The sequence below is a fragment of the Equus przewalskii genome, chromosome 26 (genome assembly GCF_037783145.1).
Source record: "Equus przewalskii isolate Varuska chromosome 26, EquPr2, whole genome shotgun sequence".
Classification (NCBI taxonomy): Eukaryota; Metazoa; Chordata; class Mammalia; order Perissodactyla; family Equidae; genus Equus; species Equus przewalskii.
In genome coordinates, this window is record NC_091856.1 from 39074800 (window position 1) to 39358763 (window position 283964).

General features: G+C 47.2%; 3 protein-coding genes across 38 annotated transcripts in view; all 3 read left to right on the forward strand.

Annotated features, from left to right (window-relative positions):
* The first annotated feature begins 2360 nt into the window (after window positions 1-2360).
* Window positions 2361-10813, forward strand: ARRDC1 (arrestin domain containing 1). Of its 3 annotated transcripts, none has more exons than XM_070594842.1 (8): window positions 2361-2540; window positions 7612-7722; window positions 8160-8210; window positions 8315-8469; window positions 8697-8879; window positions 8977-9153; window positions 9229-9664; window positions 9738-10813. In XM_070594842.1, exons 1-8 carry the CDS (start codon window positions 2423-2425, stop codon window positions 9803-9805), a joined length of 1299 nt encoding a protein of 432 aa, XP_070450943.1. In that variant the 5' UTR covers window positions 2361-2422; the 3' UTR covers window positions 9806-10813. The 3 variants fall into 3 exon arrangements, with proteins under 3 accessions (XP_070450943.1, XP_070450942.1, XP_070450945.1); XM_070594844.1 differs by lacking the exon at window positions 2361-2540 and adding an exon at window positions 7156-7365; XM_070594841.1 differs by having other exon boundaries at window positions 9229-10813.
* A 2697-nt stretch (window positions 10814-13510) lies between these two features.
* Window positions 13511-212269, forward strand: EHMT1 (euchromatic histone lysine methyltransferase 1). 25 transcript variants are annotated; one of them, XR_011533244.1, is made up of 28 exons: window positions 13520-13602; window positions 116993-117059; window positions 126880-127436; window positions 135214-135391; window positions 139181-139338; window positions 139677-139865; window positions 145139-145216; window positions 147178-147298; window positions 150925-151056; window positions 154378-154523; window positions 162658-162801; window positions 163890-164116; window positions 165314-165487; window positions 166754-166836; window positions 168098-168204; window positions 171628-171815; window positions 174882-175004; window positions 182628-182729; window positions 184428-184532; window positions 190580-190734; window positions 191636-191803; window positions 192021-192165; window positions 192850-192927; window positions 194284-194399; window positions 195733-195819; window positions 196316-196394; window positions 210535-210710; window positions 210947-212269. XR_011533244.1 is itself a non-coding variant. In XM_070594834.1 (28 exons), the coding sequence occupies exons 3-28, from the start codon at window positions 117032-117034 to the stop codon at window positions 211122-211124; spliced, it is 3813 nt and encodes a 1270-aa protein (XP_070450935.1). In that variant the 5' UTR covers window positions 13542-13602; window positions 95245-96066; window positions 116993-117031; the 3' UTR covers window positions 211125-212269. The 25 variants fall into 25 exon arrangements, 24 of the variants coding, with proteins under 24 accessions (XP_070450916.1, XP_070450919.1, XP_070450918.1 ...); XM_070594834.1 differs by lacking the exon at window positions 171628-171815 and adding an exon at window positions 95245-96066 and having other exon boundaries at window positions 13542-13602; window positions 139202-139338; XM_070594819.1 differs by lacking the exon at window positions 171628-171815 and adding an exon at window positions 36248-36422 and having other exon boundaries at window positions 13549-13602.
* Window positions 212270-240458: 28189 nt separating this feature from the next.
* Window positions 240459-283964, forward strand: part of CACNA1B (calcium voltage-gated channel subunit alpha1 B) — a 198330-nt gene continuing 154824 nt past the window's right edge. For 7 of the 10 annotated variants that reach the window (XM_070596531.1, XM_070596535.1, XM_070596540.1 and 4 more), the window contains exons 1-5: window positions 240459-240887; window positions 241796-241902; window positions 245501-245640; window positions 280367-280458; window positions 282210-282362. In XM_070596531.1, coding sequence (XP_070452632.1) covers window positions 240605-240887; window positions 241796-241902; window positions 245501-245640; window positions 280367-280458; window positions 282210-282362 — 775 coding nt within the window. In that variant the 5' untranslated portion in view covers window positions 240459-240604. Of the gene's footprint in view, window positions 240889-241795; window positions 241903-245500; window positions 245641-280366; window positions 280459-282209; window positions 282363-283964 lie in introns of all 10 variants that reach the window. The other 3 variants (XM_070596538.1, XM_070596539.1, XM_070596541.1) reach the window with 2 other exon arrangements.

Sequence of the window (283964 nt, forward strand, 5' to 3'; positions counted from 1 at the left end):
CCCGGGGCCAACCCAGATTCAACGGGAGGGGATGGAGCCGCCTTTTGACAGAGGAACAGTGCGAATGTAGAGGAATGGGACAAGTTGTTGGCAGACATCTTTGCAGACAAAGGAAGCCACAGGAGGGAGCTGCTCAAGTCAGCTGGAGAAGCTTCTTTGAGAGGAGGCACAGGAATGAGAGCTGTTTGGTCATGATTTTTATTTTCTGTATCTTATGATGCTTTGAAATCTTGGGGGCCTTGCTAGCTGGGGAGAGACTGCCTTCCCCAGGGCTAGCTAATTCCTAGAGATCGCAAACGACTTGCCTGTGAACACACTTTTCACATACAAACCAACCAATCCAGAGCCCACACTGCCAACCACCTTCTTTACCTAACTCACGCACCAAGTCAATATTCCCCTGTCCTAAATCACTGCAGGGCCAGGTGTGGAGCAGATTCTGGGGACATCTTAAGACAGAGGCCAGGAGCTTGGAAGGATGACCTGTGTGGCTTTTGAAGTCAGGGAGAGTTCCTGCGAGGGTGGTACTGATGGGAATCACAGTGAATCAGGAGCTTGGGCCTGCCCTGCCTTTTGGAGTGCAGTGGATTATGATTCTGAGAAAATGAGAGTTAAAGCTGGGAGCTTTTTTTGAGGGGAGGGATGGTCTAGAAGCGGTGATAAGGAACCAGACCCAGAGGTACATGGTTGTGTGAAAGTAAATATCCAGGGGAAGCCAGGTTACATGGGAGCAGAAAGAGGAAAGGGATGTTTAGAAATAAAAGCAGCAGGGCATGTGCGCTGATGGTGGTTATGAGGGCACAGCAGCAGTTTCCAGAACATGTGATGCCTGCGCAAGGGGGTCGGAATAAAGGACGTGCAGAGGGGTGTAGGGGTCCGATTGTGGGAGATGAAAGGTGATGTGGGATAAAGGCCACACATTTTCTGTCCTCATTTACTCCATCTCAGCAGCAGCAGCACAATCTCTCTCCCTACTTCCGGAAACACTTCCTTCTTGACTTCTGTGTGGAAGATGACATTTGGCATTTTTGGGCCGCTCACAATCCTCCCCCTTCCCACGGGCACCCTGAACTCCTCGTTCAGGAATTCCCCCATTTGTGTACTTTTGCCAGGAAAGTGTCTTAAGCCTGGCCGATCGGACCCTCCCTCCCAGAGCAGCAGATGCCCAGGAGCCTGGTGAGGCCTGGGGCTGCCCATTCCTCTGGCCGTCCCTTTCCTCAGCCTGGCCCGGCGGAGCCCTGCCGCCTCTCAGTTCCTTCTCCTTCTGCTGGAGGGCTAGATTAGGTTTCTGTGGCTTTCGCCCCAAACTCTGACGTCATCAGCACCTTGACTTGAGTTACCATCCACCAGCAAGGGTTTCACAAATCTCCAGTGTCCCGAGACACGCGTAGAAGAGCCTAGTCCGCTCGCGTGCCGAATGGGCGTCTCGGACTCTGCTGGTCACCACTTTCTCCCATCCTCAAAGCAGCCTGTACCACGGCCAGGCCTCTCCAGCACGAAACGCCACCGCATTCGCCCAGCTGTCCGGACCAACGCCTGGCCTCCCCTGGCGCCCACCTCGGGCGCCCGCGGCCGCTTCTCCCAGCTGCGCGCCCCTGCCGCCTCCCAGGCACCTCACGCTGCGCGCGCGCGCGCGCCCCGGGTACTGAAGCCGCACGCCCCGGAGCTCTCTCCCCACCGAACGCGAAGTCGGCGTGCGCCCCGTCTCGGAGCCCTGCACACCCCGCCCCGTGGCGTCCGCCCTGCGCTCCTCCCGTGCGCTGCGGCGGCAGCGGGGCTCCGCGACGCCCCGCCGCGGCCGGGGGGATCCGCACTCTCGGCTCCGGCGCCCGGGCCGCGTCGCTCCCCTGGGACCCCGTCCGAGCGCCAGCACGGCGCCCGCGGCGAGCAGAAGGAAGCGACGCCGAGACCCGGCGGGGCCTCCAGGGGCCTCGCGCCCCCGCCCGGACACCGGCCCACCCCTCGTGACGTCCTTCCGTGCCGCGATGCGGGGCGCGGGAGACCCGGGGCGGGCCGGCCGGCCGGAGTGCACCCTCCCCGCGAGCCCGCCGCGCCCGGGGCGGAGAGTGAGCAGCGGGCGCCGGCCCGGCCCGCCCCCCCCCCCCCCCCGGCCCCCCGGCCCCTCGGCAGGTGAGCCGGCCGCGCTCCCCGGGCAGCAGGGGGCGCTCGTGCGCCGGGTTCCCGCGAGCGCGCCCGCCCTCCCCGCTGCGGGCCGGGCGGGGCGGGGCCGAGGGCTGGGGGCGGGGCTGGGTAGGATGGGCGGGGCCGAGGGCTGGGGGCGGGGCTGGGTAGGATGGGCGGGGCCGAGGGCTAGGGGCGGGACCGGCCATGGTGGGCGGGGCCGGCCGTGGGCGGGGCGGGCCGGACGGGGAGCGCGCCGGCGGGCGGGGGCCAGTGCTGGGCCGCCCGGCCAGGGCGCGGCATGGGGCGGGTGCAGCTCTTCGAGGTCCGCCTGAGGCACGGCCGCGTCGTCTACAGCCCGGGGGAGCCGCTGGCGGGGGCCGTGCGCGTGCGCCTGGGGGCGGCGCTGCCCTTCCGAGGTGGGCGCGGGGTCCCAGCGGGGGAGGGCCGGTGGGGCGCGCTCAGGTGGCCGGGCCCGCACCTGCGGCGGGGCCGGGGCTCCCGGAAGCAGCTGCTGGTGGCCGCCGGCCGCCCTTTTCTGCCCCTGCTCCGGCCGGGGGCGCATGGGCTCCGCTCGGCCCCGCCGACTGCGGGCGGGTCGGGGTGGGGCAGGCCGGGCGGCGCAGACCCGCCGCGGGGAGGCAGGCGGCGGTCGGGGCGGAGCGGGAGGCCCGGCTAGCCCAGTCCTTCCGCATCTGCCCTTCCTGCCCTCTCTGCCTCGCGGCGGTCGGAGCCGGGAGCGAGGGCTTAGATCTTTCCCACCTGCTGAAGACCCCTCTGACCTGGACACTCGCGCGCCTCCGACCTTCCCTGTCGGTCCAGAATCCGCTGCGCCCCGCGCCTGCTAGGTCCCCACCTGGGGCCTGGCCCACGCCGGGCTTTCTCTGTCACACACCCAGGCTCCTGGCCAGGCCCTCGCTCTTCACAGACAGTCCGCCGAGAGTGCTGGTCCCCAGTAGAGCCCACCGGGCACCTGCTTACTAAACCCAGCCTAAGCTCGTCCTCGCCGCCCTGGCCCAGCGGACATTTAGGAGCTGAACCTGAGCCTCCTCTGGCTCAGTCCCTCTGCTGGTGCAGACATCTGGGACTTCGGGATTGGGGATCGGGTTGCTGGCAGCTCTTGCTAGGGCTCTCCGCAGGTGCTGGCCTCATCTGCCCACTGAGATGTGAACAGGGATCTGGACGGGACTTCACGGCCCGGCGCACAAGAAGGGTGGGCAAAGTGCAGCCCAGGGCCTCTCTGCTTGATCACTGGCTCCAGGTTTGAGGTTGTATGGCACGTCCCTTCTGGGGCGCTTCTCCACCTTGGGGTGCTTGGCCCTTACCACAGCTGCCGTCCCGGCTTCCCTCTGGACCGGGCCCCTCCTGGCCCCTGCGTATTTCATGGCTCAGTGCTTTTGGTGCCCACTGAGGACTGAGGGCCACTGTCCTCCTCTCTGGGTAGCCTCTGCCTTGTCCGGGATGGGTCTCACCCCCGACCTTGCCACTGTTTGAGACTGCAGGGGTCTAGGAAGAAGCTGAGTGTAGGTGCCTCTTGTCAGGCGTCTGGCCTTGTGGAGCCTTCTCCCGGTAACTCTGTCACCTCCTTTCCTGTCTCCCTAGTTGGCGTTGGGTGGGGGTAGGTGCAGCTGTGGCAGGGTGCATGGCAGGGCAGTGCAGCTGTTCTATGGGGCACGAGCCAGAGCTGAGAGGTGACCTGATGCTAGAAGGCTCCTGGCTGAGGGGAGAGCGAGATGCAGGGGCACAGGAAGGAGGGGCAGGCTCGTGGCTGGTGGGACAAACAGCCGTGACAGAGACCCCACATAAGGCTCACCACCTGGCTCATCTTCCCTGTTGCCCTGCTGTAGCTGGGACCCAGGGTGAGCAGGCCACTGCTGACCACAGTGAAGGGATGGCCCAAGCTGTGTGTAACTGGCCTGGGCAGAGCTCCCCGGCCTCCATGTGGCAGATGGGATATAGATGCATGGATAGCTGGGCCATAGGAGACCAAGGGAGCCCCCGCTATGGTCCCAACTATAAGAGTGCTAGCCGGGACCCTGAGTAGGGGAGGAGAGGGTGCCGTGGGCTGGGGAGCAGATGGACGACCAGCTGGGCCAGAGAGGGTGTTATTCAGGTTGCCTCCAGGGGTAGAGGGGATGTGGGTGCTGGGGCCGTGCTGGGGCTTCCTCCAGCCCTGCCTGGCTGTGGGAGAGGAAACACCGTGGGTTTTTTGTTTCTTCTTTCATTCAAAAGATACTTTTTGAGCTCCCACTACCAGCCAGTGATGCAAGGGGGAGGCTCTCCACCCCACAGGAGGACAGAGAGGAAGGGAGAACAGCAGGCCTGCCCTGCGGGGCTCCCAGTCTTGCCTACTCAATACCTGTCTGGGGGGTGACAGTGGTATCTGCACTCAGCCGTGAGGGCTCTGTCTGCCTCTGGAGCTGATGCGGAAGAAATCTGGGGAAGGAGCCATTTCCTGGAGCCCAGGTCCAGCCCAGCCTGGGGCTGGGGGTCAGGCAGTGCTGCCCTGTGTTCTGCTCTCAAGGTGAACGACAAGGCAGGGTGATGCCCCGACAACAGCAGCAGCCGGCCGCCAGCTCTGCCAGCTCCCTGAGCTCTCATCGTGGGCCAGGTGCCATTCTCCCCAAGTCCCATGAACCAACTCCATGAATCCTCATAGCGACCGTGGGAGGTGGGCGCTGTTCTTATTCTCTTGTTACAGATCTAGGAATAGGACAAAGGGAAGTGGCTTGCAGGCCAGAGCTTCACTGGGAGGATATGGCAAAGGCCAGGCTGCCCCAGGTTTGTGGGCATTGGCTGAAGGTGGTCCAGGTGAGAGACTTTTGGAGCCAGCAGAGGTCTTCCCCGTCAGACAGCAGGTGCAAGGGAGGAGGGCTGCTGAACAGGTGGGAGTGCTGGCTCAAGAGGAAATTTCCAGAAGTCATCTGGAACACAATCCACATGATGATTTTCTTTAGAGAACCGGGGCAGCCCCAGATCTCCAAAGATGAATGTCTGTCAGTTCAGTGCCTGCCTTTCGTTATGCATCTGGACACTGTTACAACTAACACTCGTTTTAAACCTAGATGGCACAGCATGGTATGTTGTTTTGCAGCCTGTACTTGGTGCTGTGCAGTAGGTGGAGGCTGCACCTGCCAGAATGCACTTACCCCGTCCTGTGGCCATGCCACAGGGCGTGCATGCTGGTGCCATGGTCATGCTCACCTCTAGGAGCAGATACCCCCCTGCCAGGGGTAGGAGGGACAGGCCCACTGTGTGTCCCCAACCCCTGTGCCTCCATTGTTCCCCAGTGGAGGAGAGAGTGGACAGGAATGGGATGGTTTGACTCCCAGATGGTGATTGGAGGCTGCTTGTTGAGGCAGGGTCCCGGAAGGGGCCTCAGCATGTGTGCAAAAAGGGGCTCTTTGCATGGGCATTGGGAAGGTCACAGAGCTTGGGCCCCTCTGGGATAACCCAAGGATCGGTTTGACAGTGTTTGTTTTTCTGGGGTCAGGTGCCCCATGGCTTGTTCACCTGAGTTCTGGGGGCCAGATCCAGGCTGGGTGGGTCACTGTTTTAGCCGCCCTGCTGTTGGACACGTCTGCTATGCCTCAACTGTTTGCTGTTATGAGAAGTGTTGCTCGAGGCTCCTGGGTGAAGAGGGTGACATTCTCAGGAGAGCTGCTGGGTGCCCTGGTGTTGTGTGTAAAACTGCAGCAGATCTGCCTCCTTCTCCAGGCCCCGTATCAGCCCACAGTTTGAGCACCATAAGGGAGTGTCTCTTTTTCCACCTTCTCACCAAACATGTCAAAATATTTAATATTTGCCAGTCTGATGGGTTAAAATGGTAAGTCATCAGAGTTTCCCTGATTCCTAGTGAGGTTGGACACCTGTTCCTGTTATCTGCTGCAACGTAGGTCAACCCTAAGTAACAAATCACCCTTCAACTAAGTGGTTTAAAACAACTATTTCATTGTATCTCACACTGTCGTGGGTTGAGAATTCAGGCAGAGGTGGGCAGGGCGATTCTTCAGCTCCATGTCCCATCCACTGGGGTCACTTGACAGCATCGGCTGGCACTGGACCTGTCTGGGGACCACCACTGTGCCCCTTCTGACATTCTCTGTAGGTCCCGGCGTTCACAGGGCAGCCAATTCTGGGGGTGTGCGCCCTCCCCACAGAGACTCTTAAAGTGGTGTGGCACCTGGAATCACCCAGACGTCCTTTCGTTGGTTCACAGTCACGTCCCCTTGTCTGCCTGTTCTCTCTCCTGTTTCTCTTGGGTTGTGTTGGTCTGTAGGAGCACCACTGGTGTCCCAGATTTCTGGGGTAGGAGCAACTCCAGTTCTGGCCCTGGGAGGGGATGGCTGACACAACATGGATTAGAAATAGGGGCTGAGGTCTGGGTGGTGTGGCTGGTCTGGGACCAAGGCTGAGGGCCGGACACTGGCAGTGCCAACAGAGGTAGAAGACCAGCCAACGGTTTGTGGGCAGGGATGCCCGGTGCACTGTGTGACCATCAAGAGGTGTGCGTCAGCAAGGTGGGGCCAGCCTGGGGAAACCAGGACATGGCTGGTGTGGCTGACCCCGGCCATGGGCACTTGGGACACAGCTTCTTCCTGCCTGGCGGCTCTGTCAGGAGCTCATCAGATGCTGAGTCATCTGTCCCTCACCTGACCGTCAAGTCCGAGGAGGGCAAAGAGGGGCTGGGCAGGAGCTGGTCTTTGGCTTTGACTCAGCCCTGCAGGGAGAGGAGGGGTGGAGCCGCAGGGCTACCTGTCACTGAGCTCCCACCTCCTCCCTACTTGGGTCTCCAGCTGTGGTCCCCTCCCTGGTTGTCCAGCCACGGCCTTCTGACCATAGTGGGCTCTAGGCACACATCTGCTGGACTAAAGAATTCGAGTTCCTGACCACAGAACAGTGGCAGCAACCTCTGCTGTAAATGGTTCCTGGTCTGGGGAGTGAGGGAGAGGACTCAGAAAATCAGCCCTCTTGGGCAGTACTGGCCCAGGAAGTCAAGGGTGTCCCCACCCTCCAGTGTACCACACGGTTGGTTGGATACCTTATCTGCTCAGGCGGGTCTGACCACATTCCTGCAGCGTGAGGACTAGCAGTTAGCTTCCTGGAGTGGGAAGGGCTGCCTCCCAGCCTGACTGACTGGCCTGTGAGGCAGCACAAAGATGGGGTCGGAGGTCAGCTGCCCCATAGGTCTCTGTTCATCATCGATGTCCCAAGGATCTCCTATAGGGAACTGGGTTTTCACAGGTCTGCTGGGCCCAGGGGTAGCTGGGAGCCAAGGTTATCAGTTGGGGGTTGCCCAGGGGTAATCTGGGTGACCACAGGGGCCCTCTTGTTATGAACTGCAGGATGGATGTAACTCTGTGCCTCACCATCCTGGCTCCCTGGGAGTACCCCAGGGTGCTGCTGGCCCTGCCTGAATCCCTGTGCTGGGGTCAGGGACGGACCCAGGCCAGCAACTGGCTGGAACTCACACCACCCCCACCTTTGCAGCCATCCGAGTGACCTGCACAGGTTCCTGCAGGGTCTCCACCAAGGCCAATGATGCGTCATGGGTGGTGGAGGAGGGCTACTCGAACAGCGCTCTGTCGCTGGCCGACAAGGGTGAGTCCAGGAGCCTGCCCTCGCCTCACCCCACACAGTGACCCCTTGCTTGAGTGGGACCTGTCTGTCTACCCCACCTCCCCATCTGTACTGGCCCATCCTCTCCCAGGGCTGTGCACCTGCTGGATCTCTCTCCCTGGCAGGCACAGGGCATCACCTGATAGGGGCTGGGTGGCCCAAGGGGGCCCGCTTCCCCTAGTGCTGGATTTGGGTTGGAACAGCCCTGCCCCCCTGCCCCTCTTTGGGCAAAGCTCTTGTCCCGTCCTTTGCTCAGGCCACAGCCCGGTGCTGCTGTGGTGCTGGAGTCAGAGGCTGGGAGACCCAGCAGCCAGACACAGTGTAAGCTTGTAAGGTTGGCTGCAGTGCCTGCTCCTGTCCTGGGCCCTGTGGTGCTCCGGAGGTCCCCTCTCCATCACACCTCCCTCCTATCTCTGCAGGGAGCCTGCCTGCTGGAGAACACAACTTCCCATTCCAGTTCCTGCTTCCTGGTAAGAGCCCAGCCTGGCCGGGCCTGGTGGGGACAGTTGGTGGGGTGGTGAGTGGGAGGTAGGGGCGGGTGACAGTTAGGTACCAGTCTCTGGTCTCTCTCCAGCTGCAGCGCCCACGTCCTTTGAGGGCCCCTTCGGGAAGATTGTGTACCAGGTGCGGGCCACTATCGACACGCCGCGTTTTTCCAAGGATCACCAGTGTAGCCGCGTGTTCTACATCTTGAGCCCCCTGAACCTGAACAGCATCCCAGACATCGAGGTGAGGATGGGGCCGTAGCCTCCTGGATGGCCTGCACCTTTGCCCTGATGCCCCATCTCCAGCCAGGGTGAGGTGGCCAGGGTCTGGAATAGCAGCAGTCTGTCTGTCCTGAGCTGACTGTGCTGTGTCCAGGGGCAGTGTGTGGCAGGGCTGTGTGGGCTTGTCCAGCGGCTTCAGGGACCCAGCCTCCCACACCCACCAACTCCCTTCCTGGTTTTTCCCCTAAGCAACCCAATGTAGCCTCCACCACCAAGAAGTTCTCCTACAAGCTGGTGAAGACGGGCACCGTGGTCCTCACTGCCAGCACTGACCTCCGTGGCTATGTGGTGGGGCAGGTGCTGCGGCTGCAGGCTGACATCGAGAACCAGTCAGGCAAGGACACCAGCCCTGTGGTGGCCAGTCTGCTGCAGGTCAGAGTCCCCTCTGGCTGCCCAGGTGTGTCCTCACGGGGCTGGAGGAGAGGTAAGGGGCTGGCTTTCCCGGGCTCACAGGCTGGCCCTTCCCCAGAAAGTGTCCTATAAGGCCAAGCGCTGGATCTACGATGTGCGGACCATCGCAGAGGTGGAGGGGGCGGGCGTCAAGGCCTGGAGGCGGGCACAGTGGCAAGAGCAGATCCTGGTGCCTGCCCTGCCCCAGTCGGCCCTGCCCGGCTGCAGCCTCATCCACGTGGACTACTTCTTGCAGGTGCTCAGGGTAGAGGGAGAGGTGTGGGGGGTGGGGGGTGCACTGGCCTGGCCACTCACGCCTCCTCCTCCCCAGGTCTCCCTGAAGGTGCCTGAAGCCACAGTGACCCTCCCGGTCTTCATCGGCAATATTCCTGTGAATCACGCTCCGCTGAGCCCCCAGCCAGGCCCAAGTCCTCCTCCTGGGGCCCTGTCCCGGGTGGTGCCCTCGGCACCCCCCCAGGAGGAGGATGAGGCCATGGCCAGTGGCCCCCACCTTGAGGACCCCATCTCCCTCTTCACCAAGAGCCACTCGCAGCAGCAGCCACCACAGGCCGCCTTCGGCTCTGTGCCTGGCGCCCCTGAACTCCGTCCTCAGGATGGCAGCCCTGCTGCCCACCCTTTGCCCCCTCCCTTGTGCATCTCCACAGGTGCCACCATCCCCTACTTTGCAGAGGGCTCAGGGGGCCCGGTGCCCACCACCAGTACCTTGATCCTCCCGCCAGAGTACAGCTCCTGGGGCTACCCCTGTGGTGAGTGGGGGTCTGGGGCCTGGGGGGCAGGGAGTGCTGCGGGCCCCATGCAGACCTCGCTCTCTCCTCGCAGAGGCCCCGCCGTCCTATGAACAGAGCTGCGGCGGCGGTGCGGACCCTGGTCTGACCCCTGGGAGCTGACCCCTGGGAGCTGGCTCCATGCTGCCTTCTCTGTGCGGGCGGACCTCTGCCCTGGGATCGGGCGCCCAGGGCCTCGTGCCTTTGCTCCCGGCCTGGCCCGGCCCACTCAGGACCCTCCGTTGCCGGGCCACTGGCCCCCCCAACCCCCTCTGCAGTCAGCCTCGCCCCAGGGGCCTGGAGAGACGCCGTGTAAATAAAGCGCTTCGTTTGTAAAGCTGGGCACAGGCCGGCTTCTCGGGAGCCCTCCTCCTGGTGGGCGCGCAACAGGCCGAGCCTGGGGGCCTATCCTCGCCCGGCTCCCCTCCTGGGCGCGCGCACCCCCTCCGCGGCCCCCTCTCCCCTCCCGGATGCGCGCACCCTCTCCACGGCCCGCTCTCCCCTCCCGGATGCGCGCACCCCCTCCCCGGCCCCCTCTCCCCTCCCGGACGCGCACACCCCCTCCTCGGCTCTGGGCCCCTACTCTTTGGAGGTGTCTTGGGCAGGAAGGCGGGCCTGCTGCGGGCGCGCACAGGGCTGGGAAGTTGCGCATGTCGGTTCCCTTTAACCCAGGGCCAGGGCTGGAACTTGGTCTTCTGGTTCTGATTAAGGATAAGCCCTGGGAGCCCAGCTTGCATGTCTGGAGCCTCGGTGTTAATTTAAAATGTATTTCTGACATGAGGAGAAGAGAGCCCCCCCCCGACCCCCAAATCCATTTCCTGAACGCACACCTTGGGCTGGCCCGTCCCGCATCGGTAGTTCTGGGCAGCACAGTTTAGACCTTCTGCCCAGAGGAAATCCCGTGGGGGTGAGGGGGAGGGCTTGCTGAAGTCCCCTCCACCTGTGGAATTCCCTTACCCTCAAGTCTCAGGTCCCTGCTGGCATCACTGCCACGTCTGGCCCTGAGGGATGCTACTTCTTGTCTCCCATCCAAGTGCCAACACACAAGCCCGCTCCTGACTTCTCCTGTATTTCGAAAGACTCTCGTCAAGGACCCAAGAGCCAATAAAAAGTCCAGGTTCTGCACAGCAATGATTCCCAAAGGGACATCCTGCATGTGTTCCAGTGCAGGGGAGGGCCCGTAAACGCCCAGCGGGGCCAGTGATCCTGGAACCTGCTTTGGGAAACACTGGAATTGGGGTTAAGATAAGACTTTGGGTTCAAATTCCAGCTCTGCCATATGGTGAAAGAGTGACCTTGGGTAGGTGTCTCAGTTACCTTAATCTATAAGAAGCTCATGTGACTATGAGGGAACAGGTCAAGGTCCCCTCCCACCAGTAACATGATAAGTTTATTTCTTGTACGTTTAACAGTCCAGAGGTGGAAGATTTGGGTCTCGTGGCATAGCTGTCATTCTTAAGTTGAGGCTTCCACCTCTGGGTCCAGGGTGGCTGTTCCAATTCACCATCACCCAGCTTATTCAGCCTGCACCTCCCAACTTTTTGGGGGACAGACTGGGAAGTAGGTTGTATCACTTTTGCACACATCCCACTGGCCACTCCTTACAGTTGGAAACGTGCTCTGTAGCCAGGCAACCATGTACCTAGAACCTGTAGCCTCATTGTTGAACGGAAAATCTGCCTGGGTTCGAATCTTGTCTCTGCCTCTTGACAGCTGTGTGTTCTTGAAGGCACTCCCTTGCTTCAGTTTGCTCAGGTACAGAATGTGGATAAAAACAGTGTCCGCCTCTCAGGACTGAGCTGATGATGCTAACAGAGTTAACAGGTCATGCTGAGAACAGCACCTGACGTGAGTGATCAGTGATCACACAAGGGTAGGGTGAGTTAGGCTGATGGTGCACAATGAGGGCGTAGCCTACTTCTGACACATTCACTTATGGTTGCTATTTGCCTGTTAAACAATTTTTCTCCACATCTAAACTCATTTATTCATTCAACAAATACTTATTGTGTCTCCTGCACGCCAAGATTGTTCTACACACAAGGGAACACAAAACAAAACCCCCTTACATCCTAGTGGGGAAGACAGACACCACTACCATGGAGGATCATGGAGTAAAACAAAGAGGTTCTGGGGTGCAGCATCCTTTTAAAGGAGGTAGGAAGGAAAGTCTTTCTGTGAAGAAGTGGTATTTAAGATCCAAGGACGGTGGAGAAGTGAGCCACACAGATACCTGAGAGAAAAGGGACAGACTAGGGCCCAAGGCAGGAGTGGAGAGGAGAGGATGGTGCCAGAGAGGTAGGCGTGGGTGAAAGCAGGTCAGGTTGGGCTGTGCAGGGCACAGAAGTCGATTGCTCCTGAGCCTCCTGTCCCGAGGCTCCAGACAGAGCTTGGGGTCCCTAGCCTGTCATCAACTGACTTTGGTTGCCCCAAAGAAACCTGGGAAGGTTTCCTTGGTACCCAGGGTAGTCCATTTCCTCCTCTGCACCTGTGTGGATCATCAATGCCCAAGTCAGTGGAATAATTTTCCTAGAGTCTGTCTCCCATGAGACTGAGCACTTGTGGGGAGGGGAGCGGTGCACAGATTATCCTTTGAGTCAAGGCCTCTTCAGCTCTTCTTGTGAACATTGGCTAGAGAACCCCAACTCCCAGGGTATGGGAGAAACAGGTCTGGCAGTGTGGAGCGGGTGGCCTAAGCCAGTTTATGTGCTGCTGTCCAGTGAAGGCTGCATGGTCTGCAGGAAAGGTTTTGCCCTGTGCATAACTGGCTGGCAGGCAGGGAGCTTGGGGCGCTCAGGGAGGCCGCCCAGCACCCCACAATGGGGGCAATCCTCCCATTGGGACATTCCCCACCCTACCCTCGGCCTTCCCAGTCAGGACACTGTCCCCAGCCAGGGCACACCCTCCTAGTGAGGCACCTTCCCTAATCAGGGCATCCTCTCCCACAATCTGGACATGCCTCCTGGCTGGAGGATTCCCGACCTGGGGCATTCCCCCTAATAGGGGCAGATCCCTACCCGGAGCACTCCCAATGGAGGCAACCCTTCCCCTTGACACATCCTCCCAAGCTGGGGCAGTCCTCCCCATTGGGACATTACCCTCGCCCTCCTTAGGGCAGCCTTTTCCGTCAGGACATTGTCCCCAGCAGGCACGACCCCCCCCCCCCCCAGCTGGAGCAACCCTCAGCTATGGCATTCCCCTAACCGGAGCACCCTCAACTACCGCTGTCTCCCTAACTGGGCACCCCCATAACTGGAGCAACCCCCAGCTAGGGCATTCCCCCTAACCGGCACCCTCATAACTGGAGCACACCCCCGCCCAGCCGAGCACTCCCACAACCGGAGCAACCCCCAGCTTGGGCGTTCCCCCCAACTGGGCACCCCCATAACCAGACCACTCCCATAGCCGCGCACCCCCAAACCGGGGCAACCCCCTTGCTGGGCACCCCCGTAACCGGACCGCCGCGTCCCCCGCCGGGCACTCCCCCCAACCGAGGCACCGCCCTCGGACGCAAGTCAGGGTCCGCCTTCCGCGAAGGCCGAGGAATCGATGTGTGTCCGGGGTTAGAGGTCAGGGGTCCTTCTCCACCCCGGCCAGCCCACCAGAGTGCCTATGGAGAACGAGAGGACGTTGACGAAAGCCCGAGGACTACGTCCGGCCGCCGCTACGGCTCCGGAAGGCCGCCCCTCCCGGCCCCGCCCCTCACCCAGCCGGCGGCGCGCCTGCTTCCGGCCGGCGCAGGCCCGCCCGCGGACGCTGCACGTCCGGCCGCAGCGCGCAGGCGCGGGCGCGGGCGCAGGCGCAGACGCGCGCGGCCGGCCCCGCCCCGCCCTGGGCCGCGAGGCGCGGGCGGGGCGATGGCGCGCGGGAGGGGCGGGGCCACGCTGCGGGCCCGGGCCATGGCCGCCGCCGACGCCGAGGTGAGCAGCGGGCCGGCGGCCGCGGGCGGGGGCGGCGGGGGCGCGGGCCGGCGCGGCGGGGGGCGCGCGCCGGGCGGGAGGGGCGCCGGGCGGCGGGGCGCGGGCCGGCCTCCTCCCCCGCCTCCCCCGCCGCCGCCTCAGGCCGAGGCCGGGCCGAGGCCGCCGGGCGTCCGGGCCGCGCTGCGCCGGGCGCGCTTTGTGCGGGGCGGGCGGGCGAGGCCGGCGGGGAGGACCAGCCGCCCGCGCCGGCCCGCGCCCCGCGCCGGCCCGCGGAGCGCGGAGGACAAAAGGGAAAGTGGGGCGCGCCGGCCAACTTGGGGCGCCGCGGCGGCGAGGCTGCGGTCCCGGCCGCTCCCGGCCCGCTGACCTTCCGCTCTGCTGCGAGCGGGATGGCCCCGTCTTGCCGGAAAGTTGGCGGGCCCGGCGCGCTGCTGCCCGGCGGTGCCGCCCGGCCCGGCCGCTGTCAGGGCGGGAATGCGCGACTCGGGCTCTTGCCGCCCAGCCCGCTCGCGCGGCTTCGGGTGTGAAAGTTCGCGTTCTTTTGTTAGTGCTCGTGGCCTTCGCCCGCCGCCTGTCCGGGGACAGTTTGTTTCCTTGCTGTGGCAGCGCAGGAACCGAACTCCGCTGAGCCGGACCGCGAGCGGGAGGCGCGTGCCCGGGAGGGCAGCAGTCGTGCGGTCTTGGGGCTGACATAGGGACCAGTTTGGGAAAAAGTGATGACCCAGCAGTTTTCTCGGAAATTGTTCCATGTGTCCTAGTATCGGCAGGGGCTGCTAACGGTGGGAAACCTGAGACGTGGTAAAGAGCTCTTACGGTAACCTGGTGCGTAGACTTAACACTGTATTTTAACCCAGGTAACGTACAGTCTTTTTATTTCTTTCTCTTTGTCTCTTTTTGGGAGTGTTGATATCAGTAAACTGGGAAGGTGCAGGGGAGTTCTTCAACCCGCTGCAAGGAGTATTTATTGAGTACTTACAACATTCGAGGGACATCTTAGGCTCTGGGCACAAAAAGGTAAGTTAGGTAACCCCAAGTCCCTTCGAGGCTTGTGGGAGAGATGTGTGGTGAATGATGAGGTCGCTTGCTGAGCACCCACGGTGTCCGGGGCACCGGGTGAGCCCTGTAGAGAAGTCCTCTCGCTGAGCTCTCTGCCCTGTGGAGCAGGTACTATTTCCTGCTTAGCAGAGGAGGAAACGAGACTCGGAAGAGACTGAATGACTTGGCCTAGTCAGTTACAGGACTAGCACTTGTCCTGTGTCTGGCAAATAGTAGGTTTTTAGTGTAAATAATTGGTGAGCAGATGGCCCCAGATGTCTGTGATTCCGTAGGAGCCTTGAATAGGGGCTTGACTGAGCCGATGATGACATTCTGTGCTTCCTAAGCCCTTACCTGTGTCCAACCTGCCGACCTGCCGTAGCGCTTTCTGCGAATTCACTCAGTAAAGCCTGACAGCAGTCTCACGAGGAGGTGGGTGCTGTTAAATCCTCATTTGCGGATGAGGGGCTAGGCACAGTGAGGCCCAGCGTTACAGAACTTGTGGCTGAGAAGATGGGTGCACGTGGTCTGGCTCCAGAGCCTGCGCCCGAGCAACACATGCTGTTAATGAAAGCTCCGGGTTTAGGCTTTTGATTCTAAGTATTATGGACGCAATTGATAGGGTGAGGGGCCTCCTGGACAGTGGGAAGGCATGGGGTCATCTGTCGCCAGTACATCTGGGAAATGGTTACTGGGCTCACTAACTTCCGAGTGATTAAACCAGCAAAGTAGACGCTTCACCCTTACCTAATTGCATATTTGTTATTCTTTTTGTTGATCTAGAAAGATAGTCACCACTTTTCACACTAAAGAGAATTACTTGGGTAGTGGAATACATCTCCCACCACCATTTTGTGGCTCGAGGCTTTCGAGCCAGAAATGTCACCTTTCAGCAGAGGCTTTTCCCAGCCAAATTCTGTGCTTTGCTAGCAGGGTGGCTACTGTGTATCTTTTTCTTTAAGCTTATTTTTTGTTTCTTGGAATAATACATGCACGTGCATATAGATTAAAAAGTCGAATTGTGCTAAAAGATGTTAAAAAAAGGCTGCCATCCTCTCCTGCCTTTCCAGAGAGGCAGCAGCCACTTGATGCTCTGTTGTGTACTTCACATTTCTAAATAATATGCCTCTGCTGTCCTGTCTTCATTCAGCAATTTTAGGGGTTATATGTTGGCTGCCACTAGTAGTAGATGACAATTTCAGTTCTTATTCTTTCTTAGGTAGATTACTCACAGTTTTGGTTAAATCCATATCCAGAATCTGTCAGTCTATTCAGGGCATTATTATGCCATGCTGAGCTGGATGGTAAACTACAATTGTTTTCTTTTTTGTACAACCTTTTTTTCTTTCCTGAAGTTAATAATTGCCTTGTTTTTCACTTACCTGGTTTCCTTTGAAGCTCAGAATAATGTTCTTGTACCTTTCATTCTGTAAAATGATTCCCAGTTGAAATTTTCGTCCTTCAACCCTGCCAGCACACCAGTTGCCTCCTCGGTCCCCGGCCCGGGTAGGAGGCCTGTTCTCTTGGCCTGGTGCACATGGCATGCTGAGAGTTCTCCCCACCTTTCTCGAGGGCTGAGCACCGTCCCTGCGTCTAATGGCTCCCCTCTGTGTTTACTTGTTCGTGGTGGTGAAACCCATTCTCCAGTAGCTTCCCAGTAGTTTGCTGGGAGGCAAACTTTTGGGACTTGCACGTCGAAAAATGTGTTCATGCTGTCACCACACTTAAAGAGTAAGTTTGGCTGCACTCAGCATTCCAGAGTGAAAGTGATTTGGGTTGTCACTCCAGTATCTTGTGGTTTTCACTGTTGCTGTTGGCAAGTCCAGTTTGATTCTTAATCCTTAGTAAGCATTATTCTCCCATCAAACTTTTAGGATCATTGTGTCCTTGATTTTCCTAATTTTCGTGATATGCCTCGTGGTAGCCTTCTTCATTTATCAGTCAGGTTACTGAGTCGCCTGAAATCTGGGGATGGAGGCCTTTTTGTTATAGAGAGTTTGTTCTCTATTATTTTCTCTGTGTTCTCCTTTTCCAGTTCCTTTAGTTGAACGTTGGACTTCCTGTACTCAGTATTCTAATTTTAAAATCTTTCTCCTTGTCATGTCTTGATCTTTTTGTTCTACTTTTTGGGAGCATTTTTGACTATTTTCCAATTTTTTTACTGAATTTTTAACTTTTGCTTTCACATTTTCATGTTCTTTACTGTTCTCTTGTTACTTTTTAAATGCCTCCTGTTCTTGTTTTATGTGTACAGTATCTTTGCTTATATCTTACTTTCAGCTAAATATTTAAGATTACAGTTAAGATGTTTAAAAAATTATTAAAAAAATTTTGTTTCCTGCATTTTTTCTGTTTCCCCTGCATCCCTCTTTGCTGTTGTATCTTTTGGTCTCTTTCTTTCATGCTGGAAACCTTCCACTGTGTGGTGATCCTTGGCTTTTTATACACCTTGAAGAATAAAGTACTAAAAATGGAAAGCTGAGTGTTTCGGGGGCTGGTTTACTTGTTGCTGTCACTAGGGGGTGATGACTAATGTTTTTTTTGTTGGCTCTCCTCCAAATGTTACTGGTTTGGTTTCCTTGGAGAAGGATCTTTCGGTCTCTTGCTTTGTGGTGTAAGCTAGATGTTCTGGAGCTAGTTTAAGGGACAGAGGGAAGAGGTGGGTCTTCCCATGGTTGGATAGGTAGCGTTTTTACCTGATCTCCCTGTTTTACTCCTGTTTTCCCTTGTGCCCGCCGTCCCCAAGTGCGGTACGTTTCTGGTGGAGCCTTTACAGAGCAAGCCCTCTGGTCTCCTGTGGCTCAGAAGAGGAGGCTCGCCCCACTGTGCAGGAGGGGCCTGGGGACCTGACAGTCCAGTGTTCCTTGCGAGGACTTTCAGCTCCAACTCCTGAGCCTTTCCATGGTTTTGTGGGGTCAGTCAGCCTGCTTCTCCGTACTAACTCCCTTATTTAGTTGCTGCTTCCTCTGCTCTGTGGGGTGATTCGGCTTTCCTCCATCCGCCATCTTCCTCTTCATGTTCTGTGTACGGCCTCTGCTGTCTCCTACTTGAGTCTATGTTTCTCTTTCCTGTTCCTGTCTTTGGTTGATATTTGATATGAGAAAGAGGTGGAAAGTCGCTTCTGCCATCTAGAAATCAGAAGCATTTACTGTAAATGTTGAGAAGTGGATTTTCACCTACCCTAAAAGCACAGCTTTCCTGTGGAAAAGGGCTGCTGGTCTTGGGATCTTTCTGTGTGGTGTGTGGTTCTGGAGTCACAGCAACGGTTATCAAGGGCAGTAAATGTACCTCAGCCCTCATGTGCTTTTGGAGACGTTGGAGACCCCACATGTGGTCAGTGCCAGAGTGGGGGCTGGAGCCCTATTTCCTGCTTCTGGTTTCTGTCATAGCACAAACCAGTTTGTATGTTTAATCACATTTTATTGAGTTTGTCTTTGAAAATAATTTATCTTATAAGAACCGTGTTTTGGGCTCTTCTCTTTAGGAACTTTAAGTTCTCTGTCATTTCATCGGACCTCCTGTGTTTGATGGATGCCCTTATCTTACTGTAGGTGGCCATTTTGGTTTCAGCTTCTGTTGCTTGCTCAGCAAATCACGCAGGGAATAGTTATTGGAGCCCAGTTATTTCGGCCTACTGCAAGTGTGATGCAAAAAGCATCAGTTCCAGAATTGGGAAGTCTTCCCATTTACTTTACTTAACTTTTGGTATTTTCATTTATTAGAAAAAAATCTCTTTGAAGGTTTTGGATTTTGAAAAACAAAAGTTGAAGTGGTTCTTTTAACTCTTCAAAGGTAATATTTCCTTTGAAAGAGTGTCTTTCTAGATAGGAGCTTTTCCCAACAACGTCACTGTCAGTTGATATTTTATTTTGGAAGAGTTTTTGGACTGCTTTCTGCATCCCACTTTTAATAGGTTTATAAGTTCCTGGTCAGAGAATATTAAAAATGCTCTTTCCAAGGGGTCTATAAGTGTTTAATTGAGCACCTTCTGTTTTTGAGGTGTTATTCTAGATATTGTGTAGAGGATATACAAGTTTTTGAGATTAGTACCTGATTTCATAAAGTTTAAGAGTGTAATAGAGCAAACATTACCAAGCAGGACATGACACGGAATCAGTTAAAAGTGAGCAAGATCAGGCTTGTTTTGTTGCACAAATTGCTGCAGCCAGACTATTTGGGGAGAGGCTCCTTGAGGAAGATTAGTTAGTCCAGGCCTTAAAGGAGGTGAGGCGTGAATTGGCATGGCTAGGTATGGTATGTACTTTTCAAAAAAGGAAAAAAATAGGCATTTTAGCAAATTTAGAAAATTGAAACCTAGAAACCTAAGAATGCCAAATATTTGTCCTCAGTTTTTTTCTGATGCTTATGAGTGTGCATGTTCATGTTTTTAAGTGGCTGTAATCAGTGAGTATGTGCTATTTGCACTCTTCTCTTTCACTATCTCATGTGCATCTGTGCCTTTGACATTTTTAATAGCCACATGGTGTTTGTTATCTAGATGTCCCCGTGTCCTTGGTTATGAATTGGGTGAGTCTGTATCCTTTGGTACACGGTGAAATTACTAAGTCAAAAGGGGCAAGTGAGCCAGCCCTGATGGCCTAGTGGTTAAAGTTTGGTGCACTCTGCTTCGATGGCCTGGGTTTGGTTCCCAAGTGCAGAACCATACCACTCGTCTGTCAGTAGCTGTGTTGTGGTGGCGGCTCACATAGACGAGCTAGAAGGACTTACAACTATACACAACTATGTACTGGGGCTTTGGGGAGAAAAAAAAAAAGAGAGGGAGAGGAAGATTGGCAACAGATGTTAGCTCAGGGTGAATCTTTCCCAGACAAAAAAGAAAAGGGGGCAAGTGGCATGAGGTGAAGCTGGAGAGGTGGGGCCAGGTCACATAGGGCCTTGTTGCTGTGGTGAGGAGGTTAGGCACGGAGTGGGTGCTGCTGTGTGGAGAGTGGATTGAAGGGATACCGGTGTGGAAGCGGGGAGACTAGTGAATAGGTTTCGGCCCATGGCATGATGGGGATGCAGAGAGGTCAGGGGATTGAGTCAAGGTATATTTGTTTAAATTTAATTTTTTGAGTAGATGAGACAGTTACATGGTTCAAAATTCAAAAAGTATAAAAGAGTATAAAGTGAAACCTCTCCCTCCTTTGTCCCCTCGCCACTCAGTTCTTCTCTGGGCAGGCCACCACTGCTATAATCATTGAGCATATGCAAGCAAACGCTTTGTAGATGTTTTATTATCAGACTTTTTCAAGCATACTCAGAAGTAGATATGGTGGTAGACTGAGCCCCAAGTACCTCTCCCTGGCATCAACAGTTATTTCCTCATGGCCAGTCCCCACACCATCCTCAGTGATTTTGAAGCAGTTATCAGACGTGTTTCATCTGTGAATATTTCAGTTAATCTAAATATTTCAGTCAATAGATATCCAGTCACTGTTTAGATTTCTTATTTCATTTCACATTAGGAAGAAATATGGTTTATTTATTGCTCTTGATGGACATCTCTTAAATCTCAGTATATTGATTTCTGTCTTTATTTTTCTCTTGCTTTTAAGTTTTGAAGATAATGGTTCATTTGTCCCAAAGTTTCCCATAATCTTGATTTTGCTGGTTGCATTCTTATGATGTTGTTTGACATGTTCCTCTGTGTTTCCTGTCATTGATGTTTAAGGGCTAGAGCTGCTGCTTTCCAGAATGATGGCCGGTAGGCACATGTGCTCTTGGGCGGTTGAAATGTGGTTAGTGTGAATTGAGATGTGCTGTAAGTGCAAAATACACACAGGTTTTCAAAGAGTAAGTGCAAAAAAGAGGATGTAAAGTATTACATTAATACTTTGAAAAAATGTTGATTGCATGTCGAAATGTAATATTTTGGAGATATTGGGTTTAATAAAATATTACTAAAAGTAATTTGTGTTTCTAATTCCTTTTTTTAAATATGGTTACAAGAAAATTTAAAATTACATACATGGCTGACATCTTTTGGTTGGACAGCACTGGGCTAGGAGCTCCATCACATGTAGGTTTGTCTTTAAAAAAATTTTTTTTAGCAAGAGTGTGTCTTACCTGGTATTGAGGTCTTTTTGTCAGGCATAGTAAGTCTGATTAGCTTGCTTTGTGATGTTCACAATCATTGATACTCATTGCTTAGAACATTAACCCATTCGGGGTTGTAAAGTGGCAGTCTGGCTTCGTTTATTAACTCGGGTACTTCTACAAAGAAAAACTGCTTGGTTCCTATGAAGTACAACTCCCATGGGAAAGGAGGGACGGAGTCTTGATGCTGTATGGAAAGCACCTGACACCCAGAAGCTCCAGGGAGCGCTCGCTGGAGAAAGGCTTAGAGGGCTGGCTGTCCCGTGTAATCTGAAAGTTGTCTGCTCAGCTGGTGAAGAGGAATTCTGTTCTTGGAGTCCTGGTCCTCTCCTCCTCGTCAGATGCCATGGCTAGTGTTTAGACTTAGAGAGTCTTGGTTGCTTCCTCCTCCTTGCAGGTTGCCTATGTTCTGTGAACTCCTTGAACTCTAGGGTGAAACAAAATGCCAGTCATCTGGGTCAGTGAATGGTCAAGTGTTCTACTGCCTCCGGCTCAGTCAGCCCTTCTATTTTCCTTCCCTGATGGAAGCGGTCTGCTAGAATCTGTCATTACCGTTTTATAGTATCTGTCTCCATACCATAACCAGATTCAGTAACAGTAAGACATTTAACTAAAGCATGAAGACTGTATTTTTTTGTAAATTTTATTAAGGTATGACACAAATGCAGAAAAATGCACGTTATGTGTGTATTTTCATACATGTCCCCAGTACCTAGATCAAGCAGGGAATATTACCAGAACTGCTGAAGCATCTTTGTGCCCCTTCCAGTCTCACTGTTCCCCAAGGGTGACTGCTTCCCAGACTTCTGATACCTTGATTAGTTTTGCCTGATTCTGAACTTTATGTCGGGGACGTTGTGCAGTGTGTACTCCTGTCTGTCTTCTTTTAATCAACATGATGTTTCTAAGATTCATCTGTGTTCTTGCAGACTATGGAAGTGTGTTTATTCTCATTACTGTAGAATATCCCATTGTCCGTTTCTTTATTGATTGTACTATCCATGGACATCTGAATTGTTTCCAGTTTTGGGATATTCAGATAAAGGTGATGTGAACATACTTGTATGTGTTTTTTGGTGAACGTGGGTACACATTTCAGTTGGTGTATACCTAGGAATGGGAACATCGAGTCGTGGTATGTGCAAGTATAGCCAAATTGGTTGTACTCAATGACAAGTGTAAGAAAGCACCAGTTGCTCCATATCCTGACCAACACTTGGTATTGTTTGTCCTTTTCTTTTTATCCATTCTGGTAGGTGCGTAGCAGGTCATATTGTGGTTTAATTTACATTTTCCCAATGACTAGTAATGTTAAGTGCCAGTATGCTTTTTCGTTATTTTGTTTAGCCACTTTTGGGATGTGCATATTTAAACTTCTGTATCTTTTTGGGGAGGGGGGGATTATTTTATTCCTTTATATAGGTGAGTAATATTCCATTGTATGGATATACTGCATTTTGTTTATCCACTTATCGGTTGTTTCCCTTTTTTGGCTATTATGACTAATGCAGCTATGAACGTTCATGGACAAGTATTGTATAGACATATGTTTTCATTTCTCTTGGGTATATACCTAGGAGTAGAATTGCTGGGCATATGGGCATAGAGTCAGAGTTAGAAGACTGCCAAACTGTTTTCCACAGCAGCTATGGCATTTTGTGTTCCTACCAGCAGTGTATGAGGATTCCAGTTTCTCCATATTCTTGCCAACACTTGCTGTTAGCTGTCTTTTTGATTATAGCCATTCTGTTGGATGTGAAACAGCATTTTGTTGTGGTTTTTTCCCCCCAGTTATTTTATTGCGGTCACATTGGTTGTGTAATTTCAGGTGTACATCATTATATATCAGTTTCTGTATAGACTGCATTATGCTCACCACCAGTAGTCTAGTTTTTATCTGTCGCCATACATATGTGCCCCTTTACCCCTTTTGCCCACTCCTAAGCTCCTTGTCCTCTGGTAACCACTAATCTGTTCTCTTTGTCTATGTGTTTATCTTTCACATATAAATGAAATCATATGGTGTTTGTCTTTCTCTGTCTGGCTTATTTCGCTTAACATAATACTGTCAAGGACCATCCATGTTGCAAATGGGATGATTTTATGGGGTTTTTTTATGGCTGCATAGTATTCCATTGTATTTATATGTACCACATCGTTTTTATGAAGTCATCAGTGGATGGGCATTTGTGTTGCATCCACATCTTGACTATTGTGAATAATGCTGCAGTGAACACAGGGGTGCATAAATCTCTTTGTATTGTAGATTTCAAGTTGTCTGGATAGATACCCAGTAGTGAGATAGCTGGATCATATGGTATTTCTATTTTTAATTTTTTGAGAAACCTCCATACTGTTTTCTATAGTGGCTGCACCAGTTTGCATTCCCACTGGCAGTGTATGAGAGTTCCCTTTTGTTCACATCCTCTCCAACGTTTTTTATTTTTTGTCTTGTTAATTATAGCCATTCTGACAGGTGTGAGGTGTGAGGTGATATCTCATTTCCCTAATGATTAGTGAGGTTGAACATCTTTTGCTGTGCCTGTTGGCCATCCGTATATCTTCTTTGGAAAAATGTCTGTTAATATCCTCTGCCCATTTTTTGATCGGGTTATTTGTCTGTTTGTTGTTGAGTTGTGTGAGTTCTTTACATGTTTTAGAAATTAACCCCTTTTGGATATATGACTTACAAATATTTTCTCCAAGTTGGTGGCTTGTCTTTTCATTTTGTTGATGGTTCCCTTTGCTGTGCAGCAACTTTTTAGTCTGATGTAGTCCCATTTGTGTATTTTTTCTTTTGTTTCCCTTGACTGAGTAGACATGGTATTTGAAAAGATGCTGCTAAGATCAATGTCAAAGGGTGTACTGCTTATCTTTCCTTTTGGGAGTTTTATGGTTTCAGGTCTTAGGTTCAAGTCTTTAATCCATTTTCAGTTAATTTTTTTTTAAAAATATTTTTTCTTTTTTTCCTTTTTCTCCCCAAAGCTCCCCAGTACGTAGTTGTATATTCTTCATTGTGGGTCCTTCTAGCCGTGGCATGTGGGTTGCTGCCTCAGTGTGGCTTGATGAGTGGTGCCATGTCTGCGCCCCGGACTTGAACCAACAAAACACTGGGCCGCCTGCAGCGGAGCGTGTGAACTTAACCATTTGGCCATGGGGCCAGCCCCCATTTTGAGTTAATTTTTGTGTATAGTGTAAGATAATGGTGTAATTTTGTTCTTTTGTGTGTGACTGACCAGTGTTCACAACACCGTTTATTGAAGAGACTTTCCTTTTTCCATTTGATGTTCTTGGCTCCTTTGTCGAAGATTAGCTGTCCATAGATGTGTGGTTTTATTTCTGGGCTTTCAGTTCTGTTCCATTGATCTATGTGTCATGTTTTTGTGCCAGTACCATGGTTTTTTTGTTTTTCTTTTGAGGAAGGTTAGCCCTGGGCTAATACCTGCTCCCAATCCTCTTTTCTTTTTGCTGAGGAAGACTGGCCCTGGGCTAACATCCGTGCCCATCTTCCTCCACTTTATATGTGGGACGCCTTCCACAGCTTGGCTTGCCATGCGGTGTGTAGGTCTGCACCCGGGATCCGAACTGTCAAACCCCAGGCCACCGAAGCAGAACGTGCAAACTTAACTGCTGCGCCACCAGGCCGACACCTTGATTTCAGCCTTTTTTTTTTTTTTTAAAAGAAGATTAGTCTTGAGCTAACATCTGCTGCCAGTCCTCCTCTTTTTGCTGAGGAAGAGTGGCCCTGAGCTAACATCCATGCCCATCTTCCTCTACTTTATGCATGGGACGCCTGCCACAGCATGGCTTGCCATGCGGTGCCATGTCCGCACCTGGGATCCAAACTGGCAAACCCTGGGCCGCTGAAGCCGAACGTGCACACTTAACTACTGAGCCACCAGGCCAGCCCCATGTAGTATATTTTGAAGTCAGGGATTGTGATGTCTCCAGTTTTGTAATCTTTTCTCCAGATTGCTTTGGCAATTAGGGGTCTTTTGTTGTTCCATATAAACTTTAGGATTCTTTGTTCTCTTTTCATGAAGAATGTCATGGGGGTTCTGGTCGGGATTGCATTGAGTCTGTAGATTGCTTTAGGTAATATGGACATTTTAACTATGTTTATTCTTCCAATCCATGAGCGTGGGATATTTTCCCGTTTCTTTATATCTTCTTCAATTCCTTTCAAGAATGTCTTACAGTTTTCAGTGCATAGGTCTTTCGTCTCCTTGGTTAAATTTATCCCTAGATGTTTTATTCTTTTTGTTGTGCTTGTAAGTGGGATTGTATTCTTGAGGTCTCTTTGTGCTAGTTTGTTATTAGTGTATAGAAATGAACTGATTTTTTGTAAGTTGATATTGTACCCTGCAGTTCTGCTATAGTTGTTGATTATTTCTAATAGCTTTCTAGTGGATTCTCTAGGGTTTTCTATATATAGAATCATGTCTTCCATGAACAGCGAGAGTTTCACTTCTTCCTTTACAATTTGGATACCTTTTTTTTGTTTTTCTTGCCTAATTGGCCTGGCCAAAACCTCCAGTATTGTGTTGAATAGGAGTGGTGAGAGTGGGCACCTTGTCTTGTTCCTGTTCTCAGAGGGATGGCTGTCTGTTTTTCACTGTTAAGTATGATGTTGACTGTGGGTTTATTATATATGGCCTTTGTTATGTTGAGATGCTTTCCTTCTGTACTCATTTTATTGAAAGTTTTTATCATGAATGAGTGCTGGATCTGGTGAAATGCTTCTTTATCTATTGAGATGACCATGTGATTTTTACCCCTTGTTTTGTTGATGTGGTGTATCACATTGATTTATTTGTGGATGTTGAACCATCCCTGTGTCCCTGATATAAATCCCACTTGATCATGGTGTATCATCCTTTTAATGTATTGCTGTATTCGATTTGGCAATATCGTGTTGAGGATTTTTGTGTGTATGTTCATCAGCGATTTTGGGCTGCGATTTTCCTTCTTGTGTTGTCCTTGTCTGGTTTTGGTATCAGGGTAGTGTTGGCCTCATAGAATGAATTAGGAATTGTTCCATCTTCTTCAATCTTTTGGAATAGTTTGAGAAGGATAGGTATTAAATCTTTGAATGTTTGGTAGAATTTTCCAGAGAAGCCATCTGGTCCTGGACTTTCGTTTTTTGGGACGTTTTTGATTACTGTTTCAATCTCTTTACTTGTGATTGGTCTATTCACATTCTTTATTTCTTCTTGATTCAGTTTTGGGAAGTTGCATGAATCTAAGAATTTATCCCACTTCTAGGTTGTCCAATTTGTTGGCATATAGTTTTTCATAGTATTCTTTTACAATGCTTTGTATTTTTGTAGCATCTGTTGTAATTTCTCCTCTTTCGTTTTTACTTTTATTTATTTGAGCCTTCTCTCTTTTTTCTTAGTGATTCTGCCTATGGGTTTGTCCATTTTATTTATCTTCTCAAAGAACCAGCTCTTACTTTTATTGCTCCTTTCTATTGTTTTCTAAGGCTCTATTTCATTTCTTTCTGCTCTAATTTTTATTATTTCTCTCTGTCTGCTGACTTTGGGCATGGTTTGTTCTTCTTTTTCTAGTTAGGTGTCATTTAAGATTACTTATTTGAGATTTTTTTTGTTTGTTGAGGTCAGCCTGTATTCCTACACATTCCCCTCTTAGCACCACTTTGCTGCATCCCATAGGAATTGGTATGTTGTCTTTTCATTTTCATTTGCCTCCAGGTATTTTTGTTTTCTCTTTTGATTTCGTCAGTTATCCAATGGTCGTTCAGTAGCATGTTTAGTATCCACGTATTTGTGACTTTCTCAGCCTTTTCTTGTAGTTGATTTCTAGTTTCATAGCATTGTGGAAAATATGCTTGATATGATTTCAGTCTTAAAATTTATTGAGGCTTGCCTTATTTCCCAACATATAGTTTCTCTTTGAGACTGTTTATGTACACTTGAGAAGAGGGTGTATCCTGTTATTTTTTTATGGAATGTTCTCTATACATCGATTAAGTCCACCTGGTCTAGTGTTTCATTTAAGGCCACTGTTTCCTTGTTGACTTTTTGTCTGGATGATGTATCCATTGATGTGTGATGTTGAGGTCCCCTGCTATTATTGTGTAGCTGTCAATTTCTTCCTTTAGGTCTTTTAATAATTGCTTTATATACTTTGGTGCACCCGTGTTGTGTGCATATATAAGTGTTATGTCCTCTTCGTGAAATGTCTGTTTTATCATTATATACTGTCCCTCTTTGTCTTTCATTGCCTTTTTTATCTTGAAGTCTGGTTGTCTGATATGAGTATTGGCAACACCTTTCTTTTGCTTGCCATTTGCTTGGAGTATTGTCTTCCATCCCTTTACTCTGAGCCTATGTTTGTCTTTAGAGCTGAGATGTGTTTCCTGGAGGCAGCATATTGTTGGATCTTGTTTTTTATTCCATCCAGTCATTCTATGTCTTTTGATTGGAGAATTCAGTCCATTTACATCGAGTGATTATTCGTATATGAGGACTTAATACTGCCATTTTATCTTGTGTTTTATGGTTGTTCTCTATTTCCATATTTTTCATTTCCCTTGTATTTCTAACTGCCATTTCAGTTTGGTCGTTTTCTGTAATAGTTTTTTCAGCTTTTTCTTTTTTTTTTTTTAAGGATTTTATGTTTTCTTTTTCTCCCCAAAGCCCCATGGTACATAGTTGTGTATTTTTAGTTGTGGGTCCTTCTAGTTGTGGCATGTGGGATGCCGCCTCAGCATGGCTTGATGAGCAGTGCCATGTCCACATCCAGGATTTGAACTGGCGAAACCCTTGTTCACCAAAGCAGGGGGCACAAACTTAACCACTTGACCATGGGGCCAGCCCCCTCAGCTTTTTCTTTATGATTTTCTTTATGATTTGTGGCTCAGCTTTGAATTTTTGTTTAGTGGTTACCATGAGGTTTGTATAAAAGATCTCATAGGTGAGATAGTCTATTTTCTGATAGCCTTTTATCTCCTTAGCCTAAGCAGGTTCCTTCCCTTCTCTCTTCTCCTGCTGAGTTATTGTTGTCACAAATTTTTCTTTTCTGTGTTGTGAGTTAGTGGCTAAATTAAAGTGTTAATTGTTATTTTTTATACTTACTTTTCCTTTGTGTTTTGTGTTATAATTAAGTGTTTACTGACCTGATATAGAGCTGCAATTTTCTGATTCTTTCTGTTTATCTCCTTGCTCAAGGTGTTGTACACTTCTGCCTTTTTGTTACAGGTAGGAAGGCTGCCTTCATAATTTCTTGCAAGGGAGATCTAGTGGCTTTTATTTATATGGGGTGGCTTTTATTTCTCCATCGTATTTGATGGATAATTGCACTGGATAGAATATTCTTAGCTGAAAGTTTTTGTCTTCCAGAATTTTGAGTATATCATTCCATTCTCTCCTATCTGGTGAGGTTTCTGCTGAAAGCCTGATAGGATCTCCTTTGTAGGTTATTTTCTTCTGCCTTACTGCCATTAATATTTTTTCTTTGTCGTTGTCTTTTGCCAGTTTTAATATTGTAAGCCTTGGAGAAGGTGTCTTTGCATTGATGTCATTAGGAATTCTGTTTACTTCAAGTACTTGTAAGTCCACTTCTTTCCCCAAGTTTGGGAAGTTCTAAGCTATTGTTTCTTTGAACAAGCACTCTGCTCCCTTCTTGATTATTCTCTCTGAAATACTTATAATCCTTATGTTTCTTTTTCTAATTGAGTTGGATATTTCTTGAACAATTTTTTAATTTTTTTTAAATTTTAGTTCTCTCTCCTCTTCCACTTGAGCATTTCTCTATTTCTGTCCTCTAAATTAGTAATTCTGTTCTCCAGAATGTCAGCTCTATTTTTTATGGGTTTTAGATTATTTTTATCTCACTAATTGTATTCTTTGTATCCAGAATTTCTGTTTGGTTTTTTCTTTTGGAGCTTCAGTCTCTTTGGTGAAGTATTTCTTCTGCTCATTGATTTTGTTCCTGAGCTCATTGAACTGTCTTTCTGAATTTTGCTGTAAATCACTGAGTTTCCTTATGATAACTGTTTTGAATTCTCTTTTATTTGGATTGTGAATTTCAGTGACATGAGGATTGGTTTCTGTTGACTGGTCATTTTTCTTCTGCTCTGAAGTGTTGCTGCATTTTTTCATAGTGTTTGAAGTGATCCTTTTCTGGTGCCTTTGTGGTACTATTAGGTTGAGGGGCATCAGGAGCTGTGGTTTCTGATCCTGCTCGGTCTGCTGTAAGTTGTGGGTAGTGCTGCTCTGCCTTTGCTTGCACTATCTGCAGTGGCTCTGTAGCTTTTGCTTTGCTTATGTGGGCAGGGCCTGTCTACCGGGCAGGTGGGTTGACCACCGTAGGCAGGGCCTCTGTGCTCGGCAGGGGACTGGATGAGCTGCTGTGCACTAGGCGAGAAGGGCACCCACGCAGGGGCTGAGCTGCCACGTGGTGGGACCTGTGGGCTGCTGTGCTCCATGGGTGGGGTACTTTCTTGCCTGTGCTGCACTAGAGGAGATGGGCACCCACATGGGGATTGAGCTGCCACTTGGTGGATCCCGCAGGCTGTTGTGCTATGCAGCTGGGTGTGCCTTTGAGTGGGAAGGGCACCTTCTCACCTGTGCTGCGCTCAGCAGGCGGGCGCCCATGTAGGGGCTGAGCTGCTGCCACTTGGTGTAGAGTGTTCTTGCTGTTGGGGTCCTGCAGCACAGTGGGTGCTCCTGTGGACTGGGCAGCAAGTCCAGAAGGGTTTGTGCAGGCCGGGCTGTCCCTGCCTCCTCGTACAGTTGTGCTGGCCACTATGTGAGGATCTGTGATGTGGCTTGCTGCTACTGGGGAGGGAGAGTGGTGTGCTCATCTATTTCCATTGCCTCCTGGTGATCCAGTCCTACGACCTTCAGGTATGTAGCTGCATTGATCTCTCATGTCCTGTTGTGCTGTTCAAGGAATCCTCTGCTGGTTAATGAATGTCCATTTAGCTGTAACTCAAAGGGGAGACTAAGGGAACAAGTCATTCCGCCATGATGCTGACATCACTTGGACCCTTGTGGTTTTGATTTGGATTTCCCTAATAAGCAAGGATGTTGAGCACTTTTTTGTGCTTATCAGCCATTTGTGTATCTTCTTTCAGAAATGTCTGTAGTAGTCCTTTGCCCATTTCAATTGGGTGTTTTGTCTTTTTGTCATTAAGTTGTAAAAGTTTTTTAAATATTGAAGCTTATAGATACAAGTCTTTTATAGATATATGACTAGCAAATATTTCCTCTCATTCTGTAGGTTGTCTTTTCACTTTTTTGATAGTGTTCTTTGAAGTGCAATTGCTTTTAATTTTGATGAAGCCCAATTTATTTTTTTCTTTTGTTGCTTGTCCTTTTGGTATCACATCTAAGAGTCCGTTGCCAGATCCAGTGTCAGGAAGTTACCCTATGTTTTTTTCTAAGAGTTTTATTGTTTTAGCTCTCAGACTTTGGTCTGGAATTCATTTGACTTAGTCTTTATATACGGTGTGATGTAGGAGGCCAACTTTATTCTTCTGTGTGTGGAAATCCAGTTCTTCCAGCACCATTGGTTGAAAAACTGTTCTTTCCCCTTTGAGCTGTCTTGACACCTTTGTTATAAGTCATCAACCAATTGACCATAGATTTTAGGGCTCATTTCTAGACTCAGTTCCCGTACATTTATTTATTTGTTTGTCCTTATGCTAGCACCACATTGCCTTGCGTACTGTAGCTTTGTAGTAAGTTTCAACATTGTGAAGTGTGAGTTCACCAACTTTGTTTTGCGCTTCTGTGTCCCTTGCAATTCCATATGAATTTTAGGATTAACTTGTCCATAGCTGCAAAAAAGCCTTTTAGGATTTTGATGGGGATTGCATTGAATTTGTAGATCACTTTGGGGAGTAGTATCACCTTAATGACATGAAGTCATCTGATCCATGAACCTGGGATGTCTTTCCATCTATTTAGGTTTTCTCTGCTTTCTTTTAGCGTCTTTTTTTCTCACTTGGTTTAGCTAAAATTTTGTTTTGTTATCTCTCCAAAGAATCAACTTTTGTTGATATTCTCTGTTTTTTGCTTCTCTATTTCACTTACTTCTGCCCTAATCTTTATTAATTCTGCTTGCTTTGGGTTTAGTTGCACTTTCTGGAATCACTTTTTCCATGCGTCGTATGAGGTGTGCGGATCAGGATTCATTATCTTCTGTATGGATCTGCACTTGAACCAGCATCGCTTACCAAAAAGGCCATCTTTTACCCACTGCGCTGCAGTGTCACTTTTGCTGTAAACAAGAAAAGCACATATGTGGGCCTCTAAAAGACTGGTTTTTTTGTAGTAACTCCTTAATATCTTTTGCTATTAGCATTCATCAACAGGTAGAAATTTCTCAGTAGTTTGAAGTCTGGTGAAGTTTTCTTCAGGCTTGAAGATTTCTTCAGTCCATCTGCACAAGCTGTTTTCCAATGTACGAGGTGATGAAGGGGCAAAGGAAAGTGGATGAGGTGTCTTGTAGCCCGTGCCTTGATAACATCATAGTTGTTAGCCTTAGAAGTTAAAGCAGGTGTCATGGAGAGATCATGGGCCGTTGGCCAGACAGTTGGAGTTCATCTGCTAGCCTCACCATTTACTTTCAGCACATCACACAGCTTCTCTTAGTCTTCTCCCTGTCACACGGGACAGTCATCCATTTCTCATGGACTCGTGGTGACAACACGTGCCAGGTGCCTGGCTCAGATCATCATGTCCTCTTCCTCCTCCAATCTTGTCTTCTACAAACCTCATTTGGCTACCTGTGATGTGCATGGCATAGTGTTAGGACTTGTGGGGGACATGCTGGCAGAGAGAGGGCTGGGGCTGAAATGACTGTGGCTGATGCTGTGGGAGAAGCACACCTGGAATTAGCACCATGGGCGCCTACAGAAGGGAGGCTTGGCCAAGCAGGTAGTGTTGGGCACATGGGTGGGGTGAGGAGGTGGAGTGTGCACTGCTAGTGGAAGCCCTGGTGGAGTGTTGGGAACGGTGATCCAGCCGTGTTGTGCTTTGTTGTGAGACAATTAGAAATTTTGGGCTGTGCTTGGAAGTTTTAGCAATGGATTTTTTTCTGTAGACCTGTTGAATGGTGGAGTGGCTTAGAAGAGTCATGTCAGGTTCTGCTCCCTGCAGCCTGTCTCAGGTGCCATCAGTAGATGGACAAGTTCAGTTGTTTTCCAGGAACGAGTCTTCTGTGGTTGCGTGACTCCCATCCTTGGCCCCTGCAAGGATCCTTTTATTCATGTCGTTGCACTTTTACTTTTTACTTTTTAAAAAGGCTTTTTTGGGACCCAGGAGCGTCATAATTACGATAATATCTAGTCACTTTTTTTCCCATTGCATATCGTGAGTCAGTTGCTAAGTGATTTATATGGAGTCTTTCACTTAATGCTTATAACAAGCCTGTCAGGTAGGGTTACTATCTCAATTTTTCCATTTCACAGAAGAGGAAAAGGAGGTGTTATGGTGTCTTGCCAGTGTTTTTAGACAGGTAGTCTGAGGTTTGAACCACAAAATAGCAAAAAAGTAAAACCACCTTAAAAGTCAGAGAAGCAGTTAAATTCAAGCTTCCTACACATAGACTGTCTTAGCTGCAAACCAGGGACGGTAGGAGGAGACACAGTTGTTCTTGAGTGCACTAGTGACGTGTCATGTCACAGAAGTGCACTCAGTTCAGTTTGTGGAGCGGGCGGGTCGCGCCTAGGCGCTGGAGTCCTCTGCCTCCCCTTGCACAGCGTATTCCTGGGAAAATCAGGCAGCTCAACAGGGAGCATGTGACCCAACTGCTTGCTTGTTTTTTCGCTCCTCTCATTTCTGTCTCCATTTTTTTTTCCTGTTTGCTGTAAACTATTTGATCATCATGCAAAGCAATGCCTAGTACTTGGTGTGGTCGAGATGCACGTTAAGATTAAGCAGGTTAGATACAGGTGGGCTTGACCCTTATTCTTTATGTTTCCAGTTTCTGTTGTTTCTGATCATTTAATTTTGCTTTATAAGGTTGCTGTGTGTATGACAGGAACAGGTGAGCTACTAGCCTCCTTCTCATCTCTGTCCCCTCTCCCTCACTCTTCTGTGTGGCAGAGGTTTCTGCTGAGTGCCAGCTTTGGGAAGACAGCCTGGGTCTCACTCTCAAGGAACCCAGTGTGGTGATGGACATCGCTGTATCATTATTTTTACTTATTTATTTTTTTTGTGAGGAGGATTGGCCATAAGCTAACATCTGTCACCAGTCTTCCTCTATTTTTGTATGTGGGATGCTGCCACAGCATGGTTTGATGAGCCATGTGTAGATCCACCGCATGGCTTGATGAACGGTGTGTATGTCTACACCCGGGATCCGAACCCATAAATCCTGGGCTGCCAAAGGGGAGCACGTGAACTTAACCACTGTGCCACTGGGCCGGCCCCCAGTTGTGTCTTTAGAGAAGCTGTCAGAGTCTCTCACGTGCTTGGCATTTGTTGTCTACATGTGTGGGGAAGTAAGACAGGACAGCAGTGACCTTGGGGTGTGTGCAGAGGCCCAGTCAGAAACCCTTATTTGAGGATAATGCCCACCCTTGTGGCCATTCTGCTGTTCTGTTCTGTTTGTGCTGCTGTGTGGACTGACTTTCTCCCTGGTCTCAGGTTCAGACTTCTCTTCTCCAGGTGTGCAGTCCTCTCCTTTAGTTTCGTCAGCTACCCTTAAGCATGCTGAACTAAGATTTGGGGCAGCCTCCCCTTCCTGGTTCAGATCTCTGGGGCCAAGGTGCGTGAGTCAGTTTGACACCACCTGTGTGCACTGGCACCTCAGGATGGAGCAGCACAGCAGGTGTTCCAGAAGGTTCGGGAGACAGGAATCACGTCTATTGTCATGCTATCTGGAGGTGCTGGACACTGGGGTTGAAGGGGGACGCTGTCTGTCTGAGGGGTGAGTGAGGACTTCGCCAAGAGATGCTGTTTGGGTAGGACGTGAAAGAATACATACATTTGCTGGGCAGAGAACTAGGGTGTTTGAGGTCCTTGGGGGCCAGGACTGAGGCTGCCCCCAGTAAGCAGTGGGACGGGGCTCCCTTGTCTGGAAGTGTAGTGGAGGCCAGTGGGTCCCAGATGATCCCTGTGTTGTGGTTCTGGAGACCCAGCAGGACACAGAAGTAAAGGAAGGGCTCACTTTCTCTCCTGCTGCCCAGAGGAAGGCAGGGCCTGCTCTGTTTACCACTGAAGTTTCAAGGGTGGGTCAGCAAGAAGGGAGGACAGACGTAAGCTGGCTGGACATTATTAACCAAACCCACCTACCTAGTCTTGTTTTTTAGGGTGAAATTTGTGACAATAGAGTATTTGTCTAGTGTGTGAAAATGCTCTGTGGCAATCTTGTCATAAGGCTGTTTATGAGTGGCAGAGCCTTCATTTGGCAGGCCTTCACTGCTTGAGTTATTTTAAGGAGTTGCCTTGTACTGATTTCTTTTATTTTATGAGCAATTAGCCGGTGAGTGCAAACTCTTGGATGGTACAGTGGAGTGAGGACTTTTTGGCATGGATTATAGAATCAGGATCAGAACTTTGAGATCCTGACGTTCTGGAACAGTTCACCCACATCCCAGAATGTGTTGAGGGAATCACTCCCCTTGTAGTTATCACATGTACGTTTTCTTGGTATACTGCTTTTGTGTTTGCTCTTCTTTGCTCTTGTATGATGTTCAGGATTGTTAAGACTTTGCAAGAAATGATGCCATCTGTTAGTTCAAGAGAAGACTGCAGCTAGGTAGCTTGTACTTTGAAATGAAGCAGAGGCTCTTCCCTAGTTACAGAACGTTTTCTCACCCTGTGGTGGGCGTCCTGTGTGCGCTTTACCTGTTTTCATTTGTTTACTTGTCAAGTAGGCCTTCCAAGCAGGAACTGTTAACCCAGCCTTACAGGTGAGACTGAGGCCAGAGAGGTGAGTCACTGGTTCACTGGAAAAGGCGGGGCACTGTGGCCTAGTGGAGATGTGGTGGACAGCAGGAGCGGCAGGTCATGTAATGCCTCATCCTTTGAGTGGACAGGCAGCCGCCAGAGGGGTTTGGGTGGAAGGGTGAACTCCTCTGGCTGTGTATGGGGCAGGGGTGGGCACAGAAAGATGTTCAGGAGACAGTGAGGGAGTCCCGGTGAGAGATGGGAGCTTGGACGAGGGTGTTAACTGCTGAGGTGCTAGGAATAGGTCAGACTCTCCATGTCTGTGTGCAGAAAGAGCAAAAAATGAGTGAAGAAATGAGCACCTGGAAGAATGCTGTTGTAGTTTATTGAGATGGGGAAGACTGGAGGTGCCAATCAGACTTTCAGGTGTAAATGTTTGAATAGGAAGATGGATCCACAGAGTTCAGAAGAGAGGCCAGGGGTGCACCTGGTACAGAAGAGGGCTGTGGAGACCGGACCCCCAAGATCACACTATGGCGGCCAGGGGAGCCAGCAGGAGAGACTGAAATGGCAGGAGACCTTGCGCAAGAATGTGAAGGAAGTGTTGTGTGAAGAAGGGAGCGAGCAGTGGGTGGTGCTGAGAGCCTGTGAGATGAAAACTGAGCACTGATCCTTGCTTGTGACAAAGTGGAACTTATTGGAACCTTGGGAAGCGCTGTTATGCATTATCTAACTTATTGTTAGTATCACCTATATGAGGTAGATAAGATCATGCTTTCTAGACGTTTGGTGACTTCCTCATATGGCTGGTAAGTGTGAGAGCCAGTTTTGCTTGGACCTACGCAGGCAACGAGCTAGCTGAGGTAGCTGATAGAGTGATCAGAGGCCATGCTGAGGATTCCTGTCCTTTCTTAAGGTAGGGGGAGGGTTTTAGGGAGGGGAGTGATGTGATCAGATTTCCACTGCTGCTGTATGAGGGATGGATTATAGAGCAACTGCAGTCCTCAAGGAGGTGAGTGATGTCCCTTCCCTGTGTCGGCCGGTTTATGTGGCAGATGAGGAAGGGGATTGGGATGACTCTTTGGGAGCAGGCCTGGGCCAGATGCTGAGTTCTGCATGAACAAAAGAGTGATGGTTGTGTCATTCCTCAGACAGGGACAGACATGTACAGGTCAGCTCTGGGGATGGTTTGTTTCAGAGGTGGCACATTTTTTCTGCAAAGGTCACATAGTAAATATGTTAGGCTTTGTGCACCAGGAAGCAAAATCAAGGATGATTTCACAATATTTTATTGACAGAGGTCAAAATATAATATTAATAATTTACTGCTTTTTTTTTTTCTTGGTAATATAGATCTAATCGGAAAAATGGGAATTTTGGAGGGATAAGTTTTGCTTAGTTGGGGTTCAAAGTGAGTGTTCCCTCTTGTCAAAATCTGTTGGAAATGTTCATCTCTTAATGCTTATCTTTGATACAGTTTTCCCTGTTTTATCTTTGAAAATGTGTTCACACTGATAGGTATTGCCAAATTCCAATATCAGTCCAGGAGCATATGATCTTTTAAAAAATTCAGATATAGTTCACATACCATAAAATTCTCATTTTTAAGTGTACAATTTGATATTTTTTCCCTGTATTCACAGAGTTGTGCAGCCATCACGACTATCTGATTCCAGAAAATTTCTTTCATCTTGAAAAGAAACCCTGTGCCCATTAGCCCTATTCTTCCTTTCCTCCAGCCCCTGGCAACCACTGATTCTACTTTCTGTCTCTGTGGATTTGCCTGTTCTGGCTATGTCATGTAAATGGAATCATACCGTAAGTGGCCTTTTGTGATTGTCTTCTTTCATTTACCGTACTGTGTTCACAGTGCATCCATGTTGTAGCATGTGTCAGTACCTTGTTCTTTTTATGGACAAGTAACGTTTCGTTGTATGGGTACAGCACATTTCGTTGTATGGGTATAGCACATTTTGTTGTATGGGTACAGCACATTTTGTTTTTGTTTGTCTGTAGATGGACATTTGGGTTGATTTCACTTATTGCCTGTTATGAATAATGCTGCTGTGAATATTCGTTTTTGAATATTGTGAACATTCGAAGTTTTTGTGTGGATCTCTGTTTTCAGTTCTCTTGGGTATTTACCTAGCATTGGAATTGCTGGGTCATATGATAACTCTGTGTTTAACTGTTTGAGTAATTACCACACTTTTCCACAAGTAACTGCACTATTTGACGTTCCTACCAGCAGGTGTGTGAGAGTTCCAATTCCTCCACATCCTTGTCAACGCTCATTATTGTCCATGTTTTGTAGTAGCCATCCTACTATTTTGCATTTTGATGATGAGCTTTTTAGGCATTCATATATCTTTTTTGTAGGAATGACTATTCAATTTTTTTGCCAGTTTTTAATTTGGTTGTCTTTTTATTTTTGAGTTGTAAGAGATCTTTATATATTCTGGATACAAATTTCTTGTTAGGTAAATGATTTTCAAATACTTTTCCCCATTCTGTGGGTGGTCTTTTCACTTTCCAATTTTTATTTATTGAAGCACAAAAGTTTTTTTTTTTTGGGGGGGGGAAGATTAGCCCTGAGCTAACATTTGCTGCCAATCCTCCTCTTTTTGCTGAGGAAGACTGGCCCTGAGCTAGCAGGCGTGCCCATCTTCCTCTACTTTATATGTGGGACGCCTACCACAGCATGGCTTGCCAAGCAGTGCCATGTCCGCACCCGGGATCCGAACGGGTGAACCCCGGGCCGCCAAGAAGTGGAACGTGCGAACTTAACTGCTGCGCCACTGGGCTAGCCCTAGGAGCACAAAAGTTTTTAATTTTTGTGAAGTCAGGTTTTTCTGTTCTTTTTCTTTGGTTGTTTGGGCTTTTGGTGTTGTATGTAATTACCCAATCCAAGTCACGAAGTTTATGTTTCCTTCTAAGGATTTTATAACTTAGGTCTTTACTCTATTTTGAGTTAATTTTTGTGTATGGTATGAGGTAGCTATACCTTTCTTTTGCATGTGCTGTCCTCTTGGCCCACCACTATTTGTTGAAAAGACTGATCTTTCCCCATTGAATAATCTTGGCATCCTTGTTGAAAATTAATTGACCATAAATGATAAGATTCTCCAATCGATTCCATTGACAGATATGTCTATCTTTATACCAGTGCCACCTTCTTGTCATTATTTTAGCTATGTAGTAATTAAAAAAACAAAGGAGGGAAGCATGAGTCCTCCAACTTTGTTGTTGTTTTTCCAGATTGCTTAGGCTCCTCTGGGTCTGTTGCGTTTCCTTATGCCTTTTAGGATCAGGTTGTTAATATCTGCAGATGAGCTCTCTGGGGGTTTGACGGGGATCGTGTTGAATGTGTCGATCAGTTTGGGGCATCGCCATCTCAACAGTGAGTCTTCCAGTCCGTGGAGTGCAGGGTGTGCTTCCATTTCTTTAACTCTTGAATGTCTTTCAACAATGTTTTCGTGTACAAATCTTGTAATTCTTTTGTTAAATATATCTCTGAGTATTCTTTCTGATGCTTTCGTAATGAAATTGTTTTCTTAATTTCATTTTTAGTTTGTTCATTGCTAGTGTATAGAAATACAGTTGATTTTGTATTTTGCAAACTTGCTGAAGTTGTTTGTTAGCTCTACTGGTTTTTTGTAGATTCCTTTGGATTTTCTGTATACTAGGTCACGTCATCTGGGAATACAGATAGTTTTACTTCTTACTTCCAAGTCTGGATGCTTTCTGTTTCTTTTCCTTGACTGATTGCTCTAATTAGAACCTCCAGTAAAATGTTGCGTAGAAGTTGTGAAAGTGGCCATTCCTGACTTTGGGAGAAAACTTTCAGTCTTTCACTGTTAAGTATGATGTTAGCCTTGAGTTTTCATAGATGCCCTTTATCAGGTTGAGGAATTGCCCTTCTATTCCTAATTTGTTGAGTGTTTTTATCAGGTAGCGGTATTGGGTTTTGTTAAATGCTTTTTCTGCATCTGTTGAGATGATCATATGGGTTCGTCCTTTCTTCCGTTAATATGATACAGTACATTGATTTTCATATGTTGAACCAATTCTGCATTCTGCAGTAAATCCATTTTGTCATGGTATCTAATCCTTTTTACATCTTTCTACTTTTGGTTTGTTAGTATTTTGTTGAGGATTTTTATATCTATATTCATAAGGGATATCATATTGGTCTATAGTTTTCTTTTTTTGTGTATGTGATGTCTTTGTGTGGTTGGTGTCAGGGTAATACCAGCTTCATAGAATGAATTGGAAAGTGTATTCTCTTCTACTTTTTGCAAGTGTTTATGAAGGATTGGTGGTGGTCTTAAATGTTTGGAAGAATTTACCTGTGAAGCCATTTGCTTCTGGTCTTTTCTTTGCTGGAAGTTTTTTGGTTATTAATTAACCTCTTGTTATAGGTGTTCAGGTTTTCTGTTTATTCTCGAGTCATTTTGATGTTTTGTGTCTTCCTAGGAATTTGTTTCATCTAGGGTATCTACCTTGTTGGCATACAGTGGCTTATAGTATTCCTTTATAATTCTTTTTAATTTTTAGAGAGTTGATAGAAATATTCCCTCTTTGATTCCTGATTTTAGTAATTCGAGCCTTTGCTCTTTTTCTTGGTCAGTCTTGCCAAAAGTTTGTGAGTTATGTTGAAGTTTCAAAGAAATAAGATTTGATTTTGTTGATATTCTTTGTTGTTTTTCTATTTGCTATTTCAGTTATTTCCACTCTAACCTTTATTTCCTTTCTTTTGCTTGCTTCATGTTTAGTTTGCTCTTTGTCTAGTTTCTAAAGGTGGAAACTTAGGATCTTGGTTTGAGTTCTTCTTTTCTGATATAGAATTTAAAGCTATACATTTCCCTCATAGTGCTTCTTTAGCTGTGTCATAGGTTGAATTGTGTCCCCCCAAAAGATATATTGAAGTCCCACCCTCCCATTACCTTAGAATGTGACATTATTTGGAAATTGGGTCGTTGCAGATGAGTTTGGATGAGGTTGTCCTTGAGTTAGGGTGGGCCCCTAATTCACAATGATTGGTATCAGCGTAAGAGAAGAGGATGCCTGGTGAGCACAGACATGCAGAGAGGGAAGACGCTGTGAAGAGACACCGGGAGAAGATGGACATATGACTGGAGTGATGTGTCTACAAGCCAAGGAATGCTAAGGATTGCTGGCAAACACCAGAAACTGGAGAGGCAGGAAGAAGGCTCCCCTAGAGCCATCAGAGAGAGCATGGTCCATCTGGCACCTTGATTTTGGAGTTCTGGCTTCCAGAACTGTGAGACAGTGAGTTTCTGTTGTTTTAATTTACCTTGTTTATGGTACTCTCTGATTGCAGCCCTAGAAAGCTAAGACAAACTGCCTCCTATAAATTTTTTTTTAAATTTTATTTTATTGAGGTCATAATAGTTTATAACATTGTGAAATTTCACTTGTATATTATTATTGGTCAGTCATCATATAAATGTGCCCCTTCACCCCTTGTGCCCACCCCAACTCCCTTCCCCTCTGGTAACCACTAAAGTGTTCTCTTTGTCCAACGTGTTAGTTTATCTTCCACATATGAGTGAAATCATATGGTGTTTTTCTTTCTCTGGCTTATTTCGCTTAACTTAATACCCTCAAGGTCCATCCATGTTGTTGCAAATGGGAACCAAGATTTTTGTCTCTCTTTCTGGCTGAGTAGTATTCCATTGTATGTACATACCACATCTTCTTTATCCAGTCCTCAGTGGTTGAGCACCTGGGTCACTTCCACGTCTTGGCTATTGTGAATAATGCTGCAATGAACATAGTGGTGTGTAAGTCTCTTTGAATTGTTGGTTTCAAGTTGTTTCAATAAATACCCAGTAGTGGGATAGCTGGGTCTTATGGTAGTTCTGTTTTTAATCTTTTGAGACATTTCCGTACTGTTTTTTCCATAGTGACAGTACCAGTTTGCATTCCCACCAGCAGTGTATAAGGGTTCCCATTTGTTTCTTTTTTTTTTTTTTTTCCAAGAAGAAGATTAGCCCTGAGCTAACATCTGCTGCCAAGCCTCCTCTTTTTGCTGAGGAAGACTGGCCCTGAGCTATGATCCGTGCCATCTTCCTCTACTTTATATGTAGGATGACTACCACAGCATGGCTTGACAAGCGATGTGTAGGTCTGCACCTGGGATCCGAACTGGTAAACCTGGGGCTGCTGAAGCAGAACATGCAAACTTTACTGTGCCACTGTGCTGGCCGTTAGGGTTCCCGTTTCTCCACGTATTCTCCAACATTTGGTATTTTTTGTCTTGGTGATTATAGCCCTTCTAACCAGCGATATCTTAGTATAGTTTTGATTTGCATTTCTCTGATGATTGGTGATGTTGAACATCTTTTCATGTGCCTGTTGGCCGTCTGTCTGTCTTCTTTGGAAAAATGTCTGTTCATATCCTCTGTCCAGTTTTTAATTGGGTTGTTTGGTTTTTGTCTTTCAGTTGTGTGAATTATTTATATATTTTGGAGATCAACCCCTTGTCAGATATGTGATTTGCAAATATTTTTTCCCAGTTGGTAGGTTTTTTCATTTTCTTCCTGGTTTCCTTTGCCGTGCAGAAGCTCTTTAGTCTGATGAAGTCCCACTTGTTTATTTTTCTTTTCTTTTCCTTGTCTGAGTAGACATGGTATTTGAAAAGATCCTTCTAAGACCGATGTCAGAGAACATACTGCCTGTATTTTCTTCTAGGAGTTTTATGGTTTCAGGTCTTACCTTCAAGTCTTTGATTCATTTTGAGTTAGTTTTTCTGTATGGCCTAAGGTAATGGTGTACTTTCATTCTTTTGTGTGTGACTGTCCAGTTTTCACAACACTGTTCAAGAGACTTTCCTTTGGCCATTTTATGTTCTTAGCTCCTTTATTGAAGATTAGCTGTCTGTAGATGTGTGGTTTTATTTCTGGGCTTTCAATTCTGTTCCATTGATCTGTGTGCCTGTTTTTGTACCAGTACCATGGTGTTTTGGTTACTATAACTTTGTCGTGTATTTTGAAGTCAGGGATTGTGATGCCTCCAGTTTTGTTCTTTTTTCTCAGGAGTGCTTTAGCTATTTGGGGTCTTTTGTTGCCCCATAGGAATTTTAGGATTCCGTGAAGAATGTTATTGGGATTCTGATTGGAATTGCATTGAATCTGTAGATTGCTTTAGGTAGTATGGACATTTTAACTATGTTTATTCTTCCAGTCCATGTGCATGGAGTATCCTTCCATTTCTTTATGCCATCATCAGTTTCTTTCAATAATGTCTTATAGTTTTCAATGTATGGGTCTTTTACCTCCTTGGTTAAATTTATCCCTAGATATTGTATTCTTTTTGCCGTGATTGTAAATGGGTTTGCATTCTTGAGTTCTCTTTGTGTTAGTTCATTATTACAGTATAGAAATGCAACTGCTTTTTGTGAGTTGATTTTGGACACTGCAGCTTTGCTGTAGTTGTTGATTATTTCTAATAGTTTTCTGATGGATTCTTTAGGGTTTTCAATATATAAAATCATGTCATCAGCAAACAGCAACAGTTTCACTTCTTCATTGCCTATTTGGATTCGTATACTTATTTTTTTGCCTAGTTCCTCTGACCAAAACCTCCAGTACTATGTTGAATAAGAGTGGCAAGAGTGGGCATCCTTGTCTTGTTCCTGTTCTCAGAGGGATGGCGTTCACTTTTTCCCTGTTGACTCTGATGTTGGCTGTCAGTTTCTCATATAGGTCTTTTATTATGTTGAGGTACTTTCCTTCTATACCCATTTTGTTGAGAGTTTTTATCATAAATGGATGTTGGAACATGTCGGGTTCTTTCTCTGCATCTATTGAGATGATCATGTGGTTATTATTCCTCATTTTGTTAATGTGGTGTATCACATTGATTGATTTGTTGATGCTGAACCATTCCTGTGTCCCTGGTATAAATCCCACTTGATCATGGTGTATGATCTTTTTAATGTATTGCTGATTTGGTTTGCCAATATTTTGAGGATTTTTGTGTCTATATTCATCAGCGATATTGGCCTGTAATTTTCCTGCTTTGTCTTGTCCCTGTCTGGCTTTGGGATCAGGGTGATGGTGGCCTCGTAGAATGTGTTAGGAAGTGTTCCGTCTTCCTTGACTTTTGGAATAGTTTGAGAAGGATAGGTATTAAATCTTCTTTGAATGTTTGGTAGAATTTTCCAGAGAAGCCTTTTGGTCCTGGACTTTTATTTTTTTGGGAGGTTTTTGCTTGCTGTTTCAAACTCTTTACTTGTGCTTGGTCTATTCAGATTCTCTCTTTCTCCTTGGTTCAGTGGTAGGAGGTTGTATGAGTCTAAGAATTTATCCATTTCTTCTAGGTTGTCCACTTTGTTGGCATGTAGTTTTTCATAGTGTTCTCTTATAATCCTTTGTATTTCAGTGATATCTCCTTATTCATTTCTAATTTTATTTATTTGGGCCTTCTCTGTCTTTTTTTAGTGAGTCTGGCTAAGGGTTCCTCTATCTTGTTTATCTTCTCAATGAAGCAGCTCTTTGTTTCATTGATCCTTTCTACTATTTCTGTTTGTTTCATTTCTGTCTGCTCTAATTTTTATGATTTCCCTCCTTCTACTGACTTCATGCTTTGTTTATTCTTTTTCTGATTCTGTTAGGTGTAGTTTAACATTGCTTATTTGAGATTTTTCTTGTTTGTTAAGGTGGGCCTGTACTGCTATGAATTTCCCTTCTTAGGACCACTTTTACTGCATGCCACAGGAGTTGGTATGGTGTATATTCATTTTCATTTGTCTCCAGATTTTTTTTTTTTTAAGATTTTATTTTTCCTTCTTCTCCCCAAAGCTCCCCAGTACATAGCTGTATATATTTTAGTTGTGGGTCCTTCTAGTTGTGGTATGTGGGACGCTGCCTCAGCCTGGCCTGATGAGCGGTGCTAGGTCTGCGCCCGGGATTCGCACTGGTGAAACCCCGGACCGCCAAAGCAGAGTGTGTGAACTGAACCACTTGGCCATGGGGCCAGCCCCTACAGACTGCTTTTTTTTTTTTTTTAAAGATTTTATTTTTTTCCTTTTTCTCCCCAAAGCCCCCCGGTACATAGTTGTATATTCTTCGTTGTGGGTCCTTCTAGTTGTGGCATGTTGGACACTGCCTCAGGTGGTTTGATGAGCAGTGCCATGTCCACGCCCAGGATTCGAACCAACGAAACACTGGGCTGCCTGAAGCGGAGTGCACGAACTTAACCACTCGGCCACCGGGCCAGCCCCCCGGATTGCTTTTTTTTAAGATTGGCAACTGAGCTAACATCTGTTGTCAGTCTTCTTTTTTTTCTTCTTCTCCTTCTCCCCAAAGCACCCCAGCACATAGTTGTAGGTCCTTCTGGCTCTGCTTTATGGGATGCGGCCTTAGCATGTCTTGATGGGCGGTGCTAGGTCCGTGCCGAGGATCTGAACCAGTGAAACCCTAGGCCACCAAAGCAGAGTGTGCAAACTTAACCACTCAGCCATGAGGCTGCCCCATGTCTCCAGATATTGTTTGATTTCTGCTTTAATTTCTTTTTTTTTGAGAAGACTAGCCCCGAGCTAACATCTGCCAATCTTCCTCTTTTTTTTTTCTTGCTGAGGAAGACTGGCCCTGAGCTAACATCTGTGCCCATCTTCCTCTACTTTATATGTGGGATGCCTACCACAGTGTGGCTTGCCAAGCAGTGCCATGTCTGCACCTGGGCTACAAACCGGTGAACTCTGGGCTGCTGAAGTGGAACGTGCGCACTTAACTGCTGAGCCACTGGGCCGGCCCCAACTGCTTTAATTTCTTTTATGATCCACTGGTTGTTCAGTAGCATGTTGTTTAGTCTCCACATATTTGTCACTTTCCCAGATTTATTCTTTTTTTTTTTTTTTTTAAAGATTTTATTTTTTCCTTTTTTTCCCCAAAGCCCCCCGGTACATAGTTGTATATTTTAGTTGTGGATCCTTCTAGTTGTGGCATGTGGGACGCTGCCTCAGCGTGGTTTGATGAGCAGTGCCATGTCCGCGCCCAGGATTCGAACCAACGAAACACTGGCCGCCTGCAGCGGAGCACGCGAACTTAACCACTCGGCCACGGGGCCAGCCCCAACCCCAGATTTATTCTTATAGTTGATTTCTACTTGCATAGCATCGTGGTCAGAAAAGGTACTTGATATGATTTCACTCTTCTCAAGTTTATTGTGGCTTGCCTCGTGTCCCAACATATGGTGTAAACTTGAAAATGTTCCATGTGCACTTGAGAAGAATGTGTATTCTGCTTTTTTGGATGGCAGTGTTCTAAATCTATATCTCTTAAGTCCATCTGGTCTAGTTTTTCATTTGAGTCCACTATCTCCTTGTTGACTTTTGTCTGGATGATCTATCCATCAATGTAACTGAAGTGTCAAGGTCCTCTACTATTGTTGTGGTGTTTGTTGTCAATATCTCCTTTGAGGTTTGATCACAGTTGCTGTATGTACTTCGGTGCTTCTGTGTTGGGTGCATATATATTTGTAAGTGTTATGTCTTCCTGGTGGAATGTCCCTTTTATGATTACGTACTGCCCCGCTTTGTCTCTCATTGCCCGTTTTCTCTTGACGTCTACTTTGTCTGATGGCAGCACCTGCTTTCTTTTGTTTGCCATTAGCTTGGAGTATCGTCTTCCATGCCTTCACTCTGAGCCTGTGTTTATCTTTAGAGCTGAGGTGTGTTTCCTGGAGGGAGCATGTTGTTGGATCTTGTTTTTTAGTCCATCCCTCCACTCTGTGTCTTTTGATTGGAGAATTCAATCCATTGATATTTAGTGTGATTATTGATATATGAGAGCTTAATGCTGCCACTTTATTGCTTGTTTTCTGGTTAGTCTGTATTTCCCTTTTTTCTTGTCCCAAGTATTCTGTATTCCCAAGTATTCCCAAGTATATACCAATTCAGTTTAGTAGTTCTCCATGATGGTTTTCTTAATTTTCTCTTTATTTATCATTTGCGTCTCTTTTCTGATTATTTGTTTAGTAATTACCATGAGGTTTGTAAAAAAAAAAATCTCGTAGATGAGATAGTCCATTTTCTGATATCCTCTTATTTCCTTGGATTAAGCTGATTCCATGCCTTCCCTCTTCCCCTCTTAAGTTGTTATTGTCACGACTTATTCCATCTTGTGTTGTGAGTTTGTGGTTACGATGATGAGATTATGTTTACTTCTGGTGTTTTCCTTCCCTTTATCTGTAATGTTATAATTGTTTGCTAGTCTGTTCTGATAGCTGCAATTTTCTGATTTTGTCTACCTCTTTATCTCCTTGCTCAAGGCTTTGTAAGCCCTTTCTTTTTTTTCAGGTCTGAGGGCCTTCCTGAGTACTTCTTGCGGCGGGGGCGGGGGGGGGGGGTGGGTCTTGTGGCTATGAACTCCCTTAGCTTTTGTTTATACTGGGAAAGTTTTTATTTCTCCATCATATCTGAAGGATATTTTCTCTGGATAGAGTATTCTTGGCTGAAAGTTTTTGTTCTTCATAGATTTGACTATGTCGTTCCACTCTCTCCTAGCCTGTAAAGTTTCTGCTGAGAAACCTGCTGAAACCCTGACAGGGGTTCCTTTGTAGGTTACTGTCTTCTGCCTTGCTGCCCTTAATGTTTTTTCTTTGTCATTGACTTTTGCCAGCTTTGCTACTGTATGCCTTGGAGTTGGTCTTTTTACGTTGATGTAATTAGGAGATCTTTTGGCTTCTTCTTCGTGCATTTCCAACTCCTTCCCCAGGTTTGGGAAGTTCTCAGCTATTATTTCTTTGAACAAGCTTTCTGCTCCATTCTCCTTCTCTTCTTCCTCTGGAATGCTTAGAATCCTTATGTTGCATTTCCTAATTGAGTCAGATATTTCCCAGAGAGCTTTTTTGTTTCTTTTCAGTCTTAGCATTTCTATCTATCTGTCCTCCAGACTGCTGATTCTCTTGTCCATAACACCAGTCTGTTATTCAGAGAGTCCAGATGTTTTTTTAGCACATATATTGTGTTTTTCATCTCCAACATTTCTGCTTGGTTTTGCTTTATAGTTTCCATCTCTTTTGTGAAGAAGTTCCTGATTTCGTTGAACTCTCTTATCTGTATTTTCTTGTAACTCGTTGAGTTTTTTTATGATAGCTATTTTGAATTCTCTGTCGTTTAGATTATAAATTTCTGTGCCTTCAGTATTGATTTCTGGGTGCTTGTCATTTTCCTTCTGTTCTGGAGTGTTAGTATATTTCTTCATACTGTTTGATGGTGTGGATTTGTGCCTCCGCATAGTGATAGCATTTGATTGTAGCTTCTGCCTGCCGACAGTGGGTAGGGGTCAAGAGCTGTGTACTCTGAGCCTACCGTGACATCTGGCTCACTGGCTTATGGCTGTTGCTTTTCTGACATATTTGTGGGCACTCTGGACAACTGGCCGAGCCGGAGCGCCAGGCAGTGGGAGGGGTTTGTTGTCTTTGGACTGCGTGATCCTGGTGTCGTTCTCTCTCTGCCTTCTTTGTCTGCTCTCCTGGGGTGCTGGCTTGATGAAGAGCACCCCACAATAGCTTTGCTGTCTCCGTGTGGGGCTTTCCCGTGGCTTGAGAGGGAGCTTGAAGAGCGAATGTGTTCCTGCAGAGGGCCGCCCCACCACCCTCCTCTCAGAGCCGCGCACAGTACCGCCCCCTGTTTTGCTGACGTTGGGGGAGGGAGAGGAGATCCCCTTACCTCCTTCCACTTCGTCTGGGGAGTCCAGCACCTCCTCCTTCAGACATGGCTGTGTGCGTCTCTCAGACGACTTTTGTGTTGTGTGACTGTCCTCTGTTGGTTTATGAATGTCCTTTCTAATGTATGTTAGCGGGGAGAGTCTGAGGGAAGCGCTCACTCTGCCATGATGCTGAGTGCATCTTATAAATTTTGATATGTTGTGTTTTCATATTTTTTTCAGTTCAAAATACTTTCTATTTGCTCTTCTGATTTTTTTGACCCTTAGCTTATTTAGAAGTATGTTGTTTAATTTGTAAGTGTTTCGGTATTTCCTAGATTTCCCTGTGTTGTTGATTTTTAAAATAATGCCATTATGGTCCCAGGACCTGATCTGTTTAATTTCCGTTCGTTAAATGTTTTTCCATGACTCAGACTATGTTCTGTCTGGGAGAGTGTTGCAGGAGCCCCTGCACAGAACCACGTGTACCGTGCTGCTGTTGGGTGGTCTGTTTCCTCTGGGTCCGATAGAGTTGCCCTGTGGTACTGAGTCTTCATTAACCTTACTCATTTTCTTTGTAGTGGTTTTTTTCAACTATTGTCAAGTTTTTCTTTCCCTTTCAGTTTTGCCATTTTTTGCTTCATGTATTTTGAGGCTCTGTTGTTAGTTGTGCATATTCATAGTTGTTATGTCTGCCTGTTATTTTGACCCTTTTATCATTGTGAAATATCCCTTTTTTGTCTTTAGTCATGTTTCATGTTTTAAAGTCTGTTTTGTCTGATATCAGTATAGCCATTTCTCTTATGGTTTCCCTTTGCATTGTATATCTTTTTCTGGCTGTTAATCTCTCTGTGTCTTTTAGTCTAAGGTGTGTCTCTTGTACACAACATGCATTTTGATCATATTCTTTTATTCATTTATTCAGTGTCTGCTTCTTAATTGGAACAGTTAATCCATTTAAATTTAACATAATTTCTGAAAGATAGGATTTACATTTTTAGTTTGGTGTTTGTTTTCCATGTCTTATGTCTTTTTGTTTCTCTCTTCCTGTTTTACTTTCTTCTTTTGTGTTAAGTAGATATTTTCTAAAGTACCTTTTAATTCCCTTGTTGTTTGATTATACTTTTTATTTGTTTCCCTGCGGATTACCATTTATATTTTAGTTTATAACAGTCTAGCTTGTATTAATGACAATTTTATTAAAATAGTGTGCAGGAACAGGCTCAGTGACACAACGGTTACTTTCGCACATTCCGTTTTGGTGTCCTGGGGTTCGCCAGTTCACATCTCAGGTGCAGACCTACAGACCACTTGTCAAGCCATGCTGTGCCAGGTGTCCCACATATAAAGTGGAGGAAGATGTTAACTCAGGGCCCGTCTACCTTGGCAAAAAAGAGGAAGATGGGTGGCAGATGTTAGCTCAGGGCTAATCTTCCTCAAAAAAAAAAAAAAATAGTGTGAAAAAAGTTGGCTTCTATGTACTTCCATTTCTTTTCTCCTTCTTGTGTTGTTATTGTCATACAAATTCTATCTTCGTGTGTTATATTCTTGTCTGCACATAGTGACGATTGTTGCTTTAGGTGGTCTTGTGAAAATCGTATAAGTGTAGAAAAGAGTTACAACTAAAAATATATTTACGTTGTTTTTTATATTTACCTGTGCAGTGCCTTTTATTTGGTGTTGTGTATCTCTTCACGTGGATTTGAGTTACTGTCTAGTGTCCTTTCATTTAGTCTAAAGGATTTCCTTAATATTTCTTGTAGGGTAGGTGTGCCAGTGACAAATTCTCTCTTTTGCTTATCTGGGAATGTTTTAATTTCTCCTTCATTTATGAAGATATTTTGATGTATATAGAATTCTTGGTTGACAGTCTTTTTCTTGTAACACTTTGTGTGCCATCCCAGTGCCTTCTGGCCCTCATGGTTTCTGGTGAGAAATTGGTTGTTAATCTTATTGAGGGTCTCTTGTACATGAAAAGTTGTTTCTCTTGCTGCATTAAAGATCCTCGGGGGCCGGCCTGGTGGCACAGCGGTTAAGTTTGCACATTCCACTTCTTGGTGGCCCGGGCTTCGCCGGTTCGGATCCCGGGTGCGGACATGTCACCGCTTGGCATGCCATGCTGTGGTAGGCGTCCCACATATAAAGGAGAAGAAGATGGGCATGGATGTGAGCTCAGGGCCAGGCTTCCTCAGCAAAAAGAGGAGGACTGGCAGTAGTTAGCTCAGGCCTAACCTTCCTCAAAAAAACCCACAGCATCCTCTGCCTTTAGCTTTTATCAGTTAGATTATGTGTCTAGGTAAAGATCTTTTTGAGTTTATGTTACTTGGAGTTTGTTGAGCTTCTCGGAATTTTCTGATTTTTGCTTTTCTGTGAGTTGTGAACTTTGTGATGAGTGCTTTGTTGTAATATTGATGTATATTGTCATCTTTTACCCTAGCTAAAGTGCTTTGCATGATAAACACAGTGCTTTGCTGTCTTAGTCATTAATGCAGTAATCCGTGGATTAAAGGCACCTCATTAAGTATTCAGAGTCCTCTGTTCTCTTCTCTTGTTTTTAAGTCACGGCTGTGCACTGGTTACAGCGACAGAAGGTCCAGTGCAGTGTGGTGATAAGGCGGCACTCGGTGCAGGTGTGTTTGCCTGGCTTTGTTTGTAGCACGAAAGCAGATCACAGATCATGCGTGGACAGGTGAACCTGGCTGTGTGCTGCTGGAGGTATGGCTACTGGACTCGAAATTCAGATGAATTTTACATGTATTTAAAAACATGGAATCATCCTTGGCTTTCTGGCTGTACAGAAACAGGTGGTGGGCCATGGTTTGCTGACCTCTGATGGAGATGTCAGAATACTTGTGTTTTAATTACTCATTTCTTTATATATAGATATTTTTATTATTGTCTCAATGACTAGACTGTAAAGTCTTTGAAGGTGGAGCTTTCGCTGTTATTAGTATCCCAACACCTTGACTATTACCTGGCACGTTAAGTGATCTACAGATGCCGTATAACTTAATGTACAAGGGGATGGAACCAGAATTGGCTTATGGATTTTCTCTTTTGGTTGTTGCCTAGGGTGAATCCTTTTGTAATTAACTGGCTTCCGAGTGTAGACAGGAACTATTTATTCATTCGTTTGTTCATTTTTGTAACAAACTTATAATGACTTCTGTGTGTCAGGTTCCAAACTGGGAGCCGGATGAGAAACATGTGGTGCCTGTCTTTATGGAGGTCCTTGTGTTCTAGTTTTGAGGACATGCAGTTACACAGTTTAATAAGTGTTATTAAGAGAAGTAAACAAAGTGTTACAGAAGCAGCAAAGAGGAGATGCTTAACCACTTGGGGTGGTTAAAGGAAGGCTTCCTGAGTGTTCATTCCTGCTGCAGACTGAGACCCCAGGGGTCTTTGCTCAGGATTCCAAATGGAATCTTGGAGAAAGGTTGGCTTCTGCACATGTGCAGACTGGAGTGGAGAGGTGGCTGCCGTCTCCAGCAGGCTGGCCACAGCCCCTGTGGTTTTTGAACACTTCAAATATGGCCACACCAAACTGAGATGTGCTTGAAGTCTGAAAATTTCAGAAACTTACTGAGATATTTGGTATTTTTTTTTTGGTACTAATTATTTTATATTGCTTACATGTTGAAATGATAATATTTTGGACATGTATCGGGTTAAATAAAATTTATTAAAATTAATTACTCCTATTTCTCCTTTTATAATGTGGCTGCTGGAAAATTTAAAATTACACTTGTGGCTCATACTGTGTATTCTATTGGACAGTGCTGCCCTTGCCTGAAGAGCATGTCTATTTTGTGTTAACTTTGGGCCATCTAGGATGAGAATCCTGTAATTTAGCAGAGAAGATGAGAGATTAATTATCCTTAAAAGAGGCTAAGGAGGAAGAGGACTGAATGAAAGGCTGGAGGAATGCTCCCACTTTGTGGATGAGAGAAGTGAGGGCGTAGAAAGACTAGTCAGCCGCTGGAAAGCAGGCTCGTAGGGCTGCCCAGACTTGGATCTTGAGTGTAGATGTACATGTGTGGGTCAGAGCCGCCAGAAACCAGAGCAGTTGTGGGCTCATGTTGCAGTTCTCTTGTCTTTGTGTCGGCAGTCCTGCAAGGTGTGTGTGGGAAGGAGCTCTGGCTTAGCTGGAGGTCTGAGTCTTGGTCCAGCTTTGCCACTGACCTCTTGAGCATAGAGATGGCTGGAGCGTCAGATGTCTTAGCTGCTTTTCTACTTGAACATTCTCTCAGCCTGGCTTTGAAAACGTGGGGTGTTTTTGTTCGCATGCTTCCTTACTTTTCTGTAAATTGAATCCCAGTTACTGAGACCTCCTTCTACCTTTGCTGTGTCCAGGACTTGCGAAGCCTGCCCTTTCCCCTTGTCTTTGGTGTTGCCAAATCCACTGGGTAGTTTTTAGCCTCCTTACTAGACCTTTCGACAGCATTTGACATAGTAATTCAGGAAAAAAGGAGTGATTTCCTACCTCATTGGGCCTTTCTTCTCTGTTGTTTGCAGAACCCTCCTCTTGAGCCTGACTTGTAGATACTGAAGCGCCCCAGGGCCCTGTCTTGCTCCCCCTGTTCTGTGAGTCCTTATTCTCTGTGACCTTAGCCAGTGCTGTGTTGACCTCAGCCTCACCTTTGCCTGGCCTCCAGGTTTAGGGATGGATTGACTGCTTGGAGGGCTGTTGGCCACCTTCAAGCCAGTGTGAAACCTGTGCTCTCACTTGACCTCTGAGCCTGCTTCCTGTGGCCACTCGTCCTGCAGTGGCAGCACCGTCTGTAGAATGTGTTCCTCAGGAGATGTTCTTGGCTCTACCTTTAGAGTACGTCCTCCACCAGGGTTGTCGCTGGGGACGAAGCCTGCCTCTTCTCCCTGCTTCACCATGGCCCCTGTGCTCTGCCAGGAGCCTGGGCGTCTGTGAAGTGTTTCCGTGCTGTGTGCAGACTCCCTGTAGCTTCCCAGCTCTTCACCATGGCCAACAGGCCTTGGGTGGCATCTGGCCCTGGGCTCACTACCGTCTTTTCCTGCTACTTCCCTGGTCTTGCTGCCCTCCAGGCTCGGTGGCCTCCTGGCTGTTTTCAGATGAACCGGCCTGCACTCTGCCTCTGCCTGGAGGGCTCTTTGCCCATGCCTCCAGGAGTGTATGTGGATGCACCCTCCTCTCCTGCTTTCTTTTCTTAGCAGCTCTCCCCCTTTGTATTTGCTGTGTGCTGGGAAACCAAGTCTCCATGCCTGGTAAAGTTGTGGGTTGACGAGACCATCTGGTGCTTGTGAAGACCTGAGGGCTGTCCCGTGGGATTTTGTTCTTGGACTTTGCAGTGACCATTTTGGCCCTATGAGTCTTTTATTAGATTCCTTGACTTGTTTTGCTTGTTGGTTAGAGACTGTGTCCTGAAGGCTGTTTGCAGAAATGGGACTAATTGAGAAATTTCCGTGCTGACAGTTCTGTTGTAGTAGTTTCTATAAGAGGACTTAATCTGGTTTGTTTGTTGTTAGCTTTTCAGCCTTTATCACCTGACCTGCTGAATCTGTTGATTAAAAACGAAGGTAATCTTTTTTCACAGTGAAGTATTTCATTATTTACTTTAGCTTTTTTAACAAGAAAGTAACTTAAAGTTCTGAATGTAAACTTGGATGATGAAAAGCTGAAAATTAAATTGTACGTCATAGTAGTAACTCTAAAGATTTTTTACCAACTTATTTTGAAAAATTTCAAACCTTTGCAAAATGTCAAAGAATATTCAGTGAGCATTCATGTACCCTTCACCTAGATTCATCAGTTACTTTATTCATGCTTCTCTCTCTCTGTGATGTGTTGTTAGGATATTAATGAACCATTAGAGAGTAAGTTGGAGATGTCATGACCGTTCACTCTTAAGTTTTTCAGTGTCTGTCTCCTAAGAACAAGGAAATTCTCACATAACCAGCACAGTAACTAAATCTAGGAAATTTAATATTGATACAGTACTGTTAACAATCTATACAATAGAGTATATTGTTCAAGTTCAGATTTCCCTGTGTCCTTTATTGACTTAAAAATAAGTCACAAGTAACATGTAGCATTTGATTGACCTGTTCCTTTCATCCTCTGTAGTCTAGAACAGGGCCCCAGCCCCTCTGCCCATTAAATCTTTCACGACACAGACATTTTTGAAGAGTCTAGGCCATTTGCTCTGTAAAGTGACCTGCAATCTGGATCTCTCTGCTTTGTTTCTTCATGATTAGAGTCAGCTTAAGCAATTTTGACAAGGATACTATGCAGGTCGTCTTGTGGGCTTTTTCATTACATCAGGAGTCACTTGTCAGTTTGTCCCAATATTTTTGAGCCACAGTTGGGTCAGCTGGTTAAGATGGTGTCTGCTAGATCTTTCCATTGTGCAGGTGCCTTTCCCACTTTATAATCAATAAACTAATTCTATCATTCCTTCTCATTTATTAGCTGACTCTCTTCTTCTTCTTTTTTTTTTTTTTTGAGGAAGATTAGCCCTGAGCTAACTACTGCCAGTCCTTCTCTTTTTTGCTGAGGAAGCCTGGCCCTGAGCTAACACCCGTGCCCATCTTCCTCTCCTTTATATGTGGGACGCCTACCACAGCGTGGCGTGCCAAGCAGTGCCATGTCCACACCCGGGATCCGAACCAGTGAACCCTGGACCACTGAGAAGCGGAACGTGCGAACTTAACCACTGCACCATTGGGCCGGCCCCTGACACTCTTCTTTAAAGAACTTTCTTTTGCCCTTTTTCCCCTTCACTTTTTTGGTATTACTATAGAATGAATTATTATTTATTAAATGTGTTACGACCTGGTTTCACCATTTTTCTTTTTGATGCTCTAGTTATCCCAAATTTGGCTAATTGGAGTCCTTCAAGCAAAATTCTGTCTGTTTGACCTGTCCCCATTAGTCACTGAGTACCTTCTTGCTTTGTGGAATAACAAAATTTAAGAGACTATTTTGTACAGTTCTTGGCAAATAAATGTGAAAACCTAGATGAAATGGAGACTTTCCTAGGAACACATAGCTTGCTAAAATATACTTTTGTATATTTTATCTGTTAGTTATCTGTTGCTGTGTAATAAATTCCCTGAAATTTAACAACTTAACAAACAACAGACATTTATTACCTCATGGTTTCTGTGGTCAGAACCCCAGGCTGGGCCCTCTCGGTCAGAGTCTCTTAAAGAAGGCTCCAGTCAGGATGTCACTGTGGCTGCAGTTGACTCAAGATTCAGCTGGGGCCAGATCTTCTTCCAAGCTTGCAGTCTGTCTTACATATCCATCCTACCCATCTATCTTACTCCTCTCTTCTTCCTCCCTGCCTTTCTTTCTCTACCTGTCTCTCTCTCTCGGTGGGGAAACCCTGGAGGCATTTCCACCAATGTCTGTAACAAAGTTAGACTGCTTTTCATCTCCACTAATCTCTAACATTTTATTGGTGGAGTTAAGCAATTTAACAGACAAGAGAACTATTAAAGACAAAAGAATTAGAAAATAGGTAGTAAAACTATTTGCAAGTGAGATAAGATACCTGGAGAACCTGAGAGTCAGTGTTAAAATGCAGACAATGAAATCACTCAGTTAAGGAACTGGATGTAAAATTGTCTTATAAAAATCAATCGGCTTTGTATCTACAAAACAGTAACTGCGTTTACAACAACAACACAAAAGATAAAGAATACTCTGAAATGAGTTTAATAATGTGCAAAACCTATATGATGAATAGTGTAAAACACTCCTGAAACAAAAGACCTGAACCGTGGAAAGACACTGCTTGTTCTTGGACATCATAAAGATGTTAGTTCTCCCAAAGTAATATCAAAATTTACCTTTATCCTTGTAAAAATGCTGGCAAGGAATTATTCATATTCTATTCTTTTTCTCACATCTCACATTCAGTCAGTCCATCAGAAAATCCCGTTGGCTGTGGCCTCACAACATCTCATTTATCTCACCACTTGCATCTTGGCCAGGAAGTACTACTTTACTACTGAGGGAAGACTTCTCTCCTACGGGGCAACAGCCCAGCCAATCAGAAATGCTGCAGCACAGCCAATCAGAAATGCTGCAGCACCGCCAATCAGCAACTCTGCAGCCCAGCCAATCAGAAATGCTGCAGCACAGCCAATCAGCAACTCCGCAGCCCAGCCAATCAGAAATGCTGCAGCCCAGCCAATGAAGAGACTTCCTGCCCTGATGTGTTCCTCTCCCCTAATGGACTTTCCTTTAGAGCAGCCCCTCACTCTTCTCCTTTTCTCTATAAAGGCAGCTCTCTCCTGTGTTCTCCGGATTTGCCTGTGGTGTAAGTAGCAGGTACATCCTGAATTGGGATTCTTTTGGCTGTTCCTGAATGAGCTCACTTTGAGGCTTTTTGGATCAACAGCATCCATGTCAGTTCAGTATCCTGGTTATGATATTATACTATAGTTTTGCAAAATGTTACCATTGGGAAAAACTGGATATTGATAGATTGAATATCATCCTCCCAAATTCGTATTCATCTGGAACCCTGGAATGTGACCTTATTTGGACATGGGATCTCTGCTGGTGTAATTTATTGGGGATCTGGAGATGAAATCATCTTGGATTTAGGTTGGGTCCTCAATCCAGTCACTGGTGTCCATATAAGAAGAGGAGAGGACAGAGACACAGGAAAGAAGGACATGTGACAACAGAGGCAGAGATTGGAGCACTGCATCTGTAAGCCAAGGAGTGTCAAGGATTGCCACAGCCACCAGAAGCCAGAGGAGGCAAGGAGTGATTCTTTCCTAGAGCCTTCACAGGGAGCATGGCCCTGCCAGCACCTTGATTTTGGACTTCCCGCCTCCAGAACTGTGAAAAGATAAGACAAGCTTATTTTGTTGTAAGCCATCCAGTTTGTGGTGTTTTGTTACGGCAACCCTGGGAAACTAAGACACTGGGCAAAGTGTCCCAGGGCCTCTCTGTGTTATATCTTACTTTATGTGAATCCGCAGTTGTCTCAAGAAGAGCGAGCCGTTTGAAGAACTGCCAAAATGTCTTCCACAGTGACTGCACTGTTTTACATTCCCATCAACAATGGACGGGGGCTCCAATTTCGCTGTACCATCACCAGCACTTGTCATGGCACATCTTTTGATTATAGTCATCCCAGTGAGTGTGAAGTGCTATCTCATTGTGGTTTTGATTTGCATTTCCTTAATGGCTAATGATGTTGAACATTTTTTCTTGTGCTTGTAGGTCATTTTCATGTTGGAGAAATTTCTATTCCGATCCTTTTCCCATTTTAAAATGTTTTATTGAATTGTGTGTGTTTCTTATATATTATAGATGCAGGTTCCTTATCAGATATATGACTTGTAAATATTTTTTCCCTTTTTGTGGATTGTGTTTTCACTTTCTTGATAGTATTCTTTAAAGCACAAACATTTTTAATTTTTGTACAGTCCAGTTTATTTTTATTTTATTGCTTATGGTTTTGGTGTCATATAAGAAGCAATTGCCAAATCCTAGGTCATGAAGATTTATGCCTATGTCTTCTTCTGAGAGTATTTTTTTATCTCTTATATTTAGATCTTTGATCCATTTTAAGTAATTTTTGTATGTGGTGTCAGATAGGGGTCCAACTCGATCCTTTTGCATGTTGCTGTCCAGTTGTCCTAGCACCATTTGTTGAAAAGACTCTTGTTTCACTATTGAATGGTTTTGGTGTCTTTGTTGAAAATCAGTTGACCATAGATATATGAGTTTATTTTCCTGGACTCTGTTATGTTCCATTGATCAGATAACTGTCTTTATGCCAGTACCACGTTATCTTGATTACTGTAGCTTTGTAGTAAGTTTTGAAATGGGGAAGTGTGAGTTCTTCAACTTTGTTCTTTTTCAAGGTTATTTTGGTTATTCTGAGTCTCTTAAGTTTCCATCTGAATTTTAGAGTGAGCCTGGGAATTTCTACAAAGAAGTCATCTGAGATTCTGATAGAGATTGTGCTAGGTATTCTTTTAAATACAGTTGTTGGATGGACACTCACCAGGAGCTGTTTTTGTAGTTGGAAAGTGTAGGGAATGTGCACATGGGGCTGAGCCCACAGGGTGGTCAGAGTCTTGGCTGGGTGGCGGGATGCATCTGAATTGGATGGTGACGATGATGGTTCATACAAGCTGGTAGGGGGGAGGGCACAGAAGAAGGTGTCAGGGACCCTTGGTGTGAGGGAATGCAGCCTGAAGGAACTAGCGTTAATTTTTTGAGCACTGGGCTGGCCACCTTGGCACGGGAGGCTGGTCAAAAAGAGCAAAAACTATTGTTAGCCACGGACCCGGGAATCTTATTTATGGGGCTTTACCTAAAGAGAGGACACTGCTTTGCATGTATTAGGTGGTGTTGAATATTCAATATTGTTGAATAATGAATGGATGAGTTCATAGTAATTATCACTTATGAAGATGTTAATAGTGTTTTTTAAAGTCATGATGAATTGAAAAATCACAGATGATCAGTGATAGGAAAATGCTTAAATGCTTTATGGTATAGCAACTTGATGGAATATTATATTGCTGTTAATGTAATTGGGAAGGCTGTAGAGACACAATGGAATGTTTAAAGGAAAAGTTATTGATACAGCTCACAATCATGTAAAATTTATACGTATGAAGAGAAACTGGAAGGAAATGAAAATTTTTGAGTTAAGGTGGTTATACTTGTTTTGAAATTTCCCTTTAATATGTCCTCCCTGTGCTTATCTGTAGGGGCGTACTCAGACTGGACTTCACTTTTTGTGACTGCCGTAGCCCCAGGCTGGGCCCAGAGGATGGGCTGGAATCACACTGTTAGGCAGGGGGAGTAGGAAGGGGCCCTGCTGAGCCTCTGGTCACTGTTCCCACGTGGTCTGCACGTCCTCTGCCTCCAGAGTCTCAGTCAGCAGGTGCTTACAGGGTGCCTTCCTCATGCTGTTCCTGGGACATAGTGAGCCAAATGGACAGGAGCTTGTATCCCAGCAGACGATGCAGACAAGGAAGAGCAAACAGGAACGGGTGTGGGAAGGTGGGTGGCGTTGCAGTCTTGGAGAGCCAGCAGGGAGGCCTGCGTTGCTGCAGTGGTGTGAGGGTTCAGAGGTCAGAGGTCGGCCTCTCTGGGTGAGATGGAAAGTCCTGACTTATATTTGAATAGGGGCCATTGGCTGAAGGGAACAAGGGTGCAAGCAGATGCAATGAAAGGCTGCTGCATAGTTCAGGTGACAGAGATGTGGCTTGGTAAGGCAGTGAGAAAAAACGTCAGACTCGGAATCTGTTTTAAAGATGGAACATGCAAGATTTAAAAATAAATTGCATGTGCACATGGGAAGTGAGAGAAGTTGAGGACAATGTCTTGAGAAGTGATCAGATTATAGAAATATTTAGAAGTTAGAGCCAAAAGGTTCGCTAATGGATCAGGTGTGGTTTGTGACATGGTGTAGGATGTGTTAAGGTTAAGGTATCTAATAGTCATCGAAGTGGAGATGTTTAGGTGGAAGGAGATCTGAGCTGGAAATACAAATGTGGAAGTCTCCATATTCTATAGAGTAAATTAAACCAGGAGATGGCATGAGTCACCAAGGACGGCGTCTAGAGCAAGTTTCTCAGCTGTGCATTATGGTATCAACAGTGTGGCCCTGGCCATTCTTTGTTGTAGGGCTACCTGTGCAGTGTAGAATGTTTAGCAGCATCCCTGGTTTCTTCCCACTAGATGCCAGTCACTCTCCCCCACAACCTCGTCATGACATTGAAAAATATCTTGAGGGGGCAAATTGCTCCTGATTGAGAACCACCTGTCTAGAGAGAATGTAGCAGGAATCTGACCCCTTCATTCGGCTTGATGCAGGGTACACCCTCAGGCTTGGGACCGTTGCAGGATTCTGGTTACTCACTCTTGCCAATAAGATTCATTCTCTACCAGGAATCCAGAGGGATCCTTAAACACTAGAACAAACAAAAAACACTCTCAGGTTGCTCCCCTCCCTCCATTCACATCACTGGGCCTATCAGAAAGTGCAGACCACTGTTCTTCAAGGCCACTGGAATGGCCTCTCCCTGGATGCACAGCCCCCTCTCCCTGACCTGAGCTCTTCCTGTCCTTATGCTCACAGCCTTCTAGTTCAGAGATGCTTTCCCTGAGCATCGCATCTAAGGTGGCTGCCCCCTGCTTCTCTGTCCCTTCACCTTGCCTTATTTATCTAAACTTATCTTTTGTTTTTTCATGTTTTTGGGGGGTTTCAACGTCCTGTCCTCTTCCCTTTAGAATGTATGCACTTTGAAGGCAGGCTCTTTCTGTGTCTTGTCTGCCTGCTGCAGCCTCAATGCCTGTCCTCTAGTAGGGATTCACTCTCGAATAGGACTGACTCCATCTAGACTTTTCTGCATCTCTATATGCATATGCATATGTAGATGTGTATTATGATATTACAAATTTTACATATAAATGTTAGTATCCAGTACGTATATATATATATATTTTTTATAGATTTTATTTTTTTCCTTTTTCTCCCCAAAGCCCCCCGGTACATAGTTGTATATTCTTCGTTGTGGGTCCTTCTAGTTGTGGCATGTGGGACGCAGCCTCAGCGTGGTTTGATGAGCAGTGCCATGTCCACGCCCAGGATTCGAACCAACGAAACACTGGGCCACCTGCTGCGGAGCGCGCGAACTTAACCACTCGGCCACGGGGCCAGCCCCCCAGTATGTATATTTTTAACTGGCTTTTTTTCATTCTTCTCATTGTTTTCTAAAAATTGTTTTACTTTTCTAACATAGGGTTTTACCAAGCTCTAAATACAAACCCTTCTTAATGGTGCTTTTTAGCATTTACAAATTTTAATGTCCCAGTACTTTCTTGAAAATTGAGGCCTAACAAGTTTGTCATTGAATTGAAACAAAGTATATGATTTTTTTCACATAAAACAAACGTTTTAATTATAAATATTTGAATGAATGTTCAGAAAGTGACATGTGGGTTTTTAGAAATAAGATTGCATAAAAGGAATCTCAAAGTGATTCAAAAAATATAGATATTTAAGTGGCAGTTTTTATAAATATTAGTACAAAGAAAATGGCTCATAATTTCATCACCCAGGTAACATCTGTTGACACGTTTAAAAAATGTACACTGACGTGCACATATGCATCTGTTTGGAAGATTCAGTCGTCCTGAATCTTATGTTCCTCATACTCTTCTTTTTACACAGTTTCATTGTACATGCATTTCTAAAAAGTACATATTTTTATTTTAATAGTTTTTAACTTGATAAAGAGAGTATTATGCTATAAGTAATATATTCTGGAATTTCCTTTTTTACTTAATGTGATATGCTAAGATTCATTCATATTACAAGTTGCTGTAATTGATTTATTTTGTCTCCTTTCTAATCTTTCACTGTGTGAAAACACCCCAATGTTTCATCCACTGTCCTATTGAGGGACATTGCAGTTGTTTCCAGGATTCCCCCCTTTAAAAAATTGTGTATGCTGCTGGGAACGTTTCTGTCCTCTTCTCTTTCTTGAGTGTAAACCTAGGTCTGGCATTGCTGAGTCACTCGGTGTGTAAATGTTCAGCTTCAGGGAGATTGCAAAGCCTTTTCCAGATGGTGTGTTGATGGATACTCTCACCAGCAGTGTGTGGAGACCGTGTGTCCACGTCCTCCTTCCAGTGTCAATGCTGTTTTTGGTCATTTGAATGTGTGTAAAATGGCATCTCATTATCATCTTAATTGGTATTTCCTTTATCTCTAATAATGCTGAACATATCTCATGTCTTTATTGGCTGAATGTATTTCCTTTTTGTGAAATGTCTGTAGATGCCATTTGTCCATTTTTTGGTGCTTTGTGCTTTTCTTATTATTTTGCAGTTCTTTGTATATTCTTAATACTAATTCTTTGTTAGTGGGTGTATTGTAAATATATTTTCCTGTATTTCCTATATATCCTATATTTCCGCTTAATCGTTTTTGCATTTTAAGAAACCTACCTGTATCTCGCAGTCTAAAATATATTTACTTAGGTTTTGAAGTCGTAGCTTAAGTTTTGTTTTTGATGTTTAATTCCTTACTTCTTCTGGAGTTGGCTTTTTTCTTGTATTTAAATTTTTTTTTTAAATAAATGGTGTCAGTAGAGATTCAATGTCATCTTTTTTTCGTATGTTTATTCATTTTTTCCTAGATTTAGGCATTGAATAAGCCTTTCTTTCTCTACAAATCTGGCACCCACATCCCAGAGTTCACGTGTACGTGGAATCTCTTTCTTGATTTATGCCTTTCCTCCGCTTGTCTCTACTACGCTTCTTAAGTACATAGTTTCATCATGAATCCTGGAAACTGGTAGGACAAGCCTCTCCTCTAACCTCCTCTACTTCAGAAGCATTCTGGATAATTTTGACCATTTATTCTTCAATATAAACTTCAGAATCATCAAATTTCATGAAAAATGCTGTTGGGATGTTAATTGGAATTGCATTGAATCTGTAGATGATGAGAATTGACGTCTTCCCAGTATTATGCCTTCCTATTCACAAATATAGTCTCTCTCTCTCTGTTCATCTAGTTTTTTTTAAAAAAAACTCAATGGAATTGTATTTTTCCTGTAAAGGTCTTGCCATCTTTTGTGGGATTATTCCTAGAATACTGATGATTCTCTCTAATGCCGTTGTAAACGTTGTCTTCTCTTTCATTACCATGTCTGGTTGTTCACTGCTGGTATACAGCAAGGCATCTAGCTGAAGATTGCACCTTAGGTACAGTCACCTTGCTAAGCTCTCCTCTTATTCCTAGTAGTTTGTAGGTCATGTAATGTGCAAATAACAGTTTTATCTCTTCCTTTTTGATCCTCAGGCCACAAATTTGTTGTCTAATTGTGCTGGTTAGGACTTCTAGTACATTGTTGAATGGAAGTGATACTGGTGGACATCCTTGTTCTTGGTTTTATTTATTTTTGTTATTTTATTAACTTTCCAGTTTGAGATAATTTAAAACTTAGAAAATCTTGCAAAAGTAATACACAGAATTTCCGTCTGCCCTTTACCTAGATGCCCCAAGTATTAACAATTTACCACATATGTGCTTATCATTCTCTGTCTAGTTTGTATTTGCTTTTCACGATCATTCTTGATTTTGAAGGTAATGCTTCCAATATTTCCGCATTTAGGATTATGTTTATTAGTTTTTTAATACTCTCTATCAGAGTAACAAAAATCCTCTTCTATTCCCTAGTTTTCTGACTTTTAAAATCATGCTTGGATATTGAGTACCAAAAACTTTTTCTATGTCTTTAAAAAAATCTATCAATGTGGTGAATTACATTTATGAAATTTTCTTAAGTTAAATCGTAGCTGCATACCTGGGAACACCCAATAGTACCTCGTAGTTTTTCTATACTGTTGAATTCAAGTTGCTGATACTTTGTTTAGAAGTTTTCATCTATATTTATAATAGAAATTTCCACTCATTTAATTGTTTCCTTCCTTTTCCTTTGGATTTGTTTTGTTGTTTATTTGTACCTTCTGTAGATGGATCTGTTGTTAGCCCATTAATTTAGGGACTTTTTTCATGAACCTGCAGCCCACAGGTTCTGTTTTGAGAGTTACTTTGGTTGTGAAGAGGCAGAGAGATCGTGTGGCTGGTTAGGTATAGCTTATTGTCAAGATCCTAGTTTTGTTGTGGCTGGTGGGTTAATGGGTCCTTATTACATGATTAAAAGTAATTGAGGGGGCTGGCCAGGTGGTGTAGTGGTTAAGTTCACATACTCTGCTTTGGTGGTCTGGGGTTTGCAGGTTCGGATCCCGGGTGTGGACCTACATACCACTCATCAAGCCATGCTGTGACAGCATCCCACCTACAAAATAGAGGAAGATTGGCATAGATGTTAGCTCAGGCCCACTCTTCCTCAAGTGAAAATAAAAAGTAATTGACTAAGTGAAGAGAAGCATGGTCCAGTGGGGAGAGTGCATCAAGTACAGAGTGGGATTGGTCACAATTCTTAGTATACCTGAGATCGAAAAGAAGGAAGAAAGAGAAAGAAACAAAGTTAAATAGTAAGACAAGGTGCATGTTGCAGAGTAACTTTCTACCTCCCTTTCTGCTCTTAATCTTACTTAGAAAGGTCATGCTATTAATAATTTATTACAATTCCTTCCAAAAAGATTTTTATGCACATGCTAGCACTTCTGTGTTCTTATAGGGATCTTACGGACCCCCCATTCTGTACCTTACCTTTGGCTTGTCTCCATGGCTTTCCTACAGTAGCACAGCAGCTGTTTCTTACACTTCTCAAGAGCTTTTTAGTATTTCTTTGTAGGGATATAATAATTTCTGTAACTATTTGGTGGATACTTGGATTGTCTCATCGAGAAAGAAGGCTGAGTGAATGTCTTTGTTAGGTTTGATTTGGAGGACTTTTGTAAGGATATCTTAGAATAAAGTAAAAGTTAGAATTGCTCTGCCAAGGGGTATGTATCTTTTAAATTTTTATAGATATTGCCAAGTTGCCCCCAAAGAGGTTTCATTAGTTTTGTTACACCAGCAGCATATGTGAGAATTGTCTCTTTATCCATATTCTCATGTCAACAGGCTTTAAAATTTTTTGCCAATCTGATAGGTGGAAAATGGTATCTTTGTTGCTTTAAGTGCATTTTCTTAATACTGAGTGGTTATATTTATTTTTATTAGCATATGCATTCATTTCTCTTTAGTCTGCCTTTTCTTTCCTTTGTATGGTTGGGGAGAGGGAGCTGGGCAGGGGCAGGACTGTCTTACGTGCTCTGTGTGAGCTGCAGGTGGGTTTGTAAATGGCTGTGGATCTGTTGACACTGTGTTTTGACATGGGAGCTTCTAGTCTCGTCTGAGTTTGTGTATTCGTTGTTTGCTCTTGGCTGAGTGGAATTCGGGTATTTAAAGAGGAACAACTTGTCATTCATTTTTCTGACTTGTCGATGGTCTTTGACTTTACCTCCTCCCTGTGATGGTTCTAGGGTTCAGCCACAGCCCACTGGCCCAAGTCAACACCAGCACCCAACCAGAGAGACAGCAGGGCAGGGGGGTGGTTTACAGAGAGCATTTATAAAGAAAAGTTAGTATTGTTTACTTTCGTATAACCTTAAAAATAGGAAATAATAATTGGTTTTATTCTGCAGTTTACATGAAATCTGAATACTGTATTTTTAAGATGTTACTTCCTTTTAAAAAAAGAACTTCAAATATTTCTTGTTTTGTGTTAACTACAACTTGGACTTGATTGGAGGGCTGGCACAGCTGTAAAAGGGTCTCTTCCCTAAAGGGGAAGTTTTGGGAGTGAGGGGTGGGTGGAGATGTTTGGGAGGAGGCCAGCTGCCCTAGAATCTGCTCTGTGTACATGATCGGGGCGGGCGGCTTTTTCCTCGTGCTGGGCTCCGGGCCTGAGACCCACCCTGGGGCACGCCCGCAGTGGAGGACAGCACAGCGGGGAGGGTCTGCTGTGTGTGGTGTGCTGCAGGTTTGCTCCTCTGTGATTCCGGCATGTGGGCTCTTGGCTCTGGAGGCACCTCTCCAAGGTGAGTTCCTTCTGAGAGGGCTGGTGAAGTGACTCTTGTTCCTTTAGACTTGACCTTAGGTTCCTTGCCTAGGTTTTTATTTGTTAATATCTTGTAAGCAAAGCTGATACCTAGACACCCTCAGAGGAGTGATTTGTATATGTGTGTGTGGGATGAGCTGTATTGATGGTTTCTGTAGAAGGACCCTTCACCATTTTTAAGGTGAAGACAATACATGTACAAACGGTTTCCTTCTGAGAAAACTCAGGTTATTTAAAAATGTTTGTTAATCTGAGGGTTTCAGGTGCTCTGTGGGCCTGCAGCTCCAGAATGCTCTTTGCCTGGAGCTGCCTCCATTTCACGAAATGGTTGCGCTGCCGGAAAAGGCCACTGAGCATGCCCAAGGACAGCCCTGTGCAGCCAGAGTAAAGCTACTGTAATTTCTCTGCAGTGGCTGCAGCCAACAACTGCACTAAGCAGGAGGGGAAATTGATAGAGGTCCATGCAGGGAACATGGTTTTGAATGTTTTTCTTCCCTTGTTTAACCCCATTCTTTCCCTGCGTGCACCTAGGCTGGGATCAGGGCCTCAGAGTTAGGGGGTATCTATTGTGCTGGTGGGGTCACGTCCTCATCCACCTCACCCACCCCCATCCCCACTCCCTGCAAAATAACCTGTTTGGATGTCTTGCCGCCGGACTTGTGCGTTTTTTTGGGAGTAGGGGTGGGAGGTCCTCCCAAAGCTTTGGGTATTGAAAACCAGGTAAGGCCTGTTCTCTTTTGGCACGAAGAAGCTCATAACTTTTCAGTTATGCTGATGATAAACCAGTATCTTTACTCTTGCTCAGTTGTGTACAAAGAGTACTGGAACTTTCTTGCTGACTAATGATGTTTCCTTGTTTTCTCCTTCCTCGCCCCCATGGTAGCCTGGGTGGTGATGGGGAGTGAGGCTGGGAGGGCCTGAGTGAGAGAGAGACTGGTTGGGGTTGTGCAGGAAGAGCTGGCCATGTTACTGTGCAGTTTGCTCATTTTCCACGCGGGCAGCAGAAAAAGAAGTCTCTGAGTTCTGGGCATGAGATGGCACCTACCACTCACCAGGACTGCCTCTTGGAAGGCCATGCCTTGCCTAGCAGGAGCTGTCTGGGGCACATGTTGAAGCTATGGGGTGACCTGTCTGCTTTGACGATTGGGAAACTCCATTTTTCTTGGAATGACAGAGGAAGGAGGCTGCAGAGAGATGCAGAGACCCAAAGCAGCAGAGTTTCTGCTTGGGTTTTCTAAGCGATTCCGTAGAACAAGACAGTGTATAAGCAAGTACTAGACATGTCTTGGGGATGACCTAGTCGGGGGCTGTGATTTTATTTATTGTAAATAGCAGAATTAGAACAGGCTGGTTCATAGGCTGCCTGTTCTAGAACTGTTTTCTTGGAACAAAGGGGTGGGGGAGGGTAGGCTGCTCTCCTAGATCTGAGGAAACTCCAGCTCAGCTAGTGGAATGAGGGAGAGGGGACAGTAGGGACAGCTCCTTTGTGCCTGCCCTGGAACGCAGGGCTCCTGAGCCCCTGCCTAGCACGCTGGGAAATGGCGCTGTTGTGGGTGGTAGTCCCGAGAGGAACCGTTTAACCAGGTGTGCAAACATGCTTTGAACACCTCTTCTCGTCTTTTCTGAGTAAAAAATGGGCTTTTAGAGATGTTTCCCTGGGCCACGTTGAGGTCCTGCCCTGTGCATCCGCAGGTTCTGGCCTCCCGCCCTCCTCTCCCTCCCCTTCTCTTCTTTCTTCCATCCCCTCCCCACATCCCCTCTCCCACTCCTCCCCCCCCCCCCCCGCTCAGATGAGGGGTCCCTCTGTGGAAGGGTGGACTCGGGGAGACCATTGGCAGGTGCAGGCTGCAGCCTGGAGGTGAGGCAGAGGCTCGGTGTGTGGGGAAGGGCAGGGCCCGGGGTGGGGGGGGGGCTTCTGCTTAGGTGGACATTTGCTTTTCATTTTACGGGAATCTCGAGATGGAGGTGTTTTTTGGCATTAGAAGATTTTTATCTTTTCTTGGACCAGTATGAATTGTCTCGATCATGGCATTAAGAGAAAAAGAACCATATGACCAAAGGGAAAAGCTTATTTAAGTGAAGGAAAAGTTTGGTGGCTTTTCAAAATTAAAAATATATTCGGTCATTTTGTCTTCTCTTTAGAGAACTAGGGAAGGAGAGGTTATGCTGTTTATCACAATGGTCCAGCCTTTTTGGCATCTGAAATCTTGTAGGAATTTGTCTTCTGTATATTGTATGATGCTTGATGGGTTTCACGGAATCCAGAAAAGAGCCTATCCAAACAATCTCATCTTTAGGATAAGCCACTTTCTAGAACTGTAACAGATGGCTTGTGGAACCTCTTATAGGTCCATTTCCTCTAACGCGTTTCTGTTTCATAGACTTGTTTTTAAAAAGAAAAGTGAGAGAGTGCTGTGAAGGAGAGCTTGTATCCACTTTATAGACTTTTGAAGAACACGTTTCTTTTTTTCTGCCTTGGAGAAGAGGTGGGGCCGGTGGGGATGCAGCCAAGCAGGGGAAGGAAGACCAAAGGAAGAAGGGATGTCGACAGGAGAGAGGGCTTTGGGTGCCCTGATGTACACCTCTAGGAGCCTGATTGACATGGGACTTCCAGGCTCCCTCTAGAAGAGGAATATCCCTCCCTCCCTCTCTTGACCCATCCATCCACCCATCCTCCTACTCACCCGTCCTTCCATCCACCCACCCATCCATCACATAGTAACTACCCGTTATATACCAGAATTACTAGTGTGGAAACGAGTATGTCAATGAACAGAGCACAGAAAATCCAGAACATTTTCATCATCCCAAAAAGAAACCTTGTACCATCAGCAGTCACTCCCCATTTCCTCCTCTCCCTAACTCCTGGCAACCACTAATCTACATTTTGTCTCTGTACATTTGCGTATTCTGGACATTTCATGTAAATGGAATCATAGAATATGTGATCTTTTGTGACCGGCTTCTTTGACTTGTCTTATTGTTTTCAAGGTTCATCCAGTTCATTTCGTTCCTTTTTATAGTTAAATCATAGTTTATGGTGTGGATAGACCTCACTGTTTATCCATTCATCAGCTGATTGACATTTGGATTATTTCCACTTTTTTGTCTATTATGAATAATGCCAATATTATTTTTCATAATATTGATATGAAAAAATACTATTTTTTCCCATTTTTGGGTTGACTTTTCACTTTCTTCAGAGTGTCCTTTGAAGCAGGAAAGTTTTTTGTTTTGATAAAAGTCCAATTTATATACTCTTTTTGTTCCTGATGTGAAAGTGATACTTGATCAAAGTAGTAAAGGAGGTAAGGGAGTGAGTTCTGGGAAGAGAGAAAAGCCAGTGCAAAGGCCCTGTGATGGGAGCCTGCCTGATGTGTTTGAGGAGTCCTGGATGGTTGAAGGGGTCAGCTGTTGGAAATGGGTTGAGAGAGTAACAGGCCCTTTGACTGGAACTGGAGTGAGGGTTTGAGCAGGCTTCTGGGTCCCTGGCTGCTGTCCTGTGAGAGGGTTATAGGAACCAGGGAGACCAGTTAAGAGGCAGTGAGGAATTAGAACAAGGGATGAAGGTGACTGGAGCTGGGTGGGAGGACGTAGGTTCTTATGTGTCCCTCATGCCTTTTATTCTCTGTCACACCCTCAGTGTTGCCTCTCCCCTGCTCACTGTCCACCAGGACCTTGTTTCCTCCTCCCCTGAGAAATTGGGGCCAGCAGGAGAGAAGCGGATCCCAGCACGTGCATGTGTGCTTGCCTGCTCCGCCCACTCCTGCAGGCAGGTGTTCAAGGCTCTGCCTCAGGTGGTCCTTCTGTGTTTGCTGCTCAAACAGATCTCTGTCCCTCCCTGTCCCCTCACCTCCCCTCTCCTTCCTTCTCCTCCCGTCCCCCCTCACCTCCCCTCTCCATCCCCTGTCCCCCCTAACCTCTCCTCTTTCCCCCCACCTCCGCTCTCCCCCTCCCTCCCCTTCACTGTTTTGCTCTCTTGGGAAAACTTCCATCAGCACACAAACATGCTGACCCCACCATTGTTAAGACAACTTTTCTTTATTCTGCTTCCCCACCAGCTCCCACACCACTTCTCTGCCTTTGTTGCACCAGACGCCTGCAGAGATCTGTGTTCATGGTGTCTGTGCGAGTCCTCTCCTGCTGTTTCTTATATCCTCCATCAGACCTTGCGTCCCCACCCCCCAAGTCTGACAGAACCCCCGCACGTCAGGGCCCCTGGCCCTCCCTGCGGGGCCCCCTACTGGCCTTCTCTACCCCAAGTCTGGGGCTCTCAGTGCCCGCCCAGTGCTGCTGATGCCCATTGTCTATCAACAACCTACAACCTGCATGCTCACCACCCCTCACGGACACCCTTTCCTTCCACAGGGAAACCTCATGCCCTGTGGCGTCTCCTTCTCCTTCCCCTTCCAGAGCTCCTGCCGTCTGACTGGTCTCCTAATCGCTGACCGGGTGCCCCACCTTGGTCTGCTGAGGGCAGGCACTCCGGACTGCTGGCCTCCCTCTTCACCTGCGGTCACCCTGCCTCAGGGCCCAGGGACCTCAGGGCCCAGGGAGGGGAGAGTCGTCCTTCCATGCTCATATTTGCTGCTCTCTTCCTTCCCAGGGCTTCTCTGGGGTGCGGGTGGGCCTCCCTGAGCCTTCTTGGCATCCACATGGCTGGACTGCCAGGGCTGGACTGAGGCAGGCACTACAGCCTGGCTGGTAGCTCCTCTCTTGCCTTGTCCTCAGCCACTGTTGGTAACTCTGTTCCAGAGCCGGTGCTGGTACACGTAGCTGGGTGCTGTGGGGACAGCTCCGTCCGGTGCACGATGTTTCCCGCATTCAGTCAGAGCTCTTGCAGGGCCCACCATGTGTTTGCACGGGGGATTGCTTGTAGAGTTTAAATAATGCATGAGTGAGGGTTTCCTGTCTATAATTATTCTCTTAGCACCTGTATACCTTAGAAATGAGCTTACGTTTTAGATATTTCCTATTAAGTTTAGGAAAAAAACAGGAAAATATACCAGTGGTTAACTTGAGTATTCTGGATTGTGGGATTGACAGTAATTTTTGTTAAATTTTTTGGAATATAATAAGTTTTTAAATAATGAGCATGTATTAGTTTTACAGTAAAATAGGTTACTAGAAACTCTCATTGATTGATTGATTGATTACTGTAGATGGAGTGCAGGAGCCTTGAGCACCCAGCTCTGTTTAAGCCAAAAAAGATAATTGCAAACATGTAATAGTACTGTTTGTCTCTTTTTTAAATGTCTAGTGTTATTTTTAAAAGAAGTGACAGTGCTTTTAAGGTTTTCTTAGTTTTAATCTCTAACATGGTAAATATCAACAGCTGTAACCTATAGGGACAAAAACTCTTTGGGGTGCTCAGTAATCTTGAGTGCTTAACGTGGTCCTGGGACTGGAAAGTTCGAGAACTACAGTTTATTGTGAACTGAAAGACTTGGTAGGACACTAATGAACCAAATTCCCATTTCTCAGAGAGCTTCCATTACTGTGGAGGATCCATTTCACATTTTTATGTCACCTGCTTCAAAATATTCAACTCCTGTGGTTTACTGTCTTTACTATGCTCACTCTTTGTCACAATGGGGGTTTTGAATGAAATTCAGCTATAAATTTGTTTTTCCCCATGTTATTTCCATCCTATTACAAAGCAGTATTGTGGAAAGATGAAAAAAATTTCCAATATGATTAGGAATGTAGTCTTCTTCCAAGAACCTTTCTGATTATAAGCGAAAATCTTTGAGTATATTTCTGTGGCTTTCTGCATGTAACTGCACTTACTCTGTTAACCACCAGATGGTGCCATGTCCTAAAATGCCAGAACGCCAGCTCCGTTTGGAGATTTCCTGGGAATGAGGCACTGTGGTTCTACGTGGACTGTGTTTTTGCCAATTTAGGGTGACCCCTTTTAAGTCACAGCGCTTAGCAAGGGTGCGCCTGCCTTTCAGGTCAGTGCAGTCTCACGTACTGCAGAGTGACATGCTGGGAGGAGCAGAGCTCCTCCCCCAGACATAGACTGAGCTCCGCTGTGTGCTCGTCCTTGGGTGGGTGTTTGGTGACCAGCAGACATGCAGTGTGCTCTCATGGCTTTACAGTCTCTCACCCCTCTCTGCTGCTGCTTTTATATTTGTGGTGTTTCAGCTAGGATTGCTGCTCGAGTTCCTCTTCTGATCTCAAGAAAGGAACAGGCCTCTCTCTTTTCTTGGTGTGTAAATGCTATCCAGCCTTACGTTCACCTCCCACATTCTTCAGAAGAGAGGAATGCCCTCAGAGGAGAGCTGCGCTGTGTAAGCTGCACTGTGGTGGGTGGTAGAGCTGGGGCTGGGTTTAGCTCTGGCCCTGAGGATGTGCCCAGGGACTGCCCTCATGTTGTGGTCAGTTACTATTGTCCCTCCCTCAGGCTAGTGTTCTTAGACTGTGCACGTGACCTCCTAATGCTGTGGGGTCTCTTCAGAGAAGGTGGACACCAGACAGCTCCGATTAAACTGGGCTGCTGCCCTGCCGGGGCTGAGGGCTGGTGAGCTTCAGGACCTGGAGAGGCACACGTCCTGCCCTCAGGGAGTTTGTATCAGAGACTGCCAGTGTTTTCAGTTATTAAAAACTTTTCTCATGTCAAAAAAATTTCAAGGCTCTTCATCTCATGGCGGTAATTGTGAGAAGTATGTATTAATTGAGATGATAAAAATGACAAAATTACTATGAATCTACTAACACTACCTACATGAAAAAATAGCTTCTATATATGGTGACATATTGTTTACTTAGCCCACAGCCAGTCGTGGGAGTGCCTGTGAATTTGTGGGTCCTTTCTGGCGACTCCACTGTTCTCAGGAGCCTGCAGTTGAAACCATTGATCTAGGGCAGAACCATCTTTTGTCCTGGAATAGAGCCCACAGTCTGACCAACCCAGGGGCTGTGATATGGGTAGTGACCAGGTAAAGCTGCTTTATCCTCACTATTTTTGACATATAATTAGAAGAAATGGACGATAGGGAGATGGAGGGGCCTGGCAGGGAGAATTTCTAAAACACCCAGTCATTTCTCACAAGGATATGGATCTTAGTCCTGGAGCATAGAGGACTAACAACATTAGCCACCATTTATGGGACAGTAGCAGAAGCCATGATGAAAACTGTCCATCTGTAACTCGTGTAAATCCCAGGGCTTCATGAGTACCAGTCTCTTCATAGAGCCATTTTAAGTAGCAAATTTTAGGAGCCAAAGGAAATTAAACAGGACTACAGTGTTTACTGGCCTCTATCAAAGAACATTGAGTTGATAGAAATTAAACCCCACAGTACATCTCCAAGCTCCCTCTCCTTCCAGTTCTCTCACTGAAGCCTAACTCGGAATCGTACTTGGCAGACAGCCCAGTGTGCTTCCTGACTCTCAGCTCTAGAGCTTTGTCTGGTGGTCTCTTTGTTTTTCTGTCCAGTGTTAGAGAGCAAATTTGATCAGCAGTGGCACCTCATGTGCATTGCTTTGTGCAGTCTTTCCATGATTGCGTGACTTATCTCTTGATGTTAGAGGCCTGCGTTTTATATTGAATCATCATTTTAAAATGTATTCTTCAAAGATTCGTGGAATACATATTATGTGCCAAGTCGTATGCTAGGTGTCAGGGTTGCAGAGATGAATAAACAAAAGCCTGTGTTTCTTAGGGCTTTGCTTCCAATGAGGAGACAGACATGTGCAGGCAGTCCCGGTGTAGAATGTCGTAAGCTGGAAGAGCCATGGGGCCTGGCAGTATTGGATCTTCAAGGATGAAAGCTGGGAGAAAGACAAGCGCAGTGGCCAAAGACTCAAGGGCACTCTTCAAGGAATGCTTTTTTAAGTTTTATGTATGTATGTATGTATGTATGTATGTATGTATGTATCTATGTATGTATGTATTTGCCAGTCCTCTATTTTGTATGTGGGTCACTGCCACAGCATGGCCACTGACGAGTGGTGTAGGTCCACAGCTGGATACTGAATTTGGGCTGCCAAAGTGGAGCGTGCTGAACTTAACCACTAGGCCACGGTGCCAGCCCCTCTTCAAAGAATTCTAAGTAGCTTGATGTGGTTGGCATATAAGGATGTTTGACAGCCAGTTTTTTGGACCTGAAAATTGTTGGGCTGGGTTAAAAGTCAACAGACGTTTTCTGTAAAGGACCAGGTGTGCAGGCCACATATGAATGAATATTCTTTTTTGTTTTTATAACTTAAAAAAATTTACAAAAACCATTCTTAGCTTGTGGGAAGTACAAAAATGGATGTGGACTAGATTTGGCCAGTGGGCCATAGTTTGTGGACCCCTGGCCTAGATTGTTGTAGTTCCCTCTGTGCTGTGTTATGAAGTGTGAACTTGAGCTTATGGACAGTGGGAAATACTGGATGTTTTAAGAAGATTATAGTAAGATCACAATTCTGGAAAGATAATTTTAACTGCAGAATAGATGTTAGACTGAAAAGGAGAGAGACTGGAGTTAGAAAAATGAGTTAATACACTATTCCTACTCCCAGTGACTTAAGGGATGATATGGCTTAAAATGAGAAGGTAGCAGTCGAGTTTCGTGGAAAATGTAGGAGGTGTAGAACTTGGTGACTGCACAAGGAGTGAAGCTTGACTGAAAATTCTTAATTAAGGGTGTGCACAGAGTTAGCCACAGTGGTGTTTATAATAGCTAAAAAGAGTCAGTTGTGACTATACAATACAACACTATTGCATATCTTAAAATTAATGTTGTAAATATCTTTATTATCAAGTTGAGTGAAAAACAGATTAAAACCCCAGTGTATTATATAATCCATTAATGTGAAAACCCTGTAAGAGATATACTAAGGTTTTTACTGTTGGTGGCAGGATTATGGGCAATTTTTATTTTTTCTTACTTGTATTGACACACACGTCCCCCTCCCCCACTGCACTGGCTGGAGCCCCCAGTGCCTCGTTGCAGTGTTGAATGGAAGCAGCAAGAGTGGACCTCCTGGACTTGTTCTGATCTTAGGGGAAAGCATTAAGGCTTTCACAGTTAAGTATGGTGTTAGCTAAGAGTTTTTCTTAGAGGTCCTTTATCAGATTGAGAGTTTTTATCTTGAAAGAATTTTGTCAAATGCTTTTTCTGCATCTATTAAAATGATCATTGTAGTTTTTTTTTTTTTGAGGTCATAATAGTTTATAACATTGTGAAATTTCAGTAGTACGTTACTATTGGTCAGTCACCATGTAAATGTGCCCCTTCACTCCTTGTGCCCACCTCCAACCCTTTCTCCCCCTGGTAACCACTAAACCGTTCTCTTTGTCCACGTGCTAGTTTATCTTCCACATATGAGTGAAATCATACGGTGTTTGTCTTCTCTGTCTGGCTTATTTTGCTTAACATAACACCATCAAGGTCCATCCATGTTGTTGCAAATGAGACAGTTTTTTGTCTTTTTTATGGCTGAGTAGTATTCCATTGTATGTACATACCACATCTTCTTTATCCAGTCCTCAGTGGTTGAGCACCTGGGTCACTTCCACGTCTTGGCTGTCGTGAATAAGGCTGCAGTGAATATAGGGGTGCATGAGTCTCTTTGAATTGTTGATCTCAAGTTCTTTGGATAAATACCCAGTAGTGGGATAGCTGGGTCGTATGGTATTTCTATTTTTAGTTTTTTGAGGAATCTCCATACTCTTTTCCATAGTGGCTGCACCAGTTTGCATTCCCACCAGCAGTGTATGAGGGTTCCTTTTTCTCCACATCTTCTCCAATATTTGTTATTTTTTGTCTTGTGATTAGCCATTCTAATGGGTGATATCTTAGTGTAGTTTTGATTTGCATTTTCTTGACAATTAGTGATGTTGAACCTCTTTTCATATGCCTGTTGGCCATCTGTGTCTCTTCTTTGGAAAAATGTTCATATCCTCTGCCCACTTTTTGATTGAGTTGTTTTTTCTTTTGTTGTTGAGTTGTGTGAGTTCTTTATATATTTTGGAGGTTAACCACTTGTCAGATATATGATTTGCAAATATTTTCTCTTAGTTGGTGGGTTGTCTTTTTGTTTTGTTCCTGGTTTCCCTTGCCTTGCAGAAGCTCTTTAGTCTGATGAAGTCCCACTTGTTTGTTTTTCTTTTGTTTCCCTTGCCTGAGTAGACATGGTATTCAAAAAGATCCTTCTAAGACTGATGTCAAAGGGTGTATTGCGTATATTTTCTTCTAGGAGTTTTATGATTTCAGGTCTTACCTTCAAGTCTTTGATCCATTTTCAGTTAGTTTGTATCTATCTGTATGGCATAAGATAACATAACAGTATACTTCTTTTGCATGTGGGCGTCCATTTTTCACAACACTGTTTATTGAAGAGACTATCTTTTCTCCATTGTATGTTCTTGGCACCTTTGTCAAAGATTAGCTGTCCATAGATGTGTGGTTTTATTTCTGGGCTTTCAGTTCTGTTCCATTGCTCTATGTGTCTGTTTTTGTACCAGTACCATGGTGTTTTGATTACTATAGCTTTGTCGTATATTTTGAAGTCAGGGATTGTGATGCCTCCAGCTTTGTTCTTTTTTCTCAAGATTGCTTTAGCTGTTCAGGGTCTTTTGTTACCCCATAGGAATTTTAGGGTTCTTTGTTCTAATTCTGTGAAGAATGTCATTGGAATTGCATTGAATTTGTAGATTGCTTTAGGTAGTATGGACATTTTAACTATGTTTATTCTTCCAATCCATGTGCATGAAATATCTTTCCATTTCTTTATGTCATCATCAGTTTCTTTCAGTAATGTCTTATAGTTTTCAGTGTATATGTCTTTCACCTCCTTAAATTTATTCCTAGATATTTTATTCTTTCACCTCCTTAAATTTATTCCTAGATATTTTATTCTTTTTGTCACAGTTGTAAATTAGTTTGCATTCTTGAGTTCTCTTTGTGTTAGTTCATTATTACAGTATAGAAATGCAACTGCTTTGTGTGAGTTGATTTTGTACCCTGCAATTTTGCTGTAGTTGATTATTTCTAATAGTTTTCTGATGGATTCTTTAGAGTTTTCTATATACAAAATCATGTCATCTGCAAACAGCAACAGTTTCACTTCTTGATTGTCTATTTGGACTCCTTTTATTTATTTTTCTTGCCTAATTGCTCTGGCTAAAACCTCCAGTACTATGTTGAATAAGAGTGGCAAGGGGCCGGCCCAGTGGCGCAGCAGTTAAGTTCACACGTTCCGCTTCTTGGCGGCCCAGGGTTCGCTGGTTCGGATCCTGGGTGCGGACATGGCACCGCTTGGCAAAAGCCATGCTGTGGTTGGCGTCCTACGTTTAAAGTAGAGGAAGATGGGCATGGATGTTAGCTCATGGCCGGTCTTCCTCAGCAAAAAGAGGAGGATTGGCAGTAGTTAGCTCAGGGCTAATCTTCCTCAAAAAACAAAAAGAGTGGCAAGAGTAGGCACCCTTGTTTTTTACTTTATTTTGTTTTTTAGTTTTTATTATTTATGTATTTATTTATGAGTAAGATTGGCCCTGAGGTAACATCTGTTGCCAGTTGAACCCTTTTTGTTTTAGGAAGATTGTCATTGAGCTAACATCTGTGCTAATCTTCATGTACTTCATGTGGGATGCCGCCACAGTGTGACTTGATGAGCAGTACTACTTCTGCATCTGGGATCTGAACTCCCGAACCCTGGGCCACTGAAGTGGAACGTGCGGGTATAACCAATACCTCATTGGGCCAGCCCCTATTTTTAGTTTTTAAATTTTATTTTATTTTTTTCTGAGGAAGATTGGCCCAAGCTAACATCTGTTTCTGATCTTCCTCTTTTTGCTTGAGGAAGATTTTCGCTGAGCTAACATCTGTGCCAGTCTTCCTCTACTTTATGTGGGATGTTTGCACAGTGTGGCTTGACAAGCAGTGCTAGGTCTGCATCAGGGATCTGAACCTGTGAACCCCATGCTGCCAAAGTGGAGTGTGGACTTAACCACTATGCTACTGGGCTGGCCCTGAGGCACCCTTGTCTTGTTTCTGTTCTCAGAAGGATGGTGTTCACTTTTTCCCTGTTGAGTCTTACATTGGCTGTGAGTTTGTCATATAGGGCCTTTATTATGTTGAGGTACTTTCCTTCTGTACCCATTTTATTGAGAGTTTTTATCATAAATGTGTGTTGGGTCATGTCAGATGCTTTCTCTGCATCTGTTGAGATGATCATGTGGTTATTATTCCTCATTTTGTTAAGGTGGTGTATCACACTGATTGATCTGTAGATGTTGAACCATCCCTGAGTCCCTGGTATAAATCCCACTTGATCATGGTGTATCATCTTTTAATGTTTTGCTGTATTCGGTTTGCCAATATTTTGAGGATTTTTCTGTCTATGTTCATCAGCAATATTGGCCTGTAATTTTCCTTCTTTGTGTTGTCCTTGTCTGGGTTTGGGATCAGGGTGATGTGGTTGGCCTCATAGAATGTGTTAGGAAGTGTTCTGTCTTCCTTAACTTTTTGAAATAGTTTGAGAAGGATAGGTATTAAATCTTTGAATGTTTGGTAGAATTTTCCAGAGAAGCTTTCTGGTCCTGGACTTTTATTTTTTGGGAGGATTTTGATTACTGTTTCAAACTCTTTACTTGTGATTGGTCTATTCAGATTCTCTATTTCTCCTTGGTTCAGTTTTGGGAGGTTGTATGAGTCTAAGAATTTATCCGTTTCTTCTAGATTGTCCCATTTGTTGGCATAAAGTTTTTCAGAGTGTTCTCTTATAATCCTTTGTATTTTTATGGTATCTACTTTAATTTCTCCTCTTTCATTTCTAATTTTATTTATTTGAGACTTTTTATTTAGTGAGTCTGGCTAAGGGTTTGTCAATTTTGTTTATCTTCTCAAATTACCAGCTCTTTGTTTCATTGATCCTTTCTAGTGTTTTGTTTGTTTCAATTTCATTTCTTCTATAATTTTTATTATTTCTCTCCTCCTGACTTTGGGCTTTGTTTATTGTTTTTCTAATTCTGTTCGTCGTTGTTTAAGATTCCTTTTTTGAGATTTTTCTTGTTTGTTAAGATGAGCCTGTATTACTGTGAATTTCCCTCTTAGGACTGCTTTTGCTGCATGCCATAGGGGTTGGTATGGTGTATTTTCATTTTCATTTGTCTCTAGATATTTTTTGATATCTCTTTTAATTTCTTCAGTGATCCATTCGTTGTTCACTAGCATGTTGTTTAGTCTCCACATGTTGTCACTTTCCAAGCTTTTTTCTTGTAGTTGATTTCTAGTTTCGTAACATTATGGTCAGAAAAGGGACTTGATATGATTTCACTCCTCTCAATTTATTGTGGCTTGCCTCGTCTCCCAACATATGGTGTAAACTTGAGAATATTCCATGTGCACTTGAGAAGAATGTGTATTCTGCTGGTTTTGGATGCAGTGTTTTAAATCTATATCTCTTGAGTCCATCTTGCCAAGTTTTTCATTTGAGTCCACTATCTCCTTGTTGACTTTTGTCTGGATGATCTATCCATCAATGTAACTGAAGTGTCAAGGTCCTCTACTATTGTTGTGGTGTTTGTTGTCAATATCTCCTTTGAGGTTTGATCACAGTTGCTGTATGTACTTCGGTGCTTCTGTGTTGGGTGCATATATATTTATAAGTGTTATGTCTTCCTGGTGGAATGTCCCTTTTATGATTACGTACTGCCCCGCTTTGTCTCTCATTGCCCGTTTTCTCTTGACGTCTACTTTGTCTGATGGCAGCACCTGCTTTCTTTTGTTTGCCATTAGCTTGGAGTATCGTCTTCCATGCCTTCACTCTGAGCCTGTGTTTATCTTTAGAGCTGAGGTGTGTTTCCTGGAGGGAGCATGTTGTTGGATCTTGTTTTTTAGTCCATCCCTCCACTCTGTGTCTTTTGATTGGAGAATTCAATCCATTGATATTTAGTGTGATTATTGATATATGAGAGCTTAATGCTGCCACTTTATTGCTTGTTTTCTGGTTAGTCTGTATTTCCCTTTTTTCTTGTCCCAAGTATTCTGTATTCCCAAGTATTCCCAAGTATATACCAATTCAGTTTAGTAGTTCTCCATGATGGTTTTCTTAATTTTCTCTTTATTTATCATTTGCGTCTCTTTTCTGATTATTTGTTTAGTAATTACCATGAGGTTTGTAAAAAAAAAATCTCGTAGATGAGATAGTCCATTTTCTGATATCCTCTTATTTCCTTGGATTAAGCTGATTCCATGCCTTCCCTCTTCCCCTCTTAAGTTGTTATTGTCACGACTTATTCCATCTTGTGTTGTGAGTTTGTGGTTACGATGATGAGATTATGTTTACTTCTGGTGTTTTCCTTCCCTTTATCTGTAATGTTATAATTGTTTGCTAGTCTGTTCTGATAGCTGCAATTTTCTGATTTTGTCTACCTCTTTATCTCCTTGCTCAAGGCTTTGTAAGCCCTTTCTTTTTTTTCAGGTCTGAGGGCCTTCCTGAGTACTTCTTGCGGCGGGGGCGGGGGGGGGGTGGGTCTTGTGGCTATGAACTCCCTTAGCTTTTGTTTATTCTGGGAAAGTTTTTATTTCTCCATCATATCTGAAGGATATTTTCTCTGGATAGAGTATTCTTGGCTGAAAGTTTTTGTTCTTCATAGATTTGACTATGTCGTTCCACTCTCTCCTAGCCTGTAAAGTTTCTGCTGAGAAACCTGCTGAAACCCTGACAGGGGTTCCTTTGTAGGTTACTGTCTTCTGCCTTGCTGCCCTTAATGTTTTTTCTTTGTCATTGACTTTTGCCAGCTTTGCTACTGTATGCCTTGGAGTTGGTCTTTTTACGTTGATGTAATTAGGAGATCTTTTGGCTTCTTCTTCGTGCATTTCCAACTCCTTCCCCAGGTTTGGGAAGTTCTCAGCTATTATTTCTTTGAACAAGCTTTCTGCTCCATTCTCCTTCTCTTCTTCCTCTGGAATGCTTAGAATCCTTATGTTGCATTTCCTAATTGAGTCAGATATTTCCCAGAGAGCTTTTTTGTTTCTTTTCAGTCTTAGCATTTCTATCTATCTGTCCTCCAGACTGCTGATTCTCTTGTCCATAACACCAGTCTGTTATTCAGAGAGTCCAGATGTTTTTTTAGCACATATATTGTGTTTTTCATCTCCAACATTTCTGCTTGGTTTTGCTTTATAGTTTCCATCTCTTTTGTGAAGAAGTTCCTGATTTCGTTGAACTCTCTTATCTGTATTTTCTTGTAACTCGTTGAGTTTTTTTATGATAGCTATTTTGAATTCTCTGTCGTTTAGATTATAAATTTCTGTGCCTTCAGTATTGATTTCTGGGTGCTTGTCATTTTCCTTCTGTTCTGGAGTATTAGTATATTTCTTCATACTGTTTGATGGTGTGGATTTGTGCCTCCGCATAGTGATAGCATTTGATTGTAGCTTCTGCCTGCCGACAGTGGGTAGGGGTCAAGAGCTGTGTACTCTGAGCCTACCGTGACATCTGGCTCACTGGCTTATGGCTGTTGCTTTTCTGACATATTTGTGGGCACTCTGGACAACTGGCCGAGCCGGAGCGCCAGGCAGTGGGAGGGGTTTGTTGTCTTTGGACTGCGTGATCCTGGTGTCGTTCTCTCTCTGCCCTCTTTGTCTGCTCTCCTGGGGTGCTGGCTTGATGAAGAGCACCCCACAATAGCTTTGCTGCCTCCGTGTGGGGCTTTCCCGTGGCTTGAGAGGGAGCTTGGAGAGCGAATGTGTTCCTGCAGAGGGCCGCCCCACCACCCTCCTCTCAGAGCCGCGCACAGTACCGCCCCCTGTTTTGCTGACGTTGGGGGAGGGAGAGGAGATCCCCTTACCTCCTTCCACTTCGTCTGGGGAGTCCAGCACCTCCTCCTTCAGACATGGCTGTGTGCGTCTCTCAGACGACTTTTGTGTTGTGTGACTGTCCTCTGTTGGTTTATGAATGTCCTTTCTAATGTATGTTAGCGGGGAGAGTCTGAGGGAAGCGCTCACTCTGCCATGATGCGACGTCACTGATCATTGTGGTTTTTGTCATATATCCTATTAATGTTTGTTACATTAATTGATTTTTAGATGTTAAGCCAACCTTCCATTCTTGGGATAAATCCCATTGGGTCAACTATATAAACATGTATAATTGTTTTACAATTTGTTGGATTCATTTCCTAATTTTTGTTAAGGATTATTGCATCTCTGTTTATGAGAGGAGTGATCTCTGGTGGTCGTCAATCTTTGACTTCCTTTGTTTTCTTTGTAATCCTGTTCTCAAAGAATGAGTTGTTAAGTGTTTACACCTCTCCTTACCCATCCACTATTACTAATGAGGTGGAATATCTTTCTATAAATATCTAATTCTTTTGCCCAGTTTATTTTGTTGGTTGTATTTTTTTTTCTTTTTTTATTAATGTTATGATAGATTACAACCTTGTGAGATTTCAGTTGTACATTTTTGTTAGTCATGTTGTGGGTACACCACTTCCCCCTTTGTGCCCTCCCCCCACCCCCCCTTTTCCCTGGTAACCACCGATCTGATCTCCTTATCAATATACTAACTTCCACCTATGAGTGGAGTCATATAGAGTTCGTCTTTCTCTGACTGGCTTATTTCGCTTAACATAATACCCTCGAGGTCCATCCACGTTGCTGCGAATGGGCCAATTTTGTCTTTTTTTATGGCTGAGTAGTATTCCATTGTGTATATATACCACATCTTCTTTATCCAATCATCAGTTTCTGGGCATGTAGGCTGGTTCCACGTCTTGGCTATTGTAAATAATGCTGCGATGAACATAGGGGTGCAACGGACTCTTGAGATTTCTGATATCAGGTTCTTAGGATAGATACCCAGTAATGGGATAGCTGGGTCATAGGGTATTTCTATTTTTAACTTTTTGAGAAATCTCCATACTGTTTTCCATAGTGGCTGTACCAGTTTGCATTCCCACCAACAGTGTATGAGGGTTCCTTTTTCTCCACAACCTCTCCAACATTTGTCGCTCTTGGTTTTGGATGTTTTTGCCAATCTAACGGGTGTAAGGTGATATCTTAGTGTAGTTTTGATTTGCATTTCCCTGATGATTAGCGATGATGAACATCTTTTCATCTGTCTATTGGCCATATTCATATCTTCTTTTGAGAAATGTCTGTTCATGTCCTCTGCCCGTTTTTTGATCGGGTTGTTTGTTTTTTTGTTGTTAAGCAGTGTGAGTTCTTTGTATATTATGGAGATTAACCCTTTGTCGGATAAGTGGCTTGTAAATATTTTTTCCCAATTAGTGAGCTGTTCTTTTGTTTCTGTTGGCTGTAGTTTTTTAAAGTAATTGATTTGTAGTTATTATTTATCTCTTCTGTCTAAAGTTGAGTAATATTAAAGCTATTATACTTAGCCACATATGTTGCATATATTTTCTTTGTCTTTTAAAGTATATTTATTTATTTTGCCACATAAATGTTTAAAATATTTTGGTAGTTAAATGAATGAAGCATTTCTTTTGTGATTCCCATTCTTAGTGTTATGCTTAGGATCAAGATTTCCTCATTTCAGTGTTATCAAGCATTTTCTCCTAGTGCTTTTCTGATTTTATTGTTTTGTTTTTAATCACTTCATTTATTGATTTATGTTTATGATAACCTTTTCCCCAGTGGTTAGCCAGTTGTCTCAATGACCATTTTATTAATTCTTCTCTCTTCCTACTGATTTTAAATGCCCGTTTATTCTGTATTGTATTGCTATCTTCATATGTGATTGTTTGTAGTGCTGTGTTAAATATATTTAATGGATAATTTAAGAATTTCCATAGGCAATAGTAGGTTTTCTTACACAGAATCGTGTCATGACTGATCAATATACTTATCATCTGTCCTACCAGATGTTTAAAAGTCTTAACTTGTGAGGATTTGTGTTGCTTACAGTGTAAAAAGCATGAAGCGGATCACCATTTGTATGTGTGGATGTGCCAGAAAGAATAGTCCATTAAGAAAGGCGGAAATTACACTGTTCGCACTCTACATGAGATATCGGTGTGCTTAATCAGTACCATTTCTCCATCATGAGATGATTCATCATCCAGTTTTCTTAGCCACCGTGGTAGATGATAGATAGAAGTTATGACCTGACAAGTTACAGAGAACCCTCAACGTGAGGAACATGTGAAATTTTGTCTTTCTAGTCAGAATCATGCCACAATTTCATTGTTTTTGCCAGACGTATACCCAGCATCCCAGTGTCTAGGCATCAAATTGGAATCCTGAGAACTGTATTCAGCCTGAAGCTTCAGGATTTTGCTAAAATTTTGTAGTATCTGCATTTTACATCATAGAAATTCTTTTGTCCTATAAATAATTGGTCTTCCTAAGGAACTGTATTTTGACTTAATATATTTTGGATATAAAATAGTATAAAACTGCTTCTACTTAAGTTTCTTCATTATCTGTGGTAGCAAAAAACTACCAGCTTTTTCTCCAAAAAGTCAGGATCGTAATCTACCTTGCTGTTCATTAATCCCCCTTCTTAGCCAGGCCATCGGTTTGATTCTTGCATGTCCACAGCTTTCCTGTCCCTGGGAAGCTTCCTCATCTGCTTGCTTTTCTGTCCTTGGTCTCCCTTCAGCCTTCTAGCCTTGGAGCGAGGTTAACCGCTGTGTTCTGCTTTCCCTACAAGATTGTGAGCAACCAACCCTGACTTCTGCTATTTGTGACCACAACGGCTTTTGGAGAGTGCGACGTTGTGCTCATTCAGTCCCCAAAAAGTTTATAGTGGAAGTCTGGGATTAAGTGTGACCCCAGTGGCTGGCCTGTGTTTGTGCCAGCCCCTGTGTTTGTGCTGCAAGAAGCTGTCAAAACAGTAAAAACCATCTTCCTTTAAAGTAGTCGCAGTGAGCTTCAATCAAAGAAGGTAATTTATCACCTCACATAACCAGGAACTTGGAGGTTAGGGTCTAGTTGGTAGTGAGAACGCTGCCTTCCTTGAGTGCCATTGCTTCCTTTCTTAGGCAGTCAGTGGCCTCTAGCAGCTGCAAGCTGTCCATGGGGAGATGGCTTGAGGTCAGTGGACTGGTGTGGTAGGTTCAGGGCGCCACTCCAATTCCCAAACCCCAGGCCTGGAGAGTGTCCAGGGGTGTGGTTTCTGGGCAGCTTAGAACAATAGGTTCATAGTTGAAAGGAGGGCCACCCTACGTGGATGATGCCCCCAAACTAGTGCATGAGTCATTTTCCCTCATTGCACTGACAGAAATACCGATCACAAATGAAAGGCTCTAAATGTGAATTTTCTATATTTTCTCATGCCACTTTTCTTTCATTTTCAGTTCTATACTGCAACTAGATACAGTTATATTAATAAGCATAAAAGCCATAGTCATGTTTCTGTTGCATTGGTTTACTTTTACATGAATTAGTGAACTCATCATTTGACAGGCATTCTCCTTTAATAGACTTTATTAAAATTAGAGCAGTAAAGCTGTTACTGTGGGTTACAAGCTGGGATATAGAATATGTTACATTAATTTGAATAGTTAAAATAGCATTTGTAGAAAGAGATAGTCTCTGTAGAAAGGGCTGACATTCCTTCTGCCTGGAGCTGCAGTGAAGCCAGACAGCAGTGAGGGAGCGTGTGTGGAGCTCCAGGGCACTTGGGTTGTCAGATGCTGGCCATCCTCATTATAGTAGGAAGGGATGTTGTGGCTAATGGCGTGTCACATAGATGTCTTTTTGGTAATGAAACCTACTTGGCTAGAGTTGGACTTCAGAAAACAGATCTCGTTTCTATAAATCAGAGTTGTATAGTGCTGCATGTCAGTTAGCTGACCCCTGGAACCGGGGAAAACAGTGGAGGTTCATGTGCCTTTGTGTTCTTCTCACTTACCTTGTGAAATTAAGAAGCAACTCAGTAGCTACTTTATTATGTAGTCTAAAAACAGGTAACATTCAGTGATGTGAATGATGCGAATTTAGCTAGGAGCGAGGACTTCTCTATCAGTTTTGTGGTTCATGTCTTTACCTGCTTCAGCTCTAGTGTCAGCTCCTTAGGTGTGTGATGCAGCCTGCAAGACCAAAGGCAGGGTCATGCAGTGTGGCCTCACTGCAGTTGTTTCTTAGGCCTGGGGGCTCCTGCCCCTGGGAAAAAGTGGGGCTGGGTCAGGGGAAAGTTTCTTTTCTTTTGGAGTTGAAGTTGAATCCTGATTAATGGATTTAGCATGAATCAACATGAAAAGGATCTGGAGTTATTTTTCCAAAATGATTTTAAGGTGGTTCAGTCTTCAAAAAGAAGGAGGAGGAAAAAACCCTCTGTTTAGGACCCCTGCCGAGACGTATGACACACCATTTGTGTAAGGGAGAGGATAGCTTTATCTTCTAGTTTATCCTTTATTTTATAGCTATTTCCTAGAGAAATTTACAGAGAACTACATACAAATGAGTGTATTAAATGCAGATGTTCACTTCAAGGTTGTTTATAACATTGAGTTGTCGTAAATGCCCTGGGTGTCTTCAATGAGGTCCTGTGAAGGGGTATCTTCACGGTGGACACTGTGTGCCTCCACAGTGGGGGCTCTGCAGCCTGTGATGAGGTTCGTTCATCTGCTTGTGTTGGTTAAGGGGAAAATGGTTACCTAACTATGTGTCGTATCCCATTTATATAGTCAATTATACATTTATGAATGTGTTTGCACAAAAAATGGAAGGTTATACACAAAAGTTAAAGTAGTTAGCTTATGGGTAGTTTTCACTTTTAATTTTTCCCAGTTTCCTTTACTTAAAACAATTACAATTATATAATAATATAAGAATTTTTCTTTTGAAAATCACATCCTTTTCAGGCAGAATCTACTCCTCTCACACTCCATCCCCACAACTTCTGTCATGATGAGTTTTATGTGTAGCCGTCCAGAGCTTTCCCTTGAGTTGCTTGTTTGCTTTTTTGAGGGAGATTAGCCCTCAGCTAACATTCGCCACCAATCCTCCTCTTTTTGCTGAGGAAAATTGGCCCTGAGCTAACGTCTGTGCCCATCTTCCTGTATTTTATATGTGGGACGCCTGCCACAGTGTGGTTTGACATGTGGTGTCTAGGTCTGTGCCCAGGATCTGAACCAGTGAACCTGGGGCCGTCGCAGTAGAGCACATGAACTTAGTGCTGCACCACTGCGCTGGCCCCTCCCTTTACTTTCATAGAGATGTATTTGAACCCACCAAAAGTATATATCTTGTTCTGTGTATTTTATCTTCTTCTGTCGATAAAGCTGTTTTTCTTTTAAAATATTTTCAAACTTAATAGAGAAGTTGGAAGCATGAGAGAGTTTTTTTAATGAACCATTTGAGATTAAGTTGCCTCCTAGATACCTCATGGGAGATGAGTTAGAGAAACCTAACTACGCTGTGCAGGGAGGCCCGCAGGGGAGCCCCGGCCCCAGCACATCCTCAGTTACTCCAAACCGGAAGTACAACCACTTTACCTCTGAGGGAAGAGTTCTCTCCCACCCCGGCAACAGCCCAGCCAATCAGAAACACTGCAGCCCAGCCAATCAGAAATGCCACAACCTAGCCAATGAGAAACGCTGCAGCCCAGCCAATCAGAAATGCAACAGCCCAGCCAATCAGAAACACTGCAGCCCAGCCAATAAGAAACACCGCAGCCCAGCCCAGGAGCCTTTCCCGCCCTGATCTCTTCCTCTCCTTAGTGGACTTTCCTTTAGATAAAGCAGCCCCTGTCTCTCCCCTTTTCTCTATAAAAGCAGCTCCCTCCTGTATTCTCTGAATTTGCTTATGGTTCATGATAGTATGCACATCCAAAATGGCAATTCTTATGTCTATTTCTGAATAAACTCATTTTGATGGTAAAATAACTATTGAATTTGCTTAAGTTGACACCTATCACTCCTAACTGTTAATGTCTATTTCCTACAAAGATGTTCTTTTCTTGAACATAATATATGCGTCAACGCCAAGAAATTTGTATCTTTAAACATATGTCTATATGATGTCATGTTGTTAGCACTATTATCTATGTCCTATTTCTTTAGCATACAAAATATTGTTTTCTGATTTGTATTGTTGCATATATGTGTCTCCTTTTAAAGGAGTTCTTTCTAATACTCTTGTTTCATTAAAGAAGTTCATGATTGCATCTGTAAGGCTGTTGCCCTAAAAAATAAAACCACCAGTTATTTTACAAGCAAAATGGGTTTATTTGGAATAGCAGAAGAATCCCAACGTAGGACAAGCAAGCTATAGCAAACACCATAGGTAAGAACAGCAAACAAAAGAGAGGAATGTTACTTTATAGAGAAAAAGAAGCAAGTGGGGAGGGGTTGTTTTGAAAGAAAGTTCATTGGAGCAAAGGCAGAGTTCAGAGTAGTGACAGTTTCTTACAGGCTGGGCTTGTTGGACAAGGAGAATTTTTCCTGTTGGGGTCTGTAATTGATGTCAGATGGCAATGTGTGAGGGTTCTCTTTTCTAGCTTCCTGACTCCATTTTAAATGAAGTCTCCTTTATTGTTTTTCACATTTTCTCCTTTTGATCAAGATTTTTTTTTTCTCTGAAAGCATCACTGATCAAGAGTCAGGACTTCCATATTCATCAGCCTTTGTTTCTTGCTTTCCTGGGTGTGTTGGGTCCCATGTCAGGGGGAAAGTGCACAGAGTGGAAACCTGTTGAGATCACATTCAAGTAACGAGGTGTAGGAGGGAGAACTCTCAGACATTCCCATCTAATGTCTGTATCTTATCAGGGTCGTCAGCGTGGGAGATCATCTTGAAGTGTTGAACCAGCATCACCTTATTTGGTACAGTGTTTTATAAAGGATTGGCAGGCACCAAATACAAAACTTAAAAAGCTTAATGGATCAAAAGACCATGAATCATTAGGTGAAATCTGTTGTAGCCAGTGTTCTTGTTTTCTAATTTTATGCAATTGAGTTTCTATTTCTCCAGAGGAGTTAGAAAATAGAACAGTGAATACAGCAAGAGCACACCCCAACTGAAAGAATTGACTGAATGCATTGGGAAGACACAGTGCAAGAATAAACATGAAGCAATAGCTGGTGAACTTCTTGCAAAAGTAGCAAAACTTCAAACAGCATTCTTACCTCACAAGACTTGTTTGGAACTAATTGTGTATTCCAGTAATTTAGCCTGTAAGGGTGCAAATTCAAAAGCCATGAATTTCATAAGAATCCAATTAGTTAATAGTTCAGAGGAAAGAAAGACTGAATTCTGAACCTTCTAACCCTTCAGGAAAAGCAAGTAAAAGGATTGATTTGTTATAGGGTCACAATGAGGGTGTACCTGGAAGGCCATAGTTGGAAGAATAGGTTTCCCCTTTTGTCAAGGGATTGGGAAATGTAGACAAGAGTGTTGCGTCCAAGGAAGAGAGGGACAAAATGAAGTAAGAAGCAACAGGGAGAAAAGGGTATACAGGCCTGGCCCAGACATCTTGGGAAAGCTGTCTCATCAGATGTTGTTTGTTTCAGTTCTGGGAAATCTTTGTTTTGAGGCCACCAGATGGTGTGCAGGTCCAGTCAGGCTTGGTGTTTTCTTTAGACGTGATACGTGAATCCAAGAGTCTACTCCCTGGAGTTTGGTGGCACAAGGGTTGGTTAGAAGTATGTGATAGGGGCCTTTCCAGTGAGTTTGTGGTCTTTCTGAAGGTGTCTTTTCCAGTAGATGAAATCTCCAGGTTGTAAGTTGTGATGCTTAAGGTCTTCAGCTCCTAGGAGTGCACTGTGAAAAACTACTGTCCTAAAGCAAGGTTATTTTCAACAGAAGCAGTCACACCTTTGCAACATTGAGGTATATCTCCTCCTATCAGCTGCAGAGCAAAAGAGGTAGAGGCCAGGAGCATTGGATGTCTTCTGAATGTCTCAAAGGGTGAGAGCTTATGAATTTTCAGAGGAGGTGGGTCTGAGATTTAGAAGGACCAACGGGGATGCTTTTGGCCAAGGTGTTTGGGGAGTTTCTACAAATTTTGTCAGTTGAGTCTTAATAGTGCCATTAGTGCGTTCGACTAACCCTGAGGATTGAGGGTGGTAAGCACAGTGAAAGTCTTGTAAAGGTGGCCAAACAGCACAGATTTGTCAAAGTACCTGACTGGCACAATGGATTCCCCGATCACTATGAAGTTTGAGAGGAGTTCCCCAGGTGGGATAATCTTTTCTGAAAGGACGTCAGCCACAGAAGAGCAGTAGCCTGTCTGCAAGGGAGGGCTTCAGTCCAGTGAGAAAACATGCAGACCAGGACTAAAACATATTCATCTCCATGAGATGAGGAGGGTGTATGAAATCCATTTGCCAAACCTCGTATGGCACGTTAAGCAATTCAAAGTATCTGAGAGCAAAGGATCTGTGAACAGGTTTCCCTGGATTGTATTTTAGACAGGTGGGATGAGTGAAGTAGGCACTTTCGTGGCCTTATTAGTATTTTCCCACCAATATTTGTTCATGAATGCTGTCATTTTGTCAGTAAATCAGTGGGTTAATGCATGTACAATGGTCAGTAGTGGGCATTTCAGAATTTCTGGTAAGAGTGGATTATTCTTCGGCCCAAATCAGAGTTCTCTTTTTTTATCAAACCAACAATTATTAGATTTCCAATATTGTTTTTCCTTTTCTGGGGCCAATTGTTTGGCATCTTTAGTCAGTTTTTCCAAATTATCCTATGGGGAAACAGCCTTTTGGACCATGACAGAGGCTTGGCTATTGGTTTCCTCGAGAGCAGCATTTTGGGCAGAAATGTCAGTGAGGTGGCTTCCTTTAGTTTCTAAGCTGTCAAGTTTCAATGCCTAGAGATCTTAATAATAGCCAAGGTGGCTGGAAAGAGTATGGCATCTAAAAGATTTTGGATATAAGAGCCGTTTTTAATCTTTTCACCATTAGAGGTAAGGAAACCTCGCTGTTTCTGTGGCATCCCAAAGTTGAAAGGCATACCGACTACTGAGTGTTGGTATGAATGTTTGTGGTTTTGTCCTTGGCTAAAGTACAAGCCCAAGTATGAGTGCACAGTTCAGCTTGCTGGGCTGCGGCAGCCAGAGGTAAAGGTGCTGCCTGATGACTTCAAAAGCAGTGGCCAAAGCACACCAAGCACGACTTTTGCCACTGTCATCCTTTGAATACGAACCGCCAGCAAGCTGTGAAAAATCTGCCTTGGCTAGGGGAATTTCCTTTAAGTTACTACAGGGAGTCAAGAGGTGAGCTGTCAGCGTTAAGCAGTTGTGAGGGGTTTGTCACTGAACGAGGGCAGAAGAATAGCAGGGTTGAGGTTATTACAGTGAGAAAGAGTTATGTGAGGACAGTTAACAAAGGGATTTCACAGGAGGTGAGATGACTGACTGAAAGGTGTTGAGTATGATGAGAACTTAGAAGGGCCTCTCCTGCATGGGGTACAAAGATGGTTAAGGGGGATCTCATGCCTGTTTGTTTGGTGGCCTTAGCCAGAAGGACAGTGGCAGGAATGGCTCTAAGACAAGGGGATATCCTTGTGCCACAGGATCCAGTTGTTGGCTCTAATACGCTATGAGTTGGGGTGGTCCCCATGTTTTTGGGTGTATACCCCAAGGGCATTCTCATGCTTCTCACATACCAAAAGAAAAAAGGGAAGGGCATCATCCAAATCAGCTTTTTTTTTTTTTTTTTTTTTTTGAGGAAGATTAGCTCTGAGCTAACATCTGCCACCAATCCTCCTCTTTTTGCTGAGGAAGACTGGCTCTGAGCTGACATCTGTGCCCATCTTCCTCTATTTTATATGGGCGACGCCTGCCACAGCACGGCTTGATAAGTGGTGCATAGGTCTGTGCCCAGGATCCGAACCGGCGAACCCCAGGCCACTCAAATGGAGTGTGCGAACTTAACCACTACACCACTGGTTCAGCCCCCCAAATCAGCTTTTAAGGTTTGTCAAAAGTAAGAGGGACTTTTCTGTGAAGCCCTGAGGCATTACTGTCTAGGTATATTGCCAGTCTTCCCAAGTGAAGGCAAAAAGATACGGCCAGCCTTATCAGCTGGAATACTTAAAGAATGCACTACACAGATCAATTACAGTGACAACTTTGCTTTCAGTGGGAATGGATATCAGTAGCACATGGGCATTAGGAACAACAGGGTGCCGAGGGATAACAATAGTGTTTATTGCTTGGAGGTCCTGGACAAACCTCCATCCCTGGTCATTGGGTTTTCTCACAGGTAAAATAGAGGTATTACAGGGACTAGTAGAGGGGGTAATGAGGCCCTGAGCCTTGTAAACTTGTGTTATAGGCTTGATGCCTTGAAGGGCTCCTTTATTTACAGGGTATTGATTAATTCTGGGGAGAGATTTTAAGGGATCTATTTGAATCTTGATGGGAGGTGCACTGTGGATTCTGCCAATGTCAGTTGAAGATTTTGCCCATAAAGAGGGTGGTGGCTGATCCAATAGGGACAAATGATCAGAGTCCCCAGAGTCAACTATAGTGCAATTGGAGACAGCAAATAAAAGATGTTGAAGGGTCATTTAACTCACCTGGTTGGTATTTTGGTTACTACTGTCAAATTCTAGAATTGTTTCCCCCTTTTGGGAGAAAGAAATTTCAGCATGATACCTTTCTAAGAAGTCTTGGCCTAAAAAATGAATAGGGGCAGAGGAACTAAGATGTGTCAATTTAAAAAGCAAATTCGCCTGTTATTTTACCCTCAAAATGAGTTCATTTGAGAATAGCCAAAAGAATTGCTATGGGAGAAAGTATCAGTTCAGGGAGGCAGCTGCTTCTCATTGGCTGAGCTGCTTCATTTATCATTGGCTAGATGGGGAGAGAAATCTTTCTTCACTGTTAAAGATGCAAGCATATGTCTCTTCCTGCAACTGATGATGTGTGATAGGGCGTGAGGGCTGTCCAATTTACTTGAGGTTTCTCTTGTTCATTTAACATTTACCCCTTTTGATCAAGATGTTTCTCTGAAAGCATCACTGATCAGCAGTCAGGTTCTCTGCTTGTAGTGGTCTTGTCCCTTGGTGCCAGGAAGGACCCTTCCTGGGTGTCGTGTCCGTGTTGGAGATAAAGTACATAGTGGTTGGAGACCATTTAGGCCACGTTTGAGTAACAAGGAAGGTTAGGAGGGAGAACTCTCAGGCATTTCCCATACGAAGTCTATATTTCTCCAAGGTCATAGGTGATGGAGATTATCTCGAAGTGCCTTATTGGGCATGTCAGTTTTACAGAGGTTCGACAAGCAACAGGTAAAGAATTCACAACAAGTGTACAGAGTGAGATTAAGAGCAGTGCTATAAGCCCAGTCTGCAGGATGGTTCTGAATCAGGAGCACAGGCCTGTAGGTAACCAGCTGAACCAATCAAAAGACTGGATAGTGAGGTGACATTTGTTGAGGCCACTGTGCTTGCTCTCTAGTCTTTTGTAACTGGGTTTCTACTTTCCAAGAGGCATTCGTCCATGGGCAACAGGAGGTGTTCACCCCTGCACAGACACCTCCTTGCTCAGCACGTATGTGATCCGGGGCTATACGATTATCCAAAACTACCTTGATCAATGAGTTAAGTGACCATTATTGAGCTGAAATTGCTTTTGCTGAGGGGTCAGCCAAGTGTCAGGGAGAGCAACAACATTTGTTTGTTGACACTCACTCTGATCCAGGGGAAGAAAGCTCTTTCTTTGGAGGCAAACCCAGACTCGCATCCGCCTCCTGGGAGTTCTCATTTAGGGTGACTATGGAGATTCAATGGGAGAGATCAATGGAAGCTCTCTTTGGTTATGCAGAGAGAACAGGACATTGAATCTGGCAAAGGCACACCATCCTTGTATTCTCCAGCTGTCAAGGTAACGAGTTGCCCAAGCAGGAAGGCCATTACTGAAACCTCCACGTAACCAGGGGTGTGCATAAGCCTCCCACATAAGTGACATCATCTATAGACTCGTTCATCGGCCTAGGGTGTTAGTGTTATATGACCAAGGCTCAGGTACTGTGTTGTTACATACCAAGAGATTGCCTAAATAGGACGTTCAGAAATATACGAACAATGTGACTTACATTGATGGTCCTGTAAAATTTTTCATACAAATATTCAAAAGATCTTGTCTTCTCCACCCAAGGCTGGGTCAAATTAAAGCAAGGAATGAGTTTAGACAGGCTTAGCACCTTGACTCTGTCAAATGAGCGAGCAGAGCAATTAGACAAACAGTAGTATCTGGAATCCTAGTGAAATTACTTTCTGGGTGCACTAAGGGGTCATTACTGCCTTGGGCAGCCTGAGTTTCTGATGGCAAATCCAGCAATCAGAGAGGTTTCCCCCTTTCGCAAGGGACTGGGAAATGTGAACAAGGGCATTGTATTTCCAGGAAAGGGAGGGAGAAAATAAAGTTAAGAAACAACAGCGGGAAGAGGGGATACAGGCCTAGTCTGGTCATTGTGGGAAAGCTGTGCCTCAGATGTCGGCTGCTTCTCTTCCTAGTCAGTTTGATTTGGAGATCTCCAGTGTTTGTACAGGACTGTATGTCAGGTGGAGCCTTCTTTAGCTATGAGATGTGTACCCAAGACTCAAGTCCCTGAAGCTAGGCTGCCATCTGGGTAGTGAGGAGGACCTGGTATAGTCCCTTCCAAGGAGATTTCAGGGGCAGTAAAATTGTAAGTGTCAGTTTAGAGTATTGTAGCCAGATATGTAAGGGCACTAGAAGAATTTAGGATCCAGTCTGGCTTACAGGTATAACAGCACTTTAAAGACATTCTAATAGAACTGGAATTTAACATCTGTAAAGATACAAGCATAATTTCTCTCTCCATGGTTACCCTCATTTTTATTAAAAATAATCATAGTAAAACTAATTTGTTTATATTAAACTTGGCTTGATTATTTATATAAATGTAGCAAAAATAGTGATTGGCCATATAAATGCTTTTTAAAGATTGCTTTGATGAAACCTTGTAAGCAAGGTACTAGACCGATTTTTCCAAGCAGTTTCTTAAAGGTGTTTGGTCATTTCTGAGTCCATGTACAAGTTTCTTGGATGTGACGTTTTAGTCAAAGCCTTGGTGATGTAGCCAGTATTTCCACTTGTGTCCTGTTACAGGAACAGGGCTTCACTGGATCCATGCAAATATATACATTGTCGTGAAAAGAATACTTAAGAATTTCCAAATTCTGGAGGGATCAGGTAGAGAGAAAAAAAATATATATTTCAACCCTTGTTACAAAGATACATTTTACCAAATTGCTGTAAGTTCTAGATAGCTTAAAGGAGAAGAGAAAAAGGGGTGCTTTACATCTGGAAAACAAAACATGAAAGCAATCAGTCTTCCACTCAAATTCCAGAAATTCCCACCCAGTTCAGTGTTATGATCTTAAAGTTATCAAAACCTATACTCCAGAGTACTTGTCTAAGTCTTTTCCATGAATCTCTTTGAAAATGAAACATATTTATAAAAGCATCAGAGTCAAACAGTAACTGTCTGTAATGATAAAAGACCTAAAAAAAGTCAATGGACAAGAATGCAATTGACAGGAAATTTGGGTATTTTTGTTATATACATTTTAGGTATTTGATCATGCTGCTCACGTAATCTGACAAACCAAATAAGCCTAATTAGTGTAATCTCTCTCTTTTTATAAGGAGAAAACAACTCTAGGTGCCCTCTGGAAAATCCCAAAGTTAAATTCAGGTCAAAAAGATGTCATTTAGAATTTGAATATTTTGGGAAGCTTGTCAAAATATCAAAAGTTTTGGATACTTGACCAAATAGGATCAAAGGTCATTATGAAGTAATATTTACGTATTTGACCAATGTAAAAATAAAAGGTTTCAAAGGCAGATACAAGAGGTTATGTGGTTGTAAGCAAAATTGAGCTCCTTTAATACTAAGAAGACTCAGTTTTCCTAAGTAATTAAAGACCTGATTTTTAAAAAAGCAGGAAATGACTTTGATAAAAAACAAAATCTCTGTTTTCTAGGCAAACTACTTAAAGAAGCTTTCACAGTCTGTTATCAAAAACAGACCAAAAGCCCCCCAAAACCTTGTCCTTTCAACAGAAAAGAAAGCCAAGTTTAATTTTGCGTCAGCTTATTTTTGATATTAAAACTCATTCATTCCAATCGTAGCCAGTCCTGACTGTGCATAAAATTCCTGTCCCAAGATTTCTTTCCACAAATCTCCTACAACTTTCTTCTTGCGTTCAGATTTTGTCCTATGTTTTTCCCTCTGTCCCATTCTGCAATAACCAGCCTCTCTTTAGGACAAAATTACTTTCTTTTTCCTCAAGAAAATACATTTCCATTCCTTATACCTTCCTTTACCAAAACACACATCCTACTTTTGTTGCATGTGGAAATGTTTTCCTTTTTGTTTCTAGTAGCTTTACTTACATATATTAAAATTCTTAACTCTTGGAATCCCCAATCCTAGTGAAAACCAAGAATTGCTTGCTTTTAACAGTCATGCTTGGATTAGACATTAAATAGTCAACCATCATCTTAAGTTACTTTTTTTTTTTTTAGATTTTAGAGCTTTGTGCCCGTCCAGAAACCGCCAGGCACCAATGGAAACAGACGTATCGTTCATTTTGCTTAATTTTAGAGCTGTGGTCTTCCAATTTGGTTTTAAGAAAAGTGATTTCGGGGCGATTGAAAGTTCCCCATAGTGGCCATTGCAGTTCTGGACTGCTTTTGGTCTGTTTGGCCCACTTACTTAAAAATGGACATGTAGGGGGCCCAAAGTTCTTAAACATAAACCCAGCAGGGTCCCCGAAGGAGAGTTGCCCTCAGAACATTTAGATGACTGGGATCCCATTTCTGAAATTTTTTCTGAAAACCCAAGAAAGTTGCTATCGTCCTAGCCCTGATCCCCAAAGGAATCTAAAGATAAAAGAAAGTTGCTGGATTCCCATCCTTGATTCAAAAGGAATCTGAAAACTAAAGAAAAACTCCTGGATTCTCGGTAAGCTGGAGTCCCAAAAGGAACTGTGCTGCCTTCAGAAAACACACAGCAAGGGCGACGCCTTGAACCTGGAGGATAAAGTTCCTCTCCCAATCCCAAATAAAGTGAGAGAGCCCAGAACACACGGACAGTGGAGAGCGGAGCTCGGAATCTGAGAGGACACTCACCAGGCCGAAAGCAGGCCACAAGTCAGAGACACGATAGCACAAGGCACTCAGTGTGGGTACCTCGTTCAGTTCTGGGGGCTGCCATCTCTCAGGGGTTCCCTCCTTTGGATCCCACTTCTGATACCATGTGGATCAACTTAAAAAGCAAATTCGTCTGTTATTTTCCTCTTAAAATGGATTCATTCAGGAACAGCCAAAAGAATTGCAATTCGGGCGGTGCGTACTATCCGTGAACCACAGGAGAATCCGGAGAACACGGGAGGGAGCTGCTTTTATAGAGAAAAGGGGCCGAGGGTGGGGCTGCTCTAAAGGAAAGCCCACTGAGGAGAGGAACAGATCAGGGTAGGAAAGGCTTCCCATTGGCTGGGCTGCAGTGTTTCTGATTGGATGGGCTGCATCGTTTCTTATTGGCAGTGCTATTGCTGGCCAGGGAGAGAAGTCTTTTTTCAGTAGTAAAGTAGTTGTACTTCTGTCAAAGATGCAAGCATATGTTTCTTCCTGTGTGGAATAATTGACCATGTGTGATGGGGCTGAGAGTTCCTCCTACAGGCCTTCCTGACTCTAATTTAGTTGAGCTTTCTCTTATTCTTTTCACAGGGGAAAAGGGTGGGTATCTCTTAAAGGGCATAAACAAAAGGGAATAGGTTCAGAGATAGGAACCTGTCGAGGTTTATTGGAGACTCTCATTTGAACTATTTTAGTGCTCTTGAGGGAGGGGCTGCTTTCTAACAGTGGGGTTGAGCCACTGAGAGCGCCACTAAAGACAGAGGGAGGTTTGTTTCTAATTTGGAGAGTTGTTTCTCTAAGCCAATTAAGAGGGAGGATTGGGAAGAGCCTCTCTAGTTCCTCGGAGCCCCATCATTGGGAGTTAGGAGGACATTGGAGAGGCTGGCTGGACTGCTGGACACACCTGGAGTGCTTAAGCTTCTAACAATCCCTTTTCGAATGTCCTGGCTTTTTGCAATAATAGCAGAAACCAGAAGTGTTTTGGTTTTGTTTAGGGGCCTCCATTTGTTGAAGTCAAAAATTAATTTTAGTGGTCTTCCTTTTGGTTGAATCATCTAGGGTGAGAGTAAGTTGATTTGCTAAATTAACTAAATCTGGAGTGGACACAGTTTCCCATTTCATCCTGGTCCTATTAACTAAGAGAAAGACCCCAATTCAGCCTGTTAATAAACATGATGAAGATAAAGACTCCAATCCACTGAGTGGATTCAGCATCTAAAGAAGACCAGAATTTTCTTTAAAGATAATTTGGAGTCGATTGTAATAATGAATGGGTTCATCAAAGTTTTATGTGCAAGCCTGAGTTTTGTTTTAATCCACAGGCTCAGGAAAAGCTACTGTAGTTACCCAGTGGGGTTCTCCTCAGTCTTCTGGCATTTTGCTAAAAGTTAGAGGTTTTTCTAAATCCCTTTCAGGATGTTTCCGTTGGGCAAGTTTCATCTAATGCTGGGCCTGACCCTCACCAACAAGCGTGTGGACTAACTGATACCAAGCTGAGAAAGCAGGTTGATAGATTTAAACAACTATATGAAGTTCTTCAGCAAACCTATCAGAATCTTCAGTTACTTTAGAAAACTCTTTTAACTAGGGCTCACAATTTGGCCTTAGTCCAGGGAACATAAGAAATGTGGGGTTTATTTGGAGGTTCAGAGGAAGAGGTAGGGAGGTGAGTTTCAGAGAACAAGGGAAGTTCTGCGAGAGAGTTAGAATAGTCTCAAGACTGAGGGTGTTGAGGAGGTGGAGGTGGTGCAGAAGGGAAGGAGGAAGATGGTGTCTGAGTTGGGGCCTGAGCACAGGATGGCTGCTTTGGGAAACAAAACAGGAGGGAAAGAGAGGCCTCGGAAGCCATTTTGTTTTTCTTTCCTTGTTCTTTGCCTCACTTAATCTAGAAATTGTATTTTGCAGAGAGGCAATCTTAGAGTCCTGGAAACACTTGGAAGCCTTAAGAGTTTGCAGAGATCGAAAGTTCCGCATAAGGGCCATTGGTGTTTTGAGTTACTTTTGATTAAGTCAGTCCATTTAGTTAGAAATATGCATGAGGAGGGACCGTAGTTCTTAAATATAAAACCGGCCAGGGTCCCTAAAGAGGGGGGTCCCTCAAAGCATTTGGATGACTGGGATCCCATTCTTAGAGGTTCTCTAGAGGCAAAGAAAAGTTCCTAAATTTGGCCTTTGGAATCAGACAAAAACCTAGCACACTTCCAATAGGAATTATACCAAACCAGTACTCACAGAAAGGACAAAGCCTTTACAAAAAACAGATCCAAAGTAAAGCTGGAGGGCTCAAAATGCAAAGAGAGCAGAGCTCAAATCCAGGAGGAAACCTGCTCTCAAACTCTAGTGTCACTAAGAAAGCATTGAGCCCATTGGGCTCTCTGGGTACCAGCACCTGTTTGCTCACCAGCCTCGGGGCTCCCAGGTCTTCTCTGGATCCCGCTTCTCTGATGCCAAGTAGTGTTGTCCTGAAAAACAGAACAGCCAGTTACTTTACCAGCAGGATGGGTATACCTGGGAATAGCAGAGGAATTGCAATTAAGGACAAGCGAGCTGTAGCTTAATGTTGGCAAGGAGAGTCCTTCCTGTTGGGTCTGTAGCTGACCATGAGTGGTAGTGAGCGAGGGCTGCCCTTTCTGGCCACCTGACTCAATTTTAAATGAGATCTCCTTTATTCTTTTTCACAAGGTTATGTCTGCACACCTCTTAATCTTTTTTTCCCTCCTGTATTTTTTTTTATTGTGGTAAAATATACTTAAACATGAATTTTATCATTTTAATCATTTCTAAGTGTAATTTTTGATGGCATTAAGTAGATTTACAGTGTTGTACAACCATCGTCACTATCTGTTTCTAAAACATTTTCAGCACCCCAAGCAAAAACTCTCTACCCATTAAGCAATAACTTCTTTCTCCCTCCTGTCTGTATGAGTTTGCCTAAACTAGATATTTCATATGAATAGAATTATACAATATTTGTCATTTTGTATCTGGCTTATTTTACTTAGCATAATGTTTTCAAGGTTCATCCATGTTGTAGCATGTGTCAGAACTTCATTCATTTTTCTGGCTGAATAATATTCCATTGTGTGTACAGTCATGTGCTGCATGATGACTTTTTGGTCAATGATGGACTGCATATACGATGGTGGCCCCATAAGATTAGTACCGTATAGCCTAGCTGTGTGTCAGGCTATACCATCTAGATTTAAGTACACTGTATGACGTTCACACAACACTGAAGTCTAACGGTGCATTTCTAAGAACATATCCCTGTCGTTAAGCAGTGCATGATTGTACATAGCGCATTTTATTTCTCTCTTCCTCTCTTGATGAACGCATGAGTTATTTCCATCTTTTGACTATTTCAAATAGTGCTGCTGTGAATGTTTGTATACAAGTATCTGTTTGAGTGCCTGTTTGCGTTCCCACCAGCAGTGCATGGGGGTTTCAGTTTCTCTACATCCTCACCAACAAGTGTTATGGTTTATCTTTTTGATTCTAGCCATCCTAGAGGGTGTGAAATGACGTCTCTCTGTAGTTATTGTGATTGGTGTCATCCAGCAGTCCTGTGCTCTCCACCAGGGACTGTGGCTCTGGGCCTGCTTGCCTCTGGTTGTTTTGTTCCCTTACTCCTTTAATGTAGGAGCTTTTAAAATTGTTCTCTTTGCCTGAAATATAAATGAAGCACAGTTTACTAAAATTTCACAGGGAATTGCTGATTCTATTGAGGTGCAAATAGACAGAACTAATGAGAGGTTGACTGGATTCTGGAAGAATTCGGAAATGGCGTAAAATGAGAGTCATAAAAAATACCAGACCAGTATTGCTCAAGGTGCCAAAATATTGTCAGGGGAAGGACCCCTCTGTTGGCATTCTTAAAGTATATTTATATGTAACTTTGGCTATTTCTAATGGCCTTTCGTCATTTTGTGTTTTTTCTCATTGAACTTTTCTTACTTTAGAAGTGAGTTCTTACAATAGTAAAAAAAAAAAAATGAGAAAACATTCTTCTAGATATAAGTATCTTTTGCATCTGGGAAAGAATCAGATACAAACCTTGTACCTTCGCCTGGAGTATGCCCCTGCTGTGTGTATTATAGAGCAGTCAGTGATGCTCTTGGGCTCCAGTTAAGTGAGGCCTGTGGGCACTTGGGGAGGAGCTGACCTCAGAGCTGGCTGATGAGGGAATGGACATGTGTGGACAGGGGCAGGGCATCTTTCAAAAGAGGGTGTGGTATGTGTAGACTCATGGAGGACCTTAGGAAAAGTCCAGAATTTGAGAGCTGAGGTGGACATGGCAGACCAGAAGGAGACGGTCTGTGGATGGGGCCGGACCGCGCCTCTGCCCACCTTACTCAGGGCTTTAGACTGTCCAGCCTTTTGGGAGTGGGTCCAGCAGAGCTTTTAAGCATGGCAGTAAGAGGATTTTTGAAGAAGGAGAGTGGCTGCTGCTGTTTTGGAGGGTGGGTGGGAAGAAGAGGTCAGTGGAGACAGTCTAGCTCTGGCATTCGTTTGGGGAGACAGGGTGTGTGGGGTTGGCCAGGGGACAGGGAGGCCCCAGAAACTGGACTTGTTTTTGAACAGTTGAATTTTGGGGGTGACTGACAAGACGGAGTTTATGTCTGGTACATGTCAGATATTAACAAAATCTTTATGATATATTTACTGAATATATTGAACAGTAAGAATAGCCAATGTTTACCGGGCACGTAGGTGTCGCCCACAGTTGGAAGCGTTGTGCAGCCTTCTCACTGCTCTCTGAGCTGGGTTTTGTGTAGTTCTCATTTTAGTCAAGAGGAGGGTGAGGCAGCGAGAGGTTGACTGACCAGGGTCCCACATCTGGAAATAGTAGAGCTGGGATTCGAGCCTTGTGGTGTGTTGGCTTCTGATATGGAGTGCAGACCCAGCACAGCAGGGCTTGGGGTGACTGTGCCTGCTGCTGGCCTGGGGTGGGGCTGCTGGGATGGGGTTTTCCTTTTTGAGACAGCTTTCTTTTGATTTTAGATCTGGATTTTCCGTAGAATTTTGTGAAGAATTAAAATTTCCATCATGTACAAAAGGAGACAACTTGTAGTAGTGTGATAATTGTCAAAATTTTGCTGCCTGGTCCCTCCCTCCTTTCTTTCCTTCTTTCCCGTTCCCTTTTTTTTGCTCAGGTATCTTAAACCACATCATGGACATCGTGAAATTTTCACCTCTAAACTCTTGAGTATCTGTCTTTAATATCTTGGTGTTATCTAACCATTTTCAAATTTCCTTCCAATTTTGTCAGAATGTCATTTTATGGTTGGAGTGTTCAGATTAGGATCCCAACATGGTCCACATTTTGTGTTCGGTGGTTATGTTTGAGTTTCTTCTCTGGAACAGTTTCTTCCCCTGCTGCTGTGTCTTTCATCTGTAGACTTGGTGAGGAACCATCAGTGGTCTTGCAGAATCACCCACGTTCTGGATTTCTGTTACTGATTTGTTTTTAGGGCATAATGTGTTTATGAGCCATGTTGCCCATTTAGCTTTTTATATGGATAACGTGAGGTGTAACAAATGACCTCATACTGAGCAACACACCCCCCGTGATAGTTGGCACTGTAAACAGTGTGGTTGAAACTGAGAAAGTGAGCGCCAGCTTTGGAGTGGGGCAGAATTGCCTGGTTCTGTAGGTGACTCTCAGTGTACCGAGTCCCTGGTACAAGCGGGCCCATCCTGGGGACAGTCTTGTGTGAGCCTGCACCTGGATGAGGTGCTCAGCTGACTGACTGTCCTGTGGCCCCCTGCGCCCTTCTGCTTGTGAGGCGCTCTGATTTCTAACAGTCCGTGCATTTTCGTCTCCATTTATTCCAATTTAAATTAAAGGAGAGAGTGGATGCTTGCCAGTGTCAAACCCTGCAGGTGAAGGTCATGCGTCTCCACGCCATTGTGTTGAGCTGTGTGCCCGGTGAGCACCCAGCGGAGCCAGCTGCACAGCCACGAGGAGGACTCCCCTGCCCCCCACTGGCAGTGCTCTGTAAGGTGGGGGCCATCAGCATGATAACCAGGCAGAAGGGCCCCGAGGAAGGCGCGTGTCATCTCTGAGGGTTTGGAAACTTGATTTTGTCAGTAAACCAAATTGTGGCGATCATACTATCCAAATTCATGAGAGACTGATGTCTAAACTGGAAAATCAGTGTATTTATTGGCAGTAAGAAATGCGTGTGACCATCTTCACTCCAAGAAAAGTCAAACTAAAAGTAAATGTCATGTAACTCCGCTCCCTGGTGTGTGCCCTCAGAACAGACGCTGCGCTAGCCTGACACTCGCCAGTTCCTGCTCAGGAGCCTGTCGGTCATGGCTGGGTTCTTTTGGTTTTGCTTTCCTCCACTGACCTGGAAGGGTCCAGATAACTTGGTTTAACTCATAGAAGCTTAGGGTGGGTGACGTGGGGTCTGTGGAGCGCAGGGGTCAGTGTGGGAGAGGCCCGTGCTTCCCTGCGAGCTCCCACGGCTCCTGGTACATCTCTGCGTGCTGCATCTATTCCGTGGATTGTGTTCCTGGAGGGCACGAGCTCCACTGTGAGGCCCAGGCCTGGGCGGCCAGGGACCATGGGAGCTTGTGTGGTTAGGTTGCTTGCTCAGGGTTCGCTGTGTGCCGGGCCTGGGGCTGTGTTTGTGCTGACACTGGAGGGTTGCACTGGCTGGGGCGGGAAGGAGGGGAGCACTGGTTCAGTTGTCTGTTGCACCCAGCACACGGCCCTGAACTTAGTGACTTCAAACAGCAGTGGCTGTTTGTTATCGCCATGGGGCCAGCGACTCGGGAAGGGCTCTTTCCTCCTGCGTGAACCTAGGGTGTCAGCTGGAAGACTTGAACACAGCAGCAGGTCCATCTGAAGGCTCCTTCAGTCCGGCAGTGGATGCTGGTTATATGGGCTGCCATCCAGGGCGTCCACAGGTGACCTCTCCTGTGGTCTGGGCTCCTCACAGCATGTGGCTGGGCAGAACTGTGCTGACGTTGGAGCTCACTTTAGCTGCAGTCTCCGTCCAGGCAGTACAAAGACCCACCCAGTACAAGGTGAGGGCGCACGGAGCCCACCTCTCATGGAAGAATGTCGGCATTCCTTATGGGAGGGACATGTAGGATGGAGTATGTGCTGGTCTGACCATCCTTGGAAAAAAACAGTGGCTGCGGGAGTTCGAGATCAAGGGAACAGCAAAGATGTAGTACCTTTGGCTTCTTCTTTGCAGAGAGGCCAGTTAAGGGTTAAGTAGAAGATGGAGAGGGAATCTGTTCTGATATTTCAAAATCCCTTAAATGTAATTTCTGGGACTACTTTGGATATTAATTGTTTTTTCCAAATTTAGGAACTAACTCTCCTTTTTCTGCCAAGGGGAAAAACAAAAAGACAAAAGAGGGAAAAGGAAATCTATCAGATATTGAAAGGATTTGTTCTTTTTCTCCCCTCTCCTTTTGATAATTAGCTAGTGAAATTGGTATGTGGAAAATAGTGTAAAATTAGAGGGTGCACAGATAGTGCTCTTCATCTTGGAAGTTTCCTGCACTGAGGATGCGTCCCGTCTTTGAGAATCCACGTGGTGTTTAGATCTTGCAGTGGCACTGATGCAGTGCTCGAGGAGAGGACACCATCTCTGGTCCAGATCTTGGGCACAGATCTAAAGCAGAGAGGAGCAAATGGCAGGTTGGAATTTGACGTTTTTCTTATTTTGGCCAGAACCACACATCTCTGCCTGTAGGGAGAGCTGGCCATCTTTGTCTGCCCTGTGTATTGGATGCTGTGAAGCGATCTCCCGCGTGTCATCAGAGGAGGCCATGTGCTCTTGTTGGAGGAGGGCTCTCTTCCCCCATGGTCTGCCCAGTTGTGAAGCGTAGATGCAAGATTGCTGTGGGGTCACGAAGATAACTTTAGTGAGCATACACTTAGCACGAAGATGAGTGTTTAGAGAGTTTTTTTCTTCCTTTTTCTTAATATCTTGCCATCGTCGGGTATCTTTACAGCTCAGGTAGATGATAGGTGAAAGCTCACACCCCCACAACACGAGTGGTGGGATAGGAGTGCTTTGAGGTCAGATGGGAAGGAGAGCAGTTCCGTGGGCAATGTGTACTTCATCCTTCCTTCTCTCCCTCCCTCCTGGAGGAACTTTTTTACTTGCTCCACCACTTGCAGCCATACCCTTCAAATCAAGTTCCTCTCAAATTCTGAAATGGCTTTGACTTTTTTTTTTTATATTTTGGTTTTGATTTTAAAAAAATTTATTTATTATTTATTTTTTTCAGGAAGATGGGCCCTGAGCTAACATCTCTTGCCAATCTTCCTCTTTTTTTCCACCTTTCTCCCCAAAGCCCCAGCCCTTGTATATCCCAGTATCAAGTCCTTCTAGTTGTGCTATGTGGGCGCAGCCTCAGCGCAGCCTCACCACAGCCTGATGAGTGGTGCTCGGTCCAGGCCCAGGATCTGAATCACTGAAACCGGGGCTGTTGAAGTGGAGCGTGCAGACTTACTCACTTGGCCGTGGGGCTGGCCCTGGCTTTGACTCCTTTTAAACTTAAGATGTATGTGTAGCAGTTAAAGAGTTAACTTTCTTGACACTTGTGCTTGAAACAGGAGGTCCATCTAAAGTGCTTGGTTACCCCGTGTCTTGAGTGCTGAGGAGGGAGCGTATCTGTAAAACAGCTGAGGCTTTCACTGGGAGATGGCTGGGGACGTGGTGGGGAACTTGGCCTCTCGTCTCTTCTGGGCCTGTTACTGAGTCCTGCAGCTTTCAGGCCCGAGATCAGACCACAGAGCAGACCGCAGACGTGGCAGAGGCTGAGATCTGTGTGCCAGAATGTTTCTTTCCTGGCCTTTTTTTTTATTTTCTGAGGAAGATTCCCCCTGGGCTAACATCTGTTGCCAATCTTCCACTCTCTCTTTCTCTCTTTTTGCTGAGAAAAGTTTGCCCTGAGCTAACATCTGTTCCAGTCTTCCTCTATTTTGTATGTGGGATGCTGCCACAGCATGGCTTGATGAGCGGTATGTAGGTCTGCACCTGGGCTCTGAACCCACGAACCCTGGGTTGCTGAAGGGGAGTGTGCAAACTTGACCACTATGCCACCGGGCCAGCCCTACAGCCCCTCTTTTGTGGTTTAACCTGAGTAAATGGGATTGCACAGCCTGCTCCAAAGGGGGAAGGTGCTTCTGGAGGGTTCACTGTCTTGTTTTATTTTTGTGAGGAAGATTCGCCCTGAGCTAACATCTGTTGCTAATCCTTCTCCTTTTGCTGAGGCAGATTGTCCCTGAGCTAACGCTTGTGCTAGTCTTCCTCTGTTTTGTATGTCGGTCACTGCCACAGTGAGGCTGATGAGCAGAGCAGGTCTGCACCCAGGATCTGAACCTGTGAACCCAGGCCTGTGAAGCAGAGCACGTGGAACTTGAACCACCTGGCCACGGGGCCAGCCCCTTCACTGTCTTGTTTTAACTCACCTCCCAGTGAGTGAGCAGACGCCCCACGGTAGGGAAATAAAGACTGCTTTACTGGGCTCACTCAGAATTATCATGATACCATGGTTTGTTGACATGACGTGGACAGGATTCGTCCTGACTGATCCTATCTAGGACATGTGCAAAGGGAGGGGAATTCGGTCTGTTTTTTCAGACTCTGCTGTGGAAATCTTAGGCTTTGTTACATTTGACTAGGAAAAGCAGTAAAATGATCCCTTTTGAACTTGTAGATGAGTTACTGTAGATTTTGTAAACTCTCCCATTAATCTTTGTGTCTTGGTGATGACTGGCTAGGCGGATTATAAAATGCTGCAATCTGTGCTGTCCTCAGTAAGCCTGAGTGCCCTGTGGTGGGCAGGACCCTCTGGAGACCACCAAGACCATCTGACGCGGGGAACAGTGGGGCAGGTGGAGGTTAGTCAGCGGGCTGTTGAAAGGTAGCCAGCCATGGGTGAGGGTGGCGAGCCTGGCGTGTGGGATCTTTGTCTTCATCTCGACGGCGATACTTGGCCCCCTCCCCTTCCTGGGTTCATAGGCAGCCGTGGAGCAGTGGAAGTCCTTTCTTGCCCATGAGCCAAAGGCCCGTCCTGGTTTAGAACTGGCACAATGGCATGGTTCTTTCTTTCGTGTCTTTAAAATTTAAATTGATAAAATTATTTAAATATTCTATGAGCTTGTGTTTGAATAATTTTAGAACAGATTATACAAACTATAGCTAGCCCCTGTCTGTCTTTGAATTTTAGGAATGCTCTAAGGGGTGATGTCAGAGTCCCTATAATCTTCTGCTACCAGCCGGTGTTTATTTTAACAACAGAGAGAAGTCAGCAGTGTGGTAGAAGCTGATGGGGCAGGTGCTGGGAGGCCAGCCTGGGGCACCTGGGTTTGGAAGCTCATCTGCAGGAGTGCTGTGTGGCCCTGGGCGTGCTCCTGACCCCAGGCTCTTTACCTTTGCTGACAGTTACACACGAAGATGTATTGTCATTGTTCCTGGAAAGGTAATGAAGATTCTTTGCAAAATCTTAATAATTTATACTGTGTGTGTAACAGAAACTGTCCTTTTATAACGCATCTGAAGTCAAATGTAAAATTGAGGTTAACTGTGTTATGACAAGTTATATTTGATGCCTAGTCATTTCACATTAAATGACAAGGGAGAAATGACTACCTGTGGATGAGAAGTCACGCTGTCCTGTGAGTGGCAGATAGAAAGCCTTTTCTGCCATGAGAAGAAAGCTCATTCAGTTGAAAATGTCATGTCTAGGTTGTGTTTATTTTACCTACAAATTATGTTATTTAAGTTTTAAGTGATTTTGCAGGCATTTTTTTTGTTATATTTTATGATTACATTTAGAGGGAGGGACATACCAAATAAAATGATAGTGCTGTAAAAACTTATAAAGTTATTTTAGTCAAGAAAACTGTGAGTGAAACCTAGGTGATACAAATATATACCCCTGTGTGGAATAAAAGCGCTGCTACTGTCTTGTGTCCTGTGTTGCTAAAAAGCTCTGTGATGTAGTGAGAATGAATATAACTATATGTTAATTTTCACCTAGAGAATATATATTACTTTTGTGGCCTTTCATCTGGGTATTTTCTCTTCTCCCTATACCCCGCTTTTTTGTTAAATTAGAAAACAAAAAACTGTAAATTTTTCTTGGGAAACACTCTGTAAAGGTTGTAGTTGTGTGGCTGGTCGCCAACTGTATTTCAGCTGCTGCTTGTTTTTCATGGAGTAGAGGGGTCTTGGCTGTGCCAGATGTGCTGTCTAGGACTTCAGATGGGTGTGTGTCCATCTGCAGGTCACACTGACCGTCCTGCATGTGGGGAGCAGGCAGGGTCCAGGCCAAGGCACAGGGAGGCAGGCTTCTTGGAGCGGTGGCCTCAGGGGCCTGTGGGAATCTGATAAAGTGTTGTCAAGGGCTACTGATTGGAAGTTAACTTAATAAGGACATTTGAAGACCTGAGAATAAGACTTTATAATTCCTTCATTTCTCTGTTTTCATTTTCTTCTATATTCTGTTCTCTTAACGAAGAAATTGTTTCATTAATAATTCTTTTTCTTCTCAGGAGTCTGATTTCACAGGCCACAGAATATTGCCTTTTAAAAATGCAAACATTGTCATTTCAGAATTATGGAAATCTACAGTCCATTGTCCTTTGCTGATCCTCGTGAACTCAGTGTAGGGTTGCCAAATTCAGCAAATAAAAATACAGGATCCCAGTTACATTTGAAGTTTGAATAAACAGCAAATCATTTTTTGGTATAAGTATGTTTCCCCGAACTTCGAATGTCTGGACGTCTATGTCTTGGATAGCTTGTAGTCCAGTCGCTCTGGTGCTGCAAGTGCACTTGGCCTTATGAGTTCAGCGCGGGGTCAGGTTCTGCCTCACCTCCTGGGACACGTTTTCCCTTTAGATTTTTGTGTGTGTTGAAATCTACCAATTTGCATCTAAGGAAAAAACTTCACAAACTGGAAAGTTTTCCTTCTTTTTTCTCCAGCTTCATCAGTGCCTTAGACCCTACATTAAAATAGGCGTTTAGAAAGGCAGAGATTGGTTTTCTAGAAGCAGCGGTAGAAGCCAACTCTGGCACATTGAGCATGTGCAGAGATGGACCCTGTGACTTGTTCTGCATTTCCGACGAGGTGTGCTCTGTTGCTGTTGTTTATAACCTGTTCTAATTGCATACAGCGTAGACTTTGTGTCCTCCTTCCCTGGTGGCATTTCAGCCTTTGACAGTTACAGTACTCTTCTAATTGGGATTTTATTATAGGCTGTGACATGGAATGAGGCTCTGGATGGGCTGGTGAAGGAGCTGGTTCTCTGAGCAGTTATGGCATGGCAGGTCCCAGCTCAGGTTTTATGTCAAAAACAGCAGGTCAGGGCTGGCCCCATGGCCAGGTGGTTAAGTTCATGTGCTCTGCTTCGGTAGCCTGGGGTTTATGGGTTCAGATGCTGGGTGTGGACCTACACACCACTCATTAAGCCGTACTGTGGCTGTGTCCCACATAGAAGAACTAGAATGACCTACAACTAGAATATACAACTACGTACTGGGGCTTTGGGGAGGAAAAAAAGAAGTGAGAGAAAGATTGGCAACAGATTTTAGCTCGTGGCCAATCTTCTTCACCAAAAAGCATACTAAGAAAGAAAAAACACCTCCCCCCCCCACAGGTCGCCATGTGTGAGTAAGTGATGAGGTTAGGCCCAGGTGGCAGGGCTGAGCCTAGAGGGAGGTGGTGGAGGAGGAAGAGCCAACCCCCCTGGAGGAGCTGACCCCTCCCCTTGCTTTTTAGTGGCCCAGTGGAAGCGAGGTCAGGGATGACAGCCTTCGCCATGGGTTGCAGATTCTGAGAGTTTTCTCTGGTCTCAGTTTTGTTTAAGGAACCTGGACACTGAAGAGAGAGCTTTGTTTTCCTGGGTTGAAGAAGAGTTGAATCTTAGGGCTGTCAAGATTTGTGTTTCTGTCAGGAGAAGGATGTCCTTGGGTACAACCCACCCCATCCCACAAGACCCACACCCTCCTAGTTTGCAGAATCATTTTGCTGTGTCTAGTGCCCTCTCTACTTGTTGCTTTTCACCCTTGAGACTATCTTTTTATTTAGAATTTTGTGTTTAAAAGGCTCTCTGATTGAAAGAAGCCCCAGAATTCCTGGAAATCCCAGGCTCTGGGATGGATGCCTTTTTTAAGTTGGGTTTGGGATTTAGATAGGAAGTTTACTCCTGAACATTCTGGAGTTTGGGCACATGTGCCGAGGATAAAGAGAAAAAAAACTTCCAAGGAGCTCTTTTTCTGGAATTGTCGTTTTTAAATAGAGAGGGTGACACCAGCATTGGGTGAGAATTGGAGTGTATGTGCGCTGTGTTCACACTTGGTTAGCACACACTGCTTCCTCCTGTTCCTCTTGGACACTCAGTTGTGCACAAGTTTGTGGCATTTGAAAAACAGAAGGTGTGATGCTTTCGGAGAAGGTCAATGGGTTCCGTGTGTTTTTGCAGTAGGATTTGACCCTGGGCTGTCTGTCCTCCAGGGAGGAGGTACAGGGGGTCTGGATCCCTCCTGCCTTGGTAGATGTGGTCTTGGGGTGGAGATGGAGGTCCCCGGCATTGTGACTGTCGTGGTTAGAACCCTCGTGATTCGGTCTGCATGCCTTGGCACTCAGTGCAGGGGAGCAGGTGCAGCCTGCATCGAAGGAGAGGAGGGACTGGCCTTGTTTGGAGTGGGGGCCCTGCTCTTTCACCTGTGTCTTCTTGAGGCTGGGGGCTGGCACCAGTCCCTAGTACTGATGCTTCCTGGGCATCGGTGTCAGGGCCCAGGACTGTGAGGACCATGGAGTGAATCATGGGGTTCCCAGGTTAAGGGGGCCATGGGCTGTGGGGGCTCCTGGATTGTGGATGGGGTTGCCGGGGTGGGGTTGCCGACTGAGTCAGCTCCCAGGACTTGAGGTGGAGGTGGGCCCTGCCTTTAGGGGGAGCCAGGTGAAGGGAGCTGACCCTGTGACATGCTGTGTGGGAAAATTTATGATTTTATTGGAAGTGCTTCCAGGAAAGAGTCCAGGCTTTTGGGGAAATTATTTAACTGAATGGTGGACCTTAACCAGTGTCAGTTCTGTTGTCCATGTGTGAGTGAGAGAGTGGCCTTTGGGTTTATGTGTCTGCTGCTGTGTTAACTTAAGATTGAATTGCTGGGAAGGTATTCCTGTGCATTAGCATGTTTCACCCCTTACAGCTGGAGTATCACAAATGGAAAGATCTTCATTTAAAATAAATAATTAACACAAAATTTTGTTTTAACGAATTACTTTGTTTGGCTTAGACCATGGAGAAAGAATAACCTGCTAGGCTAGACAAGGTTGAGATAAATCACATTTCTTTGCTACGGGATTTATGAATATGGGCTGTTCTTTTTATTCAAGAGAGGCTGGTCATTTGCTGTGCCCCTGTTTTAAAGGAACACCAAGTGTTAGGGAAGGCTTAGGAAAAGTTTTGTCAAATAGAGGCTTGTGTAAAAATTTTAGAGCCAGAGAGTATTCCTTTTCTTTGATACTTGTTTTTTTGTCTTCGTCTGATAAGCTAATTTGTCTCTTCTTCATTTGGAGATGTCATAGCATCCTAGGAATCCATCACCTGTAAAGACACTTAGCAGTTATATGGGAGTTACTCAGAGTGGCTCCTGCACACTGTCCTCTGTCCTGCTGTGAGTCAGTACCTCTGGGGCGGCCTCCTACACTGAGACTGCCTGGGCATTCCTGGGGCCACAGAGGCATCCTTGGGAAGTGAGGAGCAGGGAACAGAAGAGGGTACAGGGTGGGAACCCTGCCACGCCACTCAGTGCCTCCTCCTCTTCCTCTGTTCGTTCCCCCAGCCTTGCCGACCCTTCCTCCTCCCTACTCCCCTTTCCTTCCTCCTGCTCCAGTATCAGTGGTCACTTAGAGAAATGAGCAAGGAGGATGCTTGGGTTTTAAGAGGTACAAAGAAGGCAGATTGGTGGTTTTTCTTGGCTCTTCTGCTTCTCCAGGGCCTGGCATGTTGGTTAGTTCTTGTCAGAGGATTCCTGAATGCAATTGAATAGATACAGAAGAAAATAGTGGATAATTCTGGCATTATTTGAAAGTGTGTTACTAATATTGTTAAAACAGAATCTTTTTGGGAAAAAGTCATGAAACTTAATTTCGTGGGTGGGATATGTGGCCGATGATGGCGACAAGAGATAGGGGTTTGACAGATGTTAGCTCAGCGACAAACATCCTCAAGCAAAAAGAGAAAGATTGGCAACAGATGTTAGCTCAGGGCCAGTCTTACACACACACAAACACAAACACTCCCCCCCCCCCCCCCCCCCCCAGTTTATAGGTGCATTCGTGAGAGTTCCAGGGGAGGCCTTCCCTGCTGTGCCTGGCCCTGGGCTCATCTCAGGGCAATGAGACTCCAGAAGCCTGGAGGTGTTTCAACAGGCCTGTGACATGGTGGGCTTTGTGTCCTTGGTGTGGGGCAGTGGCCATAAGGCCCACTGATTCTCTTAAAAGCTATTGAGGACCCCAGAAGCTCTTGTTTGTGTGGGTTCTACCTATTAGTATTTACCAAAAACTCACTTATTGGGGCTGGCCTCATGGCTGAGTGGTTAAGTTCATGTGCTCTGCTTTGGTGGCCCAGGGTTTCCCCAGTTTGAATCCTGGGCACAGACATGGCACCGCTTATCAGGCCATGCTGAGGCAGCGTCCCACGTACCACAACTAGAGGGATCTACAACTAAAATATACAACTATGTGCTAGGGGAATTTGGGGAGAAAAAGCAGAAAAAAAAAAAGATTGGCAACAGTTGTTTGCTCAGGTGCCAGTCTTTTAAAAAAAAAACTTCATTTACTTTAAAATAACAAAAGTAAACATATAACATGTTATTTACGTGTTAAGGTAAATATTAATGTCTGTGAAAAGTAACTATTTCTGAAACAAAGGCTTAGAAGTGGCATTGCTGTACGCGTTGGTACATCTCTCTCCTGTCTGGCTTCTGCATTCTGCCTGAGGTGGTGGAAAGTTTGGTTGAAATAAATGCAGACAGTCCAGCCTCACACAGACTTTGAGTCTTCTCAGATTATGGCTGATGTTTTCTGTAATGGTATACCAAAACTCAGTGAGGGGAAGCTGTATCGATAGCCCTTCTTCGTGACTGTTAAGCCCATGGTCCACCTTTCGTCTTGAGTGCATATTCTACCCATGCGTGGTTTTGACTGTCAGGCACTGGGCATTTGGCTCACTAAGTTATGGCGATCTTCCAAATGTTGAATTTTCTTATCCAATATCCATTTTCTTATCCAATATCAAAAAAATCATATTCACTTAACACCTCCCATGTCGTCAGAGAAGTCTTTAAGTATTGGGAAGCTCTGAAGCTTGGGGGCAGGTACACCTTTACCAAAATTCCAATTTTCACTCAAAAGATAGAATTTTAACATTGGCAACAAATACTGTTGGTTTCCTTTGAGGTGATAGGTTCACTTTGTTTATTTTGAGGAAATGTCTGCCAGATACCGCCGTCTGAGTAACTGTAGATTTCTTCAGGCCTTCTTCCAAGAGCCCATGCTCAGTGAGCTCAGCCCGGCTCCCACGTGGTGCCCCCAGCAGGCCTTGGACGGCTGCTAGTGCCCCTCCCTTCTGCCTGGAGTGAAGACTCCTTACTCAGAGGCTGACAGTAAGATTGATGCAGTCGTGCCCCCTTACCTGCGGGCGACACCTTCCAAGATCCCCAGTGGGTACCTGAAACCGCACGTAGTACCAAACTCTTGTCGACGAAAATAATCCATAACCAATCTATAAATGAAAATTTGGGTGAGTTTATTCTGAGCTTAAATCTGAGGATTATAACCCGGGGCCTTTCTTCCCGAAGGAAGAAAGGGCACCAAAGAAGTGGGGTGCACAGAGTGGTTATATACTCCCAGAGAGGATGTTTCACATAGGATTGAAATGTCCCTTTTACAATAGTCGCGAGACTGCTCTGTCGGCACAGCAATTGATGGAAACAGCAGGTAGGTCTTCTGTCTCAGTGAACGCAGCAGGGTGGCAGTCTGTTGTCTCCAGCTGAGTGGTCACAGGTGAGCTGGGTGGTCAAAGGTGAGTGCAGCAATCAGTTCCTAGCCTAAGGAAAAATGCTTATCCCTAAGGAAATGCTAATGTGGGGGGAAGTTGCACCTTTATCTCAAGGGCCGTTTGTTCTGGCCATAGGAAATGTCTAAGCAGATATGCAGTGTGCGCTCAATAGCCACAGTCAGGCCCTTTTGGAAAAAACAAAGGCCGAATTAGGTTTATACCAAATGGCTTCCTCATATACTCCAATATATCCTATTGCTTGCCATTTTTATTTGTCACCCTGTATATACTATGTTTTTTCCTATACATAAATACTTATGGTAAACTTTAATTTATAAATTAAACTCATGTTCTAAACTCACCTTGGGCCTTTTCTCGCCCCCACCCTGGAAGTGGAAGTGGGCCTCTTCGAGGAGCCTCACTTCTCTTAATGGGAAGTAGCATATAGTGACCAAGATTCTGCTCCAGCTGTGCTTGCTGCTGCCAGGGTGTCCTTGCCTCTGGGCCCTGGGAATGGCCAGAGCTCCAACTGTGCATGCTGCGGCTGGCTGGTGATTTCTCTGGAGGTTTCTCCTCCCCATGGTGTTCCTGTTTCTAAAGCCAAAGTCCCTGTCCTCATCCTGAGTTTAGTTTAGTTAAGGCTCTTCTTGCAAAGCAGAGACTCAGGCCACCCATCTCCCTTTTACTGTCAGGATTTTCACAGCCTCCTGAAGTCTCTGCCAGCAGTTCTGTTTGGTTCTGCTGTTGCCAGCCAGTACAGGATTTTGTTGTTGTTGTTGTTTTGAGGAAGATTAGCCCTGAGCTAACTACTGCCAATCTCCCTCTTTTGCTAAGGAAGACTGGCCCTGAGCTAACATCCATGCTCATCTTCCTCTACTTTATATGTGGGACGCCTACCACAGCATGGCTTTTGCTAAGGGGGTGCCATGTCTGCACCTGGGATCCGAACCGGCGAACCCTGAGCTGCTGAGAAGCAGAACGTGCGCACTTAATCGCTATTCCACCTGGCTGTCCCAGTACAGGGTTTTTTGTTTTTTTTTTTTTTTTAAAGATTTTATTTTATTTCCTTTTTTCTCCCCAAAGCCCCCAGTACATAGTTGTATATTCTTTGTTGTGGGTCCTTCTAGTTGTGGCATGTGGGGTGCCGCCTCAGCATGGTTTGATGAGCAGTGCCATGTCCGCGCCCAGGATTCGAACCAACGAAACACTGGGTCGCCTGCAGCGGAGCGTGCGAACCCAACCACTCGGCCACGGGGCCAGCCCCCCAGTACAGGGTTTTGTTACTGGTTTGGGCTCTATGTTCTGTCTTTAACCCTGTTCTGATTTGATGTCGACTTTTTAGGTTGCTGGCCCTTTTGAAAAGTTCGTGAAAACCATGTTTCATTTGGCTAGATAGTTACTTGTAGGTTCAGCCACAGAGAGCATCTGAATTCGGGAGGTTTCTGTTCTTCCTGCTCTGGTTGTGGGCCGAGGTCATCACCAGGCTCAGTGTCTGGGCCTTTGGCCTTCCAGACACACACCTTGGCCACGCCCTGCTCTGCCCTTCGCCCACAAGGAGTCAGTGTGGCTGCCACTCAGCCTTTCCTTTATTCATGCAGCAGATGCTGATGTTATAAAGAACCAATCCAGGCATGTAGCCATGCGAGAAGCAGACAGAAGTGGGGATGGGGGCTTGTCCTGTACCCAGTGGCCTTTCTTTACCTAGTCCTCTTAGAAAGGCCCCATTCGTGCTCCTGCCACATACTCACTCAGCTCCTTCTGCATGCTGGGCACTGCTGACATTGTGGGGATATATTGGAGAACAGGACAGGTCCCTCCTGTGGAACCCAGAGTTTGCATGCTAATGGAGCAGACAGACAGATTGAGTGATGTGTCTGATGGTGGTGGGCACCAAGGGGGCAACGCGGCAGCGTCCAGGAGAGGCTGTCTGATAAGGTGGAGCTTGGTCTGTTGAGAGGCGGCAGGGTCCGGGGCACGGAGGCTGTGGTCAGGGTGTGGAAGTGGGTGGCAAGTAGGAACAGAGGCCAGGCCCCGTCGCTTTGCTGTCCGTGGTGAAGACCTTTTTCTCCTGAAGGGGGTGAGAAAACCCTGGGGTTTGAGGAGGGAAGCATTCAGGTCTGACCCCTGTAAGGAAGTGCTCCCCACCTTCTGGGAGGAAGGCTCCAAGGTCCCTGGATTTTTCCTTAGTGCCTAGCACCAAATCCCAGCTCCCTAGGGTGTAAGTGGTTACGAGAGGGATTATAGAAGGGGCAGCCCCCGAAGGGACTTTATCTGGAGGATCCCAGTGAGGAGCAGGAGCTGGCTAGCACAGACTGATAATGGGTGTTTAATCCAGGCCCCTTGATGGCAGGAGCATGAAGCCATTAGGAGGGACTGGCCCTCCCTCATGCTCCCCGCCCTAGCCGGCCGCTGCTCCTTTTGCGCTGCAGCCTGTTTATCGACTTCACAGCACCCCACTCTCTGAAGTTAACGTGTTTGTTTCTTCTCTACCAGTTAGAACAGGGATCTGCGAACTTTTCTGAAAAGGACAACAAATGGCTTTGACCACAAAGTTCTCTGTCACATAGTGTCTGTGGTTGTTTACAGGCCTCTGATGATGTAAGAGCCACTGTAGGCTGACCTGGCCTGACCCTTCTTTGCTCACTGAGGTCTTGTTGGGCTGGCAAGTGCCTGGTATATGACAGGTGCTCTGTAATAGTGGGTGGCCTTCATCCACATGACCACAGAGACAGCTGAGCTCTTCAGCTCCTCGAAGAGGGACTGTGTGACCAGCTAGGAGCAGATATCTACCCAGCTGCTGTCAGCTGTGATCTGGGGTCCAGGACTGGGCAATACCAACAGGACCCCACCCCTAAGTGTGTGTGTGCGTGTTTGTCAACAAAACAGGTCCTTTCAAGTCCCCTGAAAGAATCTCAGGACCCCAGGGGTCCTCTGCTTGTACTTTGAAAACCACTAGTGGGGCCCCATGCAGAGCTCCAGGGTAGGGGCGAGGGTGGCAGCCTGGAATTGGCAGAAGGAAGCTGGGCTGTGCTTGGCTCTTTCTTGGCCTGTGTACCTGGGGCAACGAAGTCAGCTCCTTTCAGGAAGGCTGCTGGTGGGAGCATTCTGGAGGCGCTGAGGAAGGAGGGGCGTTGTGGGGGTACGGGGCTGCTGCGCATCCTTGAGGTGGGCTGGTGGTCCAGGGTGACAGGGCAGGGCACTGCCACTGCTCTTGGGAGCTACACTTGCCGTTTATTCCATGAGATGAGCCGTGAGCTCGAAGTTCAGTAGGAATGCTCTGAGAATATTCTGTGGTGTCTTTTGAAGAAAACATTCCGGAAGTTATAGAAGTGTTGTCGAAGTTATTCCCTTGGATTCTGAAACTCTAAGCGGGAAACCTGGAGAGTCTGCGTCACCCGGCCCCTGGGTGGGCAGGGCACTTGCTGACCATTGTCCTCCTCCTCTGTGGACTCATGGAGGCCCAGGGCACTTGCCGACCACTGTCTTCCTCCTCTGTGGACTTGTGGTGGCTCCTGTGCCTGCCGAGACCCCAGATAAGGGCATTTTGTGTGTTTATGTTCACGTCTTCAGCCACATGCTGACCTTCCAAGACCTTCCATGTATAATTCATGCCTCCACATAGTAGACCAAATATTTAGTGGTTCAGGTTGTTACTGAATTTTCTTGATTTATTCCTTTCTGTAACTTTTTTGTAGGTCATTGGACGTTTTACCTACTTAGATGAATTATTAGCAGCAGCAGAATGCACTTTGAAATAATTTGTAACGTTCCTATAACAGAGCCAAAACATTTGAGATTTCTAATTACATAAGTAATGCATGGACACGTTCTTCTTATTAAAAAGCTGTCTCCAAAAACACAGACCTAGTAGGAGTTCCTTGGACTGTTTTCTGAAAGCCTCGCCTTGTGAGGTGACTGTGTTGTCCACTGGCTTGAAGGCATCCTGACTGTCTAGGCATCTGATGATGTGTCTACCTGTGATTTGTTGTTGATTCAGATGTGACGTCCACTTAGAGAAGTTGTGTTGGTGCATTGCTGAGTCCACCAGTTGATGAACCCAGGCTGACTGTTGTCTGTTTTTCGCAGGCAGTTCCGGCCAAGGGGGAGACTCAGCAGGATTGCTGCATGACAACTGAGCTGCTGGGAGAAGAAGGTAAGGGCTGCGTCTGCTCCCATGCAGATGTGACGGGAAGGCCTGCCACACTTTGTGTCTCCTGCTTGTCCCCGCTCCTGACTTCCCTGCTGAACCCAGGTTCACTGTATACTTTCTCACGCCTCCCGTTCCCAGACAGAAGCACGTGTGCACAGAGAGCGGCTGTGGGAAAACCTTGCCAGAGAGGGACGGCAGTCACCCTGTAGGTCCCCATTGCAGGCACCCCCAGAAAACGGAAATGGGTCGTCACATGAGTGTTTACAGCTCCTTTATTCATGGCCCTTAAAGCCAAAACCACTTGAACAGGGTCCTTCACCTGAGGACCATCTGTGGCATGCACCCAGCATGCTAGAAGAACAGCATGATTCCCACAGCCACATGGTGGCACTTGGGTGTGTTTTGCTGAGTGAAGGGAGCCAGACCCACATGTGTGACTCTGCCTGGGTGACATTCTGGACAAGGTAAAGCTGAAGGCTTGGAAAACACAGCATAGTTGCCAGGAGGTGGGGGGAGGCTGGTGAAGGAGTGTCTGTAGAGGGGAACTTCTGGGCTGCCCTGTAAGGGCTGTCGTGGGACCACTTAACTCTGTCGGTTAAGTTGCGGGACAGACTGTGACAAAGGTGTCTCGTGTGTCAAACGAGCCACATGGGGGCACTGACCAGGTCACTTTGGAGAACAGTGTCACACCTGGACACCATGAGGCTGATGGCCCAAGAGTGGTGCAGACACTGCATTCTGCTTGGCTGTGTCTGTCACGGGAGATGGACGAGTGGTCCTGAGATTGACTGATGCGTAGCGTGTTGTCCTGTCGTCCACTAGCCCCTGAAGTTGGTACCGCCCCAGTTGACGCAGGAGGAAATTGGCTGTCTCGCTGATGTCAGTCATAGTTCTAAGCACTTCAGATGTTCTAATGTGGTCTAGCTGCACATCCATGGTGTCTAGTTCCACATGTCATTGAAGGAGGAGGAGACTGAGATAGAGGTGCTAACAGCTAGTTGCTGTGACCCCCGAGGACACAGAAACCAGGGTGTGCGGTGGCGGAGGCCATGGCTGATGACATTGCTGTGTGTGCCTCAGCGGGAGAGGGGAGGGCTGCCGCTCCAATGAGCAGAGAATTGGGGTCTGTCTTACGAGGCACTGCGGGTAAGCAGAGGCCTGTACCCAGCGTCCCAGTGCAGACCTGTGTGTCTTGGTGGGGGCGACTCTGAGTTCCCCGGAAGTAGCCTGACATGGCCTGGTGGGGGAGTGCCTGCTGGGGATCGCCTCACATCCCACTCCGGTGCCTGCCTGTAGTGTCCTTCCTGAGCTGCAGGACAGCTCCTGCCATGGATTGCTGCAGTCCCTGTCCACTTCCCAGGCAGCCCCAAGAGCTGCTGTGACACCTCTTTGCATCCACATGGTCATATTCTTTTGTGACTGCTGCATGCACACTTGTCGTCCACTGTGAGTAAAGGCAGAGCGTGGGCACTCAGCTTGGGAGCAGGTGGCAGGGCAGCCTCATCTTGGGAGAAGGGACCCAGTGGCCAAGCCAAGGGCAAGGCTGCCTTCTCTGCATGTGCCTCCCTTGGTGTTGAAGTGCACATCTGTAACAGAAATGCTTCTGACTGCGGTAGAGTCGTCAGGGCTCCGGGAGCAGGCTGGGTTGGGAGGTTGGGTGGTGGCCTGACTTGCTGCCTAAGCACTGTTTCCAGACCCCACTCCCTCCCTGGTCAGAAACCTGCCCTCTGGGGAACTCCTGGCTCAGATATGCCCTCCGCCCTTGGAGGTCTTTTGCACACTGAAGGACCAAAGGCGTGGCACTGCCCTGTATTCTGCCCTCACCGTGGACCTCTGCGTCTCTCACTCAGCCTGCCGGCTCCCGTCTGCTGCACCTCTTGGCCCCTGGGGTGCGTCACCTCCACAAGCTGTCCCATGCACTGCTCCACCCACACCTCCAAACGTGGTGACGGGTTTCTAAGATCTGCCTCAGGTTTCTCTTCCTGGCATTATCTTCCTCTCCTTTCCTCTGTGGCATTTTGAAGCACAAAAGTTTTTAATTTTGATGAAGTCATTTATCTGTTTTTTTCTTTGGTTGCTTGTGCTTTTGATATAACATCTAAGAAATCATTGCATAATAGAAGGTCACAAAGGTTTATGCATAAGTTTTTTTCTTAGAGTTTTATAGTTTTATCTTTCATAGTTAGATCCATTTTGAGTTAATTTTTGCATATAGAGTGAGGTAGGGATCCAACTTCATTCTTTGGCAAGTGGATACCCACTCGTCCCAGGACCATTTGTTGAAAAGACTGTTCTTTCCACGTTGAATTGTCCTTGTACTCTTGTTGAAAATCAGTTGTCTGTAATAGGAGGGTTTGTTTTTGGACTCTTATTTCTTTTCCGTAGATCAAGGGTCTTTTCTTATGCTGGTACCCCACACTCAATTAATGTTGCTTTGTAGTAAGTTTTGAAATGGGGGTGTGTTAGGCCTCCAACTTTATTTTTCTTTTTCAAGATTGTCTTGCCTATTCTGGGTCCCTTGACTGCAAATAAGCCAGCTGGAATTTTGATGTGAACTGTCTTGAATCTGCAGATGAATTTGGGCAGTATGACCATCTCAGCAATGCAGTGTCTTTCACTCCATGAACATGAGTGTCTATTTATTTAGGTCTCCTTTAATTTCTCTTAGTAATGTTTTGTAATTTTCAGTGCACAAGTCTTATACTTTTTCTATTAAATATTTTCTTAAGTATTTTTGATGCTATTTCAAATGGGATTTTTTAAAAATTCTTTTTCATTTTGCTCATTGATGCTGTATAGAAATACAATTTGTTTTGTTTATTGATCTCATATCTTGCAACCTTGCTGAACTTGTTTATTATTTCTAGTAGTTTTTTTGACTTCCTTAGGAATTTCTATACACAGTCATGCATTGCTTGATGGTGGGGTATGTTCTGAGAACTGTATTGTTAGGTGATTCCCTCATTGTGTGAACATCACAGAGTACACTTACACAAACCTGGATGCTAGTGCCTACTGCACACCTAGGCTCTATGGTGCTAAACTTATGGGACCACTGTTGCATGTGTGGTCCATTGTTGACCAAAACATTGTTATGTGGTGCATGACTGCATAAGGCCACATCATCTACAAATAGACATCGCTGGTCTGAAATCAGCTGAGTTTAGTTTGTATGTAGTCACCTCGGCTTTCTTCTGCTTAGGGTCTGCATGATACGTGCTTTCCTGTACTTTTACATTTAACCTGTGTGTGTTTTAGGCATAGTTACAGTGGGTTTGTATAGACACTGCATCATTGGGTCTTAACTTTTTTATCCAGTCTGACAATCTTTGCCTTTTTATTGGAATGTTCAGACCATCAATTTGTTTTGGTTTAATTGGACCATGTTGTCATTTTTTTGTTTTTCCCTTTTTTGTTTTCCTTTCTCTCTCTGTTAATGTGTTCTTTTGGACTGAATAGTTTTATCATTCCATATTGTCTCCACTATTGGCGTATTAGCTATATCCCTTTGTTTTTTTTTTCAGTGTTTGCTCTTGGGCTCACAATATTTATCTTTAATCAGAGTCTGCCTTTAAATATTATTATGCGACTCTGTGTACTTGTGTTCCTTTAAAAATAGTGAATTTTGGGGGCTGGCCCAGTGGCATGGTGGTTAAGTTCGTGTGCCCCACTTTGGTGGCCCAGGACTTTTGGGTTCAGAACCTGGGCACAGACTTAGCACCACTCGTCAGGCCACGCTGTGAATCCCACATAAAATAGACGAAGATTGGCACAGATGTTAGCTCAGGGCCAGTCTTCCTCAAGAAAAAAAAATAGTGAATTCCACTTCTCCCTCTTGTCCTTGATGCTCTTGTTACAGATTTTACTTCTTCAGATGTTAAAGAGCCAAAATACGTTGTTACTATATTTGCTTAAGCATTCATTTTTCTTTTAACAAAAATTTTTAAGTGAGAAAGTTTTTGAATATTTTCTTGCCTGTTTATCATTTCTGGTACTCTTAATTCCTTTTTGTAGATGACTTTCCATGTGGTATCACTTCCCTACCACCTGAAGAACCATATTTAACATTGTTTGATGTGGTTTTCTGTTGTGACTAATTTTCTTAGCCTTTGTTTGTTTGAAAAATGTTGTGTTTGAAGGCTATTGTGTTGGCTACAGAATCCAGGAGAATGGTTTTTCTCCAGCAGTTTAAAGATGTTGCTCCACTGCTTTCTGGCTTGCTTAGTGTTTAAACAGAGATCTGCAGTTGCTCTTGTCTTTTTTTCTGTGAGTAACGTGTCTTTTCCTCTCTGGGTGCTTTAGGATTTTTCTTTTATCACTGATTTTCAGCAATTTGGTTATGTTGTGCTATGGGCTGGTTTGTTGTGCTTAGCTTGCTTGGAGCTCATTAAGCTTCTTTGTTCTCTGATTTTTATCATTTTCATCAAATTTGGAAAATATTTGGTAAAAAATGTTTTTCAGCCATTACTTCTTCAAATGAATGTTTTCACTTCCTCCCATTGTGGGCACTCCAAGTATGAGAAAGTTAGACTGCTTCAGATGGTCCCTCAGCTCACTTAGGCAGGATTTGTGTACCCTTCTGCCTTTCTTCTCTCTCAGCTTTATTTTGTTAGATTCTAATGGTATGTCTTCAGATTCTGCAGTTGTTTTTGCTGCTGTCTCTGATCTGCTGTTAGTGTTGTATCTGATAGTTTCATTGCAGATATTCTATTTTTCTTCTTTAGAAGTTCTGTTTGGATGGATGGCTGTAGTATGGATATCTGTGTCTGTGTCTCGTACTTCTTTCATGGTTCTGTTTTCCTTTAAATACTTGATAGTGCTGTAATAGCTATTTTAACACTTATGTCTGCTGGGTCCATCATGTCTGCCATTTCTGGGTGTTTTATTCATTGAGTTTTCTCTTTATTGTGGATTCTTCTGCTTTCTCGCATATCTTGTAATTTTTGGTTAGATACTTTGAATAGTATTCTTGGTGGGTTGAATATGATGTTGGATTTGGTTATCTTTTTTTTTCAAAAGTAGATTGTTGAGCTTTTCCAAGCTACTTGATTAGTTAACTTGCCTACAAGTTTGGCCTCTTCTCAGCCTGTTTGTAGGCGTTTTTAGCACTGAAATAGTGTAAACTTTGATCAGTGGTTGGTTTTTTGTTGTTATGTAAGAAATTTTACTTAGGAGGTAGATATGGTTCAGCCTTACTGCTAAGGTTTAGCCGTTTGGAATCTCTACTGAATGCCCGTCACTGAGAGTTCTTCTTTTCACCTGGTCAGATTTCTATTGTTTGACTTACATGTAAGACTCAACATTGAGGCTTCTGACTTGCGAACAAGCTCTGTCTCTCAGTTTATTTAATTTTTCATAGCCACAAAAATACTTCGTATTTTCTTATGCTGTTGTACATGGTGTGTTTAAAATCTTACTTTTTGGTTTTTCATTGCTGGTATAAGGGTTTGCAGTGTATCTTTTGTAATTGCGCTTTCTTTTGAGAGTGTAGGTTCACGTGCAGGTGTAAGAACTAGTGCAGAGACATCCCTGGTGCCCTGTACCCAGTCTCCCCGAGTGGCAACGTCTTGCAAGACTGCAGCACGGTGTCACACCCAGGATATTGACAAGGATACAATCTACCCTCTTACTTGGATTGCCCCAGTTTTACTTGTTCTCCAGGCTGTGTTTATCTCTGTGCATTTTATCACACCTGTAGCTTCGTGTGTCCCCATTACAGATACGGTGCACTTCCATCATGCAAGGACCTGCCTGTTGCTCTTTCGTAGCCACCACCTCCCGTCCCTCCCTCCCCAGCTCCTGCATTTAATCCCTGGCAGCCACTGATCTGTTCTCTAGTTCTGTAGTTTTGTCATTTCAGAAACGTTATGTAAGTGCTGTCATACAGTGTGCTTCCTCTTTTCCACGCAGCGTCATTCCCTGGGGATCCATCAAGTTGCTTAAGTCAGCGGTCTGTTCTTGTTTGTTCCTGAGTGATGTTCCGCAGCATGGATGTGCCACTGTTTAACCATTCACTCTCTGGGGGACGTCTGGGTTGTTTCCAGTTTTCATCTGTTAGAGAAAAGCTGCTGTGAACGTTGTGTCCATGTTTGTTTGGGCATAACTGTTCATTTCTCTGGGATAAATGCCCATGAGTGCTTTATGTGTCATATGGTAAGTGTATGTTCAGTTTTATCAGACACTGCAAAACTGTTTTCCAAAACAGCTACACCCATTAACATTCCCAGCAGCACTATATGAGAGTTCCATTTCTCCACGTCCTGTCAGCGTCTGTCTTTAATTAGAGCCCTCTCAGTGGGCATGAAGTGGCATCTCCATGTGGGTTAGATTTGCTGTTGATTAGTGCTGAGAAGTTTATAATTTTGATGAATTCAATTTAGCAATTTTCCTTTTAGTGATTGTGCTTTTGGTGTCAACGATAAGAGTCTTTGCCTAGCCCTAGATCGCAAAGATTTTTTTCTGTTTTTTTCCTAAGAGCTTCATGATTTTACATTTTACATTTCTTTTCCATTTTGAGTTAATTTTTATATAAGCTATGAGATTTGGACCAGTCACTGGGCCTAGTAGCTTACTTACCGGTGACTTGGGTTTTCTGCATACAGAGTGTGTCGACTGTGAGTAGATTGTGCTGCTGCTTTCTGACCTGAATGCCCTTTGTTACTATTTCTTGCTTGTTTGCTTGCACTAGCCAGAACTTTCAGAGTAATGTTGAATATCAGTAGTGACAGCAGGGAGCTATAATTCTGATGTCTAAGAGGAAAACTGTTGTTTCCTTCTTCCCGCATACTCTCACGGCACTCTGACACCAGAGGTATGGGGATTTCCTCACGTCAGGCAGTTCTCCAGTTCTCTGCAGACACCAGCTCAGGCGTCCTACAGTTCAGTTAAGTTCCGACATGATCTCCCTGGAGTGAAGGGTTCCATCCATAAGGCTGCCCCCACTTCAGACGCCAGTCACAAGTAGAGGTCCCCAGGGCACCCACACTTCTGACCAACTGGCTATAAGTTGAAGGTTCCCATTACCCTCTCCTCATGTGTGGTAATTTCCCAGAACACTCGCAAAACTTAGGAAAACACTTTACCACCTGTTACTGGTTTGTTGCAAAGGATGCAACTCAGGAACAGCCAAATGGAAGTGACGCATAGGGCAAAGTATGGGAGAAGGGGTGTGGGGCATCCATGCCCTCTCTGGACGTGGCACCCTCCCCTTGTGGATGTGTTCACCAATCTGGAAGCTCTCTGAACCCCCCGTAGTTTAGGGTTTTTATGGAGGCTTCATCATGTAGGCTTATTAGATAATTAACTCCATTTCCACCTCCTCTCCCCTCTCCGGAGGATGGGGAATAGGGCAGAAGGGTCCAAGCTTCTGACCATGGCTTTGTCTTTCTGGTGACAAGCCCCCATCCAGGAGCTCATCCAGAGTCACCTCTTTAGAACAAAGGACATTCCTAGCGCTCAGGAATTTCAAGGGATTTAAGGAGCTCTGTGTTAGGAACTGGGGGCAGAGACCACATATGTGTCTTGATATGTCACACCACCTAATCAAATTTATCTTTTTCTTCTTATGACGTATGCTTTTGATGTGTAACAAAATTTTTCCCTGTTTATAGACCAACAAATCTATTTTTCTACGTTTTGCCTTGTTAGCTTTGAGGTTTTCAGATCATCTAGGACAGTATTTCTCAAACTTAGGTGTGCACATGACTCACCAGACATTTTGGTGAGTCCCAGACGTGTGGCTTCACCTTCAGAGGCTCAGACCGCAGGTCTGGGCTGGGCCCAGGACTTGGCCTTTCCAGTCAGCTTTCGGGGTCTAGCCCGCTTGTGCTGCTGTCCATGAGCCTGCTGTGCGTAGTTCGTGACCATGGTGTGCCTGTGTGGGCTGTGCTGGTGAGAGGCCTGTTGTCGGGAGCCTGTGTCCCCTGTTCCTTTGCTGCTCTTTTTCGTGATTACTTTGCTACTTGTGAAAATTCATTTCCCTGCATTTTATTTTTTATTTTTACTTTTTTTGAGGAAGATTAGCCCTGAGCTAACTGCTACCAATCCTCCTCTTTTTGCTGAAGAAGACTGGCCCGGAGCTCACATCCGTGCCCATCTTCCTCTACTTTATATGTGGGATGCCTACCACGGCGTGGCATGCCAAGTGGTGCCATGTCCACACCTGGGATCCGAACCGGCGAACCCCGGGCTGCCGAAGCAGAACATGTGCACTTAACAGTTGCCCCACCGGGCTGGCCCCATTTCCCTGCATTTTAGAATAAGGCTTTGGAGCTCCTCAGTATACTGATTGGCGCTTCGATTGGGGTATTGTTGAATTTGTAGATTTAATTTGAGGCGACTTGACAGCTTTGCATTTTTGTCATCCCATTCGAGATCATGAAATGCTTTTGTTTAAATTTTTTTCTCTCCACAGAGGCCTTGAGTAATCTCGGTTAGAAATTTATATCCTTTACAGTTTTTCCTGCTTTTGTAAACAGTATCTTATTTTTTTCTCTTATATTTTCTAGTTAATACGAGTGTAGAAAAACTTGATTTGAAGTTTAGCTGTCTTGACGTGCTCTTGTGTTTTGATGGCCAGTTGATTCTGTTTTCTAAAGTAAATGACCTTGTGGGTGCAGAGGGGAAGCTCTGTCTCTTAGCTCCCGCCCTTGCGCCTCGTTCCTTTCTCTTCCCTTTGGTGTCACCCGGTTCTCCTGCTCCTGTGTTGAACACTTGTGGTATTAATGGACGTCCTGATGGTATTTCTGGTCCCTATGGGATTCAGTTAGTGTGTGTGAACCAGTGTGTATTCGCTGCAGATTGTGGTTTAGTAGCCTCTCCGAGTTGTCAGTTTCCAGCTGTTCTGTTTTGCTCAGGGTTTTAAAAAATATTGAAATGTTTAATAGTTTATTTAATTTATTATTTCAGTCTGTTCATTCATTCAGAAAGTGTTGACTGCACTCGTGATGTGCCAGGCCCTGTGTCTGTGCGCAGGAAGCAGTGGTGCACAGACAGGCAGCGCCCTGCCTCGCAGGCTGTGCCTCCTCGGGCAGCGGGACAGGCAGCCTGTACAGTCGCTGGTGAGGTCTGTTGAGGGTGAGGTGATAATACTCTAGAGATGGAGTGAATCAAGGAGGCTTGTGCTTGAGCAGAGCGCTCTGCCTCCGGCTGCGGTGGTGGACACCGCTGCGCTTAGATGTGTCATGTAGAGCTTGTGATGTACAGGGCATTTACTGACGGCTGGTCCCGGACAGGGTCTTTCAGGGTTCTCATGTGAGACTGAGCTTTCGTGGAGAACAGGCTCGTAGGCCAGGGGTTTGTAACGAAGCTTCCGACTGATATACTGAAAATGCGATTCTTTTTCTGGGTTTATTACCCATTTTCTTGACGTTTGTTCTTGTGAAGCTAATTCGGAAGCCTCTTTCTGTGTCTGTATCATGCGAGTTTCATTTCGCAGTGGTGAATTTGTTCCTGGTGGATATGTAAATCTGCAGAGTGTGTTTTGAAATCTTTCTGTCTTTTAAAAATTAACTTGCTTACCAAGAGGGGAGTGTGTGTTTGTTGCCTCTGTTCTTTGACGGTGTGTCTCTCGAGGCAGGACTGCGTGCCTTCGCCCGCGACTCGCACGCAGGATGCACTGGCAACCGACGTGCTTGAGCTCAAAGCAGGCTCCCCTTCTCAGGATTTGGTCTTCCCCAAACTTAACCCACTGACTTTCCAAATTAATGTCTAAGGCATCATTTTATGTTTAATTTTTTTGAACTTAAATGCTTGTTTGCACATGAAATAAGTGATTTTTCCTTTGTTTAACGTTGCGCCACTGACCCTTCTCCTCTGTTCGCAGAGCCCTCTATGGCTGCTGATGAAGGCTTGACAGAGAAGCAGGGGGGAGAGGCCCGCACGGCTGCAGACGGCGAAACCAACGGGCCCTGTGAGAAGAGCGATGCCGGCAGCCATCTAAATGCGGCAAAGCACACTCAGGAAAATACAAAAGCCAGCCCACAGGAAGGTACCAACAAACTAACCCGAATAGCAGAAAATGGGATTTCAGAAAGAGACACTGAAGTGGGGAAGCAAAACCATGTCAGAGCTGACGACTTCACACAGACTTCTGTCGTTGGAAGCAATGGATACTTCTTCAGCAAGCCGTCCCTGCAGGAGCAGCCCTTGCGGATTACCAGCACTTTGGCCTCTTCACTTCCTGGTCATGCTGCAAAAACCCTTCCTGGAGGGACCGGCAAAGGGAGGACTCCTAGTGCTTTTCCTCAGGCACCAGCCACAGTGCCAGCCAAGCTCGGGGAAGGGAGCAAAGACACAGAGGACAAGAAGCCTGGGGCCCCTGGCCCCGATGTCAAGGTTCACAGAGCACGGAAGACCATGCCGAAATCCATCCTGGGCCTGGTAATGCTTCCCTGTCGGGGCGGGCCTGCTTTAGTGTCTGTCTTGCTGTTTCTTTTCTGTCTGTCTTCTCTTTTGTGGTAACAATGGCAGATGGACTTTTGTGCATTAAGAAGAAAGGCCAGTAAATGGCAGTGGTCATTTGACAGTGGCCACCTGTGGGCCTGTGAAGGGTTGGGGAGTGCTGCTGATGGTTCCTGCATGAGAGAGACAGCAGATGACCCTCAGCCTGCCTTCTGGGCTCCACCTCCTTGTGGGTGCCCGGTGCCTGCTGAGTAAAGGCGGGCAGATGCTTGCATGGAGACCACTCCTCCTCTGCTCTGGGCCTGGGGCTTTCGCTCTGGCTCGGGAAGCTCAGCACCTGCTGCGTCTCTTTGGGAAACGAGTGGACATGAGGACGGTTAGGTCCACGGTGCGACGGAAGGGAGGGGGCAGCAGACCACCTTGGAGACACGCAGGTCCAAGCCCCTGGGCTCAGGGTTTTGTGCTGAGAGCAGGCAGTGCTTCCCTACTTGACTGCTGAGCGAGGTGGTGTGTGCCGCCACCCTGGATCTGTGCCTGTGCACGATGCGCTTCCTCAGGATGTCTGCAGCGTGGTGTTTTGCTGTCCTGGTTCTGTGTGGATTTGGCCAGGGATGGATTCTAGGGGTGCAGTCCTATTCCCTTGGGGTTTCTTGCACCTGGTGTTGCAGGTGAGCATTCTGAAGCCAGTCTGATTGTCCGTCGCTAGGAGGTCACGTGAGGCTTTCTTCTGCTACCCTCCACCCTCCAGGGCTGTGCACACAGACCCCTCCGCCGCTGTTGTGTGCGACGGCCTCTTCCCTCAGCCCTGGACGTGGGCTTTGCGCAGCTTCCCTCTGTGGGCTGGGTCTTCTGTCTCCTTGGATGGCACCTCGCCTGTCTTCCAGCTTTCTCAGTGGTTCTTCAGCACTTTATATTCTTTCTGTTCAGTCCACATATTGATGTTTTTAACTCTGGCAATTATTTTTTTCACACCCCGTATCTCCAATTAGTTCTTTTCATTAAAAAAATCTGTATGGTTAGTTATATTTCATCTTATCCTTCAAAGACATTAATGATAATTCTTTTATAGTCTCTGCCTTAAAGGAGACTTATCCTTAGGTGGGAATCCTCTGTGGGCTTGCACCTCTCATTTGTGGTGATTCTTCCCCGAGGAGTGTGCTTGTCTCTGCTTCTGTGATTGCGTCTTGCCCGACTGTGAGCTCACTGTGTGTTTTCTGTGGCCCCTGCAGTGGTGGTTGGGGAGCCGGGGGTGTGCTGTGGTGCTGGATTGCTGACTGTCTCCGGGGCCACAGCCACCTCGCCATCTGCTCTTCTAGAGTAGCCAGGGTGGGTGCCCCAGACGCCCATGTCCCCCTGCACAGTTTCACCCCTGCCCAGCCCGATGGCCCTGACTCAGCCTCCTCCTCTACAGCACTCTCTCTGCGTGCCAAAACTTGAGCAGGATCATGTGGATTCACAAGAAGCTGCACAGACAGTGCAGAGAGACTGTTTGTGCCCTTCGCCCGACTTCCCCCAGGTGACAGTTTGCGTAACCAGAGCTCAGTGTAGACTTATGTGGCCTCCTAGCCCTGTGAGGTTCCCAGTGTCCCATCAGAGTCACCCGCCCGTCCCTGACCATGCGCTCCATCTCTGTGATCTGTTAGTTCATCCTCTGTAAGACAGGACTATAAAGGAGGGCCCTTTGAGAGTGGCTTTTTCACTCAGCACAGTTCCTTCAGCCAAGCCGTAGCCGTAGTCTCTTCCTCTTAGTGCTGAGGAGACTTCTGTGGCGTGCACGTGCCAGAGTTTAACCACTCGCCGCTTGAAGGACACTGCGGGGGTTCCCAGGTTTTGACTGTTACATTAAAGCTGCTCTGGACATTTATGTACACGTTTTTGTTTGGTCATAAGTTTTCATTTCTATGGATAGATATCCAGAAGTGCAATTGCAGGGTCATAGGGTAATTGGGTGTTTAGTTTTGTAAGTAACTGCCAAACCATATTCTAGGCAGGCTATAGCATTTTGCATTCCCTCAGCAAGGTGTGAGCCATCTAGTTTCTCACATCCTTGCCACCGTTTGGCGTTGCCATTATTTTTTTATTTTAGCTGTGATATGTCATTGTGGTTTTAATTAAACTTCCCTAATGACTGATGGTGATGACATCTTTTCGTGTGCTTATTTGCCGTCTGTATGTCCTTTTTGGTGAAATGACTGTCATACCTTTTGCCTGTTTTACTACTACAGTCTTATGTTGCTCAATGATGGGGACATGTTCTGAAAAATGTGTTGTTAGGTGATTTTATCATCGTGCAAACGTCACAGAGTGACTTTGGGAAACCTGGATGGTAGCGCCTACTGCACAGCTAGGCTCCATGGTGCCAGTCTTATGGGACCACCAGTATATGTGTGGTCCGTCATTGACCGAAATGTCGTTGTGCAGCCTGTGACTGTATGTGTTTTGTGAGCTTTGAGAGTCCTGGATATATGAACTCTTTGTCAGGTGTTGGTTTGCAAATATTTGCTCCTGGTTTGTAGCTTGTCTTCCTTCTCTCAAGAGGGTCTTGCACAGAGCAGAAGTTCTTCATTTTGATGAAGTCTAGTTTATCTAAATTTTTTTCTTTTATGGCTTATGCTTTTGGTATCATGTCTAAGAATTCCTTACTTAGGCCTAGATCTTGAGAGTTTCTCTCCTTTTATTTATTTATTTTTTAAAGATTTTACTTTTCCTTCTTCTCCCCAAACCCCCTGGTACATAGTTGTATCTATTTTTAGTTGTGGGTCCTTCTAGTTGTGGCATATGGGATGCTACCTCAGCATGGCTTGATGAGCGGTGCTAGGTCCGCACCCAGGATCCGACCTTGTGAAACCCCGGGCCACCAAAGCGGAGCGGGTGAACGTAACCACTTGGCCATGGGGCTGGCCCCTCTCCTTTTAAAAAAGATTTCTTAAGTTTTATATGAACTTTATGTGATTTTGAGTTAATTTTTAATTGGATGTGAGGTTTAGGGTGAAATTCATTTTTGATCCCACTATTATCTATTTTAAATTGCATGTGAGAAATTTTTCGTTATTTGTTGATCTCCTTGAAATTTAGACTTTTGTTTCATTACTGCTACTTCCAAGATTTTATTCTAATATATTTTTCTTCTTAAGGATCTTTTATTGTTACCCTGTCATATTCCCATAGGGGAAAAAAGCAATTTGAAATTTAATTTCAAGAAGTTTCTCTGACCATCAGGCTTGGTTAAGTGTTGGCTTTGTCCCGGGTTGAGTCGTTATCAGCAGTCATTACTAGCAGTGTGCAGTCAGCTGCACACACACGATCTTGTGGGAAATTACTGAGCGTTCTCAGGCTGGTCAGCTGCGCGGAAGGGTTTTGAGGCTTCAGAAACTGATTTCCTCAAGACCATCTTGCCTGCTACACACCTTGGAGCTGTGGGGTCCCTGTGGGAGGAGGGAGGAAATAGTCACGCTGCAAGAAAAGACCGAACCAGGACAGGCAGAGTCCTCAAGGGTCCCTTTGGTGTGGTGCCCTCCTCGCTCCGGGAGCCGCGCAGTGCCTGCGGCCAGAGCCTTCTGGCCTCCCCTCGGGGTTCTCCTCCCCAAACCTAGTCCAGCCTTGTTTGGTTTTCTTAGGAAACCATGTTTCGTTGGAAATTGTGTTTTAAAACCAGTTGTTCCCATGATAAAATCAGTGTCATAGGCTTATAGTTAGTGATAGCTGTTTCCTTTAAGAGCTTCAAGTGAAGGTGTTCCCGCAGCGGCACGGTCTGCCATCCCTTGGCAGTGCAGGGCGGCTTGCTCCCCTGCACCCAGTGTTGGTCCTGCAAAAGCACCAGCATGGGTGTATGCATCCACTGTTTGGGCAAAGAAGGTGGAAGCTTCTGGAAAGGAACCTTTTTTGTCTGCATTGAATGCTTGTTACTGTGGTTCCTGTTGAGGCCCTTTCCCTGATTGCACTGTGCACACTCCAGGGGTGTCAGCGCGCCCCTTTCCCGTCTGTTGCCACATTCCCCTCTTCTCCTTCCACACATACCCACCGGTATTCTCTAGGTTCCGAGGAAAAGTCGAGGCCCCATTCTTGTGCTCTCGGTCCCGCCCGGAGAGGCAGTTCCTAGTGCAGTAGTTGTACGCATCCTCGTCCTGTTGCACCTGGAATTAAGTGCTGAAAGGAGAAGTAGGCTGGGCCAGGAGAACTCACGTTGAGTGGATACACTGAATGGGTCTGGCTGCCATTTCAGGGAGTGGGTACTGGGCAGAGGCCTGACAGTCACCAGGGTGGGGAGGGGAGAGCTGCTGTGCGGAGTGCTGGGGGCAGGGAGGGCCCGTGAGGGCCAGGCGCTGTCGGCTGCGGGTGCCTCAGTCGTGGGTGGTGATGTGGGCACCGCCTCTGCAGCTGCGACACTGCAGTGCTGCCGGTGCCCCTCCGTCCGTGTGGGGGGTGGCCGAGGCTCTGCCGACGAGCCTCCCTCAAGGCATGGGCGCACTGTGAAGTCAGAGGCCAGCGTCTCTGCCTCTGTGAGGAGCAGATCTTGTCTCTCATCTTTTTGCCTTGTCAGATAATAGAGCCCTAACAAAATCAAGAATCTTCACCCAAGTTCTTAATTTTCTTTTTTAGATTTTCAAAACTAACGTCTTGAGTCAAAGGATGGATTTTATACCAAGTGGGAATTAGCCTTATGTGGCTCTTTCCTTCTCAGGTTTTATTTTCACCCCTCATTTATGTATACTTTAAAATCCGATTTTGTATTGGTCCACGGGCGCTGGCTGAGGTTGATAGCCACTGTGGGTTGCACAGTCTGCTTGGTGGTCTGTAGGAGGCATCAGGGAGCAATGTCTGATTCCTGGGTTCAAACAGTGACTTCATTAGAGACAAACCTGGCATATTTGAGAAAGACTGAAGAATTTTACAGAGCTAATGAGTTACATTTAAACAGTGCTGTTTGTGCCGGGGTCAGTTAATTGTGGAGGCGTAGGGAGCAGTTGTATTTGAGCTGTGCTTGGAGGAGGCAAGAGAGCCTCAGTTGTTAGAGGGAGAAAAGGAAGGGCACTCCAGGGTGGAGCCACGTTCAGAGCCCACGAATTCAGGGCCAGAGACATCTAGTTGCCACAGGCAGGCGGCCCCTGAGCTGAGGATGGGTGGGCCCACTGGGAGAAGCGAAGAGAAACTGCTGCAGCTGCACGAGCTTGTATCCTGGGTGGGTACACAGGTGGCCTGTGGTGGGAGCCAGCGTCTCCCTAATGTTGGCCCAGGGCATGGGGATGCCTTTTTCTTTATTGTCATAAAACACACGTGACATAAAATGTACCATCTTAACCATCTGAAGTGTTCACTTCTGTGGCACGTTCTCATTGTTATGCAACCATCACCATCCATCTTCAGGACTTTCTCATCTTCCCAAACTGAAACTCTGTCCCCATGAAACACCGTCTCACCGTTGCCCTCCCCCAACCCCTGACACCACCATCCTATTTTCTGTCTCTGGATCTGACTCCTCTAGATGACTCATTTAAGTGGAGTCCTATGGGACTTGTCCATTTGTGTCTGGCTTATATCGTTCAGCATGATGTCCTCCAGGTTATAGCGTGTCAGGATTTCCTCCCTTTTTAAAGCTGCATAATATTCCATTGCACGTTTACCACATTTTGTTTATCCATTCATCTGTCCATGGACACTTGGGTTCCTTTCACCCCTTGGCTATTGTGAATAATACTGCTGTGAACTGTTGTGTACAAATAGCTCCCTTTTTTTTTTCAAAGATTTTATTTATTTTTTTTCCTTTTTCTCCCCAAAGCCCCCCAGTACATAGTTGTATATTTTTAGTTGTGAGTCCTTCTAGTTGTGGCATGTGGGATGTTGCCTCAGCATGGCTTGATGAGCGCTGTCATATCCGCGTCCAGGATCCAAACCGGTGAAACCCTGGGCTGCCAAAGCAGAGTGTGTGAACTTAACCACTTAGCCACGGGGCCAGCCGCACAAATAGCTCTTTGAGACTCTGCTTTCACTTCTTCTAGATGCATCCAGAAGTGGAATTACTAGATCACGTGGTAATTCTGTGTTTGGCTTTTTGAGGAACCGCTGTCCTGTTTCCCACAGTGGCTGCACCATTTTGCATTCTCACCACAGTTCGCAAGGGCTCCAGTTTCTCCACATCCTTGCCAACATTTGTTGTTTTCTATTTTTTTTTAATTTTATTTTTCCTTTTTCTCCCCAAAGCCCCCCAGTACATAGTTGCATATTTTTAGAGTGTGTCCTTCTAGTTGTGGCATGTGGGATGCTGCCTCAGCGTGGCTTGATGAGTGGTGCCAAGTCCACGCCCAGGATCTGAACCTGCGAAACCCTGGGCTGCCAAAGCAGAGTGCACAAACTTAACCACTTGGCCACCGGGCCAGCCCCCTCTATTTTTTTTTTTTTTTAATTGAGGTATAGTTGACAATTTTCTAGTTTATTTTTTTTTGATAGTAGTCATCCTAATGGATGTGAACTGATACCTCATTGTGGTTTTGATTTGCATTTTCCTGATTATTAGCGATGTTGAGCATCTTTTTATGTGCTTTTTAGCCACTTGTATATCTTCTTTGGAAAAATGTTGAGATCCTCTGCCCATTTTTTAATTGGGTTGCTTGTTTTGTTGTTTGAGTCATAGAGTTCTTTATATATTCTGGATATTAATCCCTTATCAGATATATGATTTGCAAATATTTTCTCCCATTCTATGTAGGTTGCCTTTTCATTCTATTGATTGTGTCTTTTGATGCACAGAAATTTTTAATGTTGATATAGTCTTAACTTATCTGTTTTTTCTTTTGCTGCCTATGCTTTTGGTGTCATATCCAAGAATTCATTGCCAGATCCAATGTTGTGAAGCTTCCCCCTATGTTTTCTTCTAAGAGTTTTATGTCTTTGATCCATTCTGAGTTAAGTTTTATATATAATGTGAGGTAAGGGTCCAACTCCATTCTTTTGTGTGTGGATATCCAGTTTTCCTAGCACCATTTTTTGAAGGATGCCAGTTTCTTCACTGTTTATTGCACCTGCTGTGTGCACAGTACAATTTGATTAAATTGAATTTGATTTAAGACCTAACTACGTGAAGGCTTTAAGGATGCAGCTGGAGGGGAGAGGGTTGGTGGTGCCTGGGCATCTGGAAGAAAGCAGGGCCCTGAATTGGCCCTAGGGGTTTCATGTCGATATTATAGGCTGCTGGAGTCTGGGGAGGCTGAGACTGAAGACAGACGGCAAAACTGTGAGCAAAAGACAGTTTTAAAAGTGTAGTGTGATTATCTGTCGTGGCGTGTCTCCCATTTGGGGGATGTCGCAGAGTGTGGCTGTGATAAACTGTGAAAGCGCTTTCCGAGTGGTTTCCGTGCTGCCCGTTTTGAGTGTTTTTAACTTAGTAATATTTTATTACCTAAGTCATGGGTTGGCAAACTCTGTCTGTAAAGGACCAGGTAGAAACTGTTTCAGTTTTTGTGTGTCACAAATGTCGCTGCTGCTGCTTCCTTCTTCTTCTTCTTCCTTTTGCAAATGTAAACACCAGTCTTTGCTTGCGGATGCTGACCCCTGTCTTCGAGGGGGAGCTGGGCGCACGTGCTTCCGTGCCAGGCGCTTCTGTGGTGACAGCACGCTTTCGAACTTTCTCCTCCTCTCGTGGCAAGTCATCTTTCGGTTGAGGGGAGTTCCTGGGGAAAGGAGTTGTGTTTTGTAGGGCATGTTGTTTCAATGACCATCCGCTTGTGCGTAATTATAGTGATTAATTGTGTTTGTTTTGAAGCATGCAGCCAGTAAGGATCCCAGAGAAGTTCGAGAAGCTCGAGATGAGGAGCCAAAAGAGGACATCAACAAAAACATTTCTGATTTTGGACGACAGCAGCTTTTACCCCCCTTCCCGCCCCTTCATCAGTCGCTACCTCAAAACCAATGCTACGTGGCCACCACAAAGTCACAGACAGGTAAAAGGAGGCACGGCAGCTGTCCTTGCTCTCTGAGTGTGTGTTAGGGCCTGCGCCTCGACAGATGGAGTCTGTCTGACAGGGTGTGTATGTGCTCTCATGAGGGCCACTGGAGCCCCAACCTCCTCCACTCACGCCCACCCGCAGAGGGGCGTCGACCTCTGCACTAGAGCCTCGTCTGAACCCTGTGTTGATTTCTTCGCTTATTGTCAGTCTCAGGGCGAAGGTTGTTTTCATTACTAAGATCTTACTGCCTTGGTCTAATTGGGTGAAAGACTGTCTGGGTTTCAAAATTCGCCCAGTTTACAAATCAGGTGCTGTTGGAGGAAACATCACGGTGCACTGGGGAGACCCGTGGTTTGGTTCCAGCTGTGTTACCAACCACGTCCCTGTGAGCTGCTCTCCTCTCTCTTCTGAGCTTGCTTCTGTTCCTGGTCAGTTGGGAGATTGGATGGACATTTGCCTCCTCACTGGATCCTTTTGCAGGAGGTGGGGGCTGCATGAGAGCCCCACAGGGAGAATACTGGTATGGGCTTGCCTAGAGTGAGGGGCCTCCCTCTCGAGACTCTAGGACACAATTTCTACAGAGATGAGATGCCTCCCTCCAGTACAGAAAGGCCCTTTGCACGAGGCCTTCACACATGTCAGGTGGGGGCTCGCAGATGCAAGTGAGGTCAGCCTGGTGGTTGGTACGCTGGGGGCTGTCCACCTGAAAGGCTGGACCAGGGAGTGTAACCCCGTGATAAGTGCATGTCTTCTTCTGGACTCATAAATACTTTTTATTTGTAAGTAATTTCAGACTTCCAGAACAGTTGCAGAAGTTCTGTAAGAATTCGTGTGTGTCTTCCTGCATTTTACCACATGTGTATAGCTTTGCCCGCCCTTAAAACTTTTTATTTCTGAAACTGGAAGGTAAATTGCAGGCATTGGGCCCTTTGACCTCTAAATACTTCAGTGTTGTTTCCTAAAAATAACAATGTAATGTTCCTAAAAATAAGGACATTCTCTTAGATAACTGCAGCACAGTTGTCAAAATCAGGAAATTAACTTTGTCGCAATACTGTTATCTAATCTTCATGCCTCGTTCAGCTTTGCCAGTTGCCCTATTAATGTCCTTTATAGCACAGGGAAGCATTTCTGGTCCAGGTTCCAGTCGAGGGTCCTACAGTCACTTAGTGCTGTGTCTCGTTAGCCTCTGTTAATCTGGAGCATTCCTCTGCGGGTTTGCTGCCATTTCCCCTGGTCAGTGTCAGGTCATGGAAGGTCACTGAGGGGCGTGTCCTCACTGCATCTCCTCAGGGTGTATGTGGTGGCCATTTGTCCGTCCACGGCCAGGTCGGGTCTGCAGGTCCGTCGGTCACAAAGCTGCTATTCCCTAAACTGTGATCAGCGTGTGTCCTTTGCAGCTCTGCACATGTCCTGCTTCTCCTCAGATCCGACTGGTGGCTTCAGCATCTGAGGATGCCCGCTCAGACTGGTGGCTGCAGGGTGGGTTCCTGACTCCGTCACTCCCTCTTCATTTGTTAGTGGAGTTTCTGCTGGAAAGAAGTGCTTCACCTTCCCATCTGTGTATCTGTCTATCTATTTTTAAGTCTCCACTCATGGATCCTTGGTTGAGTCTCTGGGCTCTAATCGGTCACCATCTTATCCGCTTGTCCCACTTTGCCCCTCTGGCTGGTTCCCGAGTCCTCTGACGTGACCTCTTCACTTGATGAGGACTTTCTGACTCAGCCGGATGGTCCCAGCTCGTCTTGTCCTTCCCCGGTCTAGTCTGGAATTGGCTGTCTCTCCAGGAAGCCCTCGTTCTGTTTATTGGAGTGTGGTAGTTAGAAAACAAGATCAGTCTGCCTCCCCTGCCCCAGCCTTCTGCCTGTTTTGGCTCACTATTGCTTGTTTTAAACAGTCAAACCGGGCACTCTGCAGAACTCTCTGGAATTGCACCCATGTGTGTGAGGACTGGCAAGGATTGTCGAAGTCAGTGTTTCTGTTAATGTAAGATTTTCCCTATTTTAGCTTTATTATTTCATCTTTTTAGTATAAGTTGTCTTAAAAGAAGTGCTCAGTGTGTTTAGCAGTTTCCCATAATCAACCCTTCCACATCCTTCTTCCTTTCCTCACCCGTAAGCTGGAAATGGCGCTAAGCTGGTGCATTACTTTGGGACAGTGTGTGAGTCAGCCTCACAGCATGGACGCACCTTCAGCAGCGCACTGACCTTGTTCTTTGCTTATGGATATGCCCTGAGCTGGGCTGCTCCTGTTGTTGTCACCTCCCAGGGAAGAAGCAGAAGTCACAATTTCTGCGCCTACAGAGGGGAGCACCGTTGTGGCCCCCTCACCTCATTGCGTAGTTGCTAGTGTACCTTTCAGTATTGGGGGAAGGCAAGGGGTGTCTGGGCTGGGATCAGACACACGTAGTCTACTCAGTGTGGTGGATGTGGACACAGCCCTTTGTGACAGTGTCCAGGGAGCCAGAAATGGTTTGCCCACTTTGTTCTTCAGATCTCACTCCTTCCTATGCCTGTTAGTGCTGTCTTCCCTGTAGGAGGGGTGCTTAAGCCGGTACAGTAGAAAGTTTGAGATTCCAGCTCATCTCTTGTCACTAATATTTTAAGTTACTGTGGTCATGATCTCAGAAGATTCTATTCTCTTCCATCTTGCTGCACCACAAGCAGGAGCCATGAGCAGAGTCACAGGTTGGTGACAAAGTGCATTTTACTCTCCCTCCTGTGACCACAGAGGACTCGTATCTCAGCTTGGCTCGCCTGTCCCTGCTGCCCAGTCACCTCATTCTAGCATGTGACGGACAAAGCCGTGCTTCCTCGTGATGAGGACATGTAGTGTCCTCGAAGCCGTGTGCTTGTGGGGCTGTCAGCATGACCCATGCAGTGTTTACAGTCCATACTCATGCATTCTTTTTCTACATTTTGTGGAACTAAAACATAAAGTATTTTTTTCAGCCCATTAATAGAGTTCCTCTATGTTAAAGCAGTGTTTTTCAGATTATTTTTAAGCCCTGAAATGCTTTTAAAAAATGAAGTATTGTAGAGAACCTCATTCTATAAAGCCAGTCAACCTGGAGGAGCTGCTTCATCCAGAACTGGGTCGGGTCCCCAAGCCCCCATCGGTCTCCTGCCACTGCCGCTTGTCTGAAAACGTGCTCCAAGACCCCCCGGGCCTTTGCTCCTCCCCATCCTCCCCTTCCTCGCCCTTGGGTACCTCGATAGTTCGCTGGGCCGTGGCTTCAAGGACTTCTTTCCTCTCAATTGGAGGGCGGCTGAGTGAGGAGGCAGGTGATGGGGAAAGGGTCCTGGTGGTGGTGGACTGCGGTCACTGTCACGTGGTCCTGCTTTAGAGGTAGACATGTCCAGAGACCATGCGACTGACTTCTCGTTGTAGATAAGAGAAGAGGGTCTCAGGAAACTTGATGCAGCCCCATCCCAGGGATTGGCAGGGAGGCCTCTTCCTTCGCAGCACTGCTCATGTTCAGAGGCAGGGGCTGGGTGTGCGAGGCACTCCAGGCCCTGCTGCTGAGGTGGTGGGTTCTCCTGCCTGTGGGGGCGTGATTCATGCTGCCATCTGTACAGCTTAGCGTTTCATTGTGAATAAAACAAATGATCTGTGAGGTATTTTCAGCTTTCCCTGTGCAATTTAGGACAAGTAAGAAATGGCTATCACTGTGTGGCATGCTATGACTTTGGTAATCAGATTTGTGAACTGTCACCTACCTTTAAAAACACTTGAATGTGTTTCTTTTCCTTTCTTGTCCCCTTTTGACTTTTTTTTTTTTAGCTTGCTTGCCTTTTGTTTTAGCAGCTGCAGTATCTCGGAAGAAAAAACGAAGAATGGGAACCTATAGCCTGGTTCCTAAGAAAAAGACCAAAGTATTAAAACAGAGGACGGTGATTGAGATGTTTAAGAGCATAACTCATTCCACTGTGGGTTCCAAGGTAAGAGGGACGCTTGTGTCATTTGTAGGTGTGCTTGGAAATAAAGAGTCTGTGTCCAGGAACTCTTTGGCCAAAAGAGCACCATGTGAGGTTGCCGGTCATTTGGGTGACCTCGATCCCGTTTGAAGGAACCCAGGCCTAAAGTGCCTCTGCTCTAGGGTGCAGCCTCCTGTCCAGGTGGGTTGTTGGAGGCCTCCTCACCCCGCCCACTGCCTACTGGCACTCCCCCTGTGGCGGAGTCGCTGTGTCTAGTCCCGCAGGCCACGCCCTGGTGACGTTAGCAGGTTGTTCCTCATGCTGGGGTTCTGCATGATGGACGTACCCCTGCCGTGTTCCAGGGCGAGAAGGACCTGGGCGACAGTGCCCTTCATGTGAACGGGGAGAGCTTGGAGATGGACTCGGAGGAGGAAGACTCGGAGGAACTTGATGAGGACGAAGATCAGGGAGCCGAGCAGGCCGCTGTGTTTCCCACGGAGGACAGCAGGACTTCCAAAGAGAGTGTGTTGGCAGCTGACCACGCCCAGAAGGTAGGCCTTTCTCACCTCCTTGGGTGAAGAGTGTTGCAGTGTGGACCGTCGGTGCGCAGTCTGGGCACTTCTAGGCTTTAATAAAGCCCCTACCTACTTCTGACTTGGATTTTTGTATTTTATTTCTCTTGAATTCTAGATTAGTTTATTTTGAATGTACAGCATTCGTTGAAGTTAACATCTTGAGCTTTTTTTAAGCTCTAGACTGATGAGAATCAATCGATGGCTGGCTGTGTGCCAGTCATGCTGCTCGTCCTCGGCCTGTGGGACGTACCTTGTTCTGTTCTGGGCACTCTCCTCAGGGGCAGGTCTCTTCCTCCTATAGGCAAGGAGCTGACCCTGGGGAAGCCTCTGTCCTCCTGGCTGGAGCAAGCACCCAGGCCTGCTGACTGGGCCTGTGGATGTGCAGTCTGTCGAGGCCTGGTGTATCCTGGATGGGGGCCGCTGAACACTTGATCCATGTCTGCCTGAGAACCAGCTCTGGGAGGTGGCAGTGCGGTGGCCTCTGCTGGCCAGGCACTGTCTGAAGGTGGTCCCAGGGCGTAGTACTGGGCTGGGGTCTCCAGGGCACGGGGTACAGGCCTGAGTAGAATGATGCTGACGTCTGGGCCTGTCTTGATGCTCTTTCAGTTCTGAGGGGGATAAATAGATGGGGAGTTGAGAATCATGCTGATATGGATACGTAGTTGCTGTTTTACTATTCGTAGCCTATATAGCAGACTTTTTTGAGAAAATTTTTATTATATCTAATGAGTTATTCTAAAACTAAGAGCAGGCAGAGAAGTTCCAGGTGAGTTGGTTAAATAGTGACTTGTTTGAAATGCATAATTTTGTTGATAAGCATTTTACACTTTGAGTCAGCTCTGTGCTCTGTAGGTATGGCCTTGGCATGTGTAAAGCATTTTCCTTCAACTTTCAGAGTTTGGGGATGTCTTTTCTTGTGTTGCTTAAATTTCACATTCATTTTTAGGCAATTAATGCCTCCTCTACTTATTTAGCAGGTTTCGGGGCAAATTTTAAAATATTGTCCCCAGCTCTTATGGTAATTGTTCAAAAGTAAATTGGTGGAAAATGCTAATATTAGAGATGTAAAGGGAATTAAAAATTCATTTATTTTAAATATCATTTATTAGTTTTTTTCCCTTTCCTATAGAGAAGTATGAGGAAGGCAGCCCTCAGGGTCCTGACTCTCGTGGTGGCTTTTAAACGGTGGCTACAGTAGGCTTGGTGCCCTCACATCCTGTGACCAGGAGGAGTCTCATTCTCACCACGCCCCGCTGCCTCTTGTAGCTTTGCCCACGGCCACAAACCTGCTGCCAGGCCTCCCTGTCTTTTTACGGGATGCGCGCTCCACTCCACGTGTTACTGTCCTCTGTTGTTTCCCGCAATACGTGGGGGCCTTCAGTGTCATGCTTCATGGAGTGTGATTGTGGTCATGCATGTGATCTGCATTTAGAAGGTAGACTTCGGTGCTGGCAGGTCACCCGTGGGCTCTGCCTCCTCCTGTGGGAGCTGAGATGGCTTTCTTGCCTCTCCTGCAGTCTGCGCTCCTGGAACTCCAGTGTTTAACTGATGTTCTGAATGGAGCTGAGCAGCTTCTCACGTGTTCACCGGCTGTCAGTATTTGTTGTTCTTTGAGCGACCTGCTAAACATCCTCTGTCCGTTTTTCTCCTGGCTTGTGCATCTGTTAAGAAGGTGGTCTTTGGAGCTTTGTGTGAACGTTGAGTTGCTCTCGTGTGAGCTTTGGTTACCTCCCCAGCCTCGCCCGTGATGTCAGAACCCACGGGGACTAGTCTGTTTCTTGATGATTTCTGCATTCTCTGTTCTAATTATGGTAAACAGACCTTTCTTAGTAGTGATTTTGAATAAATTGATGTAAGCCATGTTCTAATACTTCACTGATTTCTTCTTTATGTATAGATATTTGATTCATATAGAATTTATTTTGTGGTAAAACATGAGGTAGATACATTCAAAATGGGTGAATTTTATGATATATAAATTATATCTCAATGAAGCTTTTTAAACAAAATGTAAGGTCAGGGTACATGGCTTCCCTCAAAGTGGTTAGCCATATATGTCATCACCGTTTATTGACTGTTTCTTTCACCTACTGATTTATAATGTGACCTTTATTGTATACCGTATGGCATACGGAGTTGAGTCTATTTCTGGGTTCTTTATTGTGATCAAAGATCTCTCATCTTCCAGAGAGAATCTAGACACTGCGTAACTCTAAGCAATAGCACTGCATAACACCCTCAGCTCCTAGCCCGAGTCTGTAGCTGGGCCGGTGACTAGAATTGCGTCGTGTTGGGTCAGGGTCCGCTGCTTCCCCTGGCCTGCTGAGTGCCTGCCCACCCTGTGTGAGCTCGTCCTGGCTCACTCACGTTTCAGCTCCGACTCGAGTATGTGGGCAGTTGTCCCTTCTCTTTCTGATTTCCTCGGCTTTTCAACTTCCACCTTACTCTTTGTACCTGTTCTACATGCGGTTAGCGAGGACCCCTTATAAAGTAACTTTATTCCTTCCTTTACAGTCACTTTACAGGAGTTTTGGAAGGAACTGGAGTTAATTAAGTTGTTAATGTGCCTATTTTAATTGGTAGTTTCATTGCTCAATCTTTTTAAAATAAAAAATTACCCACTAAAATTTAAAGATAACCTACATTAAATAAAGCTGATTAAAGATATCAGAATCCTACAAAAAAGGCTATAGTGAATGGTGAAAATTTTGAGGCATTTCTAATATCAGTGATGAAAACAGGGAGGATTCACTGCTCTCTCCTAACAGAAGCACTGCAGCTCTGTCGTTCCAGCTGTGACGCTGGACCAGAAGGAAACATTAACATTTAAAAGGACAGGGGAGAAGAGTTTGCTGAGAATGTAATCATCCATCTAAAAGAATTGGAGAAAACCAGCTGAAAAAAAGCCAGCTGAAGAGCTGCCTCAGCTCGGAAGCTGACTTCAGGCAGGGCGGCGTGGCCTGTCTCCTCCTCGCTGCAGCAGCCAGTCTGGGTGAAAGGTGGCGACAGCAGCGGCAGAAGCATCAGTAAATGCCTGGGGATGTTTTTTAACTTTTCTAAGTAGCAAATATCAAGATATGCAAACATAAGGAAAACAGTGAATAGTCAACACATGGCCAATCTTGTTTATTTGTACACGGATTGTCTTGAGCAGAGATTTCAGTGTGGATGTTTAAAAGATAAGTACTCTTTGAAAAATAAAACCATAGTATCACACGTAAACATTAGCTGTAATTCTTTAATATCACTGGAGTATTGTGCAATAAATTTAACCAGAAATGTCTGAGAGGAAAACTGTAAAACTTTGCTGAAAGAGGTTAAAAAAAGACAGAAGTTCATGGAAAGACCCATTGTTTGTCTGAATGAGAAGATCTCTTATTTTATTCCCCCCCGTGTTATCCGTAATTCAGAACAGTCCTCCTCAGAATCCTGACGGGACTTTCTGTGGAGCAGCTGACAGGGGGCTGGTTCACAGCGAGAGCAGGCAGGGAGGCCCGCAGTGCTAGTCCTGGAGTGTGAGTGCAGCGGGTGTGCAAGAACAGGAAAGCAGGGGCAGTGGAATAGGGACCCGCGCACACCCGTTTGGACAAAGATGGGGTTTATTGTAAGAAAGGGGTTTTCAGTTAGTAGTCAGGGGATCATGAACTTTTCAATTGATGTTATTGGGACAACTGACTGATCTTTTGGGGGAAAATAGAGGTCAACTCTTGCATCACAGTGTCTAACAAGTGAAAACTGCATTCTGGAGTTAGATGGGATGATGGTTGTACAAATCTGAGGTACTAAACACCACTGGAGTGTGTACTCTAAATGGATGAGTTTTAGGGTAGATAAATTATATCTCAGTAAAACTGTTATTTAAAAAAGTAAATTCCAGAAGATTTAAAGCGTCAACACAAAAGATTTAACTGTGGAAGAAAATGATGGAAATTATTTCTCAAATCTCAAATGAAGAAGGCCTTCCAGTGCAGGACACAAACCCAGAAGCCACGAAGGGAAAGATGGACACATTTGACTTGTCCAGATAAAAGTCTCACAGTTTTATGTGAGAAGAAATACCATAAGCAAAGCTTAAAGAACTTGATTGGGAAAATATTTATAACAGTTGACAGACGAAGAGTTACTATCCTGTATGTGTGTAGATTCCTCTACAGATTAATAAGAAGCACAGATCTACTAGAAATATGGACTGAGGATATGGTCAAGGCAGACGTAGTGGAAGAAGTAGAGAAGTGCGCTGAAGTTATGGAGCACACAGTTCCTCATGTACGTGGGGAATGAAGACCCAGGCATGCACGCGGCACCTTTGGAAGGCTGGTCGTGCTTTTGTGGGCGTGCTGGTGGCAGCATTCCTGGAACTCCACGTCTAGAGAATCCTATACAGAGAGTAGCGTGTCTCTCCGTTGTCCCGGAGAGTCTTGGCTTGTCTAGGGGGAAGTGCAGGGGGTGTTCATCGGCCATGGAAGAAGTTACTGTGTGCAGCCTCACAGTGTGGATGACCACATCCCTGCCTCAAGGAGTGGTGGGAAAGGGCAAATGGCACTCACGTTTGTTTTAGGATCTTTTGCAGTGGAAATGTCTTCATGTGTCACCTGCATGGATAGAAAAGATAAATACAAAAGAAAAAATAAGGTACTTCTGTTGTTCATATGGAAAGAATTCCAAAAAGTACTTTTGATTGGCAGAGAATAACATTCATAGAAGTGTGTTGGTGTCCTGCCGTCTGCACAGACAGAAGCATGCTCTCGCGTCCAGGCAGACACTGGCTGGAAGCACCATGAGCAGCAGCCATGGGATGGCCCTGGGGCTGGCGGGGGGTGGGTAGGGTTTGCATTTTATATTATTTTGTGGGCTCGGAAAATCTTTTTACTGTGTGTGTTTTGTTACTTTTTAATTGCATTCTACCACATGTAAAATGCATCAAGTGCACTAAATCTTGAGCATACAATTGACGACCTCTTAGACTCCAGAGGAGCTGCCTCCCAGATCACTTATAGATCAGTAGTGCAGATCTGTATGTCCAGGCAGTATAGAAATACAGCAGAGGAGCAGCCGCCTGGGATGGGGGCTCTCGAGGGGAGCAGAAGGGGCCTAGAGCGGGTGCTAGGGACAGCGTCCAGCGTATGCACATGCATCTCCAGCGTTCACTGCCAGTGTGTTTGGTAAAATGTATTTTTGATTGAATCACCTGCCACTGAAGGGTCTCATTAGTTTTTGTTTTCTTTTTGGCTTGTTGTGCGGCTCGTCAGTTGGATGGCGAGTCCGAAGAGGAGCAGGAGTCGGCCGGCACCGGGGAGGAAGAGGAGGATGGAGACGAGTCTGATCTGGTAAGCCCAGCGCTGCATTCTACTTCATTGTTTGATAACAAAGGAAATAGAGGAGACGCCATGGACCGACTAGTACCTCACTCAGCTGTCATTCATTGCGAGATAGTGTGTGTTTGGAAGCCAGGGCCATGACTATGGCCAGGCAGATCTGGTCCTGGCCCTTGGAAAGGAGCGTGAGGAACACCTGTGCAGAGAGCCGAGGACGATGGGGCCGGGCTGGGCAGGGCAGGCGAAGAGGCTGTCGCAGTGGGTGATGGGGACTCAAGTCGAGGGGGGGCCATTGCCTGCCGTGTGTGGTTGGACGGGACAGGAGCTGGTGACAGGGACGGCAGTCGTGATTCTGTCCCTGTGATTGATGTGCAAGGGAAGGAAGGAATTGAGGTGTCTGAGGTAGAACTGGCAGGACCTTTGGTGGGCTGGACATCACATGGAGGTGAGGGACAGGAGTGAGCACAAGGCTATTATCACTAGTGGGCAGCCAGGTGGAGGTGTCATGGAGGCAGAGGCCAAAGGCCAGGGCCGGGGGTCCAGGCCAGGGAATGGGAGAAATGGCTGAAGAGCACAAGGCTCCAGGATGGAGCCTGTGGAAATGCCCCACAGGTAAAGCATTAAGTAGAGAAGGATGAGTAGGCTCTGAGACTGGAAAGGGGGTGTTCGTGCTGTGGGAAGAAAGCTCAGAGAGTCAGGGGCCACGTGAACTGAGAAACTCTGTTAAGAGGGAGGAAGTGGTCTATGGGGTCAGCTTGCCGTGTGGGCCAAAAACGGGACTGTTGGGTTTGGTAGTAGACTGTCACTTCTTTGGGACAGTGGAATGCAGTGACAGTGAGGTTTGGGTGCAGGTCTTACAGAAGTTCCACCTGAATTTTTGCTGTAAAGGGGAGCACAGGGGGCCAGCCCCGTGGCTGAGTGGTTAAGTTTGTGTGCTCTGCTTTGGCGGCCCAGGGTTTTGACGGTTCAAATCCTGGGCGCGGACATGGCACCACTCATCAGGCCATGCTGAGGTGGCATCCCACATGCCACAACTGGAAGGACCCGCAACTAAAAATACACAACTCTGTACCAGGGAGCTTTGGGGAGAAAAAGGAAAAATAAAATCTTAAAAAGAAAGGGGGTAGCACAGGACTGAGGCAGGTGGAGTGGAGTGCAGGCTGCAGTGGGCTGTTTCCTTGGAGGGAGCCTGATGCTCACTGCTGGACGACCGCCAGAGCCGCTTGCCCTGCCAGATGACTACAGGCTGACCGAGTGCCCAACGCGAGGGCTCGTCCCAGGCGGTCGGGAAGGCCAGTGCCTGCGCTGGTGCCTCTTTCTGTGTGGTGAACACATTCTTTTAACTTTGTGTTTATATCCATCGTAAGCAGGAGTCCTGAGATCCTTGTGTTAGACTAATTGGAAGGGGCTGGTGGCCCATGCTGTGTGTCTGTAATGTGTGGCAGTCAGACACCTTTCTACGCCTAGACTTTAGAAACAGATGCTTAAAAAATCTTGAAATCTTATAAATTGATTACAACCTCTTTCATTGTCCTTCACATAGATAATTAATATGACGTAGATTCTGAAGCAAATTGAGCCATTAGTTCTTCCTTTTCTCATGAGCAAAACGAATGGATGCATCTGATTAGGAGTGGATTCTCTCCCCACTGAGCTTATTTATTTAGTCCCGAGTAGAACTTTCTCATTTATTCTTTCTTGTGCCAAACTCCAATAAGATATATAAGTTCCTTTTTAGTTTTCTTGCCCCTTTTTTGGCGTGTAAAGTAACTGAGCTTAGAGTGATGTTTAGGAAAAAGCATGGCTATCTTTAAGAATGTGACTGAGAAAAATGTCTAAAAGTAAATTAATCTTCTAGTGGAAGAAACAGGATATAGTAGGTATTTTACTTTGCGAGAAAAGAAAGCTCGTAGTCCTTGTTGCTTTCTGGAGCCCCTACGCTTTGCTTTTCTGTCCCTGCCCTTGGTCCTCAGAGCTCTGAGTCCAGCATCAAGAAGAAGTTCCTCAAGAGGAAGGGGAAGCCTGACAGCCCGTGGGTCAAGCCGGCGAGGAAGAGGCGGCGGAGGAGCAAGAAGAAGCAAGGCAGTGGGCCAGGTACACGTGATGCGCACACGGGGGCCTGGGTGCCCTGTGGTTGTGGGCTGATAGGACTCCGTTTGAAAAGAGGGCTCTGCTGTGTAAGCACCCCGGAGAGGGGCCGGCCCGGTGGCGCAGCGGTTAATTCTGCACGTTCCGCTTCTCGGTGGCCCTGGGTTCGCCGGTTCAGATCCCAGGTGTGGACATGGCACCGCTTGGCAAGCCATGCTCTGGTAGGTGTCCCACGTGTAAAGTGGAGGAAGATGGGCACAGATGTTAGCTCAGGGCCAGTCTTCCTCAAAAAAAATAAAAGTATAATAAAAAAGAAAAAAGAAGCCCGGAGAATGTGTGGAATGGCTTTGTTGGAGATGCTCAGGTTACCCTGAAGGGCTTTGCTTCTGCCACACCTGTGGTGCTGGCCTCATTGCTCTTTGCTGAGGGGTCGTTCATCGCTCCTTGTTTGGCTGGGCCTCTGCGGCCTGCATGGATGCTTCCTCGTGGCTGTAGCTGCCCTCAGTGTCCTGTGGGGGCAGTCTCCTCGGTCCAGGTGGTACCTTTCGGCACTTCGGTCCGTTTTCCCTGTCCTAGAAGTAGTTTTGTAAAGGGGATGCAGGGAGGGAAGTGACTGTCAAACCCAGAAGGTGAGCAGGCTTGGTGGGCAGGGGTCGCTTTTACAGCTTTGTTGCAGAAGACTTGGTGTGTGATAAACTGTATGTAATTCAGGCATATGGTTGGTGAGTTTTAACCCATGTGTGACTGTGAGACTTCCACCACAGTCAGTTGTGAATGCCCCAGCACCGGCAGGGTCCTGTCCCCCGCCACCCCTTGGTGAGCTACCCTCGCCCCAGCCCTCCTCCCTCCCCAGGCACGTCTGCACCGCGCTCTGCCTCTGCACCTTGTTAGCACTCGTAGAACTTCATAGGAATGGGTCACTGGATAGGTGCCCTCTCTCTGCCTGCTTCTTTGCGCAGAGCTGTTGGAGAGCCATCTGCATTGTAGTGCGTAGTGCGTGTGGATAGTTGGCCTCAGCGTGTGCAGGATGTGACTGTCCGTGGTTTGTTTATCCTTTGCCTGTCGATGGACATTGGCCTCTTTTCAGTTTTTGGTTATTACAGATGAAACTGCTATGAATGTCTGTGTACAAGTCTTTATTGAATGGATGGTAAGTATTTAGGAGTGGAATGGCTGAGTTGCATGCTGCATGTCTGACTTCTTAGGAAACTGCCAAACTGTTTTCCAAAATACTTGTCCTCTTAACATTCCCATACAGCACATAAGTGCTCCAGTCCCTCTGTGTCCTTGCTGATACTTGTGGTCAGTCTCTGGAGTTTCAGCACTGCTGGGGGTGTGCAGTGGTGTCTGTTGTAAGTTCACTTTGAGCTTCCCTAACGAGGAATGAGATTGCACATCTCAGCTCTTGTATAGCTTCCTTAAAGTGTTTGTATCTTTTTCTCATTTTTAAGTCTGATTGTAAGTCTTCTCATTGAGTTACAAGAATTCTTTCAATATCCCTAGATGTAGGTCTTTTGTCAGATACATGTTTTGCAAATGTGTGCACCTAGTAAAAGTTTTAAAAATTTTGTTGAAGTCAATGAATTATTTTAAAATTCACGCTTTTGGGGGGGGGCGTGGCGCGGCAGCCTAGTGACGTACCAGTTAAATTCTTGCTTTCCACTTTGGCAGCCCGGAGTTTGCCAGTTTGGATCCTGGGTGTGGACCTACACACTGCTTATCGAGCCATGCTGTGGCAGGCGTGCCACATAGAAAGTAGAGGAAGATGGGCACGGATGTTAGCTCAGGGCCAGTCTTCATCAGCAAAAAGAGGAGGATTGGTGGTGGATGTTAGCTCAGGGATAATCTTCCTCAAAAAAACCAAAAATCATGCTTTTTGTGATCTCAGAAATCTTTAACTCAGGCCATGAAGATTCTGTCCTGGTTTTCTTCATGAAGTTTTACAGTTTTGGCACTTACCCATGGGTCTCTGATCCATTTCCAGTTAGTTTTTGTGTTAGGTGGGGTCAGGCTTGCCTTTTCACGTGTGAATAGCCAGTTGATCTGTGCTATTGGTTGAACTGACTTTTCTTCTCCATTTCGCCCTTCAAACCTTTATCGATACTCAGTGTGTGGGCTGTTTCTGGACTTTCTAGTCTGTCTCCTTTATTTGTTTATCTTTACACCAGCACCACAAAGCTGCAGGCCTTTGTTCGTTTTTCGCAATTAGTTTAGCTGTTCTTCTCGATTCCGCTGATATAGAAGTAGGTTTGCTAGATGGATGTCGGGGAGGCAAAGCTGTCCCCTGAATTGTGGAGGGCTGCAGGAGGCCTGTGTGTGAGTCGCAGTTTCAGACTGGAGGTAGGTGGCAGGTGGGGCTCTCTGACTCTCCAGGCGCACGGGAGCTCCTGTGAACTTCGTCTCCATCTCCTTCACTTAGGTTTCCTTTTCTCTTTACCTCGATGCTCACCTGAGATCAGAATACTTGATGTAGCTTTTATTGTTGGCTCACAAAAGCATTTGTAGATCCAAGACTAAGTTGTTTTGGGGTAGAGGTTTCATCTTTGCCTTCTTGTGCATAATGTGTAAAATGTGTGCTTAAATATTTATCCACAGAGGGGTGTGAATTTTATTTTTTTTCTGTAGTGTTTAAAATTGCACAAAGATCTCTCGTGTTCTTCAAATTGGTGGTGATGATTTCTTACAGCTGGTTGGCTCCTTTCTGTCTGTCTAAGATCTAGGTGCAGAATATGGTATGAATTCAAAGACTTTGGATACCATGAGTTTCTGTATTATGGCTTACTTATTTCCGATCATTGAAATAATATCAATGACTAGTATTTAGAAGCTTGGCTATGAAATATGGGCATTTGTGCTTTGCTGGTGTTGGATGTTATCCCATGTATATGCACACTTTTCACAGGCTTCCTCAGTAAAATGCCCTTACAATAATAGATGCCCAGGTGGGCCCTCCTGGGACGTGTGGACAGGCTGGCCTCGGGCTCAGTAGGCCTGAGTCTTGCAACCCCCACTACACAGCTCCTTTTTTGCACACACGCCTTCTCTTTGGCATGTGCAGATTGTGTTGCTCTCTGGTGAGTGATGCACCTGGTAACCCACCTGTGTCCGACGGGTGGCGCCTCCTTGCAGTGCTGAGTCCTTTCCCTGTGAAGCCTGAATCCCCGGTGCCTGTGAGGTTGGGCAGATTTCCTAGCAACAATGCACGTGTCTTTAGCAACTTTACATCAGGTGGTCTTTCAAACCTGCAGGTCAGACTTTTCTGTTTTATTTTTAAAGTAATATTCGCAGAACATAACACATACCAAGTTTTTATCCATTTCCTTGATTATTTGATCAGCTTTTGTCTAGCTGTGTAGTTACAGAGAAGGATGTTTTCACATCTAAGTACCTTTGTTTCTCTTGACACACTCCTCCTTCCTCCCGTGAATATTACATAGAAATGGGGGAATTAGCAAAATGATGCACAGGAAAGAAAATGATAGTGAAATTGTAGCGACCTGGATGACAGTGACCTTTTAGTTTGCTGTTGGAATGAGTTGATCAGCATTCCCCGTGGGCCCGGCTCCCATGCATCCTGCTGGGGAGGCCTGGCCCCTGGTGCAGAGTTTCACGTGTGTGCCCCTTGAATGCAGGTTCTGAAGCATACACGTCGTCATCAGGAAGCACAGAGCAGACGGTGCCAGGAGACAGTACGGGGTACATGGAAGTTTCTCTGGATTCCCTGGATCTCCGTGTCAAGGGGACACTGCCCTCACAAGCAGAAGGTGAATGTGGGGCTGTGACCAGGCCAGGTGCCATCTTGCTCATTGTTTCCTTGGCGGCTCCTGCGTATCAGTGGGATGCCCCCTGGTGGGTGGTGATGGAAGGTTTGAGTAAATGCATCCCTGCAAGGTGGCCAAGTGGACTCGACACAAGGTGTGTGTGCCTGTCACCACAGAGTTCAAGTGAGGGAACCCTCAGGGATGAAGCAGCAGACCTATCCCCAAGGGTCAGATTGTTGGTGGTCGTGCATCATTCCCCATAAGTCAGACACGTTTTTATGTGGAATTCCTGGTAAAAAGACGTCCTTCTGTCCTGGCTGTGCTCCAGGAAGTACATAGGTGGCATGATTTTGAATAATGTGGCTTTTTAAATCTCTCTGGTTCTAATTATGATTGGTTGAAATATGTCTTCTGGTTAGTGTTGAGCTAACAGTGCTCAGATGCCTCTGTAATGGAATATAACGTGTAGTGCTGCTTTTAAACGAGCCTTTAAATCACAGATGCATCAGCAACTCCTGTGGGAAGACCCCTGGCCCTGGAACTCGGTGGGACCATGGGCCACCTGCACTGTGCCGGAGCTTGTCAGCGTCACTCACACTTTGTTTCCACAGCGTTTCCTCTTCTTCAGCCATATGGAAACCTGTTATCAATGAAAAGTCACTAATAACTGACTATTTTGGAAAGTCTATTTGAAACGTAATATGGGGAAAATGTGAAATCCTAAAGTTATTTACATTGTATGTGGATTTTGCAGCTGTTGGGTTGTGGACTACTATAGGAGTTTAGGAGTTTGACCAATCATTTTTTAAAGGACAAATAACTAGCTTCTTAGAGTTTTGAACACTAGAGAAATCTTTAGCTCAAAATGTAAATTGTAGGCTTGTCCATCAGAGAAACAACTGTTTTTATTCTGGCACCAAACAGAAGAGAAACCCCTCTCCATTATCAGAGTTCTCAGCATAGAACCCTCATGTTTTTTTTCCAGATGGACCAGAACACTGTGTGTCTAAGTTTTCTAAACCTGCTTTTAGATTTGTTTCAGGAAGTTAGAGAATTGGACATAAGCATAAAGTGGTGTTTCATTTTATCAGGTGCCTCCTCCCCTGTGCCCTGGTGTCAGAGGTGAGGAGGCAGCACAGCGCCCTCTGGACACTCATGGGCGCAGCAGGCTCTTTCCATGATTTGTTGTTTTAGCTGAGCCACAGGAGATTGAGGGAGATGGCGGGAGGTGGCGTCTAGGGGCCCGCCGCCTTCAGGTTTCATACTCTGTCTGGTAAAAGTAAGGACCAAAGGTGGTGGTAAAGGGGTGGACAGAAAAGGACCCGAGAGAGTAACCGAAGGAGCGGCAAGGCGAGGGCCCCCTGGGAGCCGAGGCAGGCTCCTGAGATCCCAAGACCTCTTCTAAGGTGGCTTCCCCAAGGGTTTTTCCCTGTGATTGGTCACCACTTATGGATCAATCCTGCTTTGATTTAGAGAATCAGCACAGAGAAGAAAGAAGCCGCATTGCTTGGCTGTGTTCATGCTTTTTAGCACTGGAGCTCCAGAAGCTTGTGGGAGGTAGCCGCGGAGCCTCAGGCGGGACAGGAGGCGTGCAGTGCCTCAGGCTTGCTTGGGACGTGGGTGGTGTATATCTGTGACAGGTGCAAAGGGTGGGTGACAGTTCTGGGTCATGGTTCAGCATGGTCCAGGCTTGAGCCTGGAGAATGTCTGTGCCAAGATCAGAAATCACGGTATGTGGGCATGTCCATCTTCTCGTCGTCCTGGCTCCTCGGTCTGCTGAGTTGAGGTTGAGTGATGTTGTGATCCCCTCAGGTGACGAGGGAGGTCAGGAGCCCATGATGTGGAAATGTGAGCCGGCAGGCAAGCCAGAGCTTAGTGGGAGGGGACACTGGGGTGGGATTTGCTCGCACTGTTCACGTGACATCCGTGGTGGCTCCCACCTCTGGAGACGGGAGCACACCCGAGGTTCAGGAGACGTTTGAGCCACTACCCCGTTGTGCATGTGTGTGGGAAACTAACTCTGCAGAGCTGGGCCCTTGCCCCCTCCCCTCAGCCTTCTCAGCTGCGTTGGCAGCACCTTTGCATAGTCTGTGTCTTCCTCATTTAAAAATCAAGTTGCTGAGCAGGTCCCCACAAAGGCCCTCCCAGTTTTAAACTTGCAGTGATTCTGATGTGAGTTCTACCTCACCGTTCCCCTGTTTCTTCTCGGAGAAGTCTTCCCTCACCACAAAGGAAAGGTCTCCAGCCCTTGGGGTGTGGGTACCCCAGAGGCTTGGCTGCGCCGGGCGATGGTGACGTCCCAAGGCGGAGTTGCCTCCGTCTCATGCTGTGCAGAGCACCCAGGGTCCCGCTTCCTGAGTGCGTCCTGGCTGTGGCCAACCTCAGGTTACAAACAGGGTGGAGGAAGACAGTCAGGGCATGTCTTCCGACCAACGTGGGAATGTTGTAGACGTGAAGATGAGAGTTCATTATTCTTACCCAAGAGAGGTGGGGGTGGGACACACTGATTCATTTTATGTTTCTACTCTGTTTCCCAAGGAGAACGTGAAAGGTGCCTGCCTTTGGATCAGCAGTCCTTGTAGTCGTCAGTCGGATCGAAGGGTCTTTCTGGGCGGGCCTGGGGTGGGCTGAGGCAGAGCTGGCTGTGCTCAGTGTGGGCTGCAGGCCCCTTCCTCCCTGGGACCCGGCGGCTTCACTGCGACCCCGGGGCTGAGAAGACAACCCTGAGTGCTGCTCACATTCCTATTTTTATCCTTGTCCTGCTTTCTTCTCTCTGTTTCCCCAGCTCTTCCCTCCATCAGCTAATAAATGGGCCCTTTGGACTGTTGCAGTGGTGAAAACCTTCTCGATAATAAACTGTTACTAAATTCTTCAAAATTGAATTGTTTGTTTGTGTCTGTGGCTGCAGTTCTAAAAACAAGTGAGGAAAACAAGGTCTCAACATACAGTAAACTTTTTTTGTGTGAAAACCAAAAGATTTAGGCATAGCTGGTGACAGTCTCTCTGAACTTACTGCTGGCTCCTGAGAACGTGGGTTTACCAGGTCACTCTCGAGAGCCCGGTGGGTGGTAGCTGGCTGGAGAGGCGCTTGCCTCTCCCGCCATGGTAGGTGCTCGACGGGCTGGGCCCTCCCCTTGGGGGGCTGCTTGTGCTGACGGAATTCCCAGTGCTGCTTTTGTTCCAGAGAGGTCTCTGCAGAGGCTGCCTGGGCGCTTTCTGGCCTGCCCTCGTGAGGGGGGGAGTACGCGTCGCTGAACATCGTGAAAGCCCGTCTGGGTGTGCACACCGCTGCTAGTGACGCTCGCCATGTCTGTGTGACTTTAGGGCTGGCCAACGGGCCCGACTCAGTGGAGACGGATGGCCTCCAGGAAGTGCCCCTCTGCAGCTGCCGGATGGAGACCCCGAAAAGCCGAGAGATCACCACGCTGGCCAACAACCAGTGCATGGCCACGGAGAGTGTCGACCACGAAGTAAGCATGCTCACTTCTGCTCGCCACCATGGGCCGGCCGTGCCTGGAGCAGAGCCTTTCCGGCGAGCGTGGCCTCACGTGACCGGGAGCTCCAGTAGACTTTGCACAGAAGCAGCCAACAGGCACCAGCAGGGACACAGCGAGATAGTGGAGACCAAACACGGGTCTGGAGCTTTCTAGAAAGATAGGTACCGTGCGGCGCGTGGATAGAAGGACCTGTAGGCTTTATTTTTCCGTTACTGTCGCGCTTCTGTGAAGGTTTTTCTGCCTTGCCGCAAATTCAGGTGTGCACAGGTTGAGACAGCAGAGTTGAGCTGAGACATGGATGTTATTTGCCACGCATTCCGTCACTCGCAGCCTCCACAGACCCTGTCCACCGTTTTTTAAAAAAGAACTTTTCATGTTGAAAAAGTGCAGTCATCCTTCTGAACCTATTACTCTGTCTCTGCCTTTACCAACATTTCGGTTCCTCCCTCTTGTCCTCTCTTGGTTGTGAGCTAGCATTTTAAACCAAACCCCATTTTCCCACTAAATATCCCAGTACGTATCTATCTGAAGAGAAAAGAGAACCTTTTCTCATGTAATAAAAAGAGCAGCAATTTGCCATTACTGTGTAATGCCTAGTCGATAGTCACATGTCCGTGGAAAAAATGTCTCTTTACCACATTTTTCTCTAATTGAATCAACAATGTTCCACTTGCTGTATTAATTGCAGTGTCTCGAGTCTCTTCGTCTCTTTTAGCCCAGAGCTCTCTCTCAGCCGTCCTCCGGTCCCCGTGCTGTCGGCTGTTGAGGGAACCGGCTGTACGCTGCCCCAGGCTCTGGGTGTGTCTGATGGCTCTCTTGTGTTAAGTTATCCCTTCCGTTCCTGTAGCCTGGAAGTTATGTCTGAAGACTTGATTAGATTCAGGTACTTAAGATTTTAGTTTTATTTTGATTTAATTTTGGCAAGAATGCTCTGGGTGCAGTGAGGGGGTGCAGTGAGCTCACCATGCACCCCATCAGGAACAATGCTAAGATGAGCGGGGCTCTCTCTGGCCGCTGCCTGTGCCTTCTTCGTCAGCGCCTCACCAGCCTTCACTTGGTGGTGTTACTGTCGTCAGTCACCACTGCCTGAATCCATCATCTCATTAGAAGTTGCAAAATGGTGATTTTACTGTTTTGTTGTTCCTTCTACAGTTGCTAGCTGGAATTCTTTGGCACAGAAGAACTTTCCCACATCTGCTGGGGCTATTTGGTGCCCCAGAAATACACTTCATAGTAGACAGAGAGAATAAATAGCTACTTTCTGACCTTTTTTTCACTTCCAAAATAAGGAGTTGGTGCCCTAGCAGCTTCCTGTGGCAAGCAGTGGGCTCAATTGATCTTGCCTCCCACCCCCAGCATCTCTTAGGAACTCACGGTCTTTTTTGTATTCAATGTGTTACAAACTTTTTTGTTGTAAAATGAAGCATAGATCCAGAAAACAATCCAAGGTGGCCTAATGAGTCTGTCCAGGGCGAGCAGTCTGGTAGCTACCACCAAGATCAGAAAGTGGACCTGGTCCCACCACCCCAGTCCTGCCTCCTGTCTTGCTCACTCCATCCACACGATTCAGCATCCACACATGTGTCCTGAGACCCTGTTGCCCTCTGTTTTCTACTTTACACACAGCTCCTCCCTTTTGCTTCCTTTCAGTTTATCTGTGGAGCAACCTGGGCCTTTGGCCTTGTCATCCGAGTCTGTGGGTCCCACATTCACAGTGCACACAGCATGCTCCTCAGTGCTTCTGCACGTTGCAGCTGGGTACAGAGGCTGGGCCAGACTCAGGTCCATCCCTTTGCTAGACTTGTGGGGAGTTTAGCCTGAGACAAGAAGCACTATTATCTGGTTGTCTCTCTTTTTCTGATGTTATCAGCTGTTGATTCTTTTTTTTTTTTTTTTTTTAAAGGTTTTATTATTTCCTTTTTCTCCCCAAAGCCCCCCGATACATAGTTGTACATTCTTCATTGTGGGTTCCTCCAGTTGTGGCATGTGGGACGCTGCCTCAGCGTGGTCCGACGAGCAGTGCCATGTCCGCGCCCAGGACTCGAACCAACGAAACACTGGGCCGCCTGCATCAGAGCGTGCGAACTTAACCACTCGGCCACGGGGCCAGCCCCTCAGCTGTTGATTCTTAATGCCCGTATTTATTAATTCATTGGAGGTTTCAGAGTGGTGATATCCTGTCATTTGTTGTTCATTTATTAGTTGGAATGGCTTCATAAAGAGACATGTCATCTCATTGCTGTTTCCTTTGCCAGTTGGCACATTTAGAGGAAAGACAGGGTGAAAGTTTGAGCCTCTCTCTTCATTTCCCAGTCTTTCAGATCATGAGTTTATTCTCTGTCATCCTTTGAGGTTGACCAATTCTTTCTTTTAAAATAACATTATGAACTCATGTATTTAAACATATTTGATGGATTTTAATTCTTGGTGTTATTATTATTATTGAAGCTCAGATCACCCCAGCTTTGGCCCATGGGACCCTCTTCATTTTGAACTCTTTCCTGGGGTCTGCAAGGTCAAAACTATTTTCATAATGGTACTAAAAAGTGAGGCTCCTCCTCACTTATTCTTTCACAAAGTGGACAGTGGCATTTTGTGCATTTAGAAGATCTGTATCACTCATGGAATTAACAATTTCCACAGTATTACAGAATCATTCAAAGTGCAAGGCCTGCCAGTGGGTTTTAATGTAACAGTACTAAAACTTTGTGGACACTGGCTTTGGATTTCACATTGCAATGAGTCTGTTTCAGCTATCACTTGTAGAGTTTTGATGTAGGGTCAGGGAAGAATGTCCAGTTATCTGCTCTGAATGCCAAAGCAGAGATAAGAATCCAGCCATCTTGTTAAACCAGATATTAAAGAGTTTTGTAGACAATCTAAAACAATGCCACTCTTCTTATACATATTATTTGTTTTGGAAAATAATTTTTTTATTAAAGTATGTTCTTTACCTTAACATGTGATAGGTTTACAGTCACTTGCTGCATAATGATGTTTCAGTCAAGGATGATATATATACAATGGTGGTCCCATGAGATTAGTCCCATAGAGCCTAGGTGTGCAGTGGGCTCTGCCATCTAGGTTGTGTAAGTGCACTCTGTGATGTTCACACAACGACGAAATAACCTAATGGCGCATCTCTCAGAACGTTTCCCTGTTGTTAAGTGATGCATGACTGTTTACTATTTTTAAATAAATTAATATTTAAAAGTTTAAAAATTTCCAATATGGTAAATATCAATAGATATACCCCACTTGAACAAAAGCTGTTTGGGACACTAAATACTTTTTAAGAATGTAAAAGAACCCTGAAACCAAAGAGTTTGAAAACCGCTGGGCTCTGTTTTCTTCATTCTCTTGTCCCTGTTCTGTTCAATTTTGGTTTAGTTTTAGCAGCTTTTCCCTGGTGTCCTTGTGCCCCGACCAGAAGGCAATCCTGGACCCCAGCTCGCAGGCAGCCCCATGACTCCCTTGGATTGAGAAGGGCACCCCTCTCCCAGCTCGCCTGCTCTTCTCATTCCCTCCTGCTGGGTGCCCACTGAGGACCTCTTGGTATTTTGATGCCCTCCTGTCCTTGGGTCCATGAGACGCTGTCGGTCTTCCTTCTCCTCCCACCCAGAGACACCCGTGTCACGCACATCTCAGGGTTGCCTTCACCCACTTGCATCTTAGGTCTGTGGTCACTTGGTTTTATTGTAAATGTTGTTTGTGGGTTTTGGTTTTGCTGACTGGTTGCTCTGTCTGTTTTATGTGGGATTCCAGAAATTCTTAGGCCGCTGCTATTTTCCCAAGAATACTTGTCTTTTGATGTTCAGTCGGTCTCATCTTTAGCTGGTAGCAACCCTTTGAGAAACAAGCTCCCTTGTCTTTTTGTTTTCTTTTCCAGTCAGCTTTATTGAGGCACAATTCTCACACAGTAAAAGTCACCTTTTTTGGGTGTACTTCTGAGTTTTGACAAATGCATAGTCAGTCCTGTGACCACCAAGACGGTCAAGAGCCTGCTGTTGAGGTCTTGTGGTGCCTTTCTCTTGTCCTGTCTGCCACTGAGGGAAGAGTGTTGACTCCTCAGTCCCAGTCGTGGGTCTCTCCTTTCAGATCTCTCAGGTCAGACCCGTGTGCTTTGAGCCTCTGTCGTTAGGTGCACTCGCACGTCCTCTCAGGGAACTGGCTCCTGTAGTCTTATGCAGTTTCCCTGCACGTCCCCATGACACTCCTTGTTGTGAGATCCATTTGTCTGATGCTGAGATGGCTGCCTCACTGTCCTGTGAGTGCTGTCTCGTGGCTCTGATCCCACCCTTGGTTTAACCTGCCTCTGTCTTCATGCTCACAGGAGTTTCTGGAGACAGCACATGGCTGGGTTCTACTCTCTTACATGATCTGACATTCTCTTTTTTAATTGCTGTGTTTAGATCACTTCCATTTAGTGTAATTATTGATATAGCTGCATTGCAATCTAACATTTGAATAGTGTTAAGATTTATGCCATTTGTCACTCCTTTTTCTTCATGTTCTGCCTTTGGGATTGAATTTTTGTGATTCCAATTTATTCCACTATTGGCTTTATTATTTACATCTTTTTCTGATGTTTTTAGTGGCAGCACTGGGTTTGCAATATACATCTTTAATTTATCACAGTCTACTTCAATTGATATTATACCCCTTAACATATAGTGTAAGGATCTTTTGTCATGCGTTTTGATTTTGTGTATGCTGAAACCCCACAGTACATTGCTGCTGTTTTTGCTTTAAATGGTCAGTTATCCTTTAGACTTACGAAACATAACAGTAGTCTTTTCTTCACATTCATTTAGACCGTACTCAGAGAGCTTTATTGTTGGTTTAGGTCCAGACTTCCCTCTGGTATCACATTCCTTGTGCCTGAAGACCCTTCCATTATTATTTATATATTTATTTTCCCATAGCAAAAGTCTGCTAAGAATGAATTCTCTCAGCTTTTGTTAGAAAAAGTCCTTGTTTTGCCTTCGTTTTTGAAAGATAATTTTGTGGGTCTAGAATTCTCAGCACTTGAAGATGTCGCTCTGGTGGTGTTTCTGTAGTTTCTAGTGCGAAATTGGCTGTTGTTCTTGTCTTTGTTTCTCTGCAAATGATGTGAGTTTTTCTTGGTCTGGCTCCAAGATTCTCTGTTTGTCTTTGGGCTTCGATGTGGCCGTTTTTCGGTTTTCTTTTTTCTCTTTTAGTATTTATCCTCTTTGGGTTTCTCTGAGCTTCTTGGATTTTGATCTGAGATCTCGTTCTTCCTAGAAAGTTAGTTCTCACATGGTGGCTCTTTGCTCTTCAGCCTGTCCTTCCTTCTCCTTCTGGGGCTGCACTCACACATGTGTTAGGTCCTTTGATGTTGTGGATGTTCTGCTTTTTTTCCCTCTATTTTAGGTTTAGATTGTTTCTATCGACCTTTTTTCAAATTCAGTAATTTCTTTCTTCTTCCCTGTTGAGTATACTTAGGAGCCGATCAAAGGCATTTGTCAATTGCCGTATTTTTTTATTTCTAGCATTTCTATTTGACTTTGTAACATCCCCCCGATAGTACAACGTCTGGTCACCTGTGAGTCTGCTTCTGTTGACTGTTTTGTCTCTTGGCAGCAGGTTCACACTCCTTCTGTGCAGGACTTCTTGACCACAGTACTGCTGATATTTTGGACCAAGTGATTCTTGGGGACAGGATGGGGTAGGGGGGCTGTCCTGTTCGTTGGTGGGTGTTTAGCAGCATCTCACCCCTACTTGTGCAGCCGTAGCTGTCTCTGATACTGACAGATAGCAGAGATAGCAGGTTGGCCTCCTGCCAGCCTCAGAATTCCTGGTGGTGCTCACACCAGCTCTTCTCTCTGGCTTTCCCAGCCCCTCCCCGGAGGCAGTTTCTCTGACCTCTTTTAGTTTTTCTTTATGATATTTTTCTCCGTACTTTAAATAATCTGCTTCCTTCTCTTATTTGTTGGCTTCCTGCTTTGAGATGTTGTTGTTGGTTTCTTCCTGTGCAGGAGACACTTTCCGTTTTTGTTCCCCTCCTCATTGCCCTGTCTGCAGGCTATGGGCCCTCATTGTTTTTGGTTAAAACAGCTGTTTGCGGTTTTCATAACATGCTACAGAAGTGTTCATGGCCGAACAGCAGTGTTCTTGGATTACATTTCCTTTCCTGAACAACTTTTTGTTCTCCTCAGAGTTAATAATTACCTGATTTCTCATTTTTTGTTTTCTTTCTACCTACTACAGATTCAGTCCCAAACTGAGAGGTTGCTTATTTTGTAGGTGTTTTCAGACACAGTGAGTCTCTCTGGGTCACATACTTTTTCATCTTGATGCTGTATAACCTTCAGTAGCTTCTTAAGAAAGGCTGCTGGGGAGATAAATGTCTGAGACTTTGTATTTTGAAAATGTTTCATCTCGTTTAGCTGACGCTCTGGCCAGTAAAGCACTCTGGGTTAGACTTGTTCCTTTTGAATGTTGAGATCCCTCTTCTGTTTTGGTTTTACTGCATGGGCCTGCGTTGTCCTCTCTGGGGACTTTTAGTCCCGTCCTCGCCCATGTCCTGGGCCTGGTGTCTGTTGGGACCTGTTTTCGCCCGTGTCCTGGGCCTGATGTCTGCTGGGACCTGTCTTCGCCCACGTCCTGGGCCTGATGTCTCCTGGGACACGTGTTTGGTTGTTCTGGGTTGCTGGTGCTCATCTCAGGAGCACAGACGTGCATATCCTTCACTTCTGGAAATATCACTTTAGTTCTTTCATCATTTGCTCCTCTTCCTTTTTTCTTTATTTTAGATCTCCTTGATGGAGCCTCCAGTTTTCTTATCTCTTCTCTGTTTTCCATATTTTTGACTTTTTGCTTTACTTTGAAAATTCCCTCTATTTTCCAGCATTTCTTTGGAAATTTTCATTTATTCTACCTTATTTCTAATTTCTGAGAGTTTGTTTTTGTTCCCTGAGTGTGTCTTCCTGATAGCTTCCTGTCCCAATTTCAGAGCTGTCATGAGGTCTGTTTCTCTAAGGGCATCAGCGACAGTGTTCCTCGCATGCTCTTCTCCCTCTGCCCCATCTCTGTGCTCCTCGGAGTTCTTCTCACATTGGCTTGTTTGCACTAGTTTCTGTCTTTCGTCTTAGCTTCTCCTGTGCAAGCACTTTTCTGGAGAGTGCAATCCTCGAGCAGGAGTTGGGTGAGGAAGATGGGACTGGGGTGTGCTGGCCACAGCTCTGTCCCTTAGTGCTCACTGACCCTCTGCATCCGCTGTGCTTGGTTAGGGGGAGGGCTGCATCAGCTGTGCAGTTGCTGAGCAGGAAGGGAGGCTCGGGGGCTGGCCCGGTGGCGCAGCGGTTAAGTTTGCACGTTCTGCTTCTCGGCGGCCCGGGGTTCACTGGTTTGGATCCCGGGTGCGGACGTGGCACTGCTTGGCAGCCATGCTGTGGTAGGCGTCCCACATATAAAAAAGTAGAGGAAGATGGGCATGGATGTTAGCTCAGGGCCAGGCTTCCTCAGCAAAAAGAGGAGGACTGGCAGTAGTTAGCTGAGGGCTAATCTTCCTCAAAAAACAAACAAACAAACCAAAAAAAAACAAAAAAAAAAAAGGAAGGGAGGCTCATTGTCTGAGGCCTGAGGTGGGCTGCTGTCGGAAACACACCTGGGCTACCTGACAGGTGTAGGGACGAATCCCAGGCCCGTTGTCTGTGTGGCTACCTGTCAAGTCTTTGTGTAGTTGACCTCACTGGCATTTTGCTCTGGCTGCCCCGACCACTTGCGGTTCCATGGATTCACTGTGTGTTCCCCACTGCTGGTCTGTGACATCCTTTCTGTCCAGCCTGGGTTGTCCTGCCTGGCATATCTCCATGTTCTTCAGTACCCAGCCCAGAACCCAGCTTGCCTAGGATTCTTAGGTTCTCCTTGTTTTGCGAGGTTAACCACTTGCTCCTCTAACATTGTGCAGGCGTGGCTACCCTGTCACCCTGTCCTCTTGCAGTGGACGTGCAGAGGATGGTGCTCTGCCTTCCCTCTTTACATTCCCGACCCTACACAGGCACTTGAAGTCTGCCTTGGACTCACACTTGCTGAGCTCCCTGCCCACGGCTCTGTCGCTGACCCTGGTCTTATCTGATTGCAGCTGGGCAGGTGCACAAACAGCGTGGTCAAGCATGAGCTGATGCGCCCGTCCAGCAAGGCACCACTCTTGGTACTGTGTGAAGACCACCGGGGCCGGATGGTGAAGCACCAGTGCTGTCCCGGCTGCGGCTACTTCTGCACGGCGGTAAGTGCCCAGCTAGCCCAGCCAACCTTCGTGTCCTCGGCGAGGCACACCATCTGTTCATCTGTGCTCACTCCCTCTGCTGGCCAGCAAGCGTGGCAGACACGTCCCAGCAGCTCTGAAGTCTGGGGCCCACCTGGAGGTTTCTAGCTCTGCACAAGCCCTACCTGTGAGACTTTGGCCTCCCAGGGACAACTGGGGCATGTGAGGCAGCACCCTCGCTTCCCTTCCTGCTGCTCACTGTGTCTGAAAACACAGGGACCTCTGCTGGGCAGGGTGCACCTTGCCTCTGCTTCACCCTCATCTGCTCCTTCTCGGATTTTCTTCATCAGTTACTTCATTCCACGCTTACCTGTGCCCACCGGGGCCTAGGGCACCTTCCCTGTGGGACCCTGCAGTTCACTTGGCCTGCAGCTCAGGCACCCACCTCGGTCCAGACCTTCTCCAGGGATGTCTCCTTGGATTTCACACCTGTGTGCCCTCCCCCGTCTTGAACATCCTTTTTTTACCTCTGCTAAAGAAGGGGGAAGCTGCTGCTCTCTGTCCGTTGGCCTCTGGCTTCCTGCGAGAATGTGCTGATCTCAGGGCTTCTCACACTCTCGAGCTTCCCTTTCTGCCAGTGAGGGTTCTTTCCTCATGTCATCAGGGGTTTGCCTGAAAGGCCACAGGGATGTTTGGTGTCCTCTGCAGAGCACTGTTGACAGCGCCTTCCTCCCATGCTCTGTTCTGAGATTCTGTTTTCTGTCTGTCCTCCCTGGGTCCTCCTTGGGACCTGGTCTTCTGTACAGCCTCTCCCCTGGTTAGGACAGATGAGGAGTGAGGCCTCGGCCTCCTTGGGGCACGGGGTGTGGGGGGCAGTCAGGTAACCTCTCCCTGCTTTACCTTCTCTGTCTGAGACAGGGAGACATGTACGCACTTTGTAAAGTCCACGCAGATGTAGGGCGGTGGTCTTCTCCTCAGCTGGCTGGCAACCGGGACCCTGACTGGCCTCTGGCCTCCCACCCCCATCCATGCTCACTGATGTGCCTGGTTTACTTTTCTGCATATTAGCCCAAATTTTAAAAAGTGATTTCTTCTCTTCCCATTTTTAGGGTAATTTTATGGAATGTCAGCCTGAGAGCAGCATCTCACATCGTTTCCACAAAGACTGTGCCTCTCGAGTCAATAATGCCAGCTATTGTCCCCACTGTGGGGAGGAGACCTCCAAGGCCAAAGAGGTGACGATCGCGAAAGCAGACACGACCTCCACCGTGACGCTGGCCCCAGGGCAGGAGAAGAGCGCCGTGGCAGAGGGCAGAGCTGACACCACCACGGGCAGGTACGGTGTCCTGCTGAGCCTCACATCATTCCCCTGAGGATGTGGCTGTTTAATTGTTGTTGATTGCTGCTGTTTCATCCAAAAGTCTCCCTGCTGACTTGGGCTCACTGTGATTTCTGACGCTTAAGACGCGCTGAAATTCACACACTCGTTGCCGTTTGTGCAGAGGCCGCTTTCTGCAGCAGTTTGCTTTTGCCTGTTTTTGAGCCATGTCACCGGACCCTAATTGATGTGGCATTACAGTATTTTCTGTCAGTGGCACAGTGCTCCCATAGGGAGCTGTTTGTCTGCAACTTGGACTCCTGTGAACATGTCTGTATACATCTAAACAAGTTGTATCTGTCTGTACACACTTGTAACTCCATGTATGTGTCCATATACATCTATACATCTATGTGCATACATGTATAATATGAAACATTAGCGTGAGCTGCTACAGTTTGCTATTACTGCATTAGGTTTTGAAGGCACTAGCTGAAAAAGTGACCTAAAAGAAAAGGATTCACATTGGAAACATAATTTTCTTCCTAAAAGAATTTGGTAGAAATAGCTGAAAAACTTGTAGAGCTAAAAGGAGTCAGTAAGAGATCAGATAATGCAGAGATATCGGAAGTCACTTGCCTTGTGCCCTACCAGAAGTATGCAGCTAGAAAATGAAATGATGAAAGAGAGCCTTTCAAAACAGCAACAAAACCCACAACTACCAGGAAAAAACAATTAACGCTTATCACACTAATATAAAGAAAACTGTAAAACTTCACTGAAAGTCAGACTTGAGCAGTAGGCATAGCAGAATTGAATATTGGAAGGGTGTCTGTTCCTTCATATTACTGTATCTTAATCATATTAATGTATAAATTTAATGCACTTTGAATCAGAATTCCGATGGATTTCCTTCTGTTGGGAAGGGCAGCGGACTTATTGATAGATTTAACCTGATTTAACCTGATTTTGAAATTCACAAAAGCAAATTTGAGCACGTGGCCCAGAAGTCCTGGAGAAGCTGCCCATGTTTTGAATGTCAGTATTCTGGGAATTTGATTCTGAATCCGGACTCTTTGATAAGTGAGAGCTCAGTCCTCTCCCTCTCAGAAGACGGCTCCGAATGAGTCATGGTTTGTTCTCATTGGTCCCACACGAAGGGAGGTTTCTCATGTCTCTAAAACCCTTCGTTTCGTTTCTTTCCTCCTCCTGAAGCACTGCTGGACCACTGCTCTCAGAGGATGACCAGCCGCAGAGCACGGCTCCCCCGGTGCCTGAGGGCTTCGAGCACGTGGGGCCAGCCGGGCTGGTGAGGCCAGCCCCTGGCCTTTCCCAGGGACCAGGGAAGGAGACCCTGGAGAGCGCCCTCATTGCTCTGGACTCGGAAAAGTAAGCACTGGCCTGCGTGTTCAGACCTGGCTCAGGGCTCCGGCTCGTTTGCGTCTCCATACCGGGCCTCTTCCCTTCCACACATTTCTTTTCCTCCTGTGCTCTCTCCATACCTGTATAAGCCAACTGCTGGGTCGTTTATGTGTGTGTCCTTCTGTCCCCCATGGCTTCCAGTACTTGCCAAGGTCTTGCTTCCTAGGTGCCTGCACCCTGTCAAGGGTGTGGGGTCTCCCTCCAGGGCGCCAGGCATCCCAGGAGATCGCTGTAGCATTTTTCATCCTTTTCATTAACATTGTTCATCAGGACGATTCATGTATTTTTATATTATTTTGGAAAGTTATTGCAAGTTATTGTCCATTATAGTGGACAAAAGGTGACCTCTTTGAAGTCATCAGTGAGGACAAACATCCCCCCGATACTGCTGACCATGGCATTGACCTCAGGGCATTAGGACAGATGCAGCTCGGCCAGTCCCTCATCTGTGAAAGGAAGGCTTGGACCAAGTGGCCCCACAGGTTTACCCACCATCTCCCAAATCCTGCAGCCCGACTGGTGGTTCTGTGGGAGGCAGGGCCCAGTGTCCCTGACCCATGAGCAGGCAGGTGTCCTCTTGCCAGGGACACCACGGCCCCCTCAGGGACGCCGAGCAGCCCAGCGCATCAGGCCTCGGGCCAGGCCATGTGTCCCCTCCCTCAGGATTGTGCGCCATGTTGCTCTTTTGCTTTGCTGGAAGTTCTAGTGTTGGGACACATTTCTGAGTTCTCTGTAGTGTTTTCTCTGTCAGTCTACAGCCTCGTCTCTGGCCCTGTTCTTACATTGACTCTTCTGTCCCCTGTGCTGCTCACCAGGCCCAGACTCTGTGCTACTGAAGGGGTGGGGGCAGCTGACTGTAGTTGTGCTGCCTTGACACCTCGGGGCCTCCCTTGCCCTCACTACAGGGAAGTGGTTCGCTCTGTGCCCCGAGTTGGTTGTGTCGTCACAGTATACTGGAGCCTCAGGAGCCGTTCTCCTGTTGTGGATGAAGAAGACAGTTCCTCATCTTTGTTGTTTTTCCTGTGGGATGCTTCAAGCCTGGGGGACGTTGGTGCCCTTGACCTTGACAAATTGGCAGGTGGCCGTCATCCAGGCCCTGCCAGCCTGCGTGCGTGTGTGTGTGTGTGTGAGTATGTGTGTGTGTGAGTGTGTGTGTGTGTGTGGCTGCGGGTGGGCCTGGATCCAGGGTGAGGGGAGCCTGCTGGCCACAGCTGTGCTGTGCTTTCCCCGCAGACCCAAGAAGCTTCGCTTCCACCCGAAGCAGCTGTACTTCTCCGCCAGGCAAGGGGAGCTGCAGAAGGTGCTCCTCATGCTGGGTAAGTGGGCTGTCGCTTCCATGGGGTCCCTGCCAGCCTGTGTGGCCCCCAGGAGCAGGTGTTGGTTGGTCACTCTTTGCTTGTGAGATCCGTCTCATTTTCTCTGTTTATCTGTCTCTAATTTCTGTGATCTGTGTAAATAGGTTGCCCAGTGGTGTTCAACCTATTTATGATGTTCATATTCAGTTATTTGTGGTAGTAGAAATATTCTCTATGAATTTCTCATTTTTTTTAAAAAGAAATTACGTACATGATTATTAAATTAAGAAAAAATGTAAATTCAAAGAAAATCAAAATTAATGAGCTGGGGCCTGTTGTGCTATATGATGATGTGGATGCAGGTGTCTCTAGAAGAAGCGACTGTGTGAACAGAGTAGGATGCAGTTAAATTACACTTAAATTTGGAGCCCACTTTTGTATTTGTATTTTATAGTAGATAAACCACTTGGTGTAGATTTCCGATATCCAAACATGTGCTCGTCAGATCTTCCCAGCTTCATCTTGTGCTGAAGAAAGGGTAGTAATTTCATTCTGAGTTCACAGCTCTAGGCTTGATTTCTCTGGGTTGGAAAGGGTGATTAAAAACCCCTTTACTTGGCAGTAAGTCAAGAAAGAAGCTTAACGGTTTGTGCTAAAAAAAAAAAAAAAAAAAGAAAAGTTTTATTTAATATTGACCAGAATGGTGATTTTCCTCATTTTCCGCATAGACTCTGGGTGGTGCTGAGGTTGGCCGGCTGCTCCAGGGCTGGATACTTGCTGAGTGTCCCCGTCAAGCCTGCTGAGAGCCTCTCTCCCAAGCCGTGCTTCTCTTAGGGCCATGCCCTGGAGGCACCTGCTCCCTCGGAGCCTCTGTCCTCTGAGGTCGGCGTGCACAGTGGTCCCTCCACCCAACACTCAGGGCCTCAGGAGGCTGTGACCAGGACGCATGAAAACACAGAGGGAGCCCCAGAGAAATGACTAGAGTCCCGAGTTAGACCAGAGAAGGGAAGCGTTTGTGTTGTTAGGTGATTTCCGACAACAGCCTTACCTACTGAATCCACGTGACACGAGGATGCTTCCTTTTGAATCTTACTGGCGAAATTGGGGCTTGGTTCATCCACTGGACACAGGATGGTGTGTGATGATCCTTCACGGCTCCAGCGTTGGCTGTTGGTTCAAGTTGGTTGTCCATGTCTGTCTCTTGTCAGCCTTTCTAACCATCCTGCAGTGGTGGGAATCAGTGGCTGCCTCTGAAATAACTGGTAAAACTGTTTGTTCACAGTTGATGGCATCGACCCCAACTTCAAGATGGAGCACCAGAACAAGCGCTCCCCACTGCACGCCGCGGCAGAGGCCGGCCACGTGGACATCTGCCACATGCTGATTCAGGTCGGGCAGCGCCCCTCTCCACAGAGCTCCACCTGCTCTCTCGTGTCTTCATCAGTGTAAAATAGCTCAAAATTTGTATTTCTGAGAGCTAAAGAGTTGAACACTGCTCAGAGGCTTCAGTGGAAACCAGCATACCTGTCCCTGCCGTCCTGGCACATCCTGGTGCCTGCTGCCTTGCCCTCGGCAGGCCCTCTGGCCTTTCCCACTGTTGGAACATAACATGCTGCTGAGGCAGCGTTTCCCGATAGGTGGTTTCCACTGCTGGTGTCGTTACTGATTTCCTCGTGTGGAAGGGCCTAGCCCAGGCGCACACTTCCCTCTCCCCGCTCCTCGTTGATTGCGTCACCTTTGCGTTTAAGTCAGCGGTGAGAATTTGCCCTGCTGACGACCACGTCAGTGGTTTCTGAGCTGAGACGTGCAGCATTCGTGGCTGTCTTGTGCTTCTGTTGGCTGAGGGGAGTCTGCACCCTGCTCATTCCTCTTACCCTCTGAGCAGAGTGGGAGGCTTGTCTCCGTTTCACACATGAGGTGCCCTGTGCCCCCTGGAAAGCCCTGGCTTGTGCTCGCTCCACCAGCACTCTTTGGGACGTCCCTGACGCCTGTGTTCACGGGGCCCGCGTGTCCTGGAGGCCACACTTTAAGTCTGATCCTTCGCGTGTGGTCCATTCTTGATCTTGGAGACCTCAGGAAACTTCTTTGACCTGCTGGTCTGACAGTTCGTCTCTGTGCATCATGGTCTTTTTTAACCCCCAGGGCACGTGGCTGCCTTTCAGCGTAGACACCCCATCCCTCGATGTCGGGGGGCTTTCTCGTCTGGTTGCCTGGATGCCGTCTTCCTGTCCATCTGCCCAGCTCTCCCTGGGTACCTGCTGTTCAGACGTCGTGCCTTTGGGCCTGGCGCTCTGGGCTCCTGCTTCTCTCTGCCATGTCTCGTCTCTTCATCTTTCCGTTCTGTGTTCTAGGTAGTGTTCTCAGGTTGCCCTGCCCGCTCCTCTGGGGGATTTTCAGTCTGTGCTGCCACATTTTGAAACCAAGCCCTTTCTTCCTCCTGAGAGTTCCTTTTCTATAGTCTCTTGTTATTCCCTTGTTTCTCTGAAAATGTTACCCACAGCAGTTTTGAAGTTTTATGCTGCTCTGTTTGTTTTGGTCTTTCTTATTTAAAGATTTCCACAAATGCTTGATGATTCCTGTTTGTTTCTGTTTAAAGTGAAGGACTAAAGTGCTGGCAGTAGGTTCTAGGTTGGAGGGCCTTGTCAACGGCTGGTCTTCACTGTTGGGGGTCTGCAGGGACGGCTCTTTGTTGGGCCCAGACATTGCTGTGTGGACACATGTGTGCAGCTGTCACTGCGTGTGCCTCTGTTGGCGCCATGGAGTGGAAATGGCTGACCATCTCCTGTTCCCAGCCCTTCTTTCCCCCAACTCCTCTCTGTCTCCCATTTTGTGTCACAACTGCTGCCATCGAGTCACTGTCTGCCTGGAATATTTTCTTCATCCTTTTGTTCTCACCTTTGCTGGAAGAGGAAGCAGCTGTGTTGACAGAGTAGGATGCAATGAGATTTAAATTTGGAGCCCACTTTTGCATTTGTATTTTGTAGTAGATACATGTATTGGTGTAGATTTCTAATATCCGAAAGTGTACTTGTCTGATCCTTCCCAGCTTCCGCTTAGCCTGAAGACCCTTCGTTTTGGACATACCTCTTTTAAACAGTGCATAGCTAGATTTTAAAAAGCTCAGTCTGACAGTCTTGGTATTTTAATAGGAACCTTTAGTCTAGTTAATACTTACTGTAATTTCTGACATTTGAATTTCTCATGTCTTATATTATGGTTTTGATTCCCAGCCTTTTAAGACAAATATTTCTTTTTCACTCCCTTTTGTTGTCTCCTTTTGGGTTGATTTTTGTTTTAATTGTCTTGTTTCTTTTCTCGTTATTCTCTTGCAAGTTACATACTTCTCTTTCTTGCCCCCAGAGGTCACTGTGGTTCTAACATGCAAACATTCCTTACAGGCTGGAGACTGATGAGATCCTCATGGAGCGAGCTTCCGAGGCGATTGCAAGAGGGTCCTGGAGGCTGAGGGAGGGAGAGTGTTGGCATGAGAAGACTTTGAGCGGTTTTGGTGGGGAGGCCCACAGAGGCCTGCAGGCGCAAGTTCAGGGGAGAAGCTAAAAGGATTTGGAGATAGCAGATGGGGAGTGCTCAGACTGAGCACACGGGCATCTGTTCTCAGTAGTGACCATGGCGAGGATGACTGACCAGACAGAGGACAAGCTCATTGAGGGAGGAGGTCAGGAGACTGGCTGGCGGGATCATTGGTATGGACATGAGGCAGTGTTGGAGGAAGTGACCTTGGGGAGCTGGTGTTCTGAGGGGCTCGGGAGAACAGTATTGAGAGGACTGTGGTGCGGCCGGACTCCAGCGACGTCCCGTTCTCCTCCTGGCGCTGAGAAGTCGAGGAGGGCATGCGTGTGGTTTCTGCTTTTGCTGAGGGTGGACCATAGGGTCCAGTACACTGTGGGATTGTTGCAGGACGGAGACGAGGCAGGAGATGGGGACGGAGGGGTGTGCAGAGCCCCAAGGCTCCCCTGGTGTCTGTGTGCTGTGGGGCTGTGGTGGGGGAGCAGGGGAGTGGCAGCCCGGTGGCTCTTGGCTCTTGGAGATGGTGTGCAGGCTTCTCGGGACGTGCTTTTTCTCAGTCTGGAATTCTGGGTTGCCAGTTGTTTTGTCTCCCTTCCTGAAAGGGGCAGTCCCGCTGTCTCCTGACCTCAGTGTTCCTTTGGACCTCAGCTTGTCACTCCTTTGAAAGGACCTGTTTTCTCTTTGTTTTTGTTGAGTTCTTTTTGTAGGGGAAGATTCACCCTAAGCTAACATCTGCTGCTGGTCTTCCTCCCGTTCTTTCGCCCCAAAGCCCCAGCACATAGTTATGTATAGTTTTAAGTTCTTCTGGTTCTTCTGTGTGAGCAGCTGCCACAGCATGGTGCTGACAGACGAGTGGTGTGGTTCCATGCCTGAGAACTGAACTTAGGCTGCTGAAGCAGAGCACGCCGAACTCTAACCACCAGGCCATTAGGGCTGGCTCAGCTTTTTTTTTTTTTTTTACATTAAAATGTGTGTGTGTGTGTGTATGATGCATACAGAGAAGTCCTTAAAATGTAAACATCTGTTAACAGATGATTATAAAGGTAGTAAACCTTACTGCCAGGTCGGGACATAGTTCTGCTTGCTCCCCAGAAACACTGTGTGTACCTTCCCCAGAGGGAGCCACTCTCTGGGCTTTATTGTGGCAAGCACATCTCTGCGTTTCTGAATCGTTTTACCACTGTGTGAGCGTCTTCCAACAGTACGGCTTAGCTTTGTCTGCCTTGAAACTTTATGCTCCTTGAGTCACACAGTGTGAACCCTTTTGTGTCTACCTTCTTTCAGTCAAAGACCAAAAAACCTGATGAGTGCGTGCAGACCCTGGGGAAACCGCGTGCGGTGTGTGGTCTGGTCAGTGGCACCGATGTCCCTTTCCTGCTTCTGCCCACGGGCTGTGGTTGTGTAAGATGCTGTCATGGAGAAAGCTGGGCGAAGGGAACGAGGGAGCGCCGTGTTCTGTTTTGCAACCTCTTGTGAGTCTTAAACTATTACAAAATACAATGTTATATATTTTGAAAAAAAATCCCTTTTATATACATAGGCATTCTGTGTGATCTGCACTGACGTCTGTCCACCGCCTGGAGGTCTGACTGGCCTGGCACCACTTCAGATTAGATCCTGAGCCTGATGTTTTAATTTGATGACCCAGGCTGCAAACGCCCTGAGCGTGAGGGCCTGCGGTTGTGTGTCTTTTTCTTCCCCCAGAACCCAAGCAGCTCTCCTGGATCCCCCCAGGGAGAGGGAGGGAGCGGGGGCATTTCTTGTCTGCCCTGAGCCCAGGGTGCTGTTCCCTGGAGGCTGACTTGTGTGTCCAGGCCGTCTCCCTCACAGCCCTGCACTGGGCCGGCTCTGGCTTCATGATCTCTCCCCAGCCCCAAGGCAGCACTGGAACTGCCTCCGATGTCACCAGCCACACACCCTCACTCGCTCTTGGCTCTTGGCCCACTGGGTCTGTGATAGTTCTCTCCCAGCAGGGACGCCTGTGAGGGTGGCTGTGATGCTGCTTCGTCCTGTGTAGTGTTCATCCCGAGGGCCTGCTGAAAGCAGCTCTCTTGTTTCATTCGGCCACCGGCTCCTGCAGCGCGCTGGACCCTGCCACATGGGCCATTTGAATTCAAATGGCAAAATTAAAGGAAAGGAAGGATGTGCTCCTTGGGCACTCAGCTGCGTTTTGACTGCTCACTGGCCATGTGGTCAGAGTGGCTGTGCTGTTCACAGATGGAGAACATCCCGCATCGGTGGGTCAGCCCCAGACTTCGGCGACACTGGGTCGTCTGTGGTCTGTGTGTCCCTGCCACTGGTTGCTCACGGCAGCTGTCTGTCCTGGGCCCGGGGCTTGTCTTCCCCAGAGATTACTGCTGTGACTTCTCCTGCCGCTGGGCTTCTGTCTGCCCATCCTGCGCCTCCCTCTGCGGCGCAGCACAGGACAGCCGCCGCCTGGGCTTCGCGTGGTAGCGTTTGCTGCTGTGTCTGGGCTTTCCGTCCCGGCTACTTCACTTTGAACGACAGCATGCTGTGAGCCTGGCAGGCATTTTCTGGTAGAAAAAGGCACATTTTCTAGTACAGAGCCTGGAGGGGAGGGACAGAGCGATGCCTGCTGCACTGACCCCCTGGAGCTCGAGGACCTGCTGTGGGCTGCACACACCCCGCACACCTCTCCAGGGGCCTGCTCGGTGTCCAGCACTCCCGCCGTGGACCTGTGTCAGGTCCGTCCTGCTGGACGCACTGGGCCTTTTCCCTTGAAGACCTGTCTCCCTGTGCTCTCCATGCTCTGGTGGAAATCCCGCTGGTCCCGGGGCAGCCTCCTGGTTTGACTCTCTTCTCCACCTCCCCCTGTTCTCCAGGTTCTCAGAAATTGGGTGTCTCTGTCTCTGGGACGCCCTGCGCTTTCCTGCTCATGGCCACTTTCCTCGGGGGCTCTCCTGGAATCCGTCCTGGGTTGTCTGTGTGTCCCTCCAGCGGGCCTCTGTGCTTGTGTGTAGAGCTCTGAGTTGAGACGAACACACTGAGTGTGCTTGTGGGGCCGCCCAAAGCAGTCCTCACACCTACACCCCAAGTCTCAGGGAAGGCCTGGTCCCCCAACCCCTGACCTTCAGGCACTGCCCATCCTTTGGCTCTGCTCTGCGCCCTTGCAGACTGGGCCCTGTCCAGTGGCTGCCCAGCGTGGTGCTGCCCCCACCTCCCAGACTATCCTCTGGGTTGGCTTATGGCCACTGTCCTCGAGCCTGCTGTAGCTGCCCACCCCCCGCAGCCTTTGTTCTTTGACTGAGATTCCCAGGGGTCAAGGAGGAGCATTGCCAAGTGCGTGTGCCCAGTTTGTGGGCAGCGCCTGGCCTTCACCTGCAGAAGATACGTCTTGCTCCGTGCAGCCCGGGCTGAGTGTGGCCCAACTCCACACTGGCCTCATGAGCGCTGTGTGAACCCCTCACTTTGCACCCTATCTCGAGTGGTGTTTTCATTTGTTAAGATTGGCTGCTGTGGAATCCTGGCTTGGCTTTGCCCTCATATTGGGCCACTGACCTTGGCTTTGAGTTTTGTGTGTTAAGAGTCGACGTTGCATCCCCTGCCCCCATTTTCTGCCTTAAGGCTCCAGCCCATTTGACCTCTGACTACAGCTCTGGCCCAGTGGCTGTGCCCTGTGAGTTGAGGAGGCAACTCTGAAATCGTTGCGTCTCCTCAGAGCTCCCTGGACCCTCTGATCCCAGGTTTCCATGTGCACCATTCTCTCTCTCTTTAAAGCTTTCTTACTTAATTGTGTTACTTTTATTTCTTAATTGCAAATAGTGAAAACAGTACTGTTTTCCGATATTCCATAGTAAATATTTCTTTTATAAACTAAATATTAGCTCTTTGGACGTCAGTCTAAGAAGTCAGACGTTTTCTCCCCTATGGGGAAAGATTTCAACTGCCAGACAGCTGGTTTGCTTTTAGCACACAACCCGTGTTCAAGTTGGGACTTCTGACATTTTAAACAGACAGAAGTTTACCCATGTAAGCCTGCTAGCTCGCCCGTGTTTCAAGTACACACTCTACTGGGAAAACTAAAGATTGCTCCAAAATACGTACCACTAGAAATTAGTTTTTGTTCTGTTTATTTTGGCAAACATGAAAATAGCTGGAGACAGAGGCCACTCGGGCTACTGAGCCAGGGTGTCCTGCGGTCCCTGCAGGCCGGGTCTCTGCCTGCCTCTGGGCTGGCCCTGCTGAGGGGCCCCCATTGCACCCCTTTTTTGCCTTGTCTAGAAGGTTATCACCTTCTTTCTTGTTTCTAAAGGTGTTGTCACTAATGTGGTGTAAACATTTCCTATCAAATTAATTTAGAAATAGAAAATGCTCTTCTTGAACTAAAGCTTTGATAGTAATAGAATGATCATGTCTTTGAATTCAGTTTTGGAAGACTCGGACATAGCTGGTCGACAGAGACAATTGGACGTAGCTCGTGAGGTCTTTCCGAGTGTCTGAAGCCCGCGAACACTTCCTCACTGGGTGTCGGCTGCAGCAGCAGCTCCACACGCCTCAACTGTCCCTTGTCTCCCTAGGCGGGAGCAAATATTGACACCTGCTCAGAAGACCAGAGGACCCCACTGATGGAGGCGGCAGAAAACAACCATTTAGACGCGGTGAAGTACCTCCTCAAGGCAGGGGCCCTCGTGGATCCTAAGGTACGCTCACTGCTCAGAATCACAGTCTTGTTTTGTGTAGAAATTTTTCCTAGAGATGAACCAGGGGCCATCAAACATCCACCTGGTTGTCTGGGAGTAACTAGTTCACCTTGCTTGGTTACTGCTTTACTTGTAGAAAATGCTGGTGACACTGGGTCCACTGTGCCTGACAGTAGACAAAGCACCTCGTCAGGGGTGTGCCACACAGAGGCTTTTAGGTCCCTTCACTCTCTACTTTCCTGCTCCTGTCTTCTACCTGGAGCAATTAGGCAAAAAGGGAAATAGAAGGCATCCAAATTGGAAAGGAAGAAGTAAAATGATCTCTGTTCACAGACAACGTGATCTTATATGTAGAAAACCGTAGAGAATCCTCAAAAAAATTGTTAGAACTAATAAATGCCTTCAGGAAAGTTGTAAGATACAAACTTGGTACAGAAATCACACTGTGATGAACTTTCCAAAAAGGAAATTAAGACAACAGTTCCATTTACAATAGCATTAAAAAGAGTAAAATACTTAGGAATAAACTTAACCAAGGAGGTGAAATGATTGTCTACTGAAACTACAAAACATTGCTGAAAGAAAGGAAAGAAGATGTAAATAAATGGAAAGACGCCTCGTTTGATGGGCTGGAAGACTTGCTATTGTTAAAATGTCAGTGCCACCCAGAGCAGCCTCTGAATTCAGTGCACTCCCTACCAGAATCTCAATGTCGTCTTTTACAGAAATAGAAAATCCCATCCTAAAATTCGTATGGAATCTCAAGGGACCCTGAACAGCCAAAACAATCTTGAAAAGGAAGAACGAAGCCGGAGAACTCACGATCCCTGACTTCAGGACCTACCACAAGCTCCAGGATTCACAACAGTGTGGCACTGGCATAAAGACAGACATGGACACCACGAGATGGAATAGAGAGCCCAGAAATACACCCTCCCATACAGCAAGTGATTCTTGACAAGGGTGCCAAGACCATTCAATGGGGAAAGGACAGTCTTTTCGACAAATAACTAGTGCTGGGAAATCTGGATCTCCACCTGCAAAAGAACAAAGGTGGACCCTTACCAGACACTATATACAAAAATTCACTCAAGATGGATGAAAGATCTAAACTTGAGAGCTAAAACCATAAAACTCTTAGAAGAAAACATAAAGGAAAATCATCATGACATTGGATTTGGCAGTGATTTCTCAGATATGATATCAAAAGCACAGGCAATAAAAGAAAAAAATAGATAAATTAAACTTCATCAAAATTTGAAACTTTTGTGCATTTAAGGACACCATCCAAGAGTGTGAAAAGACAACCCACAGAATGGGAGAAATATTTGTAAATCCTATATGTGATAGGGGATTACTGTCCGGAATATATAAAGAACTCCTGCCAGTCAAGAACAAAAACGCAGCCCAGTTCAAAAATGGGGAGAGTTTGAGTAGACATTTCTCCAAAGAAGATATGTTAATGGCCAATTAGCACATGAAAAGATGTTCAGCATCATTAGTCATTAGGGAAATGCAGATCAAAACTATAGTGAGATACCACCTCATACCCCTTAGGACAACTGTTATCTAAAAGTTGGAAAATAAGTGTTAGCAAAGATGTGAAGAAATTGGAACCCTCATGCATTGCTGGTGGGAATGTAAAATGATGCAGTTACTGTGGAAAACAGTTTGGTGTTTCCTCTAAAAGTTAAACATAGAATTACTATACAATCCAGCAATTCCAATCCTAGGTTGTGCCCAAAGAAACCGAAAGCAGGGACTCAACAGATGTATTTGCACACCCATGTTCATGGCAGCGTCATTCACAGTAGCCAAAAGGTGGAAACAACCCGTTGTCCATCCACAGATGAGTAGATAAACAAAATGGGGTCCATCCACAGTGGAATATTATTCAGCCTTAAAAAGGAAGGAAGTACTTGGGGCAGGCCCCGCGGCCGAGCAGTTAAGTTCTTGTGCTCCACTGCGGTGGCCCAGGGTTTTGCTGGTTCGGATCCTGGGCGCGGACATGGCACCGCTCATCAGGCCACGTTGAGGAGGCATCCCACTGCCACAACTAGAAGGACCTGTAACTAAGATACAACTGTGTACGGGGTGAAGGGCTTTGGGGAGATAAAGCAGAAAAAAGAAGATTGGCAATAGTTGTTAGCTGCCAATCTTAAAACAAAAAGGAAGGAAGTTCTGACACATGCCACAACATGGGTGCACCTGTAGGACATTGTGCTAGTGAAAGAAGCCACACACAAAAGGACAAATACTGTATGATTCCACTTATGTGAGGTCCCTAGAATAGGCAGATTTAGATTAGAGGTTACTAGAGGCTAAGGGAAGAGAGATGTTATTGCTTACTGGGTACTAAGTTTCTGTTTGAGGTGGTTAAAAAGTTTGGGGAAGAGATAAGTGGTGATGGGTGCACAATACTGTGAATGTAATTAATGTCACTGAATCATACACTTAAAAACGGCAAATTTTGTTATATATGTATGTTACCACAATAAAAGAAAATAAAAAAGATCTTATAGCCTTTCACTTTAATACACATTTTTCCACTGATTATACTAATTTATCAACTCCTTTTCCCCATCAAATTCTGACTATTTTTCTGTCATTAAATATTACCCTCTAACATTATTTCAAGTGGCTGCGTTGTATTTCATGATAGAATTGTATCACTTTTTGTTCAGATTTGCTTATTCTTTAATATTTATGTCATTTTCACATTTTGATTATACACGGTGGTTCGGCAAACATTTTCATAGCTAGATCTTTGCACATTTGATTTCTTCAGGATAGATTTCTGGGTACAGAATTGCTAGATCAAAATACATAATCATTTTTAAGGCTTTTCATCCCTCTTTCTGAATTGCACCCAGGAGTGTCTGAGCACTCATTTCCTACACTCCTACCAATGCCAGCTATTACAGATTATTTTTTAATATTAATAATTTGATATGCAAAATGGTTGCTTTTAATTTATTTTTTACTATTTTAATTTACTTTTCTTTAAGTGAATATTTTTTCATATGTAGTTATTCACATATATTGTGAATATTTTTTCAACCTTGTATTTTGTCCTTTGGTTTTGTTTTTGGTGGTTTTTGAGATCTAGAAAACTTTTTTAATTTTTCTGTAAACATCTATAGATAATTATTACTAATCCTCTCCATTATGATGGGTGGGCGAATTCTGCATTTACCCAGTTCTCTGACTGGGGACTATTTCCCAGCTTCGTCACAGGAGCCAGCACCCAGGCGGAGCACCACAGAAGCGGCAGGAGGCTAGGGTTCAGGGTTTATGGAAGCAGCTGGAGACAAAGAATTGGAGGAGTGGTGGTGGTTTTGAGGTGATCAGACGTGAGGTGGACAATTCATGGGTGAACTTAACAGCCGATTGGGTGCAATAGAGGACGGGGTCACTGAAACTGAAGACCGAGCATAGAAATTACTCAGTCTGAAAAACAGGTTGTAGGACAGCAACAAACTGTCTGGTGTGTAATTGGAGTCCCAGAAAAGAGAGAGAAAACCTGGTAGAAAAAAATATTTTGAAGAAAAAATGGTCATGTATTTCAAATTTGGTGGAAAACAACCACAGGTCCAAGAAACTCAGCAAGCCCCAGGCTGGGTGAAGACAAATACCACACCTGAGTACATCATAGTTCAGTGTTGAAAACCAGGAATAAGGAGAAAATGTTAAAAGCTGCAGAGAAAAGTAATACCTGTATGCAAACAACATTGCAAAAGATTGGCTACTTCTCACCTGAGATGATGGAGTGATATTTTTATTGTGCTGAAAGAAAAAAAAACGTTGTCAACTCAGAGTGCTACATCCAGTAAAAGTATCCTTCAAAGAATAGTTGTGAAAGAAAACATTTTCAGGTAAACAGAAGTTGATAGGATTTATCAGCAGATTTATACTAAGGCTACCAGAGGAAGAATCAACCTTCGGGAATGAAAGAAAAGTGCCAGGAACGGTAAATAAGAAAGACTGTTGTTTTCTTTAAATTGCTTAGAAGACAAAAGGCTCTGTGTAGCAGAGGTAGTGCCATTCTAAGGCGGAGGTTGCACACATTTGGAAGTGAAATGTATGACAGCAGGAGCGGAGAGGGCAGCAGTGGATGCACTTACCTGGCCTGTTGTCACATTATTTTATTTCTGTTGGGGAGCTGAGAAATATTAATGTAAGTAGACTGATAAAGGCAAATATTGTAATACCTAGAGAAAGTAATAAGAGAATAATTTAAAAGAATTAGAGCTTTAAGGAAACTCTTTAAAAAGCTAGTAGAGGAAGTAAAATGGAATACTAAAAAGTATTTGTAACTAAAAGGTAGAAGAGGAGTAAGAACAGATGGGATAAACAGCAAGGTGACACACTTAAACCAGGTCAGTGATTACGTGAAATATGAAAGACTAAACACTCCAACGAAAAGGCAGGGATTTGCCTGAGTAGATAAAGAAGCAGGAGCCAGCTCTGTGCTGCTTTAGCGTTCTCTCGTTAACTGTAAAGACACAGGTGGGAGTAAAGAGGCTGGAGAACATGCATCGTGCAGATGGTAAACAGAAGAATCAAATGTAAAAGCAAATTACAACACTTTCAGAAGTTAAGAGGAAGGATGGGGCCAGCCCGGTGGAGCAGCGGTTAAGTGCGCATGTTCCACTTCACGGCAGCCCGGGGTTCGCCGGTTCAGATCCCGGATGCGAACATGGCACCGCTTCACAAAAAGCCATGCTGTGGCAGGCATCCCACGAATAAAATAGAGGAAGATGGGCATGGATGTTAGCTCAGGGCCAGTCTTCCTCAGCAAAAAGAGGAGGATTGGCAGTAGTTAGCTCAGGGCTAATCTTCCTCAAAAAAAAAAAAACCAAAAAAACAACAAAGAGGAAAGATGATCTTTGTGATTCCAGCATAGGGAAAGATTTCTTCAACAAGGAATAGAAAATACAAAAATGATTGATAAAGTCAAGTGCATTCGAATTAAGAAGTTTTGATCAATAAAAGATGACAGAGTATATGAAAGGGCAGGCTACAAACTGGGAGAAGATTTTGTAACACACTGGCCAAAGATTAATATCCAAAAAGTCTAAGAAACTGCTACAAATAAAAGAACCCAAAAGGAAAATGAGCAAGAAGCAGGAGCAGGCAGTTCCAGAAGAGGAAGCAAAGTGACCAGTAGACACGTGAGGGTGCTCAGCCCTTTAGGACACTGCTCAGGTGCCACATTGTGGCCACTGAATTCTGTGGAGCCCAAAGGTCGAGACTCCCTGGCAGCACGCAGCAGCACTGCGGGGGAGGGAGGGGAGGGGTCTCCCTCACCCAGAACCCAAAGCGAGGGAGCAACCTTCCTCGGGCCGGGAGAAGCCTGCGGTCAACTCTTGCACGTACACACAGGAAGCATTTTGCAGTATTCAGCATGTCTTTAAATAACACAAAGTCAGAAACAGCTGAATGTTCCTCAACCAGGAATGTGCAAACTGGAAATAGTTTCACATGAGTTGAAATAAATGAATTAATGCTACATATTATATACAAAGATAAATCTCAAAAGCATCATGTTGAACTAAATATGAATTGCAGAAGGATATACAATATGATATTTCTAGACAATTTAAAAACACGTAAAACCATCATTTATAGATACATAGATATATAACAGAAGTAGCAAAAGATGCTTCAGAATGATAGCTGTTGAATTCAGGATAGTGATTACCTCTGAGGAGGAGGGGAGGAGAAATGGGACCAGGCGCTGTGTGGTTGTTCCTGAGATGGTGGTGGGGTTGTGGGGGGACAGTCCTGTGTACTCAAGTTTGTGTGCCTGAAGATTTCCTAACTGAACGCTGGGTGAACCACCCATGCACCTCTCCCTGCCTGCAGCTCCCACCGTTTCCCACGTTCACATCATTTTCTGTGGTGCTCCCTTGGCTGAAATACTCTCAGTCCCTGCTCTGTACTCTGGTTGTTTTCTGGATGAACTCCCTAGCTTGTGAACCACACACTGCCACCTCTTCTGTGCCTGGGCCCTCTCCGCTCCTGGTCCCTTCCCACTCCTGTTCCCTGCCCACTCCCAGTCTCCCCGCTCCTGTCCTCTCCCTGCTGCTCTCTGACTGGGCCCTGCCCCCTCCTGTTCTCTCCCTGCCCCTGGTCCCTCCCTGCTCTTGTTTTCTCCTGGCTCCTGTCGCTCCTGTTCTCTCCCCGCTCCTGTTCTTTCCCCACTCCTGGTCTCTCCCTACTTCTGTTCTCTCCCCGCTCCTGTTCTCTCCCCGCTCCTGGTCTCTCCCCATTCCTGGGCTCTGCCCAGTCTCTCTCTGCTTCTGCCTCAAGTCCTGGGGCTCAGGGCACCTATGATCTCACTCATTCAGGCATATTCTACTGGCAGGTGAGAACCACATTGCATTTGTCCTTTATCTGCCTGACAGAAATGCAGTGGCTCTCTGTATTTGGTGCACTCAGACCATCCCACTTAGCACATCTGTTTTGTGGTTTCTGTCCTCATAGCTGTGACATCTTCTCATATTTCGAGGACCATCAGACTGTACCTATTCTAATGATTGAGAACACTTAAAAATTAGGCATGCCTTTAAATGAACAACCATACATTTTGTATTTATAATAAAAGTTTAAACACCGGTAATATGGGATTTGAGTGGTTTTCTTGAGAAAAGTGGGTTTACTGATTAACTTCAGAAATATGTTTAGTGATGTGTGTTAAAATCTGGGTTTACTGCTCTGAGAATAGAAATGAGGGAGAGAAGTGGGGTACTGAGCGTGGTCAGTACAGACCGGAGTCGGGGAGGAGTGGGAACAGCCCCTGCCAGGAGGAGGTGGTGGCAGGGCGTCCGCGTAGTCCAGGGGTGGCTGCACGAGGAGGTCCACCTATGGGCATTGGAAGCTCAGGTCAGCCACGGCCCGCTATGGCAACTGGGCATAGTGTCCCAGCCGTCTGGGAACCCGGGTCTCTCCTGGAGCTCCGTGGGTCTGGTCTCAGACTGGCTGGGTTGTTTTTGTTTTATTTTGAGATAGTTCAAATAATGTGATATATTTAGTGTGATTTAGGAAATAGACAAGGAAATGTGCCCGGCACCCTCAGGAAGTGAAACGGAGGCAGTTGACAGCCGTGACGTGTGTCAGACTGCAGGGCAGGCTTGTGGTCCCTGCTCTTCTCTGCCATTTGCCATTGTGAGTTCTGTGGCACATGGACAACTTGTTTTGGGGCATTGGCACTGTTTTAAGTGCGCCGTGGTAACCGTTAACGCACAGAGGGCCCAGACAGGCAGGTGGTTCTCTTGTCACGTGAGGAGCCCCAAAGGCCTGGAATATTCCTGGGAGTCCTGTCACAGCAGCTTGTAGAGGGACAGGGCACTGCACCCTGGCCACATTGAGAAGCGCGTGGTGTCCCTCAGCCGGTCTGTACCATGGCGGGTGGAGGGGACAGGGGTCAGGAGCTGGGGGTCTGGAGCCCGCCGGACAGGGCTTACATCCTGGCTGTGTGACCTTACTCTGGGTCCCTCATCATTCCTTACACACCTCCCTCGTGGGGAATGAAGGTTCGCCGTGGTCCTGCACTCAAGGCCTGGCATTCTGTGAGTCACAGTGTCGTTTCTCTGGAGCTAAATGGCATTTGCATTGCAGGATGCAGAGGGCTCCACCTGTTTGCACCTGGCTGCCAAGAAAGGCCACTATGACGTGGTTCAGTATCTGCTTTCAAATGGACAAATGGATGTCAACTGTCAGGTAAAGCCACACCCTCCACTTACTGACATTCCATCTGATGGGCTGGCCAGAGACTCACTTCTCCTTTGTAGTAGTCCTGGTCCCACACCCATCCTTTGTGGCCTCCCCTCTCAAGGCCCTGGAAGGCCTGGCCTGGCCCCACCTGTCTGCTCCTCCCCTGGCCTGCTCACTGGCTGCTCTGCAAACTCACGCTCCCATGGTCCACCTGGGCCACCCTGGCCTCCCTCTGGCCTGTGTTCAGGTGTCCCCCACCTGAGTGGGGTCCCAGCCTCTTATGTGCCATGGCCCCCTCCCAACTCCCCGTGGCATCCCATCTTCCCTCCTATGATTGGCCATTGTCTGATGTTCCACCTCTTTCCCTGAGTGTTTGCTTATCATCCACCTGTCTGTCTCCACCCTGCTGTCAGGGTCCTGGAGATGGGTCTGCGTGTGGCACAGAGTGCCTGGCGTGGAGGAGGCCCATGCATGTCTGTTGAGCGAGTGAGTGACTGAGGAGAGCAAGGGTGCTTCCTCCTCCCTCTCACCCAGGACCCCTCCTGCTCACCAGGGACCCCTCCCACATGACTCTGTCTTCACTCACAGGCTCCACCCTATTAGCCCAGTCACGGCTGCCAACCTGGCTCCTTGTGCGCCACCCTGACTGTGAGACCCTCCCAGAGGTCCAGACAGCAGCCCCTGTGGTCTGGTGTGTGGCCCACTTCTGCTCTGACAAGGCCATGGCTGGACCCCTGCCCTGTTCACTCGTCTGAGCATACCATTCCCCGGTGTCCTTTGTCGTCTCCCATGTGGTTGGGTTTGTGAGTTTCTCTCTAGGACTGGGCTGGCTCCACAGGCGGACGTGTGTCATCCTTACCCTGTCCCCAGTGCCGCCCACAGTCGACCCTCAGGGATGATCTTGCTTTAGTTGTGGAGGCTGTGTGTCCACCAGAGAAGCGTGGCACCTGTGATGTGCAGGACATTGTGTGAGAGAAGCTGGGATGGAGGAGCCTTCTGCCGCCAGAGTAGGAGTTGGCAACATGATACTCATTTCCTGAAGGGTTGTCTTTTTCTGATTTAAATAAAGCTACCCAGGACCACTGAGTAGGAAGACAGCCTGGGTGGGCAGAGTGGTAGAAAGCCAGCTCGTCAGAACCGCAGTCGACCCTACGAATGGAGTCAGCCTGAGTGGGCTTTCTGCTCCCTGCTCTTCAGGAATAGGCCAAACTTTGCATGGCTGCTGTTGCTCTCTGGGCCGCGATGTCCGTCTGCAGTTCTTGGCTGCTGCTCTTGTGTGGTGTCTCTGTGACGGGGACGAAAGGATAAGCAGACACTGTCCCTTTTAGTGCTTCCCACACCGGCCTCTGGTCTCTGAAGGTCGATGTGGTCCTCTTCTTATGTGATTCTATCACATGTCTTCAGAGGTGTAGAGTTGTCCCTGTGGGTCCTGCCCAGCGGGCTTGAGCGGGCAGGGTGACCAGCGGTTCTGTCCGTCCCCCTCAGAGCAGAGGTTTGTGTGGTTGGACTGGGCTGGTTCTGGCTTGGTCCTACAGTTGCGAGGTAGCTGGGGCAGCTCTGAGCCTCGCTTCCTTGTCAGCAAGATGGGAACTTGCACTGGCTCCAGCCTCCCAGGCCGCCTTGCAGGTCCTGAGCGAGGTGGTTCTTCACGTTGCTCATCTCTAGGAGCTGTGATGGATTTTTGTTTCTTTCTTTTCGAATTAGGATGATGGCGGCTGGACACCCATGATTTGGGCCACCGAGTATAAGCACGTGGACCTCGTGAAGCTGCTGCTGTCCAAGGGCTCCGACATCAACATCCGGGACAACGTGAGTCTCTGGCCGTCGCCACCCTCAGCCGTGCCTTCCTCCCAGGGAAACGGGTCCTGGAGGAGGATGGAGGAGCCAGGGCGTGCAGGGGCGACAGCTGGAGGTTCTTTTTTCTTGGAAGCGCGACCCTAGTGCCTGGCTGTGGCTCTTCTCTCTTCTCGTGTCGTCAGCGGCCCATTGATCACGTGGCTTCCTGTGGGTATCTTGTGTGTTGGCCAATTGCTGGATATAATCTGTTTTTAGAGACACATCTGGACTTGTGATCACACCGCTGATTCCCGTGTCCATGTTTGGGACTGAGGAGCCCCAGGGTGTGGCCCCACCTAGGCTGGTGGAAGCGTGACCCTGGTTCTTACCACTGTAGTTGCCTTGGAAGGAAGGAAGGAAAGGGAACAGTTGACCGTGTCCTGTTCTCTGGACTGTGATTTAAGATACTGCATTGATGTCAGTTTTGTAGGACAACTGTTTGCCCAGAGAATGGGGTTTGGGGTCCCCATTGGAGGCCTGGCCAGGCCTCTGGGAACAGCCCTCCAGCCAGGGGTCAGTAGGCTGCTTGGTCAGAGGCGACAGCAGGCGCCTCGGATTCACCTCAAGGGAGTTTCTCGGAAGGTCTTCTGGGCCCCCCAGAGCCAGCGGGGTGGTGGGGCGTGCACGGGCAATCTGCTGGGGCCCTGCTCGAGCATGAGCCCTGTGCTGCCTCCCAGGCAGAGGGACGGGGCTCCCGGGACACAGTGTGGCCCGCAGAGCTGTGTCCCCCCTTTCAGAGAGCCACCAAAAGCCATAAAAGGAAAATCCAGCCACAGACTTGACTCGTTAGATTGATAACGAAATAAGAAAGCGGGCTTGACACTAAGAGATTTCGAAAAGCACGCTGTTAGATACTATGTGCATCAGCATGGAGCCCGCGTCGAGGTAGGAAGGTAGATGCCACCTCTCAGCTCTGAGCCCTTAGCGAGCCGGGGCTCTCGAGACAGACCCATTGGAAGAAATGACGGGAGCAGTGGGCACCACCTGGTCGTTCACTGCGGCTGCTAAGCGTTGGGAACCCCTCCCCGCCTCTGTGCGCAGGTCCTGCCTCCCGCCCAGAAAACAAGAACAGCAGCCAGGGTCTGGGCACGGCTGCTCCTGGGGTGGCAGTGGTGTGGCACGGCTCAGTGGGCACGGCTCGGCTGTGAGCTGTTTTCCACTGGTTGTGTCAGAGCTGGGCATTAGGGCGATGACTCCATCATGAAAGGAGCTGTGAGCTGGGAGGCGCTGGGGAGAAGGTCTGGATGAGGATGAGAGGGAAGGGAAGGGATGAAGTCCAGCACGCTGACAGCAGGTAGCTAGACACGGTCACCATCTGCCTCGCTCGCGCATTGTCCCCGCCTCGAGAATTGCCTCCTGAGAGCATGGCGTGGTGGGCAAGAGCAGCCCCAGCCCTGTTTCGGTGCCTGTGGCTGTCAGGGGGAGGATGGTCTGGGCGTGGGCGCCGTCCCGTGGGTGTTAGCTCTGGTGCTGGCCGTGGTTCTGATGAATTGGAAGAATTGATTAAATTGCATGTTTGTCATTTATATGATGAACCAACGTTAATATTTTATTTTAACAACTTTATTGATGTATAGTTGTCAGACTGCACTATTTAAAGAGTGCAGTGGGTAAGTTTTAACCCCAGAAACCATCACCATGATTACCATAGTGAGCGTCACTTACTTCTCAGGTTTCCTCCTGCCACCAGAGCCGTCCCTGGGTACCCACTGCTCTGCTTTCTGTCACGAGGGATTAGTTTGGTTTACTTAAATGGATCCATGCTGTGTGGACGTCTCTCTCAGCATCACTATTCCGAGTGTCAGTAGCTCCCTCCTTTCTGTGGCCACGTGCTTATCCTTCACCTGTGGACGGACAGTGGCTTCTCTGGCTCTGGGCTGCTACACTCAGAGTTGCCATGAGCATGGACGACACGCTTGCGAATCCCTCACAGTCGAACGGCTGGGTCGCGTGATGGGTGTCTGTTCAGCTTCTTTACAAAACTGCCCGACTCCTTGCCAAAGTGATGGCGCCGTTTTCCAGCATGAGAGCCTGGCTCCCACCGGCCCTGCTCCTGGGGTAACCAGTCTTTTTCTGTGTTGGTGAAGGGTCTGTTCTCATCTATCGCTTGTTTTTTATTGGATTATTTATTTTCTTTCTCTTGAGTTTTGAGAGTTTTGTTTGTTCTGGGTTCAGGCACTTGCAGGTATGTGATTTACAAGCCTTGACACTTGTCTTTTGAGGAGCAGGTGTTTTAAATCGTTAAAGTCCAGTTTATCAATTATTTTCTTTGCGATCATGCTTTTGGTGTTCTTTTCAAGAATCCTTGCCTAACCCAAGATCCCAAAGACTCTCTCTCCTGTTTCCTTACAGTGGTTTTGTAGTTTCAGGTGTTAATTTTGTGTGTGGTGTGAGTATTGGTCAGAGTTCCTTTATTTGCATGTGGACGTCCAGCTGTCCCAGCACCGTTTGTGTCGAAGGCTGTCCTCTCCATGGAATTGAGTTTGCACCTTTGTCAACAGTCAGTTGTCATGATGTGGGGTCACTTCCTGGGCTCTGTCTTCCGTGCCACTGACCCTGTGTGTCTGTGTTTATCCCGCACCGTGCCTCCTTGATTTATGCTCTTTATGGGAAGTCTTGAAATTACAGACAGCACAGGGACCTTCGTTTCTGCCTCCCAAACTTCATGCCGTTCTCATACATTTTACTTACATCTGAACATGGAACACAGTGCTATTTTGTTAAACATTCTTGGTCTTTTGAGAAGAGTGTAGGAAGTCGAGTCTCATGTAGCAGCTCCTGGTGTCACTGCCTCCAGTGCTTTGTTCGCTGACCCAGGTCCCTCCACCTTCTCATCGACTCTCTGTAGTGTTGGTCTGCTTATGAAGAGTTCTTTTAGCTTTCTCATGCCTGCAAAATCCTTATTTTGCCTTCACTTCTGAAAGATGTTTTTGCTGGATACAGAATTCTAGGTTGACAGGTTTTGCTTCCTGCTTCACTTTGAACATGTTACTTCCCTGGATCCTCACTTGAAGTGTTTCCAGTGAGGAATTCTTGGTACACCCTCGTCTACTTCTCTGTATATGACATAGATTTTTTCTTTTAGCTTCTTCTAGGATTTTCTCTTTATCACAATTCAGTATGATGTGCCTGGTGGGGTTAGTGTGCGCACGTGTGCTTAGGGTTCATTGAGCTTCTCAGATACGTGGATTTAGGGTTTTTGTCTCATTTGGATGTTTGTCAGCCATCGTTTCTTCCAGTGCTTTTTCTGCCTGCCTGCCTTGCAAGGGCCTGGTTCTTTGTGTGTCGGGGTCTTGTGGTGGCTCTGTAGTCATGGAAGCTCTGGTTTTTCTGAAATCTTCTTCCCTCTGGGTTTGAGTCCAGCTGGCTTTATTGCTGTGTGTTCAAGCTCACTGTTCTGTTCTTTTACAGTGTCTGTTATACTTTAATCTTGTCCAGCACGTCCTCATGTCAGGTGTTGTGGTTTTCAGCTCTGAAAGCTCTCTGGGTCTGTGTGGCATTTTCTGAGCTGCGTCTCTGCGTGGCTCTGGAGTGGTTGGATGCAGTCAGACCAGTGCCCTGATGCCCTCGCTTGCTGATCTCACAGCTGTGTCCGGTCCGGGTTTTGATTGCTTGGTTTTTCTCCTTGCATGGGTCACATTTCCTGCTTCTTTGCATGCCTGTTACCTCAGATTGGACACCGGATGTTGTGGATTTTACCTTGCTGGGAATGCCTGTGGTCCTGGAAATGTCTTGAGCCGCCTTCTGGGTGCAGGAAAGTTACTTGGAAACCATCTGGCCATTTTGGGTTTTGGTTTCTAGGTTGGTTAGGTGGGTCTGAGCCAGTCTCTGTCTAGGGCTGGTCACTCCTCCTGTGTGAGTGCCAGCACTGAGCCCTGTGCACCTTGGCCTCAGGGTGTGTCCTCCCGGAGGTCCACGGTGGGAATGTACAGATCTCCGGAGGCCTCTTTCCCAGCCCACACCCTGACCTGCAAACCTTGGCTGCCTTGGGCCCCAGCTCTCAGTGACCCATCTTGTGCTCCTCCCGTCTCCTCCCCGCACTGAAGCTGGGTCTCAGCTTCACTGAAGCTGTGAGCAGGCGGTCACAGGCCCCCTTGTGGGTTTCTTGTCTCAGGGATACAGTCCTTCATTACCTGATGTCCACTGTCTTGAAAACGGTTACTTCACATATTTTGACTATGGTTGTTTTACTCTTTTGGTTCTTTCGGGTGGGAGGGTAAATCCAGTCTGGTCTCTCTGCTCCACCTTTGCTGGAAGCAGCAGTCGCCTCTGTCATCTCAGATGTGTGGGCCAAGCTTCTAATGTAGCAGGTGGACCTTGGAAAGGCTGGGATGACACAGTCCTACGATAGCAGGAGCTCAGGGGGACTGGGAAGTCTCAAAACTGTCATTGTGGTTATAAAATCATTACTTGTTCTGATGAAGGAAAGAGAAGAGAGGCCCCTGAGGAAACTGCATTTTGCTCAGGAGCTCGCAAATCTGTGGATGATGGAAACCAGAAGCCAAGATCAGAGGGGTGGAAAGCTTCTAAGAGTGACATCAGGAAAGGAAGCCCAGACAAACAAAAGGCTTTTCAGAAAACACTGAGGCAGACAGGGAATGTGCTCTTAGTTTTCCCATTAGAAACAGAGGGGAGGCAGTAAAGCCCGTGCTTGGAGTGGCAGTTGTTGACGAGGATGACGAAGACAGGACCACTTAGTCCTAAAGGTCTTTGAGCTGGAAGTGTTGGAGGCACCAACTGTGGAGACTGGAAGGCGGATCATCTGAGAGCACCCAGTGTGACAGAGAGATGCTGGGCTTCCCATCAGGTCCCCGGGATGTGCTGAGCCTTTGCGCCTCGGTGGGAGTGGGGACAGGAACTGAGCCAGGTGGAGTCAGCCCACAAAGGCCGATGTGGGGCAGGCGTGCCCTACGATGGGCTCTGCCTGGGTGACAAGAGTGGATATCAGGCTTGGCTTTTGTACTGGTGCCCGTGAAAGTTCTAGTGAGGTTCCCAGGGGTCGGGGCCGCAGCGAGCTGGCCCTCTCATCCTGCCAGTAGAGCAGAAAGCACTTCAAGAGCAATAATACGTGTGTCTTTTAACCCCGTAATCCCACCTCTGAGGGTTAGGCCTTGGGACTAGTCCAAAACAGAAAAGTAGCCAACCTTAATCTGCATCAGGATCCAGAGGAAGAAGTGGAGACAAACTGAGGTTCAGTGAAGGACAGGGCCAGGCTGAGCGAATCCCCAAACAGGAGGTAGTGCACTGGCTGCCTGAGAGGAGCCCAGAGTGGGGTCGGGATGAGGGGCGCGGCGACAGACGGACAGACCAGCCCTGTGTGGGGGTGGCACATTTCTCCTGTGTCTGTCACTCCTTCATTTCTAGCGTAATAGCTTAAATATTGCTCTGTTGTCCTAATTTACATTGATCAGCTGTCGGGCAAAGTTGAACATTCTCTTGTATTTATGTGTTCTCTTCGTCTTTTATCTTATATAACTTGTTTTTCATTTTCATATCCTTTGCACATTCATTTTTTCAAAATTTTAGTGTTCTAATAAACTTTGTGGTAATTGTAAATCATATATTTTTTATACAGCATGAGTATTTTTTCAATTTTGCTTTATTTAAGATTTTTATTTTGCAGAAGTTTTTATGAAGCAAAATTTTAATTTAATCAAATTCATGTATCTTTCTCAAATCTTACACAGCTATTACTCTATTCTGCATTTATGACCCTGTTCCAAAGTGAATATAATTTAAAAAAATAGATAAAGTATGCACAAATGTTATGTTAATAATTTGTTGTGTTTTGGATGGTCTGATTCCAGATGGTTTTTTTCCTGTTTTTAAAATATTCCGTACTGTGACTATGTTACTTTTATAATGACAACAAAAGGAAACAGGAGGAAGCATCCTCGGGCTTGCGCACGGTGTTATGCTCTGCTCTGCTGTGTTTTCCTCGCAGTGTACCCGAGGTCTTCCCTTGGGTCCCACCGTCTTCACGGCTCTTGCTGTCTGTCTGTCTGTCTGTCTGTCTGCAGGAGGAGAACATCTGCCTGCACTGGGCAGCCTTCTCGGGCTGTGTGGACATAGCTGAAATCCTGCTGGCCGCCAGGTGTGACCTCCACGCCGTGAACATCCATGGGGACTCGCCCCTGCACATCGCTGCCAGGGAGGACCGCTACGCCTGCGTTGTGTGAGTGGCTCTGCGGTACACAGTCCCTGCAAGGCTCCCGGGTGGGAGAGCACCCTGATGCCCCCGGTCCTCCCAGGGAAGTTCGTTCCGTGAGCAGACAAGTCTCCGTCTGAGGTTGGCTTGGTTATTTCTAATTCAGGGAGGATCGTTGTGAAAAATCCTGAAATATGTAGGTTAGATGTGGAGATGAGCCCTGCCCTAACACTGTCAAGGGTGATGGGACAGCCCGCTCCAGGAGCCCACTGGGAGCAGTGCCCCCACAAGGTGGGCTGGAGATGTGGGCTGGATGTTGGCCACTCAAAGCTCTTTCCAACCTTGAGGCCCTCTTTCCATGTCACTAACACTTGGGGGTGGCCGGGTCCTAGGCAGTCTCTTTGCTCTGCTTCCAGTGGAAGTCAGGGAGGTGTGGCCCCTTGTTCTCATTAGCAGGAGGGATGTGGGGACAGGACCCAGCCCCACCCAGTGCTGTACCCTCAGGTGACTCCTGCCTCACCTGGAAGTGAAGGGACGCCCCTGCAGTGGTGCGAGTACCCTCCAAGATTTGTGCCTCAGCAGCAGCTCAGCCAAGTCAGTTGTGTTGGCGTTGGGCCCTGGGCAGGGTGCACTTGGAGTGGCATGCCGCAGCCCTCCATCTGTCTGACTTGAGTTAGGTCTTGGGATCACCCGCTGGAGTGCTGACTGGGTGCACGGTGGGCATGGTTAGCCTCCACATCACTGCCCTTTTTATCATTGAGGGTGCATTTGAGAGCAAATGTGGGAGAGTGGTGAGCAAGCTTGTTAGTTTCAAAACAAATGATGTGTTCTCTTTATTTTTACTGGTGATGATCATTTCGTAAATCCCATCTTCACGTTTTTTAAATTAAGATCTGAATGTTCTGTTGGCTTACATTTTTCCTTTTAGCCTCTTTCTTTCTCGGGATTCAGATGTCACCTTGAAAAACAAGGAGGGAGAGACACCTCTGCAGTGCGCAAGTCTCAACTCTCAGGTGTGGAACGCTTTGCAGATGAGCAAGGCGCTGCGAGACTCCGCCCCAGACAGGCCCGTCCCGCTGGAGAAGACAGTGAGCAGGTGAGGAGCTCTGAGTCCACGACAGCTCTGCAGCTGGTCACTGATCACAGGGCAAAAGGGTTTGAGATGAGAGCTTCTCTCCCAGCTGAGACGTTCCCTAGCCTGGATCAGAGTCGCCTGGCCCCGGCTCATCAGCTGCCCTCTTGTGCTTTTTATCCGTCCCTGTTGGGGCAGCACTTGTCACAATGAAAGGTAATGTCCCCCTGTCTTGTGGCAGAGACATTGCTCGAGGCTATGAGCGAATCCCCATTCCATGTGTCAACGCCATCGACGACGAGCCGTGCCCCAGCAACTACAAATACGTGTCTCAGAACTGTGTGACGTCCCCGATGAACATCGACAGAAACATCACCCATTTGCAGGTCAGCGATGGTGGGAGGAGGCCAGCTTCCGTGGGGAAGACAGCAGACCTCTGGAGCAGGGTCTGTGGGGGTCTCTGCAGGAAGATCTGGTGCTCTCAAGTCACCTCCCACCAAAGAGCTGGAAGGCAGATAAAGATCCTTCCAGAAAATGGGCCTGAGTCCTGTGTCGAGTCCTAGCCCCTAGAGCATCATCGAGTGCCCCTGGAAGTGGTGGTTTGGGGACTGCACCAGTGAGAGGAGCCCGTGGGCGAGCCAAAGTCCTTCCTCCCCAGGCCAAGGCCAGACGCTTGCCCTCAGGCTGGGGTTCGGGGCCCCAGCTCCTCACCTTTTCACTGCGTGTCTGGCCTTGAGTGCAGCAGGCTTTCTCTAGCGCTCTGGGGCTGCGCCCCACTCGGCCCCGCGTCATGCGCTCTGTGTCCCCACCTCCCCCTGCCAGAGCCCCTTGCGAGAGCTCTCAGCAGCTTAGCAACTGAGCCTTCTCTTCTGCCCGCATGCCCTCCTTCCAAGAGGCTGCGCACGCCTTTGTTGTCCTTGAGAGAGAAGTGAGAGAGAAGGACCTCTCTTCAGGGCGAGCACATGTCAGACAAGAGGCAGTTTTGAGAATTCGGAAGCGAGGCTGTAAGTTGAAGAGTGAGAAGTGGAGGCCACACGCTGGCCCCGTATGATGTGCCTCTCCCTCCACAGTACTGTGTGTGCATAGACGACTGCTCCTCCAGCAACTGCATGTGCGGCCAGCTCAGCATGCGCTGCTGGTACGATAAGGTGAGCGCTGTCTCTGCCCTGGTGTGCTGGTGCGGTAAGTTCCGTGAAGCAGAATTTGTGGAAAGGGCAGTTGCCCTGATTCTGAGACTGTTCGGGGCCAGCTTTGTGGAGGAGGAGCCAGGCGTGGGAACCAGTGAGGGAGGAGCAACAGGTGGGAGGAAATGGGAGGCTGGATGGAGGCAGGGTCGTGAGGATGCAGCCATCTGTCTTTGTGGCCGCCTGGAGGTGGTGGGGCAGCCATGGGCTTTGGAGTGGTCAGGGGGTGCTGACTGGAGGGACAGAGGTGGTCATTGGTGAGCCCAGCCTGAAGGCAGCTGAGGAGAGGAGAGAAGGGCTCTGGAGGCCAGCGTCCAAGAGAAGAACCCTAAGCATCCTTGGTTTAGGAGTTGAGAGGTCATTGATGGGGATAGGAGCCAGGGTGTCCTGCCGGGAGAAGAGATGCAGGCTAAGAGTGGGGGCCGGGGATGGATGATTCTTTCCAGAGTGGACGTTAGAGGATGGGGCGTGAGGGTGGGTTCTGTGTCTTCAGGAAGAGAGGCTGAGAGTGTCATGGGCGTGGCAGGTGTGTGAGTGAGGGGCTGGCAGGGCTCGCAGTTCGTGGGGTATGTTCTTTGCAGAGCATGGCTGTGCTGGGCAGGGGGCAAGAATGAGCATCTTGAGGGAAGTTCTAGCTGCTCAAGCAGCCTAAAGCTGCTGCGGCCTCAGGCTCGGCCCTCTCAGGCCTGGTGCAGTGCCTCATAGCTTTGCCGTGTCCAGGCTGTAGGACGGGAAAGCAGGTGGCTGGGTCTCTCCGGAGCTGGGGGTTTGCAGGGCAGCAAGACCGAGAGTACAGGCTGGCACTGCACATGGGTGGGTGGTCCCCGCCGGACAGGAGTCCACGGGGTGCTGACCCCTTGAAGGAAGTGGAGGGGCCCTCATGCCAGCAGCCTTGGCTAGGCTGAGCGAGGGCAAGGGGAGGGAGGGAGGCTGACGGGAGTGGATGGAGACTGGCCACAGTGGGGGCCGGGGAGGGCTGTCCGGGAGGTTTCTGAAAGCCGTGCGGACTGCTGGGCCGAGGCTCCCATCCACAGTGGGGGCCGGGGAGGGCTGTCCGGGAGGTTTCTGAAAGCCGTGCGGACTGCTGGGCCGAGGCTCCCATCCACAGTGGGGGCCGGGGAGGGCTGTCCGGGAGGTTTCTGAAAGCCGTGCGGACTGCTGGGCCGAGGCTCCCATCCACAGTGTGAGCACAGGTCTGCCCCACTTCCCCAGGTAGAAAGTGTGACCAGATGTCGTGGTTTTTATGTCAGTTTTTAGTTCATAAAAATGCATTAATGTGGGTGCGTTGAGCGAGAGCGCTGACTGTGCCTCTGTCCCCAGGATGGCCGGCTGCTGCCGGAGTTCAACATGGCCGAGCCTCCCCTGCTCTTCGAGTGCAACCACGCCTGCTCCTGCTGGAGGAACTGTCGGAACCGCGTGGTGCAGAATGGCCTGCGGTGAGCAGCCTGCTCTGTGCTCCCGAAGCCTTGTGTGGTGTGGGCTCTGAACCCCTCAGTCCGGGGTGATGTCAAGGTCCCTGTTTCAAAACTTTGGAAATGACTCAAGTTTCTTGAGAAGTTCGCGGTGTGTTGCGAATTTCACGGCGACAGGAACATGATGTGGTGAAGTCTGCGTGTGCTTGCACGTCAAGATGGCCACTGACTTTGAGTCCTTTAGCCCCTGGCAAGGGTACAGGGTGACGTAAATAGCAAAAGCCTGCTTCCTACTACCTCACACTTGGGTCTGAGGCCTGAGAGGTCAGTCAAGGTCAAGTGAGCCGAGACCAGAAAGATGGGCTTGACACGAGCACAGCCTTTGTCTCCCAGTTCACAGACGCACTCCAGCCGTTGGGGCCACCGTGACTCTGTGTTAGTGCTCAGTCACTTTCTAAGTGCTCTGTGCTCTGTGTTTCTCTGACACGATGGGGTGGTGGCGTTCTGGTGTAAACCTTTTCAGGTTGTGTGGACTCTGTTGCTAAGTCACTCAGGGCAAGAGAGGCCCTTCCACAGCCCTCTCTTGGCAGGGCCCAGCATCCCCTGATGGCCCAGAACCAGACACTCAGTTCTGGTTATGAACCTACCCTCTATGAATGTGCCCGAGAGTTGGAAGAGCTCGGAGTCCCTCTGAGTCACGAGGGAAGGTCTGCGCACGGTGTCAGTAGCTGCACACCAGTGTTCAGAGTATGAGGGTGCTCTTGATACCAGTGATCCTAGAGTGCTGGTGATCAGCCCACATTCTCCGTCCTCATGCCTGGCAGTGGGTCCTTTGGGTGTGAAGACAGACACGCTTGTCTCCCGCAAGGGCCACTGGACACAGAAAGGGGCAGCCGGCATGCCCGTGGCTGGCGGGCCCTGCAAGAGTGCCCCATGCCTGCTCCGAGGGCCCAGCTCGGCTCCTGTGGCTGACCCACTGCTCAAGCTAACCTGCATCGTGGCCTGGAGCCAACAGAAGTGTTAGCCCCTTTGATCCTCATCACAACCCAGTGGCTCGCCCACACTTGTCCCTGTGTTGCAGGTGAGAAAACTGAGGCACAGTGAGGATCAGGGGTTGTGTTCCACACGCTGACAATCAGGCTGTTTTCTGAGATCTCTCAGCTTCCCGAGGGCAAGTGCCTCAGCGCCTGCGGGGTTTCTCTGGGAGTCGCTGCTTCATGATGTGTGAAGACCTAAGGCATTTTCAGACATGGAAGCAGTATTTCCTGTCTCCTTTACTCCTGGCACTCATGTTGTAATCTGAGTGTGAGCTGGTTGTTGTGGAATGTGGCCCTAAGTTGCTGACCCTGTTTTCTAGGGCAAGGCTGCAGCTCTACCGGACACAGAACATGGGCTGGGGCGTGCGGTCCCTGCAAGACATCCCACTGGGCACCTTCGTCTGCGAGTAAGTGAGTGCCTGGGTTACCCAGGGCTGCCGGCTGCATCTGTCATTTTGGGGAAGGATGCAGCAGTGTGGGGTGAGTGCACACCTGCTGGGTGGGGTGCCCAGACTCACCCGGGAGGGGGCTGCCAAAGCCCTGGCCGCACCTGGGACCCACCGGGTGCCCCCGAAACCAAGCTCCCGCTGTCTTCAGTGCCCTCGCCACCTCTCTGGCTGTCTCCCTGCACTTACTCTCTCACCAGCTCACGGCTCGTTTAGGAAGATGTCCTCAGTCATCAGTGATTTTCAGGGGAGGATTGTTCTGGATCCCTGATCAGATGGGGAGGTTTCTGTGCCATCATCTTTTGGAGCGTAAAGTTAAATCCCACTTCAGTCACGGGCAAAGTTCTCCAAAATGTTGGCCCCCGTTGTGTGAGCTTCGTCAGCTCCTGAGCACGTCATCCTGTAGTTGAGGGTGGCGACCTGCTGTCTTCACCCTCATCCGCTCTGCCCGCCACAGGTACGTCGGGGAGCTCATCTCTGACTCCGAAGCCGACGTTCGGGAAGAAGATTCTTACCTTTTCGATCTTGACAACAAGGTACCGTGTTTTGAGGGGTTGGTGCATAAAGAGCTGATTGCAGCTGCACAGCGTGGAAGTGTCTGTTCTGGTGGGGTCTGGGCTGGTAAGGGGGCTCACCCATCCCTGTCGAGTGTCTCCCACCATCCAGCACTGGCCTTGCTTCTGTGCTCAGGGCTCAGAGGGCATCTTCAGTTGGGACCCCTGACCTGGGAGGGCCCTGAGTTTGTGTAGCAAGCAGCTCCCCTCGTGTGGGAGCCTGGGGCCTCAGACACGTCACTCCAGCCCTCTGAACCCCAACTGCTCACCCCAGCTTAGAGCACACAGCCTCCACAGCCACCGAGAGGCTAGGGGTCTGTGTATGTGTGGTGACCGAGGAAGCAGGAGTGAGCCTTGAGTGAGGGGGTGAGGGATTGCACGCGTGGAGAGGGCGGTGCATTCCTCATGTCCCTGGCCGCCCTGCTGGGTGCTGGGAGAGCAGCCAGGCTCCGGCCTTCATCCACTGCAGGACCCTGGTTTCCAGGGCGTTTCTGAGACCAACCGTCGCACATCGCGCTTTCTCTTAGTGTGGGTCCCAGTGTTGCTCCTTAGTTCAGAAATTGCCTATTTAAGAACTTCCCAGAACTTCTCATCATGACCAGTGAGGGCGAGAGTAAGGTGGAGATGGGGAAAAGAGGATTCTCTCCTCTGTAGCAGCAGCCACAGACCTGAGTATCTGTCCCTGTAGGTGAGGGTGGAGCCAGGCAGACCCTCCTGCTGAGAACAGGGCCCTCCTGCCCCTGCAGTCACCTTCTGTGAGATCAGTGTTTGTGCTGAGGGTGCGTCACCAGAGAAGCCTTCCTTCTGGGAGGTGGCAGTGCTCGGGCACCGCTCCACGTGGGCAGACCTTCCCCACGGCGCCAGCGAGCCTGGCCTGGGTGTGCGTGTGCAGAGCTGCAAGCTCTGTCGGCCGTGGGGCGTCGTCTCCCACACTCCGCCTGCTCGGTCTTCTGCCTGTCCATGCCTGTTGAGCTGTTGGCTTCCACGGGTTTCTAGCAGCTCTGCCTGTTCTGGACAGAGGCCCTTCTGTGACATGTGTCTTGCAGAAATTGTCCCTCTGTGCCTTGTTTGTTCCTGGTGACGTCTTGTAATGAACAGAAGTTCTTATTTCTATCGTAGTCCAACTATCAGTCTTTTTCTACGTACCTTTGGGTTTTTGTAACATCCTAAATAAGTTTTGTTAAAACCCAGGTCACAGAGGTGCTCACCTCTGCTGTAGCCGGAGTTGCACGTTTGGCTCACACTGATCTGTTAGCGTTTGCTCTGCCAGTGAAGCCTTGTTCTCGCCTGTGTCCATATCTGCTTGACTCAGCACCGTCTGTGGAAAAGACTGTCCTTTTCCTGGCACTCAACTCGGTGGCCCAGCATGTGCCTGGGCCTCTGCCCGCCTTGTCTGCTGACTGTCCTGGGCAAGCCACGTGTGTGCCTAGCCTGGTTGGCGTCCTCTGGCCGGCCATTCTTTAGGACCATCTTGCTCTTGGTCTCTTGCCGTTTCTGTGTGAGTTTTAAATTCGACTTGATGCATTCTACCGAACGCCTGCCGGGGTTTGATGGGGAGCGGTGAACTGTGAACCAGGCTGGGCTGTCGAGGCCACCACACCTCCTTTTCCAGTCCATGGACGTAGCCTGTCCCTCCCTGTGTTTAAGTCTTGAGTCACCCATGGTGCTTCATGCTTCTCTGTGCTGTGATCTTGTGTATCTTGTTGGATTTTTTTTTTATCCAATAGGTTTTTGACATTTTTTTCTTTTTGGATTAACTTTATTGAGGTTAATTGACAAACAACAAACTTTTAAGTGTATATTGTTAGTTTTGACAGACCTGTTTACCGGTATAATCACCACAAGCAAGATAGGGAATGGTTCCATCACCCCCAACGTTTCCATCCTATTGGCCATGGAGATGCTTTCTGCCTCCGCAGGTGTTTACCTGCATTGGAGTTTCTGTCGGTGGGGTCAGAGTGCATGCCTCTGTGTCCACCTGGGTGGTGGTGTGTTGGTGGTTCACTCCTGTCTGTTGCCAAGTGGTGACCCACCGATGGCTGTGCCACTCACCTGTCGATAAACCCAGCTGTTGCCATTTTTGCTGTTGCAAAGAAACCTGCTCTGAGTCCACGTAGACTTGTTTTTTGTGGATGTGAGTTTGCACTTCTCTTAGGTAAATTCTGGGAATACAAGTGCTGCCATCTGCTAAGTGTGCGTGTAATAACTTTAAAAGAAACAGCCAGCAGTTTTCAAAGTCTTCGTGCCCTTTACATTGCCACCAGCAGTAAATGAGAATTCCCAACACCGTAATTTTAATTTTAATTCAGTTTAATTTAAATTTAATTTAAATTGATGATTATTGATGGGAGCGTTTTGTCATGTGCTTATTGGTCTCCTTATATCTCCTTTTGTGAGGAAACTTAGAAATCATCGCGTGCTGCCTCCCTGGGCTGGTGCCTTGTGAGTTGCAGAGCCTTCGTGTTCCTTGGCTCAGGCCTCGACAGACTTTGTGTGTTTCCTCCCAGCCTCTGTCCGTCAAGGAACAAAAAAATATTTTTGTTATTTAGTGTGTGTCCTAAGAAATGTTTGTCTACCGCAGGGTTGTGAAGATTGTCTCCATTCTCTAGAGTTTTTGTCTTTAGCTTTCACGTTTAGATCCACGATCTCCTTTGAGCTGACTTTTGTGTCTGGTTTGAGATAAGACTAAAGGTTCACTTTTGTCCATGTGAATCCACACTTGTTCCAGCACTTTGATCTGGTTGCTGATGCTCAAATCTACACCACTCTCTCCTGATTACCATTGATTCAGAGTAAATTTTGAAACCAGGTAATGATGAGTCTTCAGACCCTGTTCTTTTTCAAAACCATTGTAGCTTTTCTGTGGTCTTTGCATTTTCATGTAAATTTCAGAACTGATGTGTCAATGCAAAAAGCGGCTGCTGGGGTTGGGATTGGGGTTGAGTCAAATCTGTTGATCCATTAGAGGTATTGGCACCTGCATAGCTCTAAGTCTTCTCGTCCTGGTGTCTGTCCGCAGGTCTCCACTGAGTGGGGTCTTCTCGTCCTGGTGTCTGTCCGCAGGTCTCCACTGAATGGGGTCTTCTCGTCCTGGTGTCTGTCCGCAGGTCTCCACTGAGTGGGGTCTTCTCATCCTGGTGTCTGTCTGCAGGTCTCCGCTGAGTGGGGTTAGGTCTGCAGGGCTCTGTAGCTTTCAGTGTATGGATCTTATTCAGATTCCCTTGAATTTTTTCCCAAGTATTTCATGCTTTTGTAAACAGTACTGCTGTTTTGTTTCATTTCCAGCTGTTTGTTGTCAATAAATGGAAACAATTGGTTTTTCCCATATTGACCTTGCTCAATTCACTTATTAATTCTAGTAGCTCTTTTGAAGCTTCTTCACAGTTTTTCTGCACGTGCTGTTGTCTGTGAGTGGGGACCGTCCTGCCCCTTCCTTACCTGTCCGTGTTTGTGCCTGGCTAGGGCCCCGTATTTGGTAGGAGGGCACGCGCTCGCCATGCTCTGTCACCCAGGACGAGTGCTTATCCTTTGACTGTGAAGTGCACCCTGCGCTTGGGCTTTTTATAGGTGCCGTTATGGAAGTGTCCTGGTTTGCTGAGTCTGTTTATCATTAGTTTTTTCAAAATTGGGTTTATTGAGGCATAATTTGCACACAGTAAATCCATGCTTTTATGTGCACAGTTCGTTAGTGCTCTGTTGCTGCACCAGTTACCACAAGCCTGGTGGACGAAGCAGCACCGTCAGCGGCTGAGTCTGCGGCTGCTGCCCACACTCTGGGTGGAGCTCTCTGCTTGGGGCCCCCAGGCCGTCCAGCGTCACCAGGCCGTGCACTGTCTGTACCTCGGAGTTCAGGTTCCCAGGCTGTCTGGCGTTGCCAGGCCGTGTACTGTCTGGACCTGGGACCTGGAGTTCCTGAGGCTCATTGGTGGTGTCCAAACTCAGTTCTCTGCTGTGAGACTGTGGTCCCCGCTTTCTTGCTGGGTGCCAGCCGTGCACTCTCCCAGAGGCCCCATGGTTCCCTGCCTGGGGCCCACCGCATGTCGCTGTACTTCTTGAAGGCCAGCAGGAGAATCTGTGTTGGAGCCTTACTCAGTGTGACGCAGTCACGGGGGTGACACCATGCTCTTTACTGTGTCGTCAGCGAGAAGCACTCACGGGTTGTCCCAGACTGAAGGGCTGGGGTTGTGTTCGAATTCTGCATTCCACTACATGTCAGTATGGACCAGCTCCCTGCCCTGTAGCCCCAAGGGTGCTTCTTGTCCTCTCAGCTTGCGATGCCCGGGTATCTTTCTGACCCTGCAGGGTTGCCTTTCCTGGCACGTCATGTAAGTGGAATCACACAGCATGTAGCCTTTTGTGTCTGGCTTCCTGCCCTCGCGCAGGGACTCTGAGGTTCCTCGAGTTGCTGCATATTTCAGCACAGTTATCCCTTGGTATCTGTGGGAGATTGGTTCCAGGACTCCCTCTAGGTTTCCCAAATCCACAGTGCTCAAGTCCCTTAGTTGGCCCTCCAGATCCGCAGGTTCCACATCTGTGGATTATAACCATAGCACGCACAGACTGGGGTTGGTTGACTCCGTGGGGATGAAGAGCTGACTCTTTGGTGGTTGTTGGGAGTCGTGCTCCATTGTGTGGATGCCCCTTGATTTGCTCATCAGTCCGCAGTTGCCAGGCGCTTGGGCCTGTTTTCAGTTGTTGGCAATTGATAAAGCTGCTGTAAACATTCATGTAACGTTTTGGTGGGCGTGTCTTCATGTTGTTGCTGGGCCACGTGTAAGTGGTCTTCCGCTTTGTGAGGAAGAGCAGTGTCCTGAGGATTTTGCCAGCCGTTCTGGTTGGTTGTGGCAGGAGGGCCAGTCCAGTGCCAGCTGCTCCATGGTGGTGGGAAACAGGATTTCTGGTGCCGGGATATTTCGATGGTCTTTTAAGTGGTCTTTTTTCCCTAGCTTAATTGCTTGATATGTAGAAATATGGTTAGTTTTTTCAACTAACTTTAAACCTGTGACCTTCTAAACTCACTGACTAAATGTGACCTTTTATTTGTGAGCCTTTTGGTCTTCTGTGGATGTAGTTGTGTCATCAACAGATGGCCTCGCTTCCCATCCTTGTAGCCTTTGCTGCTCGTTCTCATACCCCCCTGGCCAGGCCACTGCTGCATGGGGTCAAGGGGGCAGCCGGCTGGCCTGTGCCCATCTTCTACCCTCTGGGAAGCTTCCAGAACCCTGTGCTTACGTGGGGTGCTGGCGCTCAGTTTTCTCGAAGTCCTATCCCTAGTTCACTAGGAGTTTCACGAATTGATGTTAAATTGTGTGTTTTTCTGAATCTGTTGAAGTAACCCTATGATTTTTCTCCTTGTTCTAGTACTGTGGTGAGTAGTCTGACTTCATGTGCCATTGTTCCTGGGTGTGTCATCCCGTGCACATCTTCGCTCTCGAGACTTCATTTGTGGGTGGGTCTGGACCCACCCACACAGCTGCTGTTCCCAGGGCCCTTCCCTGCCGTCTAGCGCCTGCAGTGCGCACCACTGTGGGTCCAGCACTGGCTGCTGCTTCCTTATTTTCATTACGTTTTCCTCATCTCCTCATGTTCTCAATTAGTTTTCGTTCGGGTGCCAAACATTGTATTTGCAAACCTGTTTGAAGAAAGGCGTTGAGGCTTAGGATCCTCGTCCATCAGGGTCACTCCAGTCCATTTGCAGGAACTAAGATGATTCAGAGCTGTGCTGCAGCCCCTGGCCTCTGTTGATTCCATCTGACCTTTACCCTGGTGACCCTTGCGCCTGTGTGACATTTACCCCTGGGTGACCCTGGCCCCTAGCCCTGCAGTGCTGCTAAAAATGTCAGTTTGTCTCTCGGCCACCCTGGGACTCGGAGGGTCCTCATGGAAGTGTGCCCCTGGGGCGGCCCTTGCAGGTGCGTCCTCGTGGAAGTGTGCCCCGCAGCCAAGGAGGCCTCCGAGCTTCAGGCAGACCTGTTTTTTCTGTCTGTGTTTTTTAAAGATGCCCTCAGGCTTCCTGGATGTCCTCAGCAGACCCAGTTGGCGGGTTTCATCAGGGTCTGCGCTGGCCCTGCGTGCTCCTTGTAGCGGGTCAGCTGTGACTCTCGCCAGCGTCCTCTGACTGGGTCAGGCACGGGGTCGCTGCCCGAGGAAGGGGAAGGAAGGAGGTTTCCTGGTTACCCCCAAACCACCCCTGAGCAGTAGTGCTGGCTCTGTCCCACTCAGATAAGTTTCCAGGAACCAAGTCCGAGACAGACCACTCTTCACGCCCCGTGTACCTGCCTGGAGGAGCGGCTTTCTGTGTCCCAGTCCACTCAGACGACGCTTTTGTGGACTAGGCTGTGGACTCCACATCCGTTTGCTCGTTAGCAGGCTCAGCAGGCGTGAGCTGCTCTGTCCGACTGCTGTGCAAGTTTCTCTTTCCCTCAACTGAGCAGCTCCTGGATGCCTGCCAGCCCCCAGCCCAGACGCGGACTCTGTGCTCCTGTCGGGGCTGACCGGCACCAGCCCCCAGCCCCCTCACAGGGCCGTCACGCCAGGGCCCTCCCTTTTCTCATATGCGGTTGCCCGTGGCTGCTCCCTCTGATTCCTTGCCTTCTCGTCTCTCTTCAGCCCAACCCTGCAGGGCTGTGCCCCCCGAGGGGTCCTGCAGCCTTCTTGCTGTTCACTCTGGGCCCTCGGCCCCCCACCTGGAAGCATCTCTTCCTCACTCTGCTCCAGCCACTGCCTGGGCTGGGCATGCAGCTCCCCTTGCCCTCACTCCTGTGGCTTGTTTATTCTGGGCATGGAAGAAGCCACAAATAACCAGAGCTTCTCAGGGTCCACTCCAGCTCAGACCCATGTGTCCCTGAGTGTTGGTGTCTCAAAGTGACCGTATTGTGGGGCCCGTCTGCCCACACCTCGCTCCCTCCCTAACCACCATCTATGGCTTCAGGAAACTTCCTGGCTCTGCCTTCAAAATGTTTCCTGGATCTGACTATCCATCGCCATGCCGCCTGTCCTCTCCCCAGCCTGGACTGTCCCCGAGCTCCAGGTCTGCGCTTGGACCTCCGAGTCTGTCCCTCTCCTTGCTGTTCTGGAACCTTCTGAACATCCACCTGACATGCCTCTGTCCCTGCCTCCTTCAGGCTTTTGCCTGTCTTCCCTGGGTTAACACCCCCTGCCCCTTGGAGTTGTGGCGTGCAGGAGGGTGTTGCAGAGTCGCCGGGCATGGCATGGCTCCCTGCCATCGTACTTTCATCTCAGAACTAGGTGTAGGTGGCATCTCGATCAGAGACACTTGGAAAGAGCAGCACATGCATGTGAAAGGACATGTTTTTAAAGACCTGAGCAGTGTTCATCATGAGAGGGATGCAGCATTCACGTGGAGACGCGTTAGCTGTGACCAGGCTGAGTGGCAGTCGGGTCTGGAGGAGCTGTTTGCTCCAAGAACAGGTGGCCCTCCTGCCCCCTCATTCCTGCACCCTCACCTCTGTAGGGTCTCTGAGCTGGGTGCAGGCAGGTGACCAGAAGCTCAGGACAAACCACATAAGAACGTTCCGGTGTGAAAGCCACTGCGCCTCAAATTCAATCCAGGAGTGGGCGCCCCAGGCAGAGGCCACAGGATGTGCAGGCGGCACGAGAGCCAGGGACCCGTGGGCAGAGGACACCTTTGTGGTCTGCACCCGAGGGGCACCTTGGACCCACAGCTTGTCCCTGGGGACCCGTAGTCTCAGTGTGGGGTGCGTGTCTGGCAGGGTCTGGCAGTCTTCACACGGGACCAGGGCAGGGTGGGGTGCTACCTCCCATTACGGAGCCTCGGCCATCCTTGGTGGTGGGGTCAGCCCCCTGCACAGGCGTCTACAGGACTGAGCGCACTGCTGCCCCTGGCAGGAGGTGTCTCCTCTGAGGAGGTGGCCCCTTCCTGCCTCTCCTCCCCCTCCTTCTTCCTTCACTGTGTCAGGGGTTCTCCTGTGTTCACACGTCAACCTGCCTGCCACTGCACGGTCTCCTGTGCAGCCTCATTTCCTCCTCTCTTCTCTGATGCCCCTTTGGGCTTTCATTTAGTTAAAAAAAAAGAGGGGCCAGCCCTGCTGGCCGAGTGGTTAAGTCCAGCACACTCCACTTCAGTGACCTGGGTTTGGTTCCCAGACACGGATCTACAGCACTCGTCAGCTGTGCTGTGGCAGGGACCCACATATTTTAAAATAGAGGAAGATTGGCACAGATGTAAGTTCAGTGCCAATCTTCCTCAGCAGGAAAAAAAAAAAGTGTTTCACTTCTCTCCACTTCCTCTAGTAAGTGCTTTGTCTTGCCTTTATGGGTAATTTCTTTTTTAATTTATACTTATGAAAATTTTCAAACACATAGAAAAGTAGGAAAAGTCAGTATAGTTGAGACCCTTACCCATCACCTAGATGTAACAATGGTCAGCATCTTGTTTTATTTATCTGTTTTCTTGCTGATATTATGTAAAATTAATTACAAACGAGCTATTTCACCCTTAATTATTTCAGTATGCTCCTCTAAATAATTATATTTCTATCAACAATCACAACATCATTATCACTCTTAACCGGATTGACCACCATCTGACACAGTGTCATTATCACTCAAACAAGATTGACCACCATCTGACACAACGTCATCACCACACAAATGAGATTGACCATCATCTGACACAGCATCATTACCACCCAAATGAGATTGACCACCATCTGACATAGTGTCATTACCTCCCAAACAAGAGTGACCACCATCTGACACAGTGTCATTATGACTGAAACGAGATTGACTATCATCTGACACAAGATCATTATCACACATTGAGATTCACTGTCATCTGACAGTGTCATTATCACCCAAATGAGAGTGACAATCATCAGAAACAATGTCATCATCATACCCAACAAGATTGAACATCATCTGACGTAACATCATTATCACACTTAACAAGATTGACCATCATGTGACATCTAGTTCATATTCACATTTCCCTCGTTTTCCCCAAACATCTTCACTGCTGGTTTGCCTAACCCGGGAGGTGTCAGAGGGAGCAGCTTGCTGTTGATGCTACATCCACACATTTCTTCTCATCGAGAACCATGTTTCTAGCCCCTCAGGTGGACCCTGACTGAGAGACCAGCCGTTGCCCTGCAGAAATCCTGCCGTCTGGATTTGTTGGCATGTTCTCTCCTGGGTCACTTCTGTTGCTCTCTTTCCCGATATTTCCTGCAGACTGGGAGTGAGGGTGGAGCCTGGCCACATTCTCCTGGGTGATGCTATTGTGTCCCGTGAGGACCTAGAGGATAGTGTTCCCTGGTCAGCAGTAGGGTGAACCTCGGCTGTTTACCTTCTCCCCCATGTCTGGGCCTCAGTGAGTCGTGTGCTTCATTGGGTGTCGCATCATGCCTTCCACATTTAGTGATGAATTCTTCTGTATACAAAAAACGTTTCCCACCTGAACACGCCCCTTTGAGTCCCCTGTGGAAAGGCAGGGTGAGTGCCGCGTGGCCACCCCTTTGAGTCCGCCTCATGGAAAGGCAGGGTGAGTGCCGCGTGGCCGCCCCTTTGAGACCCCTGTGGAAAGGCAGGGTGAGTGCCGCGTGGCCGCCCCTTTGAGACCCCTGTGGAAAGGCAGGGTGAGTGCCGCGTGGCCGCCCCTTTGAGTCCCCTGTGGAAAGGCAGGGTGAGTGCCGCGTGGCCACCCCTTTGAGACCCCTGTGGAAAGGCAGGGTGAGTGCCGCGTGGCCGCCCCTTTGAGTCCCCTGTGGAAAGGCAGGGTGAGTGCCGCGTGGCCGCCCCTTTGAGACCCCTGTGGAAAGGCAGGGTGAGTGCCGCGTGGCCGCCCCTTTGAGACCCCTGTGGAAAGGCAGGGTGAGTGCCGCGTGGCCGCCCCTTTGAGACCCCTCTGGAAAGGCAGGGTGAGTGCCACGTGGCCACCCCTTTGAGACCCCTGTGGAAAGGCAGGGTGAGTGCCGCGTGGCCGCCCCTTTGAGACCCCTCTGGAAAGGCAGGGTGAGTGCCACGTGGCCACCCCTTTGAGACCCCTGTGGAAAGGCAGGTGAGTGCCGCGTGGCCGCCCCTTTGAGTCCCCTGTGGAAAGGCAGGTGAGTGCCGCGTGGCCGCCCCTTTGAGTCCCCTGTGGAAAGGCAAGGTGAGTGCTGTGTTGCTGCCCTGGGCTTCTCAGGTCTCAGGGTCACTTACTGGTGGTGAAGGACTTCTGGCCTTCATTCCCCTGTCTGTCTTTGTGTTGTTAGAGCTCACAGCATTTGTGATTTTTATAGTCGGTGTTTTGATCCATTATCACCATTCTTCTTTTCTGAAGTTTTTTTAAACTAAGAAAATAAGTTGGGGACCAGCCCTGTGGCACAGCGTTTAAGTTTACACGTTCCACTTCGGTATCCTGGGGTCCGCTGGTTTGAATCCTGGGCACCGACATGGCACCACCTTGCAAGCCATGCTGTGGCAGGCGTCCCACATATAAAGTAGAGGAAGATGGGCACAGATGTTAGGTCAGGGCCAGTCTTCCTCAAAAAAAAAAATTTATTTTTGATTTGCACCTGAGCTAACATCTGTTGCCAGTCTTCCTTTTTTTTTTTTCCTTTTCTTCTTCTCCCCAAAGCCCCCCAGTACATAGTTGTATTTACTTTTAGTTGTAGATTCATCTGGTTGTGCTATGTAGGATGCTGCCTCAGCCTGGTCTGATGAGTGATGCCATGTCCGCGCCCAGGATCCGAACCAGTGAGACCCTGGGCTGCCAAAGCGCAGCGCACAAACTTAACCACTCAGCCACGGGGCCGGCCCACCATTCTTCTTTTTGATGCTCAACTGTCCCATCTTTGGTCAGTGGGAGCCCGTTCAGCCCAGCTCTGTGTCCCTGGGCTTCGCTGTGATCCAGCCCCATGAGGTGGTCCCCTCGCTCATCTGGCCCAGGCTCGGCAGCAGCGCTTCTCTAAGGAGTCCCTGCTCCTCACAGTGGAGTGATTTGCACATGCCCACTCAGCATGCGGTTGCCCATGCCATCCGGCTGCCATTGGCTCTGGACTCAGTCTTTTTTTTTTTTCTGGGAAAGATTCACTCTGAGCCAGTATCTGTTGCCAGCTGTCCTCGCTCTCTCTTTTTTTTTTCCTCCCCAAAGCCCCAGTACATAGTTGTGTATAGTTGTAAGTCCTTCCAGCTCGTCTATGTGAGCCGCCACCACAACACAGCTCCTGACCAGACGAGTGGTATGGTTCTGCACTTAGGAACCGAACCCAGGCCACCGAAGTGGAACACGCTAAACTTGAACCACTAGGCCATCAGGACTGGCTCTGGACTCATTCTGGAGAGGACAGGACTCTGGAGTAAAGGGACTTTTTCAAATGTGTTCTTGGTACTGTTTCCAATTCCAATTTATCATTACAGGGTTTTGCCTAACTTTCTTGATTTTATGCTTGTATCTCTTAGATATAAGATATGCTTTTTCTTTTAGATTTATGGTTATATCTCTTAGAGTGAAAAATCTTGGCTCCTAACAACATTAAATAGTTTCATAATAATGTTACTAATATTGCTGCCAACAGCAGACAGCACCACAGCATTGAGCAACTAGACTGTGGCTCTTTGCTCAGAATGTGTCCGCTGAGGACTCCAGACTCTGCTCTGCCATCCTGGAAATGTTGTATCTCTCTGCATTTGTGTGACCAGTTTGATATGCAGTTAGTTCGTTTTGTTTTAGTTCATTTTAAATTCTAGGATTAAAAATTTTTTAATTATTTAAAATATTTACATGCTTTAAAAGTAAAAATTACCTATGAAGATTACACTCAGGAAGACTCCCCTGTCCTCGTTCTCTGTCATCCGTGACCTGCCCCAGGGCACCGTTCGTGGGAAGAGAGGAAGGTCTTTGCGCTTGTCTCATCTGCTTTCGAAAGAAGTCTTCCTGGAGTAGGAGGTGCCCCCGGCCACAGAGCTCGGGGTCACTGCCTCACTCGAGGACGCTGTCTCGCTCTTCCTGGGTGTGGCGTTCAGGGTGAGCTCAGCCTGTGGCTGGACGTCCGCCATCCTCACAGGTCCCTGGGCGCTGCTTGCCCGTCCAGCAGTGGCTGTCACAGCCAGGGAATTTCCATGGAGTCTCCGGTCCATCCTTTCCTCTCATTTCTGGTTCTCGTGGACACCTCCCATTTCACTGAGGCCATCATGTGCTGGCGGCAGGCCTCGTTTCCTTGGTAGGGCTCGCCCCCCTGGCCTTGAGTGCCCACCTGCTGGACAGCATCTGGCTCATCCCTGGCTGGCCTCCGCTGATTCTCTTTCTCTTCAGGATGCGTCCATTTTCCTGGTTCTTTGTGTGTTGTGTGTTTGGATTGTTAACGTGAATGTATGGGACGACTCCAGTGTTTCTCCTCTGTGTGGTCTCCGCTGTTTCATGATCGCCTGAGGTCCTGGCTCCATCCACGTTGTCTCCCCTGGCTCGGGGTCAGGCAGACACTATGGACAGAGTTGGAGCCCCGCTCTCTTCTGCAGCCATGTTTCCAGCTGCTCTCTCCTGATTCTGCACACGAAGGTCATCCCTGTGGGTCCTCGGCCCTATGCTCTGTCCACGTCGGCTGGAGGCTGGCCTCAAGGCCGCCAGGCAGTCTTGCCCCTTGCCCAGGCTGAGCTTCCCCCAGAGTTTCCTTGTTACCTGCCAGTGCCTTCCTGTCACGGCTTCTCGTGTCCTTTCCAGTTTCAGAGTTGCCTTTGAGCGTGGGGTTGCCTGCAGATTTAGTTCATCACAGCCAGAGGCAGAGGCCAGAATGTGGCCTCGTGAGGGTTGGGACATCTGCAAGTCTTGGGGCTGCACTAGGAGGCAGGAGTGCTGGTCGGACCTGCTTGCCTTTGGTCTGGTGGGTCTGCCCTGGCGGGGTGCGAAGGATCAGAGATGACCCGCCTTGTCCAGACTAAATCCTTCATGGCAACTCGAGCTCTGAGCATCCTTTGGCCTCCTCAGTGCTTGTAATGACACTACCAGGTGTGGGTGGAGTGACTTCTGGGTGCCCGCCCTGTCCTCTGTGGGATGCACGTCCTGGAAAAGCCATCTGCTGCTCATCGTCCTGGCGTTTCCTCCCAGACCCTGCCTTTGATTTCTGTGGCTGTGTAGCAGGTCGCCACACACTCAGCGTGAGATGGCCCCTCGCGACTCCCCCTTGTAGGGGTCAGACAACCCAGGGCCGGGCTCTCTGCTCAGGGCCCCACAGGCTGATGTCGTGCGCTCCGGGGAGAAGCTGCTTGCTGCTCATTTTGGGGGTTGCGGGACTCAGCACCTTTCAGTCTAGGACGGGTGTCCTGTTTCCTTCCCGCTGCCGCAGGCCGCCGCATCCCTCTGACTTCAGGTCGGCAGCAGCTTGTCACACTCTGGGTCTTTCCAGAGGAAGTTGTGCTTTTAAGTTTTAAAGGCTCTTGTGGTTAGATCAGGACCCGGATAACCTCCCTTCTTACGGTTCGTGCAGGGTCCCTTCTCTGTGTGTCGCAACCACAGGTGTCATGCCAGGGAGGGTCTTGGGCCCTGGTCCTGGCTCCTGTCTGTGCCCGCCCGTCACCAGGATGTCCTAGGATTCGTGCTTCCTGGTTGTAACCATGCTCGGACAGTGCCGCAGACGTTGTTCTCTCAGTCCCCTCGTGAGCGGCCTAGCGGCCCTCAGCTCGAGTGCAGCTTCCTTCCCTCTGTCCATCCTGTCCAGTGTGTCCCGCATCTCCCAGCCCCTCCTGGGACCCTCTTCTCCATCCATCACCAGGCCTCTGAGGAGCGGCACAGCCCCCTTGGCTGCCCGCTGCCCCATGGGCTTCCTGCAGCCCTGCCCCTGTCTCCTGATACTCATGGCCTCAGGGCCCTGGGAGGGGACAGTGCCGTGCACCTGCATTGTTCCTGTTTGTGGTTGTCTTCACCACCTGACTGCAAGCCCCACAAGGGTGCCGTGTCCACTTTGGGCTCCCTCATCCTCGAGCACCCCGGGGAGGGGGTGGAGTGGGCGGTATCTGCCAGCAGCGCACAGCCTGCCCTGCGGGAGCCCCAGGGGTGCGGTGGGGGTGTCAGCGCCCTGCCCTGTCTGGGGACGCAGCTCCGCCTGGTGGGGCTGCATTGCTGTGCTGTCCCCACTGCCTTCAGTGCGTCCTGTCTCGCCTGCAGGACGGGGAGGTGTACTGCATTGATGCACGCTTCTACGGGAACGTCAGCCGCTTCATCAACCACCACTGCGAGCCCAACCTGGTGCCCGTGCGAGTGTTCATGTCACACCAGGACCTGCGCTTCCCCAGGATCGCCTTCTTCAGCACCCGCCTAATCGAGGCTGGGGAGCAATTGGGGTAGGTGCCATTGTCCCCTCCCGGGCCCAGGCGCTCGTGCGACCTGGTTTTGGGACCAGGGTGAGCACTGCCTTCCGGGTCACACACATGTGCCCCTTGAAATGGGCCTATCCTCATGGTTTTCCCTTTTCTGCAGTCCTGACCTGGAACGTGCAGCTCAGATCGGGCAAGTTTAGCCAGCTCCCGGCAGCACAGCTGAGTTTGGACTCCTGCCCTTAGTTCTGCTCTCTCCCCAGGTTTGACTACGGGGAGCGCTTCTGGGACATCAAAGGCAAGCTGTTCAGCTGCCGGTGTGGCTCCCCCAAGTGCCGGCACTCCAGCACAGCCCTGGCCCAGCGGCAGGCCAGCGCTGCCCAGGTGGCCCAGGAGAACGGCCTGCCTGACACCAGCTCTTCCACCGCTGATCCTCTATGAGACACAGCCCACCATGGGGCGCCGAGGGCTGGATACTGTCCGCACTGCAATTTAGAGAGGAAAAGAGAAGTGCACGTGATGGCGGAGGGTCCTGCTCTGGGGCTAGAGGGTCTGAGCCGAGGCTACGAGGCCTGGCATGGCAGCCTGTGGGCAGGGGCAGGCGGTCCGGACCCCAGGCCTCTGACTGGGAGTAGACACTTTGGAGCACCCTGGGACTCCGCACTGGCGTGACCTTGTGAGTTTCTGATGGTGGTTTTGTTGTTTCCACGTTTCTCGTCTCCCCCCTGCTCTCCGTGGTTCCCACTCCACCACTGGGCTTGTTGGCAGCATCCTGTCGGCCCAGACTCCTCTGTGTGGCACCACGAAAGCCACTGTCACCCGCAAGCTGCTCCGTTAGACCTGCCCGTCCGCAGCCTGTGTGGCTGTGCCCGTTCCCACGCCACGCGGCACCGTCTCCACGGCGATCAGAGAGAAGTGGGGCCAAACCGCCATCACTTTGGAGGAAATGTGGGTTTGCTTTTTAAAGAAATCCTATATCTAGTCCTATGTATCAGACCTCTAATGTGCTTCTTTTTGAGGAAGCAGTTTGGTGGGTGCAGGAGGGCCACGGCCCACGGAGGACCCCGCACCAGCCCCGCCAGTGCAGCGACACTGGCACCTTCTGTCGATTTTTAAGCCACATGCTATGATGATGAATAAACTGATTTATTTTCTACCATTATTGAACATTAGGACAAACAGAAAATAAAAAACACAAAACACAGACAACGGTGCTGATTCTGGTGTGGTTTCTACTCACCATGTGAAATAAATATCAACTGTATAAAGAGAACAAAGTGATTTTAGAATAAAATGCAGGAGAACACTTTTTTAAATGTTAGTCTTGTAGTGAATAAATTTGCCATCACCTTTTGTGTGACGGCCTGGCAGGTCATATCCTTCTTTTTGGCATATACTTTTTTAAATACTGTAATTAGTGCAGTAACAGTGGGGTTTTTTTTGTGCGACTCTTCTAAAACATTCATAATGCAGTCATGTTTATTTTTTTCTGTTAAAATGTTTTTGACAGTTTTAAGAGCAGTCTTTTGGCTCAGACCATTTCTTGTTCTGTTTTCAATGAAATCAATAAAAAAAAGTACTTTAAATGAGGTTTTTTTATTATGATATCATGTTTCAAGTGGTTTCTGCAAAACGCCTACGTTTCCTGTGGGGCACAGTGCTCATGGGCTCACACGCGGCCCTGGGAACTAGTGGGCCCGGCCCAGCCCTGTGCCCCAAGTCTGAGCAAGGGGACCTGGAAGCACACACACACCCCAGACTTGTCCTTGAAGAGAGACCTGCACCCTCCCCAGGCAGGCATCAGGAGAGCCTTGCGTGTTGGCACGTGTGTGTGTGTATCCATGTGCGTGCACATATCTGTTATGTGTGTCTGCATGTCTCTCTGCATGCATGTTGGTTATGTGTGCATGTCTGTGTATGTGCATGCACATGTCTGTTGTGTCTGTGCACCTGTCTGTTATGCATGTGCATGCCTGTACGTGTGCATGCATGTGTCTATTTGTGTGTGCATGCCTGGGTACATGTGTGTGCGTGAATGTACATGCACATGTCTTTTATGTGTGTGCATGTCTGGATGTGTGCGCACGTATCTGTTATGTGTGTGCATGCATGTGCGTGCATGTCTGTCCATGTGCGTGCACATATCAAGTTTGTGTGTCTGTACGTTTGCATTTGTGTGCACGTGTCTATTATGTCTGCATGTGTCTGTATGTGTGCATGCATGTGTCTGTTATGTGTGTGTCCATGTACATGCACGTCTATTATGTGTGTGTATCTGTTGACATGCATGTGTGTGCACGTCTATTAGGTGTGCATGTCTGTGGACATGTGCATGTGTGTCTGTGCATGTGCGTGCATGTCTGTGTGTGTACATGTGCATGCGTCTATGTATGCATGTGCATGCATGTCTGTTATGCGTGTGTCTGTACGTGTGCATGCATGTCTCTGTGTCCATGTGTGCATGTTTATCATGTGTGTGCATGTCTATGTATGTGTGCATGTGTATGTGTGTGCACCTGTCTCTTATGTGCATGCATGTATGTCTGTGGCCAGCGCCAGGCGTCGTTCTGGAGGCTGATGGGGTATCACCAGGTTAGGCCCCAGAATTCCAGTCATATATGCGTTTGCATTCAGTGGAGCTGGTGACAGCAAAGCTGGCACCCTTTCTGTTTTTTCATACACAGAAGTTATTCAATTAGATGTTTTCAGACGTTTATCCAGGGCGGTAACGACTCTCCTGCGCTTTGTAAGAGCCTCGCTTCCATGGGCCCTTCTAGCTGTGTCGCGCCAGGCAGGTGCCCCAGGTGCTGTTGTGCGCAGCCTCAGGGACTGAGTGGGACGGGCACCAGGATCCTACAGAAAGGCAACACCCTTTCTTCCAGGAGGACTGTGGCTCGGCCCTCAGGCTGGTCGCCTTCCTCTTCTGTGTGATTCCAGGACCATGAGGAGGGGCTGTACCGGCAGGAGGGTCCAGCCTGGCCTGGGCTGGGGCTTAGGAGGGTTTAGGGCTGTGGGCAACCTCATCCCGGAGACAGTGGGTGGGGTGGCAGAGGTCACCTGGAACTTGGATTTCAGGCCCTGTGATCCCACCAGCCCTGTGTGGCCCCTCCTTCACAGCCCACATGGGCTCTGAGCTCATTGCCTTGAGGTCATTTGCATTTGGTGGTCTGCCTGTTCTGCCCTGGGCACTGGGTTGGGTGCTGGGTGTACAAACTGGTATCCATTGGACCCAGTCTAGTCGCAAACCTTTAGGGTGTTGGGGAGGGAGTAGGACAAGGGAGCTCCCTACTGAGCACCATCATGCCAAGTTCCAGCTGCTTAAAATGAGCCCCTGCAGGGTCTGGCTTTCAGGAGCCTGATGTCAGTGCCAGGCTGCTGTGTGTCTCACGTGGTGCTGGAGGGCTCTGTGGTGACGGCCTCAGCACTGGCCCAAACCAAACCCGTGAGTGGGGCTTGGGAGGAGAGGCCTCATGGGATCTCTGCTCCAAGGAGGCAGCCATTGCAGCTGTGTGCCCAGCGATGCAGGTGTGGGCATCTCTGGGGTGAGGGCTGAGGCCCTGAGGGGGCCAGGCAGGTGAGAGACCCACTCTGACTGAGGCCCCACACAGAGGAGCAGCCACCAACACGTGGCTGGAATGTGAGCAGGTCACACTCAGGCTACAATTATTTTTATAAAAGTCTCACCTTTCATGACCAAAACCCAAACAACGCATAAGCACTGGAATAAGAATGTGAGGCCCACTGGAACCCCCCCCCCCAATCTGGCTGCCTGCTCCACGCCTTCAGGATTCACACCCACGGGCTCTGCAGCTGCTCCACATCAGGAGAAATAGGCTCGCCTCAGACTTCAGCAGTCCACGTGCCTTCAGGGACTATACCAAAGTTAAAGCCTAGCTGGGGTATGTATGGGTGTTTCCAGTTTTCCACTAACGTGAACACTGCTGGAAAGAGGAATTCTGTGTGTCATCTTCTTCCGCTTGTGCAATTATCCTCTCAGAGGAGGGTCATAGTGTCATGTATGTTTGGGATCTGTCACCAGAACCCCATCCATGAAACACAGGCCGGTCTTTGCCTCCACCAACAGCATCTGTGTCCCCAGGTCCTGCATGGAGCTTTATGATACTTCTTACTTTTTCTAATCGTCTAGAGGAAAAATGACACCTTAGTGTGTTACTTCTCTCTTTGATTATTAGTAAACTTGAGTGTCTCTGTTGTTATAGATTGGCCTTTCCTCTCGTGTGAATTGCCTTTGTGCAAAATTTTATTGTGTTGCGTGTTTTCCTAATTGATTTTTTTGAGCTTGTTATATTTTGTAGCCTTAAACCCATGCTGAATTTAAATTTTTTATGTGGTAAGCTCTGTCTTGTGACTTCTGATTGTGTACTGTATTTAGAAAGACCTTCTCCACCTCCAAATTATAAAAATATTCTCCACCACTTTTTCTAGTATTTTAAGTTTAGCTCTTGAATCCAGGTGGAAATTATTTGGTGTATCATGTGAAATAGTATAAATTTAACATTATTTTAAGTTGAGGTATGATTTACATGCAATGAAATGCACGGATCTTATGTATACAAGTCAGTCAGTTTTGACAGATACATCACCCTTACCAAGATACAGAACATTTCCGTCACTCAGGAAACGTCCTTCTGTCCTTGCCAGTCGGTCCCACCCCAGGAGGCGCCCCCTGCTCTGATTTCTTTCACCGTCAGTGGGTTTTTCCCGTCCTAGAACTTTACACAATAGAACCAGGCGGTCAGTTATTCTTTCTGTCTGGCTTCTCTTGCTCAGCTGCTTTTCTGCTCACATTTTGTAAACATCAGTTTGTTGATCTCCTTTGTTGCTGCAGAGAATTCCATAGTAGTAATATACCAAGTTCGTTTATCTGTTCTCCTATGCTTGTACATTTGTGTTGTTTCCAGTCTTTGGCTGTTGTCAGTAAAGCAGCTGTGAACATTCCTGCAGAGGTCTGTTAGTGTGCATATGCTTTTGTTTGTCTGGGGTAAACTCCCAGAAAAGAACTCGCTGAGTGGGGTGGTGCCTCCATGTTCAACATTCTGAGACTCTGCCTGGGGCTCCATTGTGGCTGCACCGCGTCAGTCACACACATATGAGAGTTCTTGCTTTGTGTCCTCACAATGAGTGTTTCCAGTCTTTTAAATTTCATCTGTTCTGGTGGGTGTGTAGTGGCATTTCATTGTGGTCTTAATTTGCGGTCCCCAGATGATTAATGACGTTTGAGCGCTTTTTCAGAGGCTTATTGTCCACTCTATACTTTCCTTTGCAAAGTGTCTGTTCAAGTCTTTTGCACATTTTTAAATTGGACTATCTTTCTTTATTGAGTGTAGGAGCCGTTTATGTATTCTAGATACAAGGCCTTTGTCAGAAAGACAAATTTAAATATTTTCTATCAGTGTGTAATTTCTTGTTCATTGTCTTAAGGGCAGAAGTTTTAAATTTTGACCAAGTCCAATTTATCTTTTTTCTTTTTTTGGTTCGTGTTTTCTCTGTCCTAAGAATCTTTGCCTACCCCAAGGTTGAGAAGATATTCTCTCATTTTCTTCTGAAGTGTTACAGTTTTAGATTTTATATTTTGGTATCATCCATCTTAAATGGATTTTTGTCAATAGAGTGAGGTAGAGATCAAGATGCATTTTTTTCCAATATGGATATCCAGTTGTTCCAGCCTCATTTGTGGATTTTTTAAAAAGATTTTCCTTCTCCTGTTGAATTGCATTGGCTCCTTTGTAGAACATTAATTAATGTATGCATGTGGACTCTTTATTTCTGGACTATTCTGTTCCATTTGTCTACTTGCCTATCTTTATACTAATAGCATACTATCTTTATTACTGTAGCTTCATTTTAAGTATCAAAATCGCATGTAGTGTAAGTCCTCCAACTTTGTTCTTGCTCTTAAACACAATTATTGACTATTTGGGCTATTCTAGACCCCTTGTATTTTTATGTAAATTTTTATGTAAACAGCATATCAATTTCTACAAAAAAGACTGATGGGACTTTTTTTAACTTTTAAAATCAACTTTATTGAGATATAATTTACATATCATAAAAGGTACCCATTTTAAGCGTTTCATGAGTGTTGCCAAATGTATAAACTCGTGTAACCATCACCACAACCAAGAGGTAAAGAACGTCTTCATCACCCCACAGACTTTTCTGGCACCCCTCTGTGGTCAGCCCCACACGGCCCCAGGAACCGTTCGTCTGCCCTCGTTGCCACAGATGAGCATTCCCTGCTCTGGGATTTTCTATAATTGGAACCACACGGCATGCACTTCATTGCATCTGGCTTCTTTGGCTTAACGTGTATTTTTAAATTTTGAAACAATCTCAAACTTACAGAAAAACTTCAAGTACAGTACAAGGAACTTTTTTCTCTGAACCATTTGAGAATAAATTGCCAACCTAATGCCCCATCATCTCTACAAACAAGGACGTTCTCTTACGTAACCATGGCGCAGCCACCAGCACCAGCATCACGTTGCTCTGTGCCCCGCCCTGGAGCCCGCAGGCCCCATCCAGTCCTGCCCTTTGTAGCAAGTGGGTCCAGTTCAGCATCCTGTGTGTTTATCTGTCATATCGCTTCAGTCAATCTGGAGCAGTTCTGTCTCCTTGATTTTCATGACCTTAACACTTTTGAAGGGGATGGGTCAGTTATCTTATAGAATCTCCTCAATTTGGATTTGTCTGTTCCCTCAGGATTCGATTCAGGTTGTGCATCTTTGGCAGGAACATCCCAAAAGTGGGGACGGTGTTCTCAGTGCACCCTATCAGGTGACTTGCGAACTGTATTTGGTCTGTTTATTGATAATGCAAACTTATCATTCAATGAAGACTGTGTCTGCCAACATTTTCCACTGTAAAATTTCAGTTTTCTCATTGTAATTCATAAATATTTTGTGGGAAAGCATTTTGAGACTAGGTAAGATCCCATCCTTCAACAAATTTCAGTTTGTTTGTGGAGTATGCCCTCCTGATTTCCTCCTTCATTCAGTGGGTTGTAATCTGTTACTGTCATTATCTGGGTGCTGAAAGTGTCAAAGATTTGACATAGTGGGCACCCTTTCAAGACTGCTGCTGTCTCTTTTTGACATGTCCTGTCATTCATTGAGCACAGCTTACTTAATGGCACAATAAAACGTCCCAGGCTCATTCGTGCCTTCCCTGCCCCCATCCAGGAATCAACCAGTTTTCTGAAATTCAAATCCATGATTTTGCTATTTGGTTTCTGTTTATCTCATCTGTTCTTTGTAAATTCTCCCCTCTCTTTCTGCCTTCTGCTCTATTGAGTGTATTTTCACAACCCATTCTCCCTCCTCCGTTGGCTTGTTAGCTACGCCCTCTCATTCTTTGTCTTTCAGTAATTGCTCTAGGTTTGCAACAAGCATCTTCAACTTGCTGCGTTTACCTTCGTGTATAGACACCACTTCACATCTAAGGTGAGATCTTCACAGCAGAATCATTCCATTCCCCCAAACCTCTGATATTGTCATACATTTTACTCCCTATAGTTCATACCCCCAAGACATTGTTATTATCTTTGCTTTAATTAGCCAATTATTGTTATTATTAATTTGTAGCTTGTCTATTCATTTTTTCACTCGTTTCTTTTTTTGAAACAGCTTTATTAAAATATAATTACATACTATACAGTTCCATACCCTTTTATAGTACACCATTCAATGATTTTTAGTATACTCACAGTTATGTGCAACCATCATCACAATCAATTTTAGAACATTGTCATCACCCCCCAAAAAGCCCTGGGCCCATTAGCAGTCATTTCTCTTCAGGTACCCCCTCCCCTCCAGCCCTAGACAACCACTAATCTACTTTCTGTCAATGTAGATTTGCCTACTCTGGACGTTTCATGTAAGATTGTGGTCCACTGTGGCTTCTTGCACTTAGTCTAGTGTTTCTGTGGTTTATCTGTGTTGTGACGTGTATCAGTACTTCATTCCTTTTATGACCAATTAATATTCCATTGTCTGTATTCTCCATTTTGTTTGTCCACTCATCAGTTGATGGACATTCGGATCCTTTCTACTTTTTGGCTGTTATGCATAATGCTGCTATAAACATTCATGGACAAGTTTTTGTGTGGCGATAGGTCTTCATTTCTCTTGGATATATACCTAGGATTGAAACTGCTGGGTCATATGGTAACTCTTGTGTAACCTTTTCAAGAACTGCCAGGCTGTTATCCACAGTGGCTACACCATTTTACATTCCCTCCAGCAGTGGATGAGAGTTCTGATTTCTCCCCATTCTCACTAACACCTGTTATCTGTATTTTTCATTCTAGCCATCCTAGTGGGTGTGAAGTGGTATCTCATTGTGGTTTTGATTTGCATTTCCCTGATGACTAGTGATGTCAAGCTTTTTTTTACGTGTTTATTGGCCATTTGTATATCTTCTTTGGAAAAATGTATACTCATATCCTTTGCGCATTTTTAAATTGAGTTATTTCTCTTATTATTGAGTTGTAAGAGTTTTTTTCTATATTCCAGATAGAGCTCTCTTATCAGATATATGATATGCAAATTTTTTCTTTCATTCTGTAGGTTTTCTTTTCACTTTTTTTTGTTTTTTTTGAGGAAGATTAGCGCTGAGCTAACATCTGTTGCCAATCTTCCTCTTGTTGTTGAGGAAGACTGGCCTTGAGCTAACATCCATGCCCATCTTCCTCTATTTTATATGTGGGACTCGTACCACAGCATGGCTTGCCAAGCGGTGCCAGGTCTGAACCCGGGATCTGAACCGGTGAATCCCAGGCCGCCGAAGTGGAACATGAGAACCCAACCACTGCGCCACCAGCCCAGCCCCTCTTTTCACTGTTTTGATGGTGTTTTTTGAGGTACAAAAAACTCTAAGGTTGATGAAGTTCAATTTATCCATTTTTTTCTCTCATTACTTGTGCTCTTGGTGCCATATTTAAGAAAGTGTTGCCTAATCCAAAATCACAAAGATTTACACCTTGGTTTCCTTATAAGTATTTTACGGTTATAGCTCTTGCTATTGAGGTCTTTGATGCTCTCTGGGTTGAGCTTTGTGTGCGATGAGAGCTCAAGGTACCTTCATCCTCTTGCGTGTGAATGTGCAGCTGTTCCAGCACCATTTGTTACAGAGACTCTGCTCTCTCCCCGTGGAGCGGCCTTGGCTCCCTGGTCAAAAGTCAACTGGCCGCAGATGTGTGAGTTTATTCCTGGACTCTCAGTTCTAACCCGTTGGTCTATATGTCGGTCCTTATGCCGGCACCACGCTATTCGATCACTGTAGATTTTTAGTAGGTTTTGAAATGGAAAAGTGTGAGTACTGCAAATTTTTTTTCTTTTTAAGATTGTTTTGGCTATTTGGGTCCTCTGAGTTTCCATATGAACTTTAGGATCAGTTTATCAATTTCTACAAAGAAGCTGGCTAGGATTCTGACAGGGATTGTGTTGAATCAGGCCAATTATTCTTTTTAAAATAGACTTTTAAAAGAATATTTTTAGATTTAGAGAGAAATTGAGAAGATAGTACAGAGAGTTCCCAAATACCCCGCACCCAGTTTCCCCTAACGTTAACAGCTTCTTAGTAGCATGGTATATTTGTTATAATTAATTAATTAATATTGATACATTATTATTAACTAAAGTCCATAGTTTATTCAGATTTCCTTAGATTTTACCTAATTTCTTTTTCTTGTCCAGGATTCCTTCCAGGATATCACATTGTGTTTAGTTGTCAGGTCTCCTTGGGCTCCTCTTGGCTGTGGCAGTTTTACTTGTTTTTGATGATCTTGATGGATTAGAGCAGTTCTGGTCAAGCATTTTGTGGGATACCTCACCACTGGAGTTTGTCTCATGTTTTCCTCATGATAAGACTGAAGTTACGGGTATTGGGAGGAAGACTACAGAGGGAAGGTGCCATTTTCATCCTGTCATATCGAAAACACATCCTGTCAACATGATTTATGACTGCTGATGTTGACCTTGATTTCCTGGCTGAGGTGTGTTTGTCAGTGTCCTCTGCCGTCAAGTTCCTCTGTCCCGCTTTCTGTCCTGTCCTCTTTGGAAGGAAGGCTCTAGGCGCAGCCAGACCTAATGTGTGGGACTTATGCTCCCCTTCTTTGGGACGGAGTATCTTCATGAATTATTTTGAATTCTTCTGCATTGGAGATTTGTCTCTTCTGCCCCTTTACTAATTTATTTCAATCATTTATAACAGTATGGACTTTTGTTCCAGCTGTGGCCATTTCACTTTCACTTGGCTCCTTTTCGCTTTGGCCCACCCTGTCAATGTAGGTGGTGGGTGTGTGGTGTTTCCCAAGCACTTCTTTACTTTCTGGCACTGTGAGATGCTCCAGGCTTATTCTGTATATTTTCTACTGCAGTCCTAGAATCAGCCACTTCTCCAAGAAGCCCTGGTTCCTTTTATTGGAGAATGGTGTTAGAAACCAAAATATGGGTCCTGATGTGCTTGCTGCTACTGGGGTGTCATTTCTAAAAGGCCCTCTCAATTGACAGAGCAAAGAAATATATGTGTTTACATACACACATATCTATAAGTATTTCTATATGTACCCATCTGTGTCTACATTAGGATAAGCACAAGTTCACAATGATGTCTCCAACTCTAATTCATTAACATATGGATCATTCTAGCTTCCTCTCCTTGCTTATCTCTAAGTTCCTGCTCCAATAGCAAGAAACCTGGCTCCCACTATTTACTTAATTGCTCAGTTCTAGTGCACATGTACAGCTGTATCAGAATCGTTAGCCTCTTTCCCTGTGGGAAATAACTGTTGTCTTGAGACCATGCTTGTGTGCATTTCCATTTGCCTTTAGTCTTGCACACCCAACTCATTTCCAGAGTTGCTTAGGTCAGCCCCTTTCCCCCAGCACTCAGTGAGGTCATTTTATACATTGTGATAGATTCTTTGTCACAGTCTACATTCCTTCTTGGGCATCTCATAGCCTTTTAAGACTGGCTTCTTTCACATAGCAATATACATTTAAGGTTCCTCTATATCTTGTTTTGTGGCTTGGTAGTTTATTGCCCTTTTTTGCTGAGTGATATTTCGTTATATGGATGTACCACAGTTTGTTATCTGTTCACCTATTGAAGGCCATCTTGGTGGCTTGGAGTTTTTGGCAATTATGAATAAAGCTGCTGTAAACATCTGTGTGCAGGTTTCCGTGTGGACATGTTTTCAAATCAATTAGGCAAATACCTAGGAGTAAGCATGCTGGATCGTATTGTAAGATTATGCTTAGCTTTGTAAGGAACTGCTAAACTGTCTTCCAAAGCAGCTGCACCAGTTTGCATTCCCACCAGCAGTGAAGGAAGGTTTCCATTGCTCACATCCTCACCAGAACTTCGCAATGTCAGCTTTTTCTCCTAGTCTAGTATTCTAATAGTTGTGCGGTGTTATCTCATTGTTTTTTTAATTTGTAATTCCCTGATGACAAGTGATGCTGAACATCTTTTTATATGTATATCTTCTTTGGTGAAGTGTCTGTTCAGATCTTTTGCCATTTCTTCGTTGAGTTATTTGTTTTCTTATGTTGAATTTTAAGAGTTCTCTTTGTATTTTTTGAATACGAGTCCAAACTATATCAGATATATAGTTTGCAAATATTTTCTCCTAGTCTGTGACTTGTCTTTGATTCTCTCAACAGTGTCTTTTTCAGAGCAGAAGTTTTTAATTGTTTAAGGTCTAATTTATTAATTTTTTTCTTTGATGGACTGTGCATTTGGTGCTGTATGTAAAATAACTCATCATCAAACCCAAGGCCACATAGATTTTCTCCTATGTTTCTTCTAGAAGTTTTATAGTATTACATTTTATATTTAGGCCTATGATCCATTTTGAGTTAATTTTTGTGAAGAGTGTAGGTAAAGTCTGTCTAGATTGCTTTTTTTGTTTTTGCGTATGGATGTCCAATTGTTCGAGCATCATTTGTTGAAAAGACTCTTTTAATGCTGACTTACTTTCCTTCCTTTGTCAGAGTTGAGTTGACTCGCTTTGTGTGGGTCTGTTTCTGTGCTCTCTGTTCTGTTCCATTGATCTGTATGTCTATAAACCACAGCGTCTGCTGTAGCTTTACAGTAAGCCTTGAAGTTGTAGTGTCACTCTTCTGACTTTCTTCTGCTTCAACACTGTGTTGACTATCCTGGGTCTTTTGCCTCTCAGTGTAAACTCTAGAATTAGTTTGTTGACATCCACAAAATAATTTACTGGAATTTTGATTGGGATTGGGTTCATTCTATAGATCAAGTTAAGAAGAATTGACATCTTAATTATATTGGGTCTTGCAATCCATGAACATGGAATATCTCTCCATTTATTAGATCTTTGAATTTTTCTTTAGTTTTATAGTTTTTTGCATCTAGATCCTGGGCATATTTTGTTAGATTTATACTTACTTAATTTTCTTGATGGTATTATCATATCTATTACACCTTCTAAAAAAATTTAGTGGTTGCACTAGAGTTTGCAACATACATTTATAACTAATCTAAGTCTACTTTCAAATAATATTATACCTCTTCACAGGTCATGCAGGTGCCTTATAACAGAGTATTCCCAACTTCATCTTCTCATTCCTTATAACGTTGTGTCACTTATGTCCCATATCCTTCTACTATAATCACCCAATACACTGTTACTATTCTTTATTTGAACAAACATACGCCACTTAAGAATAATAACATTAAAATATTTTCTTTTCCCTTCATTTATTTCTTCTCTGACACTTTTCCTTTCTTTATGTAGATCTGAGTTTCTGATTTACATCATTTTCCTTCTCTCTGAAGAATTTCTTTTAACATTTATTGTAGGAAAGTCTGCTGGTGATGAATTCCCTCTTTTTCTGTTTCTCCAAGAAAGTCTTCATTTCTCCTTCACTTTTGAAGGATAATCTCACTGGATATAGAATTCTAGGTTGGTGGGTTTTTTTCTTTCAAAACTTTAATGCTTTCACTCCACTCTCTCGCCTGCATGGTTTCTGAGGAGAAGTCAGATGTGACTCTCATTCCTGTTCCTCTGTAGGTAAAGGATTTTCCCCAACCCCTTTAGCTACTTTTAAGATTTTCTCTTTTTTTTTAGTTTTCTGCAGTTTGAATATACCTAGATATAGTTTTTTTGGTATTTATTCTGCTATGTTCTCTGAGCTTCCTAGATCTGTGGTTTGGTGTCTGTCATTAATTTTGGAAACTTCTCATTCATCATCACTTCAAATTTTTCTTCTAATACATTCTCTCTGACTTCTTCTGGTATTTCAAGTATGCATGTGTTACATCTTTTAAAATTGTCCCACAGTTCTTGGATATTCTGTTCTGTTTCTCTCATTCTCTTTTCTCTTTGCATTTCAGTTTGGGAAATTTGCATGGCCATATATTCAAGCTCACTGTTTCTTTTCTTGGCCATGTCCAATCTCCTGACAAGCCCATCAAAAGGAATTCTTCATGTCTATTACAGTGTGTGTGTGTGTTTTTATTTCTAGCATTTCCTTTTGATTCTTTCTTAGCGTTTCCATATCTCTCCTTACATTACCCACCTGTTCTTGCATATTGTCTACTTTTCCATTAGAGCCATGACATGTTACCATAGCTATTTTAAATTCCCTGCTAACAGTCCTGACGTCTGCCACAGCAGAGCCTGGTTCTGACGCGGCTCAGTCTCTGCTGACTGTGCTTTTTCTTGTTTTTTTGGAATGCTTCGTAACTTTTGTTGAAAGCCAGATGTGATGTATTGGGTAGTAGGAATTGAGATCAATAGGCCTTTAGCACGAGGTTTTATGTTAATCTAGCTGGGAACTGGGCTGCGTTTAGTGGTGATGAGCTAGAAGTGTCAGAGGCTTCAATTTCCTCTAGTGTCCTTGTGTTTATCTCCTTGTCATTTTCTCTTTTTTTGAGGATGATTAGCCCTGAGCTAACATCTGCTGCCAATCCTCCTCTTTTTGCTGAGGAAGACTGGCCCTGAGCTAACATCCATACCCATCCTCTCTACTTTATATGTGGGATGCCGCCACAGCATGGCTTGACAAGCGGTGTGTAGGTCCACACCTGGATTCAAACTGGTGAACCCTGGGCCACCGAAGCAGAGTGCACGAACTCAACTACTACACCACTGGGCCTGCCTCTCTCTGCTGCCATTTTTGAGTTTCCCTAAAAACTCCTTATTAACTAGAGTCTGTACCTTGTGGCTGTTTCGGCTGTGATCCACTGTGATGGTGCTGGAGCCTTGTTGATGCAGTGGTAATATATAGGGGAGGGGGACGTGTTCTGTAATCCCGTGATTAAATCTCTGTTTTTGTGGGCCTGTGTCCCTGGACTGTGCCCTTCACAAGTCTTTGTCAACTTTTTCTCCCCCTTCGGTGATACAGGGAGACTAGAGGGGCCGGAGCTGGGTCAGTCCCTTCCCCCAGACAGGAAAAGGCTCTGGTAAAGTCTTCCTTCTGAGTAGGTCTTGGTTATGGAGAGCACAATGGTCACTTCCCCCTCCCCCTGCCAGAAACATGAGGGGTTTTCTTGGCTCTTTACTGTGAGAACGTGGTGGTGTTCCAAGCGGTAAAACCCATAAAAGTGTGGGGGCTCTGCTACAACCCCAGCCCCCATCAGTTTCTCGCTTTCATAATAGTCCATACTCTGCCTCCAGCAATTTGTCCTAGTTACTGTCTGAGTGTTCCAACGTATGACTCCAGCAGTTTCTGCTCCAGGTGTGCTGCTCTTGGCTGCGCTTGTCTGTACTGGCCTCTCTCCAGACTTCAGGGGAGTGGCTTGTCCTATGACCTCAATTCTCTGATGGGTCCAAAAAAAGGAACTGATTTTCAATTTGTTCAGCTTTCTTCTTATTGTAATGATGGGAGCGATGACTTCCAAACTCTTTGCATTTCAGACCTGAAACCAGAAGTTTAATTATCTTTTAAAGAAATTAAAGAATGAGAGAAAAGTTATTTTATATTTACACAGATATTTACAGTTTCTGGTGCTCTTCCTTCCTTTTGTAGATCCAAATTTCCAACTGCTGTTGCTTTTCTTTAGCCTGAAAGGAATTTTAAAAATATTTCTTTTGCCACAGATTTTCTGGCAATGAATATCTCATCTTTTGTTTCTTCAAAAGTGTCTTTGTTTCATCTTAATTCTAAGGTTATTTCAATGGGTCTGAGATTCTAGGCTGAACGCTTACTGTCCCTTCTCAGTCCTGTGAGGGTGTAGCTGCATTGCCTCGTTTCTGATGAGAAGTCAGTGGTGGTTTTGAAGTGTCACGTCCTCTGTTAAGCCCATCCAGTGAATTTTCACTTTAGATATCATAATTTTCTGTTCTAGACATGCTATTTTCTTCTTTTTTATAGTTTCAATTTCCCTTTTGAAATTTACTGTTACCTCATTATGTTCCTGTTTTCCTTTAAATCTTTGAACATATTTGTAACAGCCCTTTTTATTCTCTATGCATTAATTCTATCATCTCTGTCATATCTGCTTTTACTGCTGTTGACTGATTTTTCTCTCAGCTGTGTCACATCTTTACACTTCTCTTCATGTTTGATAAGTTTTAACTGGATGCTGCACAGTATGAATGCTACGCTGTTGTGTCTGATGTTCCGTCTTCCTTGGAGGGCGCTGGGTTTTGTTCTAGTGAGTAGTTACTTTACTTGTAGTTCAACTTGATAGTCTCAAGTCTTTTTTTTTTTTTAAGCTTTTTTAGGGATGGTCTAAAATAGCCTTTACTCTGGGACAGGTTTGGCCCTAAACTTAAGATGTGGCCTTTCTGGGGTGAATGGCCATTCACCCAGAGTATTCAACAAGGTTCCTCTACTCTGCTTGTCAGAACTCGGGTGTCTCCCAGTCACGTGGGAGCGGGGTGGTGGTTCAGGTCACAGCTCCTCAGTATCCCATCCCCAGCTTTGTGGGGTCTTACCCGACACGTGCCCAGTGTTGTTTTCAGCCAAAGACTCAAATCCTATGCTGGGGGTTCCTTCTCTGGTGTCTGTGCCTCAAATTCCAGCCACCTTTGCTTCCCTAAACTCTGACATCTCTCTTGGACTCTCAATAGGAGGACTGGGCTCTGCTTAGTTTCCTCCTTCTCATGGGATGGTTGGGAAATTATCCCCTTTAGACAGCCAGGCTGGGGCGATTTGAACAAATGTGCTTTGTTTTTTCTTTTTTCAGGAGTCCATGTCCTGGATTTCCTGTTGTGCAATGTCTGAAAACAGTTTCATGTATTTTTGCCCAGTTTTATAGTTTTTATGGCAGGGTAGTTACCTAGTATCAGTTACTCCATCATGGCCAGAAGCAAAAGAATAAGAGAATTTTATTTCTTCCAAATTGAAAGCCAATTATTTGAATACTTTTAATTTACTAATCTTTCCTTTCCTCACAAATCTTAAATCTCATCCACTAGATTTGTCTACACCCACACACCCTTTTATTCTGTTGATTCTATTCGATTGGTTTATTCCTTTCATACATGTATCCTATTTTCATATGATTTTGTGTTTTTAAATAGAAAATGTCAATTATAAATATAATACAGAAAAGATAAAGTTAAAACTCCACTCACTTCCAATATATTCCTCAGATTAATCACTGTTAATGGTTTCATGAATATTCTTACAAAAATTTTATATAAAAATATATTGATGGGGGCTGGCCCATAGCCAAGTGGTTAAGTTCACATGCTCTGCTTTGGCGGCCTGGGGTTCGTGGGTTCAGAAGCTGGGTGTGGACCTACACACCGCTCATCAGGCCATGCTGTGGCGGTGTCCCACACAGAAGAACTAGAATGACGTACAACTAGGATATACAACTATATACTGGGGCTTTGGGGAGGAAAAAAATAAGAGGAACCTTGGCAACAGATGTTACCTCAGGGCCAATTTTCCTCATCAAAAGGAAGCATACCTTTAAAAATATATGTATTGATAAAAAGAACAATACCTAACGATTTTTAAGCTCTTACTGTCTGTTCGACAAACATGGTGCTTACCATGTCCAGGCAGTTTAAGTGCTTTACAGACGTGGTCATTTAGTTCTCATCATAACTCTATAGGGTGGGGATTGTCACCCCCTTAACAGGTGATGAAACATGTTAAGGACCATGTCCACAGTCACACAGCTAAAGTGGCAGAGCCATGATTGGAGCCCCAGAGCATCTGACTCCAGAGCCCATACTGCCTACTGCTGTTTTCTTGTTCTCACAAATGGTCCCAATGGTGCCAGAAAGCATCTAAGCCTTTGCCCAACTGAAATACTGTCTCACTGTTGTGTCATTGCAGGTTCTTTCATGATTATGTATGACTTTCTCTGCGAGGCAACTTTCCATGTCTTTTGCCTATTTTCAGGGCATTCGTTAGTCTTTTTATTATTGATCCGAAAGAGTTCTTTGGACATCAAGAAAATTCACCCCTTGTCTTACGCATTTATAATATTTTCCAAATGTGTTTATTTACTTTGTTTATGATGGGTTATTTAAAAATATATGTTAGCTTTTGAGTGCTTTTTTTGCTTCTTCCTTACAAGAATTTCGGTCTCTTGTAATCCAGTTTGGCAGCCTCTTCCTTTAAGTCGGGAGTTCTTAGCCATTGGCTGTGCCAGGTCGGTGGCGAGGCCCCCAGGCAACTCCCCAGGCAGCTGCGAGGAGGCTTCCGGGCTGCATCTCACTTGGGTTTCCTACACTTTGAGATTATAAAACCCTTTTTGTTTCCCTGGTAATTTTACTTTGTATGTGCATCCACACATCTAGGCTTTCTTTTCAGGGGCATACGTATTGCACAGTTTGATGATCGTCATTTTACACAGGTTTTTATTGTTGGGGTTGTTCTTTCACTGTTCTTCTCTATTTGTGCTCATATCATTTTATTTGTTTGCTCTTTGAGATTAGCTTTGTTATAAATTTGTCAATTTCCCTCCATCTGTCTTTTTAAAAATCCCATTTCTCGAGGGGAAAATGTCCAGAAACAAATGGATCCCCAGGTCTGAAACTCAGGAGAGAGATCTGTGGTGAAGATACGGCTTTGGGAACCATCTGGATAGAATAGCAGTTCTCAACTGGGGACGACTTCGTCCCCGAGGCGAACTTGGCAAGATCTGGAGACAGATTTGTTGTCACACTGAGGAGTTCCATGGTGTTTAGTGGCATCCAGCAGAGTTGCTGGTCAGCGTTCTGCTGTGCACAGGACAGCCCCAGGACGAAGACTTCCCTGCCCTCAGATGTCAGTGGTGCCGGGGTGGATCGATCCTGTGGTGGGGAAATGGACTGAAATGGTGGAGGCATGAAAGCCAGAGCGGAGGCAAGGGAGGGGCCGACCTACCACAGAACTCCAGGCCGTCAGGGAGAGCGAGTGCAGAACTGCTTGGAAAGACGGCTCTGGACGCTGAGGAGAAGGGATGGCAGAGTGGTGTGGTGGGCTGGGCCAGGACGGAGAGAACTGAGGGGCCAAGAGTGGTTCTGGAGGTGGAACTGTCGGGAGAGGGTGATGCACTGGGCGCAGGGAGAGGGAAGAGTCTTAGCAAACAGTTCTGTGTCCCTGTCACCAGCGCGGTGTCCGGCTGAGACCCACAGGGAGGACGTGGGCTCGTCCCATGGGCCCATTCCAGTGAGGGAGGCAGATGTTCAGCAGTCACGTGAGTAGATGCACCAGGATGGTGTGGACGCTGTGCTGGAGAAGCAGAGGTCATGACAAGAAGGAGCTTCTCTGGGGAGATGGCGTCTGGCTGAGATCTGAGGGGTGAAGTGACTTGTCCAGGCACAGGCCAGTATGTGGCCCCTTTTAGGGACTAGTGGGCAAGAAGGGCTGACAATGAATGAGCAGCAAGGCCAGAGAGGTAAGTAGGGCCGGCGGGCATGAGAAGACTGTGGACGGGATTCAGGCAAGGCAGCGACGGGGTGAGGTTGCACGTTGATCTGAGCACTCTGGCTGCAGCGAGGGACAGCAGTGGGCGTGGGACAAGCCCACTGTGTTCACCAGGTGAGGGACGACCCTGCTGAGCAACTGGAGAGTGGCCTTGTGATGAAGAGAGATGGAAGAGGCCCAATATCTTTATTTTTAGAATTATTTACATTTCTCTTTTAGTTTTTTTTCCCTTAAAGATTGGCACCTGAGCTAACATCTATTACCAGTCATCTTTCTTCTTCTTCTTTTTCCCCAAAGCCCCGTGGTACATAGTTGTGTATTCTAGTTGTGGGTCCTTCTAGTTGTGGCATATGGGACGCCACCTCAGCGTGGCCTGATGAGCGGTGCCATGTCCATGCCTGGGATCCAAATCGGCAAAACCCTGGGCCGCCGAAGAGGAACACGCGAACTTAACCACTTGGCCACGGGGCCGGCCCCTATTTACATTTTTTATTTAAAATTTTTTTATTGAGGTAAAATTTGCATAACATAAAATTCACTATTTTAGTCATTTAAAAATGTACAATGGAGTGGCTTTTTTTTTTTGGTAGTTTTTTTTTTTTTCAGGAAGATTAGCCCTGAGCTAACTGCTGCCAATCCTCCTCTTTTTGCTGAGGAAGACTGGCTCTGAGCTAACATCTATGCCCATCTTCCTCTACTTTATATGTGGGATGCCTACCACAGCATGGCTGCCAAGTGGTGCCGTGTTGACACCCAGGATCTGAACTAGTGAACCCCAGGCTGCTGAAGCAGAACATGTACATTTAACCGCTGTGCCACTGGGCCTGCCCTGGAGTGGCTTTTAATACATTCACAATGTTGTGCAATCATCACCACTATCTAATTTCAGAAAATTTTCATCAATCCAAAAAGAAACCCCATACCCATTATCAACTGCTCCCTGTTCTCCCCTCTGCCACTGGCAATCTCTGATCTCCTCTCTGTCTCTGTGGATTTCCCTATTCTGGAAACATTTCATAAAATAGATCATGTAATAGAGGCCTTTTATGTCTGGCTTCTTGCACTTAGCATGATGTTTTTGAGGTTCATCCAAGATGCAGATGGATTAAATGTGCAAAGATTTCATCAGATTTTATTAGATGATGAGTAGATATTATTGTTATTATTAGACATAGATGGGGAGGGGGTGGGGAAGCCTGGGACAGCTGTCAGCTGTGATGCGGCTCTAACTTCTGGTGAAGGAGAGAGGGACAAAGGGCTGGATGGGAATGCTGGAGGTCAGGAGAAGTCATAGTGGCTCAGTAAAGCCGCTGCTCAGTCCTCAACCCCAGGAAGTGCAGCCTCTGTCAAAGGCTGATTGGCTGCAAGCACAGTGGCCAGGCCTTTGTCCGTCAGGACTCCTGTGGTTGGAGGTCTGCAGGGCACATCTTCATGGCACCCACAACTGTTTAAATTAGTAATAATGTCTTGTGTGTGTGTTTTTAAAGAAAGGCTGAAAATTAATTAGCTAATCATCCATCTGAAGAAGCAAATAAACCTAAAATGAAGGAGAAGGGAGGAAATAGAAAGAGCAGCTATTAGAGAAATAGAAAACAAGCATACAATAGAAACAAATAATAAGGCCAAAAATTGGTTCTTTGACAAGATTAATAAAAATGGCAAACCCCAGGCAAAACTGACACAGAGAGAGAGAGAGAGACAGAGAGAAAGAGAATACATAAACAATATTAGGAATTTAAAAGCCAATACAGCCACAGCCAATACAGCCAGAGACATACATAGATTAAAAAGATAAGGTGAACAACTTCAGGCCAATACATTTTTAGAACAATACAACTGGACTAACACTGACCCAAGAAGAAATAAGAACCTGAATAGTCTCACAACCTTAAAGAAACAGACTCAGAAATCAAAATCACAGAGAAAACACCAGCCCAGGTCAGCGAGTTCTGCTGAACTTTCAAAACACGAATTCGGGAGCCAGCCCTGATGGCCTAGTGGTTAAAGTTTGGTGCGCTCCGCTTCGGCGACCTGGGTTCGATTCCTGAGCGGGGAACCACACCACTTGTCTGTCAGTAGCTGTGCTGTGGCAGCGGCTCACGTAGAAGCATGAGGACTGACAACCATGCCCAGCTATGTCCTGGGTCTTTAGTGGGGGACAGGAAGAAAAAAGGAGGAAGATTGGCAACAGATGTTAGCTTAGGGCAAATCTTCCCCTGCCAAGAAAAGAGAAAAAGTATGAATTCCATATAGAAATGCTCCCCAACTTGTTTATAAGGCCATCATTACCTTGATACCAAAGTCTGATGAGAACAGTGCCAGAGAGGAAACAACAGGCCACCATCCTTCAGAGACCCAGCTGCAAAAACGCTAGACAAGTTACTAGTGAACTAAACCTTACCAGTGCATAAAGACAATAATCAATCAGGACCAAGTTTAATTTGCCAGGAATGAGAGGTCGCTTTAACTCCAGGAAATCAATTAATGTAAAGCACCACCTTAACACAGAAGGAGAAAAAGTAGACGATCATCTTAGGCAAAAAAAGATTTGATAGAATTCATTATCTATTCATGATGAAACCTCCTAAAACTTAAGACTAGAGGAGAGTTTCTTAATCAGATAAAGGGTATCCATTTTTTTAAAAGGACATAGTGAACATCATAGTTAATGGCAAAAGGTTGAAAGTATTTTGTTTAAGACGAGGCACAGGACAGGTGCCCACTGTTACATTTCTGGACATCATTGTACCACAAGTGCAGTAAATCCCAGCCAGCATAGGAAGATAAGAAAAAGAAACAAAGATGTAAGAATTGGAAGAGAAGAAATGAAACATTTTTTCAATGTTATCTACATAGAAAACATAAAAAAAAATCTAACAAATTATTAGAATTAATCAGAAAATTTAGCAATGTTGCTGTATACACAATCAATATGCAAAGACAACTGCATTTCTAAACATGAGCAACAGGAAATGTGACTTTAAGAATGGAACCCTTTCCTGGGGCGTGAAAGCATAAAACACCCAGGCATGCATCTTACACGAATGTGCAGGGCCTTTAGGGAGAGAAGCATAAAGCTATTGAGATAAACTAAGACCACCCAAATAAATGAGGATTATATTTTGCTCATAGATTGAAAGTCTCAACATTGCAAAGATGTATATTTGTCCCAAATTGATCTATTGATTCTATGCAATTCCTGTCAAAAGCCCACTGTGTGTGTGTGTGTATAACCTGACAAGTTGATTCTAAAAATTATACACAAATAAAAGGTCAAGAATAGCAAAAATTATCCTAAAGAAGAAAACCAGGTATGGATATCGACCTTATTGTAAAGCTTTAGTAATTAATACAGTGCAGTGTCGGATTAGGCACAGACAGGTAGATCATCTGAGCAGAATGGAAAGCCCAGAAACAGACATATCAAAATGTTGCCATATGACAGTTGGCTTTGCAGTGGGGAAAGGATGTGTTTCAATAAATGACGCCCTGACAATTTAATTATATAAAAACTGAAAGTGCACTCCTGCCTCACATTTACAGAAGAACTAATTGCATGTGGTTTAAAGTGCAAATTTTAGAAGAGACTACGAGAAGATATTCTCAACATTCCAGAAGAATATGCAAAAGAATACCTTCACAACAATGAATTAAGAAAGAGTTTCTTATGATTCAAAATGCACCAAACATAAAGGAAAAGTTGGATATATTTAAAATTACATTATAATTAAGAACTTCTGTATATCTAGAGTGAGAGAAGATTTTGCAACACATGTCTGACAGAGGTTCATACCTAGAACATATAAGAACGTCTACAAGTCAATAAGAAGGAGAAAAATGATCCAGTTGAAAAGTGGATGAAAGATTTGAACAGGAACTTTGACAAAGGGGAAGATATGAGTGGTAATAAATATATGAGATGCTCAACTTCACTAGAAATCAGGGAAATACAGATTAAAAACCACAGCGAGATATTTCAAATTTCCTCCATATTGACAAAAATATTAAGACCCGATAATACCAGAGTGTTAGGAAAGTGTGGAGCCACTAGGGTCTGTGTGCTGCTGAGGGAGTGTTCATGGATACACTCTGGCACCAATGTAGCATATCCAGTGAGGCTGAGACCCCATCCTGAGGTCCACGTGCCAGGAGAACTGAATTAAATGTTCACTGGAGAACTGTTTGAAATAGCAGAAAACGTAAAGTAGCACAAATCTGCATCAAAGTAGAATGGACAAATAAGTTGCCATACAACCGACTAACACATGGGGTGACCACAAACAATTCCAACCCTGTGCGACGATGAGAGCGCATCGCAGCAACAGCGTGTAGAGTGGAAAGTGAGTTGCAGAAAGACACATGCAGCGCAGTCCTATTCATGTGCAGTTCACAAGCATGTAAAACTAGGCAAATATTGTTGCAGGGATACAGTAAGGAAAGAGGGGAATGGTGAGCCCAAAACTCAGGACCGTGGTGGCCTCTGTGGGAAGTGGGTTTGGGAGGGGCACATGGGCTTCACAGGGTCTCCTGGGTCTGTTTCCTGAGCTGGTTGGTGAGGGCGCAGGCGTTTGTTGTATTGTCATTCTTTAAGCCTTATACACATTTTATAATTTGCATGTACTCATTGTTTGATTTAAAAAAGTAAATAGGGATGTGAGGCCATTAGGGAGGGTGTCAAGAGCAGAGGGGCAATGGCAGGCTGGGGCGGATGGGCAAAGGAGGCCAGGGGGACACTAATTCAGAAGGGAGTTTGAACACTGAGGGGACACCGACCAGTTGGAGGTGAGGAGCCCCTCCTCCAAGTTTCATGAGCCCTATGTGCTACTTACATTATTATGTTAAATTAAACATTAATTTTATACGAAACAACAAATTCCTCCTCCTTCTCCCTTCCAACTCCCCATGTAGGAGCACACACAGAATGGCAGAGTGGGATTTAGAAAGGGAGGCACATCCCATTCACGACGGCATCAAAAACAGTAATATACTTAAGAATAAACTTAACCAAGGAGGTGAAAGACCTGTACACTGAAAATTATGAGACATTGAAGACCACACAAATAAATGGAAAAAACACTCCCCCACACCCATGTTCATGAATTGGAAGAGTTAATATTGTCAAAACATCCATACTACCCAAAGCTATCTACAAATTCAAAGTAATCTTGATCAAAATTCCAATAGGATTTTTCATAGAAATAGAAAAAACAACCCAAAAATTCATATGGAACCACAAAAGACCCCAAATAGCTAAAGCAACCCTGAGAAAGAAGAAAGCTGGAGGCATCCCACTTCCTGATTTTAAAAGATCTTACAAAGCTATAGTCATCACAATAGTGTCGTCTTGGCATGAGAACAGACACATAGACCAATGGAACAGAATCGAGAGCCCAGAAATAAACCCATGCATACTTGGTCAACTAAATGCAAGGGAGCCAAGAACACTCAATGGGGAAAGGACAGTCTCTTCAACAAATGGTGCTGGGAAAACTGGGTACTCACAAGCAAAAGAACGAAATTGGACCCCTATCCTACATCACTCACAAAAATTAACTTGAAATAAATTAAAGACTTACATATAAGACCAGATGCCATAAAACTCCTAGAAGACAATAGTGAAAAATCTCCTTGACGTCGGTCTTGGCAAAGATTTTTTGGATTTGACACCAAAAGCACAAGCAACAAAAGCAAGTGGGACTATATCAAACTAAAAATCTTCTGCTCAGCAAAAGAAACAATCAACAAAATGAAAAGGCAACCTATGACTGGAAGAAAATATTTGCAAACCACGTACTATCTGGCAAAGAGTTAATATCCAAAACCTATAAGAAGCTCATACAACTCAATAGCAAAAATCCCCAAATAATCCAGTTAAAAAATGGGCAGAGGACCTGAATAGACATTTTTCCAAATAAGTTGGATTTTTCCGACAAGTACATGAAAAGATGCTCAGCTTCACTAATCATCAGAGAAATGCAGATTGAAGCCACAGTGAGATATCACCTCACACTGTCAGAATGACTATTATCAAAAGTACAAGAGACAGCAAATGCGGGTGAGGATGTGGAGAAAAGGGAACCCTTGCGCACCGTTGGTGAGAATGTAAATTGGTGCAGCCACTATGGAAAACTGTATAGAGGTTCCTCAAAAAGTTAAAACTAGAACTATCATATAATCCAGCAATCTCACTTATGGGTATTCATCCCAAGGAAGTGAAATCAGTATCTCAAAGAGATATTTGCACCCCATGTTCATTGCAGCATTATTTACAATAGCCAAGATATGGAAACAACCTGAGCGTCCACTGATGGATGAATGGATAAAGAATATGTGATATATATAATGAAATATATGAGTAGAGCCATAAAAAAAGAAAGAAATTCTGCCATTTGCAACAACATGGATGAACCTGGAGGGCATTATGCTGAGTGAAGTAAGTCAGACAGAGAAAGACAAATACTACATGATCTCGTTTGTACGTGGGATCTAAAAAAGCTGAACTCACAGAAACAGAGAGTGGAATGGTGGTTGCAGGGGCTGGAGAGTAGAGGAAATGGGGAGCTGTTGGTCAAAGGGCACACACTTCTGGTTACAGATGAGTAAGTTCTGAGGATCTAATGTACAGCCTGGTGACCATAGTTAATAATCTGTATTGTGTACCTGAAAGTTTCTAAGAGAGTAGATCTTAAACCTTCTCATCACAAAAACAAAAAAAGATAACCCTGTGAGATGATGGAGGTGTTAATTAACCTTATTACGGTAATGGTTTCACAATATATACATGTATAAAATCATCACATTGTACACCTTACACTTGCACAATGTTATATGTCAGTTTTATCTCAGTAAAGCTAGAGGAAAAAGAGGGGGAGGAACACCCACAAGAGGAGCTGAAGAGGTGCTGGGTGCACAGGTGCAGCGGGGGGATGGTGGGCAAGGCCCCACCCTCCAGGAATGGGCAGGGGGCTGAGCTAGAGGACTGTGGAGGGTGGTTACAACGTCGTCACCAAGCACCAGCGCAGGACCAGCTCGGGGACACCTGAAGACCTCCTGGGGGACTATGGCTGACCCAGTCTGCCTTTTGCAGTGTGTGGCCTTCTGCAGTGGCTGGAACCTCATGGGGGTACCCCTGGAGGTTTGAGGTGGGTGTGTGCCAGGTTGAGTGGGACAGAGGGTGAGGGACCAGGGAGCCCTCCAGGAAAGGAGGGGAGCGGGGGGCAGGAGACACTGAGGTCCTGGGCAGGGCAGCAAGCTGGAAGGGCCAGGAGGGAGAACAGTGTCATTGAGGGGTGACAAACTCCAGCCTCCTGTCCTGGCTCCCTCACTCCCAAAGGTGCCTCCCTCTGCTTCCCACTCGGCCTCAGTACTGCCTGTCGCGTCTCTCCAGTAAATCCTTACTCGCTCCCCTGGATGAGCATTTCAAACCTGCGCCTCCTTCTTCCAACCTGCAATGCCCCTTCTCACTGTCAGTTGATTATCTTGTTTCTTATTTCACTGAGAAAAGTAGAGCAATCAAAGACAGTCCTCATCTTCCCCAGTTAATCTACCGACCCACCTGTGCCTACAGTCATGCGCTGTCTTCCCTTCTGCTGCACGAAGGAACTGACCTGAGTCCTACACCCTCTCGCCGAGACTAGGCAATTACATCCTTGTTCCTGCATCAGCAATGCTTCTATTGAGTCATTCCAATCACCGTACAAGGTCCAACGATATCCCCATCTTTGAAAATAGCACCCAGGCCCCCTTCATGCCTCATCTGCCTGGCTGTTCTTCCAAGTCTCTGCTTCCCTTGCAGAAAAACTCACTGAAGAAGCCACCTACCCTACTGTATGCACTTCCTCAGTGAACCAGCCCCGTGCCCCTGCTGTATGCACTTCCTCATGTGTCATCCACTCCCCTCAGGCTGCTCCCCACTCCTCTATGGAAACTTGCCCATGTGCAGCACCTTTGTCTCCTATGCTAAGGGTTTAATGCTGGCCCTTGTCTCCCTGGATGTTCGCAGTATCTGGCCGATGACTCTGGCCGTCTCTGGCCGTGTGCTCCTCGCAGGGCCCGGAGCACTGTGCCGTCCTGACCCCTCCCAAAAGGCTGCTCCTTCTTGGTCTCCTTTTCATTCACTTGATTCTTGCTGAGTGGCCCAGAGTCCTCTTCTCTCTGTCTGCACTCACTCCCTCAGTGAGGATTTCTGATTCAGGCATGGATCTGACAGTGTGGCACACTCGAAGGGAGTATCTACCACAAGTTGTGCAAGGTGTGGTGAACCTTGAGGGTGAACACTAATAACCCCTCGGGCGTGGGCACCACTCCTAGGCCTACAGAAACAAGGGGAGGGAGCTGCACCCAGAACCTGAGGGAGAAAAAGTGTGTGGAAAGGGTGCTTGACAGCAGCTGGTGACCCAGCAGGAGGCAGCTGTGGGATAAATGCCCTGTGCTGCTCTTTTCTTCTTCCAGGTGCCTACCGGTGCTCCTCATGGGCCCAGTACAACCAGGAGCCAGAGGTCAAGGGAGCGAGGTGATGTGGTGTACGCAGGTCAGCGCGTGGCATGGGGCAGAGTGGGGAGGGTGGAGGGGCAGATGCAAAGTGTTCAACACAACTTCCAGATTCATCTCTCCAGCTGTGACCTATCGCCTGAGCATCCCTTGTGATATCCAACTGCCTAGTCGACATCTCCACTTCTGTGTCAAATACAAAATTCTTAATTTCCATCCTGTGACCAATAAGCTCTTCTCCTTATCTTCCCCATCTCAGTAAAGAGCACCAGCCAACGCCTGCTTAGGTCAAAAACTAAGAGCCTCCATTTTTCTTTCTTTCACATCTCCCAACCAACACATCAGCAATTCAGTCAGCTCTATAATAGAGCCTCTTTGCATGATGCTTCTTATCCAAACCACACCATTGCTCTCTCAGGCTGCTGTCAAAAACCCCTCTCTGGTCTCCCTATTTCTCTCTGTCACAGGCCCACTGGTAGCCTCCCCCACGGTATTCCACTTCCCAGCTAAGTGAACCCTGGTTTTGTTTGGGGCCACTGTGTGCCCTTCTCAGTGGGTGATGGGGGTCCTAGTCCCCTTGGCCATACATTCACTTCTCTACCCTCTTGAAGCCAGGAGCAGTCACATGGCCCAGGTCTGCCCAACGGAGTTTAAGGAGAAATTTTCTAGGGGAGCTTCTGAGACAACTCTCCTTTGTTATAAAAGGACATCATAGGTTTATTTTAAAAGATGGATGTCCTTTTTATGCCTGCCCCTTCCTTCCTATTTGAGATGGTGTAAAGATGTGATGCCTTGTGCTATGGCAGCTGCCTTGGGCCTTTAGGTGATAAGCATGAGGACAAAAAGTATACGTGGTGAACATGGGAGGCAGGAGGGATGGAAAGAGTCTGTGTTCCTGAAGTGGCATACTTTATGACTTTTTAACAAGTGAGGTTAGAACTATTGTGTAAGCCACTGATAAGTAGCTGGGAATTGGCTGCTTACCTCTGAAAGCATCCTCGGTGATCACACTCTGGCCCCTACAGCCAATTCCCCACTCAGCAGCTAGAGGGACCCTTTCAGACCAGGAGCCAGATGACGACCTTTCTGCTCAGAACTCTCCTGATTTCCCATCACACTCGGAACAGAAGCCAGAGCCAACCTTGGTCTGCACAGCCTGGAGATTGGCGCCCTGGGGCCTCTGCACTCAGTGTCCTGGTCTCGCCTTGCATAGCTCACTTCTCTAAGACATTCAGGTCCATGTCCGCTTGGGGGTCATTTCCTGAAAGAGATCTTTCCTGAGTGGTGGTGCAGAAGCCCTCCGCCACCGTCGCTGGTGATGTTGCTTCCTGGTTCTCTTCTCCCAGCGCTCACTGCTGCCTGGTGCTGCCTGTGGTCTGATTTGCTCTCTGTGTACTGGCAAAGGGGAGTGCCTGGCAGTTGCCTCACCTCCTCTGTCACTCCCCAGGGGTGATTCCCAGAAGTCTTTTTATCCGAACGTTGTGAGGACGGAATGAGCTCCTTGGGTGTGAACCGCGTAGAACAGCGCCAGGCAGAAAGTAACCACTACGAGAACACTTGCCATTCCTTGTATAAGAATGTCAGCTCCTTGAAGGCAGAGCTGGGAACCTAGCACCCCGCATCGAATCAGGGATTAGTGGAGAGGCTGAACTAACGGATGGATAGATGAAGAGCACACAACAGGCTCTCTTTAAATTTTTGTTGAACGAATCGTGGAACGATGGAATCTCTGAACTGAGATTTTGGAGCTGATTCAGTGTGTGTTGATGGGAAGGCCTAGGATATGATCGAGGGCCGCGGGGCCCCACGACGGGGTTGTGCATCCTGAAAACCCGAGACCAGGAAGTTGAAAGCATCGTTCATAAGGACGTGGAAGACACCGAAAGGCTGGGTGGAGAGGGGCCGGGAGTCAACATCTTGGAAGAAGCCCGTGGTCCGTAGCGAGGGAAGGGGGCCTGACGATGTGCGGCTGGGAGCCGTGAGGTGTGGAAAGAAACTGGCAACCAGGGGCCTAGCCCTCCCCTATTTGGGCTGAAGCATCTCGAGACTGGTGATGCCGCCTGGGAAGAAAGGAGGCGTCGGTTTGGGCCGCTGAGCACGGCCGTCGATGACTCCCAGCCCCGCCCAGCTCCTGGCCACAGCCGCCCAGTTCAGCATCTGGCCAGCGCCGGACTCCGGCGCGGGGCGGGACGCGCGGAGGGCGCAACCTTACCACCCGCCCAGGCCTGGGGCGCAGCTGGAAGCACCCGGGTGCCGAGGCGCAGCCCCGAGGGCGGGCTGCCGGGACCTGGCGGCTGGGGCAGGGCGGGGGCGGCTGGCCGGGGGCGGGGCGGGAGGGAGCCGGGCGGGCGGGGCCGGCGTGGATTGGGCGGGCTCCGCCACGTGACTGGCCCCTTATAGGGCGTGGTGCGGGGCGGCGGAGTCGGGTGCGGCGGCGGCCGGGCCGGGAGAGGTCTGGTGCTGTTCCGGCGGCTCCGCGGCTGCTCCGCTCCGAGTGCCTGGCGCGACCCGCGCCCTCCCTGCCGGGGCCGCCGGGCCGGGGGATGCGCGCGGCGCCTGGGAGCCATGGTCCGCTTTGGGGACGAGCTGGGCGGACGCTATGGGGGCGCTGGCGGCGGAGAGCGGGCCCGGGGCGGCGGAGCCGGCGGAGCGGGCGGCCCCGGCCCGGGGGGGCTGCAGCCGGGCCAGCGGGTCCTCTACAAGCAGTCGATCGCGCAGCGCGCGCGGACCATGGCGCTGTACAACCCCATCCCGGTCAAGCAGAACTGCTTCACCGTCAATCGCTCGCTGTTCGTCTTCAGTGAGGACAACGTCGTCCGCAAATACGCCAAGCGCATCACCGAGTGGCCATATCCTGCCAGGGGCCGGGGGCCGCCCGAGGTCGTAGGGACAGTGACGGGGCGGCGTCCGCGCCCCGCGGGGTCTGGGAGGGGCGGCCTGGGCGGGCGGCGGGGCTGGGGCCGGTGGCGTGGGGCGCCCAGTGGCCATCTTCCCTGGGCCGGGTGGGGGTGCGACCGGCAGAGGGGCAGCGGGACGCCGCGGCTCACCGAGGAGGGGGTGGGGCGAGGCTCGAGACTCCTCTCCGCTCGCGTGTGCGTGCGTGTCTGTGTGTGTGTGTGTGTGTGTGGTCGTGGCGGCGGCGGCGGCTGCAGGAGCAGGGTGGACCCTGGGCGGAGCCCCCTGCCCTGGACTTGGCCTTTCGCTCCCTCGGTCCAGGTGCAGCGTGCGGCCAGCCTCGAGGGCACCCGAGGGCGAATCCGTGTCTTTGTAGGTGTGAGCACCGTGTGGATGCGAGCCCGTGCGCGTGCCTGGCTGCAGGTGCTTGCGCGTGTGTGCGGGCAGTACACGAACCCGGTGCTGCGCGTGCGTGCGTTCGGGTCTCTCGGTACATGCATGTTCACGTGCATGTCGGTACATGTGTCTAGGTCGGCGTGTGTGCCTGCGGGTCCTTCCTCCTGCCTCGCTGGGGGCGCGCAGCCCCCTCTCCAGGGCGCGGGCGGGGCCGCGGAGGAGGCGCTGTCCGCGGTGCTGACGCCCCGGGACGCGCCGAGAGGCTGGCGGTGGCGACTACAGAGGCCCCGCCTCGCGCGGCCCCCGAGGATGAGGGCGGGGAGGGAGGGGAGGGCTCCGGACTGGTCATCCTCAGCTCCTCCGGAGGCGGCCTGAAGCGGCTGCTGCAGTGCGAGCCGTCGGCCTTGGCCTCCTCCCTGCCTCCCCTCCCCCTCGGCGCCTCGCGGCCGGTCCTTAACCCACGCACTCCTTTTGAGTACATGATCCTGGCCACTATCATCGCCAACTGTATCGTGCTGGCACTGGAGCAGCACCTCCCAGACGGGGACAAGACGCCCATGTCCGAGCGGCTGGTGAGTGGGGTGGCTGGTGGGGTGGCAGCAGCTTGTCTGATTCCAGACCCTTAGGATCTGTGGCTGAGGGCAGCTTCCCCAGGCGGGGCAGTCTGGGCAGCTGCCTCTCCTTCAGTGGAGGAAACCGGTAGAACCCGGCAGCTGACACCTCCTTCAAGGGCAGGAGACCTGGGGCAGCCAGCTCAGTCCCTGATGGAGAAGGATGGCAGAGGCCATGTAAGCCAGCAGCTGTTCTGCTCTGTGCCACTAGCTACCCCCACCCCAAATGGGCCATGGCCTTAGGCCTAGGGTGGGGGAAGGGCATTCCTAACGACCCAGGGTCAGGACTGTCAGGCTGTATGTGGGCCCTGGTGAGGGGTGGGCTGTCTGCTCACCCTTCCCCGCTGGGCTCTGATAGTCTTTGGCCCACGTGGTGCAACCTCTCCTTCAGAGTTGTCTTCCCTGCCCCTGCTTGAAACCCTTTCCCCATGGGGCCATCCCCTCCCATGGGGAGCTCTCCTTCCCAGGCTTTCTTCCCAAACATCCTGAATCATTTTCACCCACTCCTGCCGAGAGGTCCACAGCCCTGTGGTGTCCCCCGTTGAAGCACAGAGCCCATGAGAGTCAGGGTGCCAGGGCAGGGTCTCTGGAGGGGCTGAGGCAGAGTGGTGTTTGGAGAGCTGAGCCCTATTTCAAAGGTGAGGCCATGTTCCCTAGCCCCCATCCCTCGCTGCTGCTGTGGCCCCTTTGTGTGGACTGGGTGTGGGCTCCTGGAGACCAGAGAGCCTGAGCCTCAGAGCAGAGAGAAGGAAAAGCAGGTGCAGGCATCCAGTGAGGTCCTGGGGCCTGGCTGGAGAGCTGCTAGAGGCCCTGAGGCCCCCGAGGAGACAACCTCTCCTGGGGCATCCGGCATCCAGAGGCTGATCCCTCTCCCCACACTCTGGCGAGTGGCTGGTCTTCTCCAATCTTCTTTCCCTTGCTTCAGCAAAGACAAGCATTGATGAAACAGGGCCTGTTTGGTGCTTAGTGTGGGCCCTGAACTCCCCTCCCCCCGGCCATCGCAGGCCCTAGATGGGGAAAGGGAGGCAGATAAAGCTGCTCTGGGGGTGCTCACAATTGGGCTGGGCACCAAGAGAAGGCGAGGAAGTGGACAGCCAGGGCAAGGGAGGTTTCATGGAGCAGCCGTTTCTTCAGGCACAGAGAAGGCTGGGGTGGGGGCCACTTTCAGCTGTGGGGCTCAGGGGAGGAGGAGTGTGAAGGGCAGCACGGCCATGCCACGAGGGAAGGAGTGGGATGTGGTCCCTGTGGGCGACTTGCCTAGGTGTGGAGCCAGACGAGGTCGCTTGCCTTCTGTGGGCCCCTTGCCTACTGCATGCTGGTTTTGAGCGTCCACTCTGGAGGCCGGAGAAGAGGGCAAAAGTGAGAGAGAACTGGGGATTCAGGCAGGGAGCCTCTAATACCATGCCAGAGGGCATCGTCCTGTCTCCAAGGCAGTCTGGCTGGCGTAGGGCCGAGGGAATAGGCCGGGGGTGGGGGAGGGGCCACGGGGGCAGGGCAGGCAGGCCAGTGTACGGAGTAGGCTCAGGCTTGTGCCTGCTGGGCAGCAGGCTCGAGTGGGCCAGCCTGGCATCCTGGCAGCTGAGGGAGAGCATCTTTGTGGTGATGGGGGTGGGTACACTTCTAGGCGCTGGGCACTGAGCTGCCAGGAAAACAAGAGGAATGTGCCCCTGGGCTTGGCCTCGGGGCCTGAGGAACCCCAGCTGACCATAGTCCTGTGTGCAGGCAGAGGCCTTGCAGGCCCCTAGAGTGGACAGGAGGTGGAACACAGAGAGTCAGGCCTGGAGAGGAGGGGCAGCGGCGAGTGCAGGGTTCAGGTCTGGATGCTGGTGCTGCTGCCGGGGAGCAGGTAGGGCTGCATAGTGCAGGGGCAGCCTCGTGGATGGGGTGGGGCCCCCACAGCTCCCTCTCTCTGGGAGCTCCACTCCCCACCCGCCCATCAACTCCCTGAGTGACCTTTGGCCTCAGCCTCTAGCTTGCAGTCCTCTCCCACCCCAAGCCCATGGCTGCCTGCCCACCCACCCCTGCCCTAAGTTGCCCCTTAGCCGCTGTGGTGACGGGTGGGGCTGAGGGGAAGAGCTGTGAGGAGAGGGGTCTCCCAGCTCTGGCCTGCTCATCTCCTGTCTGTCCAGAAGCTTTCTGTGAAGATCTGTTTGCTGGGGCCCAGCTGTTCCCCCGGGGCAGTTAGTCAGTAGCCTCTTCCCTCGAAGAGAGGGGACCCTCCAACTAAACTAGACCAGAAGCCTCTTGGGGGATGATCCCCATCATGAGTCAGCATCAGGGTGGCAGGATGGGAGAGCTGGGTTTTGAGGGGCACTTGACTGCTTGGGCCCCTGGGGGCGGAGGCTTCCGCTCAGGCTGAGGGTACACCAGGTTGTGTGGGGAGAACCCTTGAGGGCTAGGATTCTTGGGGGAGGAAGGCTGCTGGTCCTGAGTGGGAACTGGCAGCATCCACGGGGAGCCAGCCTGGCACCCCCTCATCTGCAGCCCCGAGATGGCCGGCCCCCAGCCCTGGCAGGGCAGAGCAGCCTCTGAAGGGCAGTTCCTCCTGTGGCTCGGGACAGTCCTGAGGGCAAACCCTCCCCACCACCGCTTTGTCTGCTCCTTCAGGAAGCAGCCCTGAGTGCAGGCAGCTGCAGACGCCGACCCTCCCCGTGCGCCCATGCGCCCCCTGGGCTGGCTCCCTGGGACTCACCTGCACATAGGCTCTCTCTGCCACCCTCCCCAAGTGTGTTATGCCCCTGGTCACTTGCCACACCGTCTGTGCGTGTCTCCATGTGATGTCCTCCTCCCCAAGCTCCTAGAGCTGGTCCCCCACCTTGCTCAGCACCAGAGGGGCCTGGCCCCAGTTGGTGCTCTGTTGACTGAGTGACAGATGCAAGCTTGTGCAGGGGGAGGGGCACTGCCATCTCCTGCCTCCGTTCCTTTGCTCGCACTGTTCCCTCCAGCTGGAATTCTTTTCCTTGCCACTCTCCAGAAGCTCCCTGAGGTCTGGTCCTGTTTGCTCCCACCAAGAGTTACACGTTTTATTATCCAGAAGATGTGTGTTGAATGAATAAACAGGGTCTGGGCCCTGCTCTGGGGAGTTGGGCCTTACCCACGCAGCCTGTGTGGTGGTGGAGCCCAGGACCAGACCCAGATGGTCTCTGGGTTTGAATCTGGTGCCTCGAACAAGCTGGGAGTCTCTGACCCAGTTCCTTCATGTCTCTGTGCCTCAGTTTCCTCTAGAATGGGGATGATGATAGCACTTAATGGGGTGGGGCATTGAAAGGATTACCCTAGTTGTTGCAGAAAAAGCCCACAAATGCTGTTGTTTTCGTCATTATTGCTTCCCCTGACCCAGGGCCCTTCCTGCTGTGACCGAGAGACGTTCCCTGTTAGGCGAACACAGCAGAGGAGCAGATGGGGCCCTGACAAAGAGCCAAGGTGGAGAAGTCGGGGTGTTGCACCGGGTAGGGCCTCGCAGCTGGGACAGTGGCATCCTCGCCAGCCTGCCCTGCCTGTTGCCCCGGCCTGCTGCCCGCGAGGGTGGTGGCGACCTCAGCTCTGTGCTTCTCCTCAGGATGACACGGAGCCCTACTTCATCGGCATCTTCTGCTTCGAGGCGGGCATCAAGATCCTCGCTCTGGGCTTCGTCCTCCACAAGGGCTCCTACCTGCGCAACGGCTGGAACGTCATGGACTTCGTGGTGGTTCTCACAGGGTAGGCGGCTGGGCCTGGGGGTGCCCTCTGCGTGGGGCTAGCGGTTGGGCAGCCGTGTCCACACTGGTGGCCCCATAGCCCTGCCCGGGATGGGCGGGTGTGGGAGCAGGTGGCTGTGTGGGAGGAAATCTCTGATTGCGTCCTGTGTGGGACAGGGTTGTTTCTCCCTGCGAGGTGCCCGTGCTGAGATCTGTGTTCAGGTGACTTTGCTTACAGAGCCACAGGGGTGGGGCCCTGGTTCTGTGGCCATGTCACAGTGGGGAGGGGTTTCCCAGGACAGTGGAGGGCGCTGGGCCTTATTTTGTAAATCCTGGGCTCCAGCCTTGTCTCTGTGGGCCTACGACCTGGGAGAGGCATTTTCACGTGTCTGAGCTGTTTTCTGCATGAGACCACAGCAGAAACGTCTTCCTGGAGCTGGGGCTGCTCTTGGTCGAGCCTCTGCACAGGAGGTGTTTTCAGTTTCTGGCTCCAGGAAGGTGTACATCAGTGTCTCACCCACCACTTTCCTCCTCAAATGGACCCTGAGGATTACCAGCTTGAGATCCACAAAACAACCCAGGAGATCTAGAAAGCCGACTTGGGGATGGGCCGGGTGGCAGCAGGCAGAGCAGCGCCCTGCTCCTCGTCGCTGAGCACCCCCCCCCCCCACCCCGCCGACATTCAGGGCTTCAGTCTCTTGCTCTGTGGGATGGGTCCTGTAGGGCGCGGCACTGTGTGGCTGAAGGCTCAGGCTGAGCCTGTTGCTCCAGCACTGGGGGTGGCGGTGAGCGCTTGGGGAATTTACTCCTCAGAACCTGTTTGCACAGCCCAAGTCCCAGAGGGCCCACCCTGGGCCAAGGACTGCAGTCTGTTCTTTCTTGGAGCCTCACGGTCCTGGGGAGGCCCTGAGCACAGACTGGAGAGGAGGGAGCGGGCCCCACTGCAGCCCAGAACACTCCGCCCGAGGGAGGGGTGCCGGGCCTCGGTGCCCAGTGACCCCCAGCCTGCCTCGGCCAGGTGAGTGGTGCGCAGAGGTGGTCTGGGCTGAAGGCGGAGGAGGGAGGAGGCGACTGTGGAAGCCCCTGGGCCTAGGGCTCGGGCCTCCATGGGCTCCTGCCTGTGGGGAAGAAACACACTTGGCTAAGTGGCCTCTGGGCTCCTGACTGAGGCCCTCAGAGTGGGCCGCCCTCAGTCACCTGCCCCTTCTGCTCAAGCTGCTGATAGCTGGGCCTCGGGGGTGTCTGTGGCGTGACGGAGCTGCCTGTGTGCTGTGCCTCATCCTTTTCCCTCGGTCCTTGGCCTGTCACCAGCACTGTCGGGATGGGAGCCTCTGAAATCGGAATTCATAGGTTTTCTGGGCAACTTTCTGATTTCTGTTCCGTTTTCTACAATGACTGAGAAGGGAAGGGAGTGGGGAGACTTCTGCTGGGAAATGGGGTTCCTCAGTGTGCGGGGTGCTGTCCACGACTGCCTGCTGTTGGCGATGCTCTCTCCCCACAGTGGGTGTGGCATCAGGGACATTTATGGAAAGCCTCTGAGGCTCTGTGGAGACTCATGCTCCCACCAATGACGCTGGTGGGGAGGCTAGGGGTGAGTGTGGCCCCTCGGAGGGCACGGTGCTCCCCACGGTCCAGTGGGCACTGTGCGAGGTGTCGAGGAGTGTCACGGGCTGTTTATATCTCTCTCCCTCCCTCTAGATGCCAGTCCCTGAGGACAAGAACAGAGTCTTATTTTTCAAGATGTCCCCAGAGCCTAGCTTGGGGTGGCCCCCGGAGGGGCCAGGGCACGTTGGCTGAATTAGTGGGTTATCGAAGCGCCAGTGCTCTGTGTTTGGGCCAACTGGGAGCTGGGCGGGTGGTGGGACCCTGCCTGCCTGGATGCTGCCATGTCGCCATGTGTTTGGGCTGCGGGGAGCCTGTGAGGAGGCCGAGGAGCCCCCACCAACACCTGGGCAGGACCCATGGGTCTTCCAACAGCACATCCTGATTCCAGGTCCTGGGAGCCTATGTCCCCCAGCAAGGGCTGGGAGAAGCCTTCGTAGGGTGGGGCACGCCGGCTGCGCTCCCTTGCCATTGTCCACACTCCTGGGCACAGGAGAGAACGGGAGGGGCTCACCTTCCTGGGAGCTCCAGCAAGAGGGTCCCAAGGGTCCTGAGACCTTAACTTTGCCCCCCTGCCCTGGCCTAGGAGGTCCCTTCCTCTTCCTCTCTCTTCTTCCCTGTTTCTTCACCCCTCCCTCTCCTACCTCTGCTGCTCTCCTTTTCTTCACGAGGACGTCTGTCCCCCCTCTGTCTCTCTCCCTGTTTCCGTCTGTGTCTCCCCGTCCCTCCTTCCCATCCTGTTTCTTTGTCTCCCTGACTCTCTGTGTGTCTCTCGCCCTCCGTCTCCCTCCTTAATCTCTTCGTCTCTGTCTCTGTGTTTCAAAGCTTCTCTGCCTCTCTGACCTGTTATCTTTTCTTCCACCCCGCCCCCGCCCTGTCTCTCTATTTCTTTCCCTCTTTGTGTCTGTTGCTTTGTGTTTTTTGCTTTTTCTCTCCCATACTTCCTGTGTCTTTCTCTCTTCTGCTCTGTTCTGTGTTTCTCGTCTGGGTCAGTCTCTGCTCTCCCCAGAGGTGGCACTCGGCTGGGAGGGGAGCCCCCAGGTGAGGAGGGTGATCTGCATCCCACGGGGGCACACACGCTGGCCCAGAGACACATTGGGGGTGGGAGCTTGTGAACCTGTGTGTGCATGTGTGTGTTCATGTGTGTATGTCTGCATGACCACGGAGGCCCTGGGTCTGTTTTGGGGTGAGTGAGTGCTGACCCTTGGGAATCAGGGAAGAACCCTGAGCTGAGGTCCCTGTGGGCAGCCATGGGGGGGCCTTATTTCTCGTTATTTTGTTGTTTTTAATTAGGGTTTACTTAATTGGTGCTCAGAGGGCTGGAGGCCCATGGGGGAGGGGAGGCCTTCTGGCGGGGAGGCCCTGTCGCCTGGCAGAGCTGGCTGGTCTCCAGAGGCCAGCTGGGGTCCCTTTTGCTTCTGGGGTGCTGTACAGGTCGGGGAAGTGCCCTGGGTGGGACGGGCCCACCCTGCATCAGGGAAGCCTCTTGGCTGCATATACTCCTGCACCCTTGGCGTTGGGGTCGGGGCAGGACCCGTCCTGGCTCCACAGGAGCGAGCCGTTCCGCCTGGCATCCCTCCGCCCACCCTGCTGTCCATGTGTCTGTCTGGCCACTTGAGCTGCTGTCTTCTGATGCTCCCCCCACCCATTTGTCATTCTTTAATCACTCGTTTATTCAAGATTTGCTGAGCTTCTGCCAGGCACTGAGGACACGGCAGTGAATGGGACCACGTGCCTGCCCTGGGGGCTGCGTTCCAGGGGAGGCGCCCTGTGACTGTGCATGGTGCTGACCTGGGACGCTTATCGCTGAGCGTCTGCCTCCCACCGCCCCTTCCCTGGACGTGCGCTCCACAAGACAGTTCTTCATGGCTACTCGTGGTACCTGGGTAGGCGCCCTGGAAGCCCGCGCTGCAGAAGGAAGCACCATGCGTCCTTTTCCCATGTGGAAGAGGCGTGAGGAAGGGGTCTTGGCTGGGAGGTGGCTTCTTTGTGTCGCATGGTCAGAGTAGGCACCAGGACCGAGTGGCTTCTGAAGGACATGAGGGGCTGAGCCCTAGCTACTGGAGAGAGGCCATAGCTGGAGGTGCCAGCACCAGGACACAGGTGTGTTGGTGGCCTTTAGAGCCTGAGACAGGCAGGCTCCCCGCGGAGTGGGGATCATGGGGGAGGCGCTCCCCTGAGTGGCCGGGAGCCCTGTGCTGATGGCCGGGGCTCGCCCGTGAGGTGGTGGATGTGTTTCAGGAGTGGGGAGGAGGATGGACAGGTAAGCGCGGCATTCATCGACTGGCATGTGATGGGTTCTGGCTAAGAGCTTGCTGGAAAGGCTCCCACAGGAATAGGGGCCTTGAACACCTGTAGGCAGTTCTTCTACATTCTAGGGACTTTTGCAGCAAATTGGGACAGAGAGGTAGGGCAGTGGCAGGGGGAGCTGGAGGGCAGGTGGCTTTTATTAAGTTAGGGCTACTGCCTGTGTGCTGGTGGGCATGGTCCAGGAGGCCAGGACTAGTGGACAATGCAGACAGAAAGTGCTGGAGCGATGTCCTGGAGCAGAAGAGGGACCCAGGACCCCGGGGTCCACGCCTGTCTATCCATAGGGGCAGGAGCTGGAGGAGGAGCTGAATGTGTGTGCTTGGGTTGGCAGATGAGAAGGAAGGGATATTGCAGAAATTCTCCTCTGTGTCTGTTTCCATTGAACCAGGAGGTAAGCGCATCAGTGGAGATGTGATGTGGGAAAAGGTTAGAGGTTGATGCATGAGGACATAGGATGAGATGGGGGCCCAGAGGAAGGGAGAGGGACCGAAGGCATGAATGAATGAATGAAGAATGAGTGAATGAGGAGACCTCTTTGCCTGCATCCCAGCTTTTCACCTCTTCTTCGGCTCCCTCTCTGCTCCTCTCCCTCCTTCACCCCTTACCCATCTGGCCCTGTGGGAGGTGGGTGTTGAATGCTCTGGCTGCTGGGGCACAGCAGCGAGCTGGAGGCTGCCTTCTTCCGGGAGAGACAGTGAAGAAACAATGCACCATGCGGGGCAGTGAGCAGCAGAAGGCTCGGGTAGGTTGGGGATAAGTTTGTCCTTTCACTGGGATCTGGAAAGGTCCCTGAGAAGCATCTTGAGCAGAGGAGCAGGCAAGAGGGGTAGTGGGTCTGGGCAAACCCAGGAGGAGGGACAGAGTGCAGATGCAGAGCAGTCTCAGAGGCCACTGGAGGCTCTCGGTGCAGGGACTGGTGCTGGGTGCAGAGCCGACAGCAGGAACCAGAACCCAGCTGGAGGCGAGGGGCTCTTGGGCCTGGTGGAGCTGGCGCAAGTCCTGGTCTAGTCTCTTGCCCACAGGCAACCCTCTGGCACCTCTGAGTGTGGCATCCACGTCCCCAGCCCATCTGTAATTGGCCCATGTGTGTCTGGCCTCCCGGTGCTGTCCCCACATCACTGCCTCCACCCTCCCAATCCCCTCTGAAGACCCCATCCCACCCTTTGGTCCTGAGGGGTTGATTCCAGCTGGGAGTCGGGGCAGGGGCAGGGTCCCCTCAGACCCTGGGGACTTCTTCCTACTGGCAGAGAACCCCAGAATCCTGAAGCTCTGAGTGTCGTACCCCCCACCCCAGTCATGGCCCCAGCCTGGTGCTTTCCTTCCTGGTCTTTAGGGACAGCAGAGAAAGGTGTCCCAGCTCAGGCAGGTGGCTCCCCGAGGGGACATTTCCAAACACAGCTTCTCGTTCTGCTCCAAATTAAACTGGGATTTCTCTCCAGGACATGTAATTAGAGCTCAGAGTCCTCTCTCCCGGGACTGGCCTCCTGCGGGAAGGAGAGAGGGTGTGCGGGCTGGTTTGCTTAGGGAGGGCCGTCTGGTCCTGGGCTCGCCCCTCCACAGTCGGGGTGCCTGCTGCTTCCTCTCCTTTTGGGCGTGTGGACACAGGCTGCTCCCTGGGTGCCGGGGAGGCCTGGCTGAGAGAGGTGATGGAAGGGCAGGAAAGCACTCTGGGAGGAAGAAGACACCAGCTCTGGGCCAGAGGGCTCCAGCAGGCGTGGGCTGAGGTGAGTGGTGACACGGTCCAAGTATGGAGGCCAGGGAGGCTGTGCCTTGCTGTGGGTGACCACTGACTTCGTACCTGATTGTGGGGTGACTCTGTCCAATTTTGAGGTGACAAGAGACACAAGGTCTGAGTGACCATTGACATTGGGTTTGGGCGTGGGCTGACCCTGGTGTATGTCTGAGCCTGGGCATTCGAGCAGTGTCATGTTCAGCCATCAGAGCCAGCTCCATGTAGGCTCTTCCCCATCCTGTGACTGTGGTCCTGCAGGTGGGGTCTGATACTGGTCAGTTAGGGGTCTGCTGGGGGGGGTCCTTTGATGCTGGTCAGTTAGGGGTCTGCTGGGGGGGGTCCTTTGATGCTGGTCACTTAAGGGTTTGCTGGGGGCATCCTTTGATGCTGGTCAGTTCAGGGTTTGCTGGGGTGGTCCTCTGATGCTGGTCTGGTTGGGGGTTTACTTGGGGGCGTCTCTGATGCTGGTCTGGTTAGGGGTCTGCTGGGAGGTGTCCTCTGATGCTGATCTGGTTGGGGGTTTGCTTAGGGTGGTGTCTCTGATGCCTGGTCAGTTAGGGGTTTGCTGAGGGGGTCCTTTGATGCTGTTCAGTTAGGAGTTTGCTGGGGGGTCCTCTGGTGCTGGTCTGGCTAGGGGTTTGCTTGGGGGGGTCCTCTGAGGCTCGTCTGGTTGGGGGTTTGCTTGGGGGGGTCTGATTCCTGGTCATTTAGGTGTCTGCTGGAGTGGGGGGCGCCTTTGATGCTGGTCTGGTTGGATGTTTGCTGGATTTCTTGCCCATCTCCTCCTGAGGCTGGAAACTGCCCTCTCAACATGGACCCCCTCAACATGTGCTGAGACCAGGGGGAGGAGACTGAGTTCTGACAAGTGGCCCCTGGAGCAGCAGAGGGAGGCTGTCTGGAGGGGGTCTGAGGTTGGGGTCCCTCCAGGCAGCATCCATGGAGCGTCACTGGTGATTCACAGCAGGTCTGGCTGGGGCTCTGCAAGCCCTCGAGTGCTGTGGTGTCCTGGAGAGCTCCACTCCGGAGTGCTGCCCAGTGCCAGGTGCCTGCCTCCTGCCATGGCCTCCACTGGGCCTCCGGGGCCCTGAAGACAGGCCAGAGCCCTGTGCTGGATTATGTAATGTCCGAGGGTGGTGAGTGGGGTGGAATCCTGGCCTCCCTGGGCACGCGCCCCGGGGCTGGGTATTTATGGAGGACCAGCTCCCTCCTGCTGCTTGCTCTCTCTTGGTGTCTCCCCTCCCCATCTTCCTCTGTTTTAGGATTCTTTACACTGTCCCCTGGGGGTAGGGGTGGCCAGAGCCAGGCTCCTCTTGGGCAGGACGTGGGGTCCAGACTGCCCGGCCTCAGACCTGGAGCTCCGCTGAGCTATGTTGTGCAGTGGGCAGCTGATCCCAGGCCTCAGGCTCTGGCCCTGGCATGTCCCAAAGGCTGGCTGGGGTCCACTCTCCGGCTCGTGTCCCCATGTGTGGTGGTGGGCTGGAGGGTGGGCAGCTGCTGGGCAGGAGCATCAGGTCAGTGTGCAGATGCCTGGGGGTCTCTGCACAACCCCAGGGGTTCCTCTTACCCTGAGGGCATACTGGCCATTCTCGCTGCAGACCTGTTGCCTTGGAGCCCAGAGCAGAGATGCCCCAGGCCCAGATGTCACAGGCCTCCCCAGGGAAAAAGGGGCACACAGTAGGAGGAGGGAGCAAGGTTTCAGCTGGACCCAGAGAAGGACTTTATGTCATTCACAGGGGCCTAGGCTCTTTGCCCCTGAGGCAGGTGTGGTCCCCAGGGCCCAGTGAGGGGCTGGACAGAGAGATCTGTTCTTCACCCACTTTTCTGGCAGTTACTGGGCCCCCATGTGCCAGGAACTTGCTGGGGATGCTGGAACTCCACCCCATGGGCTCCCCTTTCTGCTGACAGATGAGGTCTGCAGTGCCCAGGGCCCCGTCTGACTGCACCCTGAGCTCTGTCAGGCCCCAGGCTGGGCTCCCTGTGCGGTGAGTTCTGTAGGTATGCTCAGAGTCCCCCTCACTCCTGGCCCTGCCTCAGAGCCACTCAGGGATCCCCCTGAGAGGATCAGTCAGAGGACCACATCCTGAGCAGCTGTTGTCTGTGCTGGAGGAAAGGCCGGACCAGGCCACAGTGGCCAGTGGCCTCTGGGTTCCGTTCTGAGTGAGCCTCAAAGCCTCGGAGGCCGGATCAGGGGAGTCTCAGCCCAAGGTTCACTCAGTTCCACCAAGAGGGGCAGTGGGAGGATGGAGAGGTGGGCAGTGTAGCCTAGGAGCATCAGTCCAGTCCTGGCTTGTGGAACGGACGTAGGTGCTGGAAGGCAGCTTCTGGGAAGAGGGGGGACTCAGCCATGGGGAGGGGCGAGGGTGGGAGGGCTCGGGTGGTAGCAGGGGCATGTGCTGCTCTGGGCCCTGTGGTCTGCCCACTGCAGAGTGGCGGGCAGGGGGCAGCCCGACTGAGCTGTCAGAGCCCATGGGCTGCTCCCCATCTTGGGTCTGTGGCTGGTGGGCTGGAGAGGCGTGGCCAGAGTTCTGAGACGGGCTGTAAATTAGTCGCCAACATTTAAGAAGAAGGAGCTTTTACATAAAAATCCATGTTTCCTTCTTGCTTGGGAGAAGTCCCTGGAGCCTCCAGTCCCTCTGAGACAGACACCAGCGTCTTGTCTGCTGGACCCGGGAAGCCGCCCGAGGTGGGTGCTTGAGGCTCTTGAAGGGCTGTCCCCTCTGTTGGCCCCCCTCTGAGGCTCAGGCTTGGGGGTTCTGCTCCCCAGAGCTGCTGCAGCCCGGTGCCCACAGGTCCCAGCCTGGCATGCCTCTGTGGAGGTGGCTGAGGGTAACTGCTCATGTATCCTGAGGCTGGTTCACCTGCAGAGGTCACAGGAGGTCCAGTTTGTGCCTGGTGAGGGCGGGAGCCTTCAGGCATGGGTGGTGGACATACCTGCAGCTGTATGGGCAGGTGGCCCACAGATTAATCTAAGGCCTATAGAATCTGGCTTTAGATTCTCTTTTGCTGCTCAGCTCCAGGCTGCTCCCCTCACCATCCCCCTGTTTCACGCTGGTGAGCCCAGAGCTGCAAATTCACACCGAGGTGAGAATGGTTGCTAATGTCTTGTCGCGTTACTAGGCCTGGAGCCAAAGCTGGTCCCTGAGCTGGAGAAGGGTGGGAGAGCAGGTTCAAGGTTGGGGGGGGTTCACCTCCAGCTGTGCTCCCCGGCCTTCCCTGGCCCCAGGCCCTTCTTGGGCTGGGCGGGTGCAGGGGGCTGCTGGGCCAGGCAGGGCAGGGTTCTTCCCCCACCCTGCGTGCCCTCTGGCCCATCTCCACTCCAGTCTGCAGTCAGACAGACCTAGAACTGGCAGATTCCCAGTAGGTCACACATAACAAGCCCCCAGGTGCCCTGTGATCAGCCCTGCCAGCCCTTCTCTGCTCTCCCACTGTGCTCGCCTCGGCTCTCCAGGCCTCAGTGTCTCGGCTCCTCCCTGGGGAGGCCCTCCTAGGAACCCCCATCACACCAGCCAATGGCACTCTCTCCCTGGTCCCCTTTCCCGGCCTGTGGGGGCCTGGTCCTCCTGCTCCCTGTTGAATGGGGGTGATGGTGTCCTCTTGTTACCGAAACCAGAGTGGATGTGTTTCCTGGCGAGTTAGATCAGACTCCACGGAAGTAGTTGTCTCACAAAGGCAGGCATATTTGCAGCAAACAGGAGACCCCGAAGAATCATTTCCAGAGACATGGCGTCCCCAAACAACGGGAAGCAGGGACATTTATTTGGGATGGGGAATGAATATTCAAAAGGAAGAGGTGGGTATCGTCTTGCGCAGGCTGTTGGAAAACGTGATTCCGTGTACACTGCAGGTAGTGGTAGCAAGGCCTAAGCGCCTCCTGGAGAGATCTTAGCCTTAAAAATAAGGCAAAGGTCACAGACAAGCTCTCATGGCGAGGCCTGGTCTGGTTCTGGGTGGCTGGTGATGGCATCTCCTTAACACAAGGAAAGGAAAAAAAATAATTTGGAAAAACAGTTAAAATATCCAAACCCACCCTTGAGTTCCTTGGGGCAACTAGCCGGTGACACTCTCCAGCTCCTACCCACTTTCTCCGCCTGGCTGACCTCTCTTCCCCGTTTTCTAACCCCAAGAGGTCCCCCTCCTCTGGCTCGCTTGCTCCACGGTGTCCCCGTCGTCTCTCTGCTGATGGTCTTGTTCCCTCGAAGGACTGTGTGTTAGTCAGCTTGGGACGCCACAAACGCCTAACCTACAGGCGTTTACTGTCCCACAGTTATGGAGACTGGAAGTCCAGGATCAAGGTGCCCATAGGGTTGGTTTTGGTGAGGGCTCACGTGGCCCCTTCTCTGTGTGTGCAGAGAGAGAGAGGTCTCTGTGTCCCCTCCTGTTCTTATAGGACACCAGCCCTGTCGGATTGGGGCCCACCCTGATGACCTCCTTTAACTGTATTATCTCCCAAGGGCCCCAACAGTATAGTCACATTGGGGGTTAGGGCTGCAACATAGGAATTTTGTGGGGGACACAATTCAGTCCTAAGCGACTGTGCTTGGACTCCAGGCTCCTCTGGACAAGCCTCTGTCTGACTCCGTCACCATCATCCCCCAATCCTAGTGTGCAGCAAGCGCTCACTAAATACTGTGGTGTTGGGAGAACAGGGAGCCCACCTTGGCCCGCATGGGCACAGGGTGGTGATGTGACTGATCGGGGGCACTGAGGGCTGCAGGGCAGGGTGGGTTTGTGGCTCCTAGGCCCAGCTGGCTGTGGCTGCTGTATGGGGGCCCTGGTTAGATATTGTAGGATCCATCATCGCTCCTCTCTCCTCTCACCCTTCTTCTGACTGTGGGTCCTTTCTCATTCCTTCTGGGTCATCAGTCTGTGCTCCCAACAGAGCCACAGCGGCAGTAGGAGCAACAAGCACCTAGAATGGGCTAAAGGCAGGACTTCCCACCCATCCTAGGACACCCGTGCCGCCCCCCCTCCATGGGCACTGCTGAGGGGGGAGGGAGGGCCCCTGGGCATGGCCTGGCTTCCTGTCCGAGGGTGGAGATCCCTGAGGGAACTCAGGTATTGCCTCCGCCTGCCTGCAGGCCCCTCCCCACCTGTTGTCTCAGGCCCTAGTTCTGGGAATGCAGTGTGGGGAGAGGGGAGGACCTCCAGAATGGGCAGGAAGTCAGACCTTCCTTCTTCCCGTCACCTAATCAATACTGGAGTGCAGTGTTTCCACTTGGATAACAGTCTGAGACTGACAAGCCCCTGCAACACCAGATAGATGCAGATCCTGTGGCATGGAGTCAGCTCTGCAGTGTCTCCAGGGAGGGCCTCTCCAGGAGGGTGAAGGCTCCTCCCAGGGTGATGCATTTATTCCTTGTGCTTCTCTGGGTCCACGGCCTGGGAACGTGGGCGGTGTAGGTGCAGTCCTCGATGCACAGCCCCCCCAGATCTTTCACCAGAGCTGGTAGGAAAACAAAAGGCAGGGCGAGCTCCTGAGACATGAGACATGCACCCTCACCAACATTTGGTGTTGTCACTATTTTTTATTTTAGCTGTTCTGATAAATGTGTAGTGATATGTTGGGGTTTTAATTTGCTTTCCCCTAATGGCCGGTGATGTCGGACATCTTTTCATGTGCTTACTTGCCATCTGTATGTCCGTTTTGGTGAAATGTCTCTTCATGTATTCTGCTCGTGACCAATTGGATTGCTCAAATAGTAGTCGATTGTCAGATATATGGCTTGCAAATATTTTCTTCCAATTTGTAGTCTATTTTTTCATTCTCATAACAGGGACTTTTGCAGAGCAAAAGTTTTAAATTTTAAAGAAGTCCAATTTATCACTTTTTCTTTTCATGGATTGGGCTTGTGGTTTTAAGTCTAAGAACTCTTTGCCAGCCCTAAGTCATGAAGATTTTCTCCTGTGTGGTTTTTTTTTTTTTTCTAAAAGTTTTACACATAAGTCTGTGATCCATTTTGAGTTAATTTTTATATCAGGTGTGAGTTTAGGTTAAGGTTCTTTTTCTTTTTCTTCCTGCGTGTGGGTGTGCAGTTGTTCCAGCACCGTTTGTGGAAAAGGCTATATTTCCTTCATTGAATTGTTTTGTGCCCCTGTCAAAAGTCAGTTAGGCGTATTTTTGTGGGTCTCTCTTCTGCCCGTTGATCTGTGTGTCTGTCCCTCCACCTCCATGCTGTCTTGATCACTGTAGCTATAAGTATTGAAACTGGGTAACCCATTCCTCCTACTTTATTCTTTTTTATTTTTCCAAAATTTTTTAGCTATTCTAGTTTTTTACCTTCCATATAAATTTTTGAATAATCTTGTCAATATATACACAAAATCTTGATAGGAATTGTATAAAACCTGTATGTTAATTTGGAGAGAATTGATATCTTTACCATATTGAGTCTTCCAATCTATGAACATATGTCTCTCTGTGTATGTAGTTCTCATCTGATTTCTTTTTTTTTCCTCCTTCTTCTCCTGAAAGCCCCCCAGTACATAGCTGTATATTCTAGTTATGGGTCTCTCTGGTTGTGCTGTGTGGGACACCGCCTCAGCGTGGCTTGGTTAGCAGTGCCATGTCCGCACCCAGGATCCAAAACGGTGAAACCGTCGGCCGCTGAAGTGGAGCTACTTGGCCATGGGGCCGGCCCTTTATCTGATTTCTTTCATCAGCATTTTATAGTTTTCAGGATTCAAGTCTGGTGCATGTTTCGTTAGATTTACATCTAAGTTTTTCTTTTATTTTTGCATGAATATAAATGGCATTGTATTTTTTATTTCAATGTCCACATGTCTGTTGCTAATATATAGAAAAACAATAGAATTTTGTATGTTTATCTTTAAACCTGCAACTTTGCTCACGTATTAGTTCGAAGAGATTTTTTTTAGATTCTTTGGCATTTTCTATGTAGACAAATATGTCATTTGCAAATAGGGACATTCTTAGTTCTTTCTTTCCAGTCTGTGTACCTTTTCCTGCCTTACTACAGTGGCTAGAACTTCTAGTACTATATTGAGTAAGAGTGGTGAGAGTGGGCATCTTCACCTCGTTCCCAGTTTTCAGGGGAAAATATTCAGACTTTCACCATTCAGTATAAGGTACCTGTAGGTTTTTGTAGATGCTATTTATTAAGCTGAGGCAGTTACCTTCTATTCCTAGTTTTCTGAGAGTTTTTGTCATGAATCAGTGTCAGATTTCATCAGATGCTCTTTCTGCATTCGTATGATCACATGACTTTTTCTTTCTTAGCCTGTTAATATGGTGGATTATGATGATTGATCTTTTTAGTATTGAACCAAGCTTACATCCCTGGAATAAACATGGTCATGGTATAGAATTCTTTTTTATATATTGCTGATTTCTATTTGCTAATATTTTGTTAAGGATTTTAGCATCTGTATTCATGAGGGCTATTGGTCTGTAGTTTTTTTGTTTTGTTTTGTTTTGGTTTTGATACTGTCTTTATCTGGCTTTGATATCAAGGTAATACAAGCTTCATAAAATGAATTTGAAAGTGTTCCCCTCCGCATTCTATTTTCCGGAAGCCATTGTGTAAAAACAATGTGAATTCTTCTTTAAATATTTGGTAGAATTCTGCAGTGAATCCAGTTGGGCGTGGAGATTTCTTTTTTGGGAGTTTTAAAATTAGGGATTCAATTTCCTTAATAGTTATAGAGATATTCAAATTATCTATTTTATATTGAGTTGGAGTAGTTTGTGTTTTTTTGAGAAAGTGGTCCATTTAGTCTAAATTGTCAAATTTATGTGTGTAGAGTTGTTCATACTCTCTCATTGCCCTTTGAAGGATGCAGGGTCTGAAGTGATACCCCTTATTTCATTCTCTATATTGGTAATTTGTGTAACTCTCCTCCCTTTTTTGGGGGGGAGGCGGTCAGTCTTGCTGGAAGTTTGTCAATTTTATTGGTCTTTTTGAAGAACCAGCTCTTTAGTTTTATTAATTTTTTTCTTTCTCTCTCTTTTTAAAAAATTTCAGTTATTTCTGCCCTTATTTTATTATTTCCTGCATTCTATTTGCCTTGGGCTTATCTTACTCTTCTTTTCTCAGTTCTTGTGGTGAGAGCTTAGGTTAGTGGTCTGAGACATTTCCTCTTTTCTAATGTGTGCATATTTCTTGTTGTTAGTGCCACTGAATGAATTCTGACTCCTAGACCCTGAGAACAGCAAAGTGGAACCCTGCCTGGTCAGCGCCATATCAGACAATTCTCTGCTCCTATTCATGGGGTTGTTTCATGGCCAATTTTTCCAAGTGGGTGGCCAGGTCCTTCTTCCTAGTCTGTCTAGTCTGGAAGCTCCACTGAAACCTGTTCACCATGGGGGACCCTGCTGGTATTTGAAGTACCCATGGCAGAGCTTTCAGCATCACAGCAGCATAGCTGCCAGTGTGACAACCAACAGAGGGGTGGTGTGGTTCCCTGACTGGGAAATGAACCTGGGCTGCGATGATGTGATGATGTGAGAGTGCTAAATCTTAACCTCTAGACCACCAGGGCTGGCAGTACATGCATATAACGTTATAAATTTGCCTCTCAGCACAGCTTTACCTGTGTCCCACAAATTTTAATATGTTGTATTTTCAGTTTAATTCAATTCCATGTGTTTTAAAAATTTCCATTAGACTTCTTCTTTGAGCTATGGATTGTTTAGAAATGTGTTGTTTAGTTTCCAAATGTTTGGAGATTTTCCAGTATCTTTCTGTTATTGGTTTCTAGTTTGATTCCATTGTTGTCAGAGAACACTCTGCATGATTTTGATTATTTTAAATTTGTTAAGGTTTATTTTAGGCCCAGGATATGGTCTCTCTTTGTGTAAGTTCCATGGACACTGGAAAAGAATGTGTGTGCTGCTGTTGTTGTGTGGAGTGTTCTGTAAATATGGGTTAGATCCTGTTTGTTGAAGGTGTTATTAAGGTTTTCTATATCCTTGCTGATTTTCTGTCTAGTTGTTCTATCAGTTGTTGAGAGGGGGTGCTGAGGTCTCCAACCATAGTTGTGTGTTTGTCTATTCTCTTTTCAGTTCTATCAGTTTTTGCCTCACATATTTTGCAGCTCTGTTGTTGAGGACATACATTTTTAGGATTCCTATGTCTTCGTGGTAGATCTTATGTTCTATGTCCTTCTGTGTCTCTGGTAGCTTTATTTGCTCTGAAGTCTACTTTATCCAATGTTACTATAATTACTTCAGCTTTTCTTTGATTAATGTTTGCATGATTTATCTTTTTCTATCTTTTTACATTCAACTTGCCTCTATCATTATATTTGAAGTGAGTTTCTTATAGTTAGGGTATAGTTAGGTCATGTTTAATTAATTAATTAATTAAGTTAATTAATCCATTATGCAATTCTGTCTTTTATTTGGCTCATTTAGACCATTTCCATGTCATATAATTATTGCTATATTAGGGCTTAAGTCCACTATTTTATTTTTTGTTTCTGCTTGATCTGTTTTTTATTTCTGTGATTTCTGTTTCCTGCTTTCCTGTGGGTTACTTGAATATATTTTAGAACTCCATTTTGATTTATCTATATTATTTTTTTTCCCTTAAAGATTGGCCCTGAGCTAACATCTGTTGCTAATCTTTTTTTTTGTTTTTTTTCTTCTTCTCCCCAAAGCCCCCCAGTACATAGTTGTATATTCTGGTTGTAGGTCCTTCTAGTTCTACTATGTGGGATGCTGCCTCAGCATGGCTTGGTGAGTGATGCTAGGTCCACGCCTAGGATCCGAATCAGCAAAACCCTGGGCCACCAAAGTGGAGTGTGCAAACTTAACCACTTGGCCACGGGGCTGGCCCCTATAGTATTTTTGAGTGTATGTCTTGTATAGGTTTTTTAGTGGCTGCTCTAAGTATTGCATTGTATATACATAACTTATCCCAGTCTATTGGTATCATTTTACCAGTTCAAGTGAAGTATAGAAACTTTACGTACCTATGCCCCATTACCTCCCGTTTGTTATGTAACTGTCTTAAATATTTCCTCTGTGTATTTAGAACTGCATCAGAATGTGGTATAATTTTTGCTTCACCCATCAAACATAATTTAGGAAACTCACAGGGAGAAGGAAATTGTATTGTATATACCCCTCTTTTTATTCTTTCCTCATGGTCAATAATTCCCTGTTTTCATCATATCCTTTTTGGTTAGAGAACATTTTTTAGTCATTCTTTTAGGATAGGTCTGTAGATGACAAATCCTCTTAGTATTTCTTCATCTAAGAATGTCTTGATTCCCCTTTATTCCTAAAGGATTTTTTTTGATGGGCGTAGGTGTCTGGGTGACACTTCTTTTTTTTCAGCACCCGAAAATATTGTGCCACTTCCTTTTGGCCTCCATGGTTTCTAATGAGAAATCCACTGTCCTTTGAATTGTTTTCCTTTATAGTTAAGGTGTTGTGTTTCTCTGGCTACTTTCAAGATTTTTTTTTTTTTTTAGTATCTATCTCCACTTTTATTATGAAAATTTTCAAAGGTTAGTTGAATAGTGCAATGAACAGTGTACATATGCTCCACCTAGATTCAATAAATGTTAATTTTGCACTTTTTTCTTCCTGTATTATATAGTTTTCTGAGCCATTTAAAAGTTGTAGGTATTATGAAGCTTTGTATGTCATATTCCAGAAATAAGGATGCTGGCTGATGTAACTATGATAACATTATCATACCTAAGAAAATAACTCCATCATAACCCAATTCATTCCATTTTCAAATTTCCAATGGTCACAATCAAAAGTTTTTCATTTTCAGAAGTTTGACTGTGATAGACCTTGTTGTGGATATCTTTAAATTTATCCTGTTTTGAGTTCACTCAACTTCCTGAATCTGTAGGTTAGAGCCTCTTGCCAAATTTGGGGAATTTTCAACCATCATGTCCTGGAGTACTTTTTCAGCCTTACCTTTTTTATCCTTTCCTTCTGGGATCTGATATGTTGATATTATAGTCCCATAGGACCTTGAGGCTCCCTCCTCCTCTCTGCCCCCTCCATCTTTAAGCTTAATTTCCCTCTGTCGTTCACAATGTGTAATTTCGGCTCTTCTGTCATTCAGTTCATTGCATCTCTCCTCTGTTCCCTCTATGCTGCTGTTGAGTTCATCCTGTTAGCTTTTCATTTTGGTTATTGTATTTTTCAGTTATTGAATTTTCATTTTATTCTTCTTTATATCTTTTATTCCTTTGATGATACTTTCTTTTTTGTTGTTGTTCATTTCAAGCATCTTTGTAATTGTTTTTGGATGCATTTTTATCATGACTGCTGCAAAATCTGTCAGATAATTCTAACATCTCTATCTGAATGTTGGCATCTATTGATTGTCTTTTTTCATTCAGTTTGAGATCTTCCTGGATTTTTTGATGAATGAGTTTTAATTGAAACCCGGACATTTCCACATTATTTTCTGAGACTGAGTCTTATCTAAGCCTGTTTTAGCTGGTTCTCTGGTCCTGACTCTTTTTATTTTATTTTATTTTATTTTTGAGGAAGATTAGCCCTGAGCTAACATCTGTGCCCATCTTCCTTTACTTTATTTGTGGGACGCCTGCCACAGCATGGCTCACCAAGTGGTGCCATGTCGGCACCCGGGATCTGAACCGGCGAACCCCAGGCCACTGAAGCGGAATGTGCAAACTTAACCACTGCGCCACCAGGCCAGCCCCTGGTCCTGACTCTTAAGGGGATGGGTGTTCTGCCTGGTTACTTCCAGGTGAGGATAGAAGTCCAGGTCTCCTGTTGACCTCCATTGGTGGGGCTTCTCGTTACTACAGGGAGGAGGTAACAGTCCGGACTTTACAGACTGGAAGCTGAGAGAGACTCAGAAACTTGTCTAAGCTGCAGGAACTAGAGTGGGGATTCCAGCTAGACTGAGCTAAGTCAAACGCCTAACACTGGCCTCCCCAGCCCTCGGGAGACGCAGAGGAGTGCCATTTACCCTGAAAAGAGGGTTCTGGAGGCATCTCCTCATGGGGTTTCCATAGCTGCTGCAGGTGTCCCATGTTTTGGTGACCTCACTGGTCAGAGCTTTGCTGCACTTGACCAAAGTAATAGGCCTCTTCTGAGCTGCACAGAGCACTTCAACCAGCCCACGGATGTGATGTCTACCTAGGGCACCGTCTTCTCCCAATTCAGGCGGAGGGTGCTGAGGGTCAGGGAGGTCAGCATGAGGGGCTGGAGGGCACATCCCTGCAAGTGTCACACCCACTGTGCCCTGAAGGAGTTTGGGGCTTGGAGTCATTGCTACCCACTCTGCAGGGTCCCACTTGTCCTGTAGTCCTATTTAGGGGGAGGGATTGGGGAAGATGACCACATGTGGCTGGACTTTCCTGTGCTTTGGGCAGGGACTGTGACACTTCTCTTGTGTGTGACGCTGACCTTGCTGTGTGTCGGTGTGTGTCACTGTGGGGCAGGAGGCACTGGGCAGTGTCCCAGCTCCACCTCCTCCTGGGTTGTGAGCCTGGACACTTGGATGCACTCTCTGAACCTCAGTTTCTTCCTCTGTAAGAGAGGGGTAATGGCGCTGACCTCTGAGAGTCCCTGACTTGGTGGACAGCCCATGGTGTTTCTGTTAGAATGCAATGAGCGCCATCCACTGCCAGGTGTTCTTGTGGGTGGGGCCCCTTCCTCACTTCTGCCTGAGATCTCCTGGGTTTAGAGCAGGCTCAGGGCCTCTGGTGCAGGGGAGGTGGGGCTTGGGGGGCCCTGGGCCTGGGTGTCTTGCTTGGCCTGGGGTTGGGGGCGGGATGGGGAGGCTGAGAGGATGCTGAGGCATCTTTGGCCATTACCCTCAGGCTGTCTCCGTGGCAACCGTCAGCAGCCTCCTGGGCAAGAATCAGCACCTGGAAAGTCAGTGACAAAGCAGTTCCTGGAGATGGTGCCGCCTTTGCCACGTCTGTCAGCTCAGCTCTCATGTCTCCCTGGGCTGGAGACAGGGGCTGTGGGCCTGACTGGCTCAGCACCCACCTGCTGGTCCTGGCCTGGAGATCCCTTCATCTGCTGGTGTGAGCCAGGGCTGGACTGTGCAGGTCGGCTGCCTCTCCTGAGCCGAGTGGTCCTGGCTTCCCAGGGTACCTGGACGCTGCCTTGTGGCCCGCGGCTCACTGATGACAACAGTAATAGGCCTAAGGACACTGGTTCCAGCACTCCTGCCACTGAGTGCTGGTGGCTGCTGATGCTGCTGGGCGTGCCTTCCAAGTGGTGTCTTATGGCAGCCTCACCATGGCCCACCGGGCCCTCTCACTCTTCCCTCTGCATCACAGGCGACGGACTGGGTGCTCAGGCAGGCAGTGCCTCCCCTGAGTCCAGTGGCCAGGAGGCCTCAGACTCAGACTTAAATCCTGGCCACCCGACCCAGGTGGCCCAGGGCTCAGGTTCGTCTGGGCCAGCCCTGCTGAGCTCAGGGTGGAGAGGGCACCCCTAGGCCCCCTGCCTTTGCAGGGCCTGCACTCCCTGAAAGGGGCTATGTGGCGCCTCTCGAATGCCTCCTGCCTTTGGCCCCAGACGGGACGAATGCTCTGCTCAGCCAGCCTGGAGCAGACTACTGCTGCGTGGTCACAGCATCTCCAAGGAGATGTGTGGGCATCTGCACTCCAGACCCTTTTTGCTGATTTCTTGTCCAAACTGAGGTGTTTTTGATAGTCAAAGCAACTCCTGTGGCAATTGTGCTGGGTCAGCAGCACAGACGGAGGCTGCCCTGGGCGGCTGGAGACACGTGGTCACCATGTCTCTGCTCCCTCTGCTGGACTTGAAGGGATGGGAGCCTCAGGTAGAGCTGCCAGCTCGGCCTGGGGAGGGGCAGAGGATGCCCCCACCTGTTGTAAAACAGGACGGCAGCTGTTCCCTCTCGAGGGGCAAGTGTGAGGACTTAGCGAGCTCTGCTTGCATCTAGTGGGGCAGGGTCCCCTCAGCCTGTCGTCGCCAGCCTCATCACTGTGGTTCCGATGGCTGTCCCCAGAGAGTCCCACAACATGCGCAAATGGGATTGGAGGCTGTGGAGCTGTCCACACAAGGCCTGTGGTCCCCCAGACTCAGCACAGACCCTCTGAGAGGCTGACCCAGCTGCATGGGGCAGGGGTAGATCTCTGCCCCACAGAGGGGCAGCCAGAAGGAATGAGGGGGCAGGGGCAGGCCAGGATGGCTGCCCAGATATGTGAGGTGACGGTTAGCCTTAGGATGGGGTGGGGGGGCAGTCAGTGGTATCTCTGGTCCTGCCACTTCCTCGTGGACAAATAACAAGGGTGGGTTCTGCTCACCTCTGGCAGCTCTTGGCATTTTCAGAAATGGGTGGCCCTGCAGGGTGTAGCTGGGCTGTGAAGGGTGGAGGCGGGAGAGCAGCTGGGAGAGGCCTTGGACGCTGGCTCCGGCTGTGATGTGTACCCAGATGGTCCTGCACGGACAGCTGTTGAAAGGCAGCCAATACTTAGGATATGGGGCTACAGAGACCTGACTGGGACCCCAGACTCTTGGGGTGTGGGGTGAGTTCCCAGTTAGGGTGAGGGGGCCCAGGCCAAGGCTGCAGCTGTGTGGTCCCATCTCTCCTCCCTCTGATGTGGCTGGGAGCACCCTCCACCTTGAGTGCCAGTGTGAGATGGGACCCTGAGGGAAGGGGCTGGTGTGTCTGCACCCAGTGTCCCTGCATCCTTGCCTGTGTCCCTGCATCTGTGCCACACGTCCCTCTATCCTTGCCCTGCGTCCCTGTGTCTGCACTGTGCATCCCTGCATCTGTGCCTTGCATTCCTGCATCTGTGCTGTGTGTCCTTGCGTCTGCGCTATGTGTCCCTGCGTCTGTGCCCTGCATCCCTGTGTCTATGCCCTGCACCCCTGCATCTGTGCCCTGCATGCCTGCGTCTGTGCCCCGTGTCCCTGTATCTGTGCCCTGCGTCCCTGCATCTGTGCCTTGCATCCTGCATCTGTGCCCTGCGTCCCTGTGTCTGTGCCCTGCGTCCCTGTGTCTGTGTCGTGCATCCTTGTGTCTGTGCCCTGCATCCCTGCATCTGTGCCCTGCACCCTGAGTCCCTGTGTCTGTGTCATGCATGCCTGTGTCCCCATGTCCATGCCACATCTTTAGGCCCTGCTGCTCCATGTGTAGAGTGGCCTGGCCCAGGGGTTGGCCTGACAGTAGTTGCAAGCTGGGTGTATGTGTGCTCTGGGTCCCGAGTCCTTGCCTATGTTATATAGTTGTAATCATAATTTACATAAAAACTTGTATTTTACCTCTTACTTTTTTGTACAGCAGCATATTGAAGCAAAATATACCACAATATTCATCCTTTTACAGTGTACGATTCAATGGTTTTTAGCATGTTCACAAAGTTGTTCAACCATCACTACAACCTAGTTTTAGAACGTTTCCGTCATCCCCAAAAGGAAACCCTACACACGTTAGCATCACTCCCCATCCCAGCAGCCACTGGTCTGTGTTCTGTCTCTATGGATTTGTCTGTTCTGGACATCCACGTAAATGCCGTCTTACGACGTGCGGCCCTTTGTGTCTGGCTTCCTCCACGCAGTGTGATGTTTTTCAGGTTCATCCACTGAGAAGGTTCTCTTTGGGTTGTTCAACATAATACCGTGACGCCTATCTCCGTCACTGTGGCGTCTTAATTTTTTGTTATTTCGATGGGACAGATTCCCAGAGTTGATTGGTTAAAAGTGTTTAAACATTTTACGGCACTTTATTTGGCCACGTTGTCTTTCAAATGGGCTATATTAGTTTACATTCCCACCAGTTCTATTTAAATCGTTAGTGTAATATCAACCTTGCCACCACTGGGTGTTACATTTCCAAAGCTCTTGTGAGGTTTGGGAGTAAATGCATCCCTCCCTGGTGTTTTATTTTTTAGTTTCCATTCCTGAGGAGTTTGGACATGTTCACACATTACTAAAATGTGTTCACTTTCATGAGTTATCTGCGTGGGTTCTTTGCCATTTGGTTTGGGCAATTCCAGTGCTTCTTCACTGACATTTGTTGAGTAAAGAGGGCGGGTGCTGGCCTGTCCTGGAAGAGAGGAGAGGAGGGGTGAACTGCTCCCCGCTCCCTGGCTCCGGCCCCGTCCCAGGCTTGGGTTGCTGCCTTGCTTTCCCAGATTTCTCTAGAGCCTAAGACTTTGGAAATAGTAGGCACCCAAGAAATATGTGCTGAATACTAGAATCTGTGCTATAATTACCTTTTCATTACTGTTGTTAATAAAATGTCTGTAAGTAGAGTAACTCAAAGTTATTTTGTGTTTTTTTTCAGAAGGGTAAACATTTTTCTTTTCTGTATAAATAAAAAATATTGATTTTCTTACTTTAAAATGCTCGTGTAAAAAAGAATAAAAACAGTGAACCACAATTCTGCCATCCTGATATAACCACTGTTAATATTTTGAACTATTTCCTTCCAAGCTTTTTCTCTTTGGATTTTAAAAACACACAATTGGTGTCATACTTCGGGGATACTGAGGCATCCTGCTTCCGTCATGGGCGGCCACCTTGTGTCCCAGGCCCGGACCCGCGCCCGGAGGCCAGGTGTCTGAGTGTCCCCTGCACACTGAGTGTGGTTCTTCTGCTGTGTAGACAGACCTCGGTCGTTCCCCTGATGTTGAGCATTTAAGTTGTTTCCGATTTTGCTTTTATAGATAAGAGCAAAAAACATACACACATCTTTACCACACCTCTGCAAAGCACACTAACGGATTCTCCACTTTCCCCCGTTTGGTCCTGCTTCTATCGCATATTTGAGTGCTCTGTGCCTAGCAGGCTGTCTCTGTGCTTCTGTTTGGACCCATTTGGCCATCTCTCTCTGTGTCGGTGCCTGTGGTCTAGTTGCTGAGCTCACGGTCACGTTTCAATGTCTCATGAAACAAGCCCTTTACTCTTTGCGCTTCTTTTCTGAATCTTTCCGTAATTTTTTGCCTATATAATTTTCCTACAAATTTTGAGATCAGTTTATTGTAGTCCAATGAATTCGTTTTGGGGTATTGTTTCAGTTATTGAGAATCTTTAAATTGATTTGTAGAGAGTCAAGTTTTTAAAATAGATATTTTTTCTGTCCGTCCAGTAATACAATATATCTTAACACTTATTCAATGCTTCCTCCTTTTTGTAAACAATATTTTGCAGTTTTCTTTATACAAGTCAGTCATATTTTAGAAGTTATTCCTAAGTGGTTTGTATTTATTGACGCCATTGTGATTGAGGTGTTTTGTTTCCTTATATTTCTAGCTGGTCATAGCCAGTGTCCTTCAGCTTTGGAACATTTGTGTTCTTGCTGTTCTGCTGGCTTGGGCGTCAGCGCAGGTCGAGAGGCACCTCTGTTTGCTGATGGTGGGCCTGCAGCTAAGGTCTGATTTTTTTCAGCCTGGATGTCTCAGTACAGGTGTGGTGACAGTACCTATAGGTTGCTTTTCTGTGCCCGTTTTTTTCTCTCGTTGCTTTGGCCTCACTGTGCTGTTCCTTTAAGGCTTTATGCTACTTTCTGGCCTCTGTGGAGGTCGGGAGGGCGCTGACAAACCTGCAGGAAGGTGTTCAAGCTGACGCTCCTGACCAGCCGGCCTCAAAACTGGAGTGGGCATCAGAATCACCGCAGGGCTTCTCATGGTGCTGGGCGCCCCCCGCGAGGTCTGCGCGGCCAGAATTCACACTGCTAATAATCTCACAGATGAGGCTGATGGTTGCTGGTCCTGGGACAATACTTGGAGAAACTCTGCTCTTGACCAGGTTCCTGGGAGTTTTATCAGCGTCTTCCAGGAACAGTCACTGTATCTATTTCTTTCCTTATGTCTTATTCATGTTCTATTATGTTAGCCTGAACTCTTGAAATAAGATTAAATGAAAATTATGGTGGTAATTCTTATTTTGTTATCTGATTTTGAAGGAGATCCTGCATGATAAATGTAGGTTTGTTGGTACTCTTGAGAGTGGATTTTGTGCACAAAACAGATTATTAAGAAACGATTTTAATTTCTAAAAATCAACATTCAGTTTATTAAAGTTATAAATCTAAATATGTAGTTCTTTTTAAAATTTTTAGCTTCAATTTGTGACAACATGGATGGACCTTGAAGGCATTATGCCAAGTGAAATAAGTCAGACAGAGGAAGACAAATACTGTACTTATATATGGAATCTAAAAACAAACAAACACACCACCAAACTCATAGAAAAAGATCAGATCTGTGGTTACCAGAGACGGGGGGAGGGGGAATTGGAGGAAGGGAGTCAAAAGGTACAAACTTCCAGTTACAAGATGAGGAAGTCCTGGGGCTGTGATGGGCAGCGTGACGCCTGTAGCTGGCACTGCTGGACCACGCACAGGAACATTTCTGAGAGCAGATCTAAGCGTCCTCCTCACAAGGAGAAGTTTCTGTTTTCTTTTCTTTTTGTGATATCTATATGAGATGATGGATGTTAACTAAACTTGTTGTGGTAATCATTTCACAATATATGTAAATCACATATTTAAATATTCACATCTATTTACATATGTGTAAACCAGACCATCATGCTGTATAACCTTATACAGTGATGTGTGTCAATTGTTTCTCAATAAAACTGGAAACTAAAAAATTTTAGATTTAGCTTATGAAAAATTTTATTTATACATTTAGCAATTTTTAACACTTTCAAGGGGACTCTAAGCAGTGTTTTATCCCATTTCATAAACTTAGTTAATGTTAAACATTTAAAATTTTATTTATAAATTTATGGTAACTGGACCTTCCTAAGTACCTAAGTATTGTATATCCAGTGAATCAAAGTATAAATATGCAATTGCCAGATGTGGAAGCAACCCAAGTGGCCATCCACTGATGACCGGATAAAGAATGGAATGGAATACTACTCAGCCATAAAAAGAGACAAAATCTTTTTTGATTTGTCCCATTCATAACAACATGGGTGGAGCTTGATGGTGTTATGTTAAGCGAAATAAGCCAGACAGAGAAAGACAAACACTGTATGATTTCACTCACACGTGGAAGATAAACTAGCACGTGGACAAAGAGAACAGTTTAGTGGTTACCGGAGGTGAAGGGGGTTGGAGGTGGGCACAAGGAGTGAAGGGGCACATTTACATGGTGACTGACCAATAGTAACGTACTACTGAAATTTCACAATGTTATAAACTATTATGACCTCAACAGAAAAAAAGGAAAGTTGTTTTCCTGTCCCATAGGACCATGGCAGCTTGAATATGTCAAAATGAGTTTCTGTATCTTTGGATCTTTGCTGGCTGGTGCAACTTCTAAGGTCTTTTTACAGATATGTCAGAGTCTGTCAGTGAGCATCATAGTGCCTGGTGGACAGAAAGCTCTAAGGTGAAGGAAGAAATGACTTTTCCTTGTACGTAATTTGTCTCTTCTTGGGAATGGCATTGGAGCTTTTCGAGGGCCTCTCACCATCGGTATCGATTGTGTCTCCATGGTTGAGACTTTGCTGACAGCGTGTCCATGTGTTTTAACGTGCGTGGTCCCCTCCCTTGCATTTCCCTGTAAATTGTCAGTTAGCTTTGGAGATTCTCTTAGAGAAATGAAACATTACAGATAAAATTGAAGTCTTCTGAATACAATCCCTCAATCGAATTCTCTTCTTTTTCTCTTTTTTTCTTTTTTACCTTCTGGTGATAACTATCCTAATTTGTGTTCCTTATTCCAGTGCATGTGTACGTGTGGTATTCCAGCTTTCACTATGTATGTCTGTATCCATAAATAATATACAGCATTGTTTGCGTGGTTTTAGTTGTATGTGTGTATATATATTTACACACAGATATGTAATTATTTCACAACTTGCCTTTTTACCCTTCAACATTGTTTTAAATGTTTTCCATGTGAATGTGTGGTTTATTTAATTTTGCAGGCTTATCCACATTTCACTGCAGAATAATATTCCACTGTGTGCATATACCACGATCGATTTTCCTCCCTCCATGTGAGGAGCAGTAGGCTATTTCTGGTTCTCGCTGTTGCAGCCAGTGCTGCTGTGCACGTTCCTGTCCATGTTTCTGCGAGCGTTTGTGTGACAGTCTGCCATGTAGTCAGACGGGGTTCCTGAGTCATAGGGGATGCTCATCTGAAGCAGCCAAACGCTCTCTGAAATGATTCTGCAGTTTTCTATTCTACCAGCAGAGCTGCTGTTTGACGTCCCCCAGCTTTACCAATCTCGGCTGAACTGAGAATGTGAAATGGTATTTTTTTGTTGGTTTAACTCGAATTTCCCTGATTGCCGGTGTTTTTGAGCATCTTCTTTTTTCTTTTGTAACTTGCTGATTTTTCTGATAGGTTGTATTTTTCATATGTATTTATAGGGATTCTTTGTGTATTCTAGAAACCAATTCTCTGTCAGTTGTATGCATTGCAGTATCCTTTTCCTTTCATTTTCTCTATAATATCTTTTGTGATATAGTTTAAATTTTATTGTAATCAAATTTATCAAACTATAACTTTATGGTTTGTGATTTTTATGTCTTTTTAAGAAATCCTTCCCTACCTCACAATCATAGAAATGTTCTCTTGTTTTTTTTCTTCAAAGTTTTAAAGTTTGCTTCCTGAACTTAGGTCTCTTTTTATTTCCCAATTTCTTTTAATTGTGGCAAAATACACATAACATAAAATTTGCCATCTTAACCCTCTTTAAATGTATGGTTCATGGTATTAAATATGTTCACAGTATATTCAGTCATCACCACCATCCGTCTCCAGAACTCTTTTCATCTTGCAAATCTGAAGCTCTGTCCCCATTAAAGACTAACTCCCCATCCCCCGCCCCCAACCCTTGGCAGCCCTGTTCTACTTTCTGTCTCTATGATTGTGACTACTCTGAGTACTCATATACGTGGAATCTTACAGGATTTGTCCTTTTATTTCACTTGCATAATGTCCTCGAGGTTCATCCACGTTGTGTCATATATTAGAATTTCATTCCTTTTCAAGGCTGCGTGATATTCCATTGTATGTATATACCATAATTTGCTTCTCCATTCATCCATTGATGGAAGCAGTGCACACTTGGGTTCCTTCCACGTTTTACCTATTGCAAATAATGCTTCTATGAATCTGGCTGTACAAATATCTCTTTGAGACCCTGCTTCCAGTTCTTTTGGGTATATTCCTAGAAGTGGAACTACTGGATCATGTGGTGATTCTATGTTCAACTGTTTGAGGAATCACCAGCTGTATTCTACAGTGGCTGCACGGTGTTATGTTCCCACCAACAATGCACAAGTCTTCCAGTTTTTCCACATCCTTTCCAACACTTGTTATTTTCCTTTTTTTGATAATAGCCGTCCTAATGGGTGTGAGTTGGTATCTCATTATAGTTTTGATTTACATTTCCCAAAAGATTAGTGATGTTGAGCATCTTTTCATGTGCTTATTGGCCATTTTGTATATCCTTTTTGGAGAAATATCCATTCAGATCCTTTGCCTATTTTTAAATTGGGTTTTTGTTGTTCTTGAGTTGTAGGAATTCTTTATATATTCTAGATATTAATCCCTTATTAGGTATATGATTGTGAATATTTTTACCCATTCCATAGCTTGTCTTTTTACTCTCTTAATGGTGTGCCTTAATGTACTAAAGTTTTAAATTTTCATGAAGTCCAGTTTGTGTATGTTTTATTTTATTGCCCATGCTTATGGTGTCATATCCAAGAAATCATTGCCAAATCCAATGTCATAAAGATTTTCTCCTATATTTTCTTCTAAGAGTTTTCTAGTTTAAGGTCTTACATTTAGATCTTTGATCTATGCTGAGTTACTTTTTGTACATGGTATAAGATAAGGATCCAACTTAGTTTTTTTGCATGTGGATATCCAGTTTTCCCAGCACAATTTGGTGAAAATACTATCATTTCCCCATTGAGTGGTCTTGGCACTCTTGTTGAGAATCAGTTGACTGTACATGTGAGAATGTGTTTCTGGTTATTACTGTGCTCTATTAGTTTATATGTCTGTCCTTATACCTTATAAACCAGTATCACATTGTTGTGATTACTGTAGCTTTGTGGTAAGTTTTGAAATGAGGAAATATGAATCCTCCAATTTCATTTTTTTTCTAGATTATGTTGACTATTCAGGGTCCCTTGGGATTCCATATGAATTTTAGAATGAGTTTTCTGTTTCTGCAAAAAATGTCATTGGAATTTTGAGATAGATTGCATTGAACCTGTAGATTGCTTTGGGTAGTATTGACAATCTTACATTTTCTACAAATTTAGGATTTTCTACATATAAGATCTGTTGAATTTTTATTGGAATTGCATTGAATTTTTGGATTAACCTGGAGAAAGGGGACATCTAATGATGTTTAATTATCTCATCTATTAATATGATTCATCTCTCATCCCTTTGTTCTTCAAGAATGTTTTGTGACTTTTATTATCAAGGTATTGCACTTACTTTATTCCTAGATACTTTATAGATTTTGTTGCTATTATAAACAATATTTTATGACAGCTTTATTGAGATATAATTCACACACTATAAAATTCACCCTTTTAAAGTATACAATTCAGTGATTTTTAGTATAGTCATAGAATTGTGCAGGCATTACCACTATCTAATTTTGGAATGTTTTCATTACCATAGAAAGGAGTCCCATACCCGTTAGAACAATATTTTTTAAAAACGATATTTGCTGGGGCTGGTGTGGTGGCACAGCAGTTAAGTTCACACCTTCCGCTTCAGCAGCCTGAGGTTTGCTGGTTCACATCCCAGGTGCGGACCTACATAGTGCTTTATTGAGCCAAGCTGTGGCAGGCATCCCACATATAAGGTAGAGGAAGATGGGCATGGATGTTAGCTCAGGCCCAGTTTTCCTCAACAAAAAGAGGAGGATTGGCGACACACGTTAGCTCAAGGATGATTTTCCTCAAAAAAAAATTTTTTTTCTAATTGTAAATGAAAATTTATTTTTGTATATTTCTTTGGTATTCCACAACCTTGCTAAACTTTTTTTTTTTTTCCTGAGGAAGATTCTACCTGAGCTAACATCTGTTGCTAATCTTCCTCTTTTTGCTTGAGGAAGATTCAGCCTGAGCTAACATCTGTGCCAATCTTCCTCTATTTTGTACGTGGGTCACTACCCCAGTGTGGCCGCCAGTGAGTGGTGTAGGTTCATGTCTGAGAACTGAACCCAGGCTGCCAAAGCAGAGCATGCCAAACTTAACCACTAGGCCAGAGGGTCAGCCCCTTTGCTAAACATTTTAATTCTAATTGTTTTTCTGTATATGCTTTTGGGCTTTCTATGTAGAAATCACCTTATCTGTAAATACGACAGTTTGTTTCCTCCTTTCTTTTTTTTTTCTAAAGATTGGCACCTGAGCTATCAACTGTTGCCAATCTTCTTCTTTTTTTTTTTTTTTCTGCTTTTTCTCCCCCAAATCCCCCCAGTACATAGCTGTATATTTTTTAGTTGTGGGTCCTTCCAGCTGTGGCATGTGGGATGCCGCCTCACTGTGGCCTGATGAGCGGTGCCATGTCTGCACCCAGGATCCAAACTGGCGAAACCCTGGGCCGCCGAAGTGGAGCACGCGAAATTAACCACTCAGCCACGGGGCCAGCCCCTGTTTCCTTCTTTCTAATCTTTATATATTTTATTTCTTTTTCTTGTCTTATTGTCTTGGCTAGGACCGCCATATCGCATAAATGGTATATTTATATTATCCCTGAATTTAAAGAGAAATGCTCCTACTTGTTTGCAGTAGATACTTACTGTCAGTTTAAGGAACTTTCCTTCTATTCCTAGACTTTTTATCATGAATAATTTTGAAATTTTATCAAATAATTTTTCTGAAAATTTTGACATGATTGTGTAGTTTCTGTTTTGATTTTTAATGTGGTGGATTACATTAATAGTTATTCTACTATTGAACTATTCTTATGTTCCTATGACAACTAAACTGGCCATTATATACTCTTAAAATATGTACCTTTGAATTTGATTTACTCTAATATTTTATTTAAGATTTGTGTTCATAATTGAGATGTGTATACCTTTTCCTAGTTTTAACGTTGAGATTATACTAGCATCGTAAAATGAGTTGGGGAGATTTTCTTGTGTTTTTAGTCACTGAGACAGTTTGTATACTGTAGGAATTATGTTTTTTTTGAATGTTCATAGAACTTGTTTGTAGAGTTGCTTGAGTCTGATGTTCTGGCAGAGGAAACTTAAATCCAAATTCATTTTTGTAAATGGTTTTGGTATGCAGAATTCTACAATGGCCCCCACACCTGTACGGTTATCTCCCCTCGACTGTGGGAAGGACCTGTGGATATGAGGAGATATTATTCCCATGATTAGTTTACTAATCAGTTGACTTTGAGTTAACCACAGGGAGAATGTTCCGGTGGGACTGACCTAATCAGGTGATTAGAACTTTAAAGGGACTGGTCCCTTCCTAAATTCAGAGAATTTAGAAGGGTGACAGGGACTGTTGAGGGGCCAGGTATCAAGGGCCTGAGAGCGGCCTCTAAGAGCTAAGAGAAGTCCCCACTGACAGCAAAACGCTGGGACTCCTTTTCTACTGCAAGGAAATGAATTCTGCAGACAACCTGAAGGGACTGGGAAACGTCACTTTCCCTAGTTTAGCTTCCAGATGAGAATGCAGCCGACTGATACCTTGATTTCAACCTTGTGAGCCCTGAAGCGGAGGACTGAGCCGTGAAGTGCCCTGACTTCTGACCAGCAGGACTGTGAGCTAGTAAATGGGTGCTATTTCAAGTCACTAAATTGGGGTAAGTTTTTACACAGCAGTAGAAAACTAATACAATAGTTCATGGTTTATTCAGGTTTTCTACTTCTTCAGTCACTTTTGGTAATTTGCACTTTGGGGGGATTTCATCAGAGTTTTAGCATTTATTAATAAAATATTAAATTGTTAATATGTGATTGTGATTCTAAAAATCTCTCTCGTCTATAGTTGTGTTCCCTGTATGTACATACATTGCATGTGTGTACACATGCATGCATACACACGTGAGTGTACGTGTGTGCAAGTTTGTACTGTGTGTATTTCTATATGTGTATCTGTGTATGTATGTATGTGTACACTCTCTTTTTCTTGATTATTCTTGCCAGAAGCTTGTTCATTTTATTAAACATTCAAAGATTCAGCTTTCTATTATTTCTCTGTTTTCTATTTTAACCTTGTCTACTCTTACCTTTGTTTTTTCCATTTTTCTGCTTTTTCTAAATTTACTCTGCTGTTCGTTTTTAAGATTCTTGAGACATATCAATGCTTGGTTTATTTATTTTCAATACTTCAAAAAATAAATTAATGTGAATTTATAAATTTCCCCTAAAGCATCACTTTAACTGAACCCCGCACATTTTAATATGTAGTATTTTCATTGTTGATGAGTTCCAAATATTAGGTAATTTCTGTTGTTACTTCTTTAATTAATGAGTTATTTAGTGGGCCATTTTGAGGGTTTCTATACATGTGAATTTTCTTTTTAAATGTGTTTTTATAGTCGTATTCTCATTTAATTGCATTAATTGAAGAAGTGCAATAATATATGTTACTAATTCTTTGAAATTTGCTGAGATTTCTTTTGTGATGTAGGGTATGGGCAATTTTCAAAGATACTCCTGTGTACTCCAAAAAATGTATATTCTCTATTTGTTAGTAGATTTTGTCAGAGAGATAAATAGATAGATAAGATAAGAAAGCTATAGAAGAACTATATAATGGATGGAGACTACTAATTTTGTTTTAATCTTGTAAAGCCTTACTAAATTTTGGTGTTTAGTCTTTCAGATTCCGATAAGAGTTTTGTTAGAATCTTCTACTCTGTTGGAGGCATTTTCATTTTTTTTCTTTATCTGTTTTGAGTTTGTGAGGTTGGGTGCATAAAATTAATGATTGTTATATTTCTTGGTGAAATTTTCTTTTTTATTGTTACACATTCTATAAACTTCTTTAGCCCTAGTGTTGTTTTTTGTCTTAAATTCTCTTTTGTCTTTAGTCTTTCTATACCCACTTTCTTTTCTATAGTATTTGCTTACTATATCCTTTCAAAAAATCTGTTTATTTTCAACATTTCTGTATTTTTTTAAGTGTGTCTTTTGTAAGTGGAATACAGTTGGACTTCAAAAAGCTCCAATCTAATAATCTATGCTTCAATAGGAAATTAAAATTCATTTATATTTGTTATGATATATTTGGACTTAATTCTAACATCTTATTTTGTGCTTTCTCTTTATATCTTTTCTTTGCCTTTTTGGGGGGAGTCTTTTTCTGACTTCCGTCTCTTGACAAAACGTTCTGTCCCAGCACACCTTTTTCTTATTCTCAGCACTCCTTTTCCCCCCTCTGCTGGTTTTGAGATAGATTGTATTTCTATCCATTTACTGAATATCCTTGACATTTTAAACATATATTTGTAACTATACATTTGTCTAACACAGAGGTCAGCAAACTACAGCCCATCTGTCTGGCAGCCTGTGTTTATAAATAAAGTTTTATAGGAATGCAGCCTTGTCCGTTCAGTTACTGTTATCTGTGGCTCTTTCATGCTACAGTGGCAGAGCTGAGTGGTTGTGGCTCGCAAAGCCTCTTTACTACCTGGCCCTTTACAGAAAACGTTTGCCGTCCCCGGTCTAACACGGTGACTAGTGAGTTAGCTTCCGTAGCATGGATTGATGCAACTACCACTAGAACCATGCCTTCTGCAAATATTTTTAGTGTTGCCGAGATTGTTAGTTTTACATATAGAAAATAAACACAAGATTAATGAAAAATTGGATATCGTAATTAAAAAGCAATCAATGATTAATTAAATTTAAATACTTAAAAATTATTTTCTGTGCCTATCATTCTTGCATACTGTGCATTCCCTTTGGGTTCAGTTTTTATGCTGTTTTACTGAGGGTCTGAGTGATGACTTATTTTGTACCTGAAATATTTTGCCCTCACTCTTCATTGACAGTTTAGCTGGATATTAAGTTTTAAGATGACAATTATATCCTGTAGCTTTTTGAACGTGTTACTTAACTGTCTTCTAGCATATATTTTTGCTGAGGTGAGGCTTTCTCATCTTTTAATTTTTCTTTTTTTCTAGATGTTTTGTCTTTTCTTTCTAGTAGCTTTTAAGACTTTCTCTTTATGCCTGATATTCTGCAGTTCCTCACACTGTTTCTAGCTGGATATGTTTTCTTTATCTGATTGGTACTTATAGTGCACTTCAAATTTGAGAACTCAAGTCTTTAATTCTGGAAATTTCTCATCTGTTATCTCTTCAGATGTTATGTTTTCACAATTCTCTCTATTCTGTTCTTCTGGAACTCACATTTGATGTGTGTTAGGTATCTGATCTAACTTAACTTCTCTCTCATTTTTTTTCTTTGTCTTTCTGATGTCTGTAGGTAAATGCCTTAGTGCTAGTCTTAGTACTATTTTCTAAACTGTTAATAATCTCAAACCATGTCTCCAGCCTAGAGTGTGATTCATCATTACTGTTGATACTATTTCAGTAACTATTTGTTTATTTCTTAGACTTCTAGCTAGTTTTTAAAGTTCCTACCTGTTTCTGTCTGTTTTTGTTTCATAATTTGTTGATTTCATCTGAACAAAATTAATCTTCTGATAGTTGTTTCCAATAGTTGAAGGTTTTTCTTAGTCTTGGACTTCCTCATGTGCTATAGAATTTTGGTTTGAATAGGTTTTCTTGTTGCTCTTCTTTTTTTCTCCCCTGAGAGTTTTATCTTATTTTTGACCCGAGCTCCATCTCAAATTTTATTCCTCACTGCCATATATTAGAGCAGGGGAGCACAAAGCCTTCTTCACCAGGAGTCCAGGATGCATGTTAAAGGTAGAGCCCATAGGGTGATTGGTGAATTGGATGTGGAGTGTGAGAGAGAGGAGTCAGGGGTGAAGACTTGGTGTTGCCTTAAATCACAGTCAACTAGCACTGCTCACTGAGAGGGGCGAACACTGGAGAAGGAGCAAGATTGGGAGTAAGAATCCAGAGTTCTTTAGTCACTGTGATGTAACAACTCTGAACTTAAAAAAAAAAGTACGTTTTAGTATGTAAAATTTTAAAAAGAGTTCTTTAGTTGTGTAATGTTTGATGTGCTTTTTTTTGATTTCCAAGTGGAAATGTTAAAAAAGCAGTGGGATATATGAGCCCAGAATTCCATGTTTGAGTTAAAGATGTCAATTTTGGAGTAATAAGCATACAGTGGTATTCAAAGCTATTGGGTAGATCCTATTTGGAGTGAGCCCTGGGGCATCCAATTCTTGAGTCTGGTAGAGGAGGCAAAGCTGGCAAACAAGACCTAGAAGGGGCTCCCAGAGAGTTAAGAGGAAAACAAGAGAGTTGACCAAAGGACAAGAGAAGAAGCCATTTAAAGAAAGAGACTTAACCATTGGAATTGGCAAGAAGAAGACCTGACCCAGCATTTCAGTGGAACGGTGGGGTTTGGGATCTAGGTGGACAAAGGTGAACAGAGGTGGAAAGGTTAAGCAGCAGGGACCAAAGATTGACACTTTCATTGAGTTTTGGTGCGAAGGGCGCAGAGAAGTGTGTTATGGTCAGAGGCGGATGTAGGATCTTTTGTTTTTAAAATGGGAGACACTGGAATATGTTTTTATGCTAATAGAACTGATTGTTAGAGTTTTTCTGAGTCTCTGAACCCGCTATTCCACCTTCCCCACCCCTCATTCCCACGTTCTCTTGATATAGCGTGAAGAAGGTGATATGTGGTGCCTGTCCGGGAGTCTCTCAAGCTCCACTTTACTCTCGCTCTCACTCATCACCACCTCTCCTGAGGCAGCTTTAAGTACAACTGGGCTTGGTTTGGGGACATGGTTCAGGCTTGGACTCAGTTGGAGGCCAGGCCAAAAGGGGCCAGAGACCAAGTGTCATCGCAGGGGTGATGCCTTTGAACTGGAGGGCGGTCATGCTGGTAAAAGCCATGGCTGACGTTCCTGGTGAGGATGTCTGAATTCAGCTCCTGCCTCCCCCTGCCTGGCAAGCCCCACACCGTGTGCCAGTCCTGTGCTCGGACAGTGGGGGACAAAGATGTCACTGCTCTTGGGAGAAAGGACATGGGTGGTGAGTGGGGTGTGTTCTCTTCTCAACTCGGTGTGAAAGCCCTTACCTCCCTCCTTCTCTTTGTTCCTGCCAGGATCCTTGCCACGGCTGGCACTGACTTTGACCTGCGAACTCTGCGGGCTGTGCGTGTGCTTAGGCCCCTGAAGCTGGTGTCTGGGATTCCGAGTGAGTCTGGCACAAGCAGTCAGGCCCAGGCCTACTTGGAACACTGACCTCCTCTCCGCCCCCTCTCCATGGCCAAGGCCACGGCCACGGCCACAGTTAAGCCCTAACCAGTGGGTCCTTTGCTTGGGTGACTCTGAGCTTGCTGCTCTTGACCCAGGGAACCAGATGTGAGGAAGGGCGGAGCAGGCCTCTCCCAGTCTGTCCCGCTCCCTTGGAAAGCCCAGAGGGCGGCCCTCTTATTTTCCCTGACTCGCCTCCCTGGGTGGAAGCTCTGCTCCTCCTCACACCCTCTGCTTTGTCTCCAGCTCTGTGCTTCCTCTGTGGCTGAAGGACAGATGTGAGCTTGGCCGAGGTGGCAGGCGTGATGCCTGCAAATATGTTCAAGGGCCGCAGGAGACCACCTGTCCTGGTTTGGGCTCTGCAGGGCCCTTGGGAGCTGAGGGCCAGTTAAGACCTGCTCCCAGATGGGCGGCTGGAGCCACGCGTGGCGGGAGGAGGGGCAGGCTTGCCTTGGGAGCCAGTGACCACCCTGCCCTTCCCTCTAGGCCAGGGGGAGTGTGGTTTTAGGGATCCCTCAGGGCCTGGGTGGGCGGGGACCTAGGGATGTGCCCCCTGAGACCGTGAAAGGGAAAACCCTTGATTGGCTCCCTGTTCTTCCCTGAGACCCTGCCAGGCAAAGGCTCAGGCCTGTGTCCAAGGGCCAGGCCAGACTGGGAGCGGGGGTCAGGGGGCTCATCCCCTGCAGCCCCTGCTCCTGGCCTGGAGACGCTCGTGCTCTGTGGTCAGCGGTGGAGTCCTCCCTGGGGGCAGGTCCCTTGCTTCACTTTCCCTGAGGGGTTAGTTCTGTCAGGAATCCCTGGACTTCCCTCCCAGGATGCCCTGCTCATCATTCCCAGCATTCCCTGCTCTTCCTTCCTGTGATCCCCTGCTCTTCCCTCCCAGGATCCTCTGCTCTTCCCTCCCAGGATCCCATGCTCTTCCCTCCCAGGATCCCCTGCTCTTCCCTCCCAGCATTCCCTGCTATTCCCTGCCAGGATCCCCTGCTCTTAGTTCCCAGCATTCCCTGCTCTTCCCTCCCATGATCCCCTGCTCTTCTCTCCCAGGATCCTCTGCTCTTCCCTCCAAGGATCCCCTGCTCTTCCCTCCCAGCATTCCCTGCTGTTCTCTCCCAGGATCCCCTGGACATTGTTCCCAGCATTCCCTACTCTTCCCTCCCAGTATCCCCTTCTCTTCTCTCCCAGGATTCTCTGTTCTTAACTTCCAGAATGTTCTGCTTTTCCCTCTCAGGATTCCCTCATCTTCCCTCTCAGGACTCTCTGCTCTTCCTTTACTCTGGGCCCCCCACAGATCCACAGATCTCACCGGCCCACACTTTCCACCTGAACTTCATGTTCTGACACCCCCACACCCTGCTCTTCCCCCTCCTTTGGGACACTGCTCAGTCCACCTCCCCCTACCACCCTATGCTTTGTCCCCCACCCGAGGACTCTCAGCTCTGCCCCATACGAGCTCGCACTCTTCTGCCCTCCTTCCCCAGGATTTCAAGCCTCCCCACTGCTGCCTGCTGTGTCTCCTACTTCGAGGGTCCCCTCTGTTCTGTGGCCCCATAAACACTCACTGTGAGCACCGTGCCTCAGGACTCTCAGCCCCACCCCGCCCGGCTCTTGCTATTCTGTCCACACCCTAGCCCCATGCCCTGCGCTGCCCACCCTGCTCCCTGACCTGCCCTGCTTTGCCTGCCCTGGCCCCAGGTCTGCAGGTGGTGCTCAAGTCCATCATGAAGGCCATGGTTCCGCTCCTGCAGATCGGGCTGCTTCTCTTCTTCGCCATCCTCATGTTCGCCATCATCGGCCTCGAGTTCTACATGGGCAAATTCCACAAGGCCTGTTTCTCCAACAGCACAGGTGAGGCCTGGCAGCACCCTTTTGTTTTTTTTTTTTTGAGGAAGATTAGCCCTCAGCTAACTACTGCCAGTCCTCCTCTTTTTGCTGAGGAAGCCTGGCCCTGAGCCAACATCCGTGCCCATCTTCTTCTACTTTATATGTGGGACACCTACCACAGCATGGCTGCCAAGCGGTGCCATGTCCATACCCGGGATCCGAACCAGCGAACCCCCGGGCCGCCGAGAAGCGGAACGTGCGAACTTAACCGCTGCGCCACTGGGCTGACCCCAGGCAGCACCCTTGGATCAAGGAGGACCACAGATTCCCTCCTTCAGGAGAGAGGCACTGTTCCGGGTGCTGGGGGCTTTCTAGGTGCCAGACACGAAGTGGAGGTTCCAAGGAGACAGACAATCACCTGATAAATACAAATACATAAACTAACATGCACGTGAACTCATTACAGATGGTAGTAACTTCTAGGAAGGAAACAAGAAGGGTGTTTGAAACAGTAATTTGGTGCCCACCTCATAGAGAGTGGCCAGGGAGGCCTCTCTGCTAGGGTGACAGTGTACAGCAGTCTGAATGCAGTGACAGGCAGAACGTGTGCCCGCCTCCCCAGAGAGCTTCAGTTATAAGAAACAGTGAGTGCATGAGGCTGGAGTGAGGAACAGCGAGGAAGAAGTGGACATTATGTGGGTTAGGTGGATGGTCGGAACTCTACGTCTTATTCTGAGAGAAATGGGAAGATGGCAGTGGGGTTGGCCTTGTGGCCAATTGGTTAAGTTCACATGCTCCGCTTCGACAGCCTGGGGTTTCACTGGTTCAGATCCTGGGCATGGACGTGGCACCGCTCATCAGGCCATGCTGAGGTGGTGTCCCACATAGCACAACCAGAAGGACCACAACTACAATATACAACTATGTACCGGGGGGCTCCAGGGAGAAGAAGAAGAAAAAAAGAAAGATTGGCAACAGATGTTAGCTCAGGTGCCAATCTTCAAAAAAAAAAAAAAAAGACAGCAGAGGGCTTTGAGTGAGGAGTGACGTCATGTGACAGTTCTGCTGCTCTGGGGAGGTGAAGGCAGAACAGGGTTGACTTGGAGAGCGATATCTCAGTCCAGAAGAGGCGGTGGTGGCGGGGGCCAGGCTGTTTTGGTAGAGATGGTTAGAACAGTTAAGTTCTGGTTATATTTTGCAGCAAGGCCTGCTGGGCCAACAGGGTTTTCTGGGAGCTTGTATGTGGGGTGTAACAGAAAGAGAAGAGTTAAGGGTGACTCTAAGGTTTGTGGCTTGAGTTACAAACATATTAAAGGAGAAAACTCATATGGTCATCTCACTAGATGCAGAAAAAGCTTTTAGTAAAATTTAAATCATTCATGATTAAGAAAACCTCTTATCAAACTAGAAATAAAAGGGAATTTTCATAAATTCGCTAAAATTTCCTGCAAACATACTTTGTTGTAGGTCTTGAGAGCTTTCCCTTTAAAGTCAAGAACAAAATTAAGGCACTCATGGTCACTTCTAGTTCACATAGCATTGGTAGTCACAGCCGGTGCCAGGAGACAAGAAAAGGTAGACAAACTCTATCGAGAATGGGAAGGAAGGAAATAAAACTAGCATCGT

Bases quoted from the DNA above. Each gene is read 5' to 3' on its own strand.
- ARRDC1 (XM_070594841.1), top strand. From the start codon at position 2,423: ATGGGGCGGGTGCAGCTCTTCGAGGTCCGCCTGAGGCACGGCCGCGTC. The intron at 7,723-8,159 runs GTGAGTCCAGGA...CTATCTCTGCAG, and splicing joins TCTGTCGCTGGCCGACAAGG to GGAGCCTGCCTGCTGGAGAA. The intron at 9,154-9,228 runs GTGCTCAGGGTA...CCTCCTCCCCAG, and splicing joins ACGTGGACTACTTCTTGCAG to GTCTCCCTGAAGGTGCCTGA.
- EHMT1 (XM_070594815.1), top strand. From the start codon at position 13,540: ATGGCGCGCGGGAGGGGCGGGGCCACGCTGCGGGCCCGGGCCATGGCC. The intron at 165,488-166,753 runs GTAAGCACTGGC...CTTTCCCCGCAG, and splicing joins ATTGCTCTGGACTCGGAAAA to ACCCAAGAAGCTTCGCTTCC. The intron at 175,005-182,627 runs GTACGCTCACTG...TTTGCATTGCAG, and splicing joins GGGCCCTCGTGGATCCTAAG to GATGCAGAGGGCTCCACCTG.